Source organism: Dama dama, chromosome 9 (genome assembly GCF_033118175.1).
Source record: "Dama dama isolate Ldn47 chromosome 9, ASM3311817v1, whole genome shotgun sequence".
In the NCBI taxonomy this organism is placed as follows: domain Eukaryota; kingdom Metazoa; phylum Chordata; class Mammalia; order Artiodactyla; family Cervidae; genus Dama; species Dama dama.
The window spans coordinates 19366377-19647052 of record NC_083689.1 but is presented as its reverse complement, the minus strand read 5'-3'; the positions used below and the strand labels follow the sequence as shown (position 1 = coordinate 19647052).

The 280676-nt window shown below is 47.8% G+C and overlaps 15 protein-coding genes, 1 long non-coding RNA gene, 1 other non-coding gene and 3 pseudogenes across 38 annotated transcripts; 11 read left to right on the top strand and 9 right to left on the bottom strand.

Moving 5' to 3' along the window:
- Nucleotides 1-6279: 6279 nt before the first annotated feature.
- Nucleotides 6280-8555, bottom strand: LOC133061986 (RNA-binding protein with serine-rich domain 1-like). The gene is made up of 2 exons (XM_061150422.1): nucleotides 7750-8555; nucleotides 6280-6370 (listed from the first exon to the last, which is right to left on the bottom strand). Exons 1-2 carry the CDS (start codon nucleotides 8553-8555, stop codon nucleotides 6280-6282), a joined length of 897 nt encoding a protein of 298 aa, XP_061006405.1.
- Nucleotides 8556-20213: 11658 nt separating this feature from the next.
- LOC133062778 (vomeronasal type-2 receptor 116-like) lies at nucleotides 20214-26748 on the top strand (annotated as a pseudogene).
- Nucleotides 26749-28581: 1833 nt separating this feature from the next.
- ZNF557 (zinc finger protein 557) lies at nucleotides 28582-46003 on the bottom strand. 5 transcript variants are annotated; one of them, XM_061150416.1, is made up of 8 exons: nucleotides 45689-46000; nucleotides 44775-44866; nucleotides 40928-41054; nucleotides 40297-40385; nucleotides 39288-39414; nucleotides 33070-33165; nucleotides 32507-32589; nucleotides 28582-32012 (listed from the first exon to the last, which is right to left on the bottom strand). In XM_061150416.1, exons 3-8 carry the CDS (start codon nucleotides 40956-40958, stop codon nucleotides 31230-31232), a joined length of 1209 nt encoding a protein of 402 aa, XP_061006399.1. In that variant the 5' UTR covers nucleotides 40959-41054; nucleotides 44775-44866; nucleotides 45689-46000; the 3' UTR covers nucleotides 28582-31229. The 5 variants fall into 5 exon arrangements, with proteins under 5 accessions (XP_061006399.1, XP_061006400.1, XP_061006401.1 ...); XM_061150417.1 differs by having other exon boundaries at nucleotides 45725-46000; XM_061150418.1 differs by having other exon boundaries at nucleotides 45766-46000.
- A 34301-nt stretch (nucleotides 46004-80304) lies between these two features.
- LOC133062777 (heterogeneous nuclear ribonucleoproteins A2/B1-like) lies at nucleotides 80305-81408 on the bottom strand. Its single transcript, XM_061152161.1, has one exon. The coding sequence runs from the start codon at nucleotides 81406-81408 to the stop codon at nucleotides 80305-80307; it is 1104 nt and encodes a 367-aa protein (XP_061008144.1).
- Nucleotides 81409-99206: 17798 nt separating this feature from the next.
- Nucleotides 99207-99981, bottom strand: LOC133062776 (heterogeneous nuclear ribonucleoproteins A2/B1-like; annotated as a pseudogene).
- Nucleotides 99982-109875: 9894 nt separating this feature from the next.
- On the bottom strand, nucleotides 109876-110157 carry LOC133061272 (small ribosomal subunit protein eS27-like). Its single transcript, XM_061149268.1, has one exon. It carries the CDS (start codon nucleotides 110125-110127, stop codon nucleotides 109876-109878), a length of 252 nt encoding a protein of 83 aa, XP_061005251.1. The 5' UTR covers nucleotides 110128-110157.
- Nucleotides 110158-114256: 4099 nt separating this feature from the next.
- LOC133062774 (zinc finger protein 709-like) lies at nucleotides 114257-116671 on the top strand (annotated as a pseudogene).
- A 10539-nt stretch (nucleotides 116672-127210) lies between these two features.
- LOC133062773 (non-histone chromosomal protein HMG-14-like) lies at nucleotides 127211-127903 on the top strand. The gene is made up of 2 exons (XM_061152160.1): nucleotides 127211-127271; nucleotides 127578-127903. Exons 1-2 carry the CDS (start codon nucleotides 127211-127213, stop codon nucleotides 127901-127903), a joined length of 387 nt encoding a protein of 128 aa, XP_061008143.1.
- A 588-nt stretch (nucleotides 127904-128491) lies between these two features.
- On the bottom strand, nucleotides 128492-128598 carry LOC133062963 (U6 spliceosomal RNA). Its single transcript, XR_009694282.1, has one exon. It is a non-coding gene; the product is annotated as a U6 spliceosomal RNA (small nuclear RNA).
- Nucleotides 128599-142346: 13748 nt separating this feature from the next.
- On the top strand, nucleotides 142347-146555 carry ACP5 (acid phosphatase 5, tartrate resistant). Of its 3 annotated transcripts, none has more exons than XM_061150398.1 (6): nucleotides 142347-142365; nucleotides 143836-143922; nucleotides 144149-144427; nucleotides 144652-144779; nucleotides 144947-145292; nucleotides 145931-146555. In XM_061150398.1, the coding sequence occupies exons 3-6, from the start codon at nucleotides 144149-144151 to the stop codon at nucleotides 146207-146209; spliced, it is 1032 nt and encodes a 343-aa protein (XP_061006381.1). In that variant the 5' UTR covers nucleotides 142347-142365; nucleotides 143836-143922; the 3' UTR covers nucleotides 146210-146555. The 3 variants fall into 3 exon arrangements, with proteins under 3 accessions (XP_061006381.1, XP_061006380.1, XP_061006379.1); XM_061150397.1 differs by lacking the exon at nucleotides 142347-142365 and adding an exon at nucleotides 142634-142815; XM_061150396.1 differs by lacking the exon at nucleotides 142347-142365 and adding an exon at nucleotides 142854-143006.
- Nucleotides 146556-155080: 8525 nt separating this feature from the next.
- ELOF1 (elongation factor 1) lies at nucleotides 155081-161132 on the top strand. 6 transcript variants are annotated; one of them, XM_061150390.1, is made up of 6 exons: nucleotides 155151-155188; nucleotides 155338-155404; nucleotides 155774-155856; nucleotides 159798-159931; nucleotides 160112-160182; nucleotides 160447-161132. In XM_061150390.1, exons 2-6 carry the CDS (start codon nucleotides 155365-155367, stop codon nucleotides 160509-160511), a joined length of 393 nt encoding a protein of 130 aa, XP_061006373.1. In that variant the 5' UTR covers nucleotides 155151-155188; nucleotides 155338-155364; the 3' UTR covers nucleotides 160512-161132. The 6 variants fall into 6 exon arrangements, with proteins under 6 accessions (XP_061006375.1, XP_061006376.1, XP_061006377.1 ...); XM_061150391.1 differs by having other exon boundaries at nucleotides 155168-155188; nucleotides 155328-155404; XM_061150393.1 differs by lacking the exon at nucleotides 155338-155404 and having other exon boundaries at nucleotides 155116-155188.
- Nucleotides 161133-165841: 4709 nt separating this feature from the next.
- CNN1 (calponin 1) lies at nucleotides 165842-173690 on the bottom strand. The gene is made up of 7 exons (XM_061150388.1): nucleotides 173532-173690; nucleotides 171386-171507; nucleotides 167850-167916; nucleotides 167592-167729; nucleotides 167294-167404; nucleotides 166678-166824; nucleotides 165842-166585 (listed from the first exon to the last, which is right to left on the bottom strand). Exons 1-7 carry the CDS (start codon nucleotides 173592-173594, stop codon nucleotides 166340-166342), a joined length of 894 nt encoding a protein of 297 aa, XP_061006371.1. The 5' UTR covers nucleotides 173595-173690; the 3' UTR covers nucleotides 165842-166339.
- A 9025-nt stretch (nucleotides 173691-182715) lies between these two features.
- On the top strand, nucleotides 182716-194796 carry ECSIT (ECSIT signaling integrator). Of its 7 annotated transcripts, none has more exons than XM_061150382.1 (9): nucleotides 182723-182815; nucleotides 183013-183165; nucleotides 189361-189479; nucleotides 191886-192303; nucleotides 192525-192748; nucleotides 193256-193313; nucleotides 193451-193599; nucleotides 193768-193873; nucleotides 194451-194796. In XM_061150382.1, exons 2-9 carry the CDS (start codon nucleotides 183021-183023, stop codon nucleotides 194699-194701), a joined length of 1470 nt encoding a protein of 489 aa, XP_061006365.1. In that variant the 5' UTR covers nucleotides 182723-182815; nucleotides 183013-183020; the 3' UTR covers nucleotides 194702-194796. The 7 variants fall into 7 exon arrangements, with proteins under 7 accessions (XP_061006367.1, XP_061006365.1, XP_061006364.1 ...); XM_061150381.1 differs by having other exon boundaries at nucleotides 182740-182815; nucleotides 183021-183165; XM_061150385.1 differs by lacking the exon at nucleotides 182723-182815 and adding an exon at nucleotides 183600-183687 and having other exon boundaries at nucleotides 183025-183161.
- LOC133061976 (uncharacterized) lies at nucleotides 192142-197050 on the bottom strand. Of its 2 annotated transcripts, none has more exons than XR_009694071.1 (3): nucleotides 195634-197050; nucleotides 192917-193087; nucleotides 192142-192281 (listed from the first exon to the last, which is right to left on the bottom strand). It is a non-coding gene; the product is annotated as an uncharacterized LOC133061976 (long non-coding RNA). The 2 variants fall into 2 exon arrangements; XR_009694072.1 differs by lacking the exon at nucleotides 195634-197050 and adding an exon at nucleotides 194997-195125.
- ZNF653 (zinc finger protein 653) lies at nucleotides 195230-210215 on the top strand. Its single transcript, XM_061150380.1, has 9 exons — nucleotides 195230-195528; nucleotides 199234-199277; nucleotides 201115-201330; nucleotides 206180-206791; nucleotides 206934-207114; nucleotides 207199-207310; nucleotides 208364-208478; nucleotides 209202-209301; nucleotides 209567-210215. Exons 1-9 carry the CDS (start codon nucleotides 195230-195232, stop codon nucleotides 209742-209744), a joined length of 1857 nt encoding a protein of 618 aa, XP_061006363.1. The 3' UTR covers nucleotides 209745-210215.
- A 2318-nt stretch (nucleotides 210216-212533) lies between these two features.
- ELAVL3 (ELAV like RNA binding protein 3) lies at nucleotides 212534-228383 on the top strand. The gene is made up of 7 exons (XM_061149267.1): nucleotides 212534-212892; nucleotides 219965-220184; nucleotides 220552-220655; nucleotides 224131-224284; nucleotides 224458-224683; nucleotides 225513-225551; nucleotides 227578-228383. Exons 1-7 carry the CDS (start codon nucleotides 212884-212886, stop codon nucleotides 227906-227908), a joined length of 1083 nt encoding a protein of 360 aa, XP_061005250.1. The 5' UTR covers nucleotides 212534-212883; the 3' UTR covers nucleotides 227909-228383.
- A 3103-nt stretch (nucleotides 228384-231486) lies between these two features.
- On the bottom strand, nucleotides 231487-244204 carry PRKCSH (protein kinase C substrate 80K-H). 2 transcript variants are annotated; one of them, XM_061150376.1, is made up of 18 exons: nucleotides 244112-244204; nucleotides 243568-243717; nucleotides 243247-243363; nucleotides 242716-242811; nucleotides 242553-242610; nucleotides 241539-241656; nucleotides 239819-239948; nucleotides 235914-235998; nucleotides 234981-235059; nucleotides 234178-234264; nucleotides 233717-233893; nucleotides 233548-233644; nucleotides 233008-233077; nucleotides 232671-232760; nucleotides 232402-232476; nucleotides 232206-232305; nucleotides 231952-232125; nucleotides 231487-231818 (listed from the first exon to the last, which is right to left on the bottom strand). In XM_061150376.1, the coding sequence occupies exons 2-17, from the start codon at nucleotides 243641-243643 to the stop codon at nucleotides 231979-231981; spliced, it is 1602 nt and encodes a 533-aa protein (XP_061006359.1). In that variant the 5' UTR covers nucleotides 243644-243717; nucleotides 244112-244204; the 3' UTR covers nucleotides 231487-231818; nucleotides 231952-231978. The 2 variants fall into 2 exon arrangements, with proteins under 2 accessions (XP_061006359.1, XP_061006361.1); XM_061150378.1 differs by lacking the exon at nucleotides 244112-244204 and adding an exon at nucleotides 243900-244095.
- Nucleotides 244205-244343: 139 nt separating this feature from the next.
- ODAD3 (outer dynein arm docking complex subunit 3) lies at nucleotides 244344-255378 on the top strand. The gene is made up of 13 exons (XM_061150379.1): nucleotides 244344-245024; nucleotides 246617-246738; nucleotides 246846-246923; nucleotides 248919-249089; nucleotides 249664-249765; nucleotides 249866-249991; nucleotides 250205-250327; nucleotides 251066-251218; nucleotides 252696-252856; nucleotides 252943-253168; nucleotides 254009-254170; nucleotides 254801-254885; nucleotides 255051-255378. The coding sequence occupies exons 1-13, from the start codon at nucleotides 244784-244786 to the stop codon at nucleotides 255167-255169; spliced, it is 1869 nt and encodes a 622-aa protein (XP_061006362.1). The 5' UTR covers nucleotides 244344-244783; the 3' UTR covers nucleotides 255170-255378.
- Nucleotides 255379-255750: 372 nt separating this feature from the next.
- On the top strand, nucleotides 255751-270369 carry RGL3 (ral guanine nucleotide dissociation stimulator like 3). Of its 3 annotated transcripts, none has more exons than XM_061149266.1 (19): nucleotides 255751-255962; nucleotides 256402-256515; nucleotides 257132-257355; nucleotides 257517-257570; nucleotides 257698-257912; nucleotides 261036-261178; nucleotides 261304-261519; nucleotides 262758-262861; nucleotides 262970-263054; nucleotides 264938-264991; nucleotides 265099-265185; nucleotides 265382-265414; nucleotides 265510-265631; nucleotides 266728-266819; nucleotides 266922-266990; nucleotides 267075-267171; nucleotides 268134-268202; nucleotides 268291-268405; nucleotides 269933-270100. In XM_061149266.1, exons 1-19 carry the CDS (start codon nucleotides 255927-255929, stop codon nucleotides 269972-269974), a joined length of 1971 nt encoding a protein of 656 aa, XP_061005249.1. In that variant the 5' UTR covers nucleotides 255751-255926; the 3' UTR covers nucleotides 269975-270100. The 3 variants fall into 3 exon arrangements, with proteins under 3 accessions (XP_061005249.1, XP_061005248.1, XP_061005247.1); XM_061149265.1 differs by having other exon boundaries at nucleotides 255755-255962; nucleotides 266728-266823; nucleotides 269933-270369; XM_061149264.1 differs by having other exon boundaries at nucleotides 255757-255962; nucleotides 266728-266823; nucleotides 268050-268202; nucleotides 269933-270369.
- A 4058-nt stretch (nucleotides 270370-274427) lies between these two features.
- Nucleotides 274428-279936, top strand: EPOR (erythropoietin receptor). The gene is made up of 8 exons (XM_061149263.1): nucleotides 274428-274628; nucleotides 275478-275613; nucleotides 276003-276181; nucleotides 276259-276416; nucleotides 276900-277053; nucleotides 277140-277227; nucleotides 278976-279063; nucleotides 279157-279936. The coding sequence occupies exons 1-8, from the start codon at nucleotides 274514-274516 to the stop codon at nucleotides 279766-279768; spliced, it is 1530 nt and encodes a 509-aa protein (XP_061005246.1). The 5' UTR covers nucleotides 274428-274513; the 3' UTR covers nucleotides 279769-279936.
- Nucleotides 279937-280676: the final 740 nt, after the last annotated feature.

Genomic DNA, 280676 nt, shown 5'->3' with positions numbered 1-280676 from the left:
GCTGTGTGAGGTCACCATGTAGGGAGGGCTGTCTGGGTTTGGGGCCACCTGGGAGCATTACATTTAAGGGTGAGCATGGAGAATGGTCGGGACGAGACCTGCCCCCCTCCCACCTATATCTATACCTGGACATAATTTACTCCCCCACAAGAAGTATGTGTGTGTGTGTGTGTGTGTGTGTGTGTGTGTGTGTGTTAGTTGCTCAGTCCTGTCCGACTGTTTGTGATCCCATAGACTGTAGCCCACCAGCCTCCTCCGTCTACGGGATTCTCCAGGCCAGAAGACTGGAGCGGGCTGTCATTCCCTTCTCCAGGGGATCTTCCTGAAGCCGCCAGGAAGTCCTCCCATGAGAAGGGATACATGTGTATGTATGGCTGAGTCACTCTGCTGTGCGTGAAATTATCACAACATTGTTAATCAGCTATATGCCAATAAAAAAAGAAAGCTTTTTAAAAAAAAAAAAAAAAGGATGGTTTTGAAGTATTATGTAAGCACATACAAATTTTTTAATTAATTTTATTTATTGTACCTTAACTATTAATTACTAAACATGAAGGGGATGGAGAGACTCATCTTTGACTCAGTATTCCAAGATATTAATAATAATAATTTACTCCCCACATCCATTTAACAGAAACTAATTTCTTTCCTCTTCTGTTCTGTTAAATTATTTTTGCTTAGGTTAATATACATGCAAGTGTGCTCAGTCAATTCAGTCATGTCAGACTCTTCGTGATCCTGGAAAACGTAGCCTGCCAGGCTCCTCTGTCCACAGGATTATCCATGCAAGAATACTGGAGTGGCTGTTATTCCCTTCTCCAGGGAATCTTCTCGAAGCCACTAGCAAGCCCTCCCACAAGAAAGGATACATGTGTATGTATGGCTGATTTGCTCTGCTGTGCGCCTGAAACCATCACAACATTGTTAAAAAAAATGAAAAAGTCAAAAGAATTAAAGGATGGTTTTGAATGATTATATAAGCATATTCAATTTTTTAAAAATAATTTTATTGTATTTTATCTATTATTAAATGTGAAGGGGATGGGGAGACTCACTCACCCTCTACTCAGTATTCCAATATAATAATAATTTTACTCCCCACATCCAGTTAACAGGAACTAAGTTCATTCCTCTTCTTATGTTATTTTATCTTAGGATAATATGCATGCATGCATGCATGCTCAGTCACTTCAGTTGTGTCCAACTTTTTGTGACCCTATGGACTGTAGTCCAGCAGGCTCCTCTGTCCACGGGATTTTCCAGGCAAGGATACTGGAGTGAGTTGCCATGCCCTCCTCCAGGGGATCTTCCCAAGCCAGGGATTGAACTTGCATCTCCTGCATTGCAGGTGAATTCTTCAACGCTGAGCCACCGAGGAAGCCTTAGGTTAATATAGATTCTGTTAAATTATTTTATCCTAAGGTCTGGAGTGGGGATGGAGAATTTTCATTTCTAAGAAGTTTCCAGGGATGTACAACACCACACATTGAGAAGGGGATTCTGGGACATCATGAAGCCCGCATGAGACAAATACAGAAAGGTGAAGGTCATTATCCAGTGCCAAATCCAGACCAATTTATATAATAAACTATTCAAACACTGAACTTTAAATACTGAAACACTGAAAATCCATTCACTTAACTACATTTATGCAAAGATGTCATCTTTTGAGTGACAAACTGCAATAAATCAGCAGTGACAGCTTAGATTCTACATCTTTTGTCCTTATAATCCAATCATTAGATTCTAATCACTATCACCTGTTTTTTGTGTGTGTTACTTTCTGTGGTACAACAAAGTGAATCAGTTATTTTTATCTATTTTTTTCTGAACTCTCCCCCACCATAAGCTCTTCCCCTACCCCCAGTAACTACATCACAAGATTTATTATGCCAATGTGTTTGTGTTCGCTTCTTTTTATTTTTAATGTTTTAAACTTTATTTTGTATTGCCGATTAACAATGTTGTGATAGTTCAAGGTGCAAAGGGACTAAGCCGTATATATACATGTATCCATTCCCCCCAAACTCCCTCCCATCCAGGCTCCCACATAACACTGAGCAGGGTTTCCTGTGCTATACATGCAATAAGTCTTTGTTCTCATCACTATGGTCTGTTTTCTGTGTGAATGTTTCTTTCTGCTGCAAAGCAAAATGAATCAGTCTTTTTTTAATTTATTGGAGTGTAGGTGGTATACAATTTTGTGTTACTTTCTGTGGTAGAGCAAACCAAATCAGTTATACATGTACACACATCCACTCTTTTTTAGGTTCTTCTCCCATATAGGTCATCATTGTAACCTGATGATCTATTTTAAATGCAAATCTAATCGCGTACTTTAACTGGGCAGGCCTTCATTTTTGTCTTCAGCAGATATTTATCCTGTTGCCCTGTCCTAATGATTAACACTACCCTCTTTATTCCCCAGTGTGTTCCAGCTTGGAGAGAAAATTCTTTGGTCACCCTACTTGCAAAGAATCTACTATGTGCAAAGCGATGGTATAAAACCTGTGATCCAGAAATAAACTAAACAGATTCACTGCCCCTGTTTGATTTAATCCTCATGAGAGGAAAGAGTTAATAAGTAGAGCAAAGAATTTATAACATGTCATGTAGAAGTAGAGAGAGAGCGTATGTATTAGAATTAGTTTCAGCATGTGTGTCTCTTCATTTTTTAATGTTTTAGCGTGTGTTCGTGTACTTGGGCTGCCTGGGGGAGGGGCTGTTTGTGAGAGAGGCTCTTAGGCATTGGAAAAGTTCCTCCAGGTGCACTTTCTTTGAAATTTAATAATGTGTATCAGTCAAGGTTCTCTAGAGAAATGGAACCAATAGGACATAAAGTCTACAGAAGAGGGGAGGTATTTAGGAATTCACCCACATGGTTATAACAGTGAGAAATCCCATAATCTGCTCTTTGCAACCTGGAGAAGCAGAAAAGTCAGGGGTGGGACTTCCCTGGTGGTCCAGTGGTTAAGAATCTGCCTCAAAATGCAGGGGATGTGGATTGAACCCCTAGTCAGGGAACTAAGATCCCACATCTTGTGAAGCAAATAAGCCCCTGAACCACAACTAGAGAGTCTGTGTGCCACAACGAAAGATCCCGCATCCCGCAACTAAGACTAAGACCTGACACCGCCCATTAAATAAATAAGTAAATATCTTTTAAAAGTCAATGGTAAATTTCAATCCAAGTCCGAAGGCCTGAGAACCAGGAGCTCTGAGTCCAAGGGAAGGAAAAGATGGACATTCCCACTCAGGAAGAGAGAGTGGATTCACCTTCCTTCACCTGTTTTTCCATGTGGCCCTCAGCAGATTGAATAACACCCACCTACCCTGAGGAGAGTGGGTCACTTCACTTAGTCTATGGAATCAAATGCTGATCTGTTCCAGAAACATCCTCAAGAACACACCCAGAAATAATAATGAGCCAGCTATCTGGGCTGATCAGCCTTTGGATAGGCATCCATCCTGCCCCCATCCCCTGAACCCAGGTGCTGGCATCCAAAATAAAGCAAACTTTCCCTCTTTCCAACTGTGCCTCTTTATTGACTTTTGAGCAGTGAGCAGTTACAATTTGATGTATAAAATAAGCTACAAGAACACATTGTACCAACAGGGACTATGACCAATACTTTATAGAGTATAACTTTAAAAATTGTGAATCACTCTTCTGTATTATCTGCAAGTTATACAATATTATTCATCAACTATACTTCAGAAGGGCTTCCCCAGTGGCTCAGATGGTAAAGAATCCGGCAGCAATGCAGGAGACTTGGGTTTGATCCCTGGGTTGGGAAGATCCCCTGGAGAAGGAAATAGCAACCCACTCCACTGTTTTTGCCTGGAGAATTCCGCATGAATAGAAGAGCCTGGCAGGCTACAGTCCATGGGGTCGCAAAGAGTCAGACACGACTGAGCGACTAAGAACAAGCACATACTTCAATTAAAAAAAAAAAAATCTAAAAAAAAAAAGAACCCAAATACTCAAAATGAACCCATAGAAAAAGATATCACATCTGGTTTACAGAAGCAGAGAATGCATGGAAGGAGAAACAGGAGAAAGGTTGTTGAAAGGTACAAATTCTCAGCTTTAAAAAAAGATGCAAAAGGGGTAATGAGTAACATGATGACCGCAGTTAACATTGCTGTTCACCACGGTGCTGAAGAAATGTGTCCAGAGAGTAAATCCTAAGACTCTCATCACACCAAAAAAAGACTTAACAAAACATTTTGAGATGAGGAATGTTAAATAAAGGGCTTCCCTGGTGGTTCAGATGGTAAGGAATCTGCCTGCAATGTGGGAGGCCAGGGTTTGATCCCTGGGTTGGGAAGATCCCCTGGAGGAGGGCATGGCTACCCGCTCCCGTATTATGCTAACTAAAATCACTGTGGTAATCATTTCATGATATAGATGTCACATACACTTCAAACATATACAGTAGCAGCAATTTTAAACTTTTAAAAATTACCTGGAATAATGGAATTGTATAACTCTTCCATCAAAAGAAAACTGTATATAGTACTGTATGTCAATGATATGAAATTAGAAAAAAACTGTTAAAAAAGATAAAAATTAAAAGTGCAAAAGAGTATAGGTGAAAGAGGACAAACCACAAGTGCTTTTTTCCTTTAGAATTATTTTATTAAATCATAAATGTACAACTGCTTCATATAATAGTTCTACATGCTAAAATTTAAGGAATAATGTTATTAATATGTTTCACTACAGCATACTTCTAAAAGCTTTTCAAAAACAGAAAAATCTTGCAAAAGACTTTTAAAAATGTAACATTTTACAAAGAAACATTAACAATTTACAAACATTTAACAAAATGTTTAATGTTAAACAAAATTTAACATTATCAAAGATGTGACGCTTCTACACTCTGACAAAGATCACTAGAAAAAAACAAGCTAAGAAACTGCCTCAAAGGCATTTTCCATACAGTTTTTCCTCTGCACGAAGGCAATGTTCTTAAATAATTCAATTCATTCACAAATGGCTCTCTGCACCTGCTCTCTGTCTTCTGCCACATCCCTGCATGTTTACTCATAACCTGAAGCTGCCCAGTTACCTCTGGGCTCTCAGCCTCTACTAATTAGACAGTGAAGCCCAGGGCAAAGAGGAAGAAGCTCAGTTTCGGCTTCGCCCTCCCAACCCCCACATCCCCCACTGCCTCCTGGACCAGAGTTTCCTTCACCCTATTGAGCCCTCAAGTTTCTGCTACCAAAGTTTCCATTCCTCATCGACTGTAATTAGATTGCTGCTGATAATTTCCAAAGTCATTGTTAATTCCACTTCTACAATTTCCTCGTCCATAGTTGCCATGACCACCTCTGCAGCCTCAATCATGGTTGCCAGATGTGGGGCTTTCAGCACATCTGCCAGACAGACCCTCTGTCTCTCCCTTCTCCAGCCCCATGATAAGCACCCCTAAATCTAGGACCATTTCCATATGCATCAGATCCTCCCCAGAAGTTACTTTCTCATCCTGATGCTAGCCCCAAATCGCTACCACCACCAGGATAAACCCCCAAACCAAAGGGGCCTCCTCCTCCACTTCTAGAACCTTAGACTTGCTGCAGTTCCCATGTTAACAAAGCCTTTGCGACTTCTGCATGATGACCACTGATGGTATGGTTTTTTAGCAACACAGTCTTGTCCACAGAATCAAGGTCATCAAAAGTCACAAATCCAAAGCCTCTTTTCTTGCCAGACTGCCTATCAGTAACGATCTCAATGGTACCATTTTTCCATATTTCTCAAAGTAATCTCTAAGATGATGTTCCTCAGTATCTTGTTGAATACCAACAAACAGCTTCTTTAGTGTCCAAAGGACACCCCGCTGTCCAGATGCTGCTCTTGGGACACATGTTTGGGTTCAAGCACTCTGCCGTCAACGGAATGGGATCCAGTGGACATTTCATCCACCTCGGTCATGGATGAAAAGGTGATAAAACCGCACTGCCTTGATCTTTGGCTGGAAGGATCCCTCAGGACCACACAGTCTGTAAGTTCTCCCCACTGCTGGTAACAGTTCCTCCGACTTTCTTCTGTGGTTTCAAAGTTCAAAACACCAATAAAGAGTTTATTAATTTGTTTGGCTTCTCTCTTTTGCCTCTTCAAAGCACGGGATTTCTCGGTTTTCTCCATCAGACTGGGTTGCTTCAGTCAGATTTTCTATAGCTGAGGGAGATGAGAGAGATCTCAGAGATGAATGCAGACTGGACATGTCCCAGCCCTGTGGTAAGAACCTGTGTTGCCCCAGGAGAATACCTCTAGGAGCACTTCCACTGTGACCGGGGAGTGCTGCCATGGCCTCTCAGCTCCTGCCGCCCTTGAATCAATCCTGAGTACTTTTCCATCTTCCTGCAAAATATTATTTGAACAGAGTGAGTTTTCCAGACCCAGACATCAAATATTGCATTTTCTCTTTTAGTCTTCCAATTGTGAACTGTATATGTATTATCATCTCTTCATTTTATGTTAATTCTCTCACTAAGTTGGATACCCAATGAAGGGAAGAGTAACGTGGACTCTAGTGATTTATGGCACATATACTTACTGGCATATATACTTACTCACTTTGCCCTTAGAAGGGGCTCAAGATGCAAGAATACTAGAGTGGGTTGCCATTGCCTTCTCCAATCCATTTAAGACTTTAATCATAAAAATCTACTTAAAATGTAAACCTAATCAGTGCACACATTCTTTTAAAATCCATCATTTCTGTTTCAGAGGGTGTTTTTAGAGGGAGAAAATAAAAATATCTTAATCCTGTTGCCCTGCCATAATTACTAACACCACCCCTTTCAACACCCAATATTCCTCAGTTTGGAACGAAAATCACTTGATCCTCATGTTTACAGAGCACCTATTACATCCCAGGTTGTGGACTAAGATCCATAATTCAAAATTTCACTGAACAAAGTATTCACCCCAATTTATTCGAATCCTGATAAAAGTTTTTTTTTTTTTTTAAACTCTAATCCTTGGTTCATCCAAAGCAATTATTTTACACAACAAAGAACAACCACAACATTATCTAAAAAGCTACAAAGTTACAAAACCCAAAACAGAAAATGAATAGTCCTGACTGTACAATAAAAGCCAAAAAAGCAATGTACACATTGCTGAGGTAACCTGCAGGGCAATGAAGAGCACACAACTGCCCTGGCTAGGGGTGGTTCCCTGATGACCCAGCAGAGCTGGCTTGAAACTTACCAATTTCAGAGAAAGGGAGGGGTGTGTGTGTGTGTGTGTGTGTGTGTGTGTGTGTGTGTGTGTGTGTGTGTGTGTGTGTGTATGTGTGTGTGTGTGTGTGTGTACTTACCAATTTTAGAGAAAGGGAGGGAGGGTGTGTTTGTGGGGGGGCACATAACACGGGGTACTTGACCCTAGAGGTCAGAAGAGGACCCAAGCAGGGGTGCAGGGCCAGGCTAACAGGGATGACACCACTGCTGGACTCTGCCGGCCAACAGGTTAGGGAGGACCAGGCCACCGGATCGGCCCAGGTCGTCTGGGACATGGAAAAACGTGCTCCCAGGCCGGGGCTGTCCGTCCGTCTGAAGCCCCCTGCTCATCCCTGCTGGCTTTGCTAGCTACGTGACTCCCAGGAACTATAGAAACTGGGAAGTTTTCCAGCCAGAACACTGGAGGGCATCTTCACAAGCACAACCCCAAACCTGCAACACCCCTGCAGCCGGAGCTCTAACTGCTCGGGGACAGGTGTTGACTGCTGCCCTCACCTTCGGAAGGAGCTAGAGCTGGAGCCGCTCCAGCGGCGGGGGCGGCGGGGGGAGCGGGGTCGCCCGCGCTCGGGGGACCTGCCCCAAGGGGAACGCGACCTGCTCCTCCTCAGCCTGCGCCACGTGGAGAGCGGTGGCAGCATTCTCCGGGGAGGGCTCAGTCGCCGGGGGGGTGGCTGAGGCCGGGGGGGCCAGCACGGCTGTGGCTGTGATCTGCTGGGCGTCGATTGCCCTCCGTCCACGTGCTTGAGCGCCTTCGCCGCCTCTTCCGGATTCTCGAACTCCACGTAGGCGTGGCCTTGAGACGGATGCGCGCGCATCCTTTCTCTGGGCAGGTCGATCTCTCTAACTCTCCCGAAGGTGGAGAATATCTCCCGGATGTGCTCCCTGGTCACCTTCCGGGTGAGCTTCGCGACGTGCACTTTGGTGGGCTTAGGGGCGGGGCTGCGCCTTCTGCTTTCCTTCTCGTCTAGTCTGGGTGGTGTGGGTTTGGAACCGGACCGCCGCCTGTGGTCTCGGGGGCGCCAAGGCCTTGGAGAGCCGGGGGAGCTGCTGGAGCTGGAGCTGCGGGACCCACTGGAGCGTCCTGAGCGGCCGGATGCTGAGGGCGAGCTGGAGCCGCGGCTGGAGCCCGCGCGGGACCGCGCCCCCGAGCTGCTGCTACCGCCTGAGGCGCTGCGCCGCTTCCGAGCTTTATCCCTGCCGCGGTCCTTCTCGCCGGACTGCTGGGTAGTGCCTGAATCTTTACAGCGATCCGCGGACTGCTCCTCAGAGCGCTCTTTGCGTGGGATGGGAGACGGAGTCATCTCGCCTCCGCGCTCCTCAGCCTCAGGAGAGAAAGGGATTAATAGATTAAAGGCTGTTTCCTACAGTGTGAAGTACAATAGAGTGTTGTGATCATCAATAAGGCCATCACAGCGACAGAGAAAGAGGGAGATACGGAGGAAGAGAAGTAAGAAGAAAGAAAAAATAATGACAGTTATTGATGAAGATATTGGGGAAGGGCAACCCTGTAGCTCAGACGGTAAAGAATATGTCTGCAATGCAGGAGACCCGGGTTCGATCCCTTGATCGGGAAGATCCTCTGGAGAAGGGAATGGCAATCCACTCCAGTATTCTTGCCTGGAGAATCCCATGGACAGAGGAGCCTGTCGGGCCACAGTCCATGGGGTCACAGAGAGTCGGACACGACTGAGCGACCAGCTATAGCCGTTTAACTTGATGACACATATGGATCAGAGAGCTGAATTTTTTAAAAAACATTTTATTGTTTACTAAATATTCCCAGAAATACAAGAGCCAGTGATGTACTAGATTATTTTATCACAACATCAAAGCAGGTTCCAGGTTTTTTTAGACAGCATTAAATGTACAAATTGAGCTTCCCTCGTGGCTCAAACAGCAAAGAATCTGCCTGCCGTGCAGTAGACATTGCCTGTGTACTAAGTTGCTTCAGTGGTGTCCAACTCTTTGCAACCTTATGGACTGTAGCCTGCCAGTCTCCTCTGTCCATGAAATTTTCCAGGCAAGACTACTGGAGTGGATTGCCATGCCCCACTCCAGGGGATATCCCAGACCCAGGGATTGAACCGGTGTCTCTTAAGCCTCATGCATTGGCAGGCGGGTTCTCTACCACTAGCACCACCTGGGAAGCAGTAGACATTAAACAAAGAAGTATAGGAACATCAAAATACACAAAGGTAATGGATTAATTTGGAAGAGAAATGAGATAAAGTTAGACATAGCTTCAGAGGATATCTCAGGTAGAGAAATCAAACAGTGAGAAAAAAGTAAATAGGACACTGTAAAATAACTTTTAAAAGTCACCTTGACCTTGCTGTGAGTGATATAGGCAAGTCACAGACATAATCCTTACCCCAAGTCCTTGCATCTCCCCTCATCACCAGGGCCCATGGATGTCCAATCTTTACTGTCTTCCTTGCAGCTCATGGCCACCACAAGGGAAAGTAAACCATGAAGGGCAGACCCTGTGCTGATGTATCCGATAGACGGCCTGGAACATTCTCTCTTCTTCCATCTTACAAATAGGACAGTCTAGTCTTTGTAGCTCAGCTAGTTCAGAAAGCAATCTTATTTCCTTTCATGGGAGCACTGCCTCCTCAGCCCACATTAGAAGCACTATTAATAGGAAGAGAAAGAAATCTGAAACCTAATTTTGGGCAGTATGAACCCATTCTTGCTACAGGGTCATCCTAGGCCTCTGCCTATATTAAGGACCCTCCCATCAAGTCTCAGAAAGCTTCCCCACCCAACCAGGGACAAGCTAGACCAGTGGTTCTCAGAGTACATCCTTAGACTGTGAGCAGGTGGACCAGTGGTTCTCAGAGTGTGTCCTTAGAGCAGCAGCAGCACCTGGGGACTTACTAGAAATGGAGAGTCTCAGGCCTCGCTCCCAGATGTGATGAATCAGAAACTCTGGGATGGAGCAGCAATCAGAGAGCTGAATTTAAAAAGAAAGAAAAATAAAAACCAAGAAAGATAAACTTGTGGGTAAAACATTTTTCAGAGAGAACTATTTAAATAGAGCCCAGGCAAATACTACCTCTACTTCATAGTGATTTTGTTTAGAAAAAAAATCTGGCTAATTATCCCAAGAAAGCTTCATACTCAAACCTATACAAAACCTTGAATATTTCTTAATTCTAACACCAAAGAAATAACTTTCAGTAAGGTAACATTTTAAGAGCTATTTGCTTAATTAAAGATTGTACAAAAAGCAAAAGTATATAGATGGACATCAGTATGGATTCCACACTCACCAGGAGAGACTGGCTTGGAAATCTGGTCAATGCAGTTTCCCCCAATTCTAAGAGCTGTTCACTGACCACTCCTGAGGTGCAGACAGCCAGTGCCTCAATGGAAAATCTGACTTCTGCCTCTGCCTCTCCTTTTATAGGGGAAGAAGGTGGATAACCCAATCAGTGGACAACCCAATCCGTGGGCGCACCCTCTCAGATCCAAGGTATTGGAGATATTCCTAAATCTGTGCCCACAAAACACAAGAATTTGAGGCATTGACACAGTCAGATACTATTGTAAATGAAAAAACTCAGAGTTCAGACAAATACTGCTTCTACTTCATAGTGATCTTGTTTGTTTTTTTTTTTAATCTGGCTAATTATCCCAAGAAAGCTTCATACAAAAACCTATACAAAATCTTGAATATTTCTTATACTAACACCAAAGAAATAACTTTCAGTAAGGTAACTTTTCATTTTAAAAGCTACTGTTGGCTAAAATAAAGAGATTTTAGAAAAGGTAAATGTAGATGTGTACTGTTTTGCCATCAGTATCGATTCCATGCTCACCAGATAAGGCCAGCTTGGAAATCTGGTCTGTGCAGGATCCCCCAATTTCAAGAGCTGTCCTCTGAGATGCAGTCAGCCTGTGGCTCACTGGAAAGTCCACTAACTTCTGTCTCTGATCTTCCTTTAATAGGGGAAGAGAGTGGACAATCCAATCAGGGGGTAACCCAATCTCCAGAGAACACACTGTCTTTCAGATCCAAGGCATTGAAGAGATTCCTAAATCTATGCACACAAACACAAGAATTTGAGGTGACTGACACCATCAGATACTATTGTAGATGAAAAAAAACTCAACAGGTATGTGCCTGGTTAGGTATTTGCAGTCCCTACCAACATTGTAATGTTTTCTTTCCCTCAACTGGGATACATTCTACAAAAATAAGAGTGGAAGTTTCCTTCTGCACTACTTAGTAGCTTTAGAAGGACCAGGATTCCAGGTCTGCTTTACAATTCACAACCTGCCTTAGCAACAGTGTGGATCTTCCTTTCCCTAAGAGAACACTGTGCCTGGAATTTCTTTACTAGACCTTGTAACAAACACCAATGTACCTAATGCACCAGAGTAGATGCGGAGAGTCATTTTGTGAATCCATCGGATTATTTTAGAACATTACCTTACTGTGGGGGCTTCCCAGGTGGTGCCGTAGTAAAGAATCCATCTGTCCGTACAGGAGACCCAAAACTTGAGGGTTCCATCCCTGGGTTGGGAAGATCCCCTGGAGAAATAAATGGCAACCCAATCCAGTATTCTTGCTAGAAAATTCCGTGGACAGAGGAGCCTGGCAGACTATAGTCCATGGGATCTGAAAGAGCTGGACATAACTGAGTGTGTGGTGTGCGTGCACGCATGCACACACACACACAGTGTGAACTTACTGACTGGATATGCAGGAAAAGGGAAAGGACAGAACCAGAGATAAAGCTGTGGTTTCCAGCTAAGTGGCTGAGCAGATGAAGTGCCTTTTAAAGCAAAGAGGAAGTCAGGAGAGGTGGCAAGTACAATCTTAAGCAATGGGGGTGGGGGTGGGAGTTAGGGCCCAACCCCTCCACAGAGTTGAGAATTTGGAGCTAACTCCACAGTCGACATCCATGGTTCCACAACTGCACATTCAAACAACGGTCACTGAGTCCAAACTTGATCTGATGGTCACGAAACAGGCCAGTTAATGGAGAAACTAGGTGCTGTGGCAAGGAGCACAACTTTATTTGGGAAACTGGTGACCGAGAAGAGGGAGGACTAATGTCTCAAAATAGCCATCTTATCTGGATCTGAATGCCAAGTTCTTTTATAGAACAGAGATAGGGGAGGTGAGGAAGCAAAGTAAAATGGCCTTTAATCCTGCAAATATCTTCTGGTATAGTCTCAGGGAGGAGATGTGTTAACTTCTTCCTTCCTGCCATCCACAGGTGGACAGGGTCCTGAACTAAGGTACTTTGGATTAATACTCAGGCAGAGGGCTGGAGGCAGGATAAACAGTATCTTTTTAGTGAACAAAAAGGATACAGTTGTAGAACCTTTGCTTCCCATTGGTTTTTTATAAATGGTGTCCTTTTCGTAAACAAAAGCAACCAGAAGCAAAGTTAAGGGTTAAAGTAAAAGAAAGAGATCCCACATGGAGTCAGTTCTTCCCTGTAACACAACCACAGGTTGTGTAGTGCTGTAGTATGCATTTATTTAAAAAAAAAAACTAGGCTTATAAGAGGACCCATACAGTTCAAACTTGCACTGTTCAAGGGTCAACTGTAGAGACCATGAAAGATTATCAGTTCTATTTTGGGTAGAGTGTTGGTGAAAGTTGCAGAAAACTGGTAGTAGGTATCTTGACTATAGCACAGAATATGAGACTAGAGCCAAATGGAAATGTAGGTTTAAGATGCGAAGCCACCAGAATAAAAGAGAGAAGAGAAAGAAGGAGAGTGGTACACCTTTATGTTTAAGAGAAGAGAAAGGACTCAAGGGGTAAAGGAGTTTCACAAGGGAGTGAATTAAGAGCGGCAGATATTATTGAAATGGAAGATGAGGACTGAGAAAACAGCCTTTCCTCTGTCCTTGGAATTTTCCAGGCAAGAATACTGGATCGGTTTGCCATTTCGTCCCCCAGGGGATCTTCCCAACCCAGGGATTGAACCCCTGTCACTTGTGTCTCCTGCATTGGCAAAAGGATTCTTTACCCCTGTGCCCTCTGGGAAAGCCCCCTTTGAGTTTATACAACCTCCAGAAGAACAGCACCCCAGCCCTGCAAGGTATTTCCCCCCAGAGGACACTGACTCTCAGGTCTCCAAAGCCCACTGCACTGTTGTATCAGGTCAGCTGCTTCAGGGTGGACAGGGGAAGGAAGGACAGGGAATTCCAAAAGTGTTTGCTCATTGCCACATTTCATTTCCTGTGCAATGAGTTCTTTCATCAGAAGCAGTGTGGGGGGAACACCAGGACGATAGATAAGACATCTAGGAACATTGCCTGCGGGGAAGGGAAATCTGTGTCCAGGGTGCATGTCCCAAAAGAAGGAAGAACCGCCCCTTCAATAACCAAATTTGTCCAAATTACTCCTCACAGTCAGGGCTGATCATCCCAGGGATTGGTCCGATCCCAAGGACCCTGCCTTGGATCTCATTATGAATGAAAAATGCCCACCTCACCTTCCTTTGCTACTTTACTCAATGTAATTTGCTGAAACATCTGTCTCTTCTGCACTAAATGAGCCTGTCAGTCTTATTGAAGTTTACCTGACCAGATATTGGAGGGAGTTTGTTGTTTCTTTGTTGTTGTTCTTTTACCAGGGCTCTAGGCTTTATTTCAATTTTATTTACTCCAGTACCACACTGTTTAATTACTTTGGTGTAACCCTTTAGGGTATTTTGGGATCAGGAGGTTTCATACCTTCAACTTTGATCTGCTCTTTCAGGATTCTTTTGGTTATGCAGGGTGCCAGAGCTTTCAAAACAAATGGTGGGATACATTTTTCTATTTCCACAAAAATGTCATTGGAAGTTCAATAAAGGTTGCATTAAGTCTGTAGATCACTTTGTGTAGTATTGGCATTCTAATGTATGAAGTCTTCCAATCAGTAAAATGGTATGTCTTCCTATTTATTTCTATCTCCTTTAATTTATTGCAGCAATACTTTATAGTTTGGGGAATAAAATCTTTTGCCTCACTGCTTATGTTTATTCCTAATAATTTATTCCTTTTTGAATTGCTTGTGCTTACTGTATATAAAAGTAATAATTTTGTGTTTATTTTTTAGATATTTTTAAATTATTATTATTTTTATTTATTTATTTTTTTGCTTTGCCATGCATGTGGTATTTTAGTTCCCAGACCACGGACCAGAGTTTGAACCCAGGCCACCTGCTTTGGGAGCTCAGAGTCTTGGCCACTTGACCAGCAGGGAGGTCCCTTGTGTGCTGATTTTTTATCCTGCAACTTTGCTGTTTTTTGGGGGGTCTAACTGTGTGCATGTGTGTCCCCATGTGCTTGTGCTGTTTCTGAGTGTAATCTAAGCGTGTCTTCATATGACACCATTTCACAGGTGTCATGAACAGGGATCATTTTCCTTCCTCCTTTTTAATGTAACTGTCTTTTCATAACTTTTTCTTGCTTCTTTGTTTAGCAGGGACTTCCTGTGCTAGCTAGGTTGACTAGAAGTGGCAAAAGCAGTCATCCCTCTCTGGTTCTTCATCTCACAGAAAATATTTCCAGGCTTTCTTTATCAACTAAGATGACAGATGCAGATTTTTGATGTATGGCCTCTATTCTATTGAAATTTCCTTTTATTCTTCTTCTGCTGAGTGTTTTTGTTATGAAGGAGTGTCATAATATTATTAGCTATTACATTGATTGGTTTTCATACACTGGACCATCCTTTTGGTCCCAGGAATAAATCTCATTTGTCTGTCATTCAGAATCCATTTAATGTGTTGCTACATTCAGTTTGCTAGTATGTGTTAAAGATATTTCTACTAGTAGTCACGAGTATATTCATCTAATAGCATTCTCTTTCTGTATTGTCTGTTTCTGGCTTTGGTAAAAGGGTAATACTGACCTCATGGAATGAGTTAGAGTTCTCTCCTCTTCAGTTTTTTGGAGAAGCATTTTAGAATCAGTATCGTTAAGTAATTTTTTATGTTTGGTAGAAAGCAACAGTGAAACCATGTGGTACAAGACTGTGCTTTATAGGACTTTTTGGGTTATTGATTCCATAGTCTTACTAGTTATAGGTCTATTTAGATTTTCTACTTCTTCTTGATTCAGTTTTGGGAGCAGCTTTTCCAGAAATTCGTCCATTTTGTCTGGATTATCTAATCTGTCGATGTACAACTGTACATAGTATTTTCTTCAAATCGTTTCTTTTCCCTATAAATCCAGCAGTGATGCCCACAAATCCATTTCTTACTTTGAGTAACTGAATCTTCTCTCCTTTTTCACAGTGTATTTGAAGTTTGTCATTTTTGTGGATCTTTGCAAAGAACAAACTGTTGATTTTCCTTGTATTTGTCTCCTCTCTTTTATTCTGCTGTCCATATAATCTATATCATTGCATGCTCTGTGATAGATGTGAATTTAGGTTTTATTATATTTCCTGACACTTCATGGTATAAAATTAGGTTGTTAATAAGATAGATTTCAAATTGTATTTGAGATAAAGAAAGTGGCTTTCTTAATTATATATGCCAAGATCAGTAATCGAGGAATAAATGTACTTTCTTGCTAAAGCATCAGTTGAAATTTTTATGAAGAGTGCTAAGATGATTCCAGACCAGCCTGTTTCTAACCCTGCCGTGTCCCTGGGCGCAGTGGTGACTCAGCCACCATGAGCTCCGTGCAGGGACGTCAATCATGGACACAGGAGGGCGGGGCCCTCAGTGTCGGGATGGGCGTGTCTCCCCCACACCTCCCTCTCTGCTCCCAAGCCCCGAAGTCTGAGAGTCACAGACTATGATGCAATCACAGAGGGAAGGGGAAAAACATATGTATGGTCATTGTTTTTCACCAGGATGGAGGGGGGCAGGTGCAGAGTCCCAGGACGGGAGCCTCCCCAGAGGTTCTCCATGGGGCTGACAGGAAGCAGTAAAAAGAAGGGGAAGCCAGGCTGCTCCCATCACGGCCACACCGAGGGTGACGTCTCAGCACTGTGACCCCCTTACACACACCTGCTTTCTGACTCTACCTGTGCCCTGGTCTGGCACACCAGCCTGGCACATGCGCTGCAGTTTTCCCAGGCTGAGAGGCAGGGCCCCAGTGGCACATGCGGTGCTGACGTGAGGGGACGTGTTCCTTTCTGAGAGCAGAGCCGACGGACGCGCTCCCGAGCCAGCTTCTTCCCAGCTCAGCTTAGACACAGGGTTTTGTCTCCCTGTCCTGCAGACCCTGCCGTGTCCTTTCTGATCTGTCTTCTCCTCCTCCTGCATTTCTTACACACTGTATGTGAGCTGGATTATGGACGTTGTTTGCGATTCCAGAAGCCAAGAGTCTGTAGAGATGGGGACCTGGTGATGGGTGGATTTTTTCCTCTTTATGAGTTGTACCAGGAATCAGACACATTTTGGCTCTCTTTTGTGGGCGGCCAAAAACAAGAGGCGAACTATAGGTAAATAAGTTCTTGTTTACATGTGCACGTGAGTGTGTGTGTGTCCATTTAATCCCACAGAGAAGATGCTAAGGTGTGCACAGAAATTGCAGAATTGTAGGCTGACACACCCTCACTGGTGCTTTCCACGTGGCGCTCATGGTAAAGAATCCACCTCCCAAGGCAGGCGATCCAAGAGACGGGTGTTTGATTCCTGGGTCGGGAAGATCCTTTGGAGAAGGAAATGGCAATCCACTCCAGTATTCTTGTCTGGAGAATTCCATGGACAGAGGAGCCCGGTGGCTACAGTCTATGAAGACACAGAGTCAGATATGACTGACAAACTAACCTCAGATTCTCATTGTTTTGATCTTCTTTATCTCTTTCTACCTTAAATTTTTTCTCCCTACTACCTTCAAGACCGAGGAGAGAGTTAGACAACTTCTGTGTCAGCTCCATGAGCCTATTCTCAACGATCATTCCCCAGAGGTCTCAAAACAAGTGAACCTGCTGGGACTCCAGTCCCTGCTGTTGTCAGACCCTCCGACTGAGGCACACCATCCCTTGAGTCTCTGATCCCCTGGTCTGAGGTCACACTTAGGAGAAAGTGACACAGTCTGGCTGCTTACTTCTGACAGGGACATTGCTGAAATGTGCACCCCTGGAGATACCCCTAAGTTCCTTAAATCCACAACTCTTAAACGTTATGACCCAACGGACATCAGTCATCATGTAACCTTAAAATGAATGAGATATTCAGCCCATTATTCTGAAGGCCAAACAAGAAAAGGGGATAACATTTCAGACCAGTTTAATGCCCTTCATTTTTTATCCATTGCACTAATTTCTCCAGGAAAAAAAATGAGAACACTGCCTTAAAAATCTGGACTTTATCCAACTGTGAAGCAGGCATGTCTCCGGGTTTGTTCCAGTAATGATGCCTAACAAGGGATTTCCTTCAAACCGCCTGTGTGCTGTTCATGCTTTGTTGGTTGAAAGAATCACTAGTGCCTCTGAAATATTTAACATGTCCAGGGTTGCCTCATAGCTCAGTTGGTGAAGAATCCGCATGCAATGCAGGACACCTCAGTTCAATTCCTGGATTGGGAAGATCCCCTGGAGAAGGGATTGGCTACCCACTCCAGTATTCTTGGGCTACCCTTGTGGCTCAGCTGGCAGAGAATCCGCCCGCAATGCAGGAGACCTGGGTTTGATACCTATGTTGGGGAGATTCCCCTGGAGAAGGGAAAGGCTACCCACTCCAGTATTCTGGCCTGGAGAATACGAGGGTCTCAAAGAGTCTGAGTGACTTTCATTTTCACTTTGCATGTCCTCAGAAGAGTAAAGGGATGTGTAGGAACTCTGCACTTTGTTTCCACAAGTTGTTTCCATCTGTACTAATTCCTTCTGGAATTTTAAATCTATAGTCATTTTGGCAGGTATTCTTGCACTGGAGGGCTACTGACCTCTGGGGTTAGAGTTTCAGTCTTTCCAGAGTTTTATCTGTGTGAGAACCTTTGTGTGTCCAATCTTTGTCTGTTCCAGCTGTCTCATTTCATGTTTTGTTTCCTCTTGGTTTCCTTCCATAACTTTAAAAATAAGACATGGAATATTTTATGGAAATTATTTCAGGCACATGCATTGTCTAGTTTGGCGAAAGCTACTGATCACTTGCCTTCTACCAGAGTTAGGGTGTCAGAAAGTGACTATCAGGGGTTGAAGTAGACCCTCTGATCTCAGGCACTGTGAGGGGAAAGAGGGAACCTGTTTTCTCCTTGAAGCCAGTGTTGGGGGTAGGGCAGTTGGAGTCTTATTAATGTCAAAGGCTGGAGGTCAAACTTTGTTCCCTTCCTCCTGTACTGGAAGCCAGAGAAATTTCTGGCCATCTCCATTGTGGACAGAAGAGCTGAAGGGATTACGTGATTGTCAAATTCTGAAATTATTTCTGAAAGTCTCTGGGTTAGTCCATGATTGTATATGGTCAACTTCATTCTGTAAACAGATTTTCATATCTAACAGTGTATCATGAATGTAATTTAAATAAATGTATATCTGCATGATTATTATTGAATGTCTACAGAAGTCATGTCATATAGATATGGCAACACTTTAGCCATTGTGATTAATGTTATGTGACAATAGACATGCGATAACTAATCCTTCGTAACAAGCTTGGGCATTTCTCTTATTGAGGTAATTGTAAAACTGCTGGGTCAAAACACAGGCACATTCACATAGCTCTTGGTGTCTGTGGTGTGTGGTCAAGGGCCTGCTGGGAAACCAGCACTTCACCAGCCAGCCAGCAGAGGGCAGCGTCATCCCGTTTCTGTTGTTGGGCGGCGCTTAGTAGCTCAGTCCTGTCCCACTCTTTGTGGCCCCTTGGACTGTAGCCTGCCAGGCCCCTCTGTTCATGGGATTCTCCAGGCAAGAATACTGAAGTGAGTTGTAATGCCCTCCTCCAGGAGGTCTTCCCAACCCAGGGATGGAACCCTTTTCCCACATTTTTTACAAACTGAATATTCTATTTTGAACTTGGCTTCCTCAGTGACTCAGTGGTAAAGAGTCGGCCTGTAATGCAGGAGACTTGGAGACGTGGGTTCGTTCCTGAGTTAAGAAGACCCCTTGGAGAAGGAAATGACACCCCACTCCAGCATTCTCACCTGGAAATTTCCATGGCCAGAGGAACCTGGCGGGGTCCAGTCCATGGGACTGCAAAGATTCAGACACAACTGAGCGTGTGTTCTGCATCACATCAGAGACACAAATATAAAGCCATTTTTAAATTATTTTAAGTATTGTTTTAAGGCTATTATTTTAATGTGCACATCTTTACTAATTAGAGTCACAGTATTGTTACCTATTTTTTTTTTAGGACATTCTACCTATTTGTAAAGACGTTTGTATGATCATAGCCTTTATCTTTAATGATATTTCTACAGAGTATTATTCTGTTGCTAATTTATTTATTTCTTTTTTTCCAAAAACTATTTTTGTGCTATGCTTGGTCTTTATCGCGGTATGTGGGCTTTCTTAGCTCCCAGACCAGGGATTGAACCCATGTTCCCTGAAGTGGAAAGTAAATAATTCCATGATTTGCATAACAATTACCTGGGTGCACTGTGGGATGTTTGACCATCATTTATCCTCGGTCTGTTTTGCCATTTAATCCTGTGTTGGTGTGGAGAATTAAAAAAGTATGAGTTCCTCAGGCTTTGCAGTTAATTTTTTTTTCCACTTTTGCTTTACTTTTCATCTAACTCCAGAATTTATTGGTATCCATGTATACTGAATTTTAAAAAATAAATGCAAGGCTTTATGGAGATATAATTCACACAAAAAATTCAGCCTTATATAGTGTACAGTTCAGTAATTTTTGCACACTCACAGAGGTGTGCAACCCTCACTCCTATCTAATTTTAGAATATTTGTGTCACCCGAAAATGCAATTTCATGCTCATCATTAATTTCTTTCCATTTTGATATGCTCTCAACACACATTGATAATCTACTGTCTCTTTAGATTTTCCAATTCTGGAAGTTTCATATAAACAGGATTATGTAAAACATGACCTTTTGTGAGTGGCTTCTTTCACTTAGTTTCTTTATTGATTATCTGTCTGGATGATCTGTTCGCTGTTGAAAGTGGGATATTAATGTCCCCTATTGTTACTGAATTGTTGTCTATTTCATTCCCTTATGATCTGTTAGTATTTGCTTAATACTTAATGCTTTCATGAAGTAGGATGTTAAGTAGTGGGTTTTTCATACATGTGCTTTATTAAGTTGAGGGAATCCCCTATATTCCCAGTTTGCTGAGGTTTTGTTAAAGGAATGGATGTTAGGTTATTCGCTCTACATTGTTTGCAGTTGTATGACTTTCTAAAATTGAAGTACAGTGATTTACAATATTGTGTTATTTTCAGGTGCAGAGCTTAGTGATTGTGTTGCACTGTGGATAGTGTGGGCATTTTAACAATATTAACTCTTCCAGTCAAGAGTATGGGAAATCTTTCCATTTCTTTAGCATCATCTTTGGTTTCCACAATCAGTGTTTTATAGTTTTCAGCGTTCAGGTCTTTCATCTCTTTTCTTAAGTTTATTCCAACTATTTTTGTGTGTGTGTGATTTTATTTAATTTTTTTTAATTTATTTCTAATTGAAGAATAATTGCTTTACAATATTGTGTTGGTTTCTGCCATACATCAACATGAGTCAGCCACAGGTACACATGTCCCCTCCCTCTTGAATCTCCCTCCCACCTCCCATCCCATCTTAACACCCCTCTAGGTTGTCACAGAGCACTGGTTTGAGCTCCCGGAGTGATACAGCAAATTCCCACTGGCTATCTACATACATGTTTCCCTGCTACTCTCTTTGTTCGTTCCATTCACTTCTCCCCCTGCTGTGTCCGCAAGTCTCTTCATGTCTGCATCTCCATTGCTGCCCTGCAAGTGAATTCATTAGCACCATCTTTCTAGATTCCATGTAAATGCGATATTTTTTTACTTTGTCTTTCTGATACTTCATTATTAGTATAAACAAATGCAACAGATTCCTGCACATTAATATTGTATCTTGCACTCTTGCTGAATTCATTTATTAGTTCTAAGCATTTTTGTGTGGAGGATTTATGGCTCTGCATAGCATATCATGTCATCTCCAAATAGACAGTTTTACCTCTTCCTTTACAATTTGGATACATTTTAGTTCTCCAAAGGATAAATGGATAATGAAGCAAGATTCAGTTATTAAAAGAAAGGAATTATTGGTATACATACAAGCTTTAAAAACATTATGCTAAGTGAAAGAAACCAGACACAAAAGGGGAAATATTATACAATTTCTTCCATAAAAAATGTCAGGAACAGGCAGATCTATAGACAGAATGTAGATTAATGACTGGCAGGGATTGTGTTTAGGGAGAAATGGGGAGTGACTGTTTAACTTCCACGAGTTTTTTGCGATGATGAAAATATTCTGGCATTAGAGAGTGCTGGTGATTGCACAACATTCCGTATGTCCTAAAACCCACTGAATTGTCCCCTTTGAAATGGTGAGTCCTATGTTATGTGAATTGTATCTCAAAAATTAAAGCATTCACTATTTCCCACGACAAAGTGACAAAGGCTCCTGTGGTTCAAGGATTGAAAGCCTAAATCAATAATTCCACTAATGCTCTATGAGTAGTAGATTTTAATTTTCTCCCACAGTGAGCACGTTTCACCTATTGTCATCAGGCAGTCATCAGTTCAGTCAGTTCAATCACTCAGTCGTGTCTGACTCTGCAGCCCCATGGACTGCAGCACACTAGGCTTCCCTGTCCTTCACTATTTCCTGGAGCTTGTTGAAACTCATGTCCATCAGGTCGGTGATGCCATGCAACCATCTCATCCTCTGTCGTCCCCTTCTCCTCCTGCCTTCAATCTTTCCCAGCGTCAGGGTCTTTTCCAATGAGTCAGTTCTTCACATCAGGTGGCCAAAGTATTGGAGTTTCAGCTTCAGCATCAGTCCTTCCAATGAATATTCAGGACTGATTTCCTTTAGGATTGAGTGGTTTAATCTCCTTGCAGTCCAAGGAACTCTCAAAGTCTTCTCCAACACCCCAGTTCAAAAGCAACAAAGATGACAAACACTACTTTCAGAACCGGACTGCGTTTTGAATGGCAACCTGCCCAATTAGCTTAGAATTCAGCCTCTTGTCTAGCCAGGACCCATGTGTTGTGTGTGTTAGTCGCTCAGTCATATCCCACTCTTTGCAACCCCATGGACTATAGCCCGCCAGGCTCTTCTGTCCATGGGATTCTCCAGGCAAGAATACTGAAGTGGGTTGCCATTCGCTTCTCCAGGGGATCTTCCCTACCCAGGGATCAAACCCTGGTCTCCTGTATTGTATACAGATTCTTTACCGTCTGAGCCACCATGGAATCCAGTCAGACAGTCATATTCTTGATCAAAAACATCCAACTGCAGGATGAGAAAAAAAAAAATTCAATGTTGTACCTTTTTGAGAATACAGGCATTTCCTTCCAGAAGCCACAAGCAAACTTTGTGGGTCAGGTTTACCAAAACTTATAACAAAGGCAAGGCTTTGAACAATGTCTAGACTGTATTCAATTCCTTCTCTCCTTGTTTTCAGGATGAGAGGAAAAGTTCACGTCACTAGAGTCGAAGAGATAATAAACACCCAAACAAAACTCAGCTTCTACCAACAAGAAAGCTTGAGTTTCGGGAGGTGGGGAAGCACTTGCTTTGAAAGTATAACCCTTCCATCTCTAATTTGAATACACTTTCCATTTCCCAATCTTTCTTCTCCTCTAGCTTCACCCATTCCTGTATAAAATTCAATTTAGAAACAGTGCTGGGGAGCACATGTCCTTGGATGAGAAAAGAAGTCATGTGCTACAGTATGATATCCTGAATGCTGTGAGTTTTCCAGATGGTCTTGGGTTCCTGATTAAAGTGGAAGAGTTTGGCTCCAATAGTCTCTATGATCAAGGCTTGGTGATCAAGGAAGAGATGATAGAATGGCCTATTGGATTTAAAGAGGTATGAGATCTTTTCAAGATGAGATGTACATATTGTAGAACTATCAGAGAGTCCTCATATGAGATTATGTGTGTACCCATTAAGTCAGCACTAAACTCATCCTTTGATTGCAAAATCTTGATTTTATACTATGTAGCCTACAGGTGTTCTGAGCCAATGTCTAGCAGGAGCAGATTTGTATAGGTGATTACTATTTCTTCTTCCAGTTTTATTAAGATAGAAATGGCATACAGCACCATATTTTAAGGGGTACAGCATAATGATTTGAGTTATATGCATCATGAAATAGTTACCTCCATAAGGTTAGTGAATATCCATCATCTCATGTAGATACATAATCAAAGAATTTTTTTCCTTGTGATGAGAACATTTAGGATTTATTCTTTTAACAACTTTCATGTATAACAGTGTTAATTTTTTTGTTGTGTTGTACAGTACATCCCTAGGACTTAGTTTTCTTATAACTGAAAGTTTGTATCTTTTAACAGTTTTCATTCAATTGCACCCCTCAACCTACTGCTGGTAACCACAAATCTGAACTCTCTTATGAGTTTGTTTTTGAATATTTGGCTTATCATACTATGCTACTTTCCCTTTTTTAGTTCTTGTTACATAACACCATGATTCTTTCTATACATTTGAAAATGGTCACCACTATAGTTTGGATATATCACCATACAAAGATATTACAGAGCTGTTGACTATACTCCTCAGACTATACATCACATACCCATGAAATTTATTTTGCAACTGGAAGTTTGTACCTTCTAATCTTCCCCACCTGTTTCTGTTTTCCGCCCAGCTTCTTCCCCTCTGGCAACCACCTTTTTGTTTCCTGAGTCTGATTTTTTTGTTTTGATGGTCATTTATTCGTTTGTTAAACATACATGTGAAATCATGCAGTTGTCTTTTTCTGTCTGAGTTATGACATTAAGCATAATACCTCCTAGGTCCCCATGTTGCCACAAATGGTCAGATTTCATTCTTTATTATGAAAGAATAATATTCCAGTGTGTGTAGCCAGAGCTACATACAGCTCAGGATTCAGAAAAAACTCTACAAGGAAGGCCACTGTGCTGCTTTAACTTGTGCTTTTTGTCTGAGACTCATTTCCAACTACTCAGGTGTAGAAATTTAATCACCCAATGATAACTGTCACTTTCCCCTTTCTCCTTAAAAAGGAGACTGAGGGCATAGGCAAAGTCATTGTGCACCAGCTTCTCAATTCATGCATTCATTCATTATTGGATCTGCACATTTTATTGTGGTAAATATATATAAATTTTACCATTTTAATCAGTCTTATGTGTAGAAGTCAGTGCTATTAAGTACATTTCAATGGTTGTGCAATCATTTCCACTATCCATGTACAGAAATTTATCATTATTAAAGCTCTATAGACATTAAAAAGTAACTCCCTTATACTGCTTCCTGGAAGTCCCTTGTTAGCATTCCTCCACCTCCTTTGTCTATGAACTTGTTTATTCCTCAGCACCTCGTGTGAGGAGAACCATACAGTGCTTGTCCTCTGGGGTCTGACTTATTTCACTTCCCATAACATTTTCAAGATTCATCCACTTTGCAGCCTGTGTTAGACAATTTCATTATTTTAAAACGTTGAATAGTGCTTCATTGCATATAGATACCACCTTTTATTGTCTCATTTGTCCTTCAGTGGACATTTGGGATGCTTCCCTCCTTTAGGTTATCATAACACTGCTAAGAATAGTGTACAAATATCTACTTAAGGCACTGCCTTTGTATCTTTTGGGTATATATCAATATTTAGAAGGGGGATATCTGATTCTTACGGTAATGTTATGTGTAATTTTTTGAGAAACTGACATGCTGCTTTTCACTTCAGCTATACCATTTTATACTCCTTCCAGTAATGTACGAAGATTCCAATTATTTAACATCCTTAGTGACATTTGTTATTTTAACTATTATTTTGTAAAAGAATAGCCATCCTAGGGGTATAAAGTGGTTATCTCATGATTTAGTTTGCATTTTGTAACACATACTAGTTTTGAGCAGAATTTCATGTATTTAATACCCGTTTGTATATCTTCTTTGGAGACATGTCCACACACGTCCTTTGTTCATAGTTTAATTGAGTTGTATTTTTGTTGTGTGGGTTTGTAGGAGCACTGGATTGATTCCAGATGTTAATCCCCTATCAAATGCAGATGTACAAATATTTTCTCCCTTTCGTTCCACTGTGCCTTCACTTTCTTGACACTTACCTTGATACATCAAAGACTTTAATTTGGATAAAGCCAAACTTACCATTTTTAAATTTATGACTTTACTCATGTACCGGGGAGAGTAAAGAGTTAGGAAGAATCAGTGCCTTTGTTAACTGAACCACAAATGAGCACACCCATTTCCACCATGTTAGAAGATTCATTAATAAATGTTTTTTTTTCTCCTGAAAGCATTGTCCCTTGGTAGAGAGTCTTAACTTGGTTTGTTTGAAGGTAACATCAGAGGGGATGAATACACACATCACAGAAATGGTGACAATATTCAAATTGATAAAAATGAACCGTGAAAATGAAATGCCACGTCTTTCTCCCCAGGTGCACAGCATTGTGTCCAGTGCCCGGACCAGGAGTACCCAAGCGGGAAGAGAAATCGCTGCCTCCCCAGAGTCCTGACCTTTGTGGCCTTAGAGGATTCTCTGGGGATGTCACTGGCCTGCACAGCTCTTTGCTTCTGTGTCCTCATGGCTGCGGTTTTGTGGGTCTTTGTGAAGCACCGAGACACCCCCATAGTCAAGGCCAATAACCGGGCTCTCAGCCATGTCCTGCTCATCTCCCTCCTCCTGTGTGTCCTCTGCTCCTTACTCTTCATCAATCATCCCCACACAGCCACCTGCGTCCTCTGACAGATCATACTTGGAGCTGTGTTCATTGTGGCTGTGGCCACTGTTTTGGCCAAAACCCTGGCTGTGATCCTGGCATTCAAGGCCGGGAAACCAGGAAGAACCATGAGGCGACTGCTGGTAACAGGAGCTGCTATGTCTTTCCCATGTGCTCCATGATCCAGGTGATTGATTATCTGTGGAGTCTGGCTGGGAACCTCTCCCCCTTTCCTTGAGATGGACTCACTCTGAGCCCAAGGAGCTCCTCATCATGTGCAACAAGGGCTCAGTCACTGCCTTCTACTGTGTCCTGGGCCACCCGGGCTCCTTAGCCCTGGCGACCTTGTCCTTGGCTTTCCTGGACAGAAACCTGCCTGACACCTTCAGTGAAGCCAAGTTCCTGACCTTCAGCATGCTGGTGCTCCTCGGTGTCTGGGTCACCTTCCTCCCCATCTGCCACAGCACCAAGGGCAAGGTCAAGGTGGCCGTGGAGAGCGTCTCCATCTTGGCCTCCAGAGCTGGGCTCCTAGGCTGTATCTTTGCCCCAAAGTGCTATATTACCCTCCTAAGACTTGAGAACTCTCTGAAAGATTTAAAGTATCAAACAGATTCTAAGAGAAATCTGCGTTCGGGTTTATCTCATAGTAAGTTGCTATTACACTTGGCTTTTGAACAGTATACCAGGTAGATATCATTCATCCCAACAATAGAAAGCAGTAAGTTGCTGTTATACTTGGTTTTTGAGCAGTATACCACATAGATATTTCTTATTCATTCCAATAATAGCATCAGAATTGCTTTACTTCTATTTCGCAGAGGATCTTTTTTCTCTTTTTAAAAGTCTCAGTCATTTAGAGTTATGGATAGATGTTCTATCTCAGATTAATGGCTCCTCAAAGCTCCTGCTACTGAATCTAGCTGGGTCCTCCATCATTAAGTGTACAGTAAGTACATCCTTCTTGTTTCCTCCACTCCTGTATCCAGAAAGTTCATTTTATCTGTAAAAACATTTCAGACCACCCTTTATTATGTCTGACAAGAGGAAAGATTCCTATTAGGAGAAAATACTGAAGGTATACATGCTTTTCACACATTAATGCAATTCTTTCAGAGATTTTTATTGAAAATATTTTTTTCTGAATGCAGAAAGTAGCCAATGAAAAATACTGGTAGCTATGGCAGATTCATGTTGATGTTTGACAGAAAACAACAAAATTCTGTAAAGCAATTATCCTTCAATTAAAAAATTAAATTTTTTAAATTACTGGTAGTATATTTTCTTCATTCAAATCATAATTTTGCAATTTACTTAAAATAGAAATTTAATCTTAACTCCTGAGTTTCCAAATAAACATGGGCTTTTTCTGGAGTCTCTACATTAATATTCAGTTTGTTCAGTTTTTTCCTCCAATAATGAACTTCAGAGAAATATTTTGGTATGTTACTTTTTCCCACATCTTCTCTCATTTTATCCCCCAATAAGTTATTTCTCTTTAAATAAATTCCTTTCCTTGTGAATTTGAGAATCAGCATCTCTAATTTCTAAAAATTATACTGTTTCTATCTATATCATACGGAGTTATTTGTCTTAAAGAAAATGAGCTCATTAACATGTTTTAATCATGGATAAAGATGGTATTCTCTATTTAATCAGGAATTTTATTTCCTCTCAATGCTTTAGTTTTTCTTTTTCTGTTGTTCAGTTGCTATGTCTGACTCTTTGGGACCCCAGGGACTGCAGCACACCAGGCTTCACTGTCTTTCACCATCTTCTGGAGTTTGTTCAAATTCAGGGATCCATTGAGTCTATGATGCCATCCATTTCATCCTCTGCACCTCCCTTCTCTTTTTGCCTTCAATTTTTCCCTAGCATCAGGGTCTTCTCCAGTGAGTCTGCTCTTTGCATTGGGTGACCAAAGTATGGGAGCTTCAGCGTCAATCCTTCTAATGAATATTCAGGGCTGGCTTCCTTTAGGATTGACTGGTTGGATCTCCTTGCTGTCCAAGGGACTCTCAAGAGTCTTCTCCAGCACCATAATTCAAAAGCATCAATTCTTTGGCACTCAGTCTTCTTCTTTCTGGTCCAACTCTCACATCCTTACATGGCTACTGGAAAAACCATAGCTTTGACTATATGGATCTTTTTTTCAGAGCCACGTCTCTTTTTAATATGCTATGTTTGTCATAGCTTTTCTTCCAAGAGGCAAGCATCTTTTAATTTCATGGCTGCAGTCACCATCCACAGTGGTTTTGGAGCCCAGTAAGATCTGCCACTGTTTCCACTTTTTCCCCTCTATTTGCCATGAAGTTATGAAACTGAAGGTCATGATCTTAGTTTTTTTAATGCTGAGTTTTAAACTGGCTTTTTTCACTCATCTCTTTCACCCTCATCAAAAGGCTCTTCAGTTCCCCTTCAGTTTCTGATCAACCACCTCAGAAATGCATGTACTTTATTTACATTACATTAAAATACATAAAGAAATGACAGAATTACCAAAAAGAATTTGTTAATCCACAACCATGGTAGAGAACTTTAATTCACATCTATTGGTAATTATGTTTGAGAGAGGGCGAAAACCTGCATGTACATACTATTAATATATCTGAAAACACGTTTAGCTTGAGGTAATGAGAATACACTCTATATCTGAAAATTAGAGAATACACAGGTGGCTTACTGATGAAGAATCCACTTGGCAAGGCAGGAGACACAGAAGACTCCACTTTGATACCTGGGTCGGGAAGATCCCTTGGAGAAGGGAAGAGCAACCCACTCCAATATTCTTATCTGGGAAATCCCAGGGACATAGGAGCCTGGAGGTCTACAGTCCATGGGGTCACAAAAAGAGTTGGACACGACTGAGCACACGCACACACACACAGTTTTCAAATAATCTTGGAACATTTATAAAATGACCAACTAATAATATTATTCAGCAGGACATTAACAGATCACCTCAAAAACAAACAAACAAAAAATCACTTGAGTTTCAACCACTAAGGTACTTCTAAATCATGTAAGAAGTCTAGGAATAAGCAGCCTGTAGGTAATAGAGCCAATCAGAGCCTCTTAGACAGCCCACTCATTGTGATTTTTGCCATACTGTGGTCACTGTCATCATGATCAAAATATAGTTCTTCCAACTCTACAGCTTGACTCCATCTTCACAAGAATGAATGGGTAAGATGAACAGGATATGGGTGAGGCAGACAAGCCAGATGATGATGTGTCCCCCTCGCTTCCCTCCATGACTTCCACCTACTTCTCATGGCCAGCCGAGCAGAAGAACACCTCCCTGGGCTTTGGGGATGCCCTGTGGATTGACTATTTTCAATACTACTCATCAACAACTTGAAAAAAAGTTTAAAGAAAAAAATCTTCTTCTTTTAAGAAAACATAGAGGAAAATGGACATTGATAAAGAGGCTAAAAATAACTGCCATACTAGAAAGATAAAAAAGAATCAGCATCATAAAATCCACTTAATAAAAATGCCATTAAATTAGAAAAAAGTATACAGCAATTTAGCTATTCAGCAACTGCTAAAAGGTGTTTAGCAATTATCCTAGCTTTTACTAGGATAAACTAACTCACTCAGGAAATAGTCAGAAATACCTTTATGAATATGCAGTGTATTAATAGTTTTAGAGTCAATGATGATAAATATATTACATACAAAACTACAGAACATAACTTAAGGTTTATTTTAGGGCACAGCTGCAAACACAAATGTTGCTACTTAAGCAAAAAGACTGACAATTAAAGAACCAGTTGCCCCAACCTAAGGATGAGACACTGAAAGGTAATCCCACACATAACATTTACACTTTTCACTCCCATTTTAAAGTACTCCACAGCCACTCAGAGAAGAGCTCAGGCAATCTCACATTGAGGACCTTCTCGGGCTCCCCTCCTGCCCCTCCCAGGCGACTTCTCACAATTCAGCGAAGACGGAAGTCATCGAAAGACGTTCCAAAATTAATCCATTCACAGGTTTTTGCATCCAGGAATTCCATACTTTTCCTAATGTAAGAGGTATCATTAAAGGCATTCCCTCCTTCTTTATACTCACAAGTTTAAGGAATGTGGGAAACTGGAAGGCTTTCCAATACTGATGCCATTCAATGGTTTTTTCTCTGCAGAATCAATCCTCATGTCTCTTAAAAACTGCGAGAACCCTGAAGGCTTTCCCATAGTACTTGGTACTTGAAATTTCATCTTCTGTTAACAAAAACGCTTGTGCTACAGGGTTTTCCACATTCCTTACATGAGTGTTCCTCTGTAGTGATTCCTCACACATGTTCTAAAGGACATTTTAAGGGACAAGTGTCCCTAAAGGCTTTAACATTCTGATGATGTTCATTGGATTTTCCCTTTAGTGTGAACTGTCACATGACTCCCTAGATATCACGACTGTTTTCCTCAGATTTATTCCCAATACATAACCTTTTGTGTACATTAGGGTGAATTTGAGCTGAAAGTTTATCATGAAGCTTGGACTTATGACGTTTCTTTCATGAGTGAATTTACACAGGAGTTACCGAATTACTTCATACTGAAGAGACTAAAAGAATGAGGGTCTCCTGAAGGCCCTCTTTCAGTGATTTCTCAGATGGTTCCCAACAATCTGTTTCCTGGTATTCACATTGAGCATGGTCTCTTCCCACAATGTATCAGGAGTGATCTGTGTGACCCTTAAAGTATGGAAGAAGTGATGATATGTCCTTCTGGGACAAGGTCATAAAAGACACTGTAGCTTCTGCATTAGCTCTTCTTTAAATTCACTGCTTTGGGACGACCCTGCTTCTACATCATAAAGATTTTTATGGATTCTACAGAGAATCCAACATGGTGAGTAAATGAAGGTTCCCTGCCAACAACCAGCTACTAACTTGCCAGGTGTGCCAGTGAGCCATTTCGGAAGTGGACTCTTTAGCAATAAAGTGGAGGATGGCAGCTCCTGCTGACATCTTGATTACAACCTCATGAGATCCTGACCAGAACTACACATCTAAGCTAGTTCTGAATTCCTGATCTATAGATAATATATGTTTGCTGTTTAAAGCCACTATGTTTCAAAGGGAAATTTGTTATGCAGCAGCAGCTGACTCATACATCTAGTGTGAGTTGTCACAAGTTGTCTGAGAGATAAGAAATCAGTTACTGCATTCATATCCACCTGTTATGTATTCTCTTGTGCACAGAAAGGTAAGAATTAGTAGTGAAAGATTTTCCACAATGATTACATTCATAGGGTTTTTCTCCAGTGTGAGTTCTCACATGTTTCTTAACAGCTGAGAGATTATTAAACGCTTTCCCGCAGTTACTGCATTCATAGGGCTTCTCACCAGTATGAATCCTCTTGTGAACAGTAAGAGAAAAGCTACTGCTGAAGGACTTTCCGCACTGATTACACTCATAGGGTTTTTCTCCAGTATGAGTTCTCATATGCTGTGTCAGATATGAGCTCTTCCTAAAGGTTTTCCCACAGTCATTGCATTCATAAGGCTTCTCTCCCGTATGAATACTATTGTGCCCAGTAAGGGAGGACCTCGTGCTGAAGGCCTTGCCACACTGATTACACTCATGGTGATTCTCCCTCGTATGAATTCTCTTGTGGCTTTTGAGGTTACAACTAGTGCGGAAAACATGAAAACACTGGTTACATTCATAGGGTTTTTCTCCAGTGTGAATTCTCACATGCAGTCTAAGAGAAGAAGGATCATTGAAGGCTTTCCCACAGTCATTGCATTCATAGGGTTTCTCCCCGTTATGTATTCTCTTATGAATAGTAAGGTAAGATCTACTGCTAAAGGATTTTCCACACTGATTACAGTCATAGGGTTTTTCTCCAGTATGAATCCTTTTGTGCTGAGTAAGGTTAGATTTTGTGCTGAAGACTTTAAAACACTGGTTACATTCATTGAGTTTCACTCCCAGATGACTCCTCTCCTGTTAAGAGATGAATGAAAACTATAGTTTATAATTTTTTTTAAATATTCAATGCTGTTATACACATTTTCTCTCCCAGGAACTCTGTTACATTATTATCATTGATGTTGTGGCTATCTATTTTAAATGCTTGTTAAATGGCTTCTGCCCAGTCTGAGTTTTTACGAGTTAAAGAGAACATAGACAGATGCATTGCCACAAGTCCTTATCATATTCACAGAGCATTTTCTAATAAGTTTAAGACTACTTTATATTTTGACAGTCACATTTAAGGAAGTAATTACTTGTGGGAACTCTCAGCAAAGAAACAAGTCTGGAGCTAATTTATAATTTTCTCTAAATTCAGAACTGATTTACAGTATCTCTCCTGAAACATCATTATTTCATATGTTAATGACATTTCCCTATAATGACTTCCCTGATTATTTTGTTACTTTTCTAACTTACGAAATTTTCCTACTGAGAAAAACCAGAAATTACCACGTTGGTCTTACCGCTCTAACACCATTAGAATGTTCTTTTCTAAAAATATGCTTCTTCGGAGTTAACCATTTTGCTTTAAGTACCGTTTCCAAGTCTAAAACAAATTGAAAATAAATTTAAGTTAATGGTGAAAAGAAATATAAGTAAAGACAAACTGAGGGGTTAGGGTTTTTGAGGAGGTTTGCAAGGAAAGGCATATGAGTATACAAATTACAGGTACTTAAAAAGGACTCTAAAAGGATTAGGGTTGATCAGAGATTTACACCAGGAGGAATTATCAGGGAGGTAGAGTTCCAGGAAGGAATCAGAAAAAGAGCTAATATGAGACTTATTTAAAAAGGAAAAGGGACATTATTTTTTCCCCCTCTGAGTCCAAATTAAAGTAGAAGACATTGAACAGAGGGTTAAAGAGGAAAGAAAGAAGGCGCATGAGGAAGCTCATACCAAATGTCTTTGGCCATCTCTGTCAGAAAAGAACACATTTTAGGTACCTCCAATGTAACACTCCCATGCCCTGAATCACTGGCTAGAGCTACACCTCAAAGACAATGCCTCATATCCTCCTAGAGCTCACCTGGACAGGTGCCTGGGAGAATTCCTTCTTCCTCTGTCATCACCTTGTCTTCTTGCTCCAACTGGGAGATCAGACTGGGTTTATCAACATGATATCCTATTCACGGAGAAAAGACATGTGCTATTGGGGGCCTGTGCATGTGACAAGCAACTCTATGAAACTGAAGCCAAGAAATCTGAAGATGGGGAAGTGTGGCTTTTGAAGCAATGGAATAATTATATCTAAATTCTAATGACTATAGTAACTCTCAGGAAACAAAAGTACAAGCAATTGCATTCAATATCCAGGGTGACAGGGCACACACAGTCCCAAAGTCCATGCCCAAGTTTAAATACAAAATCCAAAAGCTATAAAGCTTTTAACTATGGAAAATATAAAGTCAGGGGAAGGAATACTCAGCTCATAGGGAAGGCACTAAATAGCTCTACGAGCATGGGGACCATATCTGTCTCCTTCATCACCATACTCCTACACCCCAGAAACAGAGACAAGCTTGGGGTCTGGTGAGGAAAAAACAACAATGAAAATCACGGAACATGGAGCTTCAAAAGTCCTTCCCTCTACAGAAACAGTGCATAAACTGGAAAAACTATCAGAACAACTTTATCATAACCCTGAAAACTTACCAGAAGTCTACAGCAACCAGGAAAATGCTTAATCAAGGACAAAAAATAGCTGACATTTTTAACTGACCCTTGACTCATCCTCTGTTCCGTGCTTTGGCTGTGACATTGAAGACAACTCTTAGTACTAGGGGGTGCAGGATAGACCCTATTCTCAACACACTGTGGTGGCTTGTTTTGACCTTTCTGGTGGCTCCCTGAAGGACTGGCTCAAAGGGCTTGCCTTTATTTATCTAACCCCAAACTCTCCAAAGGTTGAGCTGGTTACACAGTGGGCATGTGCTGAAGGTGTTAAAAAGGCAATATATTAGCCACTACTGCCTGAGGCAAATGGAAACAGCAGAGGAAAGCAAAAGGCAAATCAAGAAGCCTAGAGTAAAAGTATAACCTAAAATGTTTGGGGGAATTTTTATAAAGCTCCCTCATACTCCTTTGACTCTGGACAGCCACATGCACACCCAGGCTTGGGCACACGTTCAGAAAAGCCATGAGAGGGCACTAAGGCCTCACCACTGACAGGCCTTCAGGCTCGGCACAAGGAGGAAGTGAAAACTGAGCCAAAGCTGTAAACTGCCTGAGTTTGAAGGTATGCCCCTGTATAGAGAGACTAGGAGCTTTTTTCTTTTTTGTTCCAACTGTTTAAGGAAATCTCTGATAAATCATTAGTTAACCATGAAGCTGGAGTTTCACTGGTGGCTCAGTGGTAAAGAATCTACCTGTGAAGACAGGAGCCAGAGGTTCGATCCCTAGGTCAGAAAGACCCCCTGGAGAAGGGAATAGCAACCCACTCTACTCTCCTTGTCTGGGAAATCCCATGGCCACAGGAGCCTGGTGTGCTGTAGTCTATGGTGTTGCAAAGAGCTGGACATAGAAACTAAAACAACAACAACCCTTAAGCTAACAGAACACTTTTCAGTGGCCATGTACAACCAATACTGACATTCAGAAAGATAACATGCATATCACATCAACTAGGACAAATAAGATCAACAAACTTTAGGGATGGGAAAAGAAGTGATTCCAGAATTATGTTACAACATTCTAAATGTCTAGTTTTCAACAACAACAAAAAACTATAAGGCAGGCAAATAAACAAAAGTATCTAGATAGCATATTAAAAAGCAGAGACATTACTCTGCCAAGAAAGGTCCGTCTTGTCAAGGCTATGATTTTTCCAGTAGTCATGTATGGATGTGAGAGTTGGACTATAAAGAAAGCTGAGTGCTGAAGAATTGATGCTTTTGAACTGTGGTCTTGGAGAAGACTCTTGAGAGTCCCTTGGACTGCAAGGAGATCCAACCAGACCATCCTAAAGGAGATTAGTCCTGAGCATTCATTGGAAGGACTGATGTTAAAGCTGAAACTCCAATACTTTGGCCACCTGATGTGAAGAACTGACTCACTGGAAAAGACCCTGATGTTGGGAAAGATTGAGGGCAGGAGAAAGGGACGACAGACGATGAGATGGTTGGATGGCATCACCGACTCAATGGAGATGAGTTTGAGTAGACTCTAGGAGTTGGTGATGGACAGGGAGGCCTGGTGTGCTATGATCCATGGGGTTGTGAAGAGTTGGACACAACTGAGCAACTGAACTGAACTAATGGTCCATTACAGGAAAAAAACAATTAGTAGAAACTATCCTTGAGGAAGCCCAAATTTTGGGCTTGGTGACTACATCAAGAATTTAAATTAACTATTTTAAGTATGATCAAGGACCTAAAGGAAACCATAAAAACAAATTCTGATCAAAGAGAAAATACCTTAAAGAGAGAAATTATAAAACAAAACCAAACAGAAATTATGGAGTTGAAAAGTACAATACCTGAAATGAAAAATTCAGAAGAGGGGTTCAACAACAGACTTGAGCAAGAAGAAAGAATCAGTAACTAAGAAGATAGGACAATTTATACTACTCAGTCTGAAAAACAGAAGTAAAGAAAATAAACAAAATACAGCCAGCACCTAAAAGACTCACAGGATACCAACATACACATAATAGGAGCCCCTTAAGTGAAGAAGACAATGGACAGAATGGATATTTAAAGAAATAATGGCTAAGAATCTCCCCAAATTTGATGAAAGACATAATGTACACAACCAAGAAGCTTAACGAACCCAAGACAGGATAAACTCAAAGAATCAGAATCCATCCTAAAACACAATATAATTAAACTCTGAGAAGTCAAAGAGTATCCCTGACAGCAGCAAGAGAGGTGATTCAACACATACACCGAATTATTGGTAAGAGTAATAGCCAATTTTGGATGAGAAAGCATAGGCAACAGACATTGGGAAAATATACCCAAGCTACTTAAAAAAAAAAAGTTAACCAAAGATTCTATATGTAGCAAAACTGCCCTTCAAAAATAAATCAAGATATTCCTATAAACAAAATCTGAATACTTGTCATTAACATATCTATCCTACAAGAAACGCTAATAGGAAAATTTTAAGCTTGAAATGAATGGGCAATGAAGACTGACTCAAATCCACACAAACATATGAAGAACACCAATAAAGGAAAATACACAGGTAAACATAAACATCAAAAACAATTGTTTCTTTTTGGATTTTTAACTCCTTGTTATTTTTGGCTGTGACTTCCCTTTTTTTCCAATGATTTAAAAGGGAAATGCCTGTGCAATGGAATACAACATATAAGGATATAATTTGTTAAAAAAAAAAACAGTATAAGGAGGGGTGCAGCTACACAGGAGTTAATCTTTTGTATACTGAAATAAAGTTGATATTAAATCAGAACAGACTGTCTAAAATTAAAACTGTAATCCCTCCCACAACCACTAAGAACATAACTAAAAAATAGAAATAGAAATGAAAAGGGAATCAAAATGGTCCACTAGAAAATATCTAATACAAAAGTAAACAATAATGGAGGAAAAAAAATGATATAGAGCATACAGAAAAAAACAGAATGACACAACTAAGTCCTTCTTATAAGGAATTCCATTAAAAGTAAGTGGATTAACCTGTCACAATTAAAAGACAGATTTTAGCAGAACGGATAGGAAATAATCAATGATACGTGATCTATAAGAGACTCACTTTATATCTAAAGACACTAACAGGTTTAAAATCAACAAATGGAAAAACAAATTCCATACAAACAAGAGATAAAAAAGAGAGAATGTGGCTATACTACTATGAGGCAAAATAGACTTTAAGACAAAAACTGTTACAAGACACAAAAAAGATATTACACCATGATTAAGAGATCAATTAATCAAGAAAATATGATAATTACAGACATATACTACCTAGCAACTAAGGTCTAAAATGTGTAAGTTCAAAACTCACAGAATTGAAGGGAGAAATAGATCTACAATAATAGTTGCAGACTTCAGTGCCCCACTTTTAATAATGGGTAATGGGTAGAACAACTCGTTAAAGACCAACAAAGAAACACAGGACTTAAACAATCCTATAAACTTACTAGACCTCACAGACAAAAAAACACTTTATTCAACAACAGAATATACACTCATCTCAAGTGCATGTGAAAGATTCTCTGTAACAAAGCATACGTTAGGTCACAAAACAAGTCTACATAAATTTAAAAACAATAAAATCATATAAAGTATCTACTGGACCATGACACAAGCAAATTAAAAGTAAGTAACAGAGAATATATATTCAAAAATTTAATATTAAGAGGACAATACTAGGGCTTCCCAGGTGGCACTAGTGGTCAAGAACCCACCTGCCACTGAAGAAGAAGAGAAGTGGGTCTGATCCCTGGCCTGGGAAGATCCCCTAGAGTAGGAAATGGAAACCTGCTCCAGCATACTGGCCTAGAAAATTCCATGGACTGAGGAGCCTAGCAGGCTACAGTCCATAGGGTCGCAAAGAGCTGGACACAACTGAGTGACTAAGCACACACCCAAGATGAGAATACTAACCAAAATCATCTACAGATTCAATGAAATCACCATCAAATTTCTAATGGACTTTTTTTTTTTAATAAATGGACAAGCTGATCCTAAAATTCATATGGATTGCCAAAGGATCCTGAATAGACAACAAGCAATCTTGAAAAAGAACTAAGTAGGAAGAATCCCATTTACTGACATTACTTCAAAGCAACTGTAATGAAGACAATGTGATACTGGCACAATGACAGATCCATCAGGTTATGTCAGGTTTCCACAGGTTAATGGAAAATAACTGAGAGTACATAAGCTCACATGTTTATGGTCAAATAACTTTTGGCAACTGGGCCAAAATAGCCATATAAAAATTAACTCCAAATAGGTAAAAGATTTCATTGAAAAAGTAAAACTAGAACGTTTTGGAAAAAAACATAGAAGCAAAATTTCAGGACATTGGACTTGGCAATAACTAGGTATGATACCAAGAGCACAAGGAAAAAAAGAAAAAAGCACATAAACTGGACTTTATCAAAATTAAAACTTGTGTATCAAAGGACACTATCAAGAAAATGAAAAGATATCACACAATGGGAGAAACCATTTGCAGATAGGGTCTAGCATTCAGAATATAATAAACTTCTAAAACCCAAAAACAAAAAAGATCAACAACCAAATTTAAAACGTGGCTTGAAAAGACATTTCTCCAAAAATGACATACAGTCAACAATTACATGAAAAAATGTTCCATTTCATTAGTAATTAGGGAAATGCAAATCAAAACATGGAACAGGAAATGGCAACTGACTCCAGTATTCTTGCCAAAATTCCATGGACAGAGGAGCCTGGCAGGCTACAGCTCATGGGATCACAAAGAATCAGACAACAGAGCATGCACTCAAACCAAAACAGGTGAGATACCACATTATACCCAATATGATGGCTATCTTCAAAAAAGCAAATACTGGGAGACAACACAGAGAAATTGGAACTCTCATATATTGGTGCAGCTGGTGTAAAAAACAGGTTGGTGGTTCCTCAGAAAACTAAACCTAGTAATATAAAACCCAAAATTCCACTCCTGGATATATACCAAAGAGGAACTAAAAATAGGTGTTTAAACAAAGGCTTGTACACAAATATTCATAGCAGCATTATTTAAACTAGCCAGTAAGTGGAAACTACCCAAATGTTTATTAACCAATGAATGAATAAACAAAATGTGGTATATCCATAAAATGGATTATTCAGTCATAAAAAAGAATAAAGAATCTATAAATGCTACAATAGAGCTAAACCTTTAAACATTAAGTTGCTGGAAAGAAATGGGACAGAAAGATCACATATTTCATAATTCCACTGACACGAAAATGTTCTGAATAGGCCAATCCACAGAAACAGGAAGCAAATTAACAGCTGCAGGCAGTGGGGGTAGGGAAGATAACATGTACTGATCACTTTAATGGGTACAGGTTTCTTTTAAGAGTGATGAGAATGCTCTGAAATTAGTGTTGATGGCTGCACAACTTTGACTATATCAAAAGCCAAGCAATTATCCTTCAATTAAAAACTGTTAAAAAATAAATTTAAAAAAATTTTAATGATTAAAATGGTGAATTTTATGTTATAAGAATGATAGATACCTCAATTTAAAAAAAGTCTTATTATCTGAGTCATTAAATAAATGCAGGGATGATGTAGGGCTTACCAAGCGACGCCAGGTTCCCGTAGTTCTCCAGCATCACATCTCTATACAGCTTTTGCTGAGAAGAGTCTAGCAGTGCCCACTCCTCCTGGTTGAACTCCACGGTCACGTCCTCGAAAGTCACCAAGTCCTAAACCACCATAAACACCGTGGCTTAACTAAGGACCATCCCCACCAATGCTGAGAGGAAAAAAGCCAAGGACAACAAGAATAGGAAGAGAGAGTCCAAAGCAGGAGCTGTGTGGGCAGGGTTCTGAGCTCTGCTCTCGACTACTCCTGGGCTCGGCCCTGGACACTCATCTCCTGTCTAATGTCCACCCCCAGGGCCGCATGTGCCCCTGACACACAGGCAATTTTCTTTTCCAGTGAGACCGTGACATCCTGCAATCAAATTCCCCTCAACCTCAAAGGCTGAGCACAGGCCTAAGACACTGCAGAAATCAGAGAAGTACTTGGCAAATGGATGAAAGATGCCTCAGTGGCCACCAGCAACTGCCTGAGTTTAGGACACAGGCATGTGTTTCCCTAGCTTCCCCTTAAAACTCTCACCAAAGGGGACTGGTGGAGGGGGACGGAGGGAAGGACTGGGAGTTTGGGATTAGCAGAGGCAAACTATTATATATAGGATGGATAAACCACAAGTCCTACTGTATAGCACAGGTTAACTATATTCAATGTCCTTTGATAAACCATAATGGAAAAGAATATGAAAAAGAAAATATATGTGTGTGTATAACTAAGACACTCTGTTATACGCCAGAAATTAACATTGTAAATCACCAACACCTCAGTAAAATTAAAAAAACAAAACTCTCAGCAAAACATGGTGTAGACAGTGACCTTGGAGGAAGCGCGACATGGCAGTAAATGCTGGCATGTGCTGACGTTGTTTGGGTCGCCCCGAACCCTCCACCAGATGCCTGAAAACCTGATCCAGCTCCAGGTCACTGAAGGGACAAGTTCAACTTCTGATCAAAGGAGTACAATCTGGAAACAGGAATGTCTGACTCACCTGTAACCAGTCTGTCGGGAAGCCACCGGCCAACCCTTCCTCCTCTGTGTATCCTTTCTGGTGAGGGGCTGTGTACAGGGACGACTGAGCTGGAGAAGAAGAAATACCCCAAGAACCCAGGCTTGCCCACTGTTCTCACTCACAAACCTGGAGGCTTAGGCTTCCTCACCTACTTGTAACTGACTGTATCCCCAAGATAAAGAGGACATACCGACACCCAAACACCCACACCCAGCTTCCCCTGGAGGCAGAACGGAGCTCTGTCTCATTCAGGGTCAGAAAATAGTGCCAAAGGTCTTATACCACACCGGAGGAAGAAAGGACTATTCCTGTTTTGCAGATGAAGAAACTGAACTGCCAAAGGATACCACTGTTACTTGCTCAAGTGTATACAAAGAATCAGAAGTATAATTTAAAAGCTCCCACGCATTTGCGACACAGGTGACGTCTCCCCAGAGTCACAAACCAGCTAAGTCCCAAATCCCAAGAAGCAGACAGTCAGGCATCCATGACCTTGGGGCTCCAGGAGTAACACTCATGCCTCATCTGCTCAGTTCCCTCCCTCCACTGGCTCTGTGATGCATGAGACTCTAGCACTTAGTCAGTTCTGAGGGCTGACCCTCAAACTCACCACAAGTAGGGGACAGGACCATGGTCGCCATCCTGCAATTCAGACAGTGACGTTTTCCTCAGCAACAGGGAGCTGGAGAACCAGGATGCCCCTCCTCTTGTCCCCACAGTGCACTCAGGACTGGGCTCTGGAATGAATGGGAAAATATGAAATTGTCACAGTCTCTCTCTCCAGGCTACTGAGGATGAGCCTTTCTTAGACTGTCCACCACGTCCTCCATCAAAATGTAGTATGTGTTTGTACACACTGCTACCTTTAAAATGCACTGGCATGCACGTCCTTAACCACTGAGCCAGCAAGGAAGCCCAGCAAAGGATTACTGTTTTAGTTACTAAGGTTGGGGATGATTTGTCACGCAGAGATAGGTAACAAATACATCTTCACTTTCAGCAAATGGTCCTGCATCCTACTTCTTAGTCATCTTCGTGAGAAGGAATCTACCTTCCCATCTTGTCACCAAAACTGTATTCTGCACCATGGTTTTCTCCCTCTCTGGTTATAAACCAGGACCTGGCTTCTCTACAATGCTGGGTGGTACAGCTCTCTTCTGGGCTCCATCCCTTTTAGGAGCTGGACGCCTGCAATTATCTCTACTTTGCCCTTCCTCTCAAGCTCTCCCACTCTACTGGACTTCCTCGCACCATTTAAACTCAATGCAGTGTTTTCAGTAAACAGACACTACTATTCTAATCACAGAGTTTTCTTTCTAGTTACCACCCAGTCTCTCTTCCTCACCACAGCCAAAGTTTTTTTTTTCTCACTCTCTATCTCATTTCCTCATGTCCCACCCACTCTGAGACACAGTTTTGTTCAGTTTCCACCACTACCTATTCAATTGGTAGAACTGTCACTTATCTTATTTACAGAACAAAGACAGAGATTGCACTAAAATGATACCATTTCTTATTTGTCAAATCAGCAAAGACACAGGGGACCACACCTTTCATTGCCAAGGCAGTACAGAAGAGCACTCTTATATACTGTTGGGGTACAAATACAGCCCCTATGGAAGGAAATCTGTCAACCTCAAGTGAAATGCAAAACATTTATCATATTCCTGTCAATCATACTACAAGGAATCTATTTGAAAGACTGTTGTTGTTTAGTTGTTAACTCATGTCTAACTCTTTGCAACTCCATGGACTGTAGTCTGCTAGGCTCCTCCGTGCATGGGATTTCCCAGGCAAGAATACTGCAGTGAATACTGCATTTCCTTCTCCAGGGGACCTTCCCGACCCAGGGATTGAACCTGCTAGGCTCCTCCGTGTATGGGATTTCCCAGGCAAGAAAACTGCAGTGAATACTGCATTTCCTTCTCCAGGGGACCTTCCCGACCCAGGGATTGAACCCGTGTCTCCTGCATTGGCTGGCAGATTTTATACCACTGAGCCACCAGGGAAGCCCCTGTCAACATCAGCAGTTCACATTTTCTATTTCTCTGAGTGACATATAAAATCTAAACAGACTGATCACTAGCAAGGAGACTGAATCAGTAATCAAAAACCTCTCAGTGAATGAAAGCCCAGGACCAAGCAGCTGCACAGATAAACTTTACCAAACATTCCAAGAAGAACTAACACCAAGCCTTCTCAAACTCTTCCCAAAAATAGAAGAGGGGGAATTCTTTCAAACACAGTTCACAGGGAAAGTATTTCCCTGATACTGAAAACCAGACAAGGAAGCCACAAAAAAAAAGAAAATTACAGGTCAACAGCCCTGATGAACAGATGCAAAAATCCTCCACAAAATACTAACAAACCAAATTCAACAATAAATCATACACCATGGATCACACACCATGATCAAGTAGGATTTATTCCAGGGATAACGGGGTGGTTCAATTCAATCAATGTGGTATACCACATAAACAAAATAAGGGGAAAAAATCATATAATTGTCTCAACAGATGCAGAAAAAGTATTCAACAAAATTTAACATCCATTTATGATAAAAACTCTCCACAAAGCAGGTACAGAGAAAACATACCTCAAGATAATGAAGGCCATGTACAATAAGCCCACAACTAACATCATACTCAATGTGAAAAGCTGAAAGCTTTTCCTCTAGGATCAGGAAGAGGCAAGGATGCCCACACTCTTGCCACTTCTATTCAACATAGTATTGGAAGTCTCAGCCAGAGCAATCAGGCAAGAAAAAGAAATAAAAGGCATCTAAATCGGAAAGAAAAAAGTAAAACCTTTTCACTATTTGCAGATGGCATGATTTTACATGTAGAAAACCATAAAGATTTCATTAAAAAACTTGTAACAATTGAATTCAGTAAAGTTGCAGGGTACAAAATCAATACACACAAAATCTGTTGTTTCCTTACACTAATAATGATCTATAAGAAAAATAAATTAAGAAAACAATCCCATTATACAATTGCATCAAAAAGAATAAAATACCTAGGAATTTAACCAAGGGTGTGAAAGACCTATATACTGAAAACTATAAGCCATTGTTCTTGCACTTTCATACAAATTTTAGGTGTTCTATTTCTATAAGAAATACCACTGGATTTTTGACAGGGGTTACATTGAATCTGTGTATTGTCTTGAGTACTATGGACATTTTAACAATATTAATTCTCTCAATCCATGCCTAGAGTCCTAATTCTAGTTTGAACCCAAAATATTCTGTGACCTGGTAAAACCCTCATGCATGAGGGTTCAGTCACTCAGTCATGTCCAACTCTTTGCAACCCCATAGACTGTAGCCTGTGAGGTTCCTCTGTCCATGGGATTTTCCAGGTAACAATACTGGAGTGGGTGAGTTGCCATTTCTTTCTCTAGGCAATCTTCCCGACCCAGGGATCAAACCTGGGTCTCCTGCATTGGCAGGGGGATTCTTTACCACTGAGCCACCTGGCAAGCCCAGCAAACCCCTCAGTCAAATAAAAGAGGACAGTTGGTTACCAAAAATTGTACACTCAAAGCCTATCTACTGCATGACAAGCAAGCATTCCCCTTAAGAATGTTACAGAAAAGACAGAATGAAAAAGGCACACACGCAAATACAATTAGTGAAAACCAACAATATACTATTACTCAAAACGATTCTCTGCAATATAAATCACCAGACTGTTATTTCAGAAACAGTTAAAGAAATAAAGTTAATTCTTATTAGAAGGCAAGGTGTAGAGTATAATCTGTAGAAACTACTGCCGTACCCTTGCATCTACAAGCTGTTGCTCAGTATTCCTCCATCTGATTTTCAAATCTCAGAAGATAAAACAAAACAAAACACAAAATAAAACCAAACACTTGCTCAAAAGACATTTGGCTGCTGGTTAATTCAATTTTGAATTTGTTGCCAATATAAAGAAGTACAAATTACATTTTCCCCCATGCACCGTTTTGAATCTTCGTGGAAGATTTATAGGGTTTTAGAAGTCAAACTGAACCAGGCCTGAGGAATGTTGCTAAGTGGTCCTGCTAGTCTTTAGTGGGATGACTTTTAATACTACAGATACACATAAAAGAAGTATATATTTATACTTAAATATACAAAACATACTTAAAATATATAAAATCCTAAAATTTTCAGTATTATGGAATGCAAGTAAATATATATTTGTTACTTATGTGTAGTTATTAACATGCTTGTTTAATGTGCATTTATTTGCACATAACTGTATCTACTTATTTACACATGCATCACCACACTCCTTACTATCTTTCCCTTGAATATAATCCCCATCAAACATACTTTTTTTTTTATTAAAGATATTTTCATTTTCAGTGACTCCTTGTGTTTACAGCCTGAGCACAAGAAAGACCTGTTAGCAGTTCTGCATAGCTGAGGCTGCTGGAAATTGTTTCTACAAGATCCACATGGTACTCACCTGGTCACACAGAAATCCACGTGTCAATGAGGACAGGTGAACCTTGAGACTGGTTTCAACTCAGACTTGAACTCCAGATATAATTTACTTGTCTGCGGGGGTGGGGGTGGGGGAAGAATACAAAGATTGCTTTTGAGATTTTTTTGGGAGGCATAATACAATCGCTGGATGAAAGGGCCACACCATTCACTTTTCTTTTTTTGTATTAATATTTACTGCACCGATTTAACACGTAATTGCAGGTTACGACTAGATTTTCCTGATTCTTGTCCAGCCACCGGCCCTCTGAGTTGGAGGAAGCGGCTTCACGCGGTGTGCATTCATTCGCTCTCCTCAACTCTTTTAACTGGATAGTGACTGTCTTTTTGTGATTCCAGGCACTGTTAACAAGACTCGTCACTCAGGGCACTAAAAGTGTCTCCGCTAACCTTTTAAGTTCATTCAGGGCTTTGCAGATTTTAAGACCCTAGAACAGGGTTTCCAAACCTCAGCACTATTGATAATGCTTTGTCACGGGGCTATTTAGTGCACTGTAGGATGTCCAATAGCATCCCTGGTTTCCACCCACTTGAAGCCAGTAGCAGCCCCTCCCATTTGTAACAATCAAAACAATGCCTCCAGACGACTAAATGTCCCCTCGGAGGCAAAAAACACACCGGGGAAAGATGGTGGGGAGATGGGGAATTCTGAGGGGACAGTGGTGCCCAGAGCTAGGAGGAAACAGAGGCTTTGCGCCGATCTGCCGGAACAGCCTGAGGCCCCAGGGGTGGAAACGCGGCTCGCGGGAAAGGGGGAGGAACTCTATAGCCCGTGACCGGGGTGCCCCAGACTCATGCCCCTTCCTAGACTCCTAAGGGAGCCCAGAGTGCCGGCAGCCCACAGAGTCCAGCCTCTTATAATGATGCCGAACGTACCACGTGAATCCAATCCCCCAGCGGAGAAGACCGTACCCACAGTTCAGCGAGCCGCCCCACTATTTCTTCCTCTGTACCATGGACGCTTCCGCTTCCGGTCTTGGGCTGGAGCAGGGGCTTCAGTTTCCGGCATCTAGCCGCCGCGGACAGTGGAGCCCTGCAGGGTTGAGGCGGCGGGCGACTGCGGCCTTGCACCCAAGCCTCGGACGAGGCGTTCTCGTCTGTGTAGTGAGTCCAAGGCTGGGCCGCAGTGTGGGTCAGAGCCAGGGACTGAAACCGGCTCTAGGGGCGGGGCTGTGGGCGGGTACTCGCTTGTGGGCGGAACCAAGCCTGGAGGGCTCGGTTGTGGGCGGACACCCGTCCTGTTAGGGGACTAAGGTCGGGGCTTTGACTGGGTACGGATCTGGGGGGCGGTGCTAGAGTCTAAGCCTAAGGCTGGGCAGAGACTAGTTCCAGGGGCGGGGATAATGCCGGGGTGGGGCTTGGCTAGACCGGCCGGAGAGCGGGAGAAGGCGGCTCGAGGGACCGGATTGAAGGCTGGGGGTTGGCGGGGGTGTACGGGGGAGTCCATGGATTCCCCAGGCTGTACAGGTTGCGGGGTGCGGGTGGCGGGGCGAGTTCCTGGTTGCTGAGTGATAAAGAATCCAGCTGTCAATGCAGGAGAGGCTGGTTCGATCCCTGGGTAGGGAAGATACCCTGGAGGAGGAAATGGCAACCCCTTCCAGTATTCTTGCCTGGGAAAGCCCTTGGACAGAGGAGCCTAACGGGCAAAAGAGAGAAATAGGACTTAACAACTAAACAACAACAACAAGTAAATGAAAGCTAAACAAACAGCTTTTCTTCAGTCCTTTCCCCGTGTTCAGGTACCTCACATAGCCCAACAAAACCACATGCCATATTTAGGATTTTTTTTTTTTTACGGCTGTCCTTAAATTTTTTATAAAATTGGATCGTATATTCATTTTCTCTTTAACTTGCTATTACAGACCAGTAGATAGGGATCTAACGCTATTTTATTTTAATTTTTTTGTGGGAGAGGGGGCTAGGTCATAGATACACATATAGGAAATCTTCAAACAGTGGTACAATCAGTAAAATGTTCTGTCTCATACCATCTCCCAGTCCTTTTGCCCAGAGATAACCATAATTTTCTCCTCTAACCAACCAGATACAGTGTATATAGGTATGTCTATGTATGTGTTTGTACAATCCCAAGAGGGAAGGCCCTAAGCAGGAACTGAAGATGATAAATTGCATCTGGATCTACTGAAAAGAGATTTAAATTTATACTGGAGAAAGATAAACCAGTGATGAATTCTTAGAAATTAAACAAAAAGGAGAAATTTACCATTTAGATGATCCAAAGAAAAAAATGAGAAAGAAAATGTAATCGTAATATCTGGATCAGACTCAAGTCCTAGAATGGTAAACATCTATGTAATAAAACAATAGTCATTGACTTTCAATTTATCCTAACTTATTATATAATTATATTGGGGGAAGGGAATTATATTTTAACATAGCAAGAGAACTACATGCTAATTTTCTCAGAGAAGAAGATTATTAGAAAAATATCAAAAGCTGAAAAATGAAAAAGCCTTATAAGTAGCTAATTTAGAAATACAGAATTACAACCAGAAAAACAAGGAAGTTCTTTGTGGAAGTCAGAATAAAGTCTGGGTAAGTAGCTTTTCATAAGGCTTAAAGTTTTGTTTGAGATATAGGTGTATAGATACACACAAACACACACACATACACACACACACACAGAAACCTGAATTTTTATTCCAAAGGGATCATCAGACTTGGTAGAATTTATTTTTAAAAGGATCTCTTTGCAAAAATAGAATTTAAGAATCACAGACTTCAAGCATTAAAAAAAAAAAAATGGTAATCACCCTGGTGGAAAAATGAATAGCACATTACATTGCACAATACATTACAGGCATTTTCTGTACATTGTTAAGTCACTAAGTTGTGTCTGACACTTTGTGTCCCTATGGACTGTAGCCCTCCAGGCTCCTCTCTCCATGGGATTTCCCAGGCAAGAATGTTGGAGTGGGTTACCATTTCCTTCTCCAGGAGAATCTTCCTAATGGGAGGATTAAACCTGTGTCTCCTGCATTGGCAGGCGAGTTTTTTGCTACTGAAGCCACTTAATGCACTCTACTTCTGAGTATTTTCACAGCAACCCATAAGGAAGATACTATTATCTATCTCCATTTTACAGATGAAGAAATCAATGGGAGTGTATTGCTAAAATATAAATATTTCATTGACATTTTCAATAGTTATTTTATTTCAAAATCATTATAGAACTTTATTTTCATTAGTAAAATAATATCATTATAGCAAGTAAAAAAGTATGTAGAAAACAGTTTAGTAAAACCGCAGTTTTCTTCTCATATAGTTAAATATATCCATCACTTTATTTATTTATTGGATTTCTGTCTCAAATCTAGGAAGGTACTTCCTATCCTAGAGGTTTACTACAAAACTTTACTAAATACTCATGTATCGGGTATCCCATACCGATGCAAGCTTCCTGAACATAAACACACACAAAAATCCATTATAGCAAAACCTTTGATGAAAAATTCTTAAATTATTAATGAATTGATATTAATACAAATCATAATCAGGCAAAATTTACTGTTAAGTAACAAATAAGTAACAGCTTATTAAAAAGCAGAAACATTACTTTGCTAACAAAGATCCGTCTAGTCAAAGCTATGGTTTTTCCAGTAGTCATGTATGGATGTGAGAGTTGGACTATAAAGAAAGCTGAGCACCAAAGAATTGATGCTTTTGAATTGTGGTGTTGGAGAAGACTCTTGAGAGTCCCTTGGACTACAAGGAGATCCAACCAGTCCATCCTAAAGGAAATCAGTCCTGAATATTCATTGGAAGGACTGATGCTGAAGCTGAAACTCCAATACTTTGGCCACCTGATGCGAAGAACTGACTCATTGGAAAAGACCCTGATGCTGGGAAAGACTGAAGGTGGGAGGAGAAGGGGACGACAGAGGATGAGATGGTTGGATGGCATCACTGACTCGATGGACATGATTTTGAGTAAACTCTGGGAGTTGGTGATGGGCAGGGAGGCCTGGTGTGCTGCAGTCCATGGGGTTGCAAAGAGTCAGACACAACTGAGCAGCTGAACTGAACTGAACAAATATTTATACTTTAGAAATTCAGAAATGTAATTAATGACATTTATGACATTAATTTATGACATTGTTATAAATTAATGTAATTTATAATGTTAATGCATGTAAGAAGAATTTTTTCCAATCTCACAAACTGCCAGGAAATCATTTTTAAAAATGCATTGCAGGGGGAAAGAAATGCATTGCAGCATTATTAAAAACAGCAAAAAGATGTAAACAACCTAAATGAACTTTAACGGATGAAAGAATAAGGAAAATGGGTCATATACATACAATGGAATATTATTTAACCTTAAAAAGGAAGAAAATCCTGTTATATGCTACAACATGCATGAGCCTTGAGGGCATAATGGTAAGCGACATAGATCAGTACAAAAGAACAGAGGTTGCATGATTCCATTTAAATGAGGTATCTGAAGTAGTCAAAAACATATTAGAAAGGTGGTTTCCAAGACAGGGTTAAGAGGATCTGGGGAGTTGTTTGGTGAGTATAGAGTTTCACTCACACATAATGTTGGGGGGGCAGTTTTGAGAATCCGTTGCACAACAGTGTGCATGAGGTTGAACATAATGTAATGTGTGCTTATACATTGTTTGCAGGGTGAATTTTATGTTGTGTGTTTTTTGTCACAATAAAATAAATTTAAGACATATTACCCATCCTAATACGTAATTCAAAGAATAGAAATAGATATTAAAATAGAAAATATTAAAATGGTATTAAACCCTTACCAAAAAAGATGTGCTTTCTGGTTCTGGATAAGACAGTGTAGACTCATTTTTTTTTGACTCTCTATGCTAAATACAATTAAAAACCATGGAAATAATTAAACAGACTATGTGTGGAAATTGAAAGACGAAAAGAGCAGACAGACTGGGAAAGAACCTCCGCATTTGAGGAATAACACAACTGTGAGGTCTTAGGTTTTATCTGAATCACCTGTTTATCTCATACTGATCACCAGAGAAACTTGCAACCTGGAATTGCCAACAGACACAAACAAACAAAAAGAACCTGTTTTGCTGAAAGTTTTACTTTCATTTTAGGTTTGAAGGGTTTTTTAACAAAGAAATCACTCATTATACATATAAACCACTTCAACTTTATATAGAAGATTATTCGACTTAATTTCAATCTACAGTCATTAAAAGAAAAGAAATAGAAACAACAGAGGAGTAACTGCATATAAATCACCAAATTGGGCCAACCTACCTCCAAACTTAAAAAGCACTAGAAAGTCCTTAGTTTACAGCAATCTGGAGTCCCAATTTGAAAAGGGCCCCGGGGGGCCAGGGGGGTGGGGGTGCATCCACCCCACAGATGAGACTTCAAATCACAGTTTCCAGAGCTTCCACCACAAACTGATATCAGTTTGCCCACAAAAGTGCAGCTCTGGTTTTGCTTTAACCTCTTTACAATTTTTTGCTGTTTTGTTTCACCTTACAAGTCATAGGATTTCATTAGACGCCAGGGGGGTTGCCAGACTTCCAGGGGCTGAAAGATTCCAAGATTCACTTCCTTTCTTATCTAAAGTGCCCCCTAACCAGCTGTGCTTACAGGCAGGCGTGGAATCCAGGAAGGGTCCAGGCAGGTCAGGAGCAGGTCAGAGGCCTGCTCCCCTGCTTTTGAAGCCTGAACGAGACTTCCTCCATTTTAATCCACCTAACAGAACCCTAAGGAAGACCTGTTCTCTTTGGCCAAAAGATTAGAACATGGGACTCACAGAACAGAAACGTTTTTGACAAAACTTGCTCTTCACCACCCAAATACCATGGATAACCCTCTGACATCAGTGGGAACTAAGCAGGAAGTATAGATGCCTGTTACCCATCTAAGGTCATCAGATAGCATAAGGTATGTTCTTTCCTGCTGACCCAGGCCTCACTGATTCTCTAGCCCCATGACAGCAAGTGACCTAGGAAGTCATGCTATAGGCCCACTGGGCAACATCAACAAGAGTAAGTCAGAAATCTGCTCTCCTACTCACCCCACCTCCAGCGGAGAACAGCCAGCAATCCAGGTGGGTGTTTTCATATTCAGTGTATATCAGTGGAGACAAAGCTGGGAGTTTGTCCTATTGTCTCCCACAGGTGTAGGATATAGCCTGTGGGATGGGTATCAGGGAGACTAAGAAGGAGGTCTGGACATTTGCCTTCACGTAATGGCAGCAGCAGGACTCCCCAGGTGGCGCTAGTGGTGAAGAACCTGCCTGCCATTGCAAGAGACATAACAGATGTGGGGTTCAATCCCTGAGTCGGGACGATCCCCTGGAGGAGGGCATGACAACCCACTTTAGTATTCTTGCCTGGAGAATCCTATAGATAGAGGAGCTTGGTGGGCTACAGTCCATAGGGTTGCACAGAGTCTGACATGACTGAAGTTTCTTAGCATGCAATGGCAGCAGGAAACCCAGGGTGACATGTCCTTTTTCTTTTCTCACTAGACATGGAGTCCAAACTTCTACTCCCGCCCAGAGGTGGCATGGGGCATCCTTCATTCTCTCAGAGAGGAAGGGAGGAGGACCTTGGAGAGGAAGGAGCTCAAGAAAGGGATTCTTCAATGCTGCATAAGAAGTGCTTAGCAGTCACCTCATAAAGCAAATGTGAACTCATATAATATGCCCAAACAATAAAATATGAACTGCAGTGTGAGAGCCTATGCTGTCTTCCAAGGCAGGACAGAGTGGCACTCCAAGAGCTCTGAAAACTGCATTGTCATGGGAATCAGGGCACACAAAATTATATCAGGACCAATGTGATAAATCTAACTGAGATGAATGTATGTGAAAATGGAAGATTAAATAGGATCTAGAGTATCTCAATATGTAAGAAGTCCAGGAAAGAATAAAAAGTATAGAAAAATCATAGATTATGTCAGGGACCAAGAAAATTACTAGTAGGACACAGACAGTCATAGGATGATTATCCTTGAATGACAATCATAAGAGGCTATCCTTGGAACATCTCATACTTTGGAATTAAATTATGAGAATGTTAAGGCAACCATCACAAACTTTTTCAATTAAAAATTAGAAAAAATCTTGAAACAAAAATATGGAAAATGTCAGCAAAGAAATAGAAGGCACAAAACCAAATGAAAACTGAAGAGTTGAAAAATATAATTGAAAGAAAAAACTCTGGGTGAGCTCAATAGTATATTGGAGTTGGCAGACAATAGAAGTGGTGAATCTGAGTTTGGATCAATAGAATTTACTATATCTAAACAAGACAGAGAAAATAGATTGGAAAAAAATGAACAAAGCCTCAGAGACCTATGAAAATATAGCAAATAATGTAAAATTTATGTCCTTGAAGTCCTCTTAACAGAAGATCAAGTATGTGAGGCTGAGAAATAATTTAAGAACTATTGGCTGAAAATATCTCAAACATGGAGAAAGGCATAAAACTACAGATTTTAAGCTAAGCAGAACTCAAACAGTTCTTCTGCCCTTACCCCACAGAAAGATCATGCCAAGACACTATAATTGACCTTCTGAAAGCTCAAGACAAAAAAATTTTGCAAGCAAATAAAGAGAAAAGAACTAAAAAAGAAACTAAAGAACCATTGATGAAGGTGAAAGAGAAGAGTGAGAAAGCTGGCTTAAAACTCAACATTCAAAAAACTAAGATCATGGCATCCCATGCCATCACTTCATGGCAAACAGAAAGGGACAAAGTAGAAGCAGTGGCAGATTTTGTTTTCTTGGGCTCCAAAATCACTGCTGACAGTGACTGCAGATATGAAATTAAAAGATGCTTGCTCCTTGGAAGAAAAGTTATGGCAAACCTAGACAGCATATTAAAAAGCAGAGGCATCATTTTGCTGACAAAGGTCTATATACTCAAAGCTATGGTTTTTTCCAGTAATCATATATGGATGGATATGAGAGTTGGACCGTAAAGAAGGATGAGCACCAAAGAATTGATGCTTTAGAATTGTGGAGCTAGAGAAGACTCTTGAGAGTTCCTTGGACTGCAAGGAGATTCAACCAGTCAATCCTAAAGGAAACCAACCCTGAATATTCACTGGAAGGACCAATGCTGAAGCTGGGGCTTCAATACTTTGGCCACTTAATGGAAAGAGCCAACTCATTGGAAAAAACCCTGATGCTGGGAAGGACTGAGGGCAAAAGAGAAGAGGGAGCAGATGATGAGATGGTTGAATGGCATCACTGACTCAATGGACATGAATTTAAGCAAATTGCAGGAGATAGTGAAGGACAAGGAAGCCTGGCATGCTGCAGTCCATGTGGTTGTAAAGAGTCAGACATAGCTTAGGACTGAACAACAACAAAAAAAAAAATAGAAAACTTAATGGAGATATTAAAATGGATAAAAAGTAATGAATATGAAAATGCATCATGTCAAAATTTCTGGAATGCACGTAAACAGGTGCTGAGAGGGAAATTTATTGCAATATATGCTTACAAAAACCTTCCCTGGTGGCTCAGTGGTAAAGAATCTACCTGCAAATGTAGAAGACTCAGGTTCAATCCCTGAGTCAGAAAGACTGACTGGAGAAGAAAATGGCAACTCACTCCAGTATTCTTGCCTGGGAAATTCCATGGACAGAGGAGCCTGGTGGGCTACAGTCCATGGATTCAAAAAGAGTTGGACACAACTTAGTGACTAAACAACTACAATGTACAAGAAATGTCTGAAAACAATAATCTGATCTTCTTTCTCAAGAAATACAAAAGAGAAAATCTAAATAAACTCTGTGATTAGAAGGAAGGTAATAATGAAAAATGACAAATCAATGACTTTTAAAACAAATATAATAGAGAAAAAGAAAAACTAAAGCATTAAGAGGAAATAAAATCCCTGATTAAATAGTGAATACCATCTTTATCAATGATCAAAACATTTTAAATCAACTATACCCCAATACAAAATAAAAAGTTTAAAAAATTATTTAAAATAAATGCAACAATTTGTCTTTAAAAAATTTTAATGAGCTTATTTTCATCCAAAGGAATTGATTCTGTGTAATAAAGTTGGAAACAGAGTATAATTTCTAGAAGTTAGCGATATTGATTCTCAAATTCCCAAGAAAAGGAATTTTGTCAAAACAGGAATTTTTATTGAGGGATAAAACATTAGAGAGGATACGGAAAAAAAGTAATATACCAAAATATTTCTCAAAAGTTCATTATTGGAGGAAAAACTGAACAAACAGAATATTGATGCAGAGGTTCCAGAAAAAGCCCATTTTATTTGGAAACTTGGGGGTTGATTAAGTTTCCATTTTTAAGTAAGTGGCAAAATTATGATTTGAAAGAATGAAGAAAGTATATTACAATTATTTTTTACTTTAATTTCTGTATTCATAAAAAAATATTTTTAAATACATTTTTAGATTAAAATTTAAATTAAAATCTCTAAAAGAACCCCATTAACACATGTGAAAAGCATGCATACTTTCAATATTTTCTGTTAATATGTATATTTCCACCATCAGCTGATGAAACGAAACAGACAAAATACAGTAAAGGGTAGTCTGAAATGCTTTTACATATAAAATGAACCTTTTGGATACAAGAATGGCCAAAACAAAAAGGATGTGCTTACTATATACTGGAGGTTCAAACGGTAAAGAATCCACCTGCCATGCAGGAGACCTGGGTTCAATCCCTGGTTTGGGAAGGTCCCCTGGAGGAGGGCATGACTACCCACTCCAGTATTCTTGCCAGGAGAATCCCCATGGACAGAGGAGCTTGGTGGGCTACAGTCCATTGGGTCACAAAGAGTTGGACATGACTGAGTGACAAAGCACAAACAAAAAAGATGCTATATACTAAATGATGGAGGACCGCCAAGGTCTAGCCTCAGCAGTATCCAGGGGTACCCTCAGGATGAACGACGTCGGCGAGTGACAGAGAGAGAAAGACCAGACTAGGACGTGCAGCAGGGTCTGGCGTTGCTTTATTTTTCACCGTAGCTTTTATACCCTCAGTTAGTACATTTTTAAGGGGAGGTGAAAGATAAGCATACAAAGTTTAGTTTAACATTACGTCGGTTTGTCCTTCACAAAACCAGGGTGTTTTCTGCATACTTCTTTGTTCATGAGAGTCTTTTTTCATAGTGGATCTTTGTACATTATCTTCTGGCCTTGGGGCCTATTAACATTTTATGACCTAGGTGAAGGCAAAGCTGTTTTCCATAGTCTATTCTTTATTCTATTCTGCCTTGAGCTTAGCAGAAAATAGAAAAGTTGCAGTCTCATGGTACAGCAGGTTGCAACATAGTAGAAATACAATCCTGTTAACACAAAGGTCAGTCTTTTGGCAAAAGTTCTCAGCTAAATTTATCTAAAAAGTTTACCACACAAAGACTCTGCGGCTCTGGTGAGGCAGCCTCTGTTTAGCACTCTGGTTAAAATTAACAATCTTAAACTCTTATTTTTCTAAATCTTTAACTATAACCACTTTTAGAATATTTTTGTGTTCTCTAATAGGGCCTCCTCACCCCCTGAAGGGCTCTGTGCCCATTAGGGCCTTTTGTGACCAGGTTCTTTATGCTGTTTATGATTAAGGTGTTGTGAGCAGTCATGTGCATTAGTACACATTTGCCAAACAAGTCAGAGTGCCAGCAAAAGGGCTTTTACTTGAAACATTTCCTTCATCCCTGGCACCTTCATAGGGAACCAGCATCCAGGATTTATTAATTAGGGTTCTATGTTGGTCTTTATTTAGTGAAAGAGCAGCAGGAGAGCTCTCGGCAGGCAAGGCAAAGATCCGCAACAGGACAAACAAGGACATCAGCAAGAGGGGGAGGCTACAGCAAAGGTGGGGTAGAGGCCGGGGTCAACCTGGAGGGTCCCTGGTAGCCTGAACAGCCTTGCATTTCAGGTCTTCTCCTCATGACCTTGTCACGGGTGGGATCTCCCATAATGGCAGAGGACCCGGCTAGACTTAGTAGCAGAAGCTTTGAGGAGCCATTAATCTGAAATGGAACAATTATTTGTAACTCTTAATGACTGAGTGTAGTTGTACACAGAGACTTTAAAAAAAAGAAAAGAGAATCCCCTGCTGAATAGAGGTGAAGTAGTTTTGATTGTTTCTAATATCTGAGTGAATAATGTTATCTCTCTGAGTGGTATAGTATTACTCAAAGCAAGTGTAACAGAGACTTATTATGAGATAAAATCTGCATGCCAATTTCTCTTGGAATCTATTTGATTCTTTAAACCTTTCAGATAATCCATCACAGGTCTTAGGAGGATAATGTAGCACTTTGGCGCAGAGATACAGCCTAGGAGCCCAGAACTGGATGCCAAGATGGAGAAGGTCTCCACGGCCACCATGACCTTGCCCTTGGTGCTGTGGTAGACGGGGAGAAGGGTGACCCAGACACTGAGGAGCACCAGCATGCTGAAGGTCGGGAACTTGGCTTCATTGAAGGCGTCAGGCAGGTTTCTGTCCAGGAAAGCCAAGGACAAGGTCCCCAGGGCTAAGGAGCCCGGGTGGCCCAGGACACAGTAGAAGGCAGTGACTGAGCCCTTGTTGCACACAATGAAGAGCTCCTTGGGCTCAGGGTGTGTCCATCTCAAGGAAAGGGGGAGAGGTTCCCAGCCAGACTCCACAGATAATCACCTGGATCAAGGAGCACATGGGAAAGACATAGTTAGTAGCTCTTCTTACCAGCAGTCGTCTCATGGTTCTTCCTGGTTTCCCGGCCTTGAATGCCTGGATCACAGCCAGGGTTTTGGCCAAAACAGTGGCCACAGCCACAGTGAACACAGCTCCAAATGTGATCTGTCGGAGGACGCAGGTGGCTGTGTGGGGATGATTGATGAAGAGTAAGGAGCGGAGGACACACAGGAGGAGGGAGATGAGCAGGACATGGCTGAGAGCCCGGTTATTGGCCTTGACTATGGGGGTGTCTCAGTGCTTCACAAAGACCCACAAAACTACAGAAGCACAGAGCTGTGCAGGTCAGTGACATCCCCAGAGAATCCTCGAATGCCAGGAAGGTCACAACCCTGGGGAGGCAGTGATTTCTCTCCCTGTTTGGGTCCTCTCGGTCTGGGCATGGGGCACACTGCTCTGCATCTAGAGAGAGAGCAGACTCACCATTTCCTTATCCCAATTTTTATTTGTAAAACATTTAAATATGTAGGAAATAGAAATATACCATCTCGTGCAATGTGCATATTGATCCCCTCTGATGAAATATTCAGACATATAAAATTAGAAAGTGTTGCTGAGAAAGTTAAATGGAACCTTTGTACCTTCTTGATGGGAAAGTAAAATGGTACAGCTGCTGTGAGAAACAGTCTGGCAGTTCTCCTTAAAAACTTAACACAGAATTACTGTTAGAGTGAGCAATTCCCATCTAGGTGTGTACTCCCTAAAGTTGAAGGCAGTGAATTGGATAATATCTTACCAGCATTACTTACAATAGCCAAAAAAACTGATGTTCATGGAGAAATAAATGATTAAACAAAATAAGGTACATACACGCAATGCAAGAATGTCCTGCCTTAAAAAGAAATGAATTTATCTGCCACATGCTACAACATGCATGAACCTTGAAAGTCTTATCCTTTTGAAAGAAACCACATGCCAAGGGAGGAATATGCTTTTATTTATGGATGTACTTAGAACAGTCAAATTCATAGACACAGAAAGTAGAATGATGTTTACCAGGGAATTGAGAATAACTGTTTCATGTAACTGATGAAGTTAGGGGTTATAAGTTCTGTGGAAGAACAGTGGAAAATGTGGTACAGCAATAGAAATTTATTAATGTCCTTGAATTGTACTCAAGAATAAAATGATAGATTTTTAATATGATATATATTTGAATGCAATAAAAATGAAGAGGTCAAAAAATGCATAAATACATGAATTGAGAAACTAATGCCTAGTAGGTCCTTTCCCAAAGCGCTCAGTATTCTTTCCATAGTGAAATAGGTAGGAGGTGGAGTTACCGTAGACCATTATGAAATATTTCACCTGTGTGGTTGGAAACGTATCTCTCTGGACACAATGCACATGTGGAAGCAGCAAACAGGTTGTCCTTCCTGTGGGGTTTTTCTGAATCCTGAAATGTAACTCTGGCTACACACAGATATCAGTGTCTGGAAGGAAAAAGAGAGAGTCTTTGGTCAAATTTGGCACATGGTTAGCTGTTGTCAGAGGATCTCTATTTCTCTCAGAAGGAAGGATGTTTCCTCTTCGGTGACATCCCTAGGTCCCCTCCCCAATCCCAGCCTTGTCACCTTCTCCAGAAATCTAAGTATGAGATATTAAGTGATGTTTCCACATTCTTTCTTCTGAAATATTTATGGAGACAACCCAAATTTTACCAAAGTATTTCAAGGCTTTTGTTTCATATATTCCTGGCAACTTAGCTTGACTTTCTCTTGTTAAACCACCTAGTCCAAAAATCTCAGTGCAACTATCCCTGTGATCATAACACTGAAGTTTTATATGCAGCAAACTATTTTCTACGCTCTCCTATTGGCTGCATAGAGGATGTAGGTTTTAGGTCAAAGAACCTAACAATGTGGAAAGCAGAAACACTATGAAAAGTGGCTTTGTAAACAATAAACGTAGACTGTGAAGACACCAACTGTGAGAGAGTGTTATGAACTGCAGATTGTGATTAACACAATTCATGGCTCCTGACAGGAATGGCACAGATTTGTAAAACATTTCAAAATACTTTTATGTGCAAAATGTTAAAGTGTCACATAGAGAGTCACCTTAAAATTAGCCTGGAGTTTTCAAACGTGGGAAATTTTGTGAAAATAGTAGTCAATGCTTTGAAATACGAATTAGAATGAAGTTTGACAATCCAGTAATGTGCATATAACCATAGGAAAGTGTAAATGGAATCTACAAAGAAGTAGTTGACATTCATAATCTACCTGTGTTTATCTAAACATAAGAAGGGAGTGAAGGGGGGTGGTCCTAAGACGGTGGAGGAATAGGACGGGGAGACCACTTTATCCCCTACAAATTCATTGAAAGATCATTTGAATGCTGAGCAAATTCCACAAAACAACTTCTGAATGCTGCCGGAGGACACCAGGCACCCAGAAAGGCAGCCCATTCTCTTTGAAAGGAGGTAGGACAAAATATAAAAGGTAAAAAGAGAGACAAAAGAGTTAGGGACAGAGACCCGTCCCAGGGAAAGAGTCGTGAAGGAGGAGAAGTTTCCAAACACCAGGAAACCCTCTCACCGGCAGGTCTGTGGGGAGTTTTAGAATCTCAGAGGGCAACATAGCCTGGAGGAAAAAACACAAAACCCACAAATTATGCACGTAACCGCAACCCCTAGTGGAGAAGTAGCCCAGACGCTTGTGTCAGCCAGCAGCGAGTGGGGGCTGAACGGGGAGTCATGGGCTGAATGTTTAGGGTAAGGACCGGGCCTGAATGCCCTGAGGACAATCTGAGGGAGCTAACATGAGATAGCAACCCAAACTGTGGGATAGCCAGAGAGAAAAAGAGAGAGAGAGAGAGAAGACAGTTCCCCCGCAGAGCAACCTGGAGCCTAAGCAGTGTAGACCGGGAAAGCACATACTCTGTGAGCGGTAGCAAACCCAGTGTGGGCCAGACACTGCGAGCATTCCCCACACACGCCAATGATATTTCTTTGCGGTGTTCTCCCTCTCCACAGCACGACTGAACAAGTTAGCCTAAATAAGTGACCACCTTCACCCCCTTGTGTCAGGGCGGAAATTAGAAAATGAAAAGACTTGAAAACAGAGGAAGCCAAAATAAACAAAGAAGAGGAAGGCGCTCTGGAAGTGACGGGTGCAACAGATTAAAAGCCTGTAGTTAGCACTGACTGCATTGGAAGGAGTCTATAGACCTTGAGAAGTTATAAGTTGGAACAAGGTACTATCTGGAACTGAACTGACCCCACACTGCCCTCAACAGCTCCAGAGAAACTCCTAGATATAGTTAGCATTTATCATTTTTAAATTTTTTTAATTTTTAAGTTCTTTATTACTCCTTTAATTTTCATTTTATAACCTGCAATTACCTTGCAAAACAAAAAAAAGACCCTATTTTTAAGGCAAATTTCACATATATATATTTTATAACTTTTGTGATTTTGTTTTGTTTCTTCCATATTGTATTTTTGAGAGCCTAACCTCTACTTTAGATTTTTAATCTTTGTTTTTTGGTTTTTGTTATCAATTTTGTGCCTTTAAGAATCTAATCTTCAGTACCTGTTTTTACTTAAGGGTGTGATTACTATCTTGATTTCTCTCTCCCCCTTTTGACTCTCCTTTTTCTCCCGCAGGTCACCTCTATCTCCTCCCTCCCCCTTCTCTTCTCTAGCCAACTCTGTGAATTTCTTTCAGTGTTCTGGGCTGTGGAGAACACTTAGGGAACTGATTACTGGCTAGATCTGTCTCTCTCCTTTTGATTCCCGCTCTTGTCCTCCTGGTCACCTCTATCTCCTTCCTCCCTCTTCTCTTCTCCGCATAACTCCATGAACCTCTCTGGGTGTTCCAGACTGTGGAGAACACATAAAGAATTGATTACTGGCTAGAATGCTCTCCCCGCTTTTGTTTTCCCATCTTCTCTTCCTGGTCACCTCTATCTCCCTCCTCCCTCTTGTCTTCTCCATGTAACTCAGTGAACCTCTCTGCGTGTCCCTCACTGTAAAGAATGTTTTCACCATTAACCTAGATGTTTTATCATCAGTACTGTATGGATGGAGAAGTCTTGAGGCTACTGCAAGAATAAGACTGAAAGCCAGAGGCAGGAGGCTTAAATCCAAAACTTGAGAACACCAGAAAACTCCTGACTCCAGGGAACATTGATCAACAAGAGCTCATCCAAAAGCCTCCATGCCTGCACTGAAACCAAACTCCACCCAAGAGCCAACAAGTTTCAGAGCAAGACATACCAAGCTAATTCTCTAGCAACACAGGAACATAGCCCTGAGCATTAAAATACAGGCGGCCCAAAGTCACACCAAACCCATAGACACCTCAAAACTCACTACTGGACATTCCATTGCACTCCAGAGAGAAGAGATCCAGCTCCACCCACCAGAACACCAACGCAAGCTTCCCTAACCAGGAAACCTTGACAAGCCACTCGTCCAACCCCACCCACAGGGAGGAACCTCCACAATAAAGAGGAATCAAAAATTTCCAGCATACAGAAAGGCCACCCCAAACAGCAATCTAAACAAGATGAAAAGGCAGAGAAATATTCAGCAGGTAAAGGAACATGATAAATGCCCACCATACCAAACAAAAGAGGAGGAGATAGGGAGTCTACCTGAAAAAGAATTCAGAATAATGATAGTAAAGATGATCCAAAATCTTGAAAACAAAATGGAGTTACAGATAAATTGTCTGGAAACAAGGATTGAGAAGATGCAAGAAATGTTTAACAAGGGCCTAGAAGAAATAAAGAGTCAATCAATAAAGAATAATGCAATAACTGAGACCAAAATCACTCTGGAGGGAACCAACAGTAGCATAACTGAGGTAGAAGATAGGATAAGTGAGGTGGAAGATAGAATGGTGGAAATAAATGAAGCAAAGAGGAAAAAAGAATTAAAAGAAATGAGGACAACCACAGAGACCTCTAGGACAATGTCAAACAGCCCAACATTCGAATCATAGGAGTCCCAGAAGAAGAAAACAAAAAGAAAGGCCATGAGAAAATACTTGAGGAGATAATAGTTGAAAACTTCCCTAAAATGGGGAAGGAAATAGCCATCCAAGTTCAAGAAACCCAGAGAGTCACAAACAGGATAAACCCAAGGCAAAACACCCAAGACATATTAATCAAATTAATGAAGATCAAACAGAAACAGCAAATATTACAAGCAGCAAGAGAAAGGCAACAAATAACACACAAGGGGATTCCCATAAGGATAACAGTTGATCTTTCAGTAGAAACTCTTCAGGCCAGAAGACAATGGCAGGACATACTTAAAGTGATGAAAGAGAAAAACCTACAACCCAGATTACTGTACCCAGCAAGGATTTCATGCAAATATGAAGGAGAAATCAAAAGCTTTACAGACAAGCAAAAGCTAGAGAATTCAGCACCACCAAACCAGCTCTTCAACAAATGATACAGTATCTTCTCTAGACAGGAAACACAGGAAAGGTTTATAAACTCGAACCCAAAACAACAAAGTAAATGGTAATGGGATCATATGTATCAACAATGACCTTAAATGTAAATGGACTGAATCCCCCAACCAAAAGACAAAACTGGCTGAATGGATACAAGAACAAGACCCCTATATATGCTGTCTACAAAAGACCCACTGCAAACAAGGGACACATACAGACTGAAAGTGAAGGGCTGGAAAAATATATTTCATTCAAATGCAGACCAAAAGAAAGCAAGAATAGCAATACTCACATCAGATAAAATAGACTTTGAAATAAAGGCCATGAAAAGATAAAAAGAAGGACACTACATAATGATCAAAGGATCAATCCAAGAAGAAGATGTAACAATTATAAATATATATGCACTTGCCAAATTCAGACTTAAATTGAAGAAAGTAGGGAAAACCAATAGACCATTCAGGTATGACCTAAATCAAATCCCTTATGATTATACAGTGGAAGTGAGAAATAGATTTAAGGGACTAGATCTGATAGAGTGCTTGATAAACTATGGACGGAGGTTCATGACATTGTACAGGAGACAGGGAGCAAGACCATCCCCAAGAAAAAGAAATGCAAAAAAAGCAAAATGGCTGTCTGAGGAGGCCTTACAAATAGCTGTGAAAAGAAGAGAAGTGAAAATCAAAGGAGAAAAGAAAGATATACCCATTTGAATGCAGAGTTCCAAAGAATAGCAAGGAGAGATAAGAAAGCCTTCCTCAGTTATCAATGCAAAGAAGTGGAGGAAAATAATAGAATGGGAAAGACTAGAGATCTCTTCAAGAGAATTAGAGATACCAAGGGAACAATTCATGCAAAGATGGGCTCAATAAAGGACAAAAATGGTATGGACCTAACAGAAGCAGGAGGTATTAAGAAGAGGTGGTAAGAATACACAGAAAAACTGTACAAAAAGGATCTTCAAGACTCAGATAATCACGGTGGTGTGATCACTCACCTAGAGCCAGACATCCTGGAATGTGAAGTCAACTGGGCCTTAGGAAGCATCACTATGAACAAAACTGGTGGAGATGATGGAATTCCAGTTGAGCTGTTTCAAATCCTGAAAGATGATGCTGTGAAAGTGCTGCACTCAATATGCCAGAAATTTTGGAAAACTCAGCAGTGGCCACAGGACTGGAAAAGGTCAGTTTTCATTCCAATCCCAAAGAAAAGCAATGCCAAAGAATACTCAAACTACTGCACAATTGCACTCATCTCACACACTAGCAAAGTAATGCTCAAAATTCTCCAAGCCAGGCTTCAGCAATATGTGAACCATGAACTTCCAGATGTTCATGCTGGTTTTAGAAAAGGCAGAGGAACCAGAGATCAAATTGCCAACATTTGCTGGATCATTGAAAAAGCAAGAGAGTTCCAGAAAAATATCTATTTCTGCTTTATTGACTATGCCAAAGCCTTTGACTGTGTGGATCACAATAAACTGTGGAAAATTCTGAAAGAGATGGGAATACAAGACCACCTGACCTGCCTCTTGAGAAATCTGTACACAGGTCAGGAAGCAACACTTAGAACTGGACGTGGAACAACAGACTGGTTCCAAATCGAGAAAGGAGTACGTTAAGGCTGTATACTGTCATCCTGCTTATTTAACTTGTATGCAGAGTACATCATGAGAAAAGCTTGGCTGGATGAAGCACCAGCTGGAATCAAGATTGCTGGGAGAATTTCCTGACCCTAAACAGGATCCTATAGTGAACTGCTTGAGGAAATTGGATCTTAAAGATTACAGGTGGCAAACTTTGAAGTGCACTCCACTGAAGGTCAGAGAGGCCCAACTAAAACAGCTGTGGCATCACAGCTGTGGATTGAACAGAACTTTTTGTAGGGCTGCCTTGAAGATGACAACTTTGGAGGAACTATGGTGACTGGCAGTGGAAAGAATCAGGACGTGTGAAAATCCTTAAAAATTTATTGACTTAAATAACTTTGCCTATGTTATGAATAAAAAGAAACCTTTGTGCAGAAAAAAAAAAAAAAAGATTGCTGGGAGAAATATCAATAACCTCAGATATGCAGATGACACCGCCCTTATGGCAGAAAGTGAAGAAGAACTAAAGAGTCTCTTGGTGAAAGTGAGAGAGGAGAGTGAAAAATTTGGCTTAAAACTCAACATTTAGAAAACTAAGATCATGGCGTCTGGTCCCATCACTTCGTAACAGTTAGATGGGGAAACAGTGGAAACACTTGCTGACTTTATCTTGGGGGGCTCCAAACTCACTGCAGATGGTGACTGCCGACATGAAATTAAAAGATGCTTATTCCTTGGAAGGAAAGTTATGACCAACCTAGACAGCATATTAAAAAGCAGAGACATTACTTTGCCAACAAAGGTCTGTCTAATCAAGGCTATGGTTTTCCAGTAGTCATCTATGGATGTGAGAGTTGGACTGTAAAGAAAGCTGAGTACCAAAGAATTGATGCTTTTGAACTGTGGTGTTGGAGAAGACTCTTGAGAATCCATTGGACTGCAAGGAGATCGAACCAGTCCATCCTAAAGGAGATCAGTCCTGGGTGTTCACTGGAAGGAGTTGCCGGGGTCCAGCCCCAACAGGATCCAGGGGTACCCTCAGGATGAACGACGTCGGCGAGTGACAGAGAGAGAGAGAGAGAGAGAGAGAGAGAGAGACCAGACTGGAGTGTGCAGCAGGGTCTGGCAGTGTTTTATTTTTCACCGTAGCTTTTATACCCTAAGTTAGTACATTTCTAAGGGGAGGTGAAAGATAAGCATACAAAGTTTAGTTTAACATTACGTCAGTTTTGTCCACAAAACCAGGGTGTTTTCTGCATACTTCTTTGTTCATGACAGTCTTCTTTCATAGTGGATCTTTGTACATTATCTTCTGGCCTTGGGGCCTATTAACATTTTATGATCTAGGTGAAGGCAAAACTGTTTTCCGTAGTCTATTCTTTATTGTTCTATTTTGCCTTGAGCTTAGCAGAAAACAGAAAAGTTGCAGTCTCATGGTACAGCAGGTTGCAACATAGTGGAAATACAATCCTGTTAACGCAAATGTCAGCCTTTTTGCAAAAGTTCTCAGCTAAATTTATCTAAAAAGTTTACCACACAAAGACTCTGTGGCTCTGGTGAGGCATCCTCTGTTTTAGCAGTCTTGATTAAAATTAACAATTATCTTATTGTTTACACACTAGGTCTAAACTCTTATTTTTCTAAATCCTTAACTATATTAACAATAGTTTTTACTGCACAACCTCAGCACAATAAGAGCAATCAAACGTGATCTAATAACCAGTTTTAGAATAATAGTTTTTGTGTTCTCCAATAGGGTCTTCTCACCCCCCGAAGGGCTCTGTGCCCATTAGGGCCTTTTGTGATCAGGTTCTTTATGCTGTTTATGATTAAGGTGTTGTGAGCAGTCATGTGCATTAGTACGCATTTGCCAAACAAGCCAGAGTGCCAGCAAAAGGGTTTTTACTTGAAACATTTCCTTCATCCCTGGCACCTTCATAGGGAACCAGCGTCCAGGAGATTTATTAATTAGGGTTCTATGTTGGTCTTTATTTAGTGAAAGAGCAGCAGGAGAGCTCTCGGCAGGCAACGCAAAGATCTGCAACAGGACGAACAAAGACAACAGCAAGAGGGGGAGGCTACAGGGTGGGGTAGAGGCCGGGGTCAACCTGGAGGGTCCCTTGTAGCCTGAACAGCCTTGCGTTTCAGGTCTTCTCCTCATGACCTTGTCGTGGGTGGGATATCCCATAATGGCTCCCCACAAGGAGTGATGTTGAAACTGAAGCTCCAATACTTTGGCCACCTGATGAAAGAGCTGACTCATTGGAAAATACCCTGATGCTGGGAAAGATTGAAGGTGGAAGGAGAAGGGGACAACAGAGGATGAGATGGTTGGATGGCATCACCAACTCAATGAACATGAGTTTGGGTAATGAGAGAGTCATTTCCTAGGCAGGTTGATAAGAAGTCTAGGGGTCCCCAAGGAGAGAGAGGTCTGGGATATTCAAGGAGGAAGAAAGGACAAACTTTTTTACTTTTTTTCCTCTACGTTTCTTAGGATTATATAACAATAATGTATCCTGCCTGAGGACAGTCTTTGGATTAAATCCTCTGGCTAATTCTGTTATCTTAAAACATAAATTATGGGAGTAGGTCTGGTCTTTACAAGGATGTATCCTGCCTGAGGACAATCTTTGGATTAAACCTTCTGGCCAACTCTGTTATCTTAAAATGTAAATTATGGGAGTGGGTCTGGTGAGGTCTTTGCAGTCTCCAGACATTCTTTGGATTCATTGGAGAGTATATAACTCCATTGCTAATACTAGCAAAGGGGGTACTCTTTTGCCCCCTTCTGATGCCTGTCAGAAGCTTTCTCTGTCTCCTTTATACGTTAATAAAACTTTATTACACAAAAGCTCTGAGCGATCCAGCCTCGTCTCTGGCCCCGGATTGAATTCTTCTCCTCTGGAGGCCGAGAATCCCACGTCTCATCATTCAGCAACAACCTTTCAGTAACATCACCAGGGGTTGGTGATGGCCAGGGAAGCCTGGCGTGCTGCAGTCCATGGGGTCACAAAGAGTTGGATACAACTCAGCGACTGAACTGAACTGAACATAGGAGCACTGCAAAATGTAAGGCAAATGCTAACCAGTATGAAAGGGAAAATTAACAGTAACACAATAATAGTGGGAGACTTTAATACCCTGCTCACACGTGTGCATAGATCAACCAAACAGAAAATTAGCAAGGAAACACAAACTTTAAATGATACAATGGACCAGTTAGACCTAATTGATATTTATGACATTTCACCCCAAAACAATGAATTTCACCTTTTTCTCAAGGATACCTTCTCCAGGATAGGTCACATCCTGGGCCATAAATCTAGCCTCAGTAAATTCAAAAAAAATTGAAATCATTCCAAGCGTCTTTTCTGATCACAATGTGGTAAGATTAGATGTCAACTACAGGGAAAAACTATTAAAAATGCAAACATAAAAAAAAAATGCAAACACATGGAGGCTAAAACACATGCTTCTGAATAACCAACAAATCACAGAAGAAATCAAAAATAAATCAAAATATGCATAGAAATGAATGAAAATGAAAACATGACAACCCAAAACCTGTGGGATTCAGTAAAAGCAGTGCTAAGGGATGGTTCATAGCAATTCAAACTTACCTCAAGAAACAAGAGAAAAATCAAATAACCTAACTTTACACCTAAAGAGACCATAGCAAAAATCAACAAAGCTAAAAGCTGGTTCTTTAAGAAGATAAATAAAATAGACAAACCATTAGTCAGACTCATCAAGAAAAAAAGGGAGAAGAATCAAATCAACAAAATTAGAAATATAAGTGGAGAAATCACAACAGACAACATAGAATACAAAGAATCTTAAGAGACTACTGTCAGCAACTGTATGCCAATAAAATGGACAACTTGGAACAAATGGACGAATTCTTAGAAAAGTAAAACCTTCCAAATCTGAACCAGGAAGAAATAGAAAACCTTAACAGACTCATCACAAGCACAGAAATCAAAACTGTAATCAGAAATCTTCCAACAAACAAAAGCCCGGGACCAGATGGCTTCACAGCTGAATTCTACCAAAAATTTAGAGAAGAGCTAACACCTATCCTACTCAAAGTCTTCCAGAAAATCTCAGAGGAAGGTAAACTGTCAATCTCATTCTATGAGGCCACCATCACCCTAATACCAAAACCAGACAAAGATGCCACCAAAAAAGATAACTGTGGGTCAAAATCACTGATGAACATAGATGCAAAAATCCTTAAAATTCTAGCCAGCAAATCCAACAACATATTAAAAAGATTATACATCATGACCAAGTGGGCTTTATCCCAAGGATGCAAGGATTCTTCAATATTCGCAAATCAATCAACGTGATACACCACATTAACAAATTGAAAGATTAAAACCATATGATTATCTCAATAGATGCAGAGAAAGCCTTTGATAAAATTGAACATCCATTTGTGATAAAAATCCTCCAGAAAGCAGGCATGGAAGGAACATACCTCAACATAATATAAGCCATATATAATAAACCTACAGCAAACATTATCCTCCATGGTGAAAAACTGAAAGCATTTCCCCTAAAGTCAACAACAAGACAAGGGTGCCCACCCTCACCACTACTATTCAACATAGTTTTGGAAGTTTTAGCCACAGCAATCAGAGAAGAAAAAGAAATAAAAGGAATCCAGACTGGAAAAGAAGTAAAACTCTCACTGTTTGCAGATGACATGATCCTCTACATAGAAAACCCTAAAGACTCCACCAGAAAATTACTACAGCTAATCAATGAATATAGTAAAGTTTCAGGATATAAAATTAACACACAGAAATCCCTTGCTTTCCTATACACTAACAATGAAAAAACAGAAAGAGAAATTAAGGAAACAATTCTATTCACCATTGCGGTGAAAAGAATAAAATACTTTGGAATAAATCTACCCAAAGAAACAAAAGACCTATATAAAGAAAACTATAAAACACTGATGAAAGAAATAAAAGATGACACAAATAGATGGAGGAATATACCATGTTCATGGATCAAAAGAATATAGTGAAAATGAATATACTATCCAAAGCAATCTGTAGATCCAATGCAAACCCTATCAAGCTACCAATGATATTTTTCACAGAACTAGAACAAATAATTTCACAATTTGTATAGAAATACAAAAAAAACTCAAATAGCCAAAGCAATCTTGAGAAAGAAGAATGGAACTGGAGGAATCAACCTGCCTGGCTTCAGACTATGCTACAAAGCTACAGTCATCAAGACAATATGGTACTGGCACAAAGACAGAAATATAGATCAATGGAACAAAATAGAAAGCCCAGAGATAAACCCACGCACCTATGGACACCTTATCTTTGACAAAGGAGGCAAGAATATACAATGGAGAAAAGACAATCTCTTTAACAAGTGGTGCTGGGAAAACTGGTCAACCACTTGTAAAAGAATGAAACTAGAACACTTTCTAACACCATACACAAAAATAAACTCAAAATGGATTAAAGATCTAAATGTAAGACCAGAAACTGTAAAACTCCTGGAGGAAAACATAGGCAAAACACTCTCTGACATAAATCACAGCAGGATCCTCTATGACCCACCTCCCAGAGTAATGGAAATAAAATCAAAATAAACAAATGGGACCTAATGAAAAGTTTTTGCACAACGAAGTAAACTATAGGCAAGGTGAAAAGACAGCCTTCCGAATGGGAGGAAATAATAGCAAATGAAGCAACTGACAAAGAATTAATCTCAAAAATATACAAGCAGTTCATGCAGCTCAATTCCAGAAAAATAAGCGACCCAATCATAAAATGGGCCAAAGAACTAAACAGACATTTCTCCAACGAAGATGTATAGATGGCTAACAAACACATGAAAAGATGCTCAACATTACTCATTATCAGAGAAATGCAAATTAAAACCACAATAAGGTATCTCTCATGCTGGTCAGAATGGCTACTATCAAAAAGTCTACAAACAATAAATGCTGGAGAGGGTGCAGAGAAAAGAGAACCCTCTTACATTGTTGGTGGGAATGCAAACTAGTACAGCCACTATGAAGAACAGTGTGGAGATTCCTTAAAAAAACTGGAAATAAAGCTGCCATACTGTCAGTAAGCATTTAACAGGAGGCTTCCTGTGTGCTGCTTTGGATCTGTCAGGAATCCTCTGGTCCTTATTAATTCCTGAATATTCAGGAATTAAGAGGAGAGGCACGCCTTTCCCGGGGCTGAGGAATCCAGGCACTTCTCATTACGGTGATAAGTACCCTCTTCCTTTTTACGAACCATACGGTAAAAACTCTCTCTTTGATAGGGATCGCCTTATGTTTTGTAAATCTGGAATTTTAATCTTTATCTTTGCTGAGAATAACTACCTTGTAAGACAGTATATATGCTCACATCATGTCGATTAAAACATCTTTGCTCCATCAGAGCTTTGGTCCCCGTGTCTTTCTTCCCTTCTCTCTCTCTTTCAGGCTAATTCCTTGGAGTGCGGAGGCCCGCTGAGCTCACTTTCACTTTCTTGCCTGGGTTTCTAAGACCCTCTCGAGAAGGTGCACTGTGCCTTCACCCACTCAAGAGGGCACCTGTTGCCTACGTGCAGCAGTGCAAGCTCTAAGAACAGAGCTTTATTGGCTCTCCACGTAAACCAGGGCTTTTCAGCCTCTTTCTCTCTCTTGCTTTCTTATCGTCGACTCTGGACCACCAGGTTCTGGTCCATTAAAGGACCAATACCATACGATCCAGCAATCCCACTGCTGGGCATACACACTGAGGAAACCAGAATTGAAAGAGACACTTGTACCCCAATGTTCATCGCAGCAGTGTTTACAATAGCCAGGACATGGAAGCAAGCTAGATGTCCATAGGCAGACAAGTGGATAAGAAAGCTGTGGTACATATACACAATGGAATATTACTCTGCCATTAGAAAGAATGCATCTGAATCAGTTCTAATGAGATGGATGACACTGGAGCCTATTATACAGAGTGAAGTAAGTCAGCCCTAGGAAATTTCAAAGACACAGGAAATAAAGGAAGTCTTAGATTAGTCCATTAGAGAGCCACTAGGTAGGTCAAAAAAAAAAAAAAAAACAATTATGATTTTTTTACAGTAAGGTTCATATAGCTCCTTCTGGTACTAGTAACCTGTGTGAAGAAAGCGGGGTTTTATTTAATAGGTCTCTTTTAGGAAGGAAAGTAACAAACAGTACCCACTTAAATTAAAATATCATGAAGCTTTATAACAAAATTCAGCTCTACCTTTTACTCTTCATTAAGAATTCCACATGTTGGAAACTAGAGTTTGGATACCAAGATCCCTGCATGGTTCCTTTAAATTTATATTAAATGCTATTTTAAAATTGGTACTTTATTTGATCTGATTATTTGATTTGATTTAATCAACAACTTGACAATATGTATTTGTCTCTTGTGTTTGAGGACAGAAATTTCTAAATATAGTCTGAAATGGATTTGTAGGTTCACAAAAGCCTGCATTAATTCACTTTTAAACCATGTAACTTATTTTGAGTTTGTAATTATCATCAGTGTTCTCACATTTTAAATTGTTTGCAGATTTCATAGGAATAGTTATATCTAAAAATAGTTCATTTTCCAAGGTCTGTAGAATACCAGGGAGACCTCATTTCTCTTTGTCACAACAATCATTTCAATGAACATTTGGACAACAGCATATACACAGCTATAGATGAAAGTGTTGGATTCTGTTATGGTAATTATGTCAATACTTCATGACATTAAGTACAATCCAAGGAAATGTTTAGATTTTTACAGTTTTATGGTTTTCATATGTTTTGTTAAGTCTCCTCTGGATATTTTACTATATTACATTCTAAAGTATGACTATTTTTCCAGCATGCATTCTAATAAAAATAATTAGAAAGTAGAGACATTCCCCCATGGTGAAAGTCCCTCAGTCGTTTCTGACTCTTTGCGACCCCATGGGCTATACAGTCCATTGAATTCTCCAGGCCAGAATATTGAAGTGGGTAGCCATTCCCTTCTCCAGGGAATCTTCCCAATACAGGGATCAAACCCAGGTCTCCCACATTGCAGGCAGATTCTTTACCAGCTGAGCCACAAGGGAAACCCTAAAACATGGACTTTATCTAATTGTGTGGCATGCATATCTCTGGTTGAGTTAGTGTAATTGACTCTGATAGAGGTCAAATAGTTAGTAGCTTCCACCAAACTAGAAAATGTACACACCTGAAATATTTCCATCAAACACTCCATTTCATATTTTGGTAAAAGAAGCAGAAGCAAACCATGACGAAAAGAAACATGAAATGAGACAGCTGGAAGGGACAAAGATTTGGCAGAGGTCCTCACACAGAAGAGTAGAAACAGGATTGACATTCTCCCCTCAAATCAGCAACTCTCCAGTAGCAGGGCAGCTGCCAACAGAATTAGTGTTGAAAAAATTCAAAACATAACAAATAAGGAAACAAGGTGCACAGGTTCTAAACACATCTTCTACTTCTGAGGTCATGGGCATGTTGATAAACATTGCAGATCCATTAGAAACTCTATGAATCAGCAATTATGAACAGAAAACAGGCTCCTTGATGCAAACCCATTGTTAAGCCCTGCTACACTAACTCAACTAGAGACATTCATGTCACACAGTTAAAGTCCATGTTTTAGGGCAGAATTCATCATTTTCCCCAGATAAATGAATGGTATAGATAAAAATGAAGGGCTCTACTGTCTTCTGACATAGTATCTACTTTTTTTTTCTTTTGCTTCCAGAATATTGGGCTGAATACCTCACTCTTGGTGGGAGTGAATTAATAATATTCATATTTGATGGGACTCATTTTTTTTTTAGGGTGGAAAAATCCAGGTCACTTCGGGTCTCTCGATGGAGGCACATTTCAGCAATACCTCTGTCAGCAGCCAACATTCAGGCTGAGCCACTTTCTCTAAGAGTGGCCTCAGGCCAGGGGACCAGTGTTTCAAAGGGATTGTGTGCCTCAGTCTAAGGGTTCTAGCAGCAGGAGAGGCCAGGATTCAGTAGTCTCACTAATTTTAAGACCTCCAGGAACAGAGCTTGGGAATCCTGCTGGTGATTAGAGAAGGAAAGATGCATAATTCTCTCCTCCTTTTTGTGCAATAAAGTTTTATTAAAGTATAAAAGAGATAGAGAAAGCTTCTGACATAAACATCAGAAGGGGCTAGAAAGAGTACCCCCCTGCTAGTGTTAGCAATGGAATTATATACTCTCCAATGCATCCAAAGAATGTCTGGAGGTTGTAAAGATCTCACCAGACCTACTCCCATAATTTACATTTTAAGATAACAGTATTAGCCAGAGGGTTTAATCCAAAGACTGTCCTCAGGCAGGATACATTATTGTTATATAATCCTAAAGGATGTAGAGGAAAAAAAGTTTAAAAGTTTGTCCTTTCTTCCTCCTTGAATATCCCAGACCTCTCTCTCCTTGGGGACCCCTAGACTTCTTATCAAGCTGCCTAGGAAATGACTCTCTCATTCCCCCCTTTTCTTTTAGGAGAATTATGTTGCCAAGGGAAAGGGGCGTCATTTTCGTTCCATAACTACTTCCTGCTGTTTAGGGGCATAGTCCCTAAATTGTTGAGGCAACATATTCTCCTAACCCTCATATTGAGGGTCTCTGATCCAGGGGCACCAAGTAATAGTTGGAGGAGGATGTGGCACTCACAGGAGCTCGGATAACCATTTGTAAATTAAAAGCTTTTAGATGGTTAGAAAACCCCATTATACAGTTACAGATGTAAGGCAAAATAGTCATTAAACCAAGTTAAAATCAAAATGAAAAGTCACATTATGTCCATAGTTACATCAGTCCATCCTTAAGGTTGTTAGATGTCATCAGTTTAAGAAGAGGCATCACATGTGATTGTTGAAGGTATCTGCAGACTTGGAGAAAGTCCTTTCCTTGAATTGGAGATGTCCACCATGGGAAGCCTTTCACGGATGAAGAAGGGAGTGGTCCACAGACCCAGCAGTTAGATTGATTGTGGGTTGCAGCATAGGAGTGAGCCCAGGACAGGAAGGCATTGTCTTGAGGATCAAATGGCAGACTCAGGATTTTTAGAGTCAGCATAAGTAGGCTCACATAGATTATCAGGCCCATCTGAAAAGTACAGAGTCAGAGCATAGAAAGTAAAGACATAAAATGACATCACTTAGTTCTGGTCAGGGTGCCACCTTTTAACTTGAGTGTGATGTACCCACGAATCAATTCCTGGTACTTTGACAGCTGTGGGAGAAGAAAGAATAACCTGGTAGGGGTCTTTCCAGAGGGGCTCGAGGGATAGCACGGAGTAAATTGCCCCAGTATCTAAAAGGAAATCGACGGATTGGCCTCCCACAGTTATCAATACCCGGGGTTCCTCAGGTGTAATTAGAACGGGAGCTTGTGTGGGGACCCCCGGGCACCTTCAGTCCTGGTTGTCTTGAGAGTCCGACCCCTGAAACTTATGCCTCTGGAGGGCAGTCTCTCCTCCAGTGTGGTCTTTTGCAGACCGAACATGGAGCCCGGGATGGCTTAGATGCCCGAGGGCAATCCCACTTGAGGTGCCCCTCCTTTCCACAGTAATAACAAGCCCATCCCTTTTCACCTGGGTCCCTCTGGGCATTTCTCTCAGGCTGTTTAAGTACGGTTCTCATAGCCATTGCGAGGGCTTCCGCCTGTTCCTTTCTTTCTTTTCCTCATATTCCTTTCCATAATAGACTGTCTGAGCCAGTTGTAACAGATTATCTTAAGACTGATTTGGTCCATACGCCCGTTTTGATAACTTAACGGCGAATATCTGGAGCTGACTGAATGAGAAATCTATCTTTTAAGATCACTTTTCCCTCCTCACTTTCGGAATCAATCTCAGTGTATCTGCGAAGGGCTCTCTCAGTCTGTCTAGGAATTTACCAGGAGCTTCCTTCTCCTCCTGTTCTATGTTTGCCATTTGGCCATAGTTTAAAGACTTAGAATGCGTCTGCCTGAGTTCTTCAAGAATACATCTGACAAAATGACTCTGATCCCATCTTCCTTTTGCTGTGTTGTAGTCCCAGTCTGGTTCTGTAATTGGGACGGCCTGATTCCCAGTGGGGAGGGTGATTATCTCATCCTCCCTCTTTCCTATTGATTCATTACCAAGCCATTCATCTCCATAAGCAACCGCTTTTCCCAAAACTCGAGTCTTTGAGTCGGGAGTCAGCGTTTGTCCCAAGATATACATCACATCCTTCCAAGTAAGGTCATAAAGCAGAGTAACACCTTTAAAAGCTCTAATATATTTTTGGGGGTCCTCTAAATAGTCTCCCAGATCCTCCTTGATTCTTTGTATTTCTTTTTTTTTTTTTTTTTTTTTTCTTTCTGCCTGTTATACAGAGTGAAGTAAGCCAGGAAGATAAAGACCAATACAGTATACTAATGCATATATATGGAATTTAGAAAGATGGTAACGATAACCCTATATGCAAAACAGAAAAAGAGACACAGATGTACAGAACAGACTTTTGGACTCTGTGGGAGAAGGCGAGGGTGGGATGTTTAGAGAGAACAACATCGAAACATGTGTATTATCAAGGGTGAAACAGATCACCAGCCCAGGTTGGATGCATGAGACAAGTGCTCAGGGCTGGTGCACTGGGAAGACCCAGAGGGATCGTGTGGAGAGGGAGGTGGGAGGGGGGATTGGGATGGGGAATACATGTAAATCCATGGCTGATTCATGTCAATGTATGGCAAAAACTGCTACAATATTGTAAAGTAATTAGCCTCCAACTAATAAAAATAAATGGAAAAAAAAACATAAAGACCTCTTATCCTCTATTGTTGGTTTTTTGTTTTTTGTTTTTTGTTTTTCTTTTTTTCTTTTTTTTTTTTTTATTGTTGGTTTTTTGTTTTTTGGTTTTTTTTTTTTTTTAGTTTTAGGTTCTACCTGATTGAGGTCATTACATTTCTGATTTGTAGATACTTGCAAGATAAAGACAGTTTTTAGTTCCCCAAAGAACTGGATTATTGCCCAAATCATACCAAAAGATTGATTTGCCTTACCACATTTAAAAATTTTTGTTTCTTTTTATCAGTGAGAAGATTTCCAACCAAACTGGCAATCAAAAGATTTTTATGTTCTAGAACTATAGGGTTCAGTATATCATGCTTTCAAAAGTTTGTGTGTAAAAAAAAAATGTTTCTGTAAGGTGTTCAACACAGGCTCTCTATCTGTGTGTACAAGTAAAATTCAGACCAGTTTACCCTGGGGGTTTAAAAAAACAAAATCTCCATCGTTGCTCTTACTATACCCTGAATATTAGACCCCAGTTTTAACTCCATGTTATGTGCACTTGCTGCTGCTGAGTCTCTTCAGTCGTGTCCGACTCTGTGCGAACCCATAGACGGCAGCCCACCAGGCACCGTTACCCTATTAGTTTCTTTTAGTATGTCTACTTAATATTGTCTGAGGGACATTTTTATGCCCTGTCTTATAATACCATGCAGAGGAAGCATTCTTCAGTGAGATGTAATGTCTGTCCCACAAGATAATTAGGTAAAAGATGTACTCATCTTACATAAAACCTGTTCAAATACATCCGTTTTTAGTAAGTTTTTATCCCAAGTCTATCAACTTTTATACCTTTAACTTTATCTTACATTGGGATCCCATCAGCAAGTCTTGGTCTTACAAAGAGTCCCAGAAACTTTCCTTTTATTCCCTGCCATTTTATCTATTTATATAAAAGGCCCTGGAGTACCCGGTGAGGGGTTGAGATGAGGTACCCAGGCCCTTCGGTCAATCTGTGCCTTGATTAATGGCACCAATCAATTGCTGGTCAGCTGTCTTGGTGTAGTTTTCTTTCAGCCTTATTTATTTGTTTATTTTTAAATTGAGTAAAAGGAGTGGGCTTTTTTGTTTGGAGCCCTTTAATATTAGGACCAATAGGCGGTGCCTTTGACCCAACCTTAAGTAATACTGTATTAAAACCTTTGTTCTAATCCCATCAACATCTGTTTTATTTATCCTCTTTCTTAATAAGCATGTAAAGATTTTTGTCTTTCTGGGACAAGTCCCTTAAAAATTTTCACCTTCTTGAGAAGAAGTCCCTCGACTTTCTTCCCAGCTTCTTCATATTCCCTTGCTAACATAATTAATACTAGTTAATCTAATGTTTCAACTGAGGCATTATTCCCTGGTGTCTTTTTGTGTGTGTGTGTGTGTAATAAAGTTTTATTAAAGTATAAAGGAGATAGAGAAAGCTTCTGACGTAGGCATCAGAAGGGGGCAAAAGAGTACCCCTCTTTGTATTTCTTGATAAGAAAAAGGCTTATCAACTCTCATAGACTGATAATTTCTCCCGGTGAGTACTTCATGAAGAGGGAACAGCTTGAGTGGCTGTTCTTCAGTCTCTCTGGCTGCTCTGCGCATATCCCAGGGATAGATTGGAGAAACCTGCTTTTCTTTATCTCTTTGTCTCCTGTCCTCCATCTCACCTAGCAAAGTAGGAGCTCAGGAGGGAGCTGAAGGAGTCACACACAAATCTATACCCTTAGGACATAAGTCTGGCATATTTTGCAGAGAGAAAAAGGGCAACACATACGCTACTTCTACCCATTTCCCTTGTTTTCTACAGAACCGGTCTAATTGTAAAACAGTATTATACTTAAGAGACCTTCCAACTGGCCACTGTTCGCCATCCTCCAGTGGGTACCACGGCCATGCAGTATCACATAGGAAGACCAGGTGTGTCTTCTTTAAGCCCTGGGAATCACATCTATCCCAGTTTTTCAGGATACAATTCAAAGGAGTGAGGCTGGAATTGTTAGCTCCCATCTGTAAGAGAGAAAAAAAAGCGACCAGTGCCATTTTTCTACTGGAGGCGTCCCTCCCTGCTCTAGATGGGGGTGTAGACAGACTTTACACCAAAAGCTTTTCCTTTCTGGTCGGACTTAGTCTGTCCCTTACCGACGCAGGCGTCACACTCGTCCCTCCCGGTTCTACCACCGAGACGGGGTGGGGATGCACCAGGAGTAGACCTGATGGCATCCCTGACTGACGTCCAGCTCTTCACCTGGCTTGCCTCTGATGCCACCCGGGGTGCATTCAGAGTAACTTTCTGGAATGCCTCCCAGGCTAAACCGCTGGGGGAAACATTCGTCACCTGAGTGCCTGTGCACGGCCCTGAGTATATTCTTGACCACAATAAGACCAATACGAACATGAAACTGAGATGTTTCTTCCAAGCTTCACCACACCAGTATGAGCCTTCTCTTATCCACTAAGAATGTTACCAAATGAAGAAAAATATTCCTTGTAGTTCCAATCTGAGTAACCTTTAACCTCAGAGATGCTTTTGGAGCTAGAGCTCCATCTAGTTTCTAAGCTTTCCATGCCTAGCGAGGCTAGGTGCTTCCTGACTACCAATCCAAGTTTGGGAACCTAAGCCATGGTACACATTAGCAACATAGATTACAAGCCCCTTGAAAGTCTATGATCCGATAGATTAGGTTGTACTTCTAATTTCCAAAGAGCTATGAAATGGTCAAAGAGACTGAAAAGTTTGACCGAGAAAGGAGAGTTCGGTCCACACGCTTTGCCCATTTCTGGTCTGTTCTTGAAGGAGACGTTGGGTGCCTCTTGGCATTGGCAGGTCGGTATAAACTCCCAACAGGTTTCTGCCATAAGCCGTATGAGGTTGCCACGGAATCGCAGAGCAGGGCTCCTCACTTGCTCCGCGCAGGGCATTTCATTCATTCACACAACCACACTGTAGAGTTAGTAAATACAGTGGAAAACCTGTTCGTTAGGAGAACAAAGAACTAGAGCTCCAAGCATCCTTACCTTGTCCTGAAGGATCCTGGATGAGCCCCCAAGATGAAAGGTTTTTTCTGAATCACACAAAGACGCTGGAGTTCTTGGGCTCCAGAGGAGAAGAATTCAATCCAGGGCCAGAGACAGGCTGGATCACTCAGAGCTTTTGTGTAATAAAGTTTTATTAAAGTATAAAGGAGATACAGAAAGCTTCTGACATAGACATCAAAAGGGGGTAGAAAGAGTACCCCTCTCCTCTCTTGAAGGGAGTGAAGAGGAGAAAATTTCAGATCATAGGACAAAGAAGGATAGAATATTCAGAATCCTTTGGTCTACATCTCTGCCACTTCTGTGCACACCTCAGATCGTTTTCAAGGGGATGAAACACACATGTATGCAAATGCAAACAAGAACTTACTCATAAGGTATTATCAGTTGCTTTGGCCTTCTCAGGAAGGAGAGATGGAATATACCTGCTTGTAGTTTTAATGTATGGATGGGGGAAAACCCACCACCACATCCCCATCTTTCTACACTCTGTGCTTCAGGTAATCCGCATAAACTTCAAACTCTATCCCAAACTCTATCCCATGCAGTATGTAAAGACTGCAGGAGCAAGAAAAGATAAATCAGAGAGAGCGACATAGCAGGAGATGCCCAACCGAGAGACCAAGCCCTGTGTCTAGGTTCAGCTGATGAGAAGATGGATCGGCATCTGATCCTTGCTCTGCTCTCAAAAAGGAAGATGCCCCTCATGTTGGCTCAGCTTATGCCCACGACCCCTCTGTCTCTCAGCCTGTGGAAAACTTGCAGGGCATGTGCCAGACTGGTGTGCCAGACAAGGGCACACTTAGAATCAGAAAGCAGGTGTGTATAAGGGAGTCACAGTGCTGAGAAGAGAGCAGCCAGCCTTCCCCTTATTTTTACTGCTTCATGTCAGTCCCATGGAGGAGCTCTGGGGAGGCTCCTGTCCTGGGGTCTTCACCTGCCCCCCTCCATCCTGGGGAAAAACAATGATCATAAGCATGTTTTTCCCCTTCCCTCTGTGATTGCATCATAGTCTGTGACTCTCAAACTTCAGGGTTTGGGAGCAGAGAGGGAGACGTGGGGGAGACAAGCCCATCCTGACACTGAGGGCTCTGCCCTCCTGTGTCAATGATTGATGTCCCTGCACAGAGCTCACGGTAGTTGTGTCAGACACAAAGGGAAGCTTTTCTGCACTCTTGGTGAGAATGCCAATTAGTGCAGCCATTAAAAAAAACAACCCAGTATGGAGGTTCATCAAAAAATTAAAATTAGAACCACTGTAGGAACCACCAATTCCACTTCTGGGTAAGTATCCAAAAAATGAAGCCAGTATCCTAAATAATCATCTATACTCATATGATCATTGCAGGATCATTTCCAATAGTCAAGACATGGGAAAATGACCTAAATATCAAAAGATGAGTATATTTAAAAAGAGTGAGTTTATATTTTATGCATAGGTAGGTACAAACTACAACCATTTCACCTTTAAAATTATTTTATTAAATCTTCAATGTACAATAGCTTCTTTACACATGACCTAAATTTTTTTTAGAAGAAGGATGTTAGGTCTTATTACACAGCATTTCTAGCTAGTAGTTTTTCAAAATGTTGGGGAAAATCTTGAAAAAAGATTTTCACATGTCACCCAAAACTTTGAAATTTAACATTATCAAAGAAAGAGATGCTTCTATACTCTTGAACAGTGGCCACCGGAAAGACATTTCAAAAAGAAAGAATTGTGTCTCAAAAGCATTTTTTACATGATTTTTTCATCCAAGGAAGGTAATGTTTTTACATAATTAAGCCCACTCACAAAATAGCTCTCTGCATGTGCTCTCATGTCTTGGGCCACATCACCAAATATTTATGCATGACTGAAATGAGAGTTTCCTTGACATTGTTATTTCCATAGCCTGAAGCTGTTCTGTTTCCTCCATGCTTTCATTCTCTCTGACATACAATCAAGCCCCTGTCAAATAACAAACTCAATATCGCCTCTTTCTCATAATCCCCACTTCCTTCATGGCCTCCTGGACAAAAGTTTCCTCCAGCATATGATCCTCCCATATTCCTCCTACCATTCAGTTTTCCACTCTTCAATAACTCGTACTTTGAAGGTTTCTGCTTATAATTTCCCAAATTATTGCAATTCTGACTTCCATCATTCCTTCCTCCATAGCTGGTATAACCAGCTCTACAGCCCCCATCCTGGTGGCCATGTCCAGGCCCTCCTCCATCACAACCTTCTTGTCCTCCTCCATAACCAGGACTAACCCTCAAACTATCACCTCCTGGTCCTCCTCCATACCCATGGTCACCATCCCCAGATTCACCACCTCTTCCACCTCCATCAGATCCTCCTCTAAAGTCCCTTCCTTGTCCTGCTCCAAAATTTCCATCATCATTCAAGTACAGAAAATGAACCCTACCTCCTCCCCTTCCTATTCTAGAATGCTGGAGTTCCTGCATTTCTTGTCTAGACAAGGCCTTTCTTACTTCTGCCTGATGACCATTGACAGTATGGTATTTCTGCAACACAATCTTATCCACGGGATCGTGGTCATCAAAAGTCACAAACCCAAAGCCTCTTTTCCTTCCAGACTCCCTATCACTAATAATCTCAATGGCTTTGATTTTTCCATATTTCCCAAAGTAATCTCTAAGATGATGCTTCCCCGTGTCTTCCCCAATTCCACCAACAAACAGCTTCTCCACAGTGACAAGAGCCCCCGGTTTTCCATAGTCCTCTCTTGGGACAGCGCGTTTGGGGACGACCCTTTTCCCATCAATGAAATGAGGTCTGGCCGCCATGGCAGCATCCACCTCAGCCATGGAGGAAAACGTGACAAAACCAAACCTTCTTGATGTCTGGCTGGCGGGGTGTCTTATGACCACACAGTCTGTAAGATATCCCCACTGCCGGTAGTAGTTCCATAGAGCTTCTTCTGTGGTTTCAGAGCTCAAACCACCAACAAAGAGTTTGCGGAATTCTTCTTTCTCTCTCTCATTCCTCTCCAACGGATCAGATGTTGACATTTTCTTCATCGCAGGCTTGGCCGCTTGAGCTGTTTTTCTGAAGCTGAGGAGGATGAGGGAGATCTCAGAGACTAACAGGAACCTGACCAGTCCCGGCTCCCGGCTTCCGCTGCTCCGGAAACAGAGCCTCCAGGAAAACCTCACGTCCGGGCCTCAGGAATGCTGTTACTGCCTCTGGAGCCTCTGGAGCCTCTGCCGCCCTTGAATCTGTCTTGAGCAACTTTCAATTTTTCTGCAAAACATTATTTAACAGAGTGACCTTTCCTGATGCATATTACCTTCTCTATGTTAATTTCTTCCCATTTTTAATTCTATCTGCATTATTATCTATTTATTTTACACTGTTTCTCTCACAAATGGTATATTCAGTGAATAGATGACTAATGTGGACTTTAAGGTTTTACTCCGAGTTATTTACCTTTTGCTTTGCCCTTACAGGGACTTGCCTGGTGGCTTCAACGGTAAAGAATATGCCTGCAGTGTGGGAGACCCAGGTTCGATCCCTGGGTGGGAAGATGCCCTTGAGAAGGGAATGGTTACCCACGCCAGTATTCAGAGGAGCCTGGCAGACTATAGTCCATGGGGTCACGAAGAGTTAAACACGACTGAGTGACTAACATACACACACATGGGGAAAGTGAAGCCAGAAAGGATAAAGGGAGGAAGAAATTAAAATTACTGATGATGAAAAGATTGGTGGTGTGGTGGTTTAGTCACTAAGTTGTGTCTGACTCTCTTCAACCCTGTAGACGGGCTGTAGCCTGCCAGGCTCCTCTGTCCATGGAATTCTCCAGGCAAGAATACTGGAGTGGGTTGCCACTTCCTTCTCCAGGGGAAAGCCTAACTGAGGACATATTTGAGCAGAAAACTTGCAAAAAAATTGCAAAAAAAGAGAGAAAGAAAGACTCAACCACAGTGTGGGTAAAGAATTTTCCACAGAGGATAACAATTTAAACAAAGCAGAGCCAAGTATTACTTCCATTTCTTGGTGATGTTTTTTTTGTAATCTGTCCTGTTATTCCAAGAAAGTTTCAAATGCAAAACTATACAAAACCTTGAATATTTTGTAACATTAACACTTAGGATATACCTTTCAATAACATAACGTTCTCTTGTAAGAGCTAACTCTAGGAAATTTCACCAAGAAAAGAATGCAAGTGGACTCTGTTCCCATCAATATGGATGCCACACTTACCAGAACAGGCTGATCCGTGAAAGAGGCCGATGCTGGTTCCCCCTGATTCGAAAGCTGTCCTGTGACCCAATCCTGCGATGCAGACCGCCTGTAGCTTGCCAGAGAAAGCAGTGACTTCTGCCTCGGATTCCCCTTTTATGAAGGGAGTGGGTAACCCAATCAGTGGATTTTTCAAAGACACACCTTATCTCAGATCAAAGGGATTTGAGAGATTCTTCAGTCTTTATACACAAATGCAAAAATAAGAGGCTATTAACACTGTCAGAAACTATCCTGGATGAAAAAAGTGGGACTTCCCTCATGGCACCATGGATAAGAATCTGCCTGTTAAAGCAAGGAACTCACGTTCGATCCCCAGTCCAGGAAGATTTTGCGTGCTGTGGAGCAACTAAGCCAGTGTGCCAGCTCAACTACTGAGCCCACATTCTAGAGCCTGTGATCTGCAACAAGAGGAGCCCCAGTTCACTGCAATTAGGGAAAGCCCACACAGAGCAGGGAATACCCAGCACAACCAAAAAGAAAAAAATGTTTAAAAAATTTAATACATCTATGTATGGAGTGGTATTTGCAGTTCCTATCAACAAGTTAATCTTTCCTTTTACTCCCACTATGGATACAGCCAACAAAAATAGGAATAGAAGTTTCTATCTATATACAAAGATTTCCAGAAATTGATGTTATAATAGCAAAAAGGAAAAATAGAGACCTTTTGAATGTTTATCAATAATTGTTGAGGTTGTTTATTTGCTAAGTCCTGTCTGTGACTCTTCGTGAGCCCTTGGGCTATAGCCCACCAAACTCCTCTGTTTATGGGATTTTCTAGACAAGAATACTAGACTGAACTGCCATGTCTTTCTCCAGGGGATCTTCCCAACTCAGGGATCGAACCAAGGTATTCTGCTCCAAAATGTTTGTTGACAAGTCTGTAATGTCTATATCACACAGCCATTCTTTTAAAAGGTTAGTATTAGTTCCATAGAGCTTCTTCTGTGGTTTAGTATTTTGTACGTTTACCCTTCAACTAATTCCTGGTTAATGTTTGATGATTTCAATCACCTTACTCTTTTCTGATCCTTTGACCTAATTAGTCTGTCTACTCCCTTTACTTCACTGACTAGGGTTTAACACTTTTATTAATCCACTTTTTGTCTGGAAACTTGTCAGTCACAATCATACACACATTAGTGTGTAGTTACACTAGTGATTACACTATAAATACTTCACTTAATAGTCTAATACAGATAATTATTTTCAGCACCTTTCCCAAATGCTAATAATACCTTAGAACACTTTCTTTCTTTCTTTTTTTCCATTTATTTTTATTAGTTGGAGGCTAATTACTTTACAATATTGTAGCGGTTTTTGCCATACATTGACATGAATCAGCCATGGATTTACATGTGTTCCCCATCCCGATCCCCCCTCCCACCTTCCTCTCCATCCCATCCCTCTGGGTCTTCCCAGTGCACCAGCCCTGAGCACTTGTCTCATGCATCCAACCTGGGCTGGTGATCTATTTCACCCTTGATAGTATACTTGTTTCAATGCTGTTCTCTCAGAACATCCCACCCTCGCCTTCTCCCACAGAGTCTAAAAGTCTGTTCTGTACATCTGTGTCTCTTTTTCTGTTTTGCATATAGCGTTATCGTTGCCATCTTTTAAAATTCCATATCTTAGAACACTTTCAATTCCATTTTAACTTCTTGATTCTTCTATTACTGTTGTCATTGTTTTAATGCTACAGATATTTTAATGTCCCTGAGATAAACCTAGAAGGGCTTTATGAAACAAAATTTATTCATAATTATTTTGAAATTTTCCTATTCATGCTTTTTGCATTCCTGGTTTTTAATATGGAATTATTTTACTTTGGACTTAACAACTCACTCTAGTATTTTGTCTAATTTCAATGTTGTTCATAACGAAGTGTTTGACTTAAGTTTTGACAGACATCTTTACTTGGGGCAATGTTGATGCTGGGTATAAAACTCTAGTTGGATTTGATTCTTCTTAGCTTATTAAAAATGGTGCTCACAGGACTTCCCTGGTGAGCCATTGGTTAAGACCCTGAGCTCCCAATGCAGGGGGCACAGGATAGAGCCCTGGTTGGGAAACCAAGATCCTGCATGCCTCTTGGCCGTATCCCCCCTGCCAAAAATGTATAAAAATAGTACTCTCTTGTTATCCATCTTATTTTGTTTTTCCTTAGACATCACCAATTAGCTTTTTTCTTGCTTGTTTGGCCTCTGTATTCTCTAAAAGTGTATTACATTAACTTTGGCTTTTAGACCATATTTTAGCTCATTATTGTATCTTGTGTATATACAACATTTGACTCAGGATGTTAGGTTATTGCAACCATTGGGTGATGTCTTTTTAAACCATGCTTGTGTATTTTCACTTCTGATATCAATTTCTCCCCTACTTTCTCTCTACTTTCCTTTTCATCACATCTCATTTCTCTTCTAACTGTGTTCTGAGTTTTCCAAGATTATTCCCCTTGGGTTCTATTGGGATATTTGCTCTTGAACTGTCTTGCTGTTTAGTAATCTGGTCTGTGCTGGGATTAATATATTCTTTGCTACTTAAGTTCTTCATTTCAGCTCTAACATAAACAGTATGCAACTTTAAGTTTTGAAAGAAAACAGTTGCTCAATGAGGATAAAATGGATTCTATTTAGTTCAATAAATCTCAAGTAGATAAAGGAAATTTGTAACTTAGATCATATTAAAATATTTTAGGCATCTGTAGTCATCAAAATTCATCTGAAAACTTGAGCAGAGGAAGAGATTTGCATTACCTATCTTAGTCAAGTACATCAAACTGAATACTGTAAATACAATAATCCTATCTGATGAAAAAAAATACTGAAAAAACACTGGAAAATGGGTCAAACTGTAGAATAGACATGCCATAAGAAAGGATAAGTTAATAGTTGGTATGAGTCTTCTCTTAGAACTGTCAGTCTTGTGAAATCTCAATGTAGGTCAAGAGTAATGGATCAGATTTCAAATTTAACTTTTGACTTAACAAGGGTTGTAATCACAAGACACCAGTTCTCAAGGCTCAGAAAGAAGAAAAGGATATAATGTTTTCTGATGTGGATGACATTTTGAAATATTTCTTTTTGTTTCTTTAAGGACAAATATTATCAAAACCAGTATCCTCTTTCAATTTATTTTCTTTAGTATGCTTTCTACAAAATTTAAAATTACATAGGTCATATTATTGCCTGGAGCAGAGATCCCACCCATGACAAGGTCATGAGGAGAAAACCTGACAGGCAAGGCGGATCAGGTTTTCAGGGATTCCGAAAAGCTGCCCCCAGGCTCACCTTAAAGATGATATCTGTCTTTCTGATGCTTGCTTCAATAGACTACTCCCTAATTTCTGTGACATAGGCAGAAGGCCTTCCCCATCTCTTTCCAAATAAGAATCAATTTAGAACTTTAATCAATAAGTTTCCTGGGTGGTGGTATCTTATGAGATTATCCAGGATGAAAGGAGTGTTTAAATTTAAACTCCTTTGCTGGCATTCTAGTTTGATTAGCAAATGCCTCTATGCCCTTGGTACTAATATGCATGACTGCTTATAATACCCTAATCATAAAACAGCATAAAGAACCTGATCATATCAAGGCCCTAATAGACACAGAGCCCTTCGGGGAGTGAGGAAGGCCTATTAGAAAACACAAGAAAAAATTATTCTAAAAGTGGCTCTTGGGTTAACCTTTGCTTGCTGTGCTTTTGCTCTTAATGTGCTAAGGTTGTGTTATGAAAACCATTGCTAATATAGTTAAAGATCTAGAAAAATAAGAGCTTAGCCCTAGTGTGGTAACAATGAGATGGTTGTTAATTAGACAGGAGTGCTAGGCAGAGGCTGCCTCACTGAAGCTGCAGAGTCTGTGTGGGGTAAACCTCTTAGATAAATTCAACTGGCAATTTTTGCAGAAGAATTGACCTTTGTGTTAACAAAGTTATACTTCTACTCTGTTGTGACATGCTGTACTGTTGCCCTATGAGACTGTAACTTTTCTGTTAAGGTCACCACAGAAACAGAAAATAGGTTTACATTCACCTGACTTGCATAAAATGTTAATAGGCCCCAAAGCCAGAAGATAATGTACAAGACCCTCATAAACAAAGAAGTATGCAGAAAACACTCTGGTTTTGTGAAGGACAAGCTGATGTAATGTTAAACTATCTTCCCTTTAGAAATGTACTAACTTAGGGTATAAAAGCTACGGTAAAAAATAAAAGCATGGCCAGACCCTGCTGCAAACACCCCCATCTGGTCACTCTCTCTCTCTCTCTCTCTCTCTGGCCGACACCGTTCATCCTGAGGGCACCCCTGCATCCTGCTGGGGCTGGACCCCAAAATATTGTCATTTTCTATTTGTGCTGGCTGGATAGAGCTATGCTTGTTGGTCACTTTTTGTGTGTCCACTTGATTGGGCTAAGGGGTACCAAGATAGCTGGTTAAGCTTTATTCCTGGGTGTGTTCTTGAGAGTATTTCTGGAAGAGATTAGCATTTGATTGTAGACTGAGTAAAAGACATCCAACCTCATCAATGTGGGTGTTATCTAATCTCCTGAGGGCCAAAAGAAATGGAACAAAAAGATGAAGGAAGGGTGATTCCACCCCCTCTTCTTGAGCTGCAGTGCCCATTTTTTCCTGCCCTTGGACACCAGAGCTCCTGGTTCCCAGGCTTTCACACTTGGAATCAATTATACCACCAGCTTTTCTGCTTCTTCAGCTTGGAGATGATCATTTATGAGACTTCTCCATCTCAAACCTATAAGACAATTCCTATAATAAATTTCCGGATACATGTGAAAAGTTAAGGTTGACTCAGGTTTTTTAAATATTTATTTTATTTATTTGGCTGCTCCAGGTCTTAGTTGTGTCATGTGGGATCTTCAGTTCTGACACATGTGATCTGGTTCCCTGACTAGGGGTCAAACCCAGGCCCCTTGCATTGTGAATACAGTCTTAGTCACTGGGGATTAAGTCCCTAACCCAGGTATGTATTTCAGCTAGATAATTGTGTCTAGATCTCATGACTAGATAACAAGGAGAAAGGATTTGGTATCTTAAGCTATAGTGGCTAATTTAATGTGTGAATAATTGATTGAAGTAATCAGATTATCTTTCAAGCTTCACTATAATTAGGGTTTTGACCATTGACACTGTAAGTGATCATTTACCTTTACCCTCTGCATCTAACATTCTGGAAGAGTCATAGTTGGGCTTAGAGGTACATGTTTTCTTTGGGGTTTAGGGCAAGAAACACTCATATGTGATGTTGTAGACATTCACCAGAAGACAATACAATGTCTTCATTGCAGTTTTAAAATTTAGGTATTATTTGACAATTGTACAAGTCTACTCATCTCCTGGAGAAGGAAATGGCAACCCACTTGAGCATTCTTGCCTGGAGAATCCCATGGACAGAGGAGCCTGCCTGGTAGGCTACAGTTCATGGGGTCTCAAAGAGTCGGACACAACTGAGCAACTTCACTTTCACTTTCACTCATTTCTTACTGTCTATGCATAGAGGCATTCAAAATATATTATACTATCTTCATTTTTTAAATTAATTTATTTTTTTTAATTGGAGGCTAATTACTTTACAATATTGTAGTGTTTTTTGCCATACATTCACATGAATCTCCCATGGGTGTACATGTGTTCCCCATCTTGAAACCCCCTCCCACCTCCCTCCCCATCCCATCCCTCAGGGTCATCTCAGTGCACTGGCCCTGAGCGCCCTGTCTCATGCATTGAACCTGGACTGCTGATCTATTTCACATATGATAATAATTACATGTTTCAATGCTATTCTCTCAAATCATCCCACCCTCGCCTTCTCCCACCGTGTCCAAAAGTCTGTTCTTTATCTCTGTGTCTCTTTTGCTGTCTTGCATGTAGAGTCATCATTACCCTCTTTCTAAATTCCATATATATGCATTAATATGCTGTATTGCTGTTTTTCTTTCTGACTTACTTCACTCTCTATAAAAAGCTCCAGTTTCATCCACCTCATTAGAACTGATTAAAATGCATTCTTTTTAATATTTGAGTAATATTCCATTGTGTATATGTACCACAGCTTTCTTATCCATTCCTCTGCCGATGGACATCTAGGTTGCTTCCATGTCTAGGCTATTGTAAACAATGCTGCAGTGAACATTAGGGTACACGTGTCTCTTTCAATTCTGGTTTCCTCGGTGTGTTTGCCCAGCAGTGAGATTGCTGTGTCATATGGTGGTTCTATTTTCAGTTTTTTAAGGAATCTCCACACTGTTTTCCATAATGGCTGTACTAGTTTGCATTTCTACCAAGAGTGTAAAAGGGTTCCCTTTTCTATTTTCTGGTTTGTCTATTTTATTTATCTTCTCAAAGAACCAGCTTTTAGCTTTCTTGATTTTTGCTATTTAGTTTCCTTTGTTTCTTTTTCATTTATTTCTGCCCTAATTTTTATTATTTCTGTCCTTCTACTAACCCTGGGGTCTTCACTTCTTCTTTTTATAGTTGCTTTCATTGTAAAGTTAGGTTATTTATTTGATTTTTCTCGTTTCTCGAAGTAAGCATGTATTGCTATGAAACTTCCCCTTAGCACTGCTTTTATTGAATCAATAGGTTTGGGGTTGTCGTGTTTTCATTTTCATTCATTTCTATGCATATTTTGATTCCTTTTTTTTATTTCTTCTGTGATTTATTGGTTATTCAGAAGTGTGTTGTTTAGCCTCCATATGATTACATTTTTACTAGTTTTTTTTCCTGTAGTTGACATCTAATCTTACCACATTGTGAAGAGAAAAGATGCTTGAAATGATTTCAATTTTTTGAATTTACCAAGGCTAGGTTTATGGCCTAGGATGTGATCTTTCCTGGTGCATTTGAGAAAAAGGTGAAATTCATTGTTTTGGGGTGAAATGTCCTATAAATATCAATTAGGTCTAACTGGTCCACTGTATCATTTAAAGTTTGTGTTTCTTTGCTAATTTTCTGTTTAGTTGATCTATCCATACGTGTGAGTGGGGTATTAAAGTCTCCCACTATTATCGTGTTCCTGGGTTAATTTCCCCTTTCATACTTGTTAGCATTTGGCTTACATATTGTGGTGTCCCTATGTTGGGTGCATATATATTTATAATTGTTATATCTTCTTCTTGGATTGGTCCTTTGATCATTATGTAGTGTCCTTCTTTGTCTCTTTTCATGGCCTTTATTTCAAAGTCTATATTATCTGATGTGAGTATTGCTACTCCTTCTTTCTTTTGGTCTCTATTTGGGTGAAATAGCTTTTTCCAGCCCTTCACTTTCAGTCTGTATGTGTTTCTTGTTTGCAGTGGGTCTTTTATAGACATCATATATAGGGGTCTTGTTCTTGTATCCATTCAGCCAGTCTTTGTCTTTTGGTTGGGACTTTAAACCCATTTACATTTAAGGTAATTGTTGATAAGTATGATCATGTTGCCATTTACTTTGTTGTTTTGGGTTCATGTTTATACAACCTTTCTGTGTTTCCTGGGTAGAGAAGATCCTATAGCATTTGTTGAAGAGCTGGTTTGGTGGTGCTGAATTCTCTCAGCTTTTGCTTGTCTGTAAAGCTTTTGATTTCTCCTTCATATCTGAATGAGATCCTTGCTGGGTACAGTAATCTGGGTTGTAGGTTTTTCTCATCACTTTAAGTATGTCCTGCCATTCCCTTCTTGCCTGAAGAGTTTCTATTGAAAGATTAGCTGTTATCCTTATGGGAATCCCCTTGTGTGTTATTTGTTGCCTTTCCCTTGCTGCTTGTAATATTTGCTGTTTCTATTTGATCTTCATTAATTTGATTAATATGTCTTCAGGCGTTTCACCTTGGGTTTATCCTGTTTGGGACTCCTTAGGTTTCTTGGACTTGAGTGGCTATTTCTTTCCCCATTTTAGGGAAGTTTTCAACCATTATCTCCTCAGGTATTTTCTCATGGCCTTTCTTTTTGTCTTCTTCTTTTGGGACTCCTATGATTCGAATGTTGGGGCATTTGACATTGTCCCAGATGTCTCTGAGGTTGTCCTCATTTCTTTTAATTCTTTTTACTTTTTTCCTCTTTGCTTCATTTATTTCCCCTATTCTGTCTTCCACCTCACTTAATATATCTTCTGCCTTAGTTATTCTACTGTTTGATCTCAGTTATTGCATTATTCATTATTGACTTTTTTTTAAATTCTTCTAGGTCCTTGTTTAACATTTCTTACATCTTCTCAATCCTTGTCTCTAATCTATTTATCTAAAACTCCATTTTGTTTTCAAGGTTTTGGATCATCTTTACTATCATTATTCTGAATTCTTTTTCAGGTAGACTCCCTATCTCCTCCTCTTTTGTTTGGTATAGTTGGCATTTATCACGTTCCTTTACCTGTTGAATATTTCTCTGCCTTTTCATCTTGTCTAGATTGCTGTGTTTGGCATGGTCTTTCTGTATGCTGGAAGTTTGTGATTCCTCTTTATTGTGGAGGTTCCTCCCTGTGGGTGGGGTTGGACGAGTGGCTTGTCAAGGTTTCCTGGTTAGGGAAGCTTGCCTTGGTGTTCTGGTGGGTGGAGCTGGATCTCTTCTCTCTGGAGTGCAATGGAGTGTCCAGTTAGTGAGTTTTGAGGTGTCTATGGGTTTGGTGTGACTTTGGGCCGCCTGTATTTTAATGCTCAGGGCTATGTTCCTGTGTTGCTAGAGAATTAGCTTGGTATGTCTTGCTCTGAAACTTGTTGGCTCTTGGGTGGAGTTTGGTTTCAGTGTAGGTATGGAGGCTTTTGGATGAGCTCTTGTTGATCAATGTTCCCTGGAGTCGGGAGTTTTCTGGTGTTCTCAAGTTTTGGATTTAAGCCTCCTGCCTCTGGCTTTCAGTCTTATTCTTGCAGTAGCCTCAAGACTTCTCCATCCATACAGCACTGATGACAAAACATTTAGGTTAATGGTGAAAAGATTCTCCACAGTAAGGGGCACCCAGAGAGGTTCACAGAGTTATATGGAGAAGACAAGAGGGAGGAGGGTGATAGAGGTGACCAGGAAGAGAAAAGGGGAAATCAAAAGGGAAGAGAGCAATCTAGCTAGTAATCAATTCCTTATGTGCTCTCCACAGTCTGGAACACCCAGAGAGGTCCACGGAGTTACATAGAGAAGAGAAGAGGGAGGAGGGAGATAGAGGTGACCAGGAGGAGAAGAGGGGCAGTCAAAAGGGGAGAGACCAGACTAGCCAGTAATCAGTTCCCTAAGTGTTCTCCACAACCTGGCACATCCAGAGAGATTCACAGAGTTAAGTAGAGAAGTGAAGGGGGAGGGAGAGATAGAGGTGACCTGGGGGAGGAAAGGGAAAGTCGAAAGGTGAAATAGCAATCAAGGCAGTAATCACACCCCTAAGTAGATTAGATTCTGAAGATTAGATTCCTAAAGGTACAAAATTGATAACAAACATCAAAAAGCAAAGATTAAAAATCTAGAGTAGGAGTTAGACTCTCAAAAATACAAAAAAATGCAAAACAATATCAATCACAAAAATTACAAAAATATATATGTGAAATTTGCTTTAAAAATGGTCTTTTTTTGGCAAAGCAATAGTAGTTTATAAAAATGAAAATTAAAGGAGTAATAAAAAACTTAAAAATATAAAATGATAATAGCAAAAATATATCTAGGAATTTCTCTGGAGCTGTTGAGGGCAGTGTGAGGTCAGTTCAGTTCCAGAAAGTTCCTTGCTCCAGCCTATACTTCTTCTCAAGGTCTATAGGCCCCTTCCAATGCTTAGTCAATGCTAACTACAGGGTTTTGCCTGTTGTACCTGTCACTTCCAGAGCGCCTCCCTCTTCTTTGTTTATATTGGCTTCCTCTGTTTTCAAGTCTCTTCAGTGTCTAATTTCCACCCTGACACAAGGGGGCGAAGGTGGTCACTTATTTAGGCTCACTTGTTCAGTGGTGCTGTGGGGAGAGAGGAACACCGCAAACACACATCACTGGCGTGTGTGGGGAGCGCTCGCAGTGTCTGGGCCACACTGGGTTTGCCCCAGCTCACGGCGCCTGTGCTTTCCTGGTCTACACTGCTCAGGTTCCAGGTTGCTCTGAAGGGGAATTGTCCAAAGTGGCCCCCGGGTTGTGTGCACTTTCCAGGTCTAAGCTGCTCAGGTTCAGGTTCTTGGGTACTCCACAAAGGCACAGACTCGGTTGGATCTACGTTTTGTGCCCTTCCCAGGTCCAAGAAGCTCAGGCGACCAGGTGCTTGGCGAATGCACTATCCCAGGTGGGCGGTGCGTCTTATCACCTCCCGGCTCCCAGCCTCTCGGTTTCCTGTGTGCGCCACGGGAGCACCGTCTCAGGTGTGTCGTATGTCTCTTCTGGGGGGCTGATCTCAGGCTGCGACCCTTCTGGCACACGTCAACCGTCCAGGATCTCAGAAGACCTGGTTAGCAGCTGGGAGCCTGCTCACAGTTTGGTGGAGGATGCCTCTCGCCTTCTGGCTCTAGCTGTCGCCCACCTGCCTCTCTGCCTCTGGCAAGTATTCTGTGGGTTTTGTTTTTTGTTTCTTTCCCTCCCGGTTATGTTGCCCTCTGAGATTCCAAAACTCCCCACAGACCTGCCGGTGAGAGGGTTTCCTGGTGTTTGGAAACTTCTCTTTCACGACTCCCTCCCTGGGATGGGTCTCTGTCCCTAACTCTGCCTTTCAGGGTGCCCGCTGTCCTCCATCAGTGTTCAGAAGTTGTTTTGCGGAAGTTGCTCAGCATTCAAATTCAAATGATCTTTTGATGAATTTGTGGGGGAGAATGTGGTCTCCCCATCCTATTCCGGCACCATCTTACTATCTTCATTTTTGCGTAGGATCTTTATAGTCTTTGTGTCCTCAAGCTCCCAGATTAGAAACACATTAATTGTAGAATACATACCCATAAAAATGACCACAATGACTGACAATACTAAGGGCAAAGAAAGACTTGAAACAATTGGAACTCTCATCCGTTGCTAGTGGGAATGCAAAATAATACAATCTCTTGAGATATTGCTGTGGTATTTTCTTTTATAATTGATCACACAGTGATTAATACAGCTTTCCCACACAAGATACTTGTTTTTCAGGAACAAAAACTAAAATTCATTAAAAAAAAAAAAAAAACCTCCAGATAGAAATGCTTCTTAGGGCCTTCCCTGGTTGTCCAGTGGTTAAGAATCTGCCCATGTTATGCAGGGGACATAGGTTCAATCCCTGATCTGGGAAGATCCCACATGCTTTGGAGCAACTAAGCCCATGCACCACAACTGCTGGATCCCTGCTCTAGAGCCCAGGAGGTACTAGTACTGAAGGCCACATACCTAGAGCCCATGCTCCATAACAAGAGAAGCCACCTCAATGAGAAGCCCACGCTACAGGGAAGAGTAGCTCCCTGCTCTCAGCATCTAGAGAAAACCTTCATGAAGCAGTGAAGACCTAGTGAAGCCAAAAATAAATAAATCTTTTCAAAAGAAAAAGAAAAAATGCTTCTTAGAAACTCGATTTATAATTGCCAAAACTTGGATGGGACACCAACGTCCTTCACTGCATGAATGGATAATCAACAGGACCCATTCCTGCTGCAGCATACCTCATGGAAATAATGGGACGTGATTTTTGTTAATTTGTATTGTTTTTTTTCTTTGACTGCCTCGGGCCTTGGTTGCAGCACTCGGGGTCTTCCTTGCGACATGCCAGATCTTTCTGTTGCTGCAAGGGGGCTCTTGATTGTGGTAGGTGAGCTTCTTTCTCTAGTTGCCCCATGCCTGCTTCTCTCTAGTTGTGGCATTGGGACTCAGTAGTTGGAGCACGTGGGTTTAGTTGCACTGGGGCTGGTGGGATCCTAATTTCCCAATCAGGGACAGAACCTATGTCTCCTGCATTGGAGGGTGGATTTTTAACCCCTGAACCACCAGGGAAGTTCCAGAACATGATTTTTTGAAAACTGATTTCAATTTTTACTAATGTAAAATTGACTCTATGTATTGAAACAGCTAAAACATGTAAACAATAATAATTTCTAGTTGTATTTTTAATTTGATTGATTCATTTTTGGCTGTGCTGGGCTTTTGTTTCTCCCCAGGGTTTTCTCTAGTTGTGCCAAGTGGGAGCTACTCTCCAATTGTGGTGCATAGGCTTCTTATTTCAATGGCTTCTCCTGCTGCAGAGAAGATGGGCTTCAGTAGTTTCATCACACGGGCTCAGTAGTTATGATTCAAAGGCTCAATAGTTATGGTGCACAGGCCTATTTGTTTAGTGGCATGTGGGATCTTTCCAGACCAGGAATGGAACCAGTGTCGCCTGTGCTGGCAGGCGGATTCTTTACCACTGAACCACCAGGGAAGCCCCACAAATCTTTCAGTTCAGTTCAGTTCAGTCACTCAGTCATGTCTGACTCTTTGCGACCCCATGAATCGCGGCACACCAGGCCTCCCTGTCCATCACAAACTCCCTGAGTCTACTCAAACTCGTGCCCATAGAGTCGGTGATGCCATCCAGCCATCTCATCCTCTCTCGTCCCCTTCTCCTCCTGCCCCTAATCCCTCCCAGCATCAGGGTCTTTTCTAATGAGTCAACTCTTTGCATGAGCTGGCCAAAGTATTGGAGTTTCAGCTTCAGCATCAGTTCTTCCAATGAACACCCAGGACTTATCTCCTTTAGGATGGGCTGGTTGGATCTCCTTGCAGTCCAAGGGACTCTCAAGAGTCTTCTCCAACACCACAGTTCAAAAGCATCAAATTTTCACAGCTCAGCTTTCTTCACAGTCCAACTCTCGCATCCATACATGACCACTAGAAAAACCATAGCCTTGACCAGACGGACCTTTGTTGGCAAAGTAATATCTCTGCTTTTTAATATGCTATCTAAGTTGGTCATAACTTTCCTTCCAAGGAGTAAGCGTCTTTTAATTTCATGGCTGCAGTCACCATGTGCAGTGATTTTGGAGCCCAAAAAAATAAAGTCTGACACTGTTTCCACTGTCTCCCCATCTATTTCCCATGAGGTGATGGGGCCCGATGCCATGATCTTAGTTTTCTGAATGTTAAGCTTTAAGCCAGCTTTTTCACTCTCCTCTTTCACTTTCATCAAAAGGCTTTTTAGTTCCTCTTCACTTTCTGCCATAAGGGTGGTGTCATTTGCATATCTGAGGTTATTGATATTTTCCCCGGCAATCTTAATTCCAGCTTGTGCTTCTTCCAGTCCAGCGTTTCTCATGATGTACTCTGCAGAGAAGTTAAATAAGCAGGGTGACAATATACAGCCTTGACATACTCCTTTTCCTATTTGGAACCAGTCTGCTGTTCCATGTCCAGTTCTAACTGTTGCTTCCTGACCTGCATACAGGTTTCTCAAGAGGCAGGTCAGGTGGTCTGGTATTCCCATCTCTTTCAGAATTTCCCACAGTTTATTGTGATCCACACAGTTGAAGGCTTTGGCATAGTCAATAAAGCAGAAATAGATGCTTTTCTGGAACTCTCTTGCTTTTTTGATGATCCAGTGGATATTGGCAATTTGATCTCTGGTTCCTCTGCCTTTTCTAAAACCAGCCTGAACATCTGGAAGTTCTCGGTTCACGTATTGCTGAAGCCTGGCTTGGAAAATTTTGAGCATTACTTTACTAGCGTGTGAGATGAGTGCAATTGTGTGGTAGTTTGAGCAATCTTTGGCATTGCCTTTCTTTGGGACAGGAATGAACCTTTTCCAGTCCTGTGGTGACTGCTGAGTTTTCCAAATTTGCTGGCATATTGAGTGCAGCACTTTCACAGCATCATCTTTCAGGATTTGAAATAGCTCAACTGGAATTTCATCACATCCACTAGCTTTGTTCGTAGTGATGCTTTCTAAGGCCCATTTGACTTCACATTCCAGGATGTCTGGCTCTAGGTGAGTGATCACATCATTGTGATTATCTGGGTCGTGAAGATCTTTTTTGTACAGTTCTTCTGTGTATTCTTGCCACCGCTTCTTAATATATTCTGCTTCTGTTAGGTCCGTACCATTTCTGTCCTTTATTGAGCCCATTTTTGCATGAAATATTCCCTTGGTATCTCTAATTTTCCTGAAGAGATCTCTAGTCTTTCCCATTCTATTGTTTTCCTCTATTTCTTTGCACTGATTGCTGAGGAAGGCTTTCTTATCTCTCCTGGCTATTCTTTGGAACTCTGCATTCAAATGGGAATATCTTCCCTTTTCTTTTTTGCTTTTCGCTTCTCTTCATTTCACAGCTATTTGTAAGGCCTCCTCAGACAACCATTTTGCCTTTTTGCATCTCTTTTCCATGGGGATGATCTTGATCCCTGTCTCCTGTACAATGTCACGAACCTCTGTCCATAGTTCATCAGGCTTTCTGTCTATCAGATCTAATCCCTTAAATCTATTTCTCACTTCCACTGTATAGTCATAAGGGATTTGATTTAGGTCATACCTGAATGGTCTAGTGGTTATCCCTACTTTCTTCAGTTTAAGTCTGAATTTGGCAATAAGGAGTTCCTGATCTGAGCCACAGTCAGCTCCTGGTCTTGTTTTTGCTGACTGTATAGAGCTTCTCCATCTTTGGCTGCAAAGAATATAATCAATCTGATTTAGGTGTTGACCATCTGGTCATGTCCATGTGTAGAGTCTTCTCTTGTGTTGCTGGAAGAGGGTGTTTGCTATGACCAGTGCGTTCGCTTGGTGAAACTCTATTAGCCTTTGCCCTGCTTCATTCCGTACACCAAGGCCAAATTTGCCTGTTACTCCAGGTGTTTCTTGACTTCCTACTTTTGCATTCCAGACCCCTATAATGAAAAGGACATCTTTTTGGGGTGTTAGTTCTAAAAGGTCTTGTAGGTCTTCATAGAACCATTCAACTTCAGCTTCTTCAGCAATACTGATTGGGGCATGGGCTTGGATTACCGTGATATTGAATGGTTTGCCTTGGAAATGAACAAAGAGTATCTGTCATCTTTGAGACTGCATCCAAGTACTGCTTTTTGGACTCTTTTGTTGACTATGATGACTACTCCACTTCTTCTAAGGAATTCCTGCCCACAGTAGTAGATATAATGGTCATCTGAGTTAAATTCACCCATTCCAGTCCATTTTAGTTCGCTGATTCCTAGAATGTCAACATTCACTCTTGCCATCTCCTGTTTGACCACTTCCAATTTGCCTTGATTCATGGACCTAACATTCCAGGTTCCTATGCAATATTGCTCTTTACAGCATCGGACCTTGCTTCTATCACCAGTCCCATCCACAACTGGGTATTGTTTTTACTTTGGCTCCATCCCTTCATTCTTTCTGAAGTTATTTCTCCACTGATCTCCAGTAGCATATTGGGCACCTACTGACCTGGGGAGTTTCTCTTTCAGTATCCTATCATTTTGCCTTCTCATACTGTTCATGGGGTTCTCAAGGCAAGAATACTGAAGTGGTTTGCCATTCCCTTCTCCAGTGGACCACATTCATTAGAAAGTTACAAATCAAAACCAAAAGGAGTTATCACCTCCAACCTGTTAGAATGGTTGTTTCCAAAAAGACAAGAAGTAGCAAATGCTTGCTAAGATGTAGTAAAGAGAAAAATTTTTGTTGCAGTGTTTGTGGGAATGTAAATTGGTGCAGCCATTGTGAAAGTCAGTATGAAGGGTCCTTAAAAACTTAAAAATGGAACCAACAATTCAACTGAATATATATGAATAAAGCCACTGTCCTGAATAACCATCTAGACACACATGATTGTTGTAGGATTATTTACAAGACTCGAGATATGGATATGACCTAAATATCTATCAAAAGATGACTATAAGGAAAAACAGTGATTTTATATTTTATATGTATGTATATATCTGTATACATGTGTGTATATACACATTTACATAAATATGTATGTGTGTATATATACATATATATTTTTATATACACAAAGATACAGTGGTATAGTATTCAATCATAAAAAATAAGGACGTCCACTATTTGCAACAGTATGGATGATCCTTGAATGCCTCATACTAAGTGTAATAAGTCAGAGAAAGACAACTATTGTCAGATCTCCCGTATATGCAGAATTCAAAAAAAAACTCAAATAAAAAAATTCATAGAAAAGTAAGTTAATATTTGTAGTTGCCAGAGGGAGAGAATTGGTGAGAAGAGAAATAGGATGAAAGTTGTCCAAAAGTACAAACTTCCCGTTATAAGATGAATAAATACAAAAGTCGTAATGTACAATAAGATGATTGTAATTAACACAGCTCTATGCTATATGAAATTTCTTAAAGAAATAAAGCCTAAGAATTCTCATGATAAGAAACAACTTTTCTTTTTTTATTTTGGTAACTGTAATGATCACTGTGGTAATCATTTCATAATATATGTAAGTCATCATTAAACTGTACACTGTACAGTTTCAACTTCGATACCTCATAAAACTAGAAAAAGAATTTAAAGATAAAAATATTCAAAACACTGTCACTAAACGAGAACATGTTACTCCTGTTTAGTTTTCAGGTTATTTTTATTTAACCATAAAAGTTTAACAGCTTCTTAACCCTACACACCCCATAGAATTTTTCAAAGAAATAATGTTATGTCTTACTGCACCATGACTCTGGCTAAGAGCCTCCACTATCAGGGCCACCTCGAAAATTGCCACCTCTAGGTCCTCTTCCATACCCATGATTGCCATCTTCCACATCCATCAGATCCTCCTCTAATGTCCCTTCCGTGTCCTGCTCCAAAATTTCCACCACCACCATGAGACTCTCCAAATGCAAAGTGGCCTCCCCTTCCACCTCTAGAACTTTGGACAACCTGCTTTTTATATCAAGAAATTGCCTTTCTTCTACACAATGACCATTGATGGTATGAATTTTCTGCAACACTATCTTATCCACGGGATTGTGGTCATCAAAAATCACAAGCCCAAAGGCTCTTTTCCTTCCAGACTATCAGTAATTATCTCAGTGGCATCCATTTCTCTACATTTCCCAAAGTGATCTCTCAGATGATGCTCCTCAGTGTCCTCTGCAATTCCACCAACAAATAGCTTCTTCACAGTGACAAGAGCCCCCAGTTTTCCATAGTCCTCTCTTGGGACAGCGTGTTTGGGGGTGACCCTTTTCCCATCAATGGAATGAGGTCTGGCCGCCATGGCAGCATCCACCTCAGCCATGGAGGAAAACGTGATACAACCAAATCTTCTTGATGTCTGGCTGGCGGGATCCCTTATGACCACACAGTCTGTAAGTCTTCCCCACTGCTTACACTGTAGGTCCTCAGGCTTTCTTCTGTTGTTTCAGAGCTCAAGCCACCAATAAAGAGTTCACAGAATTGTCCCTTTCCTCTCTTTTTTGTGTCCAAAGTGACAGATGTTGAAGTTTTCTTCATCATGGGCTTAGTCGCTTGAGCCCGTTTCCAGAAGCTGAGGGGGATGAGGGAGATCGCAGAGACTAACATAAACTGATGGGTCTCAGCCCCAAGGTGAAGACAGTGCCTCCATGAGAACCTCCACAGGGACCCAGTGATGCTGCCACTGTTGCTGGAACCACTGCTGCCCTTGAATCAATCTTGAACAAACAATATTTGACTTTTCTGCAAAACATCATTTAACAGAGTGATTTTCCTGATCCAGTCATCAAAATTCTTATTATATTTTCTCTACATTGATTTTTTCCAACTCTTAATTTTTTATGTATTATTATTTTTGATACTACTTTATTCACTGAATTGGATATTCAGTGAAGGGATTATTAATATGGACTTTAAGGATATTTATTGATTGAGCATCCCAGGCAAAGCTAGTGGTAAAGAACCCACCTGCCAGTACAGGAGCCGCAGAAGATATGAGTTCAGTTACTGAGTTGGGAAGATCCCCTAGAGGAGGAAATGGCAATCCCCCCCATTGGGGGTTGAATCTTCAGGTTCAACCAGGATAGCCTGGGAAATACCATGGACAGAGGCACCTGGTGGGCTACAGTCCACTGGGTCACAAAGAGTCAGATACAACTGAGTGAACACACACACATGGGATCTAGAAAAAATGGTAGCAATGAACCTATTTGCAGGGCGGGAATAGAGACACAGTCATAGAGTAAATCATAATTTTAGGGTGTGTTCTATGTCCCAAAATGTGGTTTATTTTCATGAAACTTCCATGGGAACTTGAGAAGAATGTGCATTGTGTTTGGCTGAAGTATTGTGTGTATTTACTTAAATCCACTTCCCTGGTGGCTCAGATGGTAAAGAATCCACCTGCAATGAGGGAGACCTGGGTTCCATCCCTGGGTTGGGAAGATCCCCTGGAGGAGGGAGGGCATGGCAACCCACTCCAGTATTCTTGCCTGGAGAATGCCCATGGACAGAGAACCTAGCGGGTTACAGTCCATAGTATCACAAAGAGTTGGACATGACTTAGCGACTTAGCACAACAGAGCACTTGTTTGATGGTGCTATTTAATTTAACTGTGTCCACTCTGATTTTCTGTCTGCTGGAACTCTTAATTACTGATGGGATGGGTATAGTGGAGGGGGGTGGTTAAAGTCTCCAATGATAATAGTGGATTCACGTATTTCTCCATGCAGTTCTATCATTTTTTTCTCATGTATTTTGCCAATCTGTTGTTATACCCACTAAGGATTGCTTTGTTCTCTTGAAGAACATTATCATTATATAATGTTCTTCTTTACCTCTAAGTTTTTCTCACTCTGAAGCCCACATTATCTGAAATTCATATAGGTTCACTCGCTGTCTTTTGTTTAATGTTGATACGGCATATCTTTCTCCATCCCTTTAATTTTTTTTCCTAATTGAGAGTTTATTGGCTGTTTTGAGGATCACTACACAGAGATTTCAATTTGTACAGAATTCTTAACATACATACCAAAAATCTAAAAAGATCATGTAGTTGTTATTCTTTTCTGAATAGTTATTCCAGTGACTTTCTAGCTTAAAATTTGGAGGCAAAATTTCCTTAACAGGATATCAAGTACCAATGTCTTCAAATGCTGTTATGCTGTTACATCATAAGTCCCACTAAATCACAATTTAATATCATATACACTTTAGTTGTTATTTAGTAGCTAGGTCGTGTCTGACTCTCTTCAACCCCATGGACTGCAGCACGCCAGTCTCCTCTGTCCTCCACTGTCTCTCAGAATTTGCTTGTACTCACGTCCATTGAGTTGGTGATGCTGTCTAACCACCTCATCCTCTACTCCCCCCTTCTCCTCCTGCCCTCAGTCTTTCCCAGCATCAGGGTCTTTTCCAGTGAGTCAGCTCTTCTCATCAGGTGGCCAAAGTACTGGAGCTTCAGCATCAGTCCTTGCAATGAATATTCAGGGTATGTAACATACTCAAATTTTCAATTCACAGAACATCAACAAAGTTACTAGGAAAACTGCATTACCATAACTGAAGATGTTAGAGTGCACAAAATTCTGACAAAGAGAATCAAGGTGAAGGAGTGGTTTGCTGTAGGAAACAAAAAATTATACCAAAAACAACATAAGAAGAGAAGTAATTTAAAGTGTTTAAGACAGTAAATGCACAACTGACTCCAAACTGCCATTTAGTATGCATTATATTATAGGATATAAAAGTTACTCCTATTTATGGAATGTTAAGCTCACACTCAAGACAATCAAAGCCTCCCATATTTAATAACCAAATTTTGGTCCAGTGGATAAGACTCCGAGCTCCCAGTGCTGGGGGTCTGGGTTCAGTCCTGGTCAGGGAACTAGATCCCACATGCCACAATGAAGAACAAAGATCCTGCATGCCACAACTAAGACTCAGCACAGCCAAATAAATAAATAAAAATAGACACTTTAAAAAAAAATCCCACTGTTTTCTGATTGCACCCAAAAAATAAACAACCAGCAAATGATTTCACCTCTTTAAAAAAAAAAGGGGGGGGGGGATGAGGTGGGATTCCGTCCTTCTTAAAAATGTTCCTAGGGATACCAAAAAACTTGCATTTGCAAAACAGTTGGTAAAAAATAGTCCTGTGGATCGTACAAGAAAGGGGACAAGGACCAGCGATAAGACATTAACCAGACTGGCTTCTTTCTCTCCTGCTTCAGAGGCTGGGCTCTCTGGTTTTTCGTTTTTCCATTTTCAGCAGGTAAATCTTTAGTCTCTTGGTTAACTCTGCAGACTGGTTTCTCTTTGCTTAGCAGACAATCTCTCCCATCTACTCTTGGGCTCCTCCTTCAATACCCCGTCGGGGGAGCTGACTTTCTTGTTGGGTATCCTGGCGGCGGGACAGCACTTGCCAGGTGGTAGATCAAGACGCCTCGCCAAGCTGGGCTGACCCACCCGCACCCCTGGGCTAGCCTCACCGGTTGACTGCGGGGCCCGGAATAAGTGAGGCGGGCTGTCACTCAACCACTGCACCCGCCCCTCTCAATTGCCCCGCCCCGTCCTAATCTCAAGGAGCCCCAGATTCAGTACTTTACTTTTAATCTGTCTTTTTATGTGAAGTATGGGTCTTGCAGACAGCATATAATTAGGCGTGTTTTTTTTAACCTACTGTGATAGTTTTTGTTTCACTTATTGTATTTGAAAGTGAAGTCGCTCAGTTGTGTCCGACTCTGCGACCCCATGGATTGTAGCCCACGGAATTTTCCAGGCAGAAGTGCTGCAGTGCGTTGCCATTTTCTTCTCCAGAGGATCTTTCTAAGCCAAGGATCAAACCCGGGTCTCCCGCACTGCAGGCAGAGGCTTTACCTCTGAGCCGCCAGGGAAGAAAACTATTTAGACTTTTGATATTTAAATGATTATTGGTATAGCTGGATTAATATCTACTATATTTTTACCATTTTTTATTTGTTCCTCTTGTTCTTTGTTTCTTTCTTGTCTCCCACTTTTCTTCTGTCTCCTCTACCTTTTTTTCTCTATCCCTTTTTTGAGGGCATTCTACCTAATTCCATTTTTTCTCTTAGCATATCATAACTTTTTTCAACATTTTTAGTCATTGCCATTGAGTTTGTAGCATACGTTTACAACTAACCCAGGTACTCTCTGAAGTAATTGGGTGTGCAAATTCTCTTCCTGCCCCTTATAGCATTTCTGTCATTCATTTCACTCATCCAAAAGGTGTAATCACTGAATATGTTGCTGCTGTTATTATTTTCAATAAAATGTTATCTGTCAGATTAATTAAAAATAACAAAAACAAACAAAAAAAAAAACAAGAAAAAAAAATTATTTAAGATTTAATTATTAGTTTCACTTGTTCCTTCTCTAACACTTAACCTTTTTCCTTTACCTTTTTCCTGATGAATTTCTTTTAACATTTCTTGCAAAGCAGGGGTATTAGTGACAAATTCCCTTAGGTTTTTGAAAATCTTTTATTTCTCACTCACTTTTTTTTTTTTTTTGCCATGCAGCTGGTGGGATCTAAGTTCCCCCACCAGGGATTGAACCTATACCCTTGGCAGTGATAGCACAGAATCCTAACTACTGGACCAACAGGGGATTCCCTCTCCCTCAACTGTTGAAAAATAATTTTGTTTGACACAGAACTATAGTTGGGTGGTTTCTCTTTCAACACTGTATTTTATAAAACTCTCCTCCTGCTTGCATGGTTTCTGAAAAGAAGTCCAATTTACTTCCTATCCTTAGTTCTCCATGGTAAATATCTGTTTTTTTCCCCCTGACTTCTTTAAAGATTTTCTTTTTGTCTTAGACTTTTCTTGAGTTTGACTTTTTAAGTTTTATCCTGTTCGGTGAAATTTGAACTGCCCAGATCTGCATGTTTGGTATCCATTATTAATTTGGGGGAAAATCTCACTCTTATTCTGTTCCTTTCTTCTCTTTCACATATTATCATTTTGTATATGTTACACCTTTTATATAATTCATTTACTTATTTGTGATTTATTTTTGTCTGCACTGCATCTTCATCGCTGGGTGGGCTTTTCTCTAGTTGTGGCGAGTAGGAGCTACTCTCTAGTTTCGGTGTTTGGGCATCTTATTGAAGTGGCCTCTCTTGTTGCAGAGCACAGGCTCTAGGGCACACAGCTCCCAGACTCTAAGAGCACAGGCTCAATAGTTCTGGTGCACTTGCTTAGTTGCTCCATGTTATGTGGGATCTTCCCAGATGAGGGTTCAAACCCATGTCCCCTGCATTGGCAGGGGGATTCTTTACTACTGAGGCATCAGGGAAACCCTTTTTTAATTGTCCCAAAGCTCTTGATTTCTCTTCTGTCTTGACCCTTTTCTTAACTTTGCATTTCAGTTCAGAAGGTTCTGGTGACAGCTCTGCAAGGCTGCTGATTCTTTTTCCTCACACATTTGCACTGTAATGATAAGGTTCCCCCAACAAAGAATTCTTTATTTTTGTTCTTTTATTTTTCATTTCTTTAATTTCCCTTTAAGTTCTTTCTTAGAGTTTTTGTCTCTGTATACGTTACCTATCTGCTCTTGAATATCATCCATTATTTCCATTAGAACACTTAGCATATGAATCATGGTTGCTTTAAATTACTGGTCTGATAATTCCAACATATCTGCTACATCTGAATCAGGTTCCTTTGTTTGTCCTAATCCTGGAGGTGTGTTTTTTAAATCTCTCATTGTGTCTTTTAATTTTTTGTTGAATATCAGACATAATCTTACTGATAAAAAGAACTGAGTTATATAGGCCTGTAGTGTGAGATTTTAGTTTATCTGAGAAGGGTTTGGGCTTTGTTCATTATTTGCTGTGGCTACCAGGGGCTAAAATATCTTCAGGTGTCCTTGCTTTTGTCTCCCATGTCATCTTAGGGATACTACATAGATTTGTAAATAAGTTCTGAAATATACAGCTCTTTTAGTGTTTTACACTGCTATTAGACAGGAGTCTTCCCTTTTTCATTTTTCCTTATTTATTGGCTGCACTGGGTCTTCATTGCTGCATGCAGTTTTTCTCTAGTTGCAGTGGGCAGGGGCTAGTTTCTAATTGTGGTGCTCAGGCTTCTCATTGCCATGGCTTCTTTTACTGCAGAGCACTGGTTCTAGGGTACATGGGCTTCATAGTCGTGGCACACAGGCTTAATCGCCCCATGGCATATGGAATCTTCCTGGACCAGGGGTTGAACCTGTGTCGCCTGCATTGGCAGGCGAATTCTTATCCACTGTACCACCAGGGAAGTACTCAGGAGACCTCTTCTTAAAGTACCAAATGAATTGTGGTGGGGAAGGATGGACAGAATTCTACAGGAAATGATCATAGATAAAATGAAACAGACTCTCTTTTTTTTTTTTTTTTTGGCGCTGTGAGAGTTGCAGGATCTTAGTTCCTGGGACCAGGGATGGAACCTGTGTCCCTTGCAGTGGAAACACAAGAGTCCTAACCTCTGGACCAACAGGCAGTCCCCAGAAGGAACTCATTATTATCTAATAATGAGGACACTTTCAAGTGTCCGTGTTCATGAAGAAGGGTCCCAGTTTCCTGCCCGGCCTTGAAACCTTATGGCTTGATGCTATAATATATCAAGAACCTATAAATGTTCCTACAGAGACCACTTCCCACCCACTGGGAGAACCTGGTCAATTCAAAGACACGCCCTCCGGCCTCCTTTCACTCAGGTACAGGGGGCGTGGCCTTGCAAACTGTCCAATCAGGGGAGTCGCTGATTATTTTACGCTTGATTATTTGGTGGCGCCTCTTGGATGATGTGGGAGGTATGGACTGCGTGCTCAGTGTAGATTTTTCTTCTGGAGCCAGCCGCATCAGCTGTAACTGACTTAAGGCCCCAGGTGGCTATGTCGCATTATGTGTCGTCGTGAGAGCACTTGTCGCGGAGTGTCGTGGGGGGATGACTGGAAACTCCAGAAACCGAAAAATGTTGAATGTGCAGAGTCAGGTGTTGGGAGAGAAGGGCCGTGGGATTGATGGAGCCAGGTTTCCTAACTCCGGAGTCTGCGGACCCGGGTTCGCTGGTTGTGTGGCATGCAGAATGGGGACTGGGCTGGCAGCCAGGACACCCTGACATCCTGTCCTGTCACTGCAAGCCCAAGTCTCCCCTAGACTGCGCGATGGCCATAGGGAGGAACACGGGGCAATAGTGAGTCGGTCTCCAGGGTTTGCCTGTGGGAGCAGCTGTGGCCTGTAGGGTGTCCTTTTCTCCCTTTCTCTGCAGGAGAATCGTTTTACTCTTACTTTTTAAAATGCTTGAGGAGCAGGTCCTCAAATTCACGAACCTGTCCGCCCAGCCTAGCCTTTCCTAGGACTGGCAATAAGTCCCTGAATTTCCAGATCTTTCCTCACATTCCCAAATGCCATCTTCCTCTCTGCAGTTCATAGTATCACTTTTACCTATTTTTCTTCTTGGTACATTTCAAAGTGATGTTGTATTTTGTTTATCCACAGAGCCATGGATGACTCGTTTTAAAGATTTGTTTTTATGGCTATTTACTTGAGAGGAGAACAAAAAACAATCACCTGGAATATGTTATGAAATCTTTGAAACTGAAATCTTTGTGCCCCTCCTCTCAAAATCTATCTTGCTCACAGACATGAAGACTTTTGGCTAGAGGATCCTTTTGAATAACTTTCCTAGGTTATCTGCCTTTTCAGCAGTGCCTCTGTTTCTGAGTTTCTCACTTTGAAAAGATGTGTTCACTTATTTGAGACTCAGTTTTTCAATAAATTTGAATTTTATTTACTCAATAGAGCTGGGGAGACAGTGTAAAGCTTTTCCAAAGAGGCAAGAAAGGTGAATCTCAGAAAAAAGAATCTCATTATTACATTCTACATGTTAAATTTCTGTTTAATATTTTTTAACTCTGAATAGATGTAGTTATAGTCTGAGGCCTTTTGGGTCATTTCAAATGGCGTATCAGGACTTAGACTTGCAATGTCTAAAAGTGTTCCCTGTGATCGTTTACAATTTGGTTTCTTTTTTTGAAAATAAGTGACCTCTTCATTTTCTGATAGGAATAGATATATTGGAGTTTGCCTGTTGAACAAATAAAATTGCGTCACAATTTTCTGTCTTCCTTTCCACATAAACACTGGGTTGAGTGCTTTTGCTGGATTTCTTGTGAAGTATCATTTTGTCAATTCAATGGTAATTCAAAGTATTGTGACTGTAGAGCAGAGCCTGAAGACAGTGACTCCAAACTAAAGCTCCCCTCTTTTTGAAGCAGAGCAGACAGTGGGGGTTTTCTTTGGCGTAGAAATCTTTACATGTTATGTTTGAGTTCTGCTTCTATGATGTAAGTGCACTCAGCGTGTATTTTGTGTATTGAAAAAGTCTGTGGTCAGGAGTTCTGTCTCCTGGACAAAGAGCCTATGAATTGGGGGGTTGAGTCTGATCTTAAACTGAATCTTCCTTGAGCGTCTCCTGATTTTTTGAGGAGGTGAGGAGAGTTCTCTCCAGTGATGGCTCAGGTGTCCCTATCCTCCTTCACCAGGGACTGACCCACCTTAGAGATTATATCTCAACCTGGGGTGGGGCTTCCCAGGTGGCACAGTGGTAAAGAATCCTCCTGCCAATGCAGGAGATGCGGAGACACAGGTTCAATCCCTGGGTCGGGAAGATCCCCTAGAGAAGGAGATGGCAACCCACTCCATTATTCTTGCCTGGGAAATCCCGTGGACAGAGGAGCCTGGCAGGCTACCGTCCACAGAGTTGCAAAGGGTCAGACACAACTTTAGCAAGTAAACAACAACAAATAAATGTCCAGTGATATCTTTTTTTATTTTTTTATTAATTTTTATTGGAGTGTAGTTGCTTTACAATATTCTTAGTTTCTGCTGTATAGCAAAGTGAGTCAGTTATACATGTATACATATATCCCCTCTTTTTCAGAATCTCTTCCCATTTAGGTCACCACAGAGCACTGAGTAGAGTTCCCTGTGCTATACAGTAGGTTCTCATTAGTTATCTATTTTACACATTTTATCAATGGTGTACATGTCAATCCCAACCCATCCCATCCTGCCAGCCTGCTTGGTATCCATACGTTTTCTCTCTACGTCTGTGTCTCTATTCTGCTTTGTAAATGACATCTGATATTTGTTTTATTTGCAATTTCCTAATGACATTTGATGTTGAGTGTCTATTCATGGGCTTATTTAACATCCATATATCTTCTTTGGTGATGTGTGTTCGAATCTTTGGCCCATTTTTTTAGCCATGTTTGGGACTTTATTTTTTTCCCCCAAGGATTCTTGCTTTATTTTTGATTTTGCCATTTTTAACTGGATTGTTTATCATCTTACTGTTGTATTTTAAGAGTTCTTTGAACATTTTGGATACCAATCCTTTGTCAGATATGCAGTAGGAAATGGCAACTCACTACAGTATTCTTGCATGGAAAATTCCATTCACAGAGGAGCCTGGCAGGCTACAGTCCATGGGGTTGCAAAAGTCAGACATGACTGAGCAAAAAAAAAATCTTTATTCTGCAAAGATTTTTTTCACAATCTGTGACTGTCTTTATATTCTCTTACCATTGTCTTTTATAGAATAAGGGATATTAATGAAATGAAGCTTATTTTTTTCTTTCTTGAATCTTGCTTTTGGTGTTGTATCTTAAAATTCGTCAATTAACACAAGATTCCCCGGATTTTTTCCTGTTATCGTCTAGAAATTTTTTACTTTTGGATTTTACATTTAGAACTATGGTCTACTTTAAGTTTTCTGTAAGTTCTGTGTGTAGGTTTACTTACTTGTTTTTTGCATGTGAGTATCCACTATATATAGCACTATTTGTTGAAAAGTCTTTTTTTTCTCCATTGAATTGCCTTTTAGTCCTTTATCAAAGGTCAGATAGCTATATTTCTCTGGATCTATAAGAAAACAGTTGACTTCTGTATCCTCAGTCTTTCCATACTCTCTTATTAATTGCTGGAGTGATATCTGGTGTTATGAATCCTTTCAGATATTTTACATAGAAAATCATATCACACACAACAGAGCCAGTTTTATTTCTTCCTTCCTAATCTGTATATATTTTATTTCCTTTTCTTGCTTTATTGCATTAGCTGGGCCTTCCGGTATAGTATTGAACAAGAGTGGTGAGAGGACACCTTACCTAGTGTCTTAGTATCTTACCAAAAACAAGCCTCTTGTTTCTCACCATTAAGTGTGATGTTGCCTACAGGTTTCATGCAAATGTTCTATCTTAAGAGGCAGAACTCCCCTCTGTTCCTAGTGCATTATTATAAGTGGATGTTAGGTTTTATCAAATGCTCTTGTCTTACGTTCCTTTCATTCCTGATTTTTTTTTTTTTAATCCAAAACGTGTTTATTGGGATGGTTTCCTGTTCATCCTGATACAGGATGCTTCTAGTGCTGCTTCCGTCTGAAACAGCATCCTTCTGTAAGCCTTGCTTTTCCTTCTGTAGGCTGGCAGAGGACAATAGAGCAGCCAACACACAAAACTACTGTTTGTGCATGGCTAACGACGGTGGTGATTTTATAGCATCCTGGGCATTTTATATCCATGAAATAGGAATTGAGGCTCTGCACCAGGCACTTCTTGTGTTTCCTCTTCTCCTCTTCTGGAGAGGGATGAAGAAGATCCTTTGCGAGAGGCATGTTCTCGTGAGGAGGTCGTCACCGCCGGAAAGGCTCATTCCTGATTTTAACAATTTCTGCCTTCCCTCTTTTCTCATTTAGCCTGCCTAAACCTTTATCAATTTTACTGATTATTTCAAATCATCAGCTTTTGATTTTGTTGATAGTCTATATTCCTGCAATTTTTAGGTCTTCCCTAGTTTGGGGGGGGGGTCATTTTATTTTAGCATTATTGTGATATAACTGACATATAACATTTTCAAGTGTACAACATAATGATTTGATATTTGTTTATATTATGAAGTATTACAATAAGTCTAGTTAGTTAACTAGACAAATATTATTACACATGATTACAGTTTTTCTTATGATGAAAAATTTTAAATTTCCTCTGTTAGAAACTTTCCAATATGCAATAAAGTATTATTAACTATAGTCATACTGCTGCATATTATATCCCCTGACTTATTTTATAACTGAAAGTTTATAACCTTTGATCTGCCTCCACCTATTTCACCCACCCCTCGACAACCCTCTCTTCACTTACCCTCTCTGGCAACTACCAATCTGTTCTCTATATCCGTGAACTTGGGGTTTTCTTTTTTTCTTTTGCATTCTTTGAAGGAAAGCCCTGTGAATCCTTTGTGTTATTATATAATCATGGACAGATTCACCAGCAGACCTCCGTGGACTTGAGTTAACTCCTGAGCAATATGGAGCTCTTAACATATATGGAGCTCTTAACAAGTTCCTCAAGGGTTAGCAAGGGCTTTGACTGAAAAGAGATCTTTCAGTACTTTATCATTTCATTCTGTGTGCTAAAAACTGGTGAGAAGCAGCCCTGAGGCTCATCATATAGAATTTGTGGAGGTCTAAGTTGTTAATGTCTTTTTAGCATGTCATATCTTGGCAAGTTGTCTGAACCCTTGGTTCTAAATAACTTCTTAGCTCCACTAATGGGAGAGAGAAAGAATGGAGAAACAGTCTGCAATAAATGTTACACAAACAAAGTACAAGGGTGTTTTAATCTGGCCAGTTACACCTGGCTAATTCAGGCCAATATGACTAAATGATCCTCATTACAAGCTGTATTTCCACAGGCCTCCTGGACTCTCATGTTTGGTGACAGGAAGAGAAGGAAAAGCTCCCATTTCTTCACTGTATTTTATTCATTAAAAACTACTGCAGGTTTGATCTCATGCATCATGGCTTTTTGCTTTGCATGTGCACTTAACCACATCCAACTCTTTGCGACCTCAGGGACTGTAACCCATCAGTCACCTCTGTCCATGGGATTTCTCAGGCAAGAATACTGGAGTGGAAAAATGTATTAAAGATCCAAATGTAAGACCAGAAACTGTAAAACTCCTAGAGGAAAACATAGGCAAAACACTCTCTGACATAAGTCATAGCAGGATCCTCTATGATGACCCACCTCCCAGAGTAATGGAAATAAAATCAAAATAAACAAATGGGACCTAATTAAACTTAAAAGCTTTTGCACAATGAAGGAAACTATAAGCAAGGTGAAAAGACAGCCTTCAGAATGGGAGAAAATAACAGCAAATGAAACAACTGACAAAGAATTAAATCTCAAAAATATACAAGCAACTCCTGCAGTTCAATTCCAGAAAAATAAGCGACCCAATCAAAAAATGGGCCAAAGAATTAAACAGACATTTCTCCAAAGAAGATGTATAGATGATTAACAAACACATGAAAAGATGCTCAACATTTCTCATTATCAGAGAAATGCAAATTAAAACCACAATGAGGTACCATCTCATGCTGGTTAGAATGGCTGCTATCAAAAAGTCTACAAATAAACACCGGAGAGGATGCAAAGAAAAGGGAACCCTCTTACACTGTTGGTGGGAATGCAAACTAGTACAGCCACTATGAAGAACAGTGTGGAGATTCCTTAAAAAACTGGAAATAGAACTGACCCAGCAGTCCCACTGCTGGGCAAACACACTGAGGAAACCAGAAGTGAAAGAGACACATGTACCCCAATGTTCATCACAGCAGCGTTTAGCCAGGACATGGAAGCAACCTAGAGGTCCATGGAAGCAACCAGAGGAATGGATAAGAAAGCTGTGGTACACATACACAATGGAATATTGCTCAAATATTAAAAAGAATGCATTTGAATCCATTCTAATGAGGTGGATGAAACTGGAGCCTTTTATACAGAGTAAAGTAAGTCAAAAGAAAAACAGCAATACAGCATATTAATGCATATATATGGGATTTAGAAAGATGGTAATGATGACCCTATATGCGAGACAGCCAAAGAGACGCAGATGTAAAGAACAGACTTTTGGACTCTGTGGGAGAAGGCGAGGGTGGGATGATTTGAGAGAATAACATTGAAACATGTATATTATCATATGTGAAACAGATTGCCAGTCCAGGTTCGATGCGTGAGACAGGGTGCTCAGGGCTGGTGCACTGGGATGACCCTGAGGGATGGGATGGGATGGGGAGGGAGGTGGGAGGGAGGTTCAGGATGGGGAACACATGTACACCCATGGCTGATTCATGTGAATGTATGGCAAAAACCACCACAATATTGTAAAGTAATTAGCCTCCAATTAAAATTTAAAAAAAGAATACTGGAGTGGGTTGCCATTTCCTCCTCCAAGTGATCTTCCCACCGCACTCATTGAACCTGTGTCTCCTGTGTCTCCTTCATTGGCAGGCAGATTCCTTACCACTGTGCCACCTGGGAAGCCCCTATATATCATGGAGGGCTGAGTTAAATGGTGTGTGATAACAAAGGAGATGAGTTTTTTTCAAAAGAGATTGATGTGTTTAAAATGATATTTGATTCATTTTTGTAGCATTTTTCTTATTTCTCCAAGGCCCTCTAGACCTTCACATTAGAGAGCAGTAACATTTCAAGTGGTCACAGTAAAAATGCATAAATAGTTTGCATGTGTTCCTTATGCTGTTAAATTCATGATGAAATAAGTATGGACAGAAAGTAAGTTCTGATGACCAAGACATAAAATAAATGTTTGAAGGTGATAGAATCATATACAATCTTCCTATAAATTGAGCATAAATCCCAGAGTTCTGTCAGACTCACACATCTTACTGGAAACATATTTGTGATGTTTTAGGACACAGTGACTTTTGAGGATGTGGCTGTGAACTTCACCCCAGAGGAGTGGGCTTTACTAAATCCTTTGCAGAAGAAACCTTACAGAGATGTGATGCAGATAATTCTGGGGAACATTTCTTCACTTCTTCGAGAACAAGTATTCCTTGCCAATCAACATTGTTCCAAGTTGTGGAATGTGGAAAAGGAATACAGTAGTCCCCCTAATCTGCATGGAATACATTCCAATACCACCAGTGGATGCCTGAAACCATAAATAGTACTGAATCCTATACATACATATCTATGATAAGTTTAGAATTTGGTGCACAGTAAGAGATTGACACGGAGAAGGAAATAGCAGCCCACTCCAGTATCATTGCCTGGAAAATCCCATGGACAGAGGAGCCTGGCAAGCTCCATAGGGTTGCAAAAGAGTTGGACATGACTTAGCAACTAACCAACAATAGCCAAGAGACTGATAACAATAACTAAGAATAGAACAAGTGTAATACACATGCACTTAACACACATAAGTGTTAAGTGTGCATAACTTTGCAGTTCAAGATGAGACAGCAAAATAAGATCAATTTCTTTTTCTTTCACAATTTAATAACAGAAGATTAATTTCTCCTATAGATCTTAGCGACATCAGTATATAGCTTTTCTTAAGTTTGAATTTTCATCTTTTCATTAAAAAAGGACTTTACAGTTTCTGTTTGGCATACCCTAATTCTTGCATCACTATTCTTGCATTTTGGGGCCATCATTAAGAAAAATGAGGGGACTTACCCTGATGGTCCAGTGGCTAAGACTCCACGCTCCCACTGCAGGGGGGCCAGGTTCAATCTCTGTTCAGAGAACTAGATCTCACATGCAGCAAGCAAGACCCAGTGTAGCCAAATAAATATTTTTTAAAAATTTAAAAAGGCATCATATTAGAGTCTTCTAAAAGTTTGTTTAAAAAAGAAAATGAGGATTACTTGAACCAAAGCACAGGGTTATCATCACAGTGATCTGACAACCGAGATGGCAACTAAGTGACAGATGGGCAGGTAGCGTATACAGCATGGATGCAGAGGACAAGGGGATGATTCATATCCTGGACATGATGGAGGGCATGTTGCAAGATTTCATCCTGCTACTCAGAAGGGTGCACAGTTTAAAACTATGAATTGTTTACTTATGTGATTTTCCGTTTAATATTTTCAGACTGCAATTGACCATAGGTAACTGAAACCACAGAAAGCAAAACTGTGGATAAGGGCGGACTACCACACACTGGTAAATAAACTAAGCATGTCACAGCTCATTGTGGACCTAGAATCTAATATTGTTCTATAATTTATAATAATTTGCATTATTTTTCTGGGTCTGCATTTTAGGGAAAAAATGAGACAGTCATAACGTTAAAGATTGGTACAAAACCCAAGGGAGGAAACTAAAGTGAGTTACACACACAGTAAACAGTGTCCCACGTGAGAGTCCTGGTATGTCATAAACTTTTCTTTTTCTTCATGTATCTATTTCTGGCTGTCCTAGGTCTTTGTTGCTGCACAGGCTTTTTCTCTAGTTGTGAAGAGTAAGGCCTACTTTCTAGTTGCAGTGCATGGATTTCTCATTGCAGGTGTTTCTCTTGTGGAGCACATGCTCTAGGGCATTTGAGCTTCAGTACTTGCAGTATGCAGGCTCAATAGTTGTGACATATGGGCTTAGTTGCTCTGTGGAGTATGAGATTTTCCCAGATCAGGGATCCAACCCATGTCTCCTGCATTGGCAGGTGGGCTCTTTACCCCTGAGCCACGAAGGAAGTCCCTATCATAGCTTTTTAAAATAAGCAAATAAAACAAAATAATCCCAGCTTCAAATTTATTTATCCTTAATTCTTTTCCCACTGAAAGTATTTATTTAAATGTGACATGGGTGTTCATTGTTTGTAACTTTATCCACTTTGGGAAACAATATTAAGAAACTCCATACATTAATATCACTGTTTTCATGATAGTCCTGTTACAGAGCTTGCCAACAGTTTAGAAAGAGCAAAAAATGTTCACTTTTGCTATAAAATATAAAAATGTAGTTCTAATACCCTACTAATAAATGTGAAATTATTAAATAAATCAATAATTTCTCATTTTTTTACAGAATTCATGTGGTAGAAAAACTCTGTGAAAGCAAAGAAGGTAGTCAACATAGAGGAACTGTCAGCCAGATTCTAAATCTTAATCTGAACCAGAAAACGCCTTCTGGAGTAAAACCATGTGAATGTCATGTGTGTGGAAAAGTCTTCTTGCATCATTCATTTCTTAATAGTCACATCTGATCTCACACTGTACACAAGCCATATGAGTATCATGAATACGAGGAGAAACCATATAAATGCAAGGAATGTGGGAAAGCCTTCAATGACCACAAATCTGCTCACAGACATGAAAGAACTCACACTGGAGAAAAACTCTATGAATGTAAGGAATGATGAAAAGCCTTCACATGGCTCACAGCCTTTTGAAGACACGTGATAAGACACACTGGAGAAGGACCCTATAAAAAAGGAACGTGGGAAATACTTCAGTTGTCCCACTTCATTTCGAGCCCATGAAAGAACTCACACTGGAGAGAAGCCCTTCATATGTAAACTGTGGTAAATCCCTCAGGTCTCCTCTAGGCTTGCAAATCTATGAAAGAAACTACACTGGAGAAAAACCCTATGAATATAAGCAGTGTGATAAAGCCCTCAACTGTCCTAGTTCCTTTCAAAGACATGAAAGGATCCACACAGCAGAGAAACAATATGAAAGTAACAATGTGAGAAAACTTTCAGTTCTCCTCTAGGTCTGCAAATCCATGAAAGAATTCACACTGGAGAGAAACCTTATGAATGTAAAGAATGTGGGAAGGCCTTCATTTCTCTTTCAAGCATTTGTACACATAATGCACACTGGAGATGGACCTTACAAGTGTAAGGAATGTGGGAAAGCCTTCATTTGTCCCAGTTCATTTCGATCACATGAAAGGACTCACACTGGAGAGAAGCCATATGAATGTAAACAGTGTGGTAAAACTTTCAGTTGGCCCAGTTCCTTTCGAATACATGAAAGAGCTCATACTGGGGACAAATCCTATGAATGTACAGAATGTGGGAAAACCTTCATTTATCGCACAACCTTTCAAGGACACATGAGATAGCATACTGGAGAGAAACCCTATAAATGTAAAGAATGTGAGAAAGCCTTCATTTCTCCCTCCAGCATTCAAACACACATGATAATACACACTGGAGATGGACCTTATAAGTGTAAGGAATGTGGGAAAGCATTCAGTTTTCCCAGTTCTTTTCAAATTCATCAGAGAACTCACACAGGCGAGAAACCCTGTGAATGTAAACAGTGTGGCAGAGCCTTCAGTTGTTACACATCCTTTCTAACACATGAAAAAACTCACACTGGAGAAAAGCCTTATGAATGTACAGAATGTGGGAAAGCCTTCATTTATCGCACTACCTTTAGAGGGCACATGAGAATGCACACTGGCAAGAAACCATACAAATGTAGAGAATGTAGGAAAGCCTTAAGTCATCCCAATTCCTTTTGAAGGCATGAAAGATCTCATACATTGTAGAGGCCCAAAGCCAAGCAGTGTCCTTTTACCTTTCTTGTATAAATTCTTTTAGTTGTATATGTTGGATCACCAATTGGTCAAACTGTTTCAGTTTTTGTTGTTGTTGTTGTTGTTGTTTTTGCTTTTGCTTCCTCCCTCCCTTCCTCCCTGACTGTGTTTTCATCACTGGATATACCTCAGGGGGATAGGTGTCCTCTCTACCCTGGTGTTTGTCATTTTTTTCCTCCAGAGAGCCTCACATCAGTGCCATTAATGTTAGGGGTCCCTCCCCATGATAGCTGGTTGCTTTATAGGATTTAAGGACCAACAGCTTGGTTTGGGTTTGAACTAATAATACCTTTGCTGACCACAGGGGTGCCATGGTGTTGTCCCCTAAAAGCTCAAGGGTAGGATCTTTGTTGCAGTACAGGTAGGGGCTACAGCACCAGAGGTACCCAAGAGTCTGGTGGTGGTGTTCCATCATTAAGTCATGTCCAACTCTGCAACCCCATGGACTGCAGCATGCCAGGCTCCTCTGTCCTCTGGTTTCTCAGGGAGTTTGCTCAAATTCATGTCCATTGAGTCACAAATGGCTACAGTCCATAGGGTCACAAAGAGTCAAACATGACTGAAGTGACCTGGCATGCACACGCTAGTGTTTCCATGGTTAAGACTCTGAGCTTCCACTGCAAGGGGCACAGATTTGATCCCTGGTCAGGGAACTAAGAGCCCTCATGCCACACGCTGCAGCCAAAAAAATTTCTCTAGTTTTTTAATAAAAATCTTACTCCCACAAGAAAAAGAATTGCAAACTGCTAAGGAAAATCAGTTACAAGGCCTTAATAATCAACAGAATCACAAATATTCAAATCAGCTGAGATAAGCAGCCCACAGCTTAGAGGGAAAAGCTACATTCTGAAGGCTTCCCAAGTGGCTCAGTGGTAAGGAATCAGCCCGCCAATGCAGGAGATATGGGTTTAATCACTGAGGTGGGAAGATTGCCTGGAAGAGGAAATGACAACCCAGTTCAGTTTTCTTGCCTGGAAAGTCCCATGGACAGAGGAGCCTGGCGAAATACAGTCCATGGGGCCACCAAGAGTCAGACATGACTGAGCGACTAAGCATGCAGAAGGTGAAACACTGTCTAGCTTTGGTCTCCAGACTCCTGGTTGAGATTGAACTACTGGCCCAGGTCAGTCCCTGGAGAAGCAGGGTGGGGCCACCAGAGCAGCCACAGGAGTAATAAACTCTGGGAGCTCTGCCCACCCTTCTCTCCCTGGGGAATAATGGGGGAAAACTCACTCTCTGGGGCTTCCATTCTCACAATGAGGAAACCCTCACCCAGATTCACCTAAAAGTTCTGACCCAAAGGACTTTCAAATTCAATACCTTCTGCCAGAAGACAGAACATGTGATCTTCACAGATTTTTTTTCCAATGGGCAGAAATTACTCGGAGTGCACCTACATTGTGAATGTAAAACTGTAAACCACATCTTTTCTTTTGTATTGACTGTGCCAGGTCTTAGTTCTGGTGTGTGGGATCTTCAGCTGTGGCATGCATTCAGTATCTAGCTCCCCAACCAGGGGTTGAACCTGGGCTCTCTGCATTGGGAGTATGGGTCCACTGGACCACCAGGGAAACCCCTCCAACCTACATCTAGAAACAGGCACAAAGGAACCATCGTTACAACCTTGAGATGGGCCTCACCAGGCCACCCCAACACAGGTGCATCCCCAGCTTTTCGAGGTTATAGCTTCTCTCAGTAGCAAGAGCTCTTTCTCAGGTGGCTGTGGGCAGGAACACACCTACAAGGGAGGTTTTCAGGAAGAACCATTTGGCCTTTAAGTTCTCCTCTTTGCAGCCTCAAGGCAGGGGCTTAGCTTGAAGTCACTGACCTCAGGCTCTGCTCCCATTCATGTTGTTCTGGACCAGCATTGAGATTTTAAAAGTGACAAACCCATTGTTTGAAGAATCCAGTGTATGCATGCTAAGTCACTTCAGTCAAGTCCGGCTCTTTTTTACCCTAGAAACTGTAGCCCACCAGACTCCTCTGTCCATGGGGTTTTTCCAGGCAAGAATACTGGAGTGGGCTGCGATGCCCTCCACCAGGGGATCTTCCTGACCCAGAGACTGAACCCATGTCTCTTATGTCTCCTGCATTAGCAGGCAGTTTCTTTACCACTAGTGCCACCAGGGAAGCTTCAGTAAAATCACTCAAACCCAATGTTTATATGTAAAAAGGGGAAGAAAATTGCAAGGCACTTTTTTTTAGTTCAGCTAGAAAACTCACAACTATATAATATCTATTCCTTTCAGAAAACGAATATGGCTGTTGTTATTTCCACCGAAAGAAATCACTTGGAAAACAATGACATTAGAGCCCATCTAAGTGTTGCAAGTCTAAGCCTGATAGTCCATTTTAAACAACCCACAAGAAAAGGACAGACTATAGCAGGGGCCATCCCAGAACAGCAAGCTCCCCACCCAACCCCACCCCCACCCTGCTGCCACTCCTAGCCATGTCCTCCACCTGTGTCTTGTCTGTAGAAAAACCATAGCCTCCTAGGCCTTCCCCAAGTTCTAAAGGGTAAATTTAATCAGAGGAGTGAGAAAATGCAGAAAGAAAGGTCAACAGTCGAGCAAGACAAAATAGTAATACTTCAGCCAGTAAAGTCAAGGATTTTCATTCCTCCTCAAGTGCGCGCTAAGTTGCTTCAATCATGCCTGACTCTTTGCAACCTCATGGAGTGCAGTCTGCCAGGCTCCTCTGTCCATGGGATTCTCCAGGAAGGATACTGGAGTGGATGGACACGTCTTCCAGGGGATCTTCCCAACCCAGGGATTGAAACCTTGTCTCAGGCATCTCCTGCATTGCTAGGCAGGTTCTTTACCACTAGCACCATCTGGGAAGCCCTGCTCCTCAAGGACTATAGGTAATACTCTGAACCATATCCTCCGAGCTGTTTTGCAGATACTGAAGCCCCCACCAAGTAGAAGAAGCTAACTGGATGCAGCCCACAAGCAAATAGAACTCAGACTGGTTGGAATCAGAAGGTTGATGATGTTGACTGCCAAAAACATCAGAAGAATGTCCACCAGCTGATCATGCACCCCTCTCCCTCTTCCTCATCCTATCTTTAAAAATCTTTCCCTGAAAGCCTCCCAGGGGTTCAGGACTTTTAAGCACTAGCTGCCTGGACTCCTTAATTGATGCCCTACAATAGATATGCCACACTTCCCTTCACCACATCCCAGTGTCAGTAGATTGACTTTTCTCTGCAGGGGTGAGTGAACCCAAGTTTGGTTCATAACAAGACCTCAGAATAGTTATGCACACTCCCAGGGAAATTAAAAAAAAAGAAGGAAGAATCGTTAGCAAATGGAATGTAATAACACTGAAATCATTATTTCATTTTTCTGAAACACTCCTTTCTTGCTCATTTGAAATATGTTATTCTTATTAATGATATTTTATAAATAGAAAAATGAGACTCAAGTGAATAATTTTTTCAAGGTGACAAACAGCAAGGGGTAGTGCTGACAGGTGAGTTTCCAAAGAAGAACCTCCACCCAAATGTCTTTCCCAAGGATGTCTGTGACCAGGAAAGATCTTAGACGGTTTTATACAACACAGTTCCAGGTGGTTATTCTATGCTTAGCTCTCATGTAAAATAGCCACAAACAAAAAGATAAATCTTTTTAAAGTGAGCCAAAGATTGACTGTGGGGAAATGACAATTAAAATATTGGGTCTGTTTGAAATGATCATGGAGAACGAATAGCTGATGACGCTGTGAATTAGAGAGGACAAGTTGGCTATGAGAAGGTGGGAGGGATCTGAAAGTTTAGGGATTTATTGCCAGCCCTAGGAAGCGTTAGGCAGGAGGGACAGGTCATGGACTTGAGGTCCTACTCCTAAATTTTTGAATAATTCAGAAGACAATGAATGCCGCTTGGGAAGGGAAAAGGGACTGGGGACCCCAAAGACCACACCTGCTCCCACGCGCCAACCCACTTCTTACTCCCGGATCCGGTGCAGGTCTAGGCGCAACAAAAGCTCCACCTGCTGCGGGGAAGCACAGGTGAGACACGATCCCCAGCGCATCCGCGCGGAGGAGCAACGTCCACGCCAGGCAGGGAGTGGCCCCACGCACCTGCCCTTGATGCGCTCCCTAGAGGACCCTTCGAAAGGACGCTCCCTCCCCACCACCATCACCCAGCCCCCATGGGTAACAGCAGGTGGAGGTCACGTGGCCAAACAGACCTGGCTTCCGTCCTGACCCTCCAAGGATCCTTGCGTTTAAGCCGAGCCAGCTCCAGACCTGAATGGGACACAGATGTGTAAGCAGAGAACTCAAGGCTGTTTTTAGTGGAATGGACCCCTTGAGGAGCAAGCCCAGAGCACACGGGTTGCCTGGGTCAGGACAACCTGGAACAGAACGATCTCCTCCCACCAATCACAAGCTATGAGACATCTTCATTAAATTCTTAGGTATACGCCTTACTCTGGCAGGAGATTGACTTCACATTAGTTTCTGAGTATGTTCTTAAAGCGCTTTGAGATGTGAACAGCTATAATATTCCCACAGCAAATTTCCTATTTTCTCTGATATAAGAAAAACAATAAAGGGTTATGTAAATGTGGGATGTACCCAGAAACGACTAATATACTTAGAGAGTCTGAGAGTCGATTGATGTTGTTATTGTTCAGTCACTAAGTCTTGTCCCACTCTTTAGGACCCTATGGACTGCAGCACATCAGGCTCCTCTGTCCTCCACTATCTCCCGGAGTTTGCTCAAACTCAAGTCCATTGAGTCGGTGATACCATCCTACCATCTTATCCCCTCTCATCCCTTTTTCCTCCTGCCTTCAGTCTTCCCCAGCATCAGGGTCTTTTCCAATGAGTCAGTTCTTCGCATCAGGAGACCAAAGTATTGGAGCTTCAACTTCAGCAACAGTCCTTTCAATGAATATTCACGATTGACTGGCTTGATCTCCTTGCAGTCCGAGGGACTCAAAGAGTTTTCTCCAGTGCCACAATTTGAAAGCATCAGTTTTCAGGCACTCAGCCTCCTTTATGGTGCAAAACTCTTAATGCATTTATCCATTTATTTGAAGGACTTTGTTGAGATGCAACACACATTACTACATACAATGGGCCACTTTTAAATGGACAATGCAGTGGTTTTCAGTATACTCACAGATACATGCAGTCCTCACTGTGGTCCATCTTAGAACATTTATATCATCTCAAAAAGAAACCCCTGTACCCTCTAGCCATCAGTGTCTTCCCATCTTCCTCCTCCAGGACCTAGGCAATCACTAATCTGCTTTCTGTCTCTCTAGGTTTCTATATTCACTGACTTCATGAGTGGGATTCTGTAATATGTGGACTTTGTGGTTAACTTCATTTACTTAGCATAATTTTTCAAGGGACATCCAGGTATTGATACTTCATTTCTTTTTATGACAGAGTAATATGCCATGAAATTAAAAGATGCTTTCTCCTTGGAAGGAAAGCTATGATAAATCTAGACAGCATATTAAAAAGCAGAGACATCACTTTGACAACATTAGGTATTGTCAAAGCTATGGTTTTTCCAGTAGCCATGTACAGATGTGAGAGTTGGACCTTAAAGAAAGCAGAGCACCAAAGAACTGATGCCTTTGAACTGTGGTGCTGGAGGACTCTTGAGAGTTCCATGGACAGCAAGGAGATCAAACCATTCAATACTAATACCTGAATATTCATTGGAAGGACTAATGCTAAACCTGAAGCTCCAATACTTTGGTCTCCTGATGCGAAGAACTGACTCATTAGAAGAGACCCTGATGCTGAGAAAGATTGAAGGCAGGAGGAGAAGGGGATGACAGAGGATGAGACGGTTGGATGGCATCACCGACTCGATGAACATGAGTTTGAGCAAACTCAGGGAGATGGTGATGGACAGGAAAGCTTAGTGTGCTGCAGTCCATGAGGTTGCAAAGAGTTGGACACAACTTAGTGACTGAACAACAATAAAATATTTTATTGTATGGCTATAGCACATTTCTGTATCCACCTGCTAAAGGACATTGGATTATTACTACTTTTGACTATTATGAAAACTGTTGCTATAAGCATTTGTAAAACAAAACAAAACAACAACAACAAAAAAAACAGAAACCTCAATTAGAGTCAGGAGACCACAAGGGGGAACACTCATATCCTGCAATGATAGCAGAGCCAAAGAGGAAGAAGGAGGCTTCTTTCCCTGCAAGGACTCAGCCAGTGAAAAACCATAAACTATTTTTTACTATCACCCTCATAACATCATTTTCCCTTGCAACCTCCTTCCCTTGCTCTGGGGTGACTGGCTCACAACTCACCATGGCTTCAGGTCCTGAAGTGTAATTCTCTGCCGGTCCCAAGTAAACTCATGTTTGCTGGAGAAATATCTGACAGTTCGTTTCAAGTCAATGCATTCATGTACAAGTTTTTGTGTGGAAGTGTGTTTTTATTTCACTTTGATACATGCCTGGGAGTGGAATCAATGGGTCATGTGGTGATTCTAGGTTTAATCTTTGCGGAACTGCCAGACTGTTTTCCAAAGTGACTGCATTATTTTTTATTTTCCACCAGCAGTGTATGAGGGTTTCAATCTCACCATGTCCTCAAGTATACTTGTTATTCTCTCACTTTTTTCTAGCCATTCTAGTGGATATGTAGTTGTTTCTCATTGTGGCTTTTTAATTGAGTTATAATTAGCATATCACATTATATTGAGTTGGCTAGTATTACCTTAGGGAAAAACTTGAATAAACTTTTTGGCCAACTCAGTATTAGTTTCTTTTTTTTTTTTTCCATTTATTTTTATTAGTTGGAGGCGAGTTACTTTACAATATTGTAGTGGGTTTTGTCATACATTGACATGAATCAGCTCAGTATTAGTTTCAACTGTACAACATGATAATTCTATATTTGTACATACTGCAATATGACCACCACAATGAGTCCAGTTAACCTCTCTCACCACACATATCTACCAAAAAAAAAATTTTTTTTTCTTGCAATGAGCACTTTTAAGCTCTACTCTCATGCTCATTTGCTCAGTTGTGTCCAGCTCTTAGCAACCTTTTGGACTATAACCCACCAGGGTCCTTTGCCCATGGGATTTTTCAGGCAAAAATACTGGAGTGGGTTGCATTTCCTCCTCCAGGGGATCTTTCCGGACCAGGGATTGAACCCAGATCTCCTGCATCTCCCACATTGGTGGACAACTTCTTTACCACTGAGCCACCAAGGAAAGCCAGTAAATGTTGTTTAGTCACTAAGTCATGTCTTATTCTTTTGCCACCCCATGGACTATAGCCTGCCAGGCTCTTCTGTTCACTTTAAAATATGCAATACAGTATTATTGACTATACTGCTATACTGCACATTACATTCCTGTGACTTATTTTATAAATGGGAATTTGTACTTTTTGACCTCCTTCACCAATTTTGCCCACCAGCCCCACCCTCATTGTAGTTTTGACTTACATTTCCTTGATGTGTAATCATGTCCAGAAATCCTAGTATATCTTCCTTGGAAAATTTTCTATTCCAGTGTTTTTCCACCTTTAAATTGGACTATTTGGCTTTTTATTATTGACTTGTAGGAGTTCTTTATACTTCATCCAAGTCTTGACCAGATATGTAATTTTCCATTTTTTTGCCTTCTGTGGGCTGTTTTCACTCTCTCACTTTAAGAGTTTTTACTTTTGATTGTGATCACATACACATACTATAAAAATTTACATCTTAAGTATTTTAAGTGTACAGATCAGCAGTGTGAAGTACATTGACTATGGAAAACCAATCTCCAGAGTTTGTACTGTTTAATGAAACTCTGTACTCATTAAACAACTCCCCATTCATACCTTCCTCCAGCCCCTGAAACCACTGTTACTATTTTTTGTCTCTATAAATTCCACTGCTATGGGAACCTCACATAAGTGGGATCATGCAGTAGTTGTCCTACTTGGATAGGCTTATTTTACTTCACAAGTCCCCACAGTCTATCTATGTTTTAACATGTGTCAGAACTTCCTTTCTCATTGAATGTGTACTCACTTGCTCAGTTGCGTGGGACTCTTTGCCCACCCCCTCCCCACCCCCCCGCCGCCATGGACTGTGGCCCGCCAGGCTCCTCTGTCCATGGGATTTCCCAGGCAAGAATATTGGAGTGGGTTGCCATTTCCTCCTCCAGGGGCTCTTCCCAACTCAGGAATTGAAGCTGCATCTCCTGTGTCTCCTGCAATGCAGGCAGATTCTTTATCACTGAGCCACCGGGAAGCGCCCTTTCTCATTAAATCTGAATAATATTCTATTACATGTATGCTCCATCTTATTGATCCAATCATCCTTGATGGACTCTTGGGTTGCTTCCACATTTTTGCTATTGTGAATAATGGCCCTATGAACAAGTGTACAAGTATCTGTCCATATTTTAGATTCTTTTGAGCATACACCCAGTAGAGGAATCTCTGAATCACATATCACTTCTGTAACTTCTGAGGAACCATCATATTGTTTTCCATACCAGAAGAATAATTTTATATTCCTACCAACAGTGCACAAGAATTCTAATGGTGTGTTCCCTTTCTTGATGGTGCCCTTTGATGCACAAAATTTATTAATTTGGTGAAATCCAAAATATCTTTTTTCCCCCCCTCTATTTGCTTTTGGTGTCATATCTAAGAATACTTGGCCAAATCCAAGGTCATAAATATTTTCTTCTGATTGAAAGGCGATAGGATCACCTTTATCTGGTTTTTCTGGGTTTGACATCTAAAGAGAGGTTCTAAGGGAGTAAAGATGCTGAATCTAAGTGATGGGGCAAGTGACTGCTCAAGGGGCAGCAGAGCCAGATCCAGAGTCATCTTCTAGCCCTCGTTTAGGTTGAACTTAGGTTCAGCCAAGTGCTGAGGATAGTGCCTTGCACAAATTTCAAATCAAGTTGCTGGAATAGGCAGATCCTGTGCTCACCTCCTCCCAGGGACACACCAAAACTATAACCACATATAGAACTGCCACCTCTGAGAACTGAAGACTAGAACGATTTTCTACACCTAAGGGTATAAGGAAAAGGCCACATTGAGAAAGGGAGGAGGTGCAGAGTCCTGGTCTAGTGAGAACCACCCACCCCCACACTCCTGTGAGGTAAGCCACAAACAGGAGAGATATCACAACCGCAGAGGTACCCCATGATGAGCAGGGGTCCAGGCCCCATATCAGGCTCCCCAACCTGGGGAGCCTGCACTGGGAAGCTGAGTGCCCATAACAGCTGACTTTGAAAACCAGCAGGGCTCACATCTGGGGGAGCCCAGGAGCTGTAGGAAAGGGAAGAGACTCCACTCTTAAAGGACTCATGCAGAAACTCACTCACTCCAAAGTCCATCACAAAGGCAGCAGCTTGAAAAGCACCTGGGCCATACAAAAAGGAGAGTCATCAGCTAATTTCAGGGTGTGCACCAGAAGGGCAGGGGTCCAGTGGAACATTAGGGACAGAAGTGCTGGCAGACGTCATTTGTTTTTACTTTCTTTCCACATAGCTGGCCTGCTGCTGCTGCTGCTGCTAAGTCGCTTCAGTCGTGTCCGACTCTGTGCGACCCTATAGACGGCAGCCCACCAGGCTCCGCCGTCCCTGGGATTCTCTTGGCAAGAACACTGGAGAGGGTTGCCATTTCCTTCTCCAACGCATAAAAGTGAAAAGTGAAAGTGAAGTTGCTCAGTTGTGTCCGACTTTTTGCGACCCCACGGACTGCAGCCTACCAGGCTCCTCCGTCCATGGGATTTTCCAGGCAAGAGGACTGGAGCGGGGTGCCGTTGCCTTTTCCAGCTTGGTGCTGGTAAGCACCATTTCTATCAGTCTCCATCAGCCTAACACCACCTGCCCTGCCCCTGCTTTCTCCTAAGAACTCAAGAGGCCAAGCCTATGCACCAGCACCCCCTCCCCACAGCAGTTTCAGCCAGGGCCTTTAGACATTTGGACCAGGGACCAGCTCGACCTACTAAGGCCATCTGCAGCAGTCACAGACAGGTCTGCCTGGGGACCAACCTCACCCACCAGCACATCTGCAACTACTGCTGTCTACCCATCTCAGGAGGGCATATGCAGGGGATGCCCCCGGGACACCTGGCTTTGTAGACCAGGGGAGATGGCACCACTAGATCCTATAGGACACCTCCTATATAAGGCCACTCTTTCAAGGCTGGGCGACTAACTGATATACTTAGAAACAGAGTTAGGCAAAATGAAGGAACTACAGAATCTTTCAAAGAATATCTTTCAAACATGAGTATCTCTCAGAGAAACAACTAAACCAAGAGGAGATAAGAAAATTATCAGATAAAGAATTCAGAGTAACACTTGTAAAGATGTTCATCAGACTCAGTAGAAAACTGGATGAATTTGATGAGAGAATCACCAAAAGCCTAGGCGAGTTGAAAGCCTCCTTCAGCAAAGGGCTAGAAACTATAAAAAAGAAAAAATGTTTGAATTCATTTACTAAAACCAAAAATACACTAGTGGAAACCAGCAGGAGGTCAGAGAAGGCAAGAAAACAGACTGGTGATCTGGGTGACAAGGGTAGTAAAAGTCACTCAATCAGAAGAGCAAAAAGAAAAGAGAATAAAACAAAAAAAAGGGGGGGGGAGGGCCATGAGGGGTCCCAACTTCTCCAGCAGGGGAAGGAGTAGCCATGGCCAAGCAGACCAGCTTCCAGAGTCATCTCCCCGTTCCCAGCATGTGCCCACCCGGCTGCAAGTGTGCCCCAGAGGAAGGTCAGCTCCTCGTCAGGGGCAGGGAAGGAGGAGCCCAAGAGGAGACCTGGGAGGCTGTCAACTAAGCCTACTCCTGCCAAAGTGGAAACAAAGCCAAAGAAGGCAACAGGAAAGGGTGAATCTTCAGATAGAAAAGTGCAAACAAAAGGGGGAAAGGGAGCACAGGGAAAACAGGTGGAAATGGCCACCCAAGAGACTAAAGATTTACCTGCATCAAATGAAGAGGCTGGAAACAAGGAGAGCCCAGCCTCTGATGGAGCAGGAAAGAAAGAAGTTATGTGTGAGTAATATCACACACCCGAGCCTATCAGTGGTTCCTGTCTACCTTCTTGTACAATACAAAGAAATCTTATTATCAATTATTTTGTAAATGCAAAGTTTTTTAGTAGCTCTAGTAGTATTTTTAAGACGATGGAAATCCTATTTCATCCATTTTTAAGGTGCAAACCCCCTTTTTTTTAAATTTGAGCATAGTTGATTTACACTGTTGTGTTAGTTTCAGGTGCATAGCAAAGTGAACTAGGTATACATATATCCACTCTTTTTTTAGATTCTTTTCCTAAACCAGAGTATTGAGTGGAGTTCCCTGTGCTATACTGTATACTGTGCTATACAATAGGTCTCTATTATCTATTTGATATGTAGTATGTGTCTTTGTCAACCCCAATTTATCCCTCCTTCCCCAGCACCCCCCGTAAGCATAAGATTGTTTTCTATATCTGTGACTCTATTTCTGTTTTGTAAGTTTATTTGTACCATTTTTTAAGATTCCACATATAAGTGATATCATATGATATTTGTCTTCCTTTGACATTACTCAGTTTGACAGTCTCTAGGTCCATCCATGTTGCCACTATAAATACGTTATTTTTTTTTTTTAATATGGAATGCTTCACGAATTTGCGTGTCATCCTTGCTCAGGGGCCATGCTAATCTTCTCTGTATCGTTCCAATTTTAGCATATGTGCTGCCGAAGCTAGCACTATAAATACTTTTTATTTAAGAGTTGAAATTATTTCCTGGCTGGTTGAGTTTTTTGGGTTTTGTTTTTTTGTTTTTTGGGTTTTTTTTGGTACAACCAGAAAATAGTAGTATATTGAATGTGGGAAGTTTTTATTGTGTTTGCTGTCATCTTAATGTTCCATAGATGGGTTAGTTTTTATATCCTATGATACAAAGCATATTAAATGGCAGTTTTGAGTCAACATGTGTTTAATCTCGTAAACTTTTTTTTTTTTTTGGCCATGACACACAGCATGAAGGATCTTAGTTCTCTGACCAAGGATCGAACCCATGCCCCCTGCAAGCCACTGGATTGCCAGGAAAGTCTCATTGAACACTTTAATTTCTTCTCTCCCCCTGTTGTTTTTGGGTAGAATTGTTTTGCAAAGCAAACTACTCCTTGATCTTGGCTCTCTGGTCACAATTTTGTGCACTCAATAACACCTTGCATCATGGTAGTCCAATTTTCCTAGTAACTTTGCTAATGTGCTGTGAACACATGAAAAACTTCAGTAGGTATTGTATATGATACTAAGGTGTGAATTAGTGGGACTTATGATGTAACAACATATCCACATTTGACCCAATTACAAGCACTGAAGTTGAAGCTGTGACCAAAAATCTCCCAAAAAACAAAAGCCCAGGACCAAATGACTTCACAGGAGAATTCTATCAAACATTTAGAGAAGATCTAATGCCTATCCTTCTAAAACTCTTTCAAAAAATTACAGAGGAAGGAACACTTCAAACTCATTCTATGAGGCCACCAACACCCTGATATCAAAACCAGACAAAGACAACACAAAAAAGAAAACTGCAGGCCAATATCACTGATGAATATAAATGCGAAAAATCCTCAACAAAATTTTAGCAAAAAGAATTCAGCAACACATCAAAAAGTTCATATATCATGATCAAGCTGGGTTTATGCCAGGGAGGCAAGGATTCATCATTATACACAAATGAATCAATGTGATATACCATATTAACAGATTGAAAGATAAAAACTATATGATTATCTCAATAGATGCAGGAAGAGCCTTTGACAAAATTTAGTACCCATTTATGATTAAAACTCTTCAAAATGGGCATAGAAGGAACCTACCTCAACATAGTAAAGACCATATATGATAAGCCTACAGCAAACATTATTCTCAATGTGAAAAACTGAAAGCATTCCCCCTAAGATCAGAAACAAGACAAGGGTGTCCACTTTCACCACTATTATTCAACATAGTTCTGGAAGTCCTAGCTACCACAATCAGAGAAGAAAAAGAAATAAAAGGAATCAGATCGGAAAAGAAGAAGTAAAGCTCTCAGTTTGCAGATGACATGATACTGTACATAGAAAACCCTAAAGATAGTATAGAAAATTACTAGAGCTAATCAGTGAATTTAACAAAGTTGCAGGATACAAAATCAATACAAAGAAATCACTTGCATTTCGATATACTAACAGTGAAAAATCAGAAATAGAAATTAAGGAATCAATCCCATTCCCCATTGCAACAAAAAGAATTAAATATCTAGGAATAAACTTGCCTAAGGAGATGAAAGAACTGTAGACAGAAAATTATAAGACACTAATGAAAGAAATCAAAGATGACATAAACAGATGGAAAGATATTTCATGTTCCTGGGTAGCAAGAATTGATATTGTGAAAATGACTATACTACCAAACACAATCTACAGATTCAATGCAATCCCTATCAAACTACTGATAACAATTTTCACAGAACTAGAACAAAAAATTTCACAATTCATATGGAAACACAAAAGACCCCGAATAACCAAAGCAGTCTTGAGAAAGAAGAATGGAGCTGGAGGAATCAACCTTCCTGACTTCAGATTGATTATACTACACAGCTACAGTCATCAAGACAACATGGTACTGGCTCAAAAACAGAAATATAGACCAATGGAACAAGATAGAAAGCCAGATATGAACCCATGCACCTATGGGTACCTTATTTTTGACAAAGGAGGCAAGAATATACAATGGGGCAAAGACAACGTCTTCAATAAATGGTGCTGGGAAAACTGGACAGCTACATATAAAAGAATGAAACTAGAACACTTTATAACGCCATACACAAAGATAAACTCAAAATGGATTAAAGACCTCAATGTAAGACCAGAAACTATAAAACTCATAGAGGAAAACATAAGCAGAACACTCGATGACATAAATCAAAACAAGATCCTCTATGACCCACCTCCTAGAGTAATGGAAATAAAAACAAAACTAACAAGTGGGACCTGATTAAACTTAAAAGCTTTTGCACAGCAAAGGAAACTATAAGCAAGGTGCAAAGACAACCCTCAGAATGGGAGAAAATAATGGCAAATGAAACAACTGACAAAGGATTAATTTCCAAAATATACAAGCAGCTCATACAACTCAAGGCCAGAAAAACAAATAACCCAATCAAAGAGTGGGAAAAAGACCTAAACAGACATTTCTCCAAAGAAGACTTACAGATGGCTAATGAACACATCAAAAGATGCTCAGCATTGTTCATTATTAGAGAAATGTAAATCAAAACCACAATGAGATATCACCTCACACTGGTCAGAATGGCCATCATCAAAAAGTCTACAAACAATAAATGCTGGAGAGGGTGTGGAGAAAAGGGGATGCTCTTGCACTGTTGGTGGGAATGTAAATTGATACAGCCACTATGGAAGACGGTATGGAGATTCCTTAAAAAGCTAGGAATAAAACCACCATATGACCCAGCAATCCCACTCCTAGGCATATACCCTAAGGAAACCAAAATTGAAAAAGACACATGTATCCCATTGTTCTTTGCAGCACTATTTACAATAGCTAGAACATGGAAGCAACCTAGATGTCCATCGACAGATGAATGGGTAAAGAAGTGTGGTACATATACACAATGGAATATTACTCAGCCATAAAAAGGAACACATTTGAGTCAGTTCTGATGAGGTGGATGAACCTAGAACCTATTATACAGAGTGAAGTGAGTCAGAAAGAGAAAGATAAATATCATATTCTAATGCACATATATGGAATCTAGAAAAATGGTACTGAAGAATTTATTTACAGGGAGGCAATGGAGAAACAGACATAGAGAATAGACTTATGGAGATGGGGAGAGGGGAGGAGAGGGTGAGATGTATGGAAAGAGTAACATGGAAACTTACATTACCATATGTAAAATAGATAGCCAACGGGAATTTGCTGTATGGCTCAGGAGCTCTGTATCAACCTAGAGGGGTGAGATGGGGAGGGAGATGGGAGGAAGGTTCAAAAGGGAGGGGATATATGTATACCTATGGCTGATTCATGTTGAGGTTTGACAGAAAAGAGCAAAATTTTGTAAAGCAATTTTCCTTCAATAAAAAAATAAACTAAAAAAAATATTTCCTCCTATGATTTTTGAGTGTGATAGCTTTTTGTTTGTTTGTTTACTGCACTAGGTCTTCAATGCTATGCCCAGGCTTTCTTTGGTTGCGGTGAGTAGGGGCTACTCCCTAGTTGCAGTTTGTTGCGGAACACTGGCTCTAGGCAGGCAGACTCAGTAGTTGAGGTTTGTGTACTCTAGAGGTTGGGCTCAGGAGTGGGGTGCAGGTTTAGTTGCTCCACAGCATGTGGGATCTTCCCAGACCAGGGGTCAAACCCATGACCTCTGCATAGCAGGTGGATTCTTAATGACTGGGCCACCAGGGAGGTCTCTACTGGTGTACTGTTCATGCTAATAATATGGTGGGGCAGTCAGAACTGGGTTTTCCATGGCTTCAAACACCAGGCTAAAGGGCTTGGACTTGCTCTACAGAGCACTAGTAAGCAGGGGCAAACCAGAGAATCTTAGCAGACCTTAGGAACTGAAGGCTGGGACAGGCTATATAGTTAAAGCTATGATTTTTCCAGCAGCCATGTATGGATGTAAGAGTTGGACCATAAAGAAGGCTGAGTACCAAAGAATTCATGCCTTCAAAATGTAGTGCTAGAAGACTCATGAGTGTCCCATGGACTGCAAGGAGATCAAACCAGTCAATCCTAAAGAAAATCAACCCCGAATATTCACTGGAAGGACTGAAGCTGAAGCTTCAATGTTTTGGGCCACCTAATTCAAAGAACTGACTCTCTGGAAAAGACCCTGATGTTGGGAAAGATTGAAGGCAGGAGGAGAAAGGGATGGCAGAGGATGAGATGGTTGGATGACATCACTGACTCAATGGAAATGAGTTTGAGCAAACTCTGGGAGATGGTGAAGGACAGGGAAGCCTGGTGGGCTACAGTCCATGGGGTCGCAAAGAGTCGGCCACGACTGAGCAACTCAACAACAACAGACACTGCCCAAAGACCCGTCCCTGAGAATCTCTCTGGTTTGCAAGTTTCTGAGAAGCCAGCTGCTCATCAGACTATCCTGCAAACATCTTAATCCCCGCGTAGCTCACTCATCCCTCCCTGGGGAGTTACTAGGGGGCAGACCTTGACTGACTCCATTGCAGGACCCCTCCGCGCCTCACACAAGGGGGTCCTTTGCGCACCCAAAAGGGAACGCGGTCTGCAAGACGTTGCTGAAGCTCAGGCTGTGGCCACGCGGGGGCAGTAGTGTCCAGGTCAAAAGTCAGAAAGGCGCCCTGCGTTCTGGCGGCTGCAGAGGATCACGCGACCTTCGGAGGTCAAGACTTCAGGCTTTTTTAAAATGGGTTTGGGGGAAACCACCACGATTCGGTTTTTCCCCACCTGTCATACCCACCAAGTAGCTGTGTCTCGCAGCCAAGCAGCTGGTGGAAGTTACGCAAAACCTATTAGATTAGTTTCACCTCTGCTCCGAATTCTCCTTGGCGCCCACCTCACTGGGGAAATCTCTCTTCCCTGCAGCCCCCAAACCCCACCACACCCCATCTTCGTTTCCTCCCACTTTTCCCCTTGCTCCATCAGCTCCAGCCACACTGGCTTTTGGGTTCCTCAAATCAAACTCATAACAGTGTTCGATTTGGGGCAGCTTTGATGCCTAGAAAAACCCATCTTTGTGGTCACTTTGTAAACATGTAATTTAAATCATACCTTTAGAAACAAGCATTTCCCTTAAGTGTTCGGTTCCAAGGATAGCTATGGTGTTACTTACACACCGGTCAAAGCGGACTATCATTTTCAAAGAGGTCAGTGAGTGCATCTTTGAGTCCATTCAGAAATGTAGGGAATTGAAATCTCTTAAATATTGTAGATAACGTTTATACAACGTAGTATATGTTGATTCTTTCATCTTATATGCCTCCACCAAGCAAATGCATCTGAAATCCTTAGCAGCTGTTACAAATCTAAAAATTAAACATATACAGGGGTGTAAAATGTTCTTTTAAACATTCTGATAATTCTTCTAAACTCAGTCAGATTATCATATCACTTTTTTAAGTGTTTATTTATTGTTGGCTGTGCTGGGTCTTCGATGCTGCACGGGATTTTCTCTAGTTGCTTCAGGCAGGCTACTCTCTACTTGCTATGGGCTGGCTTCTCACTGCGGTGGCTTCTCTTGTTTCAGAGCACGGGCTCTAGGGCATGAGGACTTCAGTCGCTGCAGCATATGTGCTCAGCAGTTGCAGCTCCCAGACTCTAGAGCAGAGGCTCAATAGTTCTGTGGCACACAGGCTTCGTTGCTCCGTGGCATGTGGGATCTTCCCGGATCAGGGATCCAACGTGTGTCTCCTGCAGGTGGACTCTTCACCGAGCCAGCAGGAAAGCCCTCCTACCACTCTTGTTATCACAATGCTCCTCTCCCTCCAATCATCCACAGGTGCATAGAGCCCCCACCTGCTGATTTGCTGTGGTGGTGGATCCGGATTGGGCTTCCTTGGTGGCTCATATGGTAAAGAAACTGCCTGTAATGCAGGAGACCTGGGTTCGAAACCTGGATTGGGAAAATCAGCTGGAGAAGGACATAGCAACCCACTCCAGTATTCTTGCCCTAGAGAATTCCATGGACAGAAGAGCCCGGCAGGCAGTCCATGGAGTCCCAAAGATTTAGCTCAAAACCTCCCTTTCCTTGGGCTTCCTTGGTGGCTCATTAAAGACCCCTCCCATAATACAGGTGACCCGGGTTCCATCCCTGGGTTGGGAAGATTCCCTGTAGAAGGGAATGGCAACCCACTTCAATATTCTTGCCTGGAGAATTCCATGGACAGAGGTGGGCTACAGCCCATGGGACCTCAAAGAATCTGAAGGGACTTAGCATCCACACAGTCCCTTTCCTTCCATCTGCCTTCCACACCAGGGTAAATTCAATGTTTAGACTCCTCTGTTGGCCATCTTTGAAATTTTCCTGCAATATACTTACCTCTTTATTTCTTTTTCCACCAACTGTAATTGCTTTCGCTGTTCCAATTGTTCCAATTGCTTTCGCTGGGTAATATCATAAGTGTTTTTCAAGGCACTTCTTACATGCCAGGCACTCCACAGTATCTCTATACAGATTCACCCATTCAATACCCGCAACAACCACAATCAAATCTCAGACAGGTACCCTTACTCTCCCCATTTTGAAGATGAGAAACTGGGGCCCAGAAAGGTTAAGACACTCTCCAGGTCACAGAGCTTTGCAAGCAGCAGAGCTTGAGCTGCCTCCATTTACTTTTATTTTTTGTTTTGAATCTCACGGGACATGAGTAAGTTATTTCCCCTAGGGTTGTAGCTGAGGTTTATCAGAACTCACCCAGTGTACACTTAAGACTTGTACAAATCATTGTATGCAAATTTCACATCAAAGAGAAGAACTGTAAGCCAATATCGAGCTTGAGTTAATGGTATAAGCACTGAAACCATGGCAGGGAAGTATGCAGAAGTCTGCAACATAATAAAATGGGTAAAAAGTAAGATGGATGAGTGAATGGATGGTGAGATAGATATTAAAGTGTGCTAAGTCGCTTCAGTCATGTCTGATTCTTTGTGACCCCATGGACTATAGCCCACCAGGCTCCTCTGTCCGTGGAATTTCCCAGGCAAGAATACTAGAGTGGGTTGCCATTTCCTTCTCCATGGGGGTCTTCCCAACCCAGAGATCAAACCCATGTCTCTTACATCTCCTGCATTGGCAGCCAGGTTCTTTACCCGCCAGTGCCACCTGGGAAGCTTCCAAATATTAAAGCAAATATATTCAAATGTTAATTGCAGTCTCTAGGAGGAGGTGTGTGGGTGTTTGTTGGACAATTCTTTCAACTTTGCTGTGTGTTTGAAATATTTCAGAATACGATGCTAGGACCCCTGCCCTGTGTTCCCCACAGGAAAACCTGTCTTCTCCCACCCAGACAAGCAAAAAGACACTCACACTCAATGTATCCACACTAGGGTTTGTCCAGTTCCCCCAGAATGGTTCCTCCCCCTAAGTTTCTTCCTTGGCACTGAGTTCCCAAAAGTTAGGGGTTGTCAGAGATTCCCCCATCTCACCACTGGGATCCAAGATCTCCCGTAGGGTGGCCAACTGTACTTCTGGTTTACTCAAGACTGAGGGAGTTGCTGGGATGTAGGACTTCCTATGTTAGATCAGAAAAGCCTCAGGCAAATGGGGACGAGTTGGTCCCCTAACCTCCCATTGCTGCCTCTTAAACATGTCGGGTTTATACAAATTGTCACTGCCCCGTGTGCTAAGTCACTTCAGTCGTGTCCGACTTTGCAACTCTATGGACTAGAGCCCGCCAGGCTCCTCCGTCCATGGGATTCTCCCGGCAAGAATACTGGAGTGGGTTGCCATGCCCTCCACCAGGGGATTTTCCTGACCCAGGGATCGAACCCGGACCTCATGTCTCCTGCTTTGGCAAGGAGGTTCTTTATTGCTAGGGCCACCTGGAAGCCACTGACATAGTCAATAATACACATAATAGTGATGATGATAACAAACAGTGGCAGCTAGCTTATAGCAAGAGCTGGCTATGTACAAGTTCCTCTTCTGCATGTTCCATGTGGCAGGACTTGCGATGCACACAACACTCAAGTGTTGAACATCGCCTGTGTTAAAGATGAAAAAGTCAGCCACAGAGAGGTAAAGCCCCCAGCCCACCATCACAGTGCTAACCAACAACAGGGCAGCTGGAATCTGAACTCAGGCAGACGGCTCAACCACCTTCAAACAGCTGTCCTGGAGAACTGACTCGAACATACCGGCTGCCTGAGGTTGGAGGTGAGGGTCCCCCCACTGTAGACTCACCTTCCATCAACAATTGTCCATGTTTTCATCAGAATGGTTATTTAGGTAAATGCTGTTTTCCTGATGACAAAAGCTTTATTAGCTTATCATTTTTAAAGATGAATTCAATAAAGAAATTAAAAAGGTAGAAATGAATAATTCCCCAAGGCACCCATCTCCAGAAGATTCCTCTCTTAAACTGGTTCCTGTGGGCACTAGAATTATTTCTTCTTGGTGAGCAGCAAACAAGCTCTTGTGGTTTTCTATCAAGATACAGTGTGACAGAGACTTCCCTGGTGGTCCAGTGGCTAAGAGTCCATACTCCCAATACAGGCGGCCTGGGTTCGATCCCTGGGCAGGGAACTAGATACCACATGCTGCAACTAAGATCTGGCACAGTGAAATAAATAAACAAGTGTGTGTGTATATAAATATATATATATATATATAGTGTAAAAGTGTTAGTCACTCAGTCGTGTCCAAGTCTTTGTGACCCCGTGGACTGTAGGCCACCAGGCTCCTCTGTACATGGAATTCTCCAGGCAAGAATACTGGAGTGGGTTGCCATTTCCTTCTCCAGGTGATATTCCCAAGTCAGGGATCGAACACAGCTTTTCCTCACTGCAGGCAGACTCTTTACCCACTGAGCCACCAGGGAAGCCCTTATAAAAGGTATAGTATGATAAATAATAGATAGGTAGATAGATAGATGGGCTTCCCTGGTGGTTCACTGGTGAAGAATCTGCCTACCATGCAGGAGACATCTCTGGTCTGGGAAGATCCCCAGGAGACGGAAATGGCAATCCAATCCAGTATTCCTGTCTGAGAATCCCACGGACAGAGGGACCTGGCAGGCTACAGTCCATGGGATCACAAAAGAGTCAAATGCAACTGAGTGACTGAGCATGCGCGCATTCACAGATAAAACTCTTAGATAGATGAAGTGATGTCGTTCAGTCGTATCCGACTCTTCGCGACCCCATGGACTGTAGCCCACCAGGCTCCTCTGTCCATGGGATTCTCCAGGCAAGAATACTGGAGTTGGTTGCCATTTCCTTCTCCAGGGGATCTTCCCGACCCAGGGATCGAACCCAGGTCTCCCACATTGCAGGCAGACGCTTTAATCTCTGAGCCACCACGGAAGCCCAAATAAATAGATAGCAGTAGATAGCAGTAGTTAAATGGGTACAGATAGATATAAACAGATACAGAGAAACAGATGATACAGATCTGTCTGTGACTTGCTTTTTCCCAGATTGATCTTATAAAAACACAGCTTGGACCCTATCCTCCAAACCTATCACCTTCCAAATCAAGTCCACCCTCCATGACTCCAGGCCCTTGTCCCTGTGATCTTTTTAACCCCTGATCCCCACCTCCTGAAACCTCCCACCTCAGGCTCTCCTCACCATACATACCAGTCTGGTGCACACCTCCCTTCACTGACTCGTGCTTGGCAGAAGTAATGTTAACCCCATTCTCCCTTCTCCCCCATCAAGTGAAGATTTCTTGTCCACCCAGATCTGCTTTCGAGGGAATTCCTGGCCTGGGGATGGGGGGCTACTTGACAGACTAGAGACTTGGTAATGGGGTTGTGTGTTGAGTCCAGATGTCCGGAAGGCTTGAGGAAGGGGTATGGCATTGAAGTCAGGTACTCAAGGACAAGAAGGTGAACGGAGAGTGGGCCAGAGGAAGGCACAGCAAGTGCAAAGTCCCTGAAGTAGGAATTTGTTGTTGCTGTTTGGCCACTAAGTCATGTCTGACTCTTTGCAACCCCACTGACTGCAGCACGCCAGGCTTCCCTGGCCTTCACTATCTCCCAGGATTTGCTCAGATTCATGTCCATTGAGTCCGTGACACCATCCAACCATCTCATCCTCTGCCATCCCCTTCTCCTCCTGCACTCCATCTTTCCCAGCATCATGGTCTTTCCAGTGAGTCAGCTCTTCACATCAGGTGGCCAAAGGATTGGAGTTTCAAGTTCAGCACCAGTCCTTCCAATGAATATTCAGGGCTGATTTCCCTTAGGATTAACTGGTTTGATCCAGGACTCTGGATCAAATCCACAGGACTGTCAAGAGTCTTCTCCAAAAAAAAAAAAAAAGAGTCTTCTCCAATACACTGTCTTTAGTGTGACTTGTGTCCTGTGGCCCAGACAGGAAGGAGACGCAGACAGTGATGTATTTCCAAGAGTTCTGCATTATGAAAAACAGCAACAACACTTGGGAATTCCCTGGTGGTCCAGTTGGTTAAGACTCCATGTGCTTCCAACGCTGGGAGTGTGAGTTTGATCCTTGGTCAGGGAACTAAGATCCCACATGCCACGCACCTTGGCCAAAAAAAAGTGTTTAGATGAAGCAAGCTAAGGGGTGGTTGTGATGTTCTGTGCTGTGTCGCTCAGTCATGTCCGACTCTTTGCCACCCCATGAACTGTAGCCCGCCAGGTTCCTCTGTCCATGGAGATTCTCCAGGCAAGAATACTGGAGGGGGTTGCCATGCCTTCCTCCAGGGGATCTTCCCAATCCAGGGGTCAAACCCAGGTCTTCCGCATTGCAGGGAGATTCTTTACCATCTGAGCCACCATGGAAGCCCTGGTGGTTAGTGGGTGGTTAGTGGTAGGTGAAACCAGGAAGGTTCGGGCAGGCTGCACATTCAGACTGGAGGTAAAAACATGTTGTGCAAAGGTGTCCCCTTCTTCCACCTTTCCACTGGTAATTCCTGAGGAGTTGCCATGTGGGCCCCAGATTCTAGATGCCAGAGAAACAGCAGCAAACACAACTGGCCGAGACAGTTCTTATCACCTCAGACCTCATTCGTCTGGGGAGACAGACTGAAAACAAGATAAGCAGAGTGTGGTTCAACAGGCAGCGATAAAGGCTGCGGATAAAACTACAGCAGGATAAGAGGGATTCAGGATGGGGGTGGGAGGGGTGCTTTTTAGATGAGTTAAAAGAACTTCAATACAGTAGGGAGGCAGCCACAGGGGTAGTTGGAGAAGGAAGGATCTTCTACGAAAATGGAACAGCAAGTGCCAAGGCCCTGAGGTCAGAGCGAGGGCTCCTGTTCCAGGAAGGGAGAGTGAGAAAGCCAGAAGAGTGATCAGGGCTGCGGCAGAGCAGGCAGGGGAGGGCAGGGAGGAACTCAGCCATGGGATTGACGTTGCTGTTGGGAAGCAAGGCGGGAGAGGATGGGGAAGGAGGCTCAGGGCCAAACCCTGATCCACCTCCACAGACAATCAGAACCAGAACTGTGTTCCCTGGAGTGAACAGAGAGGAGTTTGCTCAGAACCCCAGAGGTGACCTGAAAGACCTAACTGAGGAGTCGCAAGTTTCATTACACACTCCACACGAAGCCTGATTCATTTTCATGTGCATGTGCTTCTGTACTTTTTTTATTTAAAAGGTACAGAAAAATGTTTAGGTACATGTTAACTTTTAAGAAATAAATGTTATTTTAAAACCTTTTTAAAAAGCAAAAAAAAACTAAAAGATACAGAAAATGTTAACATTTGATAAGGTCAAAAAATGGTATCAATAGGACTTCCCTGGTGGTCCAGGGAAGGGCTCTGAGCTTCCACTGCAGGGGGCACAGGTTTGATCCCTGGTGCAGGAACTAAGATCCCCACATGTCACACAGCAAAGCCCCTCAAAAAAATGCTATCAGTGGCATCCCATTCTTCAGAAGAAAAAATGTAGGCAGAGAAAAATTAACAAAAAAAATTACTGAATTGTGACTCTCTAGGCAGACGGGTGTAATCATTTCCCTTGTGCTTTTCAGGATTTTCCGACGTGTCTACAAAGACCATGTAATACAATAGGATAACAAATATTATAGTTTTGTGTGATCTCAAAAAATACAGAAAGCATAGAAGATAATCCTTCCAACACCCCAGACCTGCTACATGAAGAAGCAAATTTAACAGTGGATTCTAATTGCTTCCGATCATTTTGTTCTCCTTTTTCGTGAAAGGAAACAGTAGTGATAAATTTGAAGCCCCTTTTCTGGACACCCCTCCTTATCCCTGAGCCCCAATTCTGTTCCCTTCCCTGTCTTCCCAGAAAAACAACCACTTCCCTGAATCTGGAGTGAGGTCTTTGTTTCCTGTGTGTACATGCAGACTGCAAATATGTTAGGAGGAAGTCTGCATTTATTCTACTGGCAAAAGAACTAAGCACTTTTCAAGCAAAAATCCAAACAGTACAGAAAGTATGGATTTCCCAGGTGGCGTAGTGGTAAAGAATCCAGCTGCTGGTGCAAGAGATGCAGGAGGCATGGGTTCGATCCCTGGGTCGGGAAGATCCCCTGGAATAAGAAACTGTAGCCCATTCCAGTATTCTTGCCTGGGAAATCCCATGGACACAGGACCTGGCAGGCTATATAGTCCCCGGGGTCCCAAAGAGTTGGTCTTGACTGAGTGAGTGAGCACAGCAAACAGCACAGAAAGTATAAAATGGAAAGAGAATGCCCCACCCCACCTCCAAAGAATGGAAAGTAATTAACAGCTAGAATATAAATTTCACCAGCACTTGGGGCCCAGCAGAGCAGGTTTTTCCTGATCTGTCTTGTTCCCTGCTGTGTCTGTTGGGTACTGGGCATATAGCAGGTGTTCAACGCACGTTGAATCAACGTTTAAGTTTCTTGGATCACACCTGTTTTCAAAGTCAACTTTTTTATTTTGGCATAACTTTAGATTTACAGGAAAATTGCAAAAAAAAATTTAAAAAACAGTGCAAAGAGTTGCAATATACGTCTCACTGTTGCCTCAGTGACTAGCATCCTGTACATGTCACACCTGTAACCACTCCAGGATCGTTTCTTAGTTGTGTTACTATTCACAAAACTTTGAATGTCACCAGATTTTCCTTAAGTGCCCCTTTTCTGGTCCAAGATCCCCATGTTCAGTTTGTCCTCCCATTTCTTGGCTCTCCTCCAGTCTGTGGAACATGTTAGTCACTCACTCGTGTCCAACTCTTAGGGACCCCATGGACTATAATCTGCCAGGCTCCTCCGTCCAAGGAATTCTCCAGGCAAAAATACTGGAGTGGGTAGCCATTCTCTTCTCCAGGGGATCTACCTGACCCAGGATCCAACCCAGGTTTTCTGCATTGCAGGCAGATTCTTTACCATCTGAGCCACCAGGGAAGCCCATACCCCTTCAAAGTTTGCTTTTTCATGACTGGGCCATTTTTGCAGAGATCTAGGCAGGTTTTCTGTACAGTGGGTTTCCCAGGTGGTGCAGCTGGTTAAGAATCCATTTGCCAATGCAGGTGAGGAAAGAGATTCGGGTTCCACCCCTCCATCAAGAAGATCCTCTGGAGAAGGGAATGGCTACCCACTCCAGTCTTCTTGCCTGAAAAATTCCTTGGATGGAGGAGCCTGGCAGGCTGCAGTCCCTAAGGTTGGAAAGAGTGGGACTTAGTGACTGAACAACCACCACCAGCTTCAAAAGGAGGCGGGAAGGGTTGTGCCCTTGCTTCTGGAGAGTGTTTCAAGGTAAATTATTTGCACATCTAAGGAAGAGTGAACTCTGCCCTCATGCATAATTTAGAGACCAGGAAACTGAGGCTGAAGACGACAGACATCCTCCCTCGAGGGTCAGTCCTGGACTGCCACCCCACCCAGCGCTGCGATAGGGAGGCCCTGGCACCCAAAGTGTGTAGGCCCCAAGGGTGGAGATTCTGCCTGCGTTGGGGGGGCAGGGGATGGAAACCGGGACCCCAAGTCACTCTCCCCGGCCGAGCTGCAGTGCAGTCGGCCGGGTATGGGCCGTCCTCCGGGGTGCAGTGCGTCACCCCCAGTTACAGAAGCGCTGCCCGCACCCCGGAGGCGTGGTGACGCGGGGTGACCCAGCAGGATCCCCGGGTGCGGCCGGCAGGGCCAGGAGGTCCAGGCTCCAGCGCTTCCGGCCGCTGGGGATCACCTGGGCCGCCCCCGGCCGCCGCGTCCTTTAAGCCCGGGCAGCCCCGACGGCGAGCGCCGGGCATTCCTGCAGCTTGGCTCGCTCAGCCGCGCCTGGCCTTGACCCCGGGCCCCGCCGACTGCAGGTGAGACCGCCCGGCGGGTGTAGACCGGAGGCCTCCACCCGGGGGAGTGGTCTCCGCCTAACCTCGTGACCCACTTCCTGTTTATCTAGGCTGTGGGGTCGGGAGTGGGGGGAGCAAGCAGCCAGCCTGTGTCCTCAAGCCTGGGGATGGGGGCCCCCATCCACCGTCGCAAGGGGCTGTAGAGAGCCATCGTGAGTGCCTACGGGTCCATGGATCCAGGGGGCCGGGAGAAGGGAGGCAGGGAGGGGAGGGGCAGGTCAGACAAGCCTCAAGAGCAGCGGCCGAGGGTGTGAGGGTCAAAAGCCTGTGGTCACACGGCTGGTCACCAGCTCCCTCCTGCCTGGGTTCCTCCTGCAAGAATGGGGGTGGCGTGAGGCAGAGGGGAAGATGCGGGCTGGACTTCCTGGAAACGGAGGCCCCTGCTGTTTAGGGGAGGGGGGGTTACCCTGGCTGGGATTGGGGCTGCCTTCGGATGTTTCACACACACCTCACACACCGGACCCACAACTCAGCCGAGAGACACAACACACACATGCGGCTGGACTGCGGCGCGAGGCAGGGACACACCAGTCTCGTCCCCCACACCCAGTTCCACTTGAGGACTCGGGCACGCCTCCCTGGCACCCCACACAGGGCCCTGCCGGTGGCTGTGTCCACCGCCATGGGGACATGGGACAAGCACAGAGCAGGCATGTGACCGAGGCAGGCACGCTCAGCTACACGCAGATAACAGTGCAGACACACCCAGACGTGGGTAGACAAACACGTCCACTGAGGACGCGGACACGGGATGGGTGGCTGGCTGGGAGGGGTGCACCGATAGAGCTTGCTGCACACTCGAGAGCCCAGGACACAAACGCGCTGTGCTGGGCAAACACGGGGGCTGCCCTGGAGTGCCAGACCCCACCTCGAATCCCGTGGCCAGCGCTGGGGAACTCGCTCCCAGGCTCACATGACCCAAGGGGAGGGCTCCTGGAGAAACTGCCTCATCCTCTCTAATGATCCATTTCCGCCCCCCAGGAAATAAAGGCTTGTGCCCAGCCGCTCTGCAGTGGAGCTCACCTGCCTCTCTGAGCCCCCAGGCAACTGGCTTGTTCCTCCCCCAGGGTGAGTGCTGGGCCCCTGCACACCCAGCCCTTCCCACCCTGCCGGCTGGATCCTGCTTGCCCGCCCACTGACCCTCCCAGCCAGCTGTTGCCCTGAAGCCCTGGGAACTCGAGCACCAAGCCAGCCCTGCAGGGAGCCCATGTCTTCCCCTCCCAGAATAGGGCGAGTGGCGGGTCTCAGGGTGGCCTGCTGCCCAAGCCCCAGATGCCTGTCTCTCCCCTCCCAGATGGACATGTGGACGGTTCTGCTCATCCTGCAAGCCTCGCTGGTGCTCCCCCGGGCTGCTGCTGCCGCTGGCGCCACCACCCCCACCCCCATGCTGCGCTTCGTCGCCGTGGGTGACTGGGGAGGGGTCCCCAACGCCCCATTCTACACAGCCCGGGAAATGGCCAATGCCAAAGAGATTGCCAGGACAGTGCAGATCCTGGGCGCAGACTTCATTCTGTCCCTGGGAGACAATTTCTACTTCAGTGGTGTGCAGGATGTCAACGACAAGAGGTTTCAGGTGTGTGCCACTGGAGTGGCGGGGGTGGGGGGAGGGCGATGCGTGGAGAAGCCTCTAGACCTTTTACTAGAAAGGGCAGAGCGACATGATGGTTGCACATCATGTTTGCACGACATGAGGAGCACGCACAGCTTCTTCCTCGTTCCTGGCCCCCGAGTTGGTGGGAGCAGCCAGTGGCTGCTTGAACCTGAGCTGGGTGCCGCCCTTCTGTCTGTCTGCTGCAGGAGACCTTCGAGGATGTGTTCTCTGCCTCCCCGCTCCGCACCGTGCCCTGGTACGTGCTGGCTGGCAACCATGACCATCTGGGGAACGTCTCAGCCCAGATCGCCTACTCCAGGGTCTCCAAGCGCTGGTGAGCCTGCCCCCTCCTGCCTCTCCTTCCCACCCCGCACCAGCCTCCTCCCTCGGGGCGGGGGGCGGGGTGGGGGGCGGCGGGCAAAGAGGCCGATCAGCCAGAGCTGAGCCCGGGGCGTCTCTGCCCGAGTTGGACACCTACCCCTTTCTCCGAACCATCCGCAGGAAATTCCCTAGCCCTTACTACCGCCTGCGCTTCAAGATCCCCCGGTCCAACGTGTCCGTGGCCATCTTCATGCTGGACACCGTGACCCTGTGCGGCAACTCTGACGACTTTGCCAGCCAGCAGCCCGAGCGGCCCCGCAACTTGGCGATGGCCCGCACGCAGCTGGCCTGGCTCAAGAAGCAGCTGGCAGCAGCCAAGGAGGACTACGTGCTGGTGGCCGGCCATTACCCTGTGTGGTCTATCGCCGAGCACGGGCCCACCCACTGCCTGGTCAAGCAGCTGCTGCCGCTGCTGACCGCGCACAAGGTCACCGCCTACCTGTGTGGCCACGACCACAACCTGCAGGTGAGGGTCCCCAGGGTGGCCTGGGGCCCTGGTAAGGGGATGATGTCCCCAGCCTGGCCAGTGTGCCACGTGGGGTGGCATTGGGGGTCCTCTTGTTCGTGTGTGTGTGTGCTCAGTCATATCCGACTCTTTGCAACTCCGTGGACTGTAGCGCGTGAGGCTCCTGTGTCCATGGGATTCTCCAGGCAAGAATACTGGAGAGTGTTGCCATGCCCTCCTCCAGGGGAATCCTCCCGACTTAGGGATCGAATCCCATCCCCTGTGTCTCCTGCGTTGGTAGGCAGCTTCTTTACCAGAGCCATCTGGGAGTTCCCCTCCTGTTTGGGGCCTTCTCAATTATCACTATCCCTCAAACTCTATGCTTGCTAACCAGAACACAGCCCAAAGTTCCCTAAAAGCCCTCCCAGGGGTCCCTCTTGCCAGTTGCTTCCCCAGATCAACATGCTCCCAGAGGTGAAGAAACTGGAGACTTGGCGGGGGTGACATGGGGTGGGGGGCTGGGGTTATGTTCCTTGCTCAAGGTGACTCTGATGAAGTGCAGACCTGAGCCTGCACCCAAGACAAGTGGGCACCCAGTCCACAGTCCGCCTAACTGAGGGGCTGGGGGGCTCCACTGACCCTGTATCCTCTGTCCACAGTACCTTCAGGATGAGAACGGCTTGGGCTTCGTGTTGAGCGGGGCCGGGAACTTCATGGACCCCTCGAAGAAACACACGCGCAAAGTCCCCAGTGGCTACCTGCGCTTCCACTACGGAGCCGAGAACTCACTGGGTGGCTTCGCCTACGTAGAGATCAGCCCCAAGGAGATGAGCGTCACTTACATTGAAGCCTCGGGCAAGTCCCTCTTCAAGACCAGGTTGCCAAGGCGAGCCAGGTCCGAGCATCAGCACCGCCGCGGGCTCCGTGCTGGGGCCTGAGTGAGAAGGTGCCTCCCTGCTGGTGGGTGGGTGGGCCCCGCTGGGACACACACACACCCCCTCCCTACTCCCCCTGCCCGTGGGCAGGCTTTCTCAGGAGCCCGTGGTGTGAAGGCAGAGCAGGAAAGAGAAGGGCAGATGAGGAACTTGTGACATAGATGCCCGTGTCTGAAAGAAACATGGACACATGTATGGGCCAGAGTGCCAGGCCCCGTGACCGGGCTCGCCCAGCCTGAGTTCCAGGCATTGAGGGGCAAGGAGGGAGGAAGGCAGAGCTTTCCCCTGGATCAGGCATCCTTCTGTCACTGCCGAATAGACAATAAAAGAAAAACTTGCAAAGACTGAACGTGTGTTGTAAGCGTCTCTTTCCTTACCTCCCTGGCGAGAAGCAATACATGGGGTTGGAAAGGTCGGGGCTCCCCCACCATCCTCGCTCTGCACCTTCATCTCTTAGTCTCATCTGTAACCGACTGGCCTCATCCATGAGTACGATTTTAAGGCCAAACAGGAACTTAAGTTCCTGGTGGTCCAGTGGTTAAGAATCTGCCTTCCTAAGTCAGGCGAGGAGAAATACTATATGACATCCCTTATATGTGTAGTAAAAAAAAAAAAAAAAAAATGATACACATGAACTTAAAAAACAGAAAGAGATTCACAGACTTAGAAAAAGAACTTACGGTTGCCGGGGATGAAGGGATAGTTAGGGAGTTTGGGATGGCCATGTGCACACTACTATATTTAAAATGGATAACCACAAGGACCTCCTGTGGAACTCTGATCAATATTGTGTCAGCCTGCATGGGAGAGGAGTTTGAGGGAGAATGGATACATGTATACATATGGCCTATGGTGAGTTCCTTCATTGTTCACCTGAAACTATCACAATATTGCTCACTGGCTATACCCCGATTCAAAATAAAAATTAAAAAAAGAAGAATCTGCTTTCCAGTGCAGGGGACATGGGTTCGCTCTCTGGTGGGGAAACTAAGACCCCACATGCTGCGGAGCAACTAAGTCTGCACTCACAACTACCCAGCAAGATCCTGAGTGCCTCAGTAAGATCCTATGCAGCCAAATAAATTAATTAAAAAAAAAAAAAAAACACCTAATAGAAGGGTACAACTTCCTCCTCCAGTTTTCTTTCCTTCCATAATAAAAAAAAACTCCCCCTTTTCACAAAGATCATCTCCACATACACTCAGTTCTGCATGCATTCTATCTAGCCACAGTCGAATGTTCATATCAGAACTTTTTTATTTTTTGCTCATTTCAGTATTGGATCAGTGCTATTCATACAGTTCTAAAATCTAAACTTTGTAGAAAAGGAAACTATCTCAGCCGCCTCATGTTTGTTCCTCCACCTTTCTAGAAAAACAGTATTTTTACAAACATCTTGGGCTTCCCTCAAGGATTTCTGTGTGCAAATAAAGGCAAACCTGAATGTTTTTTCTCACCTTTCCCATTTATCTTCACCTTGCATTTTTAGTTTTTGTGTGTTTGATTTTTTTGGCTGTTACTCAAGGCATGTGGAATCTTCCCTGACAAAGAGCTATGCCTAGTTGTGTCTGACTCTTTGCCACGCCAAGGACTGTAGCCCACCAGGCTCCTCTGTCCATGAGGATTTGCCAGGCAAGAACACTGGAGAGGGTTGCCATGCCTCCTCAAGGGGATCTTCCCAACCCAGGGATTGAACCCAGTTCTTCTGCATTGCAGGCAGATTCTTTACCGTCTGAGCCATAAGGGAACCCCATGAATGCTGGAGTGAGCAGCCTATCCCTTCTCCAGGGGAAGTTCCCGACCCAGGAATTGAACTGGGGTCTCCTGCATTGCAGGCGGATTCTTTACCAGCTGATCTACCAGGGGATCGAACCCGTGTCTCTGCAGTGGGGGCATGCAGACTTCACCACTGAACCACCAGGGAAGTCCTTGCACCTTGCTCTTTTGGTTTTGATTTTGTTTTCTTTTTAAAATCAACTTCACTGAGTTCTCACGGACACATTTTTAAAGTGTGCAGTTCAGTAAGTTTAGACAAAGGCACACACTCCCAAACCCAATGCCGCAATCAAGAAACAAGCATTTCCCGCACCCGCAAAGGTTCTCTTTTGCAATTTGCTCTTTCTGCCCGTTGTATCTGGAGATCTGCCCACCGGCCCTCCGGGGAGCTTATTTCAGCTGCTACAAGAGGCCCCATGGGGTGCCTGGCCCCATTGTCTGTCTAAACAGCCATCTACCGAGGAGTGCCCAGATGGCTTTCAATAATTTTGCAGTCCTCAAATCATGCTGCCATAAATGAGCCAGCACATTTATTTTCTATGTATGCAGAAATGATTGTAAAATAAACAAGATACACTCCTAAGAGGAAGATTGCCCTGCTTTTTTTTTTTTTTTTTTTTTGCCCTGCTTTTTGACAGCCACGGATTTTCTGCCTCGTGTCACCAGCTCCTTGCAAGGGCCTATAGAAATCTTTTTCAGTCCTTCCCTCTCACCAGCACAGCCACCTTGGACATCCCCGGACCCATGCTTTTGTACATCTGTGCAAGTACATACAGGGGAAAACTTCCAGAATTATTTCAGAGCCTGTTCCTGCTAAAGAATGCTGAAAGCAAAATGCTCACCCTGAACGGAAAGCTGCAGAGAAATGCACTTAGTTCCCCTGTGGGCTTCTCAGTTGACTAAAACCAACCCACAAACAGCCTGACCCAGCCAGTCGCAGGAACTACTTTCTTGACTCACCGTCACCGCCCACTTCAGCTGCTATGGGCCAGGGACCGATTGTTTGGGAAATGGCATCTTACATTTGCTACTTTGTAGCAATCAGTATTGATGAATTTGTTACATGTGTTACTTGGAAGGACTGATGCTGAAGCTGAAGCTAGAATACTTTGGCCACCTGATGCAAACAGCCAAGTCACTGGAAAAGGCCCTGATGCTGGGAAGGATTGAGGGCAAGAGGAGAAAGGGGGCGACAGAGGATGAGATGGTTGGATGGCATCACTGACTCAATGGACATGAGTTTGAGCAAACTCCAGGAGATGGTGAAGGACAGGGAAGCCTGGCGTGGGGCAGTCCATGGGGTCGCAAAGAACTGAACAACTGAACATACACACACACATACACATGTGTTATTACTAAAATTAAGCAAAGCTGGGGACTTCCTTGATGGTTCAGCGATTAAGACTTTGCCTTCCAATGCAAGGGTGGAAGTTTGATCTCTGGTCAGGGAGCTAAATACCACTAGCCTCGTGGCCAAAAAAATACCCCACAAAACAGAAGCAAATTAAATACTTTAAAAATGGTCCAGATAAAAAAAAATCTTTCAAAAAAATTAAGCAAAACTGTCTTACCAAAATGCCAACCCTGAGTTCCTTCCAGCTGGCATTACTACCAGCCAAGTCCTATGCCAAAAAACAAAAAACACCATCCCAGGACTTCCCTGGCTGTTCTGTAGTTAAGACCCAGTGCAGGGGGCACAAGTTTGCTCTCTGGTTGGGGGAAATACCACATGCCTCATGGTGTGGCTGGGAAAAAAAGAACAAAAAACACACCATCGCTTCTAATCTTGACCGAGGAGGGAAGGGCCAGCAGTATCCCGGCTTCTCAGGGGACAGAAGCTTGACAGATTAAGTCAGGTGCCCAAAGTCCTGCTTAGGAAGTAGCAGATCCTCCATCTTAACCAGGACAGTCAAGGCAGCTCACAGCTACCCTGCCTCTCCCCACTGACTCAGAGACTCCAGGCAGGCAGGAGTCTGAATCAGAAGTCGGCCTCGTGTCCCTGTTTGCAGGGCCCAGAGTGTGGAATTAGCCCAACATCCCGGTTCACAGGGCCCAAAGAACGGAAAGAAGAAGTGACGCATCCAAGCTGACCCAGGTGGGAAGGAGAACTGGTCCCCCTCCTCCACAAGGGCCGAGTACTTCTGCCACTCACAGAGGCCCACGTCCTGAGCCAACCCAAGGAGCACCTGAAGGAACAAGGCAGGGTGGACACATGCCCTCAGAGAGGACCTCCACCCAGCTTGGGGCAGGGGAAAACATCCACCAGCACACGGCCATGGTTGGAAAGCTGCCTTGTCAATTACAGGAAATAAGATGGCAGAATCCTTAAGATCATAGTCACAGAGCTTCATCTCATCCCTCTCTTCCCGACCAACTGCGTCTGATGCAACCATCACGGATATTGTCAACTCTGAACTCCACTCCTCACACCAGGTGCTGGGCCTGGCACCGGCACCCTCACCCAGCCAGCTGGCTGTCAATGGAGAGTCAGGTCATACCCACCCTCCTCAACAGGCTCTGAGGTCAAGACTCCTGAGCAGTGGGGTAACACCTGCCTGACCAAACAGCAAAACGCACAGTCACCCACACAGCATGACCCGGGCTCCAGGAAAACATCCAGAGGAAATCCAGAAACAAACAGGAGAGAACGATGACGCGATGTCGGTTAAGTTGATGTCGCAACTTTGCAGGAAAGATGTTATCTGCCTTGCCGGTTTGCCCAGAACAAAACAGCCTGACCCCTACTTCAGAGTGTGTGCAAAAATGAATTACAAGGGACTTACATGTTTTGGTGTAGAAATAAAATACAGTAACTCAACTATATCCCAGAATAAAAGTAAAATTAAATTAAATTAAAATTATAGCAGAGTAATTCAACTATAATCAAAAAAAGTAGTAAAACATACAGTAGAAAATGAACACCCACACAGAGATCTGAATAAGATAGCTCATAGTAGCTTTATACATAACTATCCTGAACTGGAAGCAACCCAAATGTCCATTATCAAGTGAAAGGATAAACAAACTGTGTTCCATCCATATGATGATAAAAAGGAACAACTACTGATACATGCAACATTTGTTGATGTTGTTTAGTCACTAAGTCCTGTCCAACTCTTTTTTGACCCCATGGACTGTAGCCCCACGAGGCTCCTCTGTCCATGGGATTCTCCTGGCAAGAATACTGGAGTGGGTTGCCATTTCCTACTCCAGGGGATCTCACCTGACCCAGGGATTGAACCTGCGGCTCCTGCATCAGCAGGCAAATTCTTTTCCACTGAGCCACTAGGAAAGCCAAACACAACATGGCCATAGGGAATTCTTCAGCAGCCCAGCAGTTAGGACTCTGCGCTTTCACTGCCTAGGACACAGGTTCAGTCCCAGGTCCAGGAACTAAGCTCCTCCTATGCTCCAAAGCCAAACCATCCCCCCACCAAACAAAACAAAACAAAACAAAAAAACCATAGACATGTCTCAGACATACTAAGCTGAGTAAAAGAAGCCAAACTCAAGAGGCTTCATATTGTATGATTCTGTTTGTGTGACTTCCTCAAGAGCACAAAGTTATAGGAACTGAAAACAGATTAGTTGGTGTCAAGGGCTGGGGTGTGGGGTAGGAATGGACTACAAAGAGACATAAGAACTTCTTGGGGGGTGAAAACATTCTCTATGCTGATCATGGAGATTGTTTCACAGGTGTACATATCTGTCAAAACGTGCAGTTTGTCATCTGTCAATTGTATCTCAACAAAGATGTGAGAGGAGGGAAGGAGTAGAAGTAGAGAGAAAGAAAGGAAAAAAGCAAAAGAGAGAGAGAAGAAAGGGAAAGAAAACAACAACAACAAAAAAACAACCAGCAAACTTGGCAATCATGAGGGAATATAGGACCGTCCAAATACATACTATGGCAGTCACGCAATAGCTCCCTGTAGGTGTATTGACCAGTACCAAGTGGAAATATCAAGTTGCAAGGTAACATTATGGTATAAGGTAATAGCTCAGGTAGTAAAGAATCTGCTTGCAATGCAGGAGACCAGGTTCAATCCCTGGGTTGGGAAGATCCTTTGGAAAAGGAAATGGCTACCCACTCCAGTATTCTTGCCTGGAGAATCCCATGGACAGAGGAGCCTGGCAGGCTACAGTCCGTGGGGTTGCAAAGAATCTGACACGACTGAATGATTAACACTACTACTACTTCTATGTGTGTATCCAGGTTTCTACAAGCAAGATCAAACCAGTCAATTCTAAAGGAAATCAACCCTGAATATTCATTGAAAGGACTGATGCTGAAGCCAAAGCTCCAATACTTTGGCCACCTGATGTGAAGAGCCAACTCACTGGAAAAGACCCTGATGCTGGGAAAGATGGAGGGCAGAAGTGGACAACAGAGATGAGATGGTTGGATGGCATCACCAACTCAATGGACATGAGTTTGAGGAAATTCTGGGAGATGGTGAAGGACAAGGAAAGCTGGTGTGCTGCAGTCCATGGGATCGCAAAGAGTCGCTGGGACTGAACAACTGAAAAGTCAAGACAAGACAGTTGGGAAGAGTCCTCCAGAGAGGCACTTCTGGGGTGAAGCTTGGCAGTTCCCAGAGTAACACTGCCCCCTAGAGGACTTCTTGGAGATAGGTTTATTGGAAACAATCTCATTACAAATTTTTTTCTTAAACACTCTCAATGAAACAGTTCTTATCAAGACTGCCAGGGACCAAACACTTGCCAAAGTCAACAGTCAACTGTCTTTCATCTTACTCAACGTGTGACAACAGTTGATCACTCTTGTCTTGAAATACTTTTTTTCTGGAGACTTCTCGGAGAGGACAACCGACGTCTTTCTCCTCCAATCTCACTGGTCTGGCCAGTCTCTTACTGGCTCCTCCTCCTCCTAATCTCTAAGGTTGGGGAGCCCTGGTCTTCTTTCTTTAAATTTATTATTTAATATTTATTTATTTGGCCATGCCAGATCCTAGCTGCGGCGTGTGAGATCTAGTTTCCCGACCAAGGGTAAAACATGGGCCCCCTGCATTTAGAGCACAGTCTTAGCCATTGGACCACCAAGAAAGTCCCTGGTCTCCTTCCGTTTTTGTTTTGTTTTGTTTTTAATAAATTTATTTATTTTTTCCTGTGCTGGGTCTTAGTCGCTGCGCAGGCTTTTTTCTAGTTTCGCGCAGAGAGCGAGGGCTACTCTCTAGTTGCAATGTGCGGGCTCTTCATTGCTGTGGCTTCTCTTGTTGCAGAGCACAGGCTCTAAGACAGGTGGGCTTTCGTACTTACAGCACGTGGGCTTAGTAGTTGTGGCTTCTGGGCTCTAGAAAACAGGCTCAATAGTTGTGGTGCATGGGCTTTGTTGCTCTGTGGTATGTGGGATGTTTCCAGATCAGGGATCAAATACTGCATTGGCAGGCAGATTCTTTACCACTGAGTCACCAGGGAAGCCTCCCCCCACCCCACCCCCACTCCTTCTTAGGCTTCTTTTGCTGCACTTTGCCCTTTAACCCTGAAACCATGTGACCTCCTCCGACCCAAAGCTTTAAATCATCTCCCTATGTAGATGACTCTCAAAATCACATCCAACTTCTTCTGAGCCCCTAACATCCCTTCCAAAGGCCTGTTCTGTACCCTCTCTTGCTTGTCTCAAACTTGTCACAGCCAAACACAACCTTTGACCTCTCCTCCAAATCATTTCTCTCAAGCCTTTCCTCTTGAGTAAGAGGCAGCACCCAGGGTCTCCAACCTTGATTGTCCTCTCTCCTTCACTCCCTCTTTTTTTTTTTTTTAATTATTTTGACTGTGCTGGGTTTTTGTTGCAGCTTGGGGGTTCTCTAGTTGCAGAGCACCAACTCAGCTGCCCAATAGTATGTGGGATCTTAATTCCCTAACCAGGGATCAAACCCTGGTACTCTGCACTGGAAGATGGATTCTTAACCACTGGGCCACCAAGGAAGTCCCCCCTCTTAAGTTCTACTTCTGTGTAACTTCTACTCAGCCTCTGGATTTCATCCTGAGCAGCAGCCTCCCGGGGAAGCCTTCTCTAACCTCCCAGATTAGTTGGGCAACCTTCTTCACCATCAGATGCTCTGAAATCTACACACTCCCCTCTGCTGAGCTGAACAGTGTAGCAACTGATCCTTTATGTTTCTTTTTTACTTTTAATTAGAGGATAATTGCTTTACAATGTTGTATTGGTGTCTGCTATACAACATGAATCAGCCATAAGTATACATATGTCCCCTCCCTCTTGAGCCTTCCTCCCACCTCCCCCTGCCCTACCCCTCTAGTTGGCCAGAGCACAGGCTGAGCTCCCGGTGTCACCGAGCAGCTTGCCACTAGCTATCTTACCCATGGCAGTATATGTCAACGCTACTCTTTCATTTCATTCCACCTGATCCTTCCTCAGCTGTGTCCACAAGTCATGTTTCTGTCCAGCCTCTTCACTGCTGCTGCTGCTGCTAAATCGCGTCAGCCTCTTCACTACATTGTGGGAACTGTGGAGCTTTCTTTTCCTCTCCCCTCTCCCTCACTGCCTGTCCAATCTCATGTATTATAGCTTCCACACTCAAAAGTGACCAGCAAGACAGGACATCACCAGGGAGTTAGTTAGAAAGGCTGACTGCCAGGTCCCACTCCTGACCTAGTGAGCCAGAATTTGTATTAGAATAAGATACACAGGTTCTTGTTAAAGTCTGACAAGAGCTTCTTACAAGCTTCTCTCACACTCTGATTCAGCCATACAGTTCTCTGCATGTCCTTAGCACTGGGATATATGTATGTGGCTGACGTCTGGGAGGCCCATGTGAGCTGCAAAGGGCTGGGGCTTGAACTGGGAGAGAAGATAAGTGAAGATGCTGCGGTCAAGGGCGAAGCTGCCTTTCCAGGGCTGCTATGGCCGGGTCCACCTCTCCTGAAACGCGGTAACTGCCAGTGCGGGAGCGCACCAAAGTTGTGACCACAAGCGCCGGCTCTAAACTACCAAGTATGGTCAGGCCCTTGTGCAGGAACAGTGCGTTCCTGCCGCCGGGCCCGAAATGGGAGTACGCGTGCGCACAGAGAAGATGCTGGAGGAGGCTGGGCTTCCTCGCTGGGCAGTCCCAGCCTCGGGAGGACGAGAAGGCGGGGGAGGTAAGAGATTTCCGCTTCCGCCGAGAGCCGGAAGTCACTGTCTCCCGGGTGAACGAGGCGGTCGCAACAAGGGTGTGAGTGCAGGTAAAGGTTCGCGCGGTCGGACGTTGGGGCCGGGTGGGGCTGGGCGCTCTGCGACCCCAGGGCTCTCACGGGGTCCTGAAGGAGGCGCCGAGGGCCCAGGGCTCGGGGAGCAGCCCATCGGGGAACTTGATTGCCTCAGGTCCCTGCAGGTCCCAGCCCGCTGCTTGGAGGCCTGGATGCTATCGGCGGCTGGCGGGAGGCGACACCGAAGCTTCGGTGAGCTTGGAGGAACAGTCCTCCCACCACCTCTTGAGTTCCGCCAGGGGTGATGGCTGAGCTCTCTCCCATCTTCTTGGCGCGCTTTGGACTTACTTAGGTCGCCACATAAGTACAGTTCCCGGTCCCCGGAACTTTACATACAGTCCATACCCCTTTTCTGCAGCGTGGTTCGGGGGCACTGTAGTCACCGGGAAAAATGAGATTCTGGGGCCCATCTCTAGCTTCAGGAGACTTGTTTATATATTCAGATAGTTACTTAGCACTTAATGCACACCAGGCATTGGCGTGCTGCTGATTCGTTGCTCAGTCCTGTCCGACCCCATGGACTGCAACACTGCAGGCTTCTTTGTTCATGGGTTTTCCCAGGCAGCAATACTGGAGTCGGTTGCCGTTTCCTTCACGGGATCTTCTCGACCCAGGGATCAAACTCCAGTCTCCTGCCTTGGCAGGTGAGCTACCAGGGCCGCTGATTCCAGCCATGCACAAATCAGGCTCCCACACCAACCCGCAGAACTGACATTCTAGCTGGGGGACATCTGGTGTGAGGTTCAGAAAGTTGCATTTTTCTGAGCAGCCCCAGGTGATTCTGTGGCAGGTGGTACCCAGGGTCTGGCTCTGGGGAAGTTTTTTCAACAAAACACTCTGGCTAAAGGTGGGAGCCTGGGCTGCTGAAGTGGCTATACTTTACTAAAGCCTGCAGGGTCTTGGGGTCGGCCTGTTGCTTTCGTCTTCCATTGCATCTCACATCCATCTCCCTGTTGCTCACTGGGCTTCAGCTTGTACCAGTCTTCTTTCTGTTTCTCAAGAAAAGCTGGTGCTTCCTTGAAGCCTTTGCAGTTGAAGTATTTCCAGCCTCTGCGCGCCCTGTCTTATGTGGATTTTCTTTCTCTCATCATTCAGTCCTCAATTTAAATGACTGTTCCTCAAAGGATCCTTCAGGCTCCACCCTTGAGTGAAGTAGCCCTGTCCCAGAGAAGTTCACATAACCTTGTTTTTTGTTTTTAATTTTATTTGTTTTCTGGAATGCCCTGGGTCTTTGTGGCTGCGCTTGGGCTTTTTCTGGTTGCGGTGAGTGGGAGCTACTCTCTAGTTGCACTGTGAAGGCTTCTCATTGTGGTGGCCTCTCTTGTTGCGGCTCACAGGCTCAGTAGTTGTGGCATGCAGCCTTAGTGACCCCGCAGCGTGTCAGATCTTACAGACCAGGGATGGAACCCGTATCCCCTGCATTAGCTACTGGACTACCGAGGAAGTCCCACGTTGCTCTGTTTTATTAACCTTGTAGCACTTGCCAGTGGCTTCCCAGGTGTTGCTAGTGGTAAGGAACCTGCCTGCTAATGCAGGAAACGTAAGAGATTTGGGTTCAGTCCCTGGGTGGGGAAAATCCCCTGGAGAAGGACATGGCAACCCACTCCAGTATTCTTGCCTGGAAAATCCCATGGACAGAGAAGTCTGGCGGGCCACAGTCCATAGGGTCACAAAGAGTCAGAGACGACTGAAGTGACTTAACACACACAGCCACACACACGACACTTGTCAATATTTGACATTTTTTCCCTTATTAGTTAGCTTAGGGGTCTGTCTTCTCCACCAGAATATCAGTTACACAAGAGCAGACACCTCACCTTCCCTGATTACAGCACTGCTGTGACTTGCTCTAGGCCTGGCGTTGGTTGGTTCATTCATTCATTCATTCATTCCGTAAATATTTGTTGAACACCAGCTCTGTGCCATGAGCTGTTCTAGGCTCTGAGGATACAAAGAAAAGACAGAAATCCCTGCCCACAAGGAGTTCACACTCTGAGGGTGGTGGGCAGGGACCGGTGAGGAAGCTGTTGTGATCATCCAGGCCAGAGAAGACCTGGACTCTGGACTCTGGACTCAGACCACAGAACTGGCCCTGGGAGTGGGGAGAAGTGGTCAGATGTTGGGCGTCTTCTAAAGGTAGAATAGTAGGGAACTTCCCTGGTGGTCCAGTGGTTAAGAATCTGAGCTTCCACTGCCAGGGCACAGGTTCCATCCCTGATTGGGGAACTAAGATCCTGCATGCCTCAAGATGCGGCCTAAAATAAAAGTAGAACAGTAGGATCAGGGTGAGATAAGGGGTGTGAGAGGGGGCAAAAGGAACTGAGGTCGAGTCCAGGGTTTTTGGAAAGATGGACTTGCTGTCTGCTGAGCTGAAGAAGACTGCAGGAGAGCAGATTGAGGTGTTTGGAGCTGGGTTTTGGACAGGTCGTGTTTAAACACTGGTTAGCATCAGGTGAGGCAGGTGGTCAGGAAGGCTACAGTTCAGAGCAGGCAGTGGAAGCGGTGACATGGGGTGTGATCTCCATGGAGGTGAATGTATTTGGACAGGGGAGGGGCCCGGAGACTGAGCAAGTGGATTCACTATCCTTAGCAAATTAGAGAGGTGGGGTGGGGTTGCAGCAGCAGAGACTGCCAGAACCTGCCATCGAGGAGTGAGTGGGGAGAGTCCCAGGTCCTGAGAGCCCTGTGTAAAGGGCAGGCGGAGAAACCGGTGAGTCCAGTGTGCTGAGGAGTGGGGACTGCCCCGTGGGGTGGACAGCATGGCAGGAGCAGTGGAGAGAGAACCGGAGAGAAGGCAGACAGCTCTATTAGAAAAACTCTCTATAAATGAAGAGATGGTTTCTGACGATGGGCAAAGTCATCCCAAGTGTGTTTGTTAATGATCCAGTGGAGAGAGCAAGTGTGATGCTGGGCTCCAAGGCCCGAAGTAACAAACTGTGTTTGTGGGGAGCGAGGCCGTTCTTCCATAGCAGAAGGGGAAAGGTCAAGTGGGTGGTCCTGGAGACTTGTGGATTCTGGATGTTCACCGCCAGCTCCTTCTGTTTACTCAGTGAATTGGAAGCACCCTTAGTTTAGAACAAGGACATCAGATAGAGAGTGATCACCGTGTGTGAATGAAACACTGGTCTTTCTCTGGCAGGCTGCTGACCTCTGCTAGTCATGAAAGGATGAGACCAGAATCAGGGGTGGATGGGGGTGGGAGGGGCGCTTTGGGGGGTTAGCCTGGTGCCTGACATGGGAGATTGCACTCAGTGTAGCTGCTGCTGCTTCCCTGCCCACCTACCTCTGAGGCATCTTCCCCTGGACGTGCCATTTGCCCCAGCACCTTGCTCTTCCTTTGTGTCAGACATCAGAGAACAGGGCCCCCTTTCCCCGAGCCACCACCTCCATCCCCCACCACAACCTTGGGAGTCAACCCAGACACTTCTCACACTGCTCACCCACTCCGCTGGACTGTTCGTTCTCGACGTGCTCACCACTGGCTTGTCCCCTCTCCTCGCTTACCCACTGCTGCCTTTCACCCAGAACAACCCTGTCCTGGTTCTGACTTCATCTTCACCCAGGCTTTCCACCCATCCCTTTCCTTGGTCCCTCTCTCTTTCTTTTTTTAAATATTTATTTGGCTGCACCGGGTCATAGATGCAGCATGCACCGTCTTCAGTCTCGTTTCGGCATGCGGAATCCTTAGTTACGACATGCGGGATCTTTAGTTGTAGCATGTGAGCTCTTAGTTGTGGCATGTGGGATCTAATTCCCTGACCAGGGATCGAACCCAGGCCCCCTGCATTGGGAGTGCAGTCTTAGCCACTGGACAACCAGGGAAGTCCCTCCTTGGTCTCTTTAAAACACCAGTTTAATCCCTACACTCCCCACAACCTCCAGCATCCATCCAAATATTCAGAACACTCCCACCTGCTCCCTCCCCACCCCCTTTCTCCCCCCAGCCTGCCCCTCTACCCAACCTGCATGGTCCCCAAACCCTGGCCAGGCCCTCAACCTTTTATATGGCGTTTCCTTACTCCAAATGCATGTCCCCGTTTCTCTGTCCAGCCCCTCATCTGCAAAGAGCCTGCCTGAGGGGCCCCCCAGAAGGCTCTGTCACATCCTTTCAGTGTCATTCCTCCTGGGTGGCATTGGCCTGTCCTGTGACAGAAGGAGCAGCCTGAATAAAATCTCTGGCTCCTGAGCACTCCTGCGTGACCGGCCTTCACAGAGTCTCGTCCTCACCAGGAATGGTGGCCTCCTGTGTAGGTGCTGGCAGACGAGCCAGGCTCTTACCATATGTCCTGTTGGCCCTCCCCGTGAGACCAGGCTCAGATGGAAACCTCATGCCACTTCATAGACAGGAGACTGAGGCACAGAGCATTTAAGGAACCCACTTGGGATCCTGCAGGAAGTGGGGGAGCTGGGGTTAGAATCCAGGCCGCCTGACCCCATAGTGCACCGAGGTGGTCTGCCTGCCCAGCCCCTGGGAGCCTCAGGCAAGACCTCCCTCCTCCAGAGGCAGCCAGCCTGCTTCCTAGGGCATCGGGCTGGGGGGCCGCATGGGGCCCACGAGTCAGATTTCTGTCCCTTCTGCCCACAGGTTCGCTCCCCTACAGACATGGGGCGCAGAAAGTCGAAACGGAAGCCGCCCCCCAAGAAGAAGATGACAGGCACCCTGGAGACCCAGTTCACCTGCCCGTTCTGCAACCACGAGAAGTCCTGTGACGTGAAAATGTGAGTGGGGCTGGGGAGCCTGCCTCACGGGGCCACTTCCTCCTTCCTCAGTTGCGGTGTGGCTCACCCCCACCATTATCCTGTCCTCCAGTCTGCCCCAAGCCCTCCTGCTTAGGGGGATCATCACCCACAGACAGAGGCCCCTTCCTTCACTAGCCCCTGCACCTCCTCCTGTTCCAGGGACCGAGCCCGAAACACCGGAGTCATCTCTTGTACCGTGTGCCTAGAGGAATTCCAGACGCCCATCACTTGTATCCTTGGGAAACCGGGCTTTTTCCAGAAGATGGGTTGGGGATTCTGGGCGGCCCTGCCCAGAGTGGGCTGCTCGAGGACACCCAGCCCTGCGGCGTGCCCGAGGGGCGTGGCCATCGAGAGGAAGCAGCGCCACGGGCTGACTTACGTGGTGTGAACGGGGTTCGGGGCAGTGGTCTGGCTAACAGTGGTGTGAGCTGCAGAAAAGTACATGTGGGAAGGGGGTCCAGTGCTACCAGTTGCCCTTGACCGCAGCGGCTCAGATCTGTCAGAACCAGTGGACGTGTACAGCGATTGGATAGACGCCTGCGAGGCTGCCAATCAGTAGCGACACAGACGGCCCACCCCCTTGGCAGCCCCGCCCACTGGGTACCAATCGAGAGACATTCCAGGGTGTCCAGGGTGTGGGTCCAGGGCCTTTGCAGCCCCGAATGTGAGTGTGTGCAGAGTGGATATCTGTGTGTGTGTGTGTGTGTGTGCGCGCGTGCGCATATGTGCGCGCGGCTGCAGGTGCGACTGCGGGGGAGTTTTCATGGGATGCGGGTAGAGTTGAAGGGTGGTGGGGCCCCGGGGGCCTGAAATGCTTGCTCAACAAGCCTTTGACTGGCTCCAGCCTCTAGCACCTGGGCCACTGGCTTCAGGGCCCTGTTTTCTCTAGAGGCCTGCGTCCTGACCCCCTTCTGCAAGGGCAGGCCCAACAGAGGCTGCCACCGGCCTCTCCAGCGCCTTCCAGCACCTCACCAGCAGTACTTGGCCATTGAACGGGACTGACTGCTCCCCCTCCCCAGCTGCCTTCCCAGGCCTGCGGCCTGGAATTCAAGCCACAGTCCCATGGGCCCCCTGACGGGGCGGCCTGTTTTCATGTTCCCTAGCTTTTGTAGAGGAAGGAGGGGCTGGGCTGGGGACAGCTGTCTGTCACAAGCCCTTAAATAAAGCAGCAAACGCAGAACTCCCAGTTCTCTGATTTCCTGGGCTCTGGGTCAGACCCAGGGGCTCAACACAGGAAAAGGGGAGACTGAAGCATTCAGAGGTGGCCCAGCGGGCCGTCTAAAGTGGGGTTCAGTCAGTCCTTCAAACCATCCTACATTTTAGCCACTATACAAGCATTCAAGGTGAATCCCGGGCAGCTGAGCTCAGGGGACAGGGATAAACGCACAGGCATATGGCCAGTCATTTACAGTCACGGTGGAAACCGGGGCCAACAGAGCCTGGGGTGGGGGTGGGGTGATCAGAGAGGGCTTCCTGGGGGACCCCCCCTGAGGAAGGTCAGGCTCCAGGGCCCCCCTGTTCCTGAGGCTGCTCTCAGGTGAGCCTGCCTTCCTGCCGTGTTCCAACGGCCACCCCGGGAGGAGGATGCTCACAGGTGAGGAAGCAGGCCAGAGACAGGAGGCCGTGGGCCCAGGGTCCTGCAGCCAGCAGACCTCACAGCCCAGGGTCTCACTCATGAGTCCAGGGTCCAGGCTAAGGGAACAACTCCTGGCTTCTGGGGGCTGAGTGGGGTGAAGATCCCTGGAGGGGAATAAGGGACTGGACTGTTGTCCTAGGGTGGTGGGGAGACTGGAGGTGGGGCCAGATGCACATGTTCAGTGTAACAAATATTGGTCTTGGCACTTGCCTTTCAGTCTAGGGGTTGGGACTGCAAGCTTCCACTGCGAGGAAATATTGGTCTTTGTCCCTGGATCCTGGCACAAAGCTAAAACGCTTGGAATTTCCTGGGCAGTCAGAGTATCTTTCATCATTCATAAAGAGCCCATTTTTGCTCACTGGTGAGATTATGCTAATGAGGTGATTTAGAATGAGGCCCTAAACATCCTTGGGGCTTCCCAAGTGGCACAGTGGTAGACTCCACCTGCCAGTTTAGGAGACCCAGGTTCAATCCCTATCGGGAAGATTTTTTAAAGGAGGAAATGGCAACCCATTCCAGTATTCTTGATTGGAGAATTCCATGGACAGAGGAGCCTGGTGGGCTGCAGTCTGTGGGGTTGCAAAGAGTTGGACACAACCGAGTGGCTAGACAACAATGAATCAGCATTACCCATAGTGTATGAAGTAAAGTGAAAGTCTCTCAGTCATGTCCGACTCTGTGACCCCGTGGATTATACAGTCCATAGAATTTTCTAGGCCAGGATACTGCAGTGGGTAACCTTTCCCTTCTCCAGGGGATCTTCCCAACCCAGGAATTAAACTGGGGCCTCCTGAATTACAGGCAGATTCTTTACCAGCTGAGTCACAAGGGAAGCCCAAGAATACTGGAGTGGGTAGTCTATCCCATCACCAGCAGATCTTCCCGACCCAGGAGTCGAACCGGGGTCTCCTGCATTGCAGGTGGATTCTTTAACAACTGAGCTATGAGGGAAGCCTCTCGTAGTGTTTAGTATGCATTAAGTGCTCAATAACTAACACAGCCGAAGTGACTGAGCACTCAACAGCTTCAGCATGGGGCTGATTCCTGAGTAGGAACTCAGCCACACCTACCAACCTTTGGGAAGGGGCCTAAAGGAGATCAACCTGAATATTCACTGAAAGGGCTGATGCTGAAGCTGAAGCTCCAATCCTTTGGCCACCTGATGGGATGCCAACTCACTGGAAAAGACCCTGATGCTGGGAAAGATTGAGGGCAGGAGGAGAAGTGGGGCAGCAGAGGATGAGGTGGTTGGATGGCATCACGGACACAATGGACATTACTCAGTCGTGTCTGACTCTTTGTGACCCCATGACTGTAGCCCACCAGGCTCCTCTGTCCGTGGGATTTTCTAGGCAAGAATACTGGAGTAGTTGCCATTTCCTTCTCCAGGGGATCTTCCCAACCCAGGGATTGAACCCATGTCTCCTCTGTCTCCTGCATTGCAGGCAGATTCTTTGCCCACTGAGCCATTGGGGGTATGAATCTGAGCAAACTCCAGGAGATAGAGGAGGACAGGGAAGCCTGGAGGGCCACAGTCCATGGGGTCGCAGAGTCAGACATGACTTAGTGACTGAACAACAACAAGTGGACCTGAGATGAAGTGCTTTGAGAACAAGATCTGATGAACCTCTGCCTGTGGTGAACACTTAGAGGTGCTGGAACACGAAAGGATTCAGGAGTTCCACACCCCTCCCTATACCTTGCTCTCTGTGTCTCTCCCTTCTGGCTCCTCCTGAGTTTGATCCTTTGATAATAAAACCAAAGTAATAATAAAACCAGTGATCTAATAAAAAGTAAAATGTTTCTCCAAGTTTTGTGAACCAGTGCAGTAAATTAACAAAATCTGAGGAGCGGGTGGAGAGAACCCCCGATCTACAGCTGGTCACTGGACTTGTAATTGGCTCCTGGCATGGGGGAGGGGTAGCCCTGAACGGAACCCTTATCCTGTGGGATCAGAGGCTGTCTTCAGGTAGTATCAGAATTGAGTTAACTGATTGGTGGTATTGGGAAAAAAAAACCACACCTAAACAAGCAGACGGCGAGATCCCAGACAATCTGGTGGTCCTGGTGCTCTGGCAGCACGGGGCAGCTCAAGCTCCTCCACGCAGCCCCATGAGCCTGGGCAGCAAGTGGAAGGATGATGGAAACTCCATCCAAGGGCCACCCTGAGGACAGAGGCACCCAGCGTGATTCCTGACACGGTGCCAGCAGATGGTGACCCACCAGGGCAGCAAGGAATATGAACAGCAGAGGAAGATGCTGAGCTGGCCAGAAGCCCTAGCCACCAGGCCCAGCCATTGGGTCTGACGGGTGTCCCCCGAGGCCCACCCTGCCCTGACATGCCCCCAACCCGGTGCTCCTACCTTCTCTTCCAAGACCTCACTCAGGTCGGGTCCCATGGCCAAAGCAGGACCCAGTGGGCTTAGACAGAGTGATTGGACAGGCACCTGGGTAGGGGGCTGCTCTCTGGGGTCCAGGGAAAGGGCCCTTGCTCTTCTGTCAACCAGGGCCCGCCTACCCCAGTCTCACAGTCTAAGTGCTAATATGGTGCTGTTTTCCCAAGGAGGCAGGGCCCTGGGCCAGGCAAGGATCCTCCTCAGCATAGCTTCCCCGCGCTGGCCCTGGGGGAGCAGGACTCCGGCTAGCCAAGCCAAGAGCTCCTGGAATCTGCTTTACGAGGCCCCAGGGGTTGTGCAAGCGCAGGGGGCTTCTGATGTCTGTCCCAGCAGGTCCCATCATTCCAGCCTTGCCCCGCCCTGCCCCCCGCCCCAGCCCACCCTGGGGAGGGAAGGGGAGAAGACTGCTCTGAGCCCCCAGCATGGCAGGCCACATCCTCTCCATGGAACCCTGGCGATGGGTAACTTTCGGGCAGGAGAGCGGGAAGAGTGGGGTATCCCCTGAAATGGGGAGAGTTGGGACCTCGTCCAGACTTCTGGGATTTCGGGCTGGCAGGCCAGGATTGGAGATGAGCCCTGAGCACAGGGCACCGTGTGAGCCAGGCACACAGGCCAGCTGCACCCTGTGGTCAGCTTCTTAACTGCTCTGTGCCAGCTGGTAAAAGGCCATCACCCTGGGCGTCCGGAGCACCCATCTTTCCCACTGCCCCGTCGCCTCCCACCTCCCCACAGTCTGGTTGTCTAGTTGCTCAGTCGTGCCTGACCCTTTGCAACCCCATGGACTGTACCCCCACAGGCTCCTCTGTCCATGGAATTTCCCAGGCAAGAATACTGAAGTGGGTTGCCATTTCCTCCTCCAGGGGGAAGGAGATCTTCCTGGACCAGGGATTGAACTCGAGTCTTCTGCATTGGCAGGTGGATTCTTTACCATGAGCCACCACGGAAGCCCCATAGTCTACTCCAGGACTCAAGGATTCTCTCTGCCCACAGGGGCCTCCAGGACCAGGTTTGTGGTCCATTCTCATGATCAGTGCCAAATACCATCCCCGTCTGGAAGCGTCATTTCACTGAAGCTTCCTATGACTCCCACAGGCTTCAATGTCCTCATTTTCCTGATGGGAAAACAGACCTAGGGAGGGGAGGTGACTTGCCCAAGGTCACTTGGCTGGCCAGCTCCAAAACTGTGATTCACATCGTATCTCACCCATCCCAGTGCTGACCTCGACACGACCCACACGCTTCCAGGGTAGGTACATGGGTGCTGAACATGTGTGTGTGTGTGTGTGTGTGTATTATGTACCTGTGTGAAAGTGTGTTTTTGTCTTGGGTAGGCATGTGTATTGCACGTGTGAGTATCTGTGTGTGAAAGGTGTGTGCACTAAGGCTGCAGGGAGTGTGTGTGCACCATACACATGAAGTGTGCATTTGTGTGGATTCTTTTTGTCTGTGGGGGGGTGTGAGTCCTGGGTCCACCAAGTATTGTGAGCTCAGTATGTGTATCTTAGGGTGCCTGCGTGTGAGTGTGTGTGCACCTGTGCAGATGTGTGTGTGGGAAATGGAGCGTACCCTGTGCATGCGCGGCAGCCACAAAGGCCCTGGGACAGAGCAGCCCTAAGTCCTCAGGTGATTTTGATGGTTGATGATGTTTAGTCGCTAAGTCGTGTCTGACTCTTTGCGACCCCATGGACTATATAGCCTGCCAGGCTTCTCTGTCCATGGAATTCTCCAGGCAAGAATATCGGAGTGGGTAGCCATTCCCATCTCCAGGGAATCTTCCCAACCCAGAGATCAAACCCGAGTCCACCTACATTGCAGGCAGAGTCTTTACTGACCAAGCCACAAGGGAGGCCCCTCGGGTGATTTTACAGCCATTTATTGTGCTCCAGTGAAGTAGAAAAAGAAAGTGCTCGCGTCACAAACGCCGCTGTCACATCCCGTAAGCCAGCTGCAAACCAAACCGCGTGTGTCCGCCAGGGGTCTGGGCATGCAGTTTGCGCCCACTGCGGGAATGGGGTGGGGAGGGGTCGAGTCTGGGCTCTGCGGGCTTCGCTTGGGAGGGCTTCTTGTCCTGGCGGGGGGGCACCCATCTATGCGGAGTGGGGGACAGCGGGGTAGCTTTGCTCAGTGCGTCCTTTGGGTGGGGAACACCCAGCTCCATGTTGGACCCTGCAGCACACCAGGGAGGAGCCCCCTCTCCACAGCCCCCCCACCTTCTGCTCCCCCCAAACGCTAACCCTGTAGGCAGGTGCCAGGGAGCCAGAGGAGCCATGCAGGGGGAGGGGGTCGGCAGGCCGGGCCAGGCCCTGCCAAGAGCAGCAGCCAGCCTCCCTGGGGGAAGGCGGGAGGCCCTGGGCCCTAGGCGGAGTTGTAGTAGTTGTGCGGGTGGTGGTTGTGGGCCGGCTCGCCCAGCTCAGGGTACTCAGGCGTCAGGCAGTACTTGGGGTCGTAGACCTGGCGGGGCAGCCCGTACACCGTCATGCCCCGCTGCGAGGCTCCCTTGTTGCTGCCCATCTGCAGGCTGACGTTGAGCGTGTCACAGTGCTCCATGCCCAGCCCTGGCTCAAAGATCTGCCGCTTGGTCCCTGGTGCAGTCATGCCGGCCTGCAAAGGGCAGCACAACGGTCAGGCCATGGGGGACCGCGAGAGCCCCACCAGCCTGCCACACGCACAGCCCCCCTTGCCCCGCAACACACCTGGCTGGCTCCCTTGTTGGTGCCCATCTGCAGGCTGATGGTGGCCTGGTCCAGGGGCTGATCCGTGCCCAGCTTGGGGTCGTAGAGGTGGCGCCGGGTGCCGTAGGCCGTCATGCCCTGCTGGCTGGCAAACTTGTTGGTGCCCATCTAGGGAGCCAGGAGGAGAGTTACCCGGGGGTTACAGGATCCCACCGAGGGTGACCAGACACAACTGATGTCAGCAGACACACGGCCCTCTAATGAGGCCCTGTTTCCACTCCCGTGGGGCAACAGACTGAAAACTGAGGCTCAGAGAAGGTGTGTCACATGACTGCTAAGTGGCCTGATTTCCAGGGTTCAGCTACTCATCACCTGAGCAATCCTAGCAAATGGGCAAACCTCCAGGCCTCGGTTTTCCCATCTGTATAAAGGGTGTGACGGTAACAGTACCCACCCCCTAGGACTGTCAGAGGAGTAAGTTAGGGTACCGAAAATGCTAAGCATAGGGTTTCCTAAAGGCCACATATTCTGTATCCCCCCTGCCCTCCCCGCCGCAACCCGCCAAAGCCTGCAGGGACCAGGGTGCCCTCCTCAACCACAGCTCATCAGCAAGACCCAGGCGAGGAAAGGACCATACCTGCAGCCCGATAATGTTCCGCCCTTCTCTTAGCTTCTCTGGCTCAAATTTCCGTTCCTGCTTCTCCGCGTATTTCACTCCCACGTTCACCTTGTTCCCTTTCGTCTTGGCCTGGGTGGGGAGGTGAGGGCCAGGGACTGACTCTGGGCCACACAATTGCACTGAAAACCCTGAAAGGCACCCGCTTTCCCTCTCCCACCCAAGCAGGGACTGGGGTGGGAGTACCACGCAGGGGGCGGGGTACAAGAAGCTCCACCCACATCCCAACCCAGAGCGCCCACCCGTCACCCACACTCACCATGCTGGCCAGGGCCAGGAGGGTGGACTGCACTTGCGTGTGGTTGGTGTTCTCGAACAGGTCGTTGGCCTCAAAGATATCGTGGGGCTTCACCCCGTACTTGGTGATGGCCTTGATGAAGTTGCCGATGTTCTCCAGCTGGACGGGAGCCGGAAGCGGTCAGGGGTGTGTGAGGGCGTGGGCGGGGCTGGGTGGAGGTGGGCGGGGCTAGGGGCCAGAGGGTTAAGAGACTAAAGAGTTGAGAGAGTCTGGGCTCACCTGATGCCAGTTCTGGGTGGACTCATTTACTTTCTTCACGGAGCCTGGCTGGAGCTTATTGATGAACCTACAATAAGGGGAGGGGGCTGAGGCAGGGGACTCCCTGCTGCCCGTATCCAAGCCCGGTCCAGCGGGACCAGGGGTCAGGATGACAATCAGGGGGCGCCAGACTTTTTGCTGTTTCCCACTGCAGTCTGACCTCAGAGACAGCCCCACCACAAACCACCCAAACACGCGGGCAGGACCCAGATGGCAAACCACCCTCAGGAAGCTGGACCTGTTCTGGTCAGAAAGTCTCCCTACGGGAGGTGGAGAGTAGTCTTCTGGGGTGCCCCTGCCTCACTGGTGACCATGTTTCAATTTCATTTTCTTTTTTATTTTCCTTTGGCCTCACTGCACCGCTTGTAGGATCTTAGTTCCCTGACCAGGGATCAAACCTGGGCCCTCAGAAGTTCAAAGCCCTGAGTCCTAACCACTTGATCGCCAGGGAATTCCCCAGGCTCCTTTTCTCATTCAAACCACTACATCTGGGAGAGCCCACAGCTCAGCACTGGGGCCTCTTCTCAGGCCACCATCACCCTGGTGATCTCGTTCAGTCTCTTGACTTTACTTATTTGGCTGCGCTGGGTCTTAGTTGTGGCATGTGGGAGGTTTTTTGTTTTTTTAGTTGCAGTATGCAGACTCTTAGTTGTGGCATGTGGGACCCAGTTCCCTGACCAAGGATGAAACTCAGGCCCCCTGCATAGGGAGTGTGGAGTCTTAGCCACTGGACCACCAGGAAGTCCCCAGTCTCTTGACTTTAAATGCCCTTCATATGCCAGTGACTCCCCCAAATCTTCCTGCAGCCCGCCTCCCACTCTCCATTCCATCTCCCCACGGAGTAATAGTATATTTGCTCAGTTGTGCCTGACTCTTTGCAACCCCATAGACTGCAGCCCGCCAGGCTCCTCTGTCCATGGATGAATGGGTGGCCATGCCCTCCTCCAGGGGACCTTCCCAACCCAGGGATGGAACCCAGGTATCCCGCATCACAGAGGGATTCTTTACTGTCTGAGCGACCAGGGAAGCTCATCTCCCCACTACATGTGGGTCTCAAACAAATGCATTCCACCAAGACTCCTGATACCCACCTCCCCCTACAGAACTCCCTCCATCTTCCACAGCTCACTAAAAGCCCTCCACTGCCCTTGACACTCCTCTCCCTTTTACTCACCCCACATCCAATCCCTCAGCAATTCCTTTGGCTCAGCCTCCTGAAGACTTCCAGAAGCCCACCTCCACCCCGCTCTGAGCCACCGCTGTCCCTCTCCTGGGCTCCTGCCATGACCTCCCTGGGGGCTCCCAGTCTCCATCTCGTCCCTTCCAGATGCTCGTCACCCCACAGTTAAAATGCCCTTCTCAGAACAATTCCATGGGCTTCCCGGGTGGCACTAGTGGTAAAGAATCTGCCTGCCAATGCAGGAGATGCAGGAGACTCAGGTTTGCTCCCTGAGTCAGGAAGATCCCCTGGAGGAGGAAATGGAAATCCACTCCAGTATTCTTGCCTGGAAAATTGCATGGACAGAAGAGCCTGACGGGCTACAGTCCATGGAGTCCCAAAGAGTCGGATGCGACTGAGCACGCACACACTCTCACCCCACAGGGCCAGGGTTTGATCCCTGATTGGGGAGCTAAGATCCTGCAAGCTGTGCAGTGTGGTCCCCAAAATTTCCATTATGGTTTATTGTAGGATATTAAATAGTTTTCTGTGCTATACAGTAGGACTTTGTCTAACGTTGCTGTACAACAGACATGAACACAACTATAAATCAACTATGTGCTCAGACGCTCAGCTGTGTCCGACTCTTTGCAACCCATGGACTATAGAGCACCAGGCTCCTCTGTCCATGGGATTCTCCCAGCAAGAACACTGGAGTATGCTGCCATTTCCTCCTCCAGGGTATCTTCCCAACCCAAGGATCAAAACCACATCTCTTATGTCTCCTGCATTAGCAGGCAGATTCTTTACCACTAGTGTCAACTGGGAAGCCTGTAAGTCAACTATACTTCAATTTTTAAAAAATCCTAAAGTAATAATCCTCCAATTAAAATATTGGAAACTTGAAAAAGGAAAAAAAAAAAAAAAATCCAGTTACTACCCAGTTCCAAACACTCCCAATGCCTTGAGAATAAAAGCCTAACTCCTTAGCATGAATGACACAGAGACCCTGCATCATCTGGCCCCCAGCTAACTCCCTCCACTTTCCCTGGTCACTCCAGCCTCTTCAGCATCCTTGAACCCATAAGGCATGTTCCCACCCCAGGGTGCCTTTGCACTGGCTGTCCCCTCTACCTGGCCCACTCTTCCCTAAGATGCCCCAGCAGCAACTTCCCTCACTTCATCCGAGATTCTGCTCCAATGCCACCTCTTCAGAATGACCTTCCAGGCCATTCTGTACAAAACAGCAACATTTCATTCCTCTGCCCACCCCCCATCCTTCCCAGCTTGACTTTTCCCCATGGTACTTCCCACCACAGGCCCGTATGTGATTATTTCATCAATTATTTGTTCAATCATCTACAGCAGGACAAAAGTTCTGTATGCGCCCCAAGTCGAGTCTGTTTTGTTCACTATCCCCAGTGCCTATACCTCCCTGGCACACAGCAGGCGCTCCATAAATGCACCTCCTCCATAAACAGGTGGGTGGCTCTGCACTCTTTAAGGCCTGGGACACCAAACCATCCCCCCATCCTTGGATATGGTTGAAGAGCGTCCCCCGGTCCCTCCCTTTCTAGCAGCTAGGGCTTGGTAACAAGGTGACTTTGGGAAGCTTCTGGAAGATTCCTAAGCACAAGCTCTGGCCCACATGGTTACCTTGCCCTGGGTCAGACTCAGAGATGCAGACAAGACCTGGGCTGGACTCAGGGTTCCTACCCAGAAATAGGATTGTGGTGAAATCTAGAAAGTAGAATCTAGAGTCAGGGCTTGGGAGCTGTGAGGGCTGGCCTCTCTCTTGGTGATTAGGTTTTGAGAGGAGGAGAAAATCAGGACCCACTGAAATTATTGTGGCACATCCCTCAGGCGTATGCACTCAGTTCCTAAGTCATGTCCGACTCTTTGAGACCCCATGGACTATAGTCCACAAGGCTCTTCTGTCCATGAGGTTTCCCAGGCAAGAAAGAATACTGGAGCGGGTTGCCATTTCCTTCTCCAGGGGGGATGTGGCTCGGTGCCTTTTAGCCGTGACCTCCCTTTCTTGGGACTCCGGAGACTATAAATGCGGCTGCCCTGTATGCCTGGCAGTTCAGACTCTAGGTTCTGAAGTCATTTCTGTTGGCACAGCGTGGGACTTTCGGTGACATGCTTTACCTAACTGGGCCTCTGTTTACTTTACTGTTAAATGGGTACAATGATTATCTGCCGCCTCAGAGTTCTGTTTGGAGGTGTCAGGTATCAGGTGTCCAAGCTCTGAGCTCATGGTCATTTTGAAGGGCTCAGGGAGTCGAGATGCGGGGTTGGGGGGCAGCCCAAGTGGGCCACAACTGCCCCCACTCACTCGCAAAGAATGATGCCGTCCTTGAGGCCGTCCATGAAGTTGTTGCCGATGCGGCGCCCCGTCACCCCCTCGATCCACTCTCGGAGCTCCTGCTCCCGCTGGTGGTCATACTTCTGGGCCAGCTGAGGGGTAGGGGGCAGAGAGAGAATGGTGAGGGCACAGCGGGGAGGAGGGCTGGCTCCCTGGCCCAATCCAAGGCTCCCTAGTCCTGATCTCTTCCTTCATCCCTTCCCAACTAAGGCAATTCTGTCCCAGCGTCCAATGGAGGCGGGTAGCGGGGGGGTGGGGGGGTTGCTGAGGACCGGGGTTGAAGTGGCACCTGCCCAGGGGGCCATTCCAGGCATTCTGAGGTTTGGCACCAGAGAACACGGTCTAAGGCGTGGAGAGCGCGATACTCAGAGCTGGGTGGGGGGCGGTGCCTGGCCTCTTTGGTTCCCCCTCCGGACCAAACTTGGGGCTTAGCTTCCCCTGGCCCTGCCCCCTCCCTCTCCTGGGTGCTTCAGGCAGGGGAGGAGGAGCCCAAAGTAGGTGCCCCGTGTGCCGCCTTGCTGGGGACTGGTCTGTCTCACATCCCTGTCTCAGCGTCTCTCCAGGCCCTCAGCGCCGGGGCTCCCTCTCGGGCTGGGGGCAAGGGTCTGTCTTCGTCTCACTCCGGGCCCCATGCATGTCTGTATTTCTCTCTCTCCCCCATCGCAGGATGTCCTCGGTCTCTCTCCCAGCTCCTTCCTTGGCCCTGTCATCCTGTCCCCATCTCTGCCTGTCTGGCTGGGGGTGGGGCTCGTGGTTCATCCATCTCCGCTTTCCTGGGTCTCTGTCTCTCCGACTCCAGGTTCCCTACTTCTGATGGGGATTAGGGGTGGGGGCGGAGGACTCGGCCCTCTCTCCGCCTCTGCATCCCAGCCTCCGTCTAATGTCACTCCAGGCTCGCCCTCCCCCATCCGTCTATCTCAAGTCTCAGGCTTCCAGAATCTGTCTGCGTCTCTCCCTCCTCTCCTCTCCCACTTTGCACCCTCTCCGTATTTCCAGAACCCTCCACCCCAGCCCAGAACTGGCTCCCGGCCCCTGGGGGACCCGGCTGCCCTTTCTCCAGGGGGGAGGGAAGGAGGAGGGGCGGCCCCCTCACCTGGCCCCGGCCCCTGCCGCCCCCCTCCCCACCAGCCCGGCTTTATAAAGCAAACCGGCCCTTATATAGCGCGGCCCCGCGGGCCGGGCTCCCGAGGCCGCCTTATATGGCGCGGCGGCTCCGCACGGCTCTGGGGCCGGCGCTGGGGGAAGGGGGGGCGCGGCGCTGGGTTCCGTCTCCCGCCCGAGCACTCGCCCCCCACCTGCCCCCTCCTCCAGCCCCGCGAATCCCCCCGACCCGAGTTCCCAATCCCAGCTCCTCCCTTCCTGCCTCTGGGACAGGCAACCCGAGGCTCAGTGTTCCCCTCTGTTAAATGGGACAGAGATTATTCCCCTAGCAGCACTCATGGGAGCGTTCCAGTGGGCTGGGGACTTCAAATTTGCAGCCCTGGAGACGCTAACCCCATTTTGATGTGGGGGAGGGAGCAAGTTCAAGGGCCCAGTTCTTCACCTCCCTTATATAAGACCTGAGAGACTTGCCTCCCCTCTCTGAACCTCAGTTTACCCATCATAGCATGAAAGCCATGTGTCTTCTCAGCTCCAAAATCAGGAGATCCCGTTGTGTCCCTAATGCCCACCCTCTGCCCCTCCCCAGCTGTCTCCCTTTCCTTCACAGCTTCCCACACTTTGGGGCCTCACCTCCCAGGAACCCCAGCTCTGGAGCACACCCCCAAAGTCAGGCCAGGTGTGTGCAAAATCAAGTCTTTCCTCCACTCCCCAGGAGCAAAGAGGTTAACAGGGAACCCTGATCAGGCAGGGTTTTCCCAGTGAACCCACCGCCTCAGTTTACCTGTGAGCGCCTGCGTGCCCATGCCCCATTTACACCCCAACAGTATAGCTGAGGGCTTTGAGATGCTCAGGCCAAGGAGGTAGGCAGCCCCCTCCCCATATTGGTCCTTTTTCTGTCTCAGGTTCCAAGTCACTTGGGACAGGCAAGAAGGGGGTCCAGGGAACCCCAAGAGCTGGGCCTCTGGCCTGGCAGGGCAAGTGGGCCAGGCTGGGGTGGGAGGCCCTCCAGCCCTACCTTGTTCTTGACCTCAGCTGACAGCCCGTAGGCGGGGCCTCGGTTGAAGTGAGCGGACGACATGCTGGTTGATGGTGGGTGGCGGTGGCAGCGCGCTGGGGCTGGTGGCAGCAGCTGAAGCTCCGTCTGCACCCTCTTCCCTCCTCACACGTTTTTGAAGCTCTGGAGGCGGCCCGGGCCTCTTCCAAGCCCGTCCCATTGGCCGTAGGGACCTGCCAAGGGGCGGGGCGCCCCCCACCTCGGCCACCCCCCCTTCGTGATGTCAGGGCCTTGGTATTGGGAGCTGATTGTGTCATTGTTTCCACCTAGGGGGGCGGCCTGGGTTATTCTCTTTTTTTTGGTGGGGGGGGGTTGCTTGGCCAGGGGCTTCCCTGGTGGCTCAGAGGGCAAAGAATCTGCCTGCATTGCAGAAGACCTAGGTTCCATCCCTGGGTCTGGAAGACCCCCTGGAGGAGGAAATGGCAACCCACTCTGGTATTCTTGCCTGGAGAGTTCCATGGACAGAGGAGCCGCCACAGGCTACAGTCCATGGGGTCCAAAGAGTTGGACATGACGGAGTGACCTACACTTTTCACTTTCAGTTGCTTGGCCAGACACAGACCAACCTTGCCGCACTCTCCCCTGTTTACTGGGCCTTCGGCTGGGTCTCTTGATTTCTATTTGTCTGTCTCTGAGGCCATGTCTCCAGGTCTCTGAGGTCATCGCTCTTCACTGCTCACCAGTCTTGAGGCAGGACTACCACCTGTGGTAGTTTATGAGCGCCACCCTGGATTTAAGTCCAGACACCAGCAGTCTATAAATGTAGGCCAGTCCTCTCTAAGCCCCTATAACCACATCTGGAAAATGGACTAATGATAGTGCTCAGGAGAGTGTAGAGAGGATCAGAAGAAATAATGCCTGGGAATTCCCTGGCAGTCCAGTAAAAGACTCCATGATTCCATTGTAGCTGGCACAGGTTCGGTGCCTGGTCAGGGAGATTCTTACGCCATGGGGTATGCCCCCCCCCCCAAAAAAAAAAAAACACAGGAAGAAGAAGAAGAAATAATGCCTCTGACATGTCCAGGGCAGAGCCTGGTACAGAGAGACTCAGGAAGTAGCAGTATTTCTGCTGAGAATCTGGCACCCCACTTCTGTCCTCTCCAGCCCCTCAAAACGATCTGGGGAAGCAGAGATCCTGGCTCCTACCCTACCCATCCACGTGTGGGCCATCTGAACCACAGAGTGGCTGTGTTAGTGGGTTCCAGGCCAGGGGAACCCCCACATATCTCTGTTCAAGCCAGGCTGGCCTGGAATGAACACCTGTCAGCAACTTTGCCTGGCCAGGTCTCACCCCTGGACCACAGGGGTGGATGACCTGCCCACATCATACCATGTAGGTTTAGACCATGTTCCAATTGTGGTGCTGGAGAAGACTCTTGAGAGCCCTATGGACTGCAAGGAGATCAAACCAGTCAATCCTAAAGGAAATCAACCCTGAATATTCATTGGAAGGACTGATGCTGAAGCTGGAGCTCCAATACTTTAGCCACCTGATGTGAAGAGCTGACTCATCAGAAAAGACACCGATGCTGGGAAAGATTGAGAGCAGGAGGAGAAGGAGGTGACAGAGGATGAGATAACCATGGTTGGGTGGCATCACAGACTTAATGGACATGAATTTGAGCAAATTCTGGGAGATAGTGGAGGACAGAGGAGCCTGGTGCGCTGCAGCCCATGAGGTTGCAGAGTATGACATGACTGACTGAACACCACCAACAACAACAAAAGTGACACTTGAATAAAATGCCTGCAAAATGTGATGTATCATACACATGATATGTTAAGGGCAGCAATTTGCTGGCTACATGCTAAGGGCACAGTCATGATGTGCTAATAGGAAAAGAGCCCTTATGTCAGACCCTGGCCCAAGTGCTGCACATGTGTCATACCTCATCACACCCTCAGAAGTGGATGTTGCTATTATTAGATACACTTTTCACATGGGGAAACTGTGGCACGGAGTGTGGACTTCCTTTCCCAGTATCACAGCTCGCTAGTGGCAGAGCAGAGTCTGAACCAGGGCCTCTGCCCCTAATGCTATGAGGCTAAGGCAGGGTTTCTCAATTTTGGTACTGTTGACATCCAGACTGGATAATTCACAGTTGGGAGGGGGAGCGGGGGGGGGGGGGCGGGCAGGGTGCTGTCCTGGGCATAGAACTTCCAAAGTCTTTTCTTCTTTCGGCTGCATTGCGGGGCATGTGGGATCTTAGTTGCCCACCAGGGATCGAACCCGTGCCCCCTGCAGTGGAAGCACAGAGTCTTAACCACCGGACCACCAGGGAAGTCTCCTTGCACCCCCTCCCCCCAAACAGAAATGTCTCCAGAGGTTGCCAAGGGTCTCTGGGAACACTATGGCGGTGGGAGGGGGTGGCGGCAGATCGCTCTCGTTTGAGACCCCCGGAGCTAAGGCAACTAAGGACAAGTTGATGGAGTGTAATGGTATGTTGAAGATAATGCTATAATACATAAAATGTAGCTAACGACTACTAAGTATCGAGTGCTTTGGATCTGTTAACTCATTCCTCACAGCAGCCGTATGATGTGGGGTCTAAAGGATGCACAGAGAGCTGAAGCCAACTGCCCTCAGTCACAGAGCTCGAGGGTGGTGGAACGAGGATTCCTCTGCGCGGATTCGGAGACCCTGCCCAAGCTGAGCGGCCCTCGGCGGGCCACAAGTCTCTACTGCGCATGCGAAGACTCAGCCGAGCTCGGGGCCGGCGCCCCCTGGCGGATCAGGTGGGTGGAGGCGGGGCCTGGCGGAGTCGGGACAGCGATGACGCCACGCGCTGACTCACTCGGCCCCGCCCCCAGCCCGCGGCCGCTTGGCCATTTATAGAATCCGCGCTGGCTCTGAAGTCACGGCCCAGGCACGACGGGGGCGGGGTGGGGGAGCACTTGGCAGCCCCCCAGACGGGGCAGCCCGGGGTCTCCCTAGGGGGCATTCCGTTTTAGGTCCATTTGTCCCTCCAGTTATGGGTCGGTGTCTTTAGCTCTTGCTGTGTCTTTTGGTCGTTCTGTATCCGTTTCTCTGCGTCGCCTAGCCTTTTTCTGTCACAGCCTTTGTCTCTGAGTCCCTATGAATTTGCCTGTCTCACTGTCTCTTTCTCTCTGCCCCCATGTCTCCTCTATCATCTCTCCGTCTTTGTGTCTCTGTTTCACGCCTATCGGTCACCGCTTTTCCTCTGTGTCCCTGCCTCTGTCTGATGGATGGGGCTAGAGGCGGAGAGAGGGGACTGAACCCCATCCCGAGGCCCCAGTCCTAGAGGACTCCCTCATCACTGGCCGCTCGGAGTGCAGCCCCCCTACTCAGCTCCTAGGTGGCGCTTCCCAGGCCAGCAGCCCCTCTGTGCCTCAGTTTCCCACCTAAATGGGAAGGATGGGTTTTGTAAGTCATAGTTGCCAGAAGAGTCCCAGAACAGTCATGAAAGAAAAGTTCTGTCTTTCCTTAATCTTGGGAGATCCTAGAAACTTTCTGTCAAAACTGTCTCACACACACATCTCTGTCCCTGTCTCCGGGAGACTCAGCCCTTTCTCCCTACACTTGCCTATCTTGGCAGCCCTGGGTCTGCCAGCCCACCCCGCACCTAATTTTCCCCTCCCCAAATGGCTTCTGTTTCTGGAGGGCTCACTCCATGCCAGGCACCCTTCCAGGCACAATCTCATTTAAGAGATTTAATCTCTTAAGTGAGATTTAAGATTAAAATTTCACTAAATGTCATTTCCACCCTCTTGGGGTGGAAAGTCTTAGACTTTTTTTTTTTCTTTGCCTCGCAGCATGTGGGATCTTAGTTCCCTAACCAGGAATCAAATCCGAACCCGTTGCATTGGAAACACAGAGTCTTAACCACTGGACCTGCAGGGAAGTCCCTTAGACTCTTTTTATAGATAAAGAAACCCAAGATTCAGAGAAACCAGATCACTTTCCCAGGGTCACACTGCTCCTGCTGCTTCCAGATCCTTCCACGGGTATTTCTTAGGTGCCCAAGCATGCTCTCACTTTGTAGTCCCTTCCACCTGGACCCATTTCCACAAGATGCCAGTGTGCCCTCTCCCTCATTTACTCTGCTCAGCTGTCCCCTCTTCAGAGAGGCCCTCCCTGACCACCTGCTCTAAAATAATAGCATTGCCCACCCCCAGACTGTGAGAAGATGAGCAAGGAGGGTGTTGTTCCATTAAGGGTTTGCACCCGGCAGTGGGTATGTTCACCTCCATAAAAGCTTCCATTTGAATAAGTGATTTTAAAAAGCCCCCCACCCCACCCCCTGCCCAGCCTTCCCTGGTGGTACAGTGTAGAATTTGCCTTCCAATGCAGGGGACACGGGTTCGATCCCTGGTCAGGGAACTGAGATCCCGCATGCCCAAGATGCAGCTAAGCCCAAAGGCCACAGCTACGGAAGCCCACACGCCCTAGAGCCCGTGCTCTGCAATAAGAGAGGCCACAGCAATAAGAAACCTGCATGCTGCAACTAGAGAGTAGCCCCTGCTCATCGAAACTAGAGAAAAGCCTGAGGAGCTACGAAGACCCAGCGCAGCCAAAAAAATTTAAAAAGAAGCCCCCCCAACCCTGCTGTTTATCTCCATTTCTTACTTTCTTTTACTTGTCATCTCCTTCTTGCTGGTTACCTCTCATCCTGCAAGCACAGAAAGTCCACGAAGGCAGAAATTTGCTTGTTTTGTTCACTGTTTTATCCCTAATAACCAGGAGAGGGTTTGCACACAGCAAACAATGCTGAGGAATTAAAATCAGTGAGCCAGGACTCGAACCCACACGAATTTGAAATGTTGGTGCTTAACCACTCACAAAGGAAGGGCATAATTGCCCAGATCCTCTTGGACTGAGGACAGTTGAGATGGGGTCCCCTTTTCATTTTCATTCCAGCTCTCCCCAGAAAACCAGTTGGAGGGTAAAGAGGATTGGGGCACAGGCTGGGGTTATCCCAGGCCTTTCTACAGTTGCCAACTCCCTTGTCCAGCCTTGAGCTTTGCAAGAAGATGTTTTGTAGGAAAAGCATCTGGTTGAACAAGAGAGCTTTTCTTTTCTTTCTTTTTTAGTATTATTTACTTAGTTGTGGCATGCTTGATTTCCTGGAGGCATGTGTGATCTTTTAGTTGCTGCGTGCAGGATCTAGTTCCCTGATCAGAAATGGAACCCTGCATTAGGAGCATGGAGTATTAGCCACTGGACCACCAAGGAAGTCCCTATGGACTGTAGCCCACCAGGCTCCTCTGTCTGTGGGATTCCCCAGGCAAGAATACTCAAGTGGGTTGCATTTCCTTCTCCAGGGGATCTTCCCCACCCAGAGACTGTGACTCTTACATCTCCTGCACTGGCAGATGGGTTCTTTACCACTAGCGCCACCTGGGAAGCCAGGGAGTCCCTAAGAGACCTTCTTTAAAAAGTGGGCCAGATTGGCAAAAATCATAACACCTGACAACACACGATGCTGGGAGACTTAGGGAACATCATTGATAGGTGTGGCAGTTTGTCCATAGCTTTGAAAATGATAAGTGTCCTTACCTTTTCTGGTGACTGATTTTACATGTCAGGTCAATTGGGCCAGGGTGTGCCCAGATACTTGGTCAAATACTCTGGGTGTGTCTGTGAGGGTGTTTTTGGATGAGATTAATATTTGAATTTGCAGACTGAGTAAAACAGATTGCCCTCCTCGATTTGGATGGACTTCCTCCAATCAGTTGGAAGCTCGAATAGAACAAAACATCTGACCTCCCCACCCCCTCCATCCAGTAAGAAGGAACTCTTTCTGCCCAACTGCCTTGAACTGGGACATGGTTCTTTTCCTGCCTTTAGACGGAGACATCAGCTTTTCTTGGGTCTCAAGGCTGCCTGCCAGTTCTCAGACTGGAACTTATACTGTTGGCTCTCCAGGTCCTCAGACCTTTGTTCTTGGACTTGAACTATGTCATCTATTCTCCTGGGTCTCCAGCTTGCCAACTGTAGATCTTTAGTCTATAGCCACATAATAAATCTGTCTCTCTTCCTCTCTCTCTCTCATATATGTACATTGGGTTGACCGAGATGTTCATTCAGATTTCTCGTATGAACTTTTTGGCCAACCCAATATATACACGTATATATTTTTTTCTATTGGTTCTGCTTTTCTGGAAAGCCCTGACTATCTAATATATTTTCTGAGCCACTAAATCTCTTTTTTAGAATATTCTTAACAACGAATATGTGTAGGTGTGAAGTAATTTTTTTCAGGGACCTTTTAAAAACAAGTCAGACAGTAGACCTGTCAACAGGGAACAGGTGAGTGTCAAAGATGATGGCAGAATAAGAGCACTTTGTTTCAATAAAAGAAAGGCACTATGGTGCTGTGGTTAAGGGTTGGGGGGGAGGGGCTCTGGATCCATATTCCATGGGTTTGGGACATGCCCTGGTGGTTACTGGCTGTGTGACCTAGGACAGGAGTCTTAACCTCTCTGTGCCTCAATGTCCTCCTCTGGAAAATGGGTATATTAATAGTGCCTGCTTCAGTAGTCCTGTTTGTTTTTAACTTTTGTTTTTTGTTTTTGTTTGTTTCGCTGCACTGCAAGACATGTGGAACTTCTCCACCAGGGATCAAACCTGTGCCCCCTGCAGTGGAAGTTCGGAGTCCACTGGACCACCAGGGAAGCCCTGTTCTTAATTTTTTATTTGGAGATAATTTTAGGTTTACAGAAAAGTTGCAAAAAATAGCACAGAGAGTTCCCAAATACCCTTCACCCTGCTGCCCCGGCTGTTAACATCTTACATAACCATAGTACATTTATCAAAACTAAGAAACTAAACTTGGCACAATACTATTAATAAACTACAGACTTGGTTTGGATTTCTCCCGTTTTTTTTAACTCATGTTCTTCTTCTGTTTCAGAACCCACTCCAGGGTCCCTCATTGCATTTAGTTGTCGTATCTTCTTAGACTCATTTGCCTGTGATATTCCCTCAGTCTTCCCTGACCTTGACACTTTTGAAGAGTACTGGTCAGTAATTTTGTAGCCTTTCAGTTTGGCTTTTCTTGATTAGACTGGATATTTTAGATTACTGGAAAGCATACCAGAAAAGTGATGTTCCTTTCCCATACCAAGGGCTAATGATGTCACTATGACTCATTGCTGGGGATGTTAATGTTGGTCCCTTGGTTAAAGTGATGCCTGCCAGGATCCTCCACTTCGAAGCTGCTATTTTCTTCCAGTTATTTTGAGAACTGCATGCTTAAAGGTCTACATAAGGGCTTCACATATATTATTGTGCTCTGTGTTTTTAAAAAATAACAAAATATATGTATAAATGCCTGTGTTTGAATCAACTACTTCTGGAAGGATAAATAAGGAGAGCTGCAACTGCCTCAGGAGGAAGAGAAACACAGAGGGCAGTTAAGGCTGTGACCATATTGATGACCCCACCACCGCCCGCCCATTCGAGCCTTCTTCACCCACAGCCCAGCTGAGCAGAGCGAACTCCATCTACTCAGGGCTTGGCATGCCCAGCAGAGGGCAGTAGTACGCCCAGCGGCTGCCCACGTGGCTGTCAACGTGTTGGGGGGGGGGGTGCGCCCCCCCTCCTGGACCAGCAGTTGATTGGCTGCAGCCCCTCTTAGGTTGGCCAATCACAGGAATCTTGGCGAGACAGATGTTCTGCGGCTGCGCAGAGTCGCTGAGGCATGCTAAGGATGGCTGCATCTTTCTGTCCCCCTGTCTGCGCCCTGATTCATGGAGGCCACGGACTTGCAAAAGTGGCTTTATGGGAGCGGAGAACTGTCCTGTCCGGGAGCCTCTGCTACTGCCAACCCCCCTTATTTTGTGCTAATCTATTTGGGTTATTAACAGCTTAAAACCAGGGCTTTCTGGGGGCAGCCCAGGAGCCCCTCACAACACTCTGACCTCCTTATATGCCCCTGTTCATTCCAGCCAGTCACAAGGGGCCTTTGCAGTTGCCCCTTGTACCCAGTGTGTGTGTGTGTGTGTGTGTGTGTGTGTGTGTGTACATGTGCACACGTGCTCAATCATTTCTGACTCTTTGCAACCTCATAGACTGTAGCCCTCCAGACTCTTCTGTCCATGGGATTTCCCCAGCAAGAATACTGAAGTGGATTGCCATTTCCTCCTCCAGGAGATCTTCCCTACCCAGGGATGGAACCTGTATCTCATGTGTAGGCAGGCAAATTCTTTAGCACTGAGCCATCAGGAAAGCCCCATGTTAAGGTGAGTCTCCTGTAATAACAATAGTATAGGTTAGGACTGGAGGTCCGAGCTTCCACTGCAGGGGGCATGGGTTTGATCCCTGGTAGGGGAACTAAGATCCACACGCCAGTATGGTGCAGCAAAAAAAAAAAAAAAAAAAAAAAATTTAATACCCCAAAAAACCCTGCATACTCTTATATCGCTGTTTGCATAGATAAAGTCAATTAAATCTCAAACAAACAACCCTATAAGGTTATTATAATTGGCCCGTTTCAGGAGTGAGACAATCAAGGCACAGATGGAGTAAGCACTAGCCCAGACCCACGAAACTAGATTAACAGCCTGTCCCCACTTGAGCTTCCCAGGTGGCGCTAGTGGTAAAGAACCCGCCTGCCAATGCAGGTTAGACGTAAGACACACGGGTTTGACACTTGGGTCGGGAAGATCCCTGGGAGAAGGAAGTGGTAACCCCCTCCAGTATTCTTGCCTGGGAAATCCCACGGACGGAAGAGCCTGGTGGGCTGCAATCCATAGGGTTCACAGAATGGGACACAACTGAAGCGACTTAGCATGCACAAGCACATCTCCGTCACTAATGATAATGTTGAAAACTCAGCGTCTGGCTCAAATATTTGTTGAACAAGTGAAGGAATCCACATCACTTCCACCTTTAATATTTCATTCCCACATTTCAGGTGGGAAAACTGGGGCCGCCCAGTTGGATTCACAAACACACACCTCTGCCCCTTACTCCCCCACCCCTCCCCTCACCCCCCAAGTCCAGCTTCGCATTGCTCAGTCACTCCTTCCCGAAGCAAATTCCTAAGTCCTCTGTGCTGTTGACCTAGTTAAAGGTGGCGTTTGCCTCCTTTCAAGGCGGGACCAAGGACTTTCCACCTTTCTATTGGCGTTTCTCCCTTTGGGGCGGGACCTCTCTAAACCGGCGGTTTTGATTTGCTGTCTCCCTGGCGGCCCGTGACCCGGAACATCTCTGGGCAACATGGCGGCGCCCAGCGGCAAGACAGAACGAGCAGGGATTCCGCGGCCAGCCGCGTGAGTAGGTAGGTCGCGCGTGGAGAGGCAAGCGCGAACTCCTGGGCACCGGGGAGGTCCGTTCTGGGCTGGCAGTGCGGGAGGGAGGCCTTGGAGGACCCCGGTTTCCGGGCCAGGGCACCATGACCTTTCGGCGTACAGGGCCGGGATGTGCCGGCAAAAGCCGCACTCTGCTTACCTACCTTTCCACGTCCCTAATCTCCAGTTTTGCAGATGAGACAGCTGAGGCTCAGAGAGATTAGAGCCTTCTATCACGGTCACGCTGCAAGTCGGCCACTAGACTGGAATTCGACCCCGGGTCTGTCGCTGTCACCCAAAGGAGTCAAAATCCTGGCAGCCAGCCTCAGAGCTGCTGTAGGTACATCCTGCTTAGGGGTTCTGATTTTTAGAAGTTTGGTAGAAATTTAGCTCTTCCCGATTAAACTGATATACTTGTTGGGTACCTACATTATACCAGGCACTGTCCCGGGTGCTGATACAGGGCAATAAGGCAGACACACACACACACACACACACACACACACACACACACACTCTCTCTCTCTCTCTCTCTCTCTCTCTCTCTCTCTCTCTCTCTCTCTCTCTCTCTCTCTCCTCCCCCCAGGGAGCCAGACATTGAACAAATCAGAAATAAGTGAAACATGATTTCAGATGCTAATAACTGCTTAAAATGCATTCATCAGGGTAATGGGACTTTAGATTGGGAGTTGGGTGGTGATCAGGAAAGGCTTCTTATTTGACTACAGACCTGAATGACCAGAGACTAATCTGGGGGAATAAATTTCTGAACAGAGAGAAAAACAAGTTCAAAGGCTCTGAGATTAGAATAAAGCCAACTTATTTAAGAAGCAAATGTAGCTGGAGCTGCCAGTAATAAGAGGTGAGTTTTGAGGGGCAGATTCTGTCTGATTTAATTTTGTGTGCTGTTTCAGTGATTTTAGGCAGAGAACACTAAAGTTACTTTACATTTTAAAAAGCTCCCTCTGACCACTGCAGGGAGACCACTGGTGGCAGGTAAGGAAAGAAGTTGAGACTAGATAAGTGAAAAGAGATCATGGACTGGAGTGGTGGCCTGCAGAGAAATGGATGCATTTAAGATGGATTTGGAAGCAACAGAAGTAGCTGATGAATTGGACTGGGGGAGTGAGGGACACAGTGGACTCAGAATTCCCAGGTTTGTGATCTGAATGCCTAGCAGCGGTGATGTCATTGGCTAAGATGAGGAAGCACATGTTTAAGCAGGGATATGATTTGGAGCAAAATAAGTTTGAGATGGCTGGGGAAAATACCAAAGTGGCAGTTAGGTCAGGAGACTTGGGTTCAGGACTGGTGATAAACATTTAGGAGCATCAGCACATTGATCATCATTTCTCAGACCTTAACACACAGAGGAGAAACCTGGGAGTTTTGTTACAATGCAGATTCTGATTCAGTAGGTCTGGATTAAGGCTGAGATTTGGCATTTCTCATAAGCTCCCAGATGATGATACAAATGCAGCTGGTCCCATAGATACTCTTTGAATAGCAAAGGTTTAGAATAAGGTCTTAATCTCAGGTGCGTGTTAGAGTCATTGGGGTGCTTTAGAATGCTAATACCTGGGCCCTACCTCTGTATATTTTGATTCAGTATATCTGGGGTATGGCCTGGGCATGGGAATTTTTTAAAGCTCCCAAGATAATTCTAATATGAACAAAGTTAAAAAACCATTAGAGCTGCCTACAGGAATACAGAGAGGAGAGGAACACCTCTTTTGGTAGTTGAATGATGTCTTAGGGTAGCAGACAGATAAATTCAGAATGTGGGATTCTTTGCAGCCTTATTACTCAAAATTTGGTCTCCAGACCAGCAGCAATCAGCATCACTTGGATGTTTGTTAGATGTACAGTTTCTGGCTCCACTGGACCTGCTGAATCAGGATCTGCATTTTAATAACATCCTCAGTGATTCATCTGCACATTCAAGTTTGCAAACATTGCAGACTTTAGAGAAGGAAGCAGGGCTTGCTGACTGGCTAAAAAACAGGCCTGGGTGCTAGGAAGAAAATCAAGAGTGTCAGCATGGGAGGAGGGCCTCACCCATGCGAGATACTTCTGAGAAATTGAGCAAAATGAGGCCAAAGAAATAATCACTGGCTTTGTTAAATGGAGAACACACAAGCGGTCTTTACAGGAGTGGTGTCAGTGGAGTGGCTGGGGCAGCAGCCAAGTAGGAAAGAGTGAGAAAGGAGTATAATATGCAGACACCTCTTGAGAGAAGCTGTGCTATAAATGGAACAGAGATGTGGAGCAGAGGCGGAAGGAGACGCTAGAGAAAGTTTAAATGGTGGTAAGAGTGAGCCAAATACTTCCCAGCTCATTTTATGAGGCCAGCATTACCCTGATACCAAAGCAAAGAGATATGACATGAAATGAAAACTCTAGCCCAGGTTCTCTTATGAATATGGATGCAAAAGTCCTCAACAAAATACTTGCATCCCAATCTAGCAGCAGATAAAAAGAATTAAACAGCATGACCAAGTGGACTTTATCAGAGAAATGCAATATGAATTTAACAGTTGAAAATTAATGTAATACATGATATTAATAGACTAAAGGACAAAATTCACATGAGTTCCAATAGATGCAAAAAAAAATCATTTGACAAAATATAATGAATGCCCTTTCTGATAAAAATACTCAGCGTCTAGTAATAGAAAGGAATATCCTCAACCCAATAGGTCATCTGTGGACAATCCAATGGCTGACATCATAGTTAATGACGAAAGACTGGATGCTTTCCCCCTAAGACCAGGAACAAGACAAGGACGTGCACTCTGGCCACTTCTACTCAACTTTGCACTCGAGGTTCAGCAAGGACACCTGGGCAAAAAAGAGAAATAAAATGCATCCAGATTAGAAAAGAAGATGTAAAGCTTTACATTTTATCTTTGCAGATAACATGATCTTGGATGTAGAAAATCCTAGGGAATCCAATTTAAAATATATATATATTAGGATTAATGCAAGTTCAGCAAGGTTGCAAGATACGGGATCAACACATAAAAAATAAACTGTGTTTCTATACACTAGCAATGAACAATGTGTAAATGAAATTTCACAATAGCTTCATAAAGAATAAGATACAAATAAACTTAACAAAAGAAGTAAAGGGCTTCTACACTGAAAACTGTAAAACATTTTTGAGAGAAATTAAAGAAGATCTAAATAAACGGAGGACTTCCCTGGTGGCTCAATGGTAAAGAATCCGCCTGCCAATGCAAGAGATGCAGGTTCCATCTCTGGGTCAGGAAGAGCCCCTGTCGAAGGAAACCCACTCCGGTATTCTTGCCTGGGAAATCCCATGGTCAGAGGAGCCTGGCAGACTACGGTCTATGGGGTCTCAGAAGAGTCGATCACAACTTAGCAACTAAACCAACAACAACAAATAAATGGAAAGGTATCCCATGTTCATGGATCAGAAACCTTAATATTATTCAGTCAGTTCAGTTGTTCAGTTGTGTCCAACTCTTTATTTCCCAAATTGATCTACAGATTCAACACAATCCCTATCAGAATCTGAACTTTTTTTTTCTCCCAGAAATTGACTGCTGATTCTTAAATTTATATGTGACAGTGAAGGATCCAGAATAGCCAAATAATATTGTAAAAGAAGAACAAAGTTGTAGGACTTAACACTTCCCAATTTCAAAACTCACAAAGCTACAATAATCACAACAATGTGGTACTGCCCAACGTACAGATAAATAGGACAGAATTGAGAGCCAGAAGTAAACCCTTACATTTGTGGTCAGTTGATTTTCAACAAGAGTAACAGGGAGAAAAAAATAGTCTCTTCAACAAATAGTATTAGGACAACTGGATATCCATATGAAGTGAACCCCTTCCTCATACCAACCATTTAGAAAAATTAATTCAAAGTGGATCAAAGATTTAAATGTAAGAACTAAAACTCCTAGAAGAAAACATTGGAGTAAATCTTCATGACCTTGAACCAGGCAATGGTTTTTTTTTGGATACAACATCAAAAGCACAGCTGTAAAAGAAAAACAGAAAACTGGACTTTGTTGGAATTAAAACCGTGTGCTGCTGGAGAAGGAAAGGGCAACCCACTTCAGTATTCTTGCCTGGGAAATCCCATGAGTAGTGGAGCCTGGTGGGCTATAGTCTATGAAGTTGCAAAGAGTCAGACATGAATGAGCACGCACACACAGACACAATAGTAATATCAACTAACACTCAAAAAGCATTTCCTAAGAGCCTTTCCTGTTCTAAACCTCTTATTTAAACAACAACAACAAATTGTGCTGCAAGTAATAACGTGAAAGTAAAAAGACAACTCAAAGAACGGGAAAAAGTAGTTTTGAACCATAAAGGTCTGAGCGACTGAACTGAACTGATCCAGAATATGAACAACTCAATAAAACCACTCAATAGTAAAAAAAAAAAAAAAAAAAAAAAAAAAAAAAGATAAATACCCTAATTTTCAAATGGAGAAAGAATCTAAATAGACATTTCTCTGAAAAAGATACACAATGGATAGTAAGCCCATGAAAAGATGCTCAACCATTACTAGTTTTTGCTGCTGCTAAGTCGCTTCAGTCGTGTCCGACTCTGTGCGATCCCATAGATGGTAGCCCACCAGACTCCGCCGTCCCTGGGATTTTCCAGGCAAGAACACTGGAGTGGGTTGCCATTTCCTTCTCCAATGCATGAAAGTGTAAAGTGAAAGTGAAGTCACTCAGTCGTGTCCAACTTCTAGTGACCCCATGGACTGCAGCCTACCAGGCTCCTCCGTCCACGGGATTTTCCAGGCAAGAGTACCGAAGTGGGGTGCCATTGCCTTCTCCTACTAGTTTTTAGGGAAATGCAAATCAAAACCACAATGAGATGCTACTTCACACCCACTAGGATGATGTCTATAATCAAAAAGGCCGACGGCAACAAGTATTGGCAAGAAGGCAGAGAAACTGGAACCCTTATACATTGCTGGTTGGGATACACTGCTGGTGGGGATGTAAAGTGGTGCAGTCGCTTTGGAAGACACTTTGGCAGTCCCTCAAATGATTAAACATAGAGTTACCATATGTCCCAGCAACTTGATTCTAAGTATATACCCAAGAGAAGTGTAAATATGTGTTCACATGAAAACTACACAAGTGTTCATAGCAGCAGCAGTCATAATAGTCAAAAAGTGGGAAGAAGCCCAAATGTTCCTTGGTTGATGAATGGGTAAATAAAATGTGGTTAAATCCATATCATGAACTTTTTTTTTTTTTTTTTTTTGGCAGTTGAAAGGAAGTCTGTTAGATGTTACAACATGGATAAACCTTGAAAACATGTTAAGTGAAAGAAGGCAGTCACAAAAGAGCACATATTATATATGATTCCAATAATATGAAATTCTCCAGGCAAGAATACTGGAGTGGGTAGCCATTACCTTCTCCAGGGGGTCTTCCTGACCCAGAAATTGAACCCGGGCCTCCTGCATTGCAGGCAGATTCTTTACATTTAGGTTACAAGGGAAGCTCCATGAAATTCCCAGAGGACACAGTAGATTAGGGGTTGCCTAGGGTTGAGTGAATGACTGCTAATGGATATAGGGTTCTGTTTTTGGTGGGGGGACGGGAGTGACAAGCGTGTTCGAAAAATAGATTTAGTGATGGCTGCACAATTCTGTGAATATACAATCGACCCTCGAACAATGTAGTGGTTAGAGGTGCCAACCCTCTGCACAAGGTAAAATCCAAATATAACTTTACAATTGGCCCTTCATAGCCATGGTTCCACATCCTTAGATTGAACCAACGACAGGTCATGCTATATACTGTAGTATGTATATATTGAAAATAAATCAGGGACATCCCTGGTGATCCAGTGGGTGAGACTCTGTGCTCCCAAAGCAGGGGGCCCAGATGCAGTCCCTGGTTGGGGAACTAGATCCTGCATGCCACAGCTAAGATTCAGCACAGCCTATATATATATTAAAGTCTTTATTGAATTTGTTATGGTATATTTCTATCTTTATGTTTTTGGTTTTTTGGCCATGAGGCACCTGGAATCTTAGGCATGTGGTATCTTAGCTCCCCAACTAGGGATCAAACCTGCACCGTCTGAATTGGAAGGTGAAATCTTAACCACTGGACTGCCAGGGAAGTCCCACAAAAATAAATATGAAAAAGAAAGAAAGAAGTCATCCTATAAGTGGACCCATGCAGTTCAACCCAGTGTTGTTTCAGCTACTGAAACCACATTCAGTTTTATACTAAGGGTCAACTCTATGGCATGCAAATAAAGGTATTAAACAAAACAGAATGATCCGGCAGGGAGGGGAACCAATGCAGAAGCAAATTCCACCAGACAGTAAGGGATCTGGTCCAGAAGAACAGGCACCCCAGTTATAATCGTCACTCCTGCTCCACTTTGTCGATGAAGAGACCAGTGGAGCTAGTGCATTAGCCATGCCCTCAGGGACATGGCCTCTGCCCAGGAGAGAGGTCTCATCGCCTTCAGCCTGTGGGCTGCCAGACTGATGCTGTCTCTTTTCTCTTGCCAGGTGGTTGTCCGACAGGCAAAGGCATGAGCTGGGCCCAAGCCATCCTGCTGGCCCGGGGCCTCTCTCGGGGCTGGGGGGGCATCTGCAGCACTGCCCTCACGGGAGCCCCCTTCTCTCAGGTACCCGCTAGTCTTGGGGGGGCGGGAGGAGGAAGAGACAGGCAGGCCTGGGATCTGCTCCCAAGCCCTCACTATGCACCCAGTGAAGCCAGCTTGAAGAACGGAGGGGAGAGGGGAGAAGGAGGGGTGTTCGTGGGGCCGGGTCTGGCTGGTCTGTCTGCCCTGAGTGCTAGTAGAATGTCTCTTACTCATGTGTACTTAGTCACTCAGCTGTACCCGATTCTTTGGGACCCCATGGGCTGTAGCCTGCCAGGCTCCTCTGTCCATGGGACTCTTCAGGCAAGAATACTAGAGTGGGTTGCCATGCCCTCCTCCAGGGGATCTTCCCAACCCAGGGATCAAACCAGGGTCTCCTGCATTGCAAGCAGATTCTTTACCCTCTGAGCCACCAGGGAAGCCCAAAAAGACTGGAGTGGGTAGCCTATGCCTTCTCCAAGGGGTCTTCCTGACCCAGGGAACGAACCGGGGTCTCCTGCATTGCAGGTGGATTCTTTACCTACTGAGCTATCCAGGAAGCCCCTCTTACTCATTTTTTTTTTTTTTTTTTTTGGTGTACCACATGGCTTGCAGGATCTCCGTTCCCTGTCCAGAAACTGAGCCCGGGCCTGGCAGTGACAGTGCTGAATCCTAACCACTGTTCCACCAGGGAGCTCCTGTGTCTCTCGCTCATTTTAAGAAGTGTTGGTGGACTTCCCTGCTGGTCCAGTGGTGAAGAATCTGCCTTACAGTGCAGGGGATGTGGGTTCCATCCTTGGTCTGGGAAGATTCCACATGCCCCAGGGCAACTAAGCTGGCATGCCACTAGGGAGTTAATGGGCCACAACAAAAGATCCTGCATGCTTCAACTAAGACCTGACGCAGCCAAATAAATCAATACATATTAAAAAAAAAAAAAAAAGTGTTGGTGTCCCCATGGGTGAAGGTCTTGAATGTAAAATTAAGAAGGTCTGAGGTAAGTGGGTTTGAGTGGTGACTCTGGTTAGCTCCTGCGTTTACTTGTAAAGATGTGAGCAGAAAATCGAATTTCCTTCCCTTTCCCTAAGTGATCATGACCATAAATTACAACAAAGATGAAGATGGTGACAGTATTAATAGCTCCCTTATTGAACACTTCCCGTGGCCCAGACCCTGAGTTCTGCATTTCATTTGCATCATCTCATTTGTAGTGTCTTTCCCTTCTTTGGGGCATTCTAGAATTTGCTTTTCTGCTTTTTGCCCTATGCTTATATCACCTGTAGCAGTGCCTACACTTTCACTTTAGCTGAATGCTTTTTTTTTTTAATCTCACCTAAGCAGGATATTGGGATGGTTATTGGGTGCAGTAGGACTGAGGGCTCCAGTCTCAGCTCTGCTGCTGTGCAACTTCATGACACCAGGCATCTTGTGTCATCTCCTTGGGCTTCAGTTTCCTCTTCTGTAAAGTGGATACACGAAGAGGCACTCCTTTGATGGACAGTTGGAAAGATTAAATGAGCCTCACTCTCAGAAATGCTCCACAATGCCTGGAACAGAAGACTATTCCATAAGGGACTTCCCTGGAGGTCCAGTGATTAGGACTCACCTACTGCCAGGGCCCAAGTTCTATCCCTGGTTGGGCAATTAGTTCCCTCAAGCCATACAGCACAACTGAAAAAAAAGTAAAAGGACACTTGTTGACCGCAAGGGAGCTGAGACAAGAAGGCAGAGCCTCCTCTTGTTCCACTTTAGCTGGGAATATAGGTGGTGGGCAACTCAACTACATGTGTCTGCAAATGGCCAGAAAACGCCTTGAGTATTAGCTTTTGAATTACAAATTACAAATGAATTTTAGCAAGTAGGCAAATTCTCAAACATGGAATCTGCAAATAGTGAGGACCAAATATATATATCAGCTTTTTTTTTTTTTTTAACACAAATGGGATGCTACTGTACACACTGTTTCACACTTTCCCTTTTTTCATTTAATGTTATACTTTGGAGCTCACTCCTGGTCACAGGACACTTCTCCATGTGCCTTACAGCGGTGGGTGCTCCTTGTCCAGGCTCATAGCCACTTACTTAATTTTTTCCTTGCTGATGCATCTTTGGCCCATTTCTACTGATGCAGCCGATGCACAAATGTCATCTGAGGCAGATATGTTTAGAGCGGTCGTATTTAAATACCAGATGCAAGACTGCTGTGTCAGAGGGTGTTTGTTCCTCTCCGTGGTGAACACTGCCTCCACGGGGATGTTACCATAGCTATCTGGCTATGGTAACTGATAACTCTGTGATGGCGCCTGGTCATGGGTCTGTAACCAGGGCACCACAGTTCTTCAGAGGCCATTAGGGATGCCCGCTGGCACCTCTCCCAGCAAAGAGCCGGCTGGGCAGTCCTCCAGGGGCACCAGGAGGCGCCAGGTTCCAGCGGTGGTTCTCCGTCCGCAGGTGCCACCCCAGGCCCCATGGGGCCTCCGCTGCAGTGCAGCCGCCCACAACCCTGACTCGTCGCTGGTCCCACGCCCACCCGAGCACCCCAGGCGGCCCGTCAAGGCCCTGGCAGTCCACGAGGAGCTGTTTAGGCCGGCGCTGGATGGGACACGAGACAAGGCGAACTTCGTGCGGGCGGTGCAGAACTTTGCCGAGTACAACGTGCACAAGCGTGGCCACGTGGACTTCATCTACCTGGCCCTGCGCAAGATGCGCGAGTACGGCGTCGAGCGGGACCTGTCTGTCTACAACCTGCTCCTTGACGTCTTCCCCAAGGAGGTCTTCCGGCCTCGCAACATCTTCCACAGCATCTTCCTCCACTACCCACGGCAGCAGGAGTGCGGGATTGCAGTCCTGGAGCAGATGGAGAACCATGGTGAGGCCCGCAGGCTGGAGTGGGGCCAGGGGCTGCCTCCCTCTCCCATGTCTCCGCCCTCTACCCACTCCGTGGTTCCTTGGCTCTGACCTCTCCTCTCTGCCTCTCAATCTGGAGTCCACCTCTGCCCACCCACCCCCCATCTCTGTCATCTCTCTCTGTCCCGTCATCCCTTCCCTCTTCTCCCTCCCTGAGGCTCTGCCTGCATCTGCCTGGCACAGGGGTGATGCCCAACAACGAGACGGAGTTCCTGCTCATGCAGATATTCGGCCGCAAAAGCTATCCCATGCTCAAGCTGGTGCGCATGAAGCTGTGGTTCACCCGCTTCAAGAATATCAACCCTTTCCCCGTGCCCCGGGACCTGCCCCAGGACCCTGTAGACCTGGCCAGTTTGGCCCTGCGGCACATGGAGCCTGATCTCAGCGCCAGGGTCACCACCTACCAGGTAGTCACCCCTGGCCACACCCTCGTCCACCTTCCCAGGGCCAGGCCCCCTTCAGGAACTGGAGTGATTCTGGAAGACAGGCCCTGATTCCCTGGTGGAGCCTTATCTAGATTCCAGGGCCCTTGGCCCAGCTGGACCTCTACTCCTACCCCACCTCCCCACACTCACTGTATTCCAGGCATGGTCTTCCTCTTCCTTGAGCGGTCTATGGCAGCTCCCTTCTCAGTGATGCAGCCAAGGTCACGCAGACAGTGGCAGAGGCAGGATTTTCACACGGGTGGGCTGGCTCCAGGGTTCCCTCCCCATGAGCATCCCCAGGGTCAGTGGCTTTGGCTCAATCTGAGAGAAGCAAGAAGGTGGTGGTCTTGACTGATGTGTGGGAGGCCCAGTATTTAGGCCTCAGAGGGGCCCTGAATTTCACTAGAATCCCCCTTCCCCATTTCTCTCTCCCCCCGCCCCCATAGGGGCTGTGGGGGCCACAAGTGTCCACCCCTGCTTTCCTTACAGATGCCTTTGCCGAAAGACTCCCCTGACACAATGGATCCTACAGAGACCCACATCGTAGGTAAGGACCCATGGAGGGAGGGAGTGCCGCATTCTCACTGAGCCTGCTGGGAGGTCTCTGTGGGCCTTGGGGTACAGCCCCTGAGCCAGAACTACACCCCCACCCCCACCCCATGTGTGTGTGTCTCTCCACACCAGGGATCCAGAGTCCTGAGCAGCAGAGCGCCCTGGCCCGCCACGACCCAGCCCGCCCAATCTTCGTTGAGGGCCCCTTCTCCCTGTGGCTTCGAGACAAATGTGTCTATTACCACATCCTCAGAGCTGACTTGCTGCCCCCTGAGGAACGGGTGAGGGCCCAGAGTGGAAGTCAGGGCAGTGGGAAGAGTGAGTTGGCTCAGAGGTGTGGAGGGGGACGAGGGGATAGGGGGACGGGAGGGCAGGGACCAGGGAAGAGGCCACAGGTAGCTTCAAGACCCGGGGCCTCTGACTCTGCCTGCACCGCCTCCCCGGGGCAGGAAGTGGAGGAGATTCCAGAGGAGTGGAACCTCTACTACCCGATGCAGCTAGACCTGGCCTACGGGAGGAGCAGCTGGGATGACTACAAGTTTGACATTGATGAAGGTAAAAACCGGGACAGGTCGGATTCTGAACACTGCATGGGATGGGGTGCCGCCTCTGGAGTGGAGGGCTGAGAGCCAGGCCAAGACCTAGTCCAGTTACACTCACCTTCACAGACCCAGCAGAGGCCCAGGTACACACACACACACATACACACACACACAAAAGCACGAAACTCCCCACTCAGGGGCTCTAGACCTATCAGCCCTCTGTCACTTCCTCCTTCAAACATCTGTGGAACATCCCTGTGCTGGCTACTGGGCATGACCAGGACAGGTCCAGTCCCTCCCCTCAGGTCACTGGTGGAACAGACATGTTACATTCTTGGGGTCCCTGGGAGGAGGTACACAACTCAGTCTCTGGTGGGAGTCAGGAGGATTTCCAGTGGAACCCTGAAGAATCAGGAGGCATCACCCAGGTGAAGCATGGAATGGGCAGGCTAGGTGGAGGGGATTGTGTGTGCAAAGGCTCGGACATACGCAAAAGGCAAAGGGAGCTTAAAGAGTGTGGGCATGAGGGGGCTGAAGAAACTGAGAGCCAGTCCCCACTGCACAAACTGAGGGCCTATCTCTCCCAACAGTGGAGGAAGGCCCTGTCTTTGCCATATGCGTGGCGGGTGCCCATGACCAGGCCACGCTGGCCAAGTGGATCCAGGGCCTTCAGGAGACCAACCCAGCCCTGGCCCGGATCCCGGTGGTCTTCCGCCTGTCAGGGTCCTCCGGGGAGCTCCTGGCATCCTCCTCAGAGCCGGAGGAGCCACCCCCACCCCCACCGGAGGGCCAGGAAGAAGAAGAAGACAGTCAGCAGCGACAACAGCAGGGCCAGAGCTGACCCTGGGTGGTCACGAGAGCATAGTCCATGGACTGGTGTGAAAGCACGAGATGACCTTTGCGTGTACAGCAAATAAAAGTCTTCCTGCTTGGGGCTGCCTTGCCTCCTCTCTGGCAGTGTGGTGTCCCTGCCCCTTTAATGCTTGATGTCATGCCTTTTCAAGGGCTTTCCCGAACTGACAGCTCCCTTGTCATCCCCGCAGTGCATTCAGGATAAAGGTACAGAGGAAGAATCCCCTACCCCCCCGGGGATCTACGGGTTCTCTTCGCTGTTTCCTCCCCGGTCAGCCTCATACCTTCAACTATCCCTTCCGCCTCTGTTTACTCAAAAGTTTAATAGAAGGGATTAAGAAGAGAGGGAGTTGTTGCGAGCGTTTGTTGCGCGCATGCGCAGCTTCTGCTCTCGGTCTCCTTTTGACGCCAAGGGGCAGTGAGAGTCCATCAGAAATTTCCCGCCGGCGCGGAACAAGCGCGCCACTTCCGGCCGGGCTCCTAACAACGGGGGAGGCTGGTAACCAGGGAGGGGGGGATGGCGGAGCGGGCGCCGGAGCCCGAGGCGGAGGCGGAGGCTGAGGCGGGAGCAGGCGGGGAGGCGGCCGCCGAGGAGGGCGCGGCGGGCCGCAAGGCGCGGGGCCGGCCGCGGCTCACGGAATCGGACCGGGCCCGGCGGCGGCTCGAGTCCCGGAAGAAGTACGACGTGAGGCGCGTGTACCTGGGCGAGGCGCACGGGCCCTGGGTGGACCTGCGGCGCCGCAGCGGCTGGAGCGACGCCAAGCTCGCCGCCTACCTCATCTCGCTGGAGCGCGGCCAGCGTAGCGGCCGCCACGGGTGAGGGGGCCCGGCCTGAGGGTGGGAGGGAGTGAGGGAGGAGACGCCCCCATCCCCGCTGAGCCTGGCCCCGCCCCATTTGCCCCCAGGCCCCGCCCCTGGCACCTGTGAGCTCCGCCCGGCGCCCAGGCGGCCGGCCTGGGTCTCCGACTGCAGGTCCTGGGACGCGCCTGGCTCGCGGCCCCGCCTCCCGCCGCTCCTACTGCCCAATCCTAGGATGCGTCCAGCCTCTCGACCCGCCTCCTGGGCCCTTGGCCCCGCCCCTTAGGGCTCTGGCTGCCCAATCCTGGTATGGGACCCACCTCCAAGCATTCTAACGGCTCTGAAGGGGCGGCCCCGCCTCCCTGAAGCCTCACGGTTCCGAGGTCCCCACTGGCCCCAGAAACCTCAAAGGCCTCATCCCCTTAAACCTCCACAGTGTAGCCTGGGGCTGTGACTGAACATCCCAGGCCTCCCAGCCCTACCCGTCCTGAGGTTCCAGTGACCCACCTGGCATTGCATGGGGCCCACTCCCAGAAACCAAGGCTGCACACTCCCAGAGGACCCCTTACAATCCCTCAACCTCTTGGCTCTTGGGGAGCACCTCTGCCTGGGGAGACTCGGGTGAAGAGGAAACCCCAAGTTAGCTGTTCCGGTGGAGGGCTGAGGTCTTTACGGAACCTTGGTGTTAAAAATGACCTTTAAGGAAGGAATTTTTCTCTTTCTGCCTTATAGGTTGATGTGATGATTAAATGAGTTAAATTACACCCAAATGCTTAGAACAGTGCCCCGCACTTAGTGAGCTGTCTGGATATTAGCTGTTACAATGTTTATTTCCTATCGCAAGCAATGCTGCAACAAAACCCTGATCTGCCCTGGTTTTCACTTGTGTACATTCACACGTTTCTCTCAGAGGAGATTCTGGGGATCAGGAATCAACCAGAACTTGCTGAATTATACTCCCTCCCTCCCCAGGGTAGCAGACTGGCTTATATGCCCAAGAAAGAGCAGGGCAGGAAATACCAGGAGCTTATACAGCTTCAGGCCAGCATGGCAACTGTTGGAGTTTCTGATTCAATTAGTCTGGGTAGAGGTGCAGATTCTATATTTTTTCTGAAGGGCTGAAGCTGCGTAGCTGGAGTTGAGAATCACTGGCCAGAGGGAGCCCCTGGAGGTTCCTAAGCTGAAAGTGGTGTTTACAGAAGCTTGTCTGACTGAGCTGGAGCTGTGTGGGCCTGCAGGACTGGGGCAAGGCACTGAGACACCCCAGGCTGTGTGTGGTGTGACAAAACCTGACCTTGGGGCACAACACATGAGTATTCCAGAAAATATACTCAGGGATATTTCTTCCTTTAACCTGCATGGCAATTCTGTGTGGGAGGTACTGCAGTTATCCCCACTTCACAGATAAGAAAACAGGTCCAGAGGGGACAAAACCTGCTTGAGATTACATAGGCAGTCAGTAGCAAAGATGAGACTTGAACTCCGGTCTGAGTGACACCAAGCCTGTCTCCACCACGAAGTGAAGTTCCCCGCACCCCAGCCATGGTGAGGCTATGAATGGGTGGAAGTGGTCGTGGGTGTTTAGATTTGGGTTTGGGTGAGAATTGAGGCAACCAGTCTGGCCCCTTGGAGGGGAGGTGGGGCCATGGGAGGGCATAGAGGCTCCTGGGATGGGACACTGGGGCACGGATTCCTGGGCAGAGTCTGGGCAGGAGAGATAGAGGAGCCCAGAGGAGCTGTCCTGAGGCCAGACGTGGAGTATGGGAGCTGAGACCTGTCATCAGGCTGGACAAGGGTCAGAGAGGGTGGGCATTGGAGCTGAAGAGACACCCTAGACCGGCTGTCAGGATATTTGTGGCAAGAGGGTGGTCCTAGCCACAGTAAGGAGACCAGTGTCCCAGGTCCTGGCTCTGTGACAATATTGAGAATCATAATGGTCATCATTGGCCTTCCCAGGTGGTTCAGTGGTAAAGAATCCACCTGCAATGCAGGAGACTTGGGTTCGATCCCCTGGAGGAGGAGATGGCAACCCACTCCGGTATTCTTGCCTGGGAAATCCCATGGATAGAGGAGCCTGGCGGGCTAGAGTCCATGGGATTGTAAAAGAATTGGACATGACTGAGCGATTAAACAACAATGTGACCATTATCCCCATTTGCTGAGTGAATAATTAACAGGCTCTTTACAATGCCTATAACGTCAGTCGTGCCAACCCCATGAGGAAGGTACTGTTATGAGCCCCACTGCAGATGGGAAAACTGAGGCACGGGGAGGCAGGGTTGCTCACCCACAGTCCCAGAGCGTGCTGCTATGGTTTAGATGAGGAAGAGCAGAGAAGCAGTCTGAATCAGGTGGGCAGACCCTGAAGCGTGGTGGCAGGAAGGTGGAGGGAGGCCCTGGCCAGTCCAGGAGAGATGGCTCTAAAGCATCTCAGAACCTGTGCTGGGCCACAGCTGGGAGGCCCACGTGGGGTCAGGAATCTGCTTGGCAGATCTGGCGGCCATCCTGGTATAGGAGACCATGGGGTTCCCCCCGGCTTTGGGCTCCCCCAGGCCATGGCCCACTGGGGCACACAGTCAGTGTGGGGATGCAGGCAGGCAGGGGAAAGCTCTGGAGGCAGGTGGACACAATGGCATGGCCTTTGGGCAGGACCCTCGTCAAGCAGGCCATTAGGGCATGACTGTCTCCCCAGGACCCTGGTCCAGCCTCAGGGACAGAATGTACAGGACCTTGGATGGGGCAGTCTGAGGTCAAGTCTATGATGGTGCCATTGGGTAGCAACTGACTACAGACTCAGTGGCTTTAAAAGTACACACATTTATGATCTCATATTTCTGCAGGTCAGGTGTCTGGCACATTGTAGCTGAATTCTCAGCTCAGGGTCTCAAGGCTGAAATCAGAGTATCAGCCTGATATGCCATTGTTGCCTAGAGGCTCACCCAGGGAGAGACCTGCTTCTAAACTTGCTCAGAGCTTTGGCAGAATCCATTTCCTCGGGGCTGTCCAGCTGGGGTTCCTGCAGTCTTGCTGGGCCATTTTCAGGTCCTGGCCCCTCACAGGCCCCCTTGCTCTCTGTCTCCAGTCTCTGGCTTCAGCAGTGCATTTATTATTGTTATTATTATTAGTGTTACTCATTTACTTTTGGCTGTGCTGGGTCTTCGTTGCTTCGAGGGATTTTCTCTAGTTGTGGAGAGCGGGAACTACTCTCTAGTTGTGGTGTGTGGGCTTCTCACTGCAGTGGCCTCTCGTTGCAGAGTACAGACTCCAGAGTGCACAGGCTTCAGTAGTTGCAGCACATGGGCTCAGTAGTTGTGGCCACAGAATTATTTGCTCCACGGCATGTGGGATCTTCCCGGACCAGGTTTCAAACCTGTGTCTCCTGCATCAACAGGCAGAGTCCTCAACGTTGAGCCAGCAGTGCACTTTTAAAGTCTCCCTGATTCGGTCAGGCTCCCCGAATAAACTCCCTCTTGATAAGTCTTCTCCCCAGCCTGGGGACCCTGGGCAGGCGGCCTGACGCTGAGGGCCTCAGTTTCCCACTCTGGGAGGTGGGTGATGATGGTAGACCACGTGCCAGGGCAGCAGAGCCCAAGTGAAGCCGCTGTGGGCAGCAGGCCAGGCCCAGGAAGCAGAAGCCCCATGCTGTCCCACACGAGCAGGATTAGGGTCTCACCATCATCAGTCCCCAAGGTCACTCCCCACTGCCTCCCCTCTCTGTTACAGGAAGCCTTGGGAGCAAGTCCCCAAAAAGCCAAAGCGGAAGAAAAGTAAGTGGGCTGCAGCCAGGGTGGGGGTGGTGATGGGAGTAAGTGGCTCTGTGGCTGGTTCCCACCCTACTCCTTTGCAGATGGTTTATGGAGGGCCCACGCATGCCAGGCACCATGTGAGATGGGGCAGACTCGGCCCTGCCCTCCCAGAGCCCACAGTCTTACAGGAAAGATGGGGAGGGTGGGGGCAGGCCAAGCAGGCCTAGAGTGGGGACATAGGGGCACCAGGAGGCCCATAGGAGAGGCCTGACCCAGCCTGGGGCTTGGGTGGGAGTGGGGCCAGGAAGGGTCGGAGGCAACCTGAACCAGTGCTGTGCCCAGCGGGAGTGCTCTCATCGCCCCCATCTGACCCAGAAAGGCTGAGTCACTGCCCAAGGCTGCACAGCCAGAAAGTGGCCAGGCCAGACCGCAAACCCAGGTCCGTGTATCTCCCAAGGGGTCCCGTCCGCTCCTCTGCTCTCCTGCCGGGTGCGTGGGAGTCAGCCGGGGAGGAGCCAGGCAGAGCAGAAGAAACTGTCTGTGCCCCAGCCTACAGGGCCTGTGGTGTGCCAGGCTCGAGTGGAGCCGGGTGTGGACTGTTGGAACAGAGGCTGGAGCTCCTGGTCCCAACCCCCTGACCAAGATCCCGAGCCCTGGGGCAGCAGGTCTTAGGCCACGTCCAGCAGGGTGAGGGCCTGTGGTCCAGGGACATCCGTCTGATGGCAGTGAGCCCCTCCCCGTCCCCTTCTCATGGTCCAATGCAGAAGCTGAGCTAAGACCGTGACTCCCAATCCCAAAGGAGATAAGGAGGCAAGTGACGGGCGGGAGAGGTGGCTGCTGGTGATACCCCATGATCATCACTGGGTTGGTGGCCCCAGCACCATCCCTAGCCCTCAGGACCTTTCCTAGACATCCCCCAGCCTGGAAAGTCAAGGGCACACCTTCCTCCCCATCAGCTGCAGGGCTAGGATCATCACAGGAATCTTAGGTACCATTACCTCTCCTGGGCCCTGTGGATGTCGTCACTCCCTGCCTCTGGCAGCCCTCAGGAAGGGACCATTGTCCTCCCCTGGCCCAGAAGGGGAATCTGAGGTTTAGAGAAGCTGAGTTGCTTCCTGGGAAATGGCAGAGCTGGGATTTTAGCCCAGGCAGTCCAGCTCCAAGGGCGAGGGGCAGGGTAGGTATCTGGAGGAGGAGAGCAGAGCCCTTGCAGAGGCCGTTAAGGCCGGACCATACTTCTGTAGGTGAGGATCTGGGAGGAGGCCCTGAGCCTAGAGTGGAGTGATCAGGGGAGCAGTGGGAGGAGGTGATGGCGGGAGGTGACGGGGCAGGACACACAGGGCTTGGGAAACCTCGGGGAGGACTTTGGCTTTTACCCCTGGTGAGATGGGAACCCCGGTAAATTATGAGCAGAGAAGGGTGGTGACTTGGCCTAAGTGTCCAGAGGTGCCTTCTGTTGGCCGTGGTGGGTAGGGGCAGAGGTGAAAGCTGGGAGACCAGGGTGCAGCGACTGAACTGGGCAGGCGGGAGACGCTGAGCTGATGAGGACGATCCTAACTATAACCGGCAGCTGACAGTTGCCGCGCACCTGCCAGGCACCAGGCTTTGTCATGTATGAGACTAGAGCCCAACAGTGAGGACAGTCCCTGGCCAGCCTCTGTTGTCTCCAAGGCAGGTCTCACATTTCTGGGCCTCAGTTTCCTCATCTGTGTACTGGGGACAGGCCCGGCCAGGACTCAGGAGGGTGTCTTAACCTCCTCTTATAGGAGCCATAAGGCCGAGGATGGTTCTGGGCCCTGCTGGGCAGGGTTGGGGGGCCAGCACTGCCCCTCACGCTGCCCCGGGCCTGCATGCGCAGGGCGGCGACGCAATGTGAACTGCCTGAAAAACGTGGTGATCTGGTACGAGGACCACAAGCACCGCTGCCCCTATGAGCCACACCTGGCTGAGCTGGACCCCACCTTCGGCTTGTACACCACGGCTGTGTGGCAGTGTGAAGCCGGGCACCGCTACTTCCAAGACCTGCACTCCCCACTGAAGCCGCTCAGCGACTCGGACCCCGAGAGTGACAAAGGTGGGTCTGCTGGGGGAGCAGAGAGGGCGCACCATGGCCTGTGGGGTCTGGGGCCCTGCCAGCATCAGGCCAGCATCACAGACCTCACAGCAAGTAACACAGCCCTGGTGCTGGGTGACCATACCGTCCTTGAGTCCGTACAGAGCGCGAGAGCTGGTCCCCATTCTGCGAAGGGACCACCAGGACGTGGCGCAGTGTGCCCAAGGTCAGGGGCAGGCGGGCTGGGATCCAGGAACCCCGCTCAGCGGCTGGAGGGACTGGCAGGTGCTGGGCCTCTCCTGGCCTCTTTGTTCTCCTTTACTTCCTCTGGCTCTTTCTCAGGAACCTCACCCTCTTGCCCTTCCTTCAGCCTGTTCGCCTTCTCCCTGTGCCCCATTCTCTGCTCTTGACCTTTTTCTGGTTCCCACTTCCCCCTCTTATCTTTCCGTATTTCATCCTCACTCTCTCTGCCCCCCACATCATCTCCTGCCTTTTTCCTCTTCTCCTCTGCTGTCTCTCCTCCATTTCACCCCCCTTTTCATCCCTTTATCCCTCCCCCACCACTGGCCCCACCCGCTCATCTCTCACTGCCCCAGCCCTTCACCTGCCATCCCACATCGCGTGTGCGCACTCGCGTACACACACACACACACACACACACACACACACAGCCTGCTCAGGACTAGGAGGGCCCTGTTGGCTCTGGTGGGGAAGCAGAGGAGATGTTGTGGGTGGTGAGGGGCTGCCCACCTGCCTCAGGGGCTTGGCATCAAGAGGAACCTGGGGCCCACGGCCAAGTACCCTGCTGGAGCTGAGGGTGGGGTCAGCCACCAGGGCTGGCAGGCATCTCTGAGCAGGTGGCGTCCCAGCTGGCCAAGGGGAAGCCGTGGGCGAGAGGTGTTCCGGGTGGGCACCCCGGCCAACGGCTGTCCCATGGTGTGTCAGCCAGGCTCCCAGAGAGCAGCCAGCCCCATGGCCATCTTGTCCCCCGATGCCAGACCCTGCCCTGAACCACCGTGGACCTCCCCACTGCTCCGTCATTAGCAGTTGAGGAAACCAAGGCTCCTGGGAGTCACGTGACTGGCCCATCTGGCTCTGTGTCTGGCTAGGTTGGGGGTGGTACCCAAAGGGTCCCTTGACGGCCCAGCCCAACTGTGACACTGGTGGCTTCTGGATCTGGGCCCTCAGGAGTGAATGCCGGGAGCAATTGGCCAGGTCTGTTGTAAGCACTGGCCAGCGGGGAGGGGGAGGGAGTGGCTGTGTCCCTGTGCCAGCCCTGGCCCCTCAACAGCACCCTTACCAGCTCTCTGCCAAGGGCAGACCTCCCACCAGGACCACGGGATGCTGGTGGGTGCACAGCCAATTCTGTCACTAATGTCACTGTTAACTGGCAAGAAGTCTAGTGTCCACTTAACAGCTGGACATTGTCACTGGGGATCCAGGCACATGCCCTGGCCAGGCCCCAACTCTCTAGGAAGCTTCCCCCTCTCCAGGGTGGAGCCACAAGGCTCAGTCCACCCTAAAGATTACAGAGTGTTAAAAGAAGGGGCAATCGGGACTTCCCTGGTGGTCCAGCAGCTAAGACTTCCCTCGCTCCCAATGCTGGGGACCTGGGTTTGATTGCTGGTCAGGGAACTAGCTCCTACACGCTGCAACTAAAGATCCTGAGTGCTGCAACTAAGACCCAGTGCAGCCAAATAAATAAATATTTATTTAAAAGAAAAAAAAGGAGGGGCAATCCCCCCCGACCCTATGCCTGCTGCTGCCTAGGGACGAGTCAAGGATGGGTCAGGGAATATTATTATTCTATAATAACTATGATGGGAAACACTGATGAGGTGCTTACCATAAGCCCTACTATCCTATTTACTCATTTAAATACCCCCAGACACCCCCTGGGTAGGTGCCAAGTTGGCCCCAGGCCCAGAGAGGTTAGCAGGCACCCTCACTTTACATAGGTGGAGGAATGGGCACTGGGATCCCCCTCCAGAGCCTGTATTCACCACATGACCCTCTGGGAGTGTAGATGTGATATGTAGTACCCAGACAGTATACCCCAGCTGTGTCTCGAGTGGGTAACTGAAGGGACAGTCATTCATTTGTCCAGTCTCCAATTTCTTCCTGCATGTGGATATTAGTACCAAATGCCTGGGTATGATGCCCGGCCCCCTTGGCCTTCATCACGGCCTTGGTCTTGGGTTCCCTCATTCTTACAAACTTGAGCTCAACGTGGACCAATCAGCTGGCACCCTGTGCACAGGGACCACCCCACCGCCCCATCTTTGTGGAGTTTACCATCTAGAGAAGCAGACAGTAAACAAGATAAACAAGTAAAGCCTAGAGTGCAGTGGAAGGTGGCAAGTATTGGGGGGAAAACAGGAGAGAAAAGGGTGCAATTTGAGACAAAGTGGTCCAAGGCATCCCTGAAGAAGTACCACTTGAGGAAGGTTGTGATGGAGGTGAGGGAGGAGCCCACACAGGCATCTGCAGAAAGAGGGTTTGGCAGAGTGAGTGGCCAGTGCAAAGGTCCTGAGGCAGAAACCTGCCCAGCATCCCCAGGTATGGAAGGGAGGTCAGTGGGGCTGGAGAGGAGGTGACGGGGGCAGATTGCGGGCTGTGTGGCCATGGAAGAGTTTGGCTGCTATGTCAAGTCAGTTGGGAAGGGCATTAATGGAGGTAAGGCCAGAGGCTGACAGAAATGCACCCCACTTCCTGTGACCTGACACAGCTCACTTCCACTGTGGATCTACTGGGACTCAGCTGTATCGCCACACCTAACAGCAAAGGCTGCTGGGACATGTAGTCCAGCAGGTGTCAGGAGGAAGAGACGGGTGCGGGGGAGGGGGTTGTTTGTTGAGCAGCTGGCCTGTCTCTTCCACAGGAAGCAATGAGCAGATTCCTAGAAAGGGAGGTGACCTAAGCAGGTGTTCACAGGCTCCCTCTGACCCCTAAGGACAAGACAGACTTGCTGGGGGACAAGGATGGGAGCAGGGGCATCCAGGAGAAAGAAGTGCATGTTCTGGGCTGGTGGGACTCTGCCCAGGATTTCCAGGACAGGGGTAGGAGAAGCTGCCTGCCCAGGACGTATTTTGGAAGCAGGGCCAACAGGTTTTGCTGACAGATTGGAAGTGGGTGTGAAAGGGAGAAGTCAAAGAGAGCCCCAGGACTTTGGCCTGAGCAACCGGACAGGCACAGCTGCCATTGGCTTAGATAGGGAAGTCTTTGAGCCTTTCTCTGAGGGGAGATTCAAACCAGAGTCTGAGACGCCCATAAGACCCCCCCACACCAGAGAGAGCAGTGGAGGACGCAGTGAGGTGTGACAGTCTGTCCCTCCACAGGAGGCTCAGGTGAGAACTGTCTACCAGAGGCACCAGGCTATGGGGAGAGATGGCACTATAATAAAAATAGATGCAGGCAGACCTCGGCGACATTGCAGATTGGATTCCAGACCACCTCGATAAAGCAAATATCGAACTAAAGTGAGACCCATGAGCTTTTTGGTTTCCCAGTGCATGTAAAAGTTATGTTTACACTAAACTGTGATCTGTTAAGTGTGCGATAGCATTGCAGGGGAAAAGAAAGGTACATTCCTTAATTTAAACATACTTTATTGCTGGGGAATTCCCTGGCAGTCTAGTGGTTAGGCCTCTGATCCCACTGCAGAGGGCATGAGTTTGATCCTTGGTTGAGGAATTAAGACCCTGCGTGCTGCACGCCTGGGGAACAGTCCAATGAAGTGACTCAGGGCGGAGCCCCTCGATAGCTTTAGGATGGAGCCGGTCACCGGCAGCGGCTCTCAGCCCCGCCCCCAGCCCCCAGGAGCAGATGAGGGCTGGAGAAAGCGAACTTCACTCAGTCGTGTCCGACTCTTTGTGACCCCATGGACTGTAGCCTGCCAGGCTTCTCCATCCATGAGATTCTCCAGGCAAGAATACTGGAGTGGGTAGCCATTTCCTTATAAAAACTTTTGGGAATTCCTGGCGGTGCAGTGGTTGAGACTCTCTGCTTCTACTGCAGGGGGCGCAAGTTCCATCCCTGGTCAGGGAACTAAGACCCTGCATGCCCTGCAGCGCGGCCGATGCATAAATACATAAAATGTTTAAAACTCTTTTAAACAGTGAGGTTCTGAGAGCTTCCAGGTTGGTGGACATGTTGAGGTGCTGGGTGTGTCTGTAGAGAGCCTGGCAGCTCCATGACAGACCCCCCCCAGACACACACACACAATTATCTTGCCCTGCGTTTTTCTTCCATCCGGCAAATGCTGAGATGTATCCTTTCTAATAAAACTGTAATCAGAAGCAGATCACTTTCTTGAGTTCTGTGAGTTATTCTAGCAAATTATTGAAACTGAGCAGAGGGCTGCCTGAACCTCAACCTTATAGCCGGAAGTGTGGGTGATTCGGAACTTGGGACTGGTATCTGAAGTGGGGGCAGTCTTGTGGGACTGAGCCCTTTAATGTGCGGGGTCAGACACGGTCTCCGGACAGATGGTGTCAGAACTGAATCCAGTTGTTGGACACCTGGCTGGTGTCCAGGAGGAGGGCGGTATTTAACGCGGCTAGTCCAACCAATACGCTGGGGTGAGTGGAGAGCTGAGGAGAAGCCCCAGCGAGAGCTTGCCAAGCCCATAAGAACAGAAAAGGCTGAGAAGAGGCCCCCAGGGAGGGGCCAGGAAGCCTGAATGTGGGTCTGGGGGCTGAGGCAGGGGACACCCCAGCATGCAGGGGCAACAGTGGAGGACATGGGACTGAGCTGACCGCTCTTACAGGGGAGTCGCAGTGCCCAGCCCCTGGGGCAGGGGGGCTTCAACAGATACCAGCTGCTGCTGTTGTACAGTGTTGTAACCGTCCCTTCTCCTCTGTCACCACAGTGGGCAATGGCCTAGTGGCCGGCAGCTCCAACTCGTCCAGTTCTGGCTCTGGCTCTGACTCCGAGGAGCCCCCCGAGGGCCAGCCAACCAAGGCGACAGTGGCCACGGCGGCAGTCACGCCCACCAGCCCGGCTGGGAGCAGTGGGCTCATCACACAGGAGGGCGTGCACATCCCCTTCGACGTCCACCACGTGGAGAGCCTGGCCGAGCAGGGCACTCCGCTATGCCCCAACCCCGCCAGCAGCGGGCCAGAGGCCCTGGAGACAGTGGTGTGCGTGCCCGTGCCCGTACAAGTGGGCCCGGGCCCCGGCACCCTCTTTGAGAACGTGCCCCAGGAGGCACTGGGTGAGGTGGTGGCCAGCTGTCCCATGCCAGGCATGGTGCCCGGGTCACAGGTGATCATCATCGCCGGCCCCGGCTACGATGCCCTCACAGCCGAGGGCATCCACCTCAACGTGGCAGCCGGCAGCACTGCCCCTGGAGGGGGCCTGGGCGATGAGGTGCCCTGTGCCATGATGGAGGGCGTGGCTGCCTACACACAGACAGAGCCGGAGGGTGGTCCACCCAGTACCATGGACCCTGCTGCCATGACAGGCATTGAGACCAAGAAAGGTCTGGGGGGGCCATGCCAGTCCGGGGGCTGGAAGGGGGGGCACATTGGGACCTGGCAAGGGGAGGGCAAGGAGTGGCCCCAGAATGAGCTCCTCAACAGCCTTAGTCCCCGCGGGCACTCACTCTGTGTCTACCCCCGTAGAGAAGGAGGACCTGTACGTGCTCAAGAAGGAGGAGAAGGAGGAGCTGGTGGCCCCTGAGATGGCCGAGCTGGCTGCGACGGTGCCTGAGAGCACCGAGCCTGAGGCCGAGGCCGACGGGGAGGAGCTCGAGGGCAGCGACATGTCCGCCATCATCTACGAGATCCCCAAGGAACCCGAGAAGTGGGTTCCAGGGCGGGCGGGGGCAGGAACTAGGAGCAGCTCCTGGTGCAGGAGCTCTGATGTCACAGGCCCCTTTCCCTCTAGGAGGCGGCGGAGCAAGAGGTCGCGGGTGATGGATGCTGATGGCCTGCTGGAGATGTTCCACTGCCCCTACGAGGGCTGCAGCCAGGTCTACGTGGCCCTCAGCAGCTTCCAGGTGAGCCCCCCACCCAGATAGACGCATATGCAATGCGTCTGGGCACTGTGGCTCATGGGGGCGAGGCCTCCAGGTACCACTGGCCTGTCTCCCACGCACCCACCCAGCCCCAGCTGATCTCAGCCTCACCACAGAGAGGCAGGCATCACCTCTGTGCCTTCCCCTCCTGTTCTCCAGCCCCACCCGTCCTGCCTCCTTCGGCCAGCCACTGCTTCTGCACACCCTGTATCCTGCCTGGTCCCAGGGGCTCCCCCCACACTCCCCCTCTTCTAGCAACTGAACTCTCCCCGCCTCTGCCCAGGCCACCCTGTCAGTTCAGGATGCCTTCTCTCCAAGCTTAACTCTGCCCCTCTGCCAGGAAGCCCACCCTACTCCCCTCCTCGCCCGCATCACTCACTGCACCACCAGGACATACCTGCAGTGTGCCCTCTGGAGTCTGGAAGGGTGCCCTGAGAGCAGAGATAGGGTTCCATCACAACCCCAGTCTTGGCTCAGGACATGGCTCCAAGAGAACTTTGAATTTGCCAAGTGATGTTTTCATTAAGCATGTATTGAGCCCCGTCTGTGTGCCAGGCCTGGTGCTGCACGCTGGAGCAGTTGTGCCAGTGAGTTAAAGAATGAAAGAACAAAGGAATGAATGGCTTGTGGACTGCCTGCTCCAGGCTCTGGGGGCAGCTCAACAGCACAGAAAGAGTCACTGTGGGGCTGACAGCCCTGGACTCCAGTCCTACACTGCCCACCTGTAAGACAAGACCAAACCACTAAGCCTCCAGAGCCTCAGTTTCCCCATCCACAAGCTGGGCTGGTGGCAGCCCCTTCCCATGGTTCTGACATGGTTCTGATGAGGCTGACCGATGCCCCAGCCCAGAGCCTGGCTGGAGCAGGTGCCCAGTTAAGCTGTCCTTTCATCCCAGTTGTGCCCCTGGGCCCCAGCTTGGATCTGGGAGTCCCTCCCAAGGGCAAGGGCAAGACCCAGCCAGCCCCCATCTGTCCCCACCCTGCAGAGCTCTAAGGTGGGCCCGTGGCACCCACTCCTGCCCCTCTCACCCCCAGAACCACGTCAACCTCGTGCATCGGAAAGGGAAGACCAAAGTGTGCCCTCATCCTGGCTGCGGCAAGAAGTTCTATTTATCCAACCACCTGCGGCGGCACATGATCATTCACTCAGGTCAGGCCCAGGGCCAGGCTGGCAGCTTGAGCTGCAAGCAGGGGGCCCTGGGCCTGGAAGCCAGGGCTGGGAGCAGGGTGAAACCTGGGCCCGGGGCTGCCTCTCGCAGAGCCTCCTCCACGTCCACCACAAGGGCTGGTGTGAGGTGGTGGAAGTAAAGCAGTTCACTGGGCACATCCCCAGTGGTCAGTAAGCTGGAGCTGCATGGTCACAAGGACACCTGCTATCATAAGTCATGTGTAGCTGGGCAGGGGCTGGCTGTCTCTCCCCTAGCTTGGCCCCTGGGCTCCCCACTTCGGCAAGCAATTCTTATGTGAGAGCTGTTTCAGGACTGAGCGGGGACACTGAACCACCCAGGGTAGGGAAGTGGACTTGGGACAGGATTTCTGTTCTGTCTGCCTCAAGCACCTCCCTGACCCAGGTCATAGCATATAGGTCCGTGGGGAGCGCTGGTGCCTCCCCATGTGCCCAGCAGGAGGGCACAGCTTCAGCTTTTTCGAGAAGCTGGAACTTTGGATTTTTATGTGAAATCGCCCCAATAGGTGCAATATTCGGGTCAAACTCAGGCCCACTCAGGCCTGGCAGTTTGCGTCCTGTGCCCCTCAGGGATCCGAGTTCAGATTTTTGCTCTGCCCAATCGCCTTCCTAGGCAGCCTCCGAGCCTCCTGCGAGGATGTAGCTGCGCTTCATTTTAGCTGCCTTAGTTATCATAGTCTTCTTCAGGTGTCCGTGAATTCACCTGCGAAACCTGCGGCAAGTCCTTTAAGAGGAAGAACCACCTGGAGGTACACCGGCGCACGCACACTGGCGAGACACCTCTGCAGTGAGTGACGGGCTTCCGAGAGGGGCTGGGAGGAAGGGCATCGGGGCCCGGACCCGCCCAGGGCAGTGCTTAAGGCAGCTGATGCCCCCAGCGTTGCCTCTGGGGTTTCCAGAGTATCCCCAGGTGGCACCGCCCCTCTCTGGGCCGGCCCCGCCCTAGTGGTTGGGCCCAGTCCCCCAGGCGAGGCGACCCCTCCCCGGTGCTGCTCTTTGGCCCGGTCCACTCTGACCCCTGCCCCCCATGCCTCCTGCGGGCTCTCCCCCAGGTGTGAGATCTGTGGCTACCAGTGCCGACAGCGCGCATCGCTCAACTGGCACATGAAGAAGCACACGGCAGAGGTGCAGTACAACTTCACGTGCGAGCGCTGCGGGAAGCGCTTCGAGAAGCTGGACAGCGTCAAGTTCCACACGCTCAAAAGCCACCCGGACCACAAGCCCGCCTGAACCGCCCCGACCACTGAACGCCCCTATTTATTCGTCCGATTGGACACCATGCCCGGGCCTGTCAGGGCCGGGACATCCGCGGGGGACCGCCTGGACCGCCGGCCGGAAGGAGGCGCCCCTGCTCCGCTCTAGGGCTGGGCCCCCGGGGCAGGTCCCCCACCCCCGCCCGATTTCTGGAGCTGGCCCCTAGGGTTGCACTGCTGGAACTGTGTCAAGAGAGAAGGGCGAGATTAAAGAGCAAGAAAGGAGATGTTCTTCCCTAGGCTTGACTATTGGGGGAAGGCGGGTGGGCCCCTCTGTCTCCTACCTGGTCCTTTACCGAGCAAGGCGGAAGCGGACAGCGCCCTTTCCTGTCAACCTCCGCTCTGCCTCGGCTACCTGGGCCTGGCAGGCCTGTCCACTCCCTCCTCTGACAAGGTCAGGGATGGAATGTTGGCGCTCTGGAGTCTATTGAACATCTCTCAGGACTCGAGATCTGACTCCCTCTCTTAATTCCGTCAGAGAACACTCATTCCTCACTCAGAGAGCTCAGGGACCAGTTGGGGAGGTGTTCAGTAAACCCCTAAGTTAAACATCAACAGCTGTAACAAGCGCCACGCAGAAAGTAGAATAATAATTAGTTTCTGGGGCTGCTGCCCAGGTTGGTGGTCGGGGGGCGTTGGGGGGCTCTCTAGGGAGGTGGCATTTGAGCACAGACCAGAATGATAAAGGTTCCATCCCTGAAGGAAGCCGGAGGAGGCAAATGCCCAGCCGAAGGAACAGCCAGTGCCAAAGCCCCGAGGTAGAACTGGGCTCGGCGTGTTCCTGGAACAGGAAACCGCGGGGGGTGGGGAGGGATTTGGCAGCGGCAGGGCGGCTGCCTTGGCCCCATTTCCCAGAGGAGGATGCTGAGGCGGCCGCCTCCTCAATGCGGGCCGTCAGGGAGAGGGATGGGGAGCGATTCCAGGCCACGAGACCGCCAGGTGGCGCGCAAGCCGCGTGGGCCCTGGTGGCCGCAGCCACGTGACTCCGGGGACCGCAGCCGCGAGCCGGGGCACGTGCCCGGGGGAGCCCTGTGGCGCCACGCGCAGATTGGCCCCGCCGGTTCCTCACCAGTTCGTGGGGGCGGGGCCGCAGCTAGGCCTCATTTTATTCTTCGGACTGGGAGCTACCCCAGCCGGGGATGGATGAGTCGGCGAGGATGAGCGAGTCCGGCTGCTGGGGCCGCCCCCGCGAGCCTCCCCGCGAAGCTCAGCCCCCTTCGCTATCCGTGCACAACCGGGAGCCAGCAGTTTCCATGGGAACTGCAGCCGGGTCTGCGCGCCCAGAAGTAGCCTTCCCGGCACGAGCACAGTTTCCGATCCGACAGGAGCCAGGAGGAACATGCAGCGGGGAACAAGCCATTGGTCGGGGTGCCCGGGGTCGCCAGCGAGGTCGGCAGCCCAGGCAAATCCAAATAGGGACAGCCGGGGACCCGCATCGCCACCGCCCCGACTGCGCGGGCCATTACGATTGGTCTTCCCTTTCCATCGGCGTGGCCGGGCTCTCGGCTGCTCGCACTTCCATTGGCTCAATCTCGAAGGCATCTTCCCTCAATTGGCCCTCTCGGGGGCCATCCCTGATTGGTCAAATTAGGCTTTCTTCCTTGGGTTTGATGGCGCTCTCGGACAGTCTGGAACCTAAAACGGCGTGCAGGGACGAGGGTAGAATTTAGGTTGCGACTCTCAAGTTAGGGGATCCGGGCTACCCCGCCCGCAGCGCCCTGGACCTGGCCGTCGGACCGCTGTCTGTGGTGCTGAAGCCTCACTCGAAGGTGCCCCTAAGTGCTCTAGTGAGAACACCTCCTCGAGACTGGCGGCCGCCCCGACAAAAACGTGCACTCGCGCTCCAAAGGAGACTGCGCCGCCCCGTATCGCCTGAGAGAAAGGCCAGGTCCGCCCCCTAGCAGAGAGGGAGCGGGACTCCACAAGCGGATCAATCACGAGCCCCGGAAGCCAGAACATTTACACGGCAAAACCGTCAACCCGAAGTTTATGGGGTCTGAGAAGGGCCTGATGGTTTCCCGGGTCTGTAGGACACCAGCGGGGTTTGCCTAGAAGCCTGAGCCCCAAACTTCTTCACTCCCTTTGGAGCAGGGCCCCTGACTGTGGTATGTCCATTCCCCACCCACTTTGAACTCTAGAGAACCTACCCTGCTCAAAATCCACAGGGCCCCAATTCTTTCTGCAGGCAGAAAAGGTCTTCAGCTACCCCCACCTTCTTCCGTGTGGTTCTCCCAAATCTGGGAGGGACCCAGGAGACCCAGGCCTCTGTTCAGTGAAGTCCTGGTTCCTCGTCCCTCTACAGTCTTCTACGTGGACAGCACCTTCTGAAGGCAGTACAATCGAGACATCATTACCTCCTCACCCTCTCTGCTTCTCCAGCTCCGGTGTACTGGACAGAGGGGAACGCTTCCTGTCTTCCAGGCCGAAAGCCCGCCCAAGAAGGGGCGCCAACGCAGGAAGTAAGATCCGCGAGGGCAAAAGGGCCCGAATCTGGCAATTGGAGCCCCCAAGTTGTGTGTGCTTTCTGTGTGTGCGAAGTCCTGGCCAGCGCGCGCTCGCTTCCACCTGCCGCGCCGTCGGGCGCCGCGAGGAGGCGGGGCTCGGTTGCCGCAGCCAATAAGCGACGCCGGCGCTAGCAGCTGCTGCTATAAAGGGCTGGGGGCGGCGGCGGCGCGGCCCAGAGCGCGGAGCGCGCAGCGAGGGCCGGAGGGAGGGAGGGAGGGCGGGCGAGGGGAGAGGACTGAACACCGGGGACCGGACCAGCCGGGCCGAGGGGCGGCGGCGAAAGGCAGAGCGCCGAGATCTCTGTCGGGAAGCGCAACCTCCCCGGGCCCCGCGGGGCCGCGCAGGGGGCGTTCTCAATCCCGCGCCCGCTCCCTGTTTCCATCCCCTGCTGCCCGCAGGCCACCCCGGGGCCCGGTTATCCGCGCTCGCGTACCCGGGCTCGGGCCCGTCCCCGGCCCTCGAGGGATCCGCTGCCCTCACCGAGACCTCTGCAGCGGCTGCACCAGAGGCCGCCCCGGCAGGACCCCGGCGTGAGCATCGAGCGCCCCCCAAAGAGTGCACGACCCCCGGAGCCGCCCTCAACACGGACCGCGCCCGCCGGGCACACAAGAATGGTCACTGTAGGTATTCCCCTGTCGCTGAGAGGGAACCTAGTCGGAGAGGGTTTAGGCACAGGCTCCGAGGAGATGGGGGGGGGGGGGGTAGGACCAGGCCTAGCTAGGCCCGGGTGGGGGGGTAGGACCGAGCCTCGGGGCCTAAGTGTGGGCAGAGCCGCGCCCAGAGTGCTGGGGGCGCTTAGAGTTTGGCTTGAGAGGCCTTGGTGAATCGACCTGTGTTTCGGAGGACATCCTACGGAGCCCTGGGGGCGGAATTGCCCCCTTCAGCAGGCCTGATGGGGGAGGGGCCGCGGCGGCGGAGGATGCCTCCTCCATCCAGGCCCGGACTCAGCAGGCCTCCCAGGCAAACGCAGGGCCCCAATCACTGGTGCTGGGCCAGGACCAGGCGGCAAGGAGTCCCCGAGAGCCCCAGGGAAGGGGTGGCGTCGGATCGCGCGCCCTGGGCCTCGACCGCACCCGGGAGCCGGGCATCTCGTCCTCGAGCCCGTCGACCTTGCGGCAAGCGGGGAGGGGAGAGGAGGGGGCGCGCCCGGAGGCCCCGCGGGCCCGCCGCCACCACCGCCGCGTCCCTTTGTTTCTCGGCGCTTCTTCGCGGGCCGTAGCCTCGCGCGGGCGCTTCAGGCTGCGGGGAGGGGGAGGGGAGAGAAGGGCCCGCGGGGGGGTTAATGCTCCGCCGCTCCTGAGCCCCCGCCTCCAGGGGATGGGGAAAGGGGCTCAAGCAGACCCCCCTAGACCAGGTCAAGGCGCCCCACCCTGCCAGAGCTCAGGGCCGCGGGGTGACCTTGAACGCGCCCGCCGGCCCGCCCGCCGGCGCCCGTCGCCCAGCGCCGGTGCTTTCAGCAGCCGCCGAGCTGGTCAGCTCCCGAGCGCCCAGCCACGCCCGGCCACGCCCTTTCTTACCACGCCCCTGCCCCGCCCATCTAGACCCCGCCCCCGGGGCCCCAGGGGCCCGGCCTCGCCCGAGCCCTCGGATTTCCACTCCACTCGGCAGCCCGGGCGTATCCCGGGGGCGGGGCTGGCCAATTTTAGCCCCACCCCGGCTCCACCCCCGCCCCCGCCGCGCGACTCTGCTCCCCGCGCCGCCGAGCGTCCTTTGTCTGGTCCCAGCGCCCGGGCCTCCTTCTTTCGCTCTTTCTGTCTCTCAGGTCTCTGCGTGTGTGTCTCTGTACCCTGTATCTCTTTCCGGACCTCTTTTTCGAGTAGTAGCGAGCATAATGGGTAGGGGGATGTTTAGCACTCCCTCCATACCTGGGCCTCTCCCCGTCCAGACCTTGAGACCCACCCACCTGGCTCTGAGAAAGGAGGCCTGAGAGAGGCCACCCTTTTCTGCTGTGTGATCTCAGGCCAGCTCCTTTCCCTCGCTGTCTCACGCTCCTCACCCAGGTCTAGGAACGCGAGTGAGGCCTCCTGAGGACCCTCAGCACCCCCAGAACAGCCCAGCATACATTGCTCTCATCTCTGCCCCCATTTGAAAAAGGGAAGCTGATGCACAAAGGGGAGAACGTGTGGTCAGAGGTCACACAAGGGCCTTGGAGCCCTCGGAGTCCTGGTCACTCTGATGGAAAGCACTCAGGCAGAGACCCACCACTGAGACAGGCTGGGAGGAAGTCAGAGGATGAGTTGAGACGGTGATGGCCCTGCAGGAAGGGAGAAGGACCCAGAAGTAGGAGGCTCACTTAGCACCACGTGGTGGTCCAGCCTTACCATGCATAGCCATTCAATGCCCTATTGTCATGGGTGCCTAAGCATCTGTCACTGTGACTAGGACCAGGGGCACAGCTGGAGGCCAAGGGGATCTGACACAGCAAAATGATCTCAGGTGTGTTCACTGCAAAAATCCATATGTCAGATGTTTGTATGATGGTACAAAAGAGTTGGAGGAAGAGAGAGAGGGAAGGGGAGACAGAGAAGGGTTCAGAGGGGAAAGAAGGATGGAGGGGAGAGACTCGGACAGAGGAGAAGAGAAACAGGAAAAGTAGCAGAAGGAGGGAAAGACCCAGAGGAAGAGCCAGAGAGAGTGTGGGTGGGAGTGGGGGGTAGTTTCCCACTTGCTTCGTCTTTAATCTGCCTTCCTCCCTCTGACTTCACCTCTCCATCCCTGTCCTGGGACAGTCCTTAGCCCTCAGGAGACCTCACAGGTCTCCGTGATCCCTGTGTCATCCTGGGCCATGCATTTGCTGTGGGCTGAAGCCCGAGAGGGTGTGGCCTCCACCAATCCGATCCCCATTAGCAGCTCAGCCGGCTCAGCCTCAGAGGAAATGCGACACTGATCCCTTTAAGCTCTGGCACAGATGCGAGGGAGATGGGGTGGGGGGAGGTTGAGACTAGCAGGCTGGGCTTCAAGATCCCTAGTGGGAACCCCCCAATCTCCTCTTAGCATTCAGGGAGGTGGAGAACCAGTAACCTTGTAGGCTCCAGGGTCATCAGATCAAGAAATCAAACCCGAAAACCATCCCTGCCACTTGCTTGTCATCCTCGGCAAGTCACAGTTTCCTTTCACCCTAAATTTTTCCATTTGAAAAATGGAGGTGCTCTCCAGCTTTCAGCATGATTGTGGAAAAGCAATGAAAATAATACATGTTCAGTGCACATAGTAGGGCTTCCAAAGCTGGAGTCTGATGTGTCTTGCGTACTATGTCCTCCTTTTGGGGGCTTCCATAGACATCATCAACTGATCACAGAATTCTAGCTTGCTAAACCCAGACATAAATTCAGACTCCAGCTCTCCATACATGGGGGACCTCTGTAGCATATTTTCAGTGGTTGGACAAAGGCCCAGAGAGGCAGCATGAGTGTCAAAGGACACACAGTGAGGAGGGTGGAAGCAGCAGCTTGGTGGCAGGTAGTAAATAACTTGTTGAGTTGAATGAGTAGACTCGGCCAACAGAGTAGGTTTAAACGTAGTGATGCCCAGGGCTTGGTGTTGAGTGGGTGCTCGGCTTTGCTTTGTTATTATTATCTTTATTATTGGCCATTTCACTAAGAGAGTGGACTCTGGAGTCTATACCCTGGATTTGAATTCTTGGTCTACTTTTTGCGTGCTACCCGACATTGTTTCAATGCCTTCTCCTTCAATGAGACTCAGCTTTCTCACCTGTCATCTGTTAAATGATGAAAAGAGCTCCATAACATTCAATGTTGGGAGAACTGCCTGGGAATTTTCACATAGAGAATGTTGTCTGGCACCTAGCAGGCCCTCAACTCATGGCTATGTTATTAGTCAAGTGTTGTTTTAAGACCAGGATGCTGATATGTGGAGTGTACGTTATTGCTTTCTTTCAGGAGCCTGCGGCAGACATTGCTAATCAACCCAGTCTGTGTTCCTGGTGAGCCTGGATGTGGCTTCAGAATAATCCTCCAGGGAATTCCCCAGTGGTCCGGAGGTTAGGATTCCATGCTCTCTCTGCTGAGGACCCGGGTTTAATCCCCCATCGTGGAACTAACATCCCATAGCTTCATGATGCAGCCAAGAATGGAAAAAAATAAAATCAAAGAATAATTCTCCAGGCAGATCTCCCAGACAGCCACTCCCAGCCAATTGGAGCTGCAGGGCAGTTGACCCTCTGAGCCATCCTTTAAATAAGAATAAATGACAAGGAAGCAGAGGCCCAAAGAAGAGCTAAGATTGTCCCTGAGGACATACAGCCATATGGTGGCAGAGCTGCCCCCAGTATACTGGCCAGTCATTAAAAACAGCTCTGAAGTCCAACATACCCAGGTTTGAAATCAAGTTCTCCATTTCTATCATGCAGTGTCTCTGAGTTCTTTCCCGGGTACCTGACACGGGAGGTTTCAGTGGAGTGGGATGATTATTAACAGCAGGACTGGTGGACAGGACAAGCCTGCTTCCACTTCCCATGACCGTGTATATGGCAGACATAGCCAACTGATCCCAGAATGCTTTCAGCTGCACCCACGATCAGCTTTAGATTGTTCTCCAGTCACTATACTGGTAGTTTGCTGGAGTTTTGAACAGAATGGAACAGAGGTCCAGAAGTGTGAAGCAGCATACCTAAGGACACAGCTGGAAAATGTGAGCCAGCACTAGGCTTCGTTGGCAGTAGAAGTCGGAACTACAGACTTCTAATCATTAAAGCTCATGTGCAAATCCCTGGTTCACCATTTAGGGACTGCATGATCTTGGTAATTTTTTTAACATCTTTGAACCTCACTCTCCTCATCTGTTGTCTTAGTCAGCTCAGGCTGACTAAAATACCATTAACTGGGTGGCTTAAACAACAGACATTTATTTCTCATAGTTCTGGAGGCTGAGAAGTCCAAGATCGAGGTGTGAGCTGATTTGGTTTTGTGGTGAGGGCCAGCTTGCTGGTTTGCAGATGGTTATATTATCACTGTCTTCATATGGTGGAGAGAGATCATCTGTCCCTTTTTATAAGGTTCCATCCTCATGACCTAATTACCTCCCAAATGCCCTGCCTCCAAATACGATCTCACTGGGGATAAGGGTTTCAACATATGAATTTGGAGGGACAAAAGCATTTAGTCCATATGCATGCATACCAAGTCGCTTCATTCGTGTCCAACTCTTTGCAACTCTATGGACCATAACCCGTCAGGCTTCTCTGTCCATGGGATTTTCCAGGCAAGAATATTGGAGTGGGTTGCCCTGCCCTCCTCCAGCGGATCTTCCCAACCCAGGGGTGAAACCGCCATCTCTTATTCTCCTGCATTGGCAGGCAGGTTCTTTACCACTGGTGCCCTCTGGAAAGCCCATTTAGTCCACAGTATCTCTCTCTCTCTTTTTTTTTTTTTCTGTAGCATCTCTTAAGAAGGCTTCCCAGGTGGCTCAGTGGTAAAGAACCTGCCTGCCAATGCAGGAGACACAGGTTCAATCCCTGAGCCAGGAAGATCCCCTGGAAAAGGAAATGGCAACCCACTCCAGTTTTCTTTCCTGGGAAATCCCACAGATGGAGGAGCCTGGTTGGCTACAGTCCATGTGATTCAAAAGAGTCAGATAAGATTTAGCACCTAAACATTTCTTAAGCTGAGGAAATAAAACCCTCTTCTTTCCAGAGTTGTGAATAAGAAAAAAAAAAAAAATTGCTTGTAGAGGGCCTTGCTCTGTGCCTAGTACACAGTATGCCTGAAATTTGGGAACAACTATGGTTATATTTTGGGGCAGGGATGACTGAGATGATGTGAACCTGCTGGCTCTTTCTAATTCCATCACCACAATAGACATTGCTAATCAATCACAAATGGTCTTTCCTCCTAAAACTGAATGTGGCTTTAAATCCTTCTTAATTCATCCCTCTAGGAAGACTCTACCAATCTATTCGGGTTTCTAGGTGAGGGCAACCTATTCACCAGCTGTGCCATAGGAGAAAACCTAAGGAAATGCTGGCTATTTTCCTTTCTCATGCCCATGACAGACAATACCAACCAATCCCAGCACTGTTTCCTTCTGAGCCCAGATGTGGCTTTAAAATTCTTCTCTACATGACTCTTAAGATAGCCATGGCTAATTTTTTGAATTTTCAGCAAAGTGAGTCAGAGGCCCCCAAGAGAATAAGGAGTATATCCAAGGACACAAAACAAGGAGTTGGAGCTGGTACCTGACATCATAGAGAATGGTAGAGGGTGGTCTTCAGGCGCAGACAGGTCTGTATTTGCATTCCAAATGCTGTGTGACTTCAATAAGTTCCTTAACATCTCTGAGCCCCATATTCCTTGTCATAGCGTAATTAACTTCTACGGAGCTGTTGCATGGATCAAAAAACATGGTGTCCCACTCCTTGTGACCCCATGGACTGTAGCCCACCAGATTCCTCTGTCCATGGGATTCTCCAGGAAGAATACTGCATTGGGTAGTATTCTCCCCACAGTGCTGGGATTGGTTAGAATACCAATCTGTCATGGGCATGAGAAGGGAAAGTAGCCAGCATTTCCTTAGGTCTTCTCCTATGGCACAGTTGGTGAATAGGTTGCCCTCACCTAGAAATCCAAATAGATTGGTAGAGTCTTCCTTATATATGGACTTTTTTCAGGTAAAAGATTCCCTTCTCCAGGGGATCTTCCCAACCCAGGAGTTGAACCAGGGTTTCCTGCATTGCAGGCAGATTCTTTACCATCTGAGCCACCAGTGAAGCCCATTCTTGAAGAGGTTAAAAATCCCAAAGAACCATAAAAAAATGTGGCAAATCAAATCAAACAATGTATATAAACAAAACTGCAACATGACCAAGTTTAGTTTAGCTTAGGAAAGTTGACTTAATATTAGAGAATCAATTAATGCAATTCATGATTGTAATAGAGTAAAGCAAAAAAATCATTTCAATAGATGTAGAAAAAGATAGTCAATAAAATTCAATATCCATTCCTTAAAAATATATCTTGTTAGGATACTAGGAATAAAATTAAACATTCTTAACTTGATGAAGGTCATCTACCAAAAAACCTATAGTAAAGATCATATTTAGCTGTGAAATATTTACAGCATTTCCTTTAATGTTTCAAGAATAAAAAAGCCACTATCACAAGGTAGCCCCTGCAATAAGACAAGAAAAATAAATAATAGGTATAGATTGGTGATAAAGAAAAGTATCATTATTTGCAGATGTTATTATATTATACATAAAAAAATCCAAAATGGCTCAGTGGAAAAACAGGTGGGGGGCGTATAAATGCCCAGTGGGAAAATTATGCATGAAGCAAAAGAAATATTAACATATTTGGATAGGACTTGCCTTTGGTGGGAAGAGCAAAGTACGAAGTCAGGAATGGTATTGTGAGGGTTTCAAAGCTAGTTAAAAAGGTTGCAATTTTAATTCTGAATACCAAAGTATTCGTTTCATTATTCTAAAAATGTAGATTGGTTTTAGACAAACAGGCAAGCATACATGCAAAAGGGCATATATGGCATTTATATATGGACTTTTTCCAGGTAAAATCACATATAAAATGCTTTGCCCAGTGCTCAAGGAATGGGAGGGGCTGTGAGAATAATACCTTATCCCCTCTGAATGTTCAAGCCTATGTCAGACATGACACATCTGTCACCACAAACCCTGGTGTGGGGACGGCGCCATGAGTGGGTGTGGCCTGTTGTCTCCAGCAGATACTCGGCGCCATGGAGTCTCAGGTGGCAGGGGGCCCGGCCGGCCCGGCCCTGCCCAACGGGCCACTCCTTGGTACAAACGGAGCCACTGATGACAGCAAGACCAACCTCATTGTCAACTACTTGCCCCAGAATATGACCCAGGATGAGTTCAAGAGTCTCTTCGGCAGCATTGGTGACATCGAGTCCTGCAAGTTGGTTCGGGACAAGATCACAGGTGTGGCTTCTGGCGGGCAGGGGTAGCCACAGAAGTACATGTGTGGTGTGGAGCCAGAGGTGACCCCGGGTGGGAGGTGATGAGAGCAGGTGGGACCCTCGTGGAGTCTGAGGTATGATGGGGAGCCAGGTGTGAACCCAAGTAGCAGCAGGTGGGACCTTGGTGGAGTGTGAAGTATGATGGGGAGACAGATGCAACCCTAGGTGGGATACTGGAGGGGTCTGAGGTGTCCTGGGGATAGGGTGGTACACTGGGGGAATAAATAAGGGTGGAATCCTGGTTCTCATAACCGTGATGGGGGTGGTCAGCCTCTCAGGCCTGGGTCTGGGAGGACCCTGGCAGGTCACTGTCCTGGTCCTGCCTGCAGGGCAGAGCCTCGGCTACGGGTTTGTGAACTACTCTGACCCCAACGATGCAGACAAAGCCATCAACACCCTCAACGGCCTCAAACTGCAGACGAAGACCATCAAGGTCAGCGCCCTCGTTCCTGTGACTCCCCACCTTGGCTGTGCCCATTTCCTCTTTATTACCACCCACCTGAACTGACCCTTCCACTGCCACCCAACCCTCTCAGCCGTACCCTCCCCACATGTCCATTCCCCTTATGGCCACCCATCTTCCCCTATAGCTCATCCCCTAAGGGGTTCAAATCATTCCCCAAAGGCTTTCCGGCTGGGGCCCCAGAGCCAATGACTGCCTCTCTGAATCTCTGTTTCCTCACCTGTTGATGGGGAGATGATCAACCCCACATTCTCTGGCAACTCAAGGAGTCAGCCAGGCCCTGGAGGTACCCACCCCCTCAGCTGTAGGAGAGAGTGACCAGGGTCTGGTGTGCAGCCCCCTCCCTGCCTTTGTTATGGAAATGGGGGAGAGGGGGGGCCCATCTGCCATCTGGAGCCTAACTAGGGTCTGGGAGGGTGGGATTAGGGGTGGGCCCTTCCCCCACCTTTGTGCAGTGCCCCTCCCCCTCCATGACCTCCCCTCTCAGCAGCTGCAGCTGGGACCCTGCGAGCCCAAGTTCCCTGGGAAGGGGGGGTGGGAATCACCATGGAAACCCCCTCTCCGGGTTTGCCTGGGGGTGTCTGGGCTCCGCCCCACAAATCTGCTTCTGAATCCTGAGGGAGGGTAGGCTGGGGAGGATGCCCATCTGGACCCCAGTTTGCCATAAAAACAGAGGTGCTGGAATCTCTTCCTCTCCCTGATGTGGAGGCTGACAAGGGTCTGATGGGTCCCTCTGTGGCCAAGTAGACCCAGAAGCCCCCAGGTTGTGAGGATGGACCCAGTGATGAACTGTATAACCCGGAGGGATACTGTATGCAGGTGATGTGGCATGTGTGTGTGATGTGTGGCACCCTAGGCTGTAAGACATGGTATTTGTGGGACCCCATGGCTATGTAAGTGGCTGTTATCATGTGGGTCTGGCTGTTATAGACTCGGGTTGTGTTACTATGTGTCTCTGAGGACAGGGTGTTTTTTTGGTAGGTGCTTTGTGACACATTGCAACTCTGGCTGTGACCTGGTGGGGCTGCGTGGGTGTGTCTTGCTGTGACAGGGTGTTTGTGTGTTATGGAGAAATTGTGTGGGTGTGTCTACCTGTGCCCCATTCGGGGTGGAATGTGTGTGACACTGAGGGCTTGTGCAGCGGTGTGACAGGTGTGTGGTTGGTTCTGTGATGCTCCCTGTAATTACCCTGGAGTTCCATGAATGTGGCAATGACCTTGTGTCCCCCTCCAAGTGGTGTAGTCCCCGGAGCTGTGCAGTGGGTATCCCAGGGAGGCCGTGTGTGTGTATGTGTGTGCGCGCATGCCTGGGTGGCTGTGGTGTTTGGCTGGTCCTAACTAGGTGTTCCAGCAGGTTGTACCCCAAATATTTCCAGCCAGCCATCATGTGCCAAGCCCTGTCCTGGTCAAGGGGTGTAGGAGGAGCCCATACCCAGGTGAAGGACCTGGGTCAGCCCACGTCATGGAAGGATGGGAAAGGACCCTGAATGCCGACTCTGCCTTGGATGACCCCTGACCCCCAAACCCACCCAGGAGCTCAGCGTCCCTTCCCCTGTCCCCCAGCTCCAATCCATCAACAAGTCGACATCCCTAAAAAAAGGCACAGCCCCTAGGGTGGGGAAGAGTGGAAGCCATCAAATACATTGCCATGAGTTTTCATTGTTATTACAGAAATAATAGCAGCTGTGGTGTTTGTCCTTTAGTTTTCTGGAGGACCCCAGGTGTGCACAATCACATCAATTGAATCCCCCTGCCCCCACCCTAAAAGCAATACACCCTTGGCCCAATTTACTCATTTTTTAATTAGTGACTTCTAGTGAAGTAATATGCCCTCGCAACTCACCTCCCTAAACAAAAGCTGGACCCTTGACAATGACCTCCTCTACCCAGAGGTTAATTCAGAAGAAACAGAAAGATAGACATCAGCAGAAGTAAGGGAGGAAGGAGCTTATCCTACCACCCCCTGCCCCCGATAGCTCTAGCTCACCCTGTTAGCGTTTAGGGGTGGGCCCTCTAGACCATGTTTCCAGGACATTGATAAACACACAATGAGATGGGGTCACACAATAGTCACTGCTCTATAAATGGACTTTTCTTTCCCCCACTTTACAATACTCACCACTGTTTCAGGGAAATAAATATACACGTCCACCATTTTTCAAACAGTTGCAGAGAGTTTCATTGTTGGGCTGGACCACAATTAATGAATCGAAGGGTCATAGGGAAATGTGTCTATTTCATAACTGAGAGAAGGGTTTTGAAAGAGGAACGGGGCTAAGGGTGGAGGACCAAACGCAGATGGGAAAGGACCAGGAGGATATTTCAAATGAGGCATGGAGGAGAAGAAAGACGAGGAAGAGAGTTGGAAGCACAGGGAACAGCAAGCGGAAAGGCCCTGAGGGTGGAGCAAACCTAGTGTTTGGGGAACGTGGCTGGAGGCCTGTGTGCCTGGAATAGAGATGTTGAGGGGGACAGTGGGCTGAAATGAGGAGGGTGGTGGTGATGGGTCAGGTCATGCAAGGCCCTGTGGGCTGTGAGAAGCACTTGAACTCTGAGGACAGTGGAAGACACAGGATTCTAAGCAGAGGGATGTGACCTGGTTCAGATGTTCACAGGTGCCCCCTGGCTGTTGTGGGAGGAACAGCCTGTGGCGGGTGGTGGAGTGGAGCAGGGAACCAGGGCGGAGCCTGCTACACTGGTCTGGATGAGCAACGGGAGGAAAATGGGGAGAAGTATGTGGATTCTGGATAAGGAGGAAGGTGGAGTCGATAGGATGATGGTGTTTAGACGTGGGTGTGATAGACATGTCAAGGACAACCCGAGGCTGGGGACCTGAGCACCTGGAACGACAGAACTGTCATTACTGAGTGAAGGCAAGTTGGGGTTGCTGAGTGTGACTCCCCCACCATGAAGCCTCCTCACAGGACACCTGGAGGCAGGTAGCACACAGGTGTGCCGTTCGGGGGCCAGTCCCAGTGCTGGCTCAGACATTTTGGAGCTGTCAGGGTTGAGCTGCAGGCTAAAGATCTAAGTGACCCTGAGGGTGCCCAGTGTAGTAGGGAAGAGACCAGCCGGCACCCCAGGTTCACTTTCCAAAGAAGTCAGATGTGTCGATGTTGATGGAATGTCCAGCCTGAGAGCATGAGCTAGAGACGCGAAGGTCTCCAAGGTCCCCAGGGAGACGCATGACCCCAGAGGCGCAGGTATTTGTCATCACTCTACGCAAGCCGAGCCGTGCCTGTTATCTTGGTCACAGCCACGTCCCCTGTCACCACACCCCGGTTGACTCCCGCCCACTGCCCATGGTGACTGACTACTCACGGTATTTGTTGAGTAAACGGATGAGGGATGTCTGTCGCTCAGCGGCAGTGTGGGTGTTGCCTCACTTTCCCCATCTGTGAAATGGATCTTGCCCTCAGCCCTGTCTGCCTGACCCCCTCCCCCAGGTATCCTATGCCAGACCCAGCTCTGCCTCTATCCGAGATGCGAACCTGTACGTCAGCGGGCTCCCCAAGACCATGAGCCAGAAAGAGATGGAGCAGCTCTTCTCCCAGTACGGCCGCATCATCACTTCTCGCATCCTGGTGGACCAGGTCACAGGTCAGGCTGCCGGGGAGGGCTCATCTGGCGGGGGCACGCAGGTCAGAGACACCCAGGTGGGACCAGAGTGGAGAAACAAATTGCAGCGAGGAGGGGGCGGGGGTCACACGGGAGGGGGCGGGGTCACACAGGAGGGGGCGGGGTCCCCATGAAGCCCTCCCGCCCCACTGCAGGCGTCTCTCGGGGAGTGGGATTCATCCGCTTTGACAAGAGGATCGAAGCCGAGGAGGCCATCAAAGGACTGAACGGGCAGAAGCCGCTGGGTGCGGCCGAGCCCATCACGGTCAAGTTTGCCAACAACCCGAGTCAGAAGACGGGCCAGGCCCTGCTCACCCACCTCTACCAGTCGTCAGCCCGGCGCTACGCAGGCCCCCTGCACCATCAGACACAGCGCTTCCGGTGAGCCCCCTGCCGCTCCCTGCCCCCTAGATACCCCAGACCCCCAGAACCAGGGTGCCCTAGGCTTGTAGCTGCCCTCCTTAAGCCCCATTCCTGCACAGTGGAGAGACACCAGGACGGCGCCCACACTCGGGCTGCTGAGGGCAGAAAAGAGGAAATGTGGGGGCCTGTCGTGTCTTGAGGCCAGGCCCTTGTACACGGCAGGCACTCAATGTGCACAGGCCACTATGAGTATTATTATTGGCGTCAAAAGGTCTAGAACCACCCGATCAGGCCCGCCCCGGCTGCCCCCTCCCTTGGGCACATGGCTCCAGCTGCTGGTTCCACAGGGGCAGGCCACAGAGTGCTCCCTGGGGGGCAGGCACCCTTACTTTTTCTGCTCGGTGATGCCATGAGATCAGAACCCATCTTGTCCCTTGAGGGACAGAGGGTCCCCAGGGACCCTGAGGCTCAGAGAGGCTGTGTCACTTGCCTGACCCAGGCACTTTGGAGAAGAGACTTGAAACTTCCCCTCTAGGGACCCAAGAGCTGGAGTTGGGGGCAGGTGGGGGGAGGCCTGGAAGAGCAAGACTGGGTTTCCGGTGTGGGAGGGCGAGGATGCCAGTGAAGAGTGGGTAGCAGCAGGACAGGCAAGAGGCGGTGCCCGAGTGAGTGACCACGGTTCCGTGCCAGGCGGTGTCCAGCCGGGCGGGGAGCAAGCGGGCGGGGGCAGGGCCGGCAGCACGGCTGGACTACTGGGTGGGGGCGGGGAGGGCAGGCTGGCTGCCCAGTGTCACAGCCAGGGGGTGTGCCCAGAAGCCACCAGTGACCACCCCTTCTGCCTCCACAGGCTGGACAATTTGCTCAATATGGCCTACGGAGTCAAGAGGTAAGAGTGCCCCTGCCCCGCTGCCCCAGCCCCTCAGTATTCCCTCCTGGGACCTTTGCCCTGATGGAACCCTCCCCCACCTCACCCCCAGGACTGCCCATGTATGGGCATAGTGTGGCCATCAAGAGATCTGGGGGATATTGAGTCTACTAAGTGCCTAGAAAGGGCTACTGTGAAATTTGGACCGGAGGGCCTATCTGTGGCCTTCTGCATTCCACTGAAAGGCAGGCAGGGTTGCCTGGGTCACAGCTGTGCCCCCACTGGCCACTGTTGGTCATCTTTGCTGACGGTCACAGGATGCCGCCGCCTTTCTGCCTCTTAGCTGGCAAGGAACTTTGAGGCCCCTGCTATACTGTACACATCCCTGATCCTCTGAAGGTCCCTGCATCTATAGCATCAAGACTGAGCACATGCTGAGTGTCAGGAGCGTGGCTTGGGGCTGGGGACCCAGCAAGTCCCAGTCAGACTTGGCCCTGGTGGCCCTGGTGGAAATGAAATGACACTGAGCTTGATGCTTGGCACACAGTGTGGGCTCGCTTGGTAAAAGGCCGCAGTTCTTATTATTATTGTTAATATTATTACTTATTTCAGTCCTCTGGGGAAGGAGACAGATGAACAGTGATCTGGGAGGTGAAGAGGGTGGGAGACAGGTTGATGGGCATCCAATGGAGACATCACTCAGGGCCAGAAGAGAATCAGGGTTCCTGGCAGCAGAGATGGCTTTGCAAAGTCCAGGAGGAGAGAATGAGCCCAGCAATCATATAAACAGCTAAGGCCCTTGGTGTCCTGGGTCCTGAGGTGTAGAGGAGCCTCAGGAAGGCAGGGAGCCAGCGCAGAACGTGGTGAAGCCAGTTCTGCCCCTTCCTCTGTTCTTTCACTCCACACACCCCTCCCAAGGACTGACTGGTGCTGGGAACTGTTCTGGGCCTGGACGCGGAGGGAACAGAAACTTGCAGGGAAGATGGAGCTGAGAATAAATATCTGATTTAAATAGGAAAAGGCCTGAGGACTTCCCTGGTGGTCCAGTGGTTAAGACTCTGAGCTTCCACTGCAGAGGGAACATGTTCAATCCCTGGTCGGAGAACTGAAATCCTGCATGCCTCGAGGTGCAGCCAAAAAAAACCCAAAAAACATACATACGTACATGTGTACCTACTAAGTCACTTCAGTTGTGTCTGACTCTTAGTGACCCCATGGCCTGTAGCCCGCCAGGCTCCTCTGTCCATGGGATTCTCCAGATAAGAATACTGGAGTGGGTTGCCATGCTCTTCTCCAGGGGATCTTCCCGACCCAGGGATCGAACCCAGGTCTCTTATGTCCCCTGCATTGGCAGGTGGGTTCTTTACCACTAGCACCACCTGGGAAGCCCATCTATGTGCATACATATGTACGTAAGTAGGAAAAGGCTGAGAGGGCCAGAGGGAGGCGGTGACCACTGTGAGAGTCAGAGGAAGCCACCCCAGGAGGTGACATCTGAGCGGAGACCTGAATAACCAGCAGGGGACACGTAAAGGCCACACTCGCACCCTGGTTCCAGCACTGCCCTTCCGGGTGGGCCTCCTCCTGGCAGGATAGCCAGTGTGGCGAAAGAGGTGGCGTTGCCAAGGGTGAGGTCGGGGTGGTGTCTGAGTGGGTGGTGAGGACAGGAATTGGGTGGGAAGAAATGCCAAGGGGAGGGTGGTAGCCAGGCGAAGGGGAAGGGGCTGAGGACCAGGTGGGGTCCAAGGTCATAGGCTCAGGAGGTGGGTTGGGGCTCAGGGAAGGATCATGGGTGAGGACCTAATGTTCAGAGAGGGTCAGAGGTCAGGACAGGGCTTCAGGTCAGGGTAGAGATGGGGGGCTGGTGGCTCAGAGTGTGAGGTTTGAGGTGGATGGGATCTCAGATGGAGGTCACAGGGCCAATGCAGGGGTCACACAGTCCCGAGGTCACTGCACAGTCAGAGGTCAAGAGGGGTCAGGGGGCATGCCGGGGGTCAGGGCAGAGCCCGCGTGACCCCCAAAGTAGTCCCCTGTCGCTCATCGCCAGGTTCTCACCCATCGCCATCGATGGCATGAGCGGCCTTGCGGGCGTGGGCCTGTCGGGGGGTGCAGCAGGCGCCGGCTGGTGCATCTTCGTGTACAACCTGTCTCCGGAAGCGGACGAGAGCGTTCTGTGGCAGCTGTTCGGGCCCTTCGGGGCGGTCACCAACGTCAAGGTCATCCGTGACTTCACCACCAACAAGTGCAAGGGCTTTGGCTTCGTCACCATGACCAACTACGACGAGGCGGCCATGGCCATCGCCAGCCTCAATGGCTACCGCCTGGGCGAGCGCGTGCTGCAGGTGTCCTTCAAGACCAGCAAACAGCACAAGGCCTGAGGCGCCGCCGCCCTCCCCACCCTCCCCGGGCAGCAGAGACAGAGAGAGAGAGAGAGAGAGACAGGGGGCCCGAGAGAGACAGCGCAGGCAGACCACGGACGGCACGAGGGCCCTGCGTCCCTGCAGAAGCCACAGGGTGAGCACTTGGTGGGAGGGTCTGCAGGGAATGGGGGGTGCCTGGGGCCCCCTCCCCCACCCTAACGCCCCTCCCCCCTAGGCTGGGCTGTTCACTCTCTCCTCTTGGTTTCGTTCATGGTGAAGGTTTTTGTTTCCTTTTTCGGCTAAAATGAAAGCAGAGATGTGCCCCTAGCCCACCACTCAACCACCCTCCACGGATGGCTTGGGGTGGGGGGCATTGGGGGTGCCCTCCCAGGCCCCCTTGCCCAGGCCTCCCCAGTTACCTAGGTGAGCCTGGTGGGGGGGGGAACAGGTTTAAAAATCCCCAAAAAAGTGAAACATGAGAGGGGTGTGGTCAGCCCTGGCCCAGAGCCCCTTGGTGTGGAATGTGAGGAGCAGGGGGAGGGGCCGGAAACAGAGACAAAATGAAAAAAAAAAAGGGGGGGGTGGGAGGGGAAGAAAAACTCTATTTTTGTAAAAAGGGAAAAAAGACCTCGTGGAGAATTTTTACTGGGGATTCTTGAACTTGAAAAAAAAAAAACCACAAAAAAAGACAAAAAAAAATATTTTGGCAGGTTATGTTTACCAACTGGGGCAGGGACAGGGATCAGGGCTTAGGAGCTGAGGGTCCTTGGGGCCACACAGAGAAACACAGCCACGCAAAGATCCACAGGGGCAGGCACATGTACACACCCCCAGGGACACACACAGCAGCAGAGGGACCCAGAGACACGCCTCAGGAAAACTCCTTGGCCCAATAAACACGGAAGAGCAAAGTATGGGGCCACACACTCATGGCCATGGTGGACTCGGATGTGGGCAAATGTGGCTAAGGGCGGAAGTGGCCACAGGTGGGTGTGGCCAAGGACAAATGTGGACACGTGAACATGGGAACATTACCCCATGTGCATGTGGAGACAGATTCATTCGGACATAAATCTAGACACCCGGGCATGGAGACACGTAGTCACAACACCCAGAGACACACAGACATGCCCACAGCATCGATCAGGCCCAGGTGAGCGGTCACAGCCCAGACCCCAGCCCAGTCCATAGCCCACTTCCTCCGTTAGCAAGGCCGGCTGGCCCCACCCCACCCCCGACACTCCAGCCCCACTGGCCCCGCCCCAGGTTCTCTGCAGAGATCTCTCCTGGCTCCTCAGTGGTCCCTGCTGCCCACGATCACAGGCGTGCACACACAGCGTCCATGCATCCAGACACAGGATACCTCGTTACCCTTTTGGCATCACGGTGGGCTGGAGGCAGCCCCCCCCACAACACTTGAGGCCAAAGGAACCCCCACCCCCGACCCTGGGGCTGAGCCTCCCTGGGCCAAGGCCCTGGCCCACAAGGCCAAGGGGGGGGCTGGGCCCTGAGCCTCCCCGCTCCAGAGCCTCCCCCAGCAGCAAGCGCCCACCACTCTCCTGGACAGGCCCAGGGTGGATTGGCCCCGGGGCCCAGCCCCACCTTCTCTTCCCGTCCACTTGTCACCCCCTTTCAGTTTGTTGGGTTTTTCTGTCTTTCCAGATCAGTGAGGGCAGTGGACGCAGCAGCCCCCATCCCGAGCCCCAGCCTCGGCTTCTGTCTGGACTTTTCCATCCTCCTAGTTTTCATTCTTTGTTTAAAAAAAAAAAAAAATCCAACAGAAGCCAAAGGCCGGAGCCCCCGGGAGCCCTCGCAGCCCCTCACCCCCACAGTGGGCCCAGTCAGAACCGAGAATGGCAAACCCCAGTTTCAGCCCCTCCTCCGGTGTCCCTGCGTTTGGTGTCTGGCCTTGGCCCCATCTGACTGCCCAGCTCTCTCTCCCCCACCCCTCCCGGTGTTGTTATTAAACGTCTGTGGAGCTTCTGCTGCAAGGAACAAAAAGAAAAAAAAAAAAATCAAAAAAGCGACAAAAAAACACAAACAGAAGAGGAAAAAAGCGACAAAAAAAAAAAAAAAAAGGAAGAGAAAAAAAACCACACACACAGAAGAGATTTTAAAAAAAAAAAGAAAAAAAAAAAGACATAAACTGGCACCAGTTAACTTTCTTGTACTTTTTTGCCGAATTGAGCTTCTTGTAGTTTTAACTTATTGCTATGTTAACTATTTATCCTTGTTGCCCTGTAAGGACATTTGTGTATATTTCTGTTCCTTCATCCAGTTTGCAAGTTTAAAGGAACCACGATGTTCTCTTTGTTTCTTTAAGTTTTGCCGAGACGTGGTTATGCCTAATTTATTTATAAAAGGGGAAGTGGAATCATTAAAGTAATAATAATTATTAATAACAGTAATGGTAGCCGAGCGGCGCCCCGTGGGGGGGGTCTGTGCTCTGCGGGGAGGTCCCTGCAGCCAGCGATGTCCGGGGTCTTTAATGGGATTATTTTTGCTCGTCTTGAGAATTTTTTCAGTCCTATTTAGCTGGTGAAACCCTAGCTTGTTCTTGATACACGAACCTATTTATTCTTGTGGTTTTTAAGTCCTCCCCAACCTCCCCGCTCCCCTCCAGCAGGGCAGGCCCCCCAGCGGGTCCATCCCTCTCCCTCTGTTTTCTTGGGGCTTTCTCCCCTCTGCTGTCCGCCCGCAGCGACGCGTGTCCACACGTGGACAGCGTGGCGGAGGCATCTGTGAGCAATAAGGGCTGGGTTTGTCCCCCACCCTGGGGGAGGCCGGGCTCCAGAGAGGGGGCACCTCCCCACACCCCCTTAACTGAGGCCCTGGGCCCCTGCCACCCCCAACTGGGAGGGGACTCCTTTTTCTAAAACACAGAACTCAGCCCAGCCAGCCAGGCCCCTTTCCTGGAGGCCAGCCCCTCACCCCAGGGGAGGTGGGGCCTGGGGTCTTCCGCATCCCTGCGTGGGGCAGGGGCAGGGCCCGTGGGGAAGGGGCTCAGCCCCTCCAGCCCTCCCTTCATCCTGTTATTTATTTGGATGGTTTCAAATCAAGACAGAGTCCATGTTGGAGGTGATAAAGAACTGTTACAAAAAAAAAAAAAAAGACAAAAAAAAACCCAAAACCCAACAAGAACACTTTGCGTTGAGTTTAGACACTATTTATTACCGGGATTACAGGCCTGGCCGCGGTAACAGACTTTTACATGGAATTGTTTAATTATTTGTACTTTTCATGCCAGAAAAATAAAAGTTCAGAATCTTATGGCCTCAGGTGTCTGCTTCCACACAGCAGTCGGCCCTGCGGTGTGGCTGAGTGCAAGCCACTGCCCCTCCCTGGGCCTAGCTCACACCTGGAGCCCCCTGGCTTCCCCACGGCACACGTGATGGGGGGTGGGGTCTGAGACCAGCCCAGGTGGAAGCCCAGATGGAAGTGACCCAGGGGCTGTCTGTTTATGTGGCTCCAGGCTGCTGTTCATGGGGCATCTCAGGTAGGACCCTCAAGCTGTGGAGCCAGGGCCCCCGGGATCTGCACGGCAGCTTCCCCCACCCCACTTCTCCCACACCCCAGCAAAGCCAGACAGACAAGGATGAGTTGGAGGGATCATGTTTATTGTTTGGGGTTCACAGGTCAAGTCACTTCCCCACCAGGAGGGAAGGCAGATGCCCTGGGTGGGGGGCAGGGCGGGCCAGGCCACCAGGGTGTGGGGGCCCAGGTAGGACAGGCTCCTTTATTCCATCTGGGGAGGCAGCCGGGGCCTGGGAACGTGGCTCTGCCCCGCTGGCCAACCAAAAGCAGGGCATGGAGCCTCACCTGCTTCCTGCCCTGTGGGTGGGTGAGGTGACCCACAAGGGCAGGCCGTGGTCCACAGACTGAGGGGCGATGGGCAGCACCACTGGGGGCTGGTTCCGTATCTTGATTTCTGGGACCAGAGAGAAACCAGATGAGACAGAGGAAGGGCGATGGATGGGGGAGCACCCGTGTGGATAAGAGCTGCCCCCCCACCATGCCCCCGAGCAGAAGGGGATGGGCGGGACCCCCAGCTCCCCACCCACCTCTGCGCTGGGCAGGGCGGGGCGGGGCTAGAGCTCGTCGTGGTCACCCTCCACGGGGTACTCAGGCGGGGGCTCTGGGCAGGCAGCCGGCGTCATCAGCTCCATGAGGTACTCGCAGCGGCTGGGCTCCGTGGTGCTGGTCACCACCGTCTCCTTCCCGCACAGCAGGCGTACCTGGGGTGGGCAGGCAGGGCTCAGGCGGGCTCTGTGGGCCTGGGTCCCCACTCCACTGCCCCCAGCCCACAGGCACTCACGGTAGTGGAGCGATTGGGGCCCTGCCAGCAGCCCGTGCCCTGCTCATACTTCATGGCGCTGAACTTGTCGTGGTCGGGGCCAGCCCATGAGCCCCAGGTGCTATGGGAGAGTGGGGTGCTGAGAGGGGCCGGCCGGGAGGCGGCCGGGGGTGGGGGATGAAGGGCCGAGAGGGGGGCCTAGCCCGAGCTCACTCACCCAAGGCTGGTGGGGGAGCCACCGAGTTTGGGTTTCTGCGAGACAAGCTTGAAGGGGCAGAGTCTGTAGATGTACCTGTCAGGGGATGAGGCTAGTGGGTGGGGAGACAGGGGTCCCAGCCTCCACAACCTCCCCCCACACCAGGGCCATGCAGGTACCTCAAATCCCAGTGGCTGCGCCTAAGCCCACGCCCCTCCCTCTGCACCCCGTCCTTGCTCAGGCCCAGACCCACCGAGCCCACCCACCACTCGTGCCCACAGGGGACGCACTCATTGGTGGTGAGCTCATAGCACTGGCTGTAGAGGTAAGCGAACTCGCCGTTGGGGCCAAAATCAAATGAAATCTCCTGTTCCAGGTTCCTAAAGGGGAGGCCCGGAGGTTAAGGGGCAGTGGGGGATGCCAGCCCGACTCAGGACAACGCAGGAAGGCCCGCTGCAGTGGCGGAGGGTCTCTAGGGGCCTGAGCTCCAGTCCCCACCGCCTGGGGACTCTCCCTGCAGGAACCACCGCCAGCTCGCAGAGGTTGCCTGAGTGACTTCCCCATCGCCACCGCCTCTGGGGAATCGGGCAGCAGGCGGCCACAGGGCAGTGGAGAAGTGGCTCATACCTGATGGATTCTTCCATGTCCTTCAGGGACCGCTCGGCCTCTTCAAACTTGTTGCGGGCCTCCTGGGCGGCTGGTGGAGTCGGGACAGAGGTCAGAGGTGCCCCCACCCCATCCATGAAAAGAGGGCAGAGGGTGACGCAGACAAGCCTGATTCTCCCAGCCCCAGGGCTGGCTCTGGGTGAGGACGGGGCCCAGGAAGACCCTCTGGGGCCTTGCCAGCTGCCGGGCAGACCCCTCCCCCCCGCCCAGGCTCTCAGCTCATGAGGGAGCAGGGCTGGGGCTCCTGGGGCCCTGCTGATTCCTCGCCTGCCAAGGGTGACACAAACAACAGCCACCCACGAGGAGGCAGAAGGGCCCCTGGGACTGGTGTGGTGGTGCCAGCTTCCCCAGGCCCAGAAGCCCCCTCCAGGTGGCCTGGAGCCCCTGGGCTTGCCTGGGCCAGGCCCAGGCCCCCTCGAGGAGCAGGCAGGGCCTGTTTCTTGGGCCCCTGCACCTGCGGGCGACAGGGAGGGGCCCCTCCCTCCCAGGCTCAGCCCTCACCGTTGATGAAGGCCTGCGTCTGCTCATCATACGGCGGCATTCTGTCCTCCTCGGTGGGGCTGGCTGTCTGGGGGGCTGGGACTGGGGGTGGGGTGTCCTGGGGGTGGGGGGACAGAGTCAGCGAGTGACCCCGCTCCCACCCGTCACCAGCTTCACCCCAAACACCCACCTTGGACTGCTCCCCCTGGGAATCCTCGTCCTCGTCCTCCTCCTCCTCCTCCGTCTCCTCGTCCTCCTCGGCCTCGTCCTCCTCCTCTGTGGGTGGCGAGGGCATGGGGGGCTGCTCCTCCTTGGGTTCCACCACATCGGGTGCAGGAGGCGATGGTGGGTACTCAGTGGGCAGCACCTGCCGGATGTGCGGAGACGTCGTGCTGAGGACTCGGGGTCCACCCCCACCCCAGGGCCGGGGGCCAGGCTCCCACCATCGCCCAAGGGCGGCCTTGTGTCTCCACCCCTTCCGAGGAGCCTAGAGAGAGGGAGGGAGGGGCAGACAGCTGGGGGCGGGGTGGCTTCTGTAGAGGAGGTGGGGCCACCCAGCTGGCCAGGGTGGCCCCGTGCCGGAGCTGGAGGCAGTGCCTTTGTGAGGCGCCCAGGGGCGGGGACCACATCCCTTCCCCTCCCTCTCCTGACCTCGGACCGGTACTTGTCCCTGATGGTGGCCCAGATGCGGTCATAGAAGAAAGCAGCATCCATCTGCGCGTCTCCCCCAAGGAGGGTCTGTGCGCGACAGGTTGGGGTGGGGTCAGGGGCAGAACCTCCACGTGGCCCACACCTCCAACCCAGGCACTCTCGTAGTGGGTGCGGGGGCCCTCAGGCCGCGGTGCCAGGCACAGCACGCGCTGACTTGCCCAGGGCCAGCCTGGAGCCGGGCTGGGTGAGGAGCGGCTGCCAGAAGGGGGCAGCACAGGCCTGTGGGAAAGAGGAGGGGGCCAGGGAGGTGCGGGGGTGCGGACTGGAGAGGCCAGGGAGAGGAGCGGAGAGACGCAGAGATGGACAGCACAGAGCCAGAGGCCTGGGTAAGGCGGGGCATGGGGACCAGCAGGGCAGCGTCCTTGGGGACCAAGGAGCAGGGCTCCAGACCAGTGAGGACAGCGCTGTGAGGAGGGCGACCAGGTGTGTGCACTGGGTCGGGGGGGCATGGTTACAGGGACCCTAACTCTCCCCACTAGACACCCTGAGGCACCCACATGACTCCACTAGGCCCCACAAGGAAGGGAGAAAGGCCCTGGGCAGCCCCTCCTAGTCACCAAGCAAGGCCTGGCCACACCAGCCAGGCTGGGTCCCCCCAGAACCCTGGCCCTGGGCCAGCAGGGAACTTTCCATGGGAGTAGCCCACAGAAGGCCTGCCTCTGGCCACCCCCTACCCCCCAACTCTGAGGTCACCCTGGGGCAATCCCCTCCAGGCATCCCAAGCGAAGGGGTGGGCTGAGTACCTGGGCTTCGCCTTCTGATAATGCCCCGTCCCCATCCGTGTCCAGCTCCGGGTGGGTCTGCAGCTCAGCCACAGAGACCCTGCGGGGACAAAGGCAGAAGCCGATGGAGCAGGGAGCCCATGGGCTCCTGGTCAACTGCCCCCCAACCCCCACCCCGGGCCAGGGCTCCTCCTGAGAACCTGCTTCAGGACCTTGGGGCAGGGAGAGAGGGCAGGCAGGAAGGTGGGAAAAAATGAGGTCTGGGGTTAGGGCCCGGTCTGGTCTCTACCCTGGGAAAGGCAGGTCCTAGCCACCCTGTCCTCTGCCTCCTACCCGCTCCTGAGGCTCCACAACCCTGAGGAGCTCAAGGGAGGGACAGACACAGGGGTGGGAGTAGGAGACAACCCTGTGTCCTCAAGACCCAGCTTCCACTTCCTTCCACCCTTAGAACCGAACACAGGGAAATGCCCTTGGCCTGGTATTCTCCACCCCAGGAAACCCAAACACCCATGGTGGCCCAGGTCCCACATCCTGCCCCTACCCCGCTGCCCACCGCCACTGCCCACCAGAACAGGACTGCCCTGCCCATGCTGCCCCCAGGACCCCTCCAAAGTCCCAGGCCTCCCACCAGGGGGCCTGCCCAGCTTCCCTGTTCCCAAAAGCCCACCCTCCACTGAGCCATTGGCCTGGGGCCGGCCAGCAAGTTCAGGGGCACTGGCCAGGATTTCATCTTTCACTAAAGCGTCCCAAGTCACAGAGTAGGCTTTCAAAAATCACTGAGATCCCGAGTCCCCCCTGTCCAGCTTGAGGGGGTGTTTTCCCTCATCTCTCCCCCACCCCCCCATGCCCCCAGGGGATCGGGTTCCAGGGTAAGGAGGTGGGCTCTGGCTGGTTTCCTAAAGGCGGGGGGAGAGAGAGGCGGGAGCCCGGGGCAGGTGGGGTTGGCACACTCACGCCCCGTCCATGTCATCGTCCAGCTCCTGGAAGGCGCTGGCTGCCAGCTCCCGCTCCCGCTGCTCCTTGGAGGTGGCCTGCTGCTCTGTGGAAGGACCAGCTCCATTACCCTCCGTCCCCAATGCCCCCCGGGCTCACCGTGTGCCCGGCCCACTGGGTGCTGGGGCTGGGGCTCTGAGTCAGGCCACCGTGGGGGGCAGACTGGGGGCGGGAGCTAGGCAATGAGAAGGGCTGGCCTGTGTGGGGGTGGGGGACCAAGGAGGTGGGCAGTGCCAGATGGATGGGGAATCCAGCAGGGGCAGCTGGGGGCATCTGCAGACAGTCTGAACCATCCGTGATGGTGCAAGGGGTAGGACCATAGGTGTGCCACATTCAGGAGGCCCCCAGGAGAAGTGGTGAGGGGACAGAGGCTGGGGTGGGGGTGCAGCCAGGCGAGGCAGATGTCCTGGGGGCCTGTCCCAGCACAACCGGCTCAGGGGGCGCTCAGGAGAGCAGCCCCAGTGCAGCTCAGCCCTTTCTCCCAGAATGAGCAGCCTGTGTCCCGGGAGACCCCAGGAGACAGCCGACAACGTCCTCACAGATGAGGGCCCCAGGCGTAGGTGGATGAAAGGAGCTGCCCATGGTCACCCGGCTGGCGAGGGGCACAGCCAGGGGTCCAAGCCAGGCCACGTGCCTCCAGAGTCCACGCTCATCCCCACCACCCTCTGGGAATCCCAGCGAAACCGCCATGGCGTGCCACCCCTGAACCTGAGTCAGCAACTCCACACTAAGAAGCTGCCCAGCCTTGTGTAAAAGGATGCTAGATGTGGTGCAAAAGAAGGTGGAAACAGAAGCAAAGACCAGAGTTCATTCACTTTGTAACACGTGGCCCGGGAAGAAAGAGTGAAGGAACCTGGCACCAAAAGTGAACAAGAGAACATCTGCAACTTCAGTCACAAAGGCCAGCCCCTTGATACACAAGAGCTGCTTACAAGCAATGGAGACCAGAACCAAAAACCTGATGGGAAAAATGGTACCTGGACGAGACAAACCCCACCAGGGTCACACACTGGAATAGACAACAGCTCTTAAAAAGGAAGCAGGCGTCCCAACACCAGGCTACAACATGGATGACCCTCGACAATACGATGCTAGGGGAAAGCAGTCAGTCACAAAGGCCACTCACTGCCTGAATTCTTGAGGTGAAATGTCCAGGGCAGGTCAATCCCTGGAAACAGGAAGCCAATGTGTGGGGGCGGGGCCAAGGGGAGATCTTGAGGGTCATTTAATGGGCCTGGGGGTTCCTCCTGGGGTGATAGGAATGTTCTGGAACTAGACAGCAGCGACGACTGCACAACAGTGTGGACGTACCTGACACCACTGAATCGGACGCTGAAAACTGGCTTAAGTGGTGAATGGTGACATGACCGGGATTTTACCGCAGCGAGAAAAAAATGAAGGACAGAGCACACACGCATACACCGTGTAGACCAGTGCCGTCCAGCGGAATCTTCTACAGAGGTGGACATGTGTCACCGCTGAGCACTGGGCCCGCAGCCCGCTCGACACACGTCTGCAGTGGGCGTGGCTGGAGCAGAGGCCCGGGAGCAACAAAAAGCAGCAGTTTTGCACGGTTGGTGGGGGTGTGGGCAGGCAATCAGACCAACGTGGCAGGTACACAGGGTGCAGAGAGCAGGGAGAAGCCCTCCACGGTAGGGGGCGTTGTAAGCGGGCAGTGGTGGCCCAAATGCTGTCCCACCCAAGGCACTGGGGAGCCAGGAAGACTGCTGGGCCGAAGAATGGCTTGGCCTCATGGAGGGAGGCCATCAGGAGGCCAGAAGGGCCAGAATGGGGCCCAGGGACTTCCCTGGGGGTTCAGTGGTTAAGAATCAGGCTTCCAGCAAAGAACAGGAATCTGTGCAGGGGAAACGGGTTCGATCCCTGGTCCAAGGGGATTCCACATGCTGTGGAGCAACTAAGCCTGAGTGCTACCACTACTGAGCCTGTGTGCCGCAACTACTGAAGCCCGTGCACCTAGAACCCATGCTTTGCAACAAGAGAAGCAGCTACAATGAGAAAGCCCCACAGCCTAACAAAGAGTAGCCCCTACTTGCCACAACTAGAGAAAGGCTGTGAGCAGCAACAAAGACCCAGCATGGCCAAAACTAAATATAAATTCGTAATAAAAAAATCAGCCTTCTGATGCTAGTAGTTCTAAAAAAGAATAATAATTTAATAGAATTTAATAAATAGAAATTTAATAATTTAATAGAATCTAATAATCCTAATAAAGAATCAATGCAGAGACACATTTCTGGCTGGGGAACTAGGATAACACCTGCCCTGGGGCAGCTAAGTCCGCCTGCCGCAACAAGAGAAGCCCCCACACCATGCAACAAAGACCAAACACAGGCAAAAAAAAGCTGGGCCCTGAGCAAGGCAGGAGCAGGCTGGTGACTCAAGCCTGCAGATAAGGGACAAGGTCTACAATCAGAGTAACGTGGGCATCAGTCTAGCTGGGCAAGCCAGTGGCCTCTTTGGCCTCAGCTTCCTTGTTTGTGAAACGATGTGATGTCTGGGAAAGGGGAGCAGGGGCAAAAACACGATCCTTGTGAAACGAGCACTGGGTGCTCTGGTCTATCCACCGTCAGTATGGGAAGGAATACTGGTATCTTCATCAGGGGTCAGCAAACTTGACTGTAAAGAACCCAACGCTAAATATTTTAGGTTCGGCAGGTCATAAGGTCCCTGTTGGCAACCCCTGAAGTCTGTGGCTTTATCACAGAAGCAGCTGATGGTATGTAAACAAAGAGGGGGAGTCTCTGCTCATTCACCAACATGGTCTCCGTGTGCGTGTGTGTGTGTGTGTGTGTGTGTGTGTGTGTGTGTGTGTGCATGCGCGCACACCCGGGGTAGACCCGGTACATTACAGGCACGCAGCAGATGCTTGTCAGATGAACGACTGAATTCCTGATTATAAGAAATCAGGACAGAGAGAGAGGGAAGGGCAGAAGAACACAGCAGATGCTCAAAGAGATGGAGGGGATCACAGCACGGCCTCAGAAGGCTACCAGCGGCCGGTCACCAGCCCAGTGACTGGCTGGGGCCACGGCTCCAAATACTTCTGGCAATGCTTGGTCTTGGTCTTTTAACTAGCCTGGAGTGGGTTTCTGCCCCACCTCTCCCTTCTATCCGCCTTCTGCCATGTGTGTCCCTGCACAGTGCAGACTGAGAACAAAGGCCAAGGCTTCAGATTATCCACAACAGCGGCACAATCTGCCAACAGCAAGAAAATGCTGGACCAAGCATTAAAAAAAAAAAAGAAAAATCACCTTAAAACCAACCCCAGGCAGTAGGAGTTGCCAGCACAAAGAGGAAGTGAAGAAGATAAGAGAAGGTAGAAGCTGCTTTCATCCTAAGGGATTTTGCCAAGCCTGGCAAATGTGGATGTCCATTCTGATAACTTGTGAGGGAAGGGAAATGAAAAATCAAGGTCCAAGGTGACCCAGCCCATAACTATGATCCCATGGGACTCCCCTCAGGGCTAAGCTGGGCCAGGAACCAGCCAGCCCTTGCTCAGACCTCAGCTCACTCTGCCTGGGGGGCTAGAGGAAGCTCCAGCCTCGACTTCAGACTCGAGGTCCCTGAATCCAGTGCTCCCACAGAGAAGGCAGAAAGAAAAGCCCCTCTACTTGAGAGAAGGACCTCTCATCAAAGCTGCAAGTTACTGCTATAAACGACTTTTAAACACAATGGCCAACACACAGTCGAAGATAATGAGGCACCTGGGGAACTAAAGTGCCATGATTTTAAAAAATCAGTGCAACGACAGACAAGAGACAATGAGCAAGAGACTCCTGGGCCCAGACTGTTCCCTGCCAGGAGCCAAGGAGGAGTCACAGCCATGCGGGGACACAGCGACGTACCTTCCCACAGCTTACGGTGCTGGTCTTTGGCCTCCTTCTCTGGCTTCTCGGCTTCCTCCTTCAGTGTCCGCAGCATCTCCACCTGGTCCTCCAGTGACTTCTTTCCAGCCTGCAGCTCAATGAGCTTTTTCTGGGAAGGCAGAAGACAGAGGCCGGCTCTCATCCTGTTCTTCCCTCTTCCTTTCCTGCCTCTATTTCACATTATCTTTTCTTAATACACACCCCTCCTGGATCTCCCCCAACCCCGGCTGCTGTGGTTCTCTGCAGCCCACTGGAGAGAAATCCAAACACCTCAGTATACCCCTGCGGCCCTGCATAACCAGGACCCTGCCCAGCTCTCCAGCCTCATCCAACCCTTTGCTATCTAACTGCCCTAACAACATTCAAAGCCCTCCACACACTCTGCCCCCAGTTTTTCACACAGGCTTTCCTTCTGTCTGCAACACTCTGCCTGGCTAACTCTGAATAAACCTACAGATTTCAGTTTAGATGGAGACCTCCTCTTCCAGGAAGTCTTCCTTGCTTCCTATGCCCCAAGGCGGGTTCAGAGAGCAGAGGGACCAAGGCAGGGAACATGTGTTTGATCCCTGGCCCAGGAAGACTCCACATGCCGAGAAGCAGCTAAGCACATGCGCCACAACTATTGAGCCTGTGCTCTAGAGCCTAGGAACTGCAACTACCGAAGTCCACAAGCCTAGATAGAGCCTGCGCTCCACAATAAGAGAAGCCACTGAATGAGAAGCCCGCCTGCCGCAACTAGAGAAAGCCTATATGCAGCAATGAAGACCCAGCACAGCTAAAAATAAAAATTCTTTTTAAAAACTGATTGTTCTTATGAAAAAAAAGAAAAGAAAGGGGATTTCCCTGGTGATCCAGAGGCTAAGACTCTGCACTCCCAATTCAAGGGGGTCAGTTTGATCCTTGGTCAGGGAACTAGATTCCACATGCTGCAGTTAAGACCCAGCACAACCAAATAAATAAAAATAAAAAATATTAAAAAAAGAAAGAAGGAAGGAACATGTGTGCTGGGTGGGCTCCAGCCTAAGAATGGGGGTCCGAGGCTGTAGGCTCCCTCCCAAGACTTTGGCTGACACCTCAACCTGATCTGCTGCCAAGGTCCTCCTGCTGGCCCATGAGGTCAAAGGTCACTTCACAGCAACTTCACCATGTAGCTAAGCGCAGGAAGGATCTCACTGGCCCTGAATACACTGCCCCCTATGAATTCGGGAGACACCTCACTAGCCAGGCCATGGGGGTGGGAGAGGAAAACCCAACCCTTCTCTGGTCTGAGAAACAGAGCTGAGGCCCTTGCTCAGAGGGTTAAGCGGGAGCCCCCAAGGGGAGTTGAGGACTCTGACCCATCAGTTAAGGGGGTGGCAGGCAGGCAGGGAGACACATCCCTGGGGACTCACCCTCTTCGGCCCTCCCCCGACACATCCCCAGCACCCACCCTACTTAACTTACACATGAGAGCACCCTGGAACCTGGAGGAGAGGCGACCCTCCTCCGAGCCCACTTTGATCTGCACCCAAGGCCTAGGTCCATACCACCCACCTGGTACCAGCCTAAGCAACAACTAAACATCAAGTGGACACCAGGGTCCAAGGCGCGGACAGACAGCAACTGGCCCCAGGACACCCCTGGTCGGGAGCAAACGTAAACCCCAGCCAGCACCCCCAGCCTCCAGGTTGTCCTGGGTCAGCCCCACCAGGCCCCTCACCTGCTTCTCCTCCCGGGCCTTCTTCCAGTCCTCAATCAGGATCTTCTTCAGACGGAAGCCCTCGCGGGTCACCTCTGCCATCTGCTGCAGTGTCTCTCTCTCCTTGCGGCCCTTCTCTCTGGGGGGAAGGGAGAGCATTTAGTGTCCACTAGGTCTGCCTCTTCCCAAGGGGTTCAACCCCCTGCCATCGCCCCATCATGTGGGCAAAAACAGGAGTTCAAACACTCCTGCTCCTTCCTCCCCCAGGTTCTCCTGGCTTCAGAGCCCCTCATCCCTGTCCTAGAGAGGAAGGGCAGTGGAGAGAGCTCACTCACCCTCAGGATCATGGGAGGGACTAGGGGGTGCTGGGATGTGGGGCTGGAAGGAGGTTCCCAAGAGAAGAAAGAGAAGAACACATGAGTCACAGACTCCCTGACAGAAGGGCTGTCTGGCCAGTAAGCAAAATCTGATCAGTCTCTCTCTACTTAAGAGACCTTCCATCAGAAGGGTTTATGGAAGTGTCACAACGCTCACCTTCTCTGAAAAACATATCTGGCCCTGCCACCTGCTCCCAACTCACAGGAGTGAAGGGAGGCTGTCCTTTTTAAATGCTACAATCCCCATCACTCTCTGACTGCCTTACACTCAGCCTGCATGCATTTGCTTCCATCCACCTGCTTGCGGGCATTTCAGTTTTCAGGTCTTGCTGCAGTGGTGCAATTAAAATCATGGAGTCCCAAGTTAGACCGAGCTGGATTCGAGTCCTGGTTCTGCTGTCTCTTAGCTATGAGACCCTGAGGAAGTCATTTTCCTTTCTGAGCGTGAGCTCACTCATCAGCTGAACAGGCAAACACATTACACTCAGTTCCGGGCCAGAAGGAAAACTGCTGATAGAGCATTCACAGAGCACCTGGCACCAGGTGAGCCCTTGATACACAAAAGCAGAGAAGAGAGGAATCCCGATTCACCTAGCAAGGCGAGGCAAGGTTTCGGGGGAGAGGAGGGCGAGGGAAGAGGGGTGTGTCAGCTACGTACTTGCAGGTATTCTCACAGACGATCCCGCTGTTGTATTCGTCGGTCCCATCACAGCAGTCTGAGGGCAGACATGGGGGCGCCTTCAGGACTCCCCCGCCACCCCGCAATGCCTCCTTCCCTCTGCCCAGCACCCCTTCCCCCATCCTGGGGCCAGTTCATTCACCACACACTCCATCGTTGACCCATCTGGAGGAGATGTACAGGGGCTTGTAGCCTGTGTTGGTGCAGTGGAAGCTGCCATTGGGACAGGCAGCTGTGCCTGTGGGGAAAGGAGGGAAGGAGGGTTTGTGGAGTGGGTTCAGGATCCGGCAGGTCACACCCACCACATGCACACATGAGCATGAGAAATGTGAGAATAACTGATGCCAAGCAAGGGGAGGAAGGACCACTGCACTTTGGGGGCCTGAAACAAAACGCTCCTGGGCTCCCTCCTGCCTCTCCGCACCAGGGCCCTCTGAACTGGGCCCTACCAAGCCCTCCCCCTCCCCCTTTGGGCTCCCATAGCATCTCCCCATCTCCTCAACAAACCACTGACCCACTTTAGTCTGTGCTTGCTTGCCTCCACTCAACAGCGAGCCCTGTGAGGACGGACTGGGTCTGTCTGGGACACCACACAGGACGTAGCACTCACCAGCTCAATAAATGCACAATGAATGAATGAATGGATGCATGGATGAATGGAGAAAAAGCTCACCTGGTTCATCTGAGCCATCTTTGCAGTCACAGTAGTCGTCATTGACCTGATCAAAGGGGATACTGGCAGAGCCATCCAGGCAAGTGAAAGGCTTTGACTCGTCGTAGAAGTGATGGTCTGGAGAAGGGGACAAGGGGCCCAGTCCAGGGCAGGAAGAGAGCCCTTTCCACCCAAAGGTACCTCTTCCCACTCCCACCGGCTAAGCATTGCAACCTGCCCTGCCCAGAGTCCAGAACACGGAGACCGAAGGCTGTTAAGTGCCTATCCCAGAACCTCCCACACCCCACCCACACTTCTGGCCACCTCCAGTGGCTCACTCACTGGTGAGGGAGACGCCGCGGGGTCGCTTGACCTCCACGGCCCAACACATCGGCAGCAGCAGCAGCAGTAGTAACATCTCGCTGAAGCCCTGGAAGCCGGAAATGGGTTCTGCCAGAAGGAGGCTACTGGGAGATGCACCGTGACCCCACGCTGCAGCGAGAAAGGGGCGGCAGGTCAGTGGGAGAGGGCTCCTTCCAGCCGAAGGAAGGCGCCTCTCCCTCCGGTCAACTGGATTCCTTCATCGCTCCGGGGAAAGAGGTCTCACTTAACCTTCCACACTGGGGGCACGGGGGCCGATGCGGAGGCGGGGGAGGGGATCTCCCCAGTCCTACCTAGTGGAAGGGAATCTCACTTGGCCCAAATCAATGGTGAGCGGAACTCAAAACCTCCGCTCCCTCTGAGTCGGAGGTGGTTCGCTATCCAGTTCCCGCCAATCGGCCCAAAGGGTTAACAGTTTCCCCCTCTCCAAACCCACACCCTTCGGCTGCCCCTAATAGGAAGCTGGGGGTGGGGGGCGCCTCCCGCCCACTAGTCCACCACGTACACGAGGATGGGGCAAAGGTCAATATCCACCGCGCCCCCCTGACCCAGCAGCCAACGGTTCCTCCTGCAGAAAGGAAGCGGAAGTGTGTGAGAATCGTCACTTCCGGCATCACGCTCCGCTCCCGGAACGGCGGGGCCTGGCTGCCATGTTGGGAGTGGCATGTGGCAGGCTCGGAACCCAGTCGGCCATCTTGCATAGGACTGAAGCCTGAAAGGGAATAGTTCTGAAGGTTCGCGCTTAATGGCGGCGCAGGGTGCCTCCATCTTGGGAGTGGCGGGTTCTGAAGCCCGAACAGAAAGTTCCTGAAAAATGCCCGCGAAACACCACACCGCCGCCTCCGGTGGTCTTGGGATGGAGAGGTGGGGAGGAAAAGGATGAGCACGTGACTCAAAAGTACCCTCCCCCACCTTTCTGCGGACTACTCTGCTCGGTCCCCTGCAGGGACCGCCCCTCCGCTCAATGTCAGCCAATGAGAGTCGTAGACTGGAACGCGGGCTGTTTCCATGGGAGCGCTGGAGGGAGGCGGGGAAGGTTACCTAGCAACCGGAGATGCGGCTAGGTCCCGCCGAGCGGTCGACAAGTGCATTCCCAGAGCCCGAGGAACCTGAATTCAAGAATCCTAGACAGAGGCAATTCCCCTGACCCCCAGAGGTCCTCGGCTTCAACCCAATCATGACGTCTCCCCTGTGCTGGGCGGCGGCCTCCAACGCCATGCCTTCTCAGGACCAAATTGCAGCCCCCTCCAAAGTCAAGGCCACTCAAGTTCAGCTCAAGCCCTACCACTCTCGAGGCAAGGGCTTGGTGCCTGTCTGGCACTCACTTCATTCCAAGGCAGGACCCTTCCATGCCAGCGAGGGGAAGTCCGCTGTGAACATGCAGGTGGCTGAGTTACAAAGGAAGATACAACTGTTAGGTAAGATGACTCCAGAGGGCCCAGAATGGTCGAGTCAACAGCCCTCTGACCTGGCAGGAATTCTTTCACTAGCGTTCGTCCAGGTGTCCAGTATCCGGAGGCAAAAATTCATGCTTGCTCATGGTTTTCCTCATCTTATACAGCTTTTCCTGAGCTCAGAACCTACTGAACTGTATTTCATACTTTTACGTGTGTGCGGGCTAAGTCATTTCAGTGGTGTCTGACTCTGTGCGACCCTATGGACTGTGCCCTGCCAGGCTCCTCTGCCCATGGGATTCTCCAGGCAAGAATACTGAAATGGGTTGCCATCCCCTTCTCCAGGGGATCTTCCCAACACAGGGATCCAACCCACTTCTCTCACATCTCCTGCATGGGCAGGCGGATTCTTTTACCACCAGTGCCACCTGGGAAGCCCCTACTTTTATGTAGTTTCAACTTTTCTAAAATGCATGGGAGGATGAAGGATATAGATTCTAGAGGCAGATTTTCTGGGTTCAAATATACTGGCTCTACATATGCTAATAATAACTGTTTGATCTTCAGGGACCAAGAATAATGTAATTGCTTTCAGTTTGTCCAGCCATTAGATGAGGAGAGTAACAGTACCACCCCATAGGTAGTTGAAATGTGTAAAGTGCTTAGAACAGTGCCTGGCACTGTAATACTATGAAGTGTGAACCAGTGGTTCTCAATGGAATCGGGCTATTTTGCTCCCAAGAAGACACTGGCAATGTCTGGAGACATTTTGGTTTGTCACATTGTTTGGGGGGGGGGGTTGTTACTGGCATCTAATGAGCAGAGGTCAGGGATGCTGCTCAACATCTGACGATGCACAGGACAGTTCAACACAGCAAATAATCATCTATCTCAAATGTCAGTTGTGCTGAGGTTGGGAAATCCTGGTGTAAACTTATTGCTTTGTTGTTAGGAGGTAATGTTGCATAGTGGTTGAAAGTATGTGCTGGGGAGTCTGACTGCTTGTGAACTTGAACAGTCTAATAAGCACAAGCCATCTCATGTGTGAAATGGGTATAATATGGATATGGGTATGTACATATTGGCACGTCCTATCTGATACCTAGAAGATGATTAGTGCATCCCTGGCTTTCCAGTGGTTAAGATGCTGTGCTTCCACTGCAGAGGGTGTGGATTTGATTCCTGGTTGGGGAACTAAGATCTCATATGCAGTGCAGTACAGAAAAATAAAAGAAAATGATTAGCCCAGCATCTCTGCATGCTTGCTCAGTCACTCAGTCGTGTCCAACTCTTTGCAACCTCATGGACTATAGCCCACCAGCCTCCTCTATCCATGGGATTTTCCAGGCAAGAATACTGGAGCCGGTTGCCATTTCCTACTCCAGGGGATCTTCCTGGGCCAGGGATCGAACCTATGTCTCCTGAAGCTCCTACACTGGCAGGTGGATTCTTTACCACTGAGCCACCTGGGAAGCTTCAGTCCTGCATCTAATGCATAGCAAATGCTCAGAGTAAAATATTGTTATACTGTTGATAACTACTAAAATGTCTTCCCTCTGGGAAGTACCCCCTCCCATAATGCTCTGCTTCTGCCTGCCCACCTCTCATGACCCCAGAGGGTGACCGGAAGGCCTTTTATGAGAGCACCCAGTGGAACATCAAGAAGAATCAGGAGACCATTAACCAGCTCCGCGAGGAGACCAGGGTACTGCAACTACAGTTGACGGACCTGCTCCAGGTAAGGTTGAAGAGGTTCCAGGGGTGGGGAGGCAACATCCCCAGGGGATGCTCTCAAGGAGAAGGTGGCCTGAATTTGTAGTGTGACCTGGGCTCTTCTCCCTGCAGGGAGATGAGAAAGTGGTCCAGGCAGTGATTCGAGAATGGAAATCAGAGAAGCCGTACCTGAAGAACAGGACAGGCCAGGTTTGCCCCACTCCCATTCCTCTGACCACCTCCCTTCATTTCTAGCCTGGGTCCCCACCTGACTCCCTGACCCCCATCTCACCCTCTCCAATCCCTTCTTCACACCAGCTGCCATTAATTTATTTCTCAGCCTTTATCACACACTGACCATGTGCCTGGCATGGTTTTAGGTATTTGTTGCCATACGGTGAAAAACACAGACCATGTCCCCACTCCCCAGAGCCTCATCTTGGTGGAGAAAGCAGACACCCCCCCCCCCCAAGAAAAGAACAATAAACATAGAAAGAAAGTGATTTCCAATGGTGACAAGAGAAATAAATAAAATAAAACAGCGTGGCTCACTAGAGATGGATGGGAGTTAGGGGTTTGCCCTTTAGATTGTAAGGTGGGGATCTTTGCTTTCTCTAGGAAGGTGATATTTGAGCTGAGAAGGGGTCAGGCAAGTAGTGATCTGGGGAAAAGCATTCCAGACAGATGGAACAGCAAATGCAAAGTCCCTTGGGTAGGAACAAAGGTAGAGTGTTGGAGACACAAAGGAGGTCATTGTGGCAGAATAGGAGTGAGTGAGGGGGGCTCCATCGGAGGTGAGGTTGGGGGGTCAACAGGGACAGAACCTTGCATCAGGCTTTGCTGCACAAGTGCAGATTTTATACTAAGAATCAGAGAAGTGAAGGGACTTCCCTGGTGGTCCAGTGGCTAAGACTCTGCACTCCCAATGCAAGGGACCCAGGTTCAATCCCTAGTCAGGCAACTAGATCCCTCATACCATAGTTAAATATCCCATGTGCTACAACTATAGACCAGGTGCAGCCAAATAAATATTTTTTAAAAAAAGAAAAGAATTAGAGAAGTGGAAAATGGGCTCTGAGGAAGCAAGAGTTAGAAGCCATCCAGAGGAGGTTATCAAAGTGAAGGATGATGCTGGCTACACTAGGACAAAAGAGGTAGAAATAGGAAGAAAGAGATCTATCTGGCTCAGTCACATCCAACTCTTTGTGACCCCATGGACTGTAGCCCACCAGACTCCTTTGACCATGGAATTTTCCCAGCAAGAATACTAGAGTGGGTTGCCATTTCCTTGTCCAGGGGATCTTCCTGACCCAGGGATTGAACCCATGCATCTACTGCACTGCAGGCAGATTCTTTACCACTGAGCCACCAGGATCTCTCTGGAGGAACTTTTGAGACAGAACAGAGACTTGCTAACAAACTGGGTGTAAGTGGGAGAGAAAAAGAGAAGATGAGGATGACATGAACGTTTGGGACTTGAGCACCTTGAAGGATGGAGTTGCCATGAGCTGAGATGGGGGAGATTCAAGAAGGGCAGTTTTGGGGAAAGATCAAGGATATACTCAATTTTGGACAGATGGTTTTGAGCTTCCTGTGGAAACATCTAGAAGGCAGTGTAGATGTGGATATACGAGCCTCTGGGGGAGGCTAAATTGGGATGTCTTCAGTGTATAGGTGGGGCTTCCCAAGTGGTGCTAGTGGTAAAGAACCCACCTGCCAATGCAGCTAGACATAAGGGACAGAGACATGGGTTTGATCCCTGGGTCAGGAAGATCTCCTGGAGGAGGGCATGGCAACCCACTCCAGTATCCTTGCCTGGAGACTCCCCATGGACAGAAGAGCCTGGCAGGCTCCAGTCCATAGGGTCGCAAAGAGTCGGATAAGACTGCAGCGACTTAGCATGCACTCATGCAGTGTAGACATGACTCCAAAAACCCTGAGACTGGATAGGATCAAGTGGTATGTGTGGTCAGATGAAAGAAGAGCCTCTTCAAAGGCAAAGGAGATGGGTAAGGGGCAGCCAGGGAGGTGAAGTGGAAAACCAAGGAGTGGAGCCCCTGGAAACCAGCCCTCCCCCCAAAAAAAGAGAATCTGCAGGAGAAGCAGGATCAGCCAGGTTTCAGATGCTCTACCAAGAGACAAGAGAGATGAGAACCAAGATGTGGGAGAAGGAAGGACTAGGTACTGTTGCTCCCCTCTCTCCAGCAAGCCCTGGAGCATCTGGACTATCGGCTGAACGAAAAGGTGAAGCAACTGAATGCTCTTCGGCACCAGCTGGGACTGCGGCAGAAGTGGTTGGAGGAGCTCCAGCTGCAGCACAGTTTGCGCGAGCTGGAGATAACTGAGGCACAAGACAGCAACACCGAGGTGGCCAAGGTAGGGCCTGTGGGGTCTGCAGAGGCCTCCATCCTGCGGGAGGCACTGAGGGGGGAAGGGATCCAGCCCAGCCTTGCTTCCCTCTTGTTGTTGTTCTTGCTGTTTGCTCAGGCGTGTCTGACTCTTTGAGACCCCACGGACTGCAGCACGCCAGGCTTCCTTGACCTTCACCATCTCCCCAAGTTTGCTCAAACTCTTGTCCATTGAGTCAATGATGCCATCCAAACTCATCCTCTGTTACCCCCTTCTCCTCCTGCCTTCAGTCTTTCCCAGTATCAGGGTCTTTTCCAGTGAGTCTGTTCTTCACATCAGGTGACCAAAGTATTGGAGCTTCAGCTTCAGCACCAGTCCTTCCAATGAATATTCAGGGTTGATTTCCTTTATGATTGACTGGTTTGATCTCCTTGCTGACCAAGGGACTCCCAAGAGTTTTCTCCAGCACCACATTTCAAAAGCATAAATTCTTCAGCAGTCAGCCTTCTTTATGGTCCAACTCTCACGTCTGTACTGGAAAAACCATAGCTTTGACTATACGGACCTTTGTTGGCAAAATGATGTCTCTATTTCCCTCTAGACCATGCGGAACCTGGAGAACCGCCTGGAGAAGGCCCGGATGAAGGCAGAGGAGGCTGAACACATCACCAGTGTGTACCTGCAGCTCAAGGCCTACCTACAAGTAGGGACCAGGGCGACTGTGGGTGGGTGGGGGGCAGCAAATGGGAGGGCCAGCCAGGCTAGGGACACCGGTCACAGGCTAACCCATCTCCCACGCCCAGGAGGAGAGCCTTCACTTGGGGAACAGGCTGGACTTTATGGAGGCTGAGGTGGTGAGGACGAAACACGAGCTGGAGGAACTGCACCTGGTGAATCAGGAGGCGCTCAACGCCAGGGACATCGCCAAGGTGCCAGCCCACCGGCCCCTGGGAATCCTGCCCTGCCACTGCCATGGTCTCCTGGCCTCAGCATCTGAACCCCAGCTGCCCCGAAACCCATCCCATCTCTGTCCCAGGACCCCACAACTCGCCCCAGTTGTCTTGAGTTGGGCCTGCAGCCCTGACCCAGAGCCCCAGCAGATGCCAACAGGTCCTGTCGTTCCCCGCCCGTCCACCCTCCAGAACCAACTGCAGTATCTGGAAGAGACCGTGTTCCGAGAGCGCAAGAAGCGCGAACGCTACCTAAGCGAGTGCAAGAAGCGCGCGGAGGAGAGGAAACTGCAGAATGAACGCATGGAGCGCAAGGTGGGCGCACCAGGGATACGGGGCTGAGATCCCAGCCTGCTCCTGCTTGGACCCGAACCTGCGGGGTCCCCGCCGCGCCCCCACATTGGCCCAGGCCCTAGACCCTTAGGCAGTACGGAAGTTTCTCCTGACTGCCCCCAGCTCCCCAGATGCCAGGGCCCCTCCCACATCCCTGACCCCGCCCTCCAGCCCTCCCCTTACTCTTCTGGGGTCGGCATCCTTCCCCGCCAAACTTGCCCATATCGGAAATTGGTCCCGCCTCTAACCGGCCCCTTACCCGACAGGCCCCGCCCCCACGCTCTTGACCCCGCCCGCTGGCGCTGCCTCTGAGGCCTCCCTCTAACCAAGGCCCTGCCAAGCCCTCCTGACCCCTACCCGGAGGCCCTGCATGCTAAGTGGCTTCAGTCGTGTCCGACTCTTTGCGACCCCATGGACTGTAGCCTGCCAGGCTCCTCTGTCCATGGCATTCTCCAGGCAGGAATACTGGAGTGTGTTGCCATGCCCTCCTGCAAGGGGATCTTCCCGACCCAGAGATGGAACCTGCCTCTCTTGTGTCTCCTGCATTGGCAGGCTGGCTCTTTACCCCTAGTGCCCTCTGGGAAGCTCTGACTTGGCCCCAAGCTTGGGCCCCACCCCCTTCCTGAACCCGGTGGGGAGGTATTTTCCCAACGCCCATGGCCACTGCCCTAAGCCCTCAGCTGCAGACTGACGCGGGCTGTGACCCCCACCCATGAGCAGACCCAGCGTGAGCACATGCTGCTGCAGTCTGACGACACGCTCCAGGACAGCATGCACTCCAAGGAGGAGGAGCTGAAGCGGCGGTGGAGCATGTACCAGATGGAGGTGCTCTTCGGCAAGGTCAAGGACGCCACTGGCGTGGCAGAAACGCACGTGAGTGTGCCCTCAGCCCTCAAGCTCCCAGATGGCCTGAGCCGACCCTGGGAAGCCGACACATCCAGCCTCCTTTTTCTGCCTGGTCAGTTCCTCAGTGTACAAAAAGCACCCCTCCCTCTTCCAGCTACTGCCCCGTTTCTCTGCTGCCTCTCACAGCAAAACCGACACGAGTTATCTACACTGGCCACCATCCTCTCTTCTGTTCCTTTTTTTTTTTTTAATACTTTTGTTTATTTATTTTTGGCTGTGCTGGGTCTTCATTGCTGTGTGGGCTTTTCTCTAGATGCTGGGAGCAGGGGCTACTGTCTAGTTACGATGCTTCATGGGCTTCTCATGGCAGTGCCTTCTCTTGTTGCAGACCACAGGCTCAGTAGTTGCAGCCCCTGGGCTCCAGAGCACAGGCTCAGTAGTTGTAATGCACAGGCTTAGTTGCTCTGCAGCATGTGGGATCTTCCCAGACCAGGGATGGAATGCACATCTCCTGCATTGGGAGGCGGATTCTTTGCCACTGGACCACCAGGGAAGCCCCTCTCTCCTGTTCCTGCATACACTGGCACTGACTTCTTTGGCATGTCAGCACTAGGAGAATGGGGAATGTTGTCTCTCCTCTCCTGTAACTTCAGCCTCTGTGGCAGGGTCTGGGGCCCAGTACCAGCCTCCATCCCAGAGAAGCTGGGCTCCTACTCTGGGGCCCGCGCTTGGCAGCATCTTCCTCAAAATTTCCCAAGACTTTAGGTCCCCGGCTGTGAAAGTGTGAAAGTATTAGTCACTCAGTCACATCAGACTCTTTGCGACCCCATGGACTGTAGTCTGCCAGGCTCCTCTGTCCATGGACTTCTCCAGGCAAGAATACTGGAGTGGGTAGCCATTCCCTTCTGCAGGGCATCTTCCCTATGCAGGGATCGAACTTGGGTCTCCAACATTGCAGGCAGATTTACCATCTGAGCCACCATGGACATCTCCAGCTGGTCAACACTAATTCCCCTGGATCCCTGTCTGATTTCTCTGTTTGGGGCACTCTCCAACCCACCACTCATCCCATGAGGTGACCCCCAAGGAGTTCCAGGACTTGGACGTATGGGGTCATCTGGAGCGCTGTGGCTAGGCGTCTTTCCAGAAATTGCCCTTGGGGGCGGGTTGCTCCCATGACCAGTCATATTTTCTCATGGGAGTGGGCGTTGCTGGCACATTGATTTTGGAAAGCAGCTGTGCTCAGTGCTGTCACTGCCCTGACCTCTGATTTTGGTTGATTCATTTTCCTTATATAGACAAAGAAGGGCCCGCAAAAATCATTCGTTCGGGGTTGCACACCCTTAAGGCAGCCCTGAGTCCAAGGCTCACAGAGTGCCGAGACAGCATTGTGCAGAAGCCATCATCAGCTCAGGCGACTTGTCCCTTGCAGCCCTGGGAAAGAAGGAGTGGGACAAGCCCCTGGCTCTGACGGGCTCTGTCCGCCACCCCTCCCCTCCCCCAGGCAGTGGTGCGGCGGTTCCTGGCTCAGGGTGACACCTTCACGCAGCTGGAGATGCTCAAGAGCGAGAACGAGCAGACGCTGCTGAGACTGAAGCAAGAGAAGCAGCGGCTGCAGCAGGAGCTGGAAGACCTCAAGTACTCAGGGGAGGCTCTGCTGGTGAGGTGAGGCCCCATGGTGCCCGGTGGGGGTAAGAGCGGGGTTGCTGTGGTCAACAGTGCCCCAGTGGTGGTCTCCCTGCTCCCTACAGTGAGCAGAAGCGGCAGGCTGAGTTGCAGGGGCGCCTCAAGGTGGAGGAGCAGCGGCGTGCTGAGGTGCAGGATCAACTGGACCGAACCAGGCGGGCCTTGCAAATGACCAAGGAGGGCCTGGAACACCTGGCCGGCAAGCTGAACCACATCATAGTGGCAGGTCCCACCTACGAGGAAAGCTCACCTGGAGCCTCCCTAGACACGAAAGACAGTGCCACCCCACAGGTGGGGTTCCCACCCTGAAGTCCACTCCAGAGAACCCACCCAGGCCCTGTTCAGGATATGAGAGGCCTGAACACATGGCAAACCCCAACCGACTCCCAAGTCTCCACCCCCCATCCTCAGGAGGCACCCCCTTACTACTCAAGAGGCCCAGGACTTCAGAGACCCCTGTCCCATTTCAAATGCCACCCCCATGGGAAAGTTCCACCTAGCCCCCACATACACACTCAAAACTTAAAAGAGACCCTGCTCCAATCCTGAAGCAGGCATAGACAAGAGAGGCCCAGCCTGCCCACTGTGGAATCCTATTTCTTTTTTTTTTTTTCCATTTTCACCAAAAACTTTATTGAAGAAAGTATTCACCATTTTGTTCCACTACTTTCTGCCATTTTTCGGTTGTCCTTGTTGTTTAGTCACTCAGTCGCATCCAACTCCTTTGCGACCCCATGGACTTTTACCCTGCCAGGCTCCTCTATCCATGGGATTTCCCAGGCAAGAGTACTGGAATGGGTTGCCATTCCTTTCTCCAAGAATCTCATTTCTTAAGGTCTTCCGGCAATGGCCTCTCTCCAGTTAATATCCCAGCCTGCCCTCTCACCAAAAGGCTCCCCCTCCCCTCCACCGTTCTCCCCCCGCCCATCCCCCCCTCCCTCGCCCATCCCCTTGCTTGGGTCTTTGGAGTTCACAGGCATTGCCTCACCAGCGTGGCCCTTGACGGCAGAGGCCCTACCCCACAGAGGGTAGCACCGCTTCTGTGGGCGGCCCCTAACTTCAAAGCCATGCCCCCTGGGTGGGGCCTCCCAGAGGCCCCGCCCCTCCCGACTCATCCGGCTCCGCCCCCAGCCGCAGGAGACGGGACGGTCTGTCGGAAAGGAGCTGGATCCCAAAGCAGATGACTATCTGCCCAACCTGCTGGGCCTGGTGGAGGAAAAGCTGTTGAAGCTACATTCACAACTAGAGAACCACAACGTGCCAGAGATGCTGCGCCACATCGTTGACCGCGAGGTGCCCATTCAGCCAGGGGCTGGGGCGGCAAAGGAGGGGTCGGGGCAACCCCCTGGAGGCCAGGGAGGAGGCTGATGGGCCGGGAATGGGCCTTAGGGACAACAGGTGAGGTTTAAGGAGCCAGGGATGAGCCAGGAGAGTTACTAGAGGTAACTCTGATAACCTGGTAACTCGGCAGGCCAGAGATCAAGGCCGCAGGGTGAGGGGGTGGGGGGTGGGAATCTGGGGTCTGCTCTCTAGAGGACAAAACTTGGGACCTAGAGACCAGGGGCGGGCCTGGGGGGGAGGCAGGGGAGGCTGGGTATCAGGGTGAACGCTGAGAACAAATGATGGGGCTGCACCCAAGGAAAACTTTACTAGAGTGGGCAGAATTTCCCTGAGGATCCAGTGGTTAGTGCCCTCTTCGCTTCCAATGAAAGGGGCGCAGGTTCGATCTCTGGTTGGGGAATTGGATACCACACGCCGCGTGGCATGACCCCTCTCAAAAAAGACCCAAAGAGAGGCAGAGGAGTGGGCAGAGGTGTTGAATAGCGCAGGGGTACATCTCAGAGGGGGAGGAGGAGGGGGCACGGATCTCGCTGCACCCCCTGCCAACTCACACACATCTGCCCCCTTCCCTCCTCCACCTAGTTCTACACCACCCTCGAGGGAAAACTGCCGTCGTACAACACCCGCATCCCCCTGCCTGTCGCCGGTCACAAGGACAAGTTCTTTGGTCAGTACGGGCAGGGAAAGGGGCGAGGCTGGGAGCCCAAGCAGTGCATCGGGAGGTGGTCAGGGGCCGGACATATAGGGCCCAGGTGGGGATGCGGTGGTAAAGGCCGGGGAGAGAAATCTGATACGGGATTGGGAATCTCGATCCCCTCCTCGCCCGACGCAGACGAGGAGGAGAGTGAGGAAGATGACAGCGACGTGGTGACCCGTGCGGCGCTCAAGATGCGTTCCCAGAAATTAATCGAATCCCGCAGCAAGAGGCGCGGTCGCTCGCGGAGGTCCTAGACGCGGGCTCGCGCCCGCCTGGCGTTTCCGAGCCCCTGCCCCGGGGCCCACGGGGCCCCTTTAAGGGCTGAACGCGGCCCGGACAGGGGAGCCGAGTTGACAGGCAATGCCCAGAGCGGAGAAGGGGGCTGGGCCGCCGGATGTTCCCACAGTAAATTTCCCCAGGCTGGTCCGCGCCGGTCTCGGAATCGCGCAATAAAGGTCACCGACCAGCCCCTTGAGTATTCGCCCCTCCTTGATCCTGCACCGCCCCATAGACGGCTGCCTCTCAAATCCAGGGCCACAGCCTCAGCCGCCTCCGACCCGGGAGTGATGACTCCCAGGGTTCAGGACACAGATTGGTCTCCGCCCCTCCAGAGAAACGAGATACCGCCGCACCTGGGGCAGACCAGCCCTCCCCATCTGAGCAAGGGGACTGCGCTCCTGAGGACGCAGACCCGTCCCTGTGTTAGCTCTACACACTAACTCCCCCACACCTGGGGACACACACAAAAAATACCCCTCCCCCGGTGGGGAGAGGTGTCCTTTCTCCGGGGTTCAGATTCACACACATTTATCGGGAAAACCCAGACCGCTTCCCAGGAGCCAGGGTTGGGCGCTGGGGTCCGGCAGGGGCGTCCGAGAACTGTGGGTCCACTCCGCCCCGCCCCCGCACGGCCCATCCGCCCCGCCCCGCCGGCCCAATGCCCTGCCACTGCTCCCCAGCCGGCCCTTCCGCCTCACTTAGCGGTGCAGCGGAGCGGGCCGGGCGCGGACCATGGAGCGTACAGCAGCGGGCAAGGAGCTTGCCCTGGTAAGAGGACCTGGGGTCCCAGGACCCTACATCCCTGGCGACCCCAGGGTCCAGAAACTCCAGGCTCCCAACCGCCCCCTTGGACTCTCTCCACAAATTAGGCTCCTTGGAACAGCCTGGGGGGTACCTACCTCGGGCCTCTGGGCCCCTGACCCAGTGAAATGGCTGGGTTCCTTTTCGGGGGGAGTCTCTGAACGCATATACGGGAGAGATCATATTCAGACTCCGTGAGACTGGACACTGGAAGGTCCCCAAAGTGCCACCCCATCCTTCCAAGGACCAGAGAGGAGGGCACCCGCGGCGCCGAGGGGACTTCCCTGAGCCTGGGCCGGGAAGGGAGGATGAAACTGGAGGGCCCAGGCTTGAGTCCACTGGAGAGGTGGGCCGTGGTCCCGGGACCCTTCCCTTCCCCGCGTCCTGAGCCCGCCTTCGCGTCCAGGCGCCGCTGCAGGACTGGGGAGAGGAGACCGAGGACGGCGCGGTGTACAGTGTCTCCCTGCGGCGGCAGCACAGTCAGCGTTCGAGTCCGGGGGCAGGGCCCCCGGGCGCCCAGGTGAGGAAGGGGTAGGAGGCTGGGGCGGGGCGGAAGGCGACCAGGTGAGGGCGGGGCAAGTGGAGGGGCGGGACTGGGACCCATGGGAAGGGCGGGGCTTAGAGGCGACCTGTTTAGGATGGACTGGGGTCTAGGGGCGGCCAGGTGAGTGGGGTAGATGAGGAGGCGGGGCCAGGTGAGACCGCGGTGCCCAGCCAGGACCTGGGGACTGAACTGGAAGGCTGGGCTTAGGTAAGCCAGGTTTAGTGGGGCGGAGCTGGAGAGGGAGGAGGGGTCTTTAGAAGCTGCCGGGCGAGGGAAAGGTTGGGCGGAGAGCATAGGAACGCGCCAGTGAAGCGCGGCAGGAGAGCCGAGAGCAGCCTGGGGGTAGGGATGGGGGTGGGGGCCTGCGGGTGCCAGGTGAATAGAGCAGGGGCGGGGCGTAGCCTGGGCGTTATGGCTGTTCCGGGCGGGTTTCGGGTGTCTTTTGTGCACAGTACAGAATAATGAACTAAGGGAGCGGGGTACACAGGAATAGACAGGGTCAGATGCAAAAGCGGTGCTCCCCAAAGACACATTGGAGATGGGTGCCGGGGCCCATTCCTCTGGGTCTCATTGCGGTCCCCCTGGCCCGCAGGCCCCCAGCCCGGCGGCCGACACCTTCCTTCATTACCGCACCAGCAAGGTGCGGGCGCTGAGGGCGGCGCGGCTGGAGCGGCTAGTGCGGGAGCTGGTGTCCGGAGACCCCGAGCAGGACCCAGCCTTCGTGCCCGCCTTCCTGGCCACCCATCGGGCCTTCGTGCCTACTGGCCGAGTGCTGGACCTCCTCCTGCCGCCACCGGCGCCGCCCCTCCCGCCGGGGTCAGTACCAACGGGAGATTCTCCAGCGCCCACCCTAGACTCTCACCTGGATGCTCGGTCTACTCTCTCTGGAGCCCTCCCCTCCCCCCAGAACCTTCCTCCTAAGCCCTCTCCAGCCCCTCCCTTCTTCACCTGATTTGGGTGTGGGGTTGTCTTTCCAGGGTAGAAATCAAGAAAACAGAGGGAAGAGATCTGACGTTCAACAAGAACTTGAGGTTTGCCTCCAATAGGGTGGGGACTGGGGTGAGGGGGGGTAGAAGTCAAAGATCGGATCTGAAATGTAGGAGCACCGGGAGTCTGGAACTGTGGGATGGGCTCTGAGGTCCCACCCCTCTTGGCCAGGGCTGTGGTATCAGTGCTGGGCTCATGGCTGCGGGACCACCCTCAGGATTTCTGGGACCCCCCTGCCCACTCGGACCTAGGCAGTGTTTGCAACTTTCTGGGCTGGGCAGCTCCATCAGGGGCTGAGGCCCGGGAGGCAGAAAAGCTGCTGGGAGATTTCCTGAAGGAGGCTGAGGCAGAGCAGGAGGAAGAGGAGCAGTCCCAGACACTGGCAGGTGAGCGGACTGGGGGTGTGATAGTGTCCTGAGCATGCATTCTCTCCCCCCCCCTCCACCGCCCCCAGGGATATTCTCCCCTCTGGAAGATCTACAGATCTTGGGCAAGGTCCTTAGCCCTGTCTGAGCCTCAGTTTCCCCGCCTGTAAAATGGGGATAATAACCCAGTATTGTCATTTATCCCTCACCTCCCCCACCCAACACATGACAGCTATAAAGATATTCCATCATGGGGTCAGGATATCTTGTGTTTTTGGCTACAGATAATCCTATTGCTACTTGCCTTAGGAGCCACAGAGACCTGGGTTCAAATCCCAGTTCTGCCATTTGCTGACTGTGCGACCTTGAATGAGTCACTTCCCCTCTCTGAGCCTGTTTCCTTATCTTCAGAATGGGGGCAATGACAGTACTTACCACACTGGCTTCTTCGTTCATTCAACAAATAAACTGTGGATAGGAGCTCCCTGTTCCCTGGGGAAGACAATTAGTGGGCAAATAAATAAGTAATGAGGGCTTTGCAGGTAGATTCTTTACTGTCTGAGGCACCAGGGAAGCCCAATGAAGGCTTGGCAAATAGTATTATTTTCAGTACTGTTGGATGTCAGCAAACTATCTGGCCTTTAATAGAAAAGTTTGCCAAGAATTTCCTGGAGGTCCAGTAGTTAATATATTGCACTTGTGTGCAGGGATGCAGGTTCAATCCCTGGTCAGGGGACTAAGATCCCACATGCTGAGCTTTCCAACCTCTGATGTAGAGAGCTTTGGAAGGAAGGGAAAATATCCACATACTTCATTCAAACCTTTGTTCAATTGCTCTGATGTGCATTCTCAGATCTCCTCCCAACAAATACAGCCTCCCACTCTGAGTCCTCTTACCTGCCTTATTTTTCTTCATAGAATCCATTGGTCGTGCCCCAACTCTGTCCCCAGAGTCAGTTACAAGATGGATTTGTTTATTGAATAATTGCATCCTGCTTATAAAATATCATCTTTCACCCGTCTGTGTTTGATCTGATCCCTATCACAAAAGCTTCATAACCCTAATCCATTCTTTAATCTTTAGACTAAACTGGCCACATTTCTCTCTGCTTTACAAAGTAGCAGCCACTTCTTTCCCCTAGAGACAAAGTCTCAGCTATTTAAATATGTTTTATCCCTTCGGCTTCTCTCTTGGTTACTAAATATCTTTCTTCTTTGCCTTCAAGATTTCTCCAGCTTATTCCAAGTCATCCAATCTGCACCAACTACTGAGGTAGCCACTAGCCCCATGTGGCTACTGAAATTGAAGTTAATTACCATTAAATAAAAATTAGAATCAGTTCTTTGGTCACACTAGCCACAGTTTTAGCACTCAGTAACCACACTGGGCAGCACAGGTAGAAAATATTTTCACCACTGCAAAAAATTCTGTTGAAAAGGCTACCCTAAACTGTGAGTATTTGAGGTCAGAGAAGAAAATGAACATTTATTGAGTGCCCACTGTATGCCAGGCTCTGGGGACTTTAACATCTTTATTTGGGAGTTACTTTTTACCATGATTTCAAACACATACAGAAATAGAGAGAAGTAGTGTAAAGAACACTCAAACACCCCTCACTCATTTTCAACAATTATTAATTTAAAAATATTTATTTATTTGGCTGCACAGGGTCTTAGTTGTGGCATACAGAATCTTCAATCTTCCTTGGGGCATGCGAGATCTTTAGTTGTGTCAGGTGAATTCTTAGTTGAGGCATGTAGGATCTTGTTCTCTGACCAGAGATCGAACACAGACCCCTGCATTGGGAATGCAAAATCTTAGCCATTGGACCACCAGGGAAGTCCCTCCTATGCTCACTTTTAAAAACTACTGTATTGCAGTACCATCTGTCCTAATATGAAATGAAAGTTAATTAAGTGAACTTACACCAATAATTTAAAAATAATAATATATTGCAACAGTAATAGGAAGGAGAAATAAGACAAAAGCAATTTACACAACAATGTTGGTATGTCAGTGTCTGGGCATGCCTCACTGGAAGACAGAATGAAGTTGTCCAGTGCCTTCCCCTGCCATAACATCACGGTGAATATGGAAACCACAGACTAATGCAGGGGAGTGTACCAATGACAAAGATGCTGTAGTATAGATGTTAGTGATGTCGATTTCCAAAATGGTGAACAACACTTGCAATTTCCATATAAAACAAAGTCCAGGCTCTCACAGTCCTTGCATTCCTGGATTAGTGTTTATGAGCAGTAATTAGTGTTTATGAACAAGACTGGGCTTCCCAGGTGGCTTGATAGTAAAGAATCCGTCTGCCAATTCAGGAGACACAGGTTCAATCCCTGGGTTGGAAAAATACTGTGGAGAAGGAAATGGCAACCCACTCCAATATTCTTGCCTGGGAAATCCCATGGGCATAAAGAGCCTGGTGGGCTATGGTCCACGGGGTTACAGAAGAGTTGGACACGACTGAGCGACTAAATAGCAACATGGGCAAGATAGTTGGGTTCTAGGTGCAGATTATTATAAACAGGTTTTTTAACGTCACAAATTTCTTGGAGGGACGTTTGGAGGCTGGGTGTTAACGATTCTTCACTATGTATGTCTGGATTTCCAAAGTGTCCCCTAGGGGGCGCCACCATTGACCACCCCCTCCACCTTGAGAGAAATCATTCATATTTATTTAGTACTTTATAGAAGTCTCTGGTATGCGGGATCTCATTTGATTTAAAAAAAAAAAAATCCATACTTTTGATGAATTAATAATTAATTAATGTTTTCACATTTGGACACTTTGAAAAAATAAATCCAGATGAGGAAACCAAGGCACAGAGAGGTTAAAAGCTTGTTTTAATTCACACAGCTAGCCCAGTGGATCAATTTGGATTCGAACTTGGGACATTAAGACAATGTCTTAACCTTCCCTTAACCACAAAGTTGGGCTTCCCTGGTGGCTCAGTGGGAAAGACTGCCCACCAATGCAGGAGATGTAAGAGACAAGGGTTCAATCCCTGGGTGGGGAAGATCTGAAGAAGGGAATGGATGCCCACTCCAGTATTCTTGCCTGGAGAAACCCATGGACAGAGGAGCTTGGTGGCCTACAGTCGTTTAAGCTCACCTAGTCAGTGCTCCCTCAGGACCCCCTGGGACTGCCCAGATCCTCTGCCCAGACTCCCCGGTGGAATGCCTGGAAGACGAGGAGGGCCTCGTGTGGGAAGGCCCTGAGCTTCTGGACTTCAGTGTAGACGACGTGGCGGAGCAGCTGACCCTGATGGACGTGGTGAGTATCAGAGCCGGCCCGCGCAGTCAGGGGCTGGGATAGGGGACGGGTAGCGGGTGGGGGAGGGGGGAGGAGTTGGGGGAGATCCCTCTGAGCACAGATTCCACCCTCCACCCCCTGCTCAGGAGCTCTTCTCGCGCCTGCGGCCCTTCGAGTGCCTGGGCTCCGTGTGGTCGCAGCGGGACCGGCCGGGGGCCACAAGCATCGCTCCCACTGTGCGCGCCACCGTGACCCAGTTCAACACAGTGACCGGCTGCGTGCTGGGCTCGGTGCTCGGGGAACCGGGCCTGGCAGCCCCACAGCGGGCGCAGCGGCTGGAGAAGTGGATCCGCATAGCTCAGGTGCGTCTCTGGCGGGAGCGTGGGGCCGGAGCATGGGCAGGGCCGAGGCTCAGTGAGACGCTGGGGGCAGGCGGAAAACCAAGGACTGGGGTCTCTGCGAAAGCGGAGGTTTGAGACTGGGAGGTGCCTAAGGGAAAGTCCAGCACGTGGCCTTGAAAGGCGGAGGGTTCAGTTCAGTTCAGTCACTCAGTCGTGTCCGACTCTTTGCGACCCCATGGAATGCAAAACGCCAGCCTTCCCTGTCCATCACCAACTCCCTGAGTTTGCTCATCTTATCTTCCGTCGTCCCCTTCTCCTCCTGTCTTCAATCTTTCCCAGCACCAAGGTCTTTTCTAATGAGTCAGTTCTTCGCATCAGGTGGCCAAAATATTGTAGTTTCAGCGTCAGTCCTTCCAACGAATTCAGGACTGATTTCCTTTAGGACTGACTGGTTTGACCTCCTTGCAGTCCAAGGGACTCTCAAGAGCGGCTGAGAGTCCTCCATGCTGATTAAGGGATAATAAGGATGGGATGATAGGCTTCCATTGTAGCTCAGTTGGATGGGCTTCATTTTAGCTCAGTTTGCCTGCAATGCAGGAGACCCTGGTTCGGCTCCTGGGTCGGAAAGATACCCTGGAGAAGAAACTGGCAATCCACTCCAGTATTCTTGCCTGGAGAACCCCCATGGACAGAGGAGCCTGGCAGGCTACAGTCCATGGGGTCACAAAGAGTCAGACAGGAGTGAGCGACTAAACCACCACCACAAGGATGGGATGGGGGTACTGGGGAAGGAATAAGCTTGGTACCAAGCCAAGAAAAGGAGGTGGAGGTCTTGAAAGAGTCCTGGTGGAGGTGGGGCAGGAGCCTCTAAGTAGAGACGAAGAGTAGAACTGGGGCCCAGGAAAGAGAGTGGGGACGTGGCAAGGCAAGGGGACTAGAGGTTGAGTCTAGACGTTGACTAGAGTCTCACCTGGAGTGAGACTTAGGTTGAGGATGACAAGTCTGGAACTAGGAGAGATGCTACGGGTCCGTCTAGGGCCCAGGGAGAAGTAAGGAGTCGGGGCACGGACAGCCAAGGTCAGAGGAAGGGTATGGAGAGGTAGGTGGGGGAGGAGGCTGAATCCGGGTAGCTTGTCAGATGTGGGGTGAGATGTAAGGGTCTGACCTGGGGTCACAAGTCATGGGATCAAAGGTGGATCATACTTGGGAATCAGGCAGGCTTGAGGTGTGACCAGCACCCCCTCCACCCCGCCCCCCAGCGCTGCCGGGAACTGCGGAACTTCTCCTCTCTGCGTGCCATCCTGTCCGCCCTGCAGTCTAACCCCATCTACAGGCTGAAGCGCAGCTGGGGCGCCGTGAGCCGGTGACCAGGGACTGGGGGTGGGGGCGCTGGGGTGGGACCTCTTGCCCACCGCATCCCCGCTCTGCCTCTTCCTACGGCCACCCCTGACTCCTCTCCTGTCCTCCCCAGGGAACCGTTATCCACTTTCAGGAAACTTGCCCAGATCTTCTCCGATGAGAACAACCATCTGAGCAGCAGGGAGATTCTCTCCCAGGTACAGATGGGTGAGACCCCCACAGATCCCAGGCCCAGGAAAGGGACATTGCTTGTCATTGTCATAATACTGCGTGTCTTTTCCCATACCTCCCGAGAATGGCCTTCCTCCTGTTTGTAGGCAGCCCTGTGTTTTTACTGCCTCTGCTGCCCTCATCAGAGCTCACACTTGACGGCTGCCTTATTTATTCATTCAACAAATACCAGAAGCTACAGTGAAAAGGTCACTGAAGGTCAGAGTCACAGCAAAGAGTGAAAAAAAAAATTGTGCTAAGGACTTGACTTTGATAAGCAAAACAAAACAAATTTTAAAAGTGTGCCAATGAGTCTGACTTACTGCAGGCAAGATTTAGGTTCTGACTGCAATTAGGTGCTGGTTCTTGGGGGTGAATCCAGAATAGAGACTTCCCTGGTGGTTAAGACTCTGAGCTCCTGATGCAGGGGACATGGGTTCGATCCTTGGTCAGAGAACTAAGATCGCACATACTGCAGCACAGTAAAAAAAAAAAAAATGTAGAACAGATGGCACTGGAAGTCTGTTCTTTTGCAAAGAATGTTCTTCCCACGCCTCTGCAGGTGTCTCCCCAAATGTCCCCACCTCTGAGAGGCCCTCCCTCCACACCTCCACTCTACCCCCATTGCCCTTATCTCTGCCTGTCCTTAGATTACACATCTAGCTTGGTTGTTGCTGTTTCGCCATGGCTGATGTCTGCTCTATGAGGCCAGAAATTTTGTCTGTTTTGTTCACTGCTGCCTCCCCACACTCCAAACAGTGCCTGGCCCAGAGTAGGTGATCAGTAAATCAACTGAACAAATGTCTTAAATAAGGATGAGAGCTCAAGTAACTCTGCATTAAGCACATAGTGTGGGCCAGGCAGTTTCCAGGAGGCTCAGCCATGAAGACACAAACACACTTTCCTCCCCTTGGAGGGCTTTAGGCCCCAGATGGGGACACACACAATTTAGTAATTGCCCCAGCAATTATATCACTAATTACCAGGCAGAACAATGCTGTGGAGGCAAAGTTCAGGGCATTGCTTGGGAGGGCTCGCCAGGTACAAGGATTCTCACCTGTGTTATAGGCCAGCCTTGGGCCCACAGCATCCACAAGCCCCACCTCTCATCATCCCCTGTGGGGCCTGCCCCCTGCTGCTTATCTGCTCTCTCCTCCTCCCTGTTCACTTTCCCTCGGGTGTGGCAGTGATGGAGGTATCTTCTCTGATGGAGGGGTCAAAGAGACCCCAGGACTGCTCAGTCCTTCTCCTCCCCCTCAGCTCAGATCAGTCACTCAGTCATGTCCAACTCTGCAACCCCACGGACTGCAGCTCACCAGGCTTCCCTGTCCATTACCAGCTCCCAGAGCTTGCTCAAACTCATGCCCATCGAGTCAGTGATGCCATCCAATCATCTCATCCTCTGTCGTCCCCTTCTCCTCCTGCCCTCAATTTTTCCCAGCACCAGGGTCTTTTCTAATTTGTCAGTTCTTAGCATCAGGTGGCCAAAGTATTGGAGCTTCAGCTTCAGCATCAGTCCTTCCAATGAATATTCAGGACAGATTTCCTTTAGGATTGACTGGTTTGATCTCCCTGCAGTCCAAGGGACTCTCAAGAGTCTTCTCTAACATCACAGTTAAAAAGCATCAGTTCTCTGGCACTCAGCTTTCTTTATGGGCCATCTCTTACATCCATACATGACTACTGGAAAAACCACAGCTTTGATTAGATGGACCTTTGTTGGCAAAATAATGTCTCTGCTTTTTAATATGCTGTCTAGGTTTGATATAGCTTTTCTTCCAAGGAGCAAGCGTCTTTTCATTTCATGGCTGCAGTCACCATCTGCAGTGATTTTGGAGCCTAAGAAAATAAAGTCTCTTACTGTTTCCAGGAGGCAACTCAGGGGCCCCAAGAGGAGGATGTCCCTACAGGAAGCCTGTCCTCTGTGAGTGATGTGGTTTGGGATGAGAGACAAGTGGGATGCTGGGGCAGGGGGTGGAGCCTGATGGGGTCACTGATGGCTGAGAGTGACTGGCGCTCTGGGGGCCACAGAAACTGCCCCCAGGCCCCGTCCCCTACCTTGGCACCTTTCTCACGGACCTGGTGATGCTGGATACTGCCCTGCCGGATATGCTGAAGGTCTGAGCCCTGACTCTTGACTCCTTACCCTCAGCACAGTGGGCCTCCTGACCTCTCACCCTTGACCTTGCCCATGCTCCCTGACCCCAGCCCCTTTAGTGCATGGGGCTCCTGATATCCCAGCCCCTGACCTTGATCCTCGACCCCTGACCTTGGAGTCTGAACTGACTCCAGTTCAGACAAAGTTTGCCCCCAGGGGGATCTCATCAACTTTGAGAAGAGGAGGAAGGTAAGAGGGAGCTGCGGTGGGCGGGGGTGGAGGTGGGGAGGGGGTCCAGGGTTGGGGAAGAGCACGTGCGGGGGTCTCAGAGGCCGCCCCCCCAGGAGTGGGAGATCCTGGCCCGCATCCAGCAGCTGCAGAGACGCTGTCAGAGCTACTGCCTGAGCCCCCGCCCGCCCATCCTGGCCGCCCTGCGTGCCCAGCACAAGCTCAGCGAGGAGCAGAGGTGACAACTTGGGGCCTGGTCTGACAGCGCCCCCCCAACCCTGCCACTGATCCCAGATGACACCCCGGATCCACCTACCCCACGCACCTCCCCAGCTCCCCCTAAGATCCCCTCTTGAGCCTTCACCTCCCCCCCAGCCAGCATGTCACCTGACACTGTTTCTCCAGCCCAGTCGAGGACCCCAGTTGCCCTCTGACCCCAAACTTTGACCTCATCTGACTTTCTTTTCTTTCTATTTTTTTTAAAAGTAAATTTCTTTATGTTTGGCTGTGCTGGATCGTCACAGCTGCTCGCGCTTTTCTGTAGTTGCAGTGAGTGTGGTTCCTCTGTTTCTGGTGCGCTGAGTTCTCACTGTAATGGCTTCTTCTGCTGTGGCGCATGGGCTCTAGGTGCACGGGCTTCAGTAGTTGTGGCTCCTGGACTCCAGAGCACAGGGTCAGTAGTTGTGATGCCTGGGCTTAGTTGTTCCACAGCCTGTGGGATCTTCCCAGACCAAGGATGGAACCAGTGTCTCCTTCATTGGCAGGCAGATTCTTTACCACTGAGCCACCAGGGAAGCCCTCATCTGACTTTCGGACTTCAGCGTTTAATGTGTAGCTAGCTGTTCCACTCAACCAGCCTATCTTTTCTCTTCCCCACCTCTGGCCCAATCTGACCCATTACCCGCCTCTGACTCTCTCAGCCCAATCACTGACCCCCAGTTCTGAGCAACTGACTCCAACTTTGACCTATATCTGACTTATGACCCCCAGTCAGTTGAGCCCAATTCGACTGTACCAACTCATTCTATTGAATCCATGACCCTAATCATTGACCCCAGTGATTATCTGACCTTGAATGCTATCCTTGACCCAATTTGACTCCTCAGTCCCACTCTGTGAATCCCTATGTGTCCTGCTAACCAAGCCATCTCATCTAATCCCTGATAAGACCCTGAAATTGTAGTATCCACATTTATTACCCTGATCTTGACAATGGGTGCCTAATTCCTGGCTGTACCCTCCCTCCACCCACACACACACCCCCAAAACCCAGCTCCTGACTGAATCTAATTCATTTCCCAACCTACCCATCCATCTACAACTTGACCCCTCAGCTACCACATCTCCCGGGTCATCGAGCCACCAGCCTCCTCCTGCCCCAGCTCCCCACGCATCCGACGGCAAATCAGCCTGACCAAGCGCCTCAGTGCGTGAGTCGCAGGGAGTATGTGGTGGGTGACGTGGGCAGGGATGGGATCTGCTCCTGGGTTGGGTTTGGTCTTCGCCTCATCCCATTCCCTATTTTCAGGAAGCTGTCCCGGGAGAGAGTTTCATCCCCTGGTGGGAGTCCTGGGGACCCCTCATCCTCCACCTCAAGGTGAGGATCCCATCTGATGAAAGGACTGGAGAGGGGTCAGAGTTCAGGGCAGCCACCCCACTTCAGACTCTGTGTCTCCCCCAGTCTGTCCCCAGCATCCCCTCCATCTAGTCCTAGAACCAAGGACCCTCCTACAGGAAGTCCTCCAGCCTCTCCGGGGGCCCAGAGCCCCAGCACCAAGGTACCAAGACTATGTACATTTAGGACTGCGGGCACCCAGGGCTGATGTGTGTGTGTGTGTGTGTGTGTGTGTGTGTGTGTGCGCGGGCGCACATGCGCACGCACAGGATTTCACAGCCAGGTATGTGCACAGGAGACCGTGAACACAGTTGACTCAGCACTCTGAGCGCATGTCTGGGAAACTGCATGCATCTCCACGGACCCACATAAGGGACTGTCCGTCACTTACACTCAAATCTGGACAAGAGCTTCCACTCACCCACAAGGCACTCTGGGGTGCAGTCACTACTTTTGTAAGGATATGTGTTTTCCCAGGAACGGGCTTCCCCGGTGGCTCAGCAGTAAAGAATCCACTTGCAATGCAGGAAACACAAGAGACACATGTTCAATTCCTGGGTCAGGAAGATCCCCTGGAGAAGGGCATGTGACCCACTCCAGTCTTCTTGCCTGGAGAATCCCATGGACAGAGGAGCCTGGTGGGCTATAGTCCACAGAGTCGCAAAGAGTTGGACACGACTTAGCACAAACATAGGAACTTGCATACCTGGAGGGGAAATGCTGGCATGAGTAGTCATAGTATCCATGGGCCCTGTGCAGGGCTTTTTGTTTTCATGGGCTTGTGCCCATCCAACAATTGTGAGCAAATGTAGGCACTCGCTGCTCTCAGGTTACACTGGGTTTCTTGTGTGTGAGCACAAGTCACGTGTGAATTCCTGTAACAGCATGATCTGTATGTGATGGGATGGCATAGATGCGGGCTTGTGTATGTACCCTAATTGCATGTCCCCAGGCTCGGGGTATGCAGGAAGATGCGTTGAATACAATGAGGGAGGGGCCTCATGCTCTCCCCCGCTCAGCCCCCACCCCTGCTGTCTACAGCTGCCCCTGAGCCCGGACCTGCCAGGGCCCTGGCCCCTGGCCCTGCCCTTGAGTGGCCCTCATATCTCCCTCCCCGGGCAGCAGGGCTCAGAGGCCCGCGTCATCCGGGTCAGCATCGACAATGACCATGGCAATCTGTATCGGAGCATCTTGGTGAGGAGCTGAGCCTGAGACCTGCTGGGGAGACCCCTGCCCTTGGGGCTTGGGTGGTCATCCCTTACCTCCCATCCTCTCTTTCCAGCTCACTAGCCAGGACAAGACCCACAGCGTGGTCCAGCGAGCCTTGGAAAAACACAATGTGGCCCAGCCCTGGGTCCGGGACTATCAGCTCTTCCAAGTCCTTCCTGGGGACAGGGGTGAGCAAGGACAGCTTGGAGCCTGGGCTAAGGGGCGGTTGGCTGGGGAGGATGGCAGGCTGACCAGGGTGGTTCTGGAACAGAGTAGGGGTGACATGCAGCAGGGTGGGGTTAAGAGGCAGAAAAATATCGATGCCTCCCTTAGGTGGGATCATGAGGTTGTCCTAGCTCAGTGTGAGGGGAGGGGCCACCAAAAGTGTCTTCCTAGGATTTATGGGGAAATGAGATTGTCTGGGAACCTGTGGGAGAGAGAGTATAGAAGGTCATCTGGGCTTTGATTTGTAGAATCATGAGGTTGTTTGGGCTCAGCCTCATGGAGCACAAGACTGAAGGGGGGTCTGGGCTTGGATCTGAGGGGAAATGAGTTTGTCCAAGTTTGGTATGGGGACTCTGAAGTTACTTGAACTTGGCATGGGAGAGGGCCATGTGGTACTGAAATTCAGGGTAGGAAACATGAGATTGTTCAGTGTAAAGTGAGTAGGAAGTTGTCTAGTTTTAAAGGAAGCGAGGTAACAGGGAACTATATCGAATACCCTGAGACAAACCATAATTGAAAAGAATATGTAAAAGCATATATGTGGACTTCCATGGTGGCTCAGATGGTAAAGAATCTGCCTCAGTGCAAGAGACCAGGGTTCGATCCCTGGGTTGGGAAGATCCCCTGGAGAAGGGAATGGCAACCCACTCCAGTATCCTTGCCTGGAGAATCCCATGGACAGAGGAGCCTGGCAGGCTACAGTCCACAGGACTGCAACACAACTGAGCGACTAACAGTCTCACATTTTTCACATATGTATATATGTATGAATGACTGAGTCACTTTGCTGTAGAGGAGAAATTAACAATACATTGTAAATCAGCTGCACTTCAATTAAAAGTTTTAAGAAATGAAAAAAAAAATATATATATATATAAAGGAGGGAGAGGCAAGACATTGACATGCTAGGGAATTCCCTGGCAGTCCAGTGATTAGGACTCCATGCTTTCACTGCTAGGGGCCTGGGTTCGATCCCTGGTTGGGGAACTAAGACCCTGCAAGCTGTGTGGTGCAGCCCAAAGGAAAAAAAAAAAGACTGACATGCTAAAGGGATATATGAGGCTGTTCACATGACAAGTGCAAGGGTTGTACAGGCTGGAAGTGGGACGTCAGAAGTTGTCCTAGTTCATGGTGAGAGCAGCATGAACTTGGCTGGGAGTTGGCTGCAGGGGAGAGTGTGGGGTGAGCAGGAAGTTGATTGGGGTGGGAGGCCTGACTTTGCTCAAGCTTCTAGTGCTGTTGTCTAGAGTCCAGGGGAAATAGGAGGAGGTTGCCCAGGTTCATGGTGGGGGAGACATGAGGTTGTGCAGGCTTGGAGTGAGAAGTTGCCTAGATTCCCAATGAGAGGGGAATGAGGTTGGCTTAGCACTGGCTGAAGGGATCTAAGATTGTGCAGGTTGCATGGTGAGTGGTAGAAGGTTCCCTAGGTCCTTTGTGGGGGAAGTGCCAGGTTGTGTGGGCCTTTCACCATCTTCTCCATGCTTGGCCAGAGCTCCCGATTCCTGACAACGCCAACGTGTTCTATGCCATGAGCCCAGCCGCCCCTGGAGACTTCGTGCTGCGGCGGAAGGAGGGGGCCCAGCATACAACCTCAGTCTCCCCACCCACTCATCCAGTACATGGGCCTCATGGGCAGCAAGGGGTCTGGCTTCTATCACCAGGAGGCAGGGAGGGGGCTCCTCTATGAAAAGCTCCAATTCCCCAGTAGAGGTCATTGTGCTCCATACCCTGTAACCCGCCCCCCAATTTTATTGGACCTCACCCCTCTGACCCTCTTGGCACCAGATCCCTATTCCAAAGACACCAGCCCATGGGGTGGCTGGTGGAGAGCTTCATCTTATAGAAAGGGGTGGGGTGTCAGGGGTCAGATCCTCCCCCAGAGAAACCTTGTAACTGTTGGAGACAAAAATGACAAAAATGGATGAAAATAGTGACCAAAGTTATAAAACAGGAGTCAGTCTTGTTTGTTCTGCGCCTGTGCCCCAAGTCCACTCTTCATTAGGATAAAAATTTAAATAAGAAAAGAAGGGTTTCCCCTGGTGGCTCAGTGGTAAAGAATCCGCCTGCCAACACAGGAGACACGGAATCCATCCCTGGTCTGGGAAGATCCCACGTACTGTGCAGCAACTAAGCCCGTGTGCCACAGCTATTGAGCCTGTGCTTCAGAGCCTGGGAGCCACAACTTCTGAGCCCATCTGCTGCACCTCTGAAGTCTTCAAGCTCTAGAGCCTGGGTTCCACAAGAGAAGCCACCACCATGAGAAACCTGCGCGCTAAAGAGTGGCCCCCACCTGCTAGTTAAAGAAAATCCTGTGCAGCAGTGAAGACCCAGCACATCCAAAAATAAATAAATAAAAATTAAAAAAGAAAAGAAAAACTAAGAGCCCTAAGAAAGGGGTTGAGTGAGGCGTGGCTGACACCAGCAGGGTGTGGGGGTGGGGTTCTGTCACAAACAGAGGGTTCAGGACTCTGTCCCTCAACATTGTTGGAGTAATGTAATTCTTTTCTGCTGTGTATATGGAAGAGGGAAGAAATGAAATTCCATCAGAACTTGAGACAAATAACATCATCACGTGAAACATAAGCATAACAACAGCGACAACAATAACACCCAGTGATGAACTCCCACTCTGCTAGACATCAACTATGGCCTTTACATCTAACTGTATTAATAAGGGTCCTTGCTTTTTCAAGTGGTCAAAAGCCCAACTCAAACAGGTATGGGCAAAGAAACGGAAATGAACGCCCCTGTAATTGCAAAGTTCCATGGGGCCAGCTTCAGGCACTGTTGGATCCAGGGACTCAAAAGATGTCACCAGGACTTTGTAACAGAGTCTCTTGCCTCTGATTTGCTCTGAGAATGAGACTGCCCATTGACTCCCTAAATCCAATCACCTCCTCCTATGGTTACAGAAACACTGATTTTTCAGCTGGCTACCCAGGGTCAAGACTGCATTTCCAGTCTCCCTCGCAGTGAAATGTGGTCATATGACTACGTCTCAGCCAGTGAGCTGTAAAGGGGAAAGGATGTGGGTACATTCTAGGCTCTGCCCTTAAAGAGAAGGGGTGTGTCCTCTCCTGCCTTTTTTTTGCCTTGGGTTGATTAGAATGAAGATATGGAGTGAATCAGCTTGGACTGGGTGGTTCACACCATCTGAACAACTGATCTGCAAACTGGAAGGATCATGGCCCTCTGAGACCAGGGAGCAAACATAGTGTAGTGCTGCTACTTGAACTGTTACAGAAGAAAATAAATATCTATCTCAGGACTTCCCTGGTGGTCCAGCAGCTAAGACTTTGAGCTCCCAATGTTGGGGGCCTGGGTTCCATACCTGGTCAGGGAACTAGATCCCACGTGCTGAACACCCCAACTAAAGATCCCGTGAGGTGTGATTAAGACCTAGCACAGCCAAATAAAAACATATTCTTCTTAAATGCCCAGCTTATTTAAGCCATCAGTATTATTTGGGTCTCTGTTACAGTAGCCAAAAAAGAAAAAATTTACAAAATGAATATTGCCCCACTGCAAGGCAAGATCACCCTCATAGGGCAATGCCCGTCTTACATCCCACCAGTTCCACCTGCCATGCAAGGAGAATCCCTGGGACTTCCCTGGCAGTCCATTGGTTAAGAATCCCCCTTGAAATGCAGGGGACACGGGTTTGATCTCTGGTGAGGGAACTAAGATTCCATGTGTCTCAGAGCAACTAAGCCTGAATGCCACAACTAGAGAATCTATGTACTCACAGATCCCACATGCCGCAACTAAGACCTGATGCAGCCAGATTAATTCATTTAAAAAAGCAATTGGATGTAAGTAACAGTACTCTTCTTAAATTGTTATTGTTGTTGTTCAGTCACTAAATCATGTCAGACTGTTTGCAAACCCCATGGACTGCAGCACAATCTTCCCTGTCCTTCTTAAATTAGCTTAAGCAAATAATTGCTATCCTTATTGAGTGTTTACTGTGTGCCAGCCATGTTCTTATAACTTGATGTAATCTATTCGTAATCCTCACGTAAGCTTTATGAGGGGGCATTATTATCATGCTCATTTTATACATGGAAAACTGAGACTAGAGAGGGTTAAGTAACTTATCTAAGGTTGCAGGGCAAGTAACACGTGGAATGCATCAGAACTTACGCTCTCACCCATGGAGCGAGCTTGCCTCTCAAAAGAAGTTTACAGTTTCTGCCTCTCTCTCTCTCTCTCTCTCTCTCTCTCTCACACACACACACACACACACTCAATCCAAATGCCAATTTCCTGAGGAAGAGATTCTCATTGACTTCTGTTTTTTTGTTTTCGTTCCACGGCAAGGCATGTGGGATTTTAGTTCCCCTCAGTTCAGTTCAGTTCAGTCGTTCAGTCGTGTCTGATTCTTTGCCACCCCATGAACCGCAGCACGCCAGGCCTCCCTGTCCATCACCAACTCCCGGAGTTCACTCAAACTACTAGAAACCAAATCCACGCCCCCTGCAGAAGCACTGAGTCCTAACCACTGGACGGCCAGGGAATCCCGCCACTTCTGTTTTGAAAAGTGCAGGAGGTTAAAACAAAACAAAAAAAAAAAGGTGCAGGAGTACTCAGGAATAGCTCTCTCCAGTGGCTAACGCAAGGTCAGCTGTCTCCCTAAACCTCTCAGCTTGGTTTTTCACTCATCTTTTACTCCACAAATATTTCCTGACCTCCTACTGTATGCCAGGCTCAGTTGTAGGTGTTGGGGATATAGAAATGAACAAAACAGACTAATGAAGGTGGTGAATCAAGAACAAAACATCAAATACATGTTACACATTTAACACAAAAAGTACAGGGAATGCAAAATGCTGCTGCTACTACTACTACCAAGCCATTTAAGGACTGACGTGGGCGGGGCGGGGGGCACGGTGTTGGTGAGAGGGTTGCTGTTTTAAACAGGGAGATCCAGGAGGACTTCACTGAGGAAATAACAGTTAGTTAGAGTCCTGAGTAAACTGAAAGTGAGCCGCATGTACATTTAGAGGAAGAACCTTGCAAGTGGAGGGAACAGACAGCGCGGAAGCCCACCTTAGCTTCACCATCAGCCAATTTTTTTTTTCCTCCTAATGACAGAGATGTCTCTGACTACTCTATCTGCCTACCACGCCTTCCAATAGAAAGCGGCACCTCCTTTCCTAGCTACTCCAGGAAAAGTCCCAGAATGGAAGCTCATTGGATCCCCTTGGGTCACATGGCACCTCTGAACCAATTACCGTGCTCCAGGGAATGGAACTCTCTGATTGGCTAATCTGGGGCTGGCTGACGCAATAAGGTGGGTATCCCCCTGCTTCCCCAGGCATGTATCTCTTTGGGTGGGAGGATGTTTACCCCGGTTGAAGCTCAGCCCAAGAGAGCAGCTTTTATGATTTGTTCTATACTTTCCAGATTATTGAAAGAACTGCACGTTCCTTGTAAAATAAAATCCGAAGAGTATACAAATGTAAGCAGAAAATGCCCCAAAATCAGAAATAAAATCTCGCATTCCAGAATACATGTAATTTTTACAAATGCAGGCTCTTTCGTACTTACTATCCGGCAGTACTTCCCAACATTGTGCAGACATTCAACGGCTACTATTAGGCTTATTATATTCCTACCCAGACTGGGAAGAGATGTTGATTAGTACGATAATATCAGTAGTTGTAGTTTACATTTTTTGAATGCTTGCTATGTGCCAAGTTGGATTTTATAGATTAAAAGGCTGAAGCTCAAATAAGGTAAGTAACCCGTCCAGGGTCGCACGGCAAGAAAGTGTGTCTGAGGCAGAAAACAGAGCAGTTCCCTCCACCCCCAAGGGGGTGCGGAGCCCAGGGCCCCTGCTCTCTGTAGCCAGGCCCCACAGGGCGGCTGCCTCCCTCTTATCTCAGCTCGGGCTGCCTGCTGGTCCCGCCCCCTCGGGGGAGCTGCCACTTGGAGGCGCCTGGCCGGGAAGGCCTGGTCAGCTGTGTCCGGCGGAGGCAGCTGCTGACCCAGCTGTGGCCTGTGCCAGGGACGGAAGAGGTTGGGAGGCGGGGCAGGAGCCCTGGGCCCCCGGCGGCAGGGGCTACATTATGTATCATCTCCCGGCACCCCTCCGGCCTGGAATTGGCTTCCTCTGCCTCTTGCTCGCTGGGGCAGCCTGGGCTCCCCCACCCAATCCACTGGACCCCAAGTTTGAAAACAAAGGTAAGGGTGGAGTTGAATGTGAACCCCAGCACTGGATCCTGGAGGGCAATATTGGGGCCCGAACTTCCTGCCCGGATCCTTGGGGGCACCCAGGTTCTCATTCTGAGTCTGTGACTTGGGGCCCAAGATGGTGTCTGAACCCCTAGACTGGGATCTCATATGGCATGCTGGGGTCTATATCCCCAGACTGGGTTCTGGGGGAGAAGCTAGAAGGGGGCGTAAGAGTCCTGCTTTATCTCTTCAACGAACTTGGGACGTGCTAAACGCTAAATGGGCAGGGGTGGTGCTGTCGTCTCGAGTCCTGTATTCTAGAGCCCCTGAGCTAAGGGGATCTAGCCGACCCTCCAGGCGGGGAGGGAGGGTAAAACCCGAGTCAGAGGGGCCGAGTCGCAGGCGACTGTAAACACGGTTGGCATGCGGGCGCCAGATCCCTGGGTCCGCGGGGTTGAGGGAGGGGAACGGGGGGCACGGTTGGCGCTATCGGGCCGCCGGGAGCCTGTCGGGGCTGATAGGGGACCCCGCCCCCTGCACACACACTCACCCGCACGCAAGTCCCTAGGCTGGGGCGGGGCCGGCAGCGGGAGGAGGAGGCCTTGAATGCTGCGCTCAGCAAAGCCGGTCGCGGGTGGGCGGCGTGTGTGTTGGAGGGAGACAATAAGACACGCAACCTACGCTTGGAAGTTTGGGGGGCACTACTTCGGCGGACCCCTCGAAGGGCCCCGCTGGAAGAACGGGGGCGGGGCTTTTTTTCTTATCGGTCCGCACAGGCGGTAGGAGGGAGGGAAGGATGCTGCGGTTCGAGAAAGGGGCTCGGGTCCCTTGACCCCCTCCCCTGACCCCCATCTTCAGCGGCCCTGCTGACAGCCCGCGAGCCTAATGAGTTTCTGTGCTTCACCGAGCGCTTGGAGGACTTGGTGTGTTTCTGGGAGGAAGCGGCCAGCGCCGGGGTCGGCCCGGACACCTACAGCTTCTCTTACCAGCTCGAGTGAGTCGGACGAGGAGGGGTCAGGTGGAGCGCCCCACAGGTGGAGGGGGCGGGCGGGCCGGGCAGACCTCTCAGGAGCTCGCACCTTGGGATGTTTCCTGGTGCCAGGGACCGGATGGCATCTCTGCTGGTGGGCACTAGTGGGAAACCCACGGGGTCAGGGCTGACATGCACCCTAGTGGTCGGGGCTGGAACACTCCCGCGATCACTGATGGAGGGCAATCGCAAACTTCAGGGCAGGAACAATACCCGCTTCAGAGCAGGACTTAAGGCGTCACGTACGTCGGGGCTGGGACGACCCCTGGTGGTAGTGTCCAGAAACGCGCCCTCGGTCCCCGCGAAACCTCCAAACTTGATCCCCCTACCCTCGCTGGTTCCTGGTTGAACAGGGGTGAGCCGTGGAAGCCATGCCGCCTGCATCAGGCGCCCACCGCCCGCGGCTTGGTGCGTTTCTGGTGCTCGCTGCCTACAGCCGACACGTCGAGCTTCGTGCCCCTAGAGCTGCACGTCACTGCGGCCTCCTCGGGCGCTTCACGCTACCGCCGTACCATTCACATCAACGAAGTGGGTAAGTGCGCTGGGAACCGGGGATTGGTCGGGAGGGAGTCCCAGTTTCCGCCCACCTAAGCAAACCCCTCTCTGCAGTGCTCCTAGACCCTCCCGCCAGGCTTGTGGCTCGGCGGGCCGACGAGGGCGGCCACGTGGTACTGCGCTGGCTCCCGCCGCCTGGGGCACCCATGGCGAGCCTTATCCGCTATGAGGTGAACATCTCGGCAGAGAACGCCGCAGGGGGCGCACAGAGGGTGAGGCCCGCCCCTATGACCTAGCCCCAAAGGGCTCCAGAGTCGACAGGCCCTCTAAGTCTCACCCAGACTGTCACTAGGGCCCCGCCCCTCTGGCCTCGTCCCTTCCACTCCCAGCCCAAGACATCTCTAGGTCCACTGACTTGTCCCCTTTCCCAATGGTCCCCTTTTCCCAGCCCACCTGGACTCAACCTTTCTTAACCCTTGCCTGGAACCCTAGACCGCTCCTGTGCCCGCCCTGTCTGTTCGCAGGCCAAGCTGTTAAACAGCTGGAGTTCGCCCGTTTCTACCCAGGGCCCCATCCTGATTGGCCCCAAGCCTTCCTGGGCCCCGCCTCCTACTTTCATTGCCCGCCTCCCCATTCTTGGTTTCCGTTCTTCCTTTTTCTGATTGCCTGGCTCCCTCAGAGTCCACCCCCAATACGCCCTCCTTTGCCCACCCCGGCCCTACTGGCCACACCCCTCACCCGGGCCCCGCCCACAGGTGGAGATCCTCGACGGCCGCACCGAGTGCTTGCTGAGCAACCTGCGGGGCGGAACGCGCTACACCTTCATGGTACGCGCGCGTATGGCCGAGCCCAGCTTCGGTGGCTTCTGGAGCGCCTGGTCCGAGCCTGCGTCACTGCTGACGGCTAGTGGTGAGGCCCAGGCAAGGGAGGTAGGAGGGGCTGGGCGGAGCATGGGGGCCAAGCTCATCGCCCTAACCTCTCCCCTCCTCCCCCAGACTTGGACCCCCTCATCCTGACTCTCTCCCTCGTCCTCGTGCTCATTCTACTGCTGCTGGCCGTGCTAGCCCTGCTCTCCCACCGCCGGTGAGCGCCCCACTCGGCATCTGGCTCAGACTCCCCTCCACTAACTTTCCCCTTTCCCTGTGAAAACCGAGGCTCAGAGACGGGCAGGCACTTGCCCAGGGTTACACAATGAAGAGTCGGTGGCAGGGTCGGGATGCAAGCCAGGTCACACTCAGACTCTTACTTAAAATTCTCTGCTCTTGGGCATACTTTTTGGGTTTTCCTCCTACCTCAGTGGCTGCTCCTTCTTGGATTCCCTTGTGAATGTGTGTGCGTACTATCCTAAGTCATTTCAGTCGTGTCCGACTCTTTGCGACTCCATGGACTGTAGCCCACCAGGCTCCTCTGTCCCTGGGATTCTCCATGCAAGAATACTGGAGTGGGTGGCCATGCCCTCCTCCTGGATCTTTCCGTCGGAGGGATGGAACCTGCGTCTAACTGCATCTCCTGCCTTTTAGGCGGATTCTTTACCACTGAGCCACCGGGGAAGCCCTTCTTTGTGAATACTTTTTTCCCAGTTTCATCAACTTCTGTAAAGCCAACCAAACGGGCTCCATGAAACGATTTAGTCCCAAATGCCTCCCACCCGTTGTCAAGCTCCTTAGATGTTTTATGACATGACCAGCCATCCTGAGGTTTTTGTAATTCAGTTTTTGTAACCCAAGTACATACTATGTGTTTTCACACACCCCCAAGCCTGGGGATACACTGTCCCTTCTGCCTGAAATGTCCTTGCCATGCCTGCCAAGCAATCTCCTAGTTCTTTCAAAGCCTTGTTTATTTACTTGATTGGGAAATACTGAGCGCCAGCTATGTGCTAGGCACTGGAAAGCAAGCACAGAACAAACCAGATGTGTCTCTACTCTTGTGGATCTCATAGCTGAGTCACACAACAAAGAAGGGAACCAACAGATATTATAAATTGTGATGAGAGATAGCAGAAATATCGGGCTTCCCAGGTGGCACTAGTGGTAAGGAACTCCCCTGCCAGTGCAGGAGACGTAAGAGTCTCAGGTTCGATCCCTGGGTTGGGGAGATTCCCCTGGAAGAGCGCATGGCAATCCACTCCAGTATTCTTGCCTGGAGAATCCCATGGACAGAGGAGCCTGGTGAGCTACAGTCCGTAAGGTCACAAAGAGTCAGACATGACTGAAACGACTTAGCATGCGTGCACATGGGGACATGACAGAATAGATAGGTGAGAGGAGGTGACATCAGAGCAGAAACCTGAATCCTGGGAAGGAGGCAGCCACATGAAAAGCAGGGAGAGAAAAACAGCAAGTGCAAAGGTCCTGAGATGGGAATGAGCTTGGAACATTGAAGCAGCTGCAAGAAAAGCTGTATGCCTAAAGCAGAGTGTGCAAGAGGGGAGTGGGGAGATGAGGGAGGTAACAGGGATTAGATCATGCAGGGTCTTCTATAGGGAGGAGTTTGGACTTTATCCTGAATGCACTAGAGAACCATGGAAAAGAGTGAGGAGGAAAGTAGCATAACGGACCTTCAGACAAGCCTGGGTGGGTTTTAGAGGGACCATAAGGCAGTGTATATTGAACTCCTATGTATCCTTCAAAACCCTGTTCCCATTGCCCTTCTGTAGGGCCTTGCAGATGCTTTGGCAGAACCCCTGTTCCTCAGTCCCATGCACTCCTCTGCCTTCAACATGATCACAAGGGACTAGGAGTATCTTTGCCCCATGGATGGTGCTGAGGGGGTGTTGGTGAATGTTCAGTGACACATGCCCAGGTATCTGTTTGTTTTGGTTTCACCAGGACTCTGAAGCAGAAGATCTGGCCTGGCATCCCAAGCCCTGAGAGCGAGTTTGAAGGCCTCTTCACCACCCACAAGGGTAACTTCCAGGTAGGCGGCCTGGTTGTTCCTTCCAGGCCTGGGGCTTCCCTGCTCCTATGGCCGAACTCCAAGTCTCTGAGCAAGCTGGTGCTGTTTCCCCAGCTGTGGCTGTACCAGACTGACGGCTGTCTGTGGTGGAGCCCCAGCACCCCCTTCCCAGAGGACCCACCTGCCCCCCTGGAAGTCCTCTCTGAGTGCTGCTGGGGGGTGACGCAGGCAGTGGAACCAGGGGCAGATGACGGGGGTCCCCTCCTGGAGCCAGTGGGCAGTGAGCATGCCCGAGACAGCTACCTGGTGCTGGACAAGTGGTTGCTGCCCCGGAGTCCGCCGAGTGAGGACCTCCTGCAGCCTGGTGGCAATTTGGACATAGTGACCATAGATGAAGCCTCAGAAGCATCCTCCTGCACATCCGCTTTGGCCCTGAAGCCTGGGCCGGAGGGGGCCTCTGCTGCCAGCTTTGAGTACACCATTCTTGACCCCAGCTCCCAGCTCTTGCGCCCAAGGGCACTGCCCCCTGAGCTGCTCCCCACCCCACCCCACCTAAAGTACCTATACCTCGTGGTGTCCGACTCTGGCATCTCAACTGACTACAGCTCAGGGGGTTCCCAGGAAGCCCAGGGGGGTTCATCCAATGGCCCCTACTCCAACCCTTATGAGAACAGCCTCATCCCAGCCCCCAAGCCTTCACCCCCGAGCTACATGGCCTGCTCCTAGGACTCCAGCCCTCAGAGGCACAGGGACCCAGAATGACCCCAGTGCTACTCCAGGCCCAAGGTTTATCCAGCAGGGTCAGTGAGGCCTGCTGACCTTGGCTTTCTGCTCAATTCATCCTGCTCAGAAAGTCACAGCCTTGAAGTATTTTTAAATGTACAGTTTTTTTTTGTGTAGATAGATAAATAAATATATATATATATATACTTTATATATAAATATATATACAAGTTTCCTGTCGTGACTTCTATAAATACCTGTAAGCCCCATCTTTTCCCTGGGCCCAGGCCATAGGAGAAGCAGCAAAAAGTCTGTGGAGTTCAGTCTAAAATTCTGACCTGGCAATCTGAATAACAGTAATAGAATGAATTAGTCAGTATAAGTTATACTAGCTGCCCTAACAACAACCCATTCCCTTCTCTAGGGGGTCTTCTCGACCGAGGGATGGAACCCGGGCCTCCTGCATTGCAGGCAGATTCTTTACCAGCTGAGTCACCAGGGAAGCACTTCCTCTCATACAATTCAAATAGATGGTTAGCTTATCCCTGGGATGAGTCAGAAACCCAGGCTGTAGCTTAACCATTTTCCTAGGGGTACTCTGGGGTCTTCAGACGGACACTCTGCATCCTGCCAGCCAACAAGAGAGAGACAGCAGAAGATTTTGTGGGCCACTTTAGGGATGTGAACTGGAGGTGGGTGCCACCTCTTCTTTACAAATTCTACTGGCCAGAAATGGTCATGTGACCCCAGTAAGACCCGTGGACAGCTGGGAAATGTAGTTCAGCTGTGCACCCAGGAGAGAAGAACTGTTTAATGAGCAGCTAGCTAGTCTCTGCCACTAATAATAATACTAACATTAATTCCTAAGGCTTTATTCTGAATCTGGTTCTAAGAAAGCACTCTGATGACAT

Bases quoted from the DNA above. Each gene is read 5' to 3' on its own strand.
- ELAVL3 (XM_061149267.1), top strand. The intron at 220,656-224,130 runs GTCAGCGCCCTC...CCCCTCCCCCAG, and splicing joins TGCAGACGAAGACCATCAAG to GTATCCTATGCCAGACCCAG. The intron at 224,684-225,512 runs GTGAGCCCCCTG...CTGCCTCCACAG, and splicing joins CATCAGACACAGCGCTTCCG to GCTGGACAATTTGCTCAATA.
- LOC133061986 (XM_061150422.1), bottom strand. From the start codon at position 8,555: ATGACTCCGTCTCCCATCCCACGCAAAGAGCGCTCTGAGGAGCAGTCC. The intron at 6,371-7,749 runs GTGAGGGCAGCA...AATATTTTGCAG, and splicing joins AGCTCTAGCTCCTTCCGAAG to GAAGATGGAAAAGTACTCAG.
- ZNF557 (XM_061150416.1), bottom strand. From the start codon at position 40,958: ATGGCGACCATGGTCCTGTCCCCTACTTGTG. The intron at 40,386-40,927 runs GTGAGTTTGAGG...CTTCTTCTCCAG, and splicing joins GGTCCTGTCCCCTACTTGTG to CTCAGTCGTCCCTGTACACA. The intron at 32,590-33,069 runs GTGAGCTCTAGG...AATTTGTTTTAG, and splicing joins TCTCCCAGGCACCTGTCCAG to ACTTGGAAACGGTACTTAAA.
- ODAD3 (XM_061150379.1), top strand. From the start codon at position 244,784: ATGACGTCTCCCCTGTGCTGGGCGGCGGCCTCCAACGCCATGCCTTCT. The intron at 246,739-246,845 runs GTAAGGTTGAAG...TTCTCCCTGCAG, and splicing joins AGTTGACGGACCTGCTCCAG to GGAGATGAGAAAGTGGTCCA. The intron at 246,924-248,918 runs GTTTGCCCCACT...CCCTCTCTCCAG, and splicing joins TGAAGAACAGGACAGGCCAG to CAAGCCCTGGAGCATCTGGA.
- ZNF653 (XM_061150380.1), top strand. From the start codon at position 195,230: ATGGCGGAGCGGGCGCCGGAGCCCGAGGCGGAGGCGGAGGCTGAGGCG. The intron at 206,792-206,933 runs GTCTGGGGGGGC...CTACCCCCGTAG, and splicing joins AGGCATTGAGACCAAGAAAG to AGAAGGAGGACCTGTACGTG. The intron at 208,479-209,201 runs GTCAGGCCCAGG...AGTCTTCTTCAG, and splicing joins GCACATGATCATTCACTCAG to GTGTCCGTGAATTCACCTGC.
- ELOF1 (XM_061150390.1), top strand. From the start codon at position 155,365: ATGCTATCGGCGGCTGGCGGGAGGCGACACCGAAGCTTCG. The intron at 155,405-155,773 runs GTGAGCTTGGAG...GGGTTTTCCCAG, and splicing joins GAGGCGACACCGAAGCTTCG to GCAGCAATACTGGAGTCGGT. The intron at 159,932-160,111 runs GTGAGTGGGGCT...CTCCTGTTCCAG, and splicing joins AAGTCCTGTGACGTGAAAAT to GGACCGAGCCCGAAACACCG.
- RGL3 (XM_061149264.1), top strand. From the start codon at position 255,927: ATGGAGCGTACAGCAGCGGGCAAGGAGCTTGCCCTG. The intron at 264,992-265,098 runs GTGAGTGATGTG...TGGGGGCCACAG, and splicing joins CTACAGGAAGCCTGTCCTCT to AAACTGCCCCCAGGCCCCGT. The intron at 265,632-266,727 runs GTGACAACTTGG...TTGACCCCTCAG, and splicing joins AAGCTCAGCGAGGAGCAGAG to CTACCACATCTCCCGGGTCA.
- LOC133062777 (XM_061152161.1), bottom strand. From the start codon at position 81,408: ATGAAGAAAATGTCAACATCTGATCCGTTGGAGAGGAATGAGAGAGAG.
- ACP5 (XM_061150398.1), top strand. From the start codon at position 144,149: ATGGACATGTGGACGGTTCTGCTCATCCTGCAAGCCTCGCTGGTGCTC. The intron at 144,428-144,651 runs GTGTGTGCCACT...TGTCTGCTGCAG, and splicing joins TCAACGACAAGAGGTTTCAG to GAGACCTTCGAGGATGTGTT. The intron at 145,293-145,930 runs GTGAGGGTCCCC...CTCTGTCCACAG, and splicing joins GCCACGACCACAACCTGCAG to TACCTTCAGGATGAGAACGG.
- PRKCSH (XM_061150376.1), bottom strand. From the start codon at position 243,643: ATGTTACTACTGCTGCTGCTGCTGCCGATGTGTTGGGCCGTGGAGGTC. The intron at 243,364-243,567 runs GTGAGTGAGCCA...CCCCTTCTCCAG, and splicing joins CCGCGGCGTCTCCCTCACCA to ACCATCACTTCTACGACGAG. The intron at 232,126-232,205 runs GTGAGTGCCTGT...TGCCCACCCCAG, and splicing joins GCCCCAATCGCTCCACTACC to GTACGCCTGCTGTGCGGGAA.
- CNN1 (XM_061150388.1), bottom strand. From the start codon at position 173,594: ATGTCGTCCGCTCACTTCAACCGAGGCCCCGCCTACGGGCTGTCAGCT. The intron at 167,405-167,591 runs GTGAGTGTGGGT...CTCCCCACCCAG, and splicing joins TCCTGGCCCTGGCCAGCATG to GCCAAGACGAAAGGGAACAA. The intron at 166,825-167,293 runs GTATGGTCCTTT...CTGGCTCCCTAG, and splicing joins GGAACATTATCGGGCTGCAG to ATGGGCACCAACAAGTTTGC.
- LOC133061272 (XM_061149268.1), bottom strand. From the start codon at position 110,127: ATGCCTCTCGCAAAGGATCTTCTTCATCCCTCTCCAGAAGAGGAGAAG.
- ECSIT (XM_061150382.1), top strand. From the start codon at position 183,021: ATGAGACAGCTGAGGCTCAGAGAGATTAGAGCCTTCTATCACGGTCAC. The intron at 192,749-193,255 runs GTAGTCACCCCT...CTTTCCTTACAG, and splicing joins CCAGGGTCACCACCTACCAG to ATGCCTTTGCCGAAAGACTC. The intron at 193,314-193,450 runs GTAAGGACCCAT...TCTCCACACCAG, and splicing joins TACAGAGACCCACATCGTAG to GGATCCAGAGTCCTGAGCAG.
- EPOR (XM_061149263.1), top strand. From the start codon at position 274,514: ATGTATCATCTCCCGGCACCCCTCCGGCCTGGAATTGGCTTCCTCTGC. The intron at 274,629-275,477 runs GTAAGGGTGGAG...CCCCATCTTCAG, and splicing joins CCCCAAGTTTGAAAACAAAG to CGGCCCTGCTGACAGCCCGC. The intron at 276,182-276,258 runs GTAAGTGCGCTG...CCCTCTCTGCAG, and splicing joins CATTCACATCAACGAAGTGG to TGCTCCTAGACCCTCCCGCC.
- LOC133062773 (XM_061152160.1), top strand. From the start codon at position 127,211: ATGTTCATCAGACTCAGTAGAAAACTGGATGAATTTGATGAGAGAATC. The intron at 127,272-127,577 runs GCGAGTTGAAAG...CCCCGTTCCCAG, and splicing joins GAGAATCACCAAAAGCCTAG to CATGTGCCCACCCGGCTGCA.